Source organism: Phyllobates terribilis, unplaced genomic scaffold (assembly GCF_046119375.1).
Source record: "Phyllobates terribilis strain yellow unplaced genomic scaffold, ASM4611937v1 Scaffold_11__3_contigs__length_659146591, whole genome shotgun sequence".
NCBI lineage: Eukaryota > Metazoa > Chordata > Amphibia > Anura > Dendrobatidae > Phyllobates > Phyllobates terribilis.
In genome coordinates, this window is record NW_027362771.1 from 593,838,837 (window position 1) to 594,127,194 (window position 288,358).

At 45.5% G+C, this 288,358-nt stretch overlaps 2 protein-coding genes across 2 annotated transcripts; both read left to right on the forward strand.

The window, feature by feature from the left end:
* The first annotated feature begins 2,074 nt into the window (after positions 1-2,074).
* Positions 2,075-134,427, forward strand: LOC141167069 (uncharacterized). The gene is made up of 12 exons (XM_073654410.1): positions 2,075-2,235; positions 47,829-55,223; positions 113,262-113,363; positions 116,289-116,407; positions 116,498-116,556; positions 121,753-121,889; positions 123,399-123,455; positions 123,712-123,877; positions 125,447-125,617; positions 130,695-130,786; positions 132,949-133,022; positions 133,768-134,427. The coding sequence occupies exons 1-12, from the start codon at positions 2,184-2,186 to the stop codon at positions 133,831-133,833; spliced, it is 8,490 nt and encodes a 2,829-aa protein (XP_073510511.1). The 5' UTR covers positions 2,075-2,183; the 3' UTR covers positions 133,834-134,427.
* A 90,240-nt stretch (positions 134,428-224,667) lies between these two features.
* LOC141165383 (mucin-17-like) lies at positions 224,668-274,258 on the forward strand. Its single transcript, XM_073650976.1, has 12 exons — positions 224,668-224,763; positions 236,491-236,853; positions 237,909-238,010; positions 242,345-242,466; positions 242,550-242,608; positions 245,636-245,781; positions 246,598-246,657; positions 248,830-248,989; positions 251,083-251,244; positions 265,730-265,824; positions 266,352-266,422; positions 273,688-274,258. Exons 1-12 carry the CDS (start codon positions 224,712-224,714, stop codon positions 273,721-273,723), a joined length of 1,428 nt encoding a protein of 475 aa, XP_073507077.1. The 5' UTR covers positions 224,668-224,711; the 3' UTR covers positions 273,724-274,258.
* Positions 274,259-288,358: the final 14,100 nt, after the last annotated feature.

Below are 288,358 nucleotides of genomic sequence, written 5' to 3' on the forward strand. Positions count from 1 at the left end.
TTTTGGAGCGGAAGAAAAGGCTTGTTCCAGGGAGAGATAATCATTCTCAGCCTCTGGAGTCCATACCTTTAGATCAGCACCCTTCTGGATCATAGTGGAGATGAGAGTGGTCCGAGATGAAAAATGTGGAATGAATTTTTGGTAGTAATTGGTGAATCCTAGGAATAACAGGATAGCTTTAACATGGGCAGGGCGCGGTAACTTGAGGATAGAAGACATTTTTTCTGGATCCATTTTCAGGCCTGTGTTCCAGATGATATAACCTAGGAAAAGCAGAGGAGATTTTTCAAACACACATTTTTCAAATTTAGCATACAGTCGCTGCAGGACTTGGCGAACGTTCCACCTATGAGAGGGCAGATCTGGAGAGAAGATCAAGATATCATGCAGGTAAACCATGAAACAAGTATAGGTGAGGTCTTGAAAGATGTTGTTCACAAATTTAGCTGGGGCATTGCTCAGCCCAAGCGAAATAACTCAAAACTGGCCCAGATGATGGGAGCAAAGGAACTGTCAGAAGATGCAGGAGCAAAAGAGCCTCAGGAGAAGATGTGAGAGTGGAGGAACTGTGGAAAAAAGCTCTGGAGAGAATGAGCTATGGGAGATGTGGGAGCGAAGGAGCTGAGAAAGAAGATGTGGGAGCAAAGAAGATATGGGAGAAGATGTGGGAGTGAAAGAGCTGTGAGACAAAATATGGGAGCAAAATAGCTGTGGGAGAAGATGTGGGAGTGGAGGTGCTGTGATAGAAGTTAGGGGGAGCAGACATGATGTAGTAGGATATTTGGGGAATAAAAGTGTTGTGGGAGGAGATGCAGGGAGCAGAGGAACCGTTGAAGAAGATGCAGGAGCGGAGGAGCTGTGGGTGAAGATGCTGGAAGCAGAGGAGCTGTGGGGAAGGTACAGGAGCAGAGGAGCCTTGGGAAAAGATGTGGAAGTGGGAGAGGAAGCAGAAGCGGATGAGCTGTGGGAAAAATGTGGGAGTGGAGGAGCTGTGGGAAAATATATGGGAGCAGACAAGTTATGGGAGAGGATATGGGAACAGAGGTACTATGGGATGAGACGCAGGAGTGTAAGAGCTGCAGGAAGTGATGCTGCTAAAGTAGGTACTATGAAAGGAGATGTGGGGATCAATGCAGGTATTGGAGGAGATGAGGGTGCTGAATAAGTAAAACAGTCAATGACTGCTTGGTCAACTCCATTGCTGTTACTAAGCCTACATAGAGTCCAGCAGTGAAGATACGCTTGTTTGACTGCAGCACTCTGCTTAAGCAGCGACCCAGATAAATAAGCTCACTTCATTATTCTGAGAGCTGAAACTCATCTTCACTGTTGCGCTCTACATAGGCATTGGTAACAGCTATGGAGAAGACACATCAGCCGTTGGCTGCTTTACTGACCCAGTTTGCTGCTTCAAGAAGGAGATGAGGAAAAATCAATAGTACTAAAATGTCGACAAACACAAATGTATTCATTTTTATTAAATTTTAATTACAATAAACACTGGGTTGGGTGGAAGATCAGAAACTCGTGCCCTTGTGGTCTGCTGGGAGCGTCTGTTTGCAGTCACTTCAGATGCTCCCAGTGCACACCTGTTTCAGTCATCAAGTAGAGATCAGTCTCAGGCGGCTGGATCTTGCTGCTGCTGGCGAAAGAGGAAGATTAATGGAAAAGTGAACCGCGTATGTTTGGCCACTAGAAGTGCCTTTTACATGGATGGAAAAAGAGTCTGAAAGTACTAACACCAGGGGGCACCATAGAAAACATCAAAGGCTATTATTTTTTGAACGAAGGATAATATTTAATACATATAAATTTCACAATAATTAATCCTCAAGACTTTTGTAGAATAAACAGGATGCTATATGGTGGCATGACCCTTTTAATGGAAAATCTCCAGGCTAGTCTTTCTTAACAAATCCAAGAGCGTCCCATTGAGTCAACCTCTTCTTTCAGTTGTTTGTTTGTAGTCTTTACTGCACAGAAATAAGTTTTGCCATGTCCTGATATAGCACTTCCCTGAGATATCAAATTATATTACCTTTGAAATTATAAATTATATTATCAAGCAAGTGCTAAAGGTCACTGAAATATAAAGCCACATCCTAGCAAAACCCCAGATTTCTAATTCTACACCTTCTGGATTACTCAAACTTAATGTTGGTGGTAAAGAAAGATCTGAAGACATGGAGAGAGCATTGTTGTTCCTACTGGTAATTGTGCCTATTCTAAGGACAGGTAAAATCTGATGGCATCTGCCAACCTAATCTTCTATAAAAGTTACTGGTATTTACCATATTTGAGATTTGCACAGTTTTGATTGAGTCTGGGATCTCTGAGACCACTCTAGTGTCGCCGTCATCATAATCATTAGGAATGAGATTCCATATTCAGGTTTGCCCTGGTTCAACCTGCATCTAAATAGTTTTGAACTTATGGAAGTATAAATCAGTTATGTCAGAACATGATTTTGCATAGGACACATTGACCATTAGGCTAGACTTAAGGATTGCCCTAAGGGTGGTGGTACTTTTTGTAATGGTCACCCCTAAGGCTAGGGTCAGACCAGCGTATATTCGGGCCGACTGGGTCCAAGGAAAAAATTTGACATGTGCACAGCCCCATAGACTAACATTGGTCGGAGTGCGATCCGTTGTTTTTTCCGATGGCACTCGGACCGAAAGGATGGCCATGTGCACGAGTCCTAAGGTTACATTGTGGTCATGTAGGGATTTGTAGTAAATGTTATGGTTTAGCTGCAGCCAAAGAGCTTTGCACATATTAATTTTCTATGTTTTCGTATACATACAAAGTATATAAAGTTTTCCGGTATATATATATATATATATATATATATATATATATATATATATATATATACACTGTATATATATAATTTTTAATAATAATAATAAGGGATAAAAGACACAGAACTCTGCAAAGTACTGTGCAATATGAGCATGAAGAACAGCCTGGGATATAAGTGGATTTCAAAATTGTCTTTACCAGCCAATGTCAGGTAGCTGCTGCCAAGGCAGATATAATTATAGGATGTATTAAAGAAGGTAAAGATGTTCATACCAAAACATTTTTACCAATATTAGCTTTATGAAAATCACCAGAGACCTGATTCTACAATTGTGCAAAGTCTTTGAATTAGAAAGACAAGTTTACAGCAATGTACTGTAATTACTGGAATGTTAAATCTCAACTTCTTAAAGTTAAAGTCTCATTTACAATACTTGATTATCGTGAAGAAGCGTTCCTGTGAACTCTGATCTCCTGATTATTGGCCTGTCTAAATATGCTGCCAATCAACTTAGTTTGCCATCTGCGGTGATTTTCAAGCTTTCTTACAAATCGTAGCTCTCTGTAGCACGTGCTGCCGAGAACAATTACATCCTATGTGTATAGATCGCTCTATTAAAGGACTTTTATGGCTGAAGGTACTGCTGAATACGGTGTGCACTGTTGCGCTTTCTGCCCCTACACTGTTTCCACCATCGGAGCTGGTAACAACTGATCAGTGAGGGTTGCAGGTATCGGGTTCCCACCAATCTGATATTGATGAGTAATCCCAGGGATTTCTTTGTACTATCTAAGGGATAGGTCATCAATATTAGAGTGGATGGTAATCCTTTTAATGTCATACTCCTAAAGCCATGTAAATGTGTACTTTTTTGAGGAGGGTATTTTAGCAGATCTGCTAAAAAACACCACAAAAATCTCTTAAAAAACGCTTAAAAGATTCTTCCTATCCATTTTAATGTAAATCATCTTTGCTGTTGATATGTTCCATTTTTTGAGAGTATCTTTCCACTCCAGGTTTTACAAAACATCTGGTGAAAGAAAAAAATGAATCGGGGATGTAAAATACTAGTCCTAAAACACATTAAAAAAAATTCAAAACTGCTTCAGAATAAAATAAAAACTTCCCACAAAATAAACATTCCCAGAAGCAGGTTCTACTTGAAAAACTCATAAATGCCTCTCAAACCTCCATGTACACACAGCCTAACACCTTCTGAAGATCTTGAACCAGACAAGTTAAAGGCCCTTGGAACTGTTCAAAGGAATGGTCTTAACCAACTCTTGATACCAGAGAATGATGTGGACCGTCATTCGCATAAATAATCATCCATGTCATACATTTCGCAAGAGCTCAGAGAAAAGGGCTCCTGAGTTGGGAAACCCCCTTCAATGGCATTGGAATCCTCATATTGATTCACCCTTTTCATGTCATCAAGTAATCGGTTGTTCTCCTGAAAAGGACAAACTCTTTTCATTGTCCTCGATTTTGTAAAACTATTCGATTTCTCAATAACTCCTTGTGCTGCAGCCAGAACAAAGGTTACTGTAGAGTCACCCTTGTGAATTGTGCAATAAGATTTCCATTGTGGTAATAATTGTTTTATTAGGATCCATAAAAGGGTCAGAAACCAAGGAACCTTTGGAAAAATACACATTTTATACTGAATTGGAATATGCTAACATACTAAGGCCCGGGCTATCAAGGGCTTTCTGGACGTGGTGCAATTTTTTTTTCTGTTTTTCTTCAATGACTTACTTTAAGAGCAAACTTTTTTTCACAGAGTATTCAACACTGGCATAAATTTTCCACTTGTAAGTTGTATTTTTCAGTGCCACCATTTTAGGACATATATCAATTGCTGATCATTTGAGGTGAGCAAAAAAATAAATTCACACTGCCCTGCTTTGCCTCCAGTCAATCTCGTCCTTCGTCTCAGTTGGACCAGGGTAGTCTTCACTCCTGTGGTTGGTATCTTCAACCCGGCATCCTTTGACCTCTAGGGCTTAGTGAACACCAGAGCCTGCTATTGTAAGGCTGGCCATACTGTACACATTAGAGAGCTTTCATATGACAGCTATTCCTCCCAATTCCTCATATAATTGCAGACCTCTCTGGCAGTGACTATCTCTTTTGAGATAAAAAACTATTGGGCAAGTTGAAATCTTTGCGCCCAGTGTTCCCTGATTCTGAGAGACATAAACGTAAGACATTTGTCAAGTCCCGTTGTAATCATCAAATCTGTATGGTCATCTTAACATTTTAGCAACCTGCAATCATTTGGGGGGGGGGGGGAATACTGATGGAGTGACCATGACACCTAAGGAGCTTGACGGGTGAAAGGAGCTTCCATCAAACTCCTTTCTATCATATCTGCATTGATATCGATCCTGAAGATCTTTGATCTTCGATGCTAAAGCGAGAACATAGCTCCCCGGGCCAATTATGGTATGCCTTGTCCAACTATAGACAATGATTGGGATTATGGAGGTTGGCTTGTGGTTATGAAACCATGAAAATCACAATCAACTAAAGAAATACAGAAGAAACCTAAGAAATTCTGTTTAAGAAATTCCTCTAAATATACTTTTCTGTTCTTGGTATTCACTTGAACAGGATGGAGCCATCATATCAGCATTTTGATCTCCAAATATAATCGATTATTATTATTGTACCTTCAAAGTTGTTTCCATTGTAGTTTCCAGTCATTCAACTCACTAATTGAAGCCACATTTCCACTGCATGTTTTATTAAATTTACTCTACAATAATAGTGCCTGTTGGCTGTGGCTTCCCCCAACAACATCATTTGTGTGTTTGGGGCAGTAGAAGTATGGACCACATTGAAGAGCTGTCTTTGTTTTATGGTTTTAAAGTAGCTCAAAAGGCTATCTTGGACACACTTGACACAAGCCACTCCATCTGGAAGAACTCCAGATAAAAATCACAATACCCTCTAACCCCTGTACAGGGATCTGGTTTTACAACGGGACCCAGTGGAATGCTAGCATGGAAGGGCTGCCGTCCAGAGGCAGGAATGGTCACCAAGCAGGGTCAGAGTTGAAAGGTGACATCAAGGGCAAAATCAGGATCTGTAAGAATAGTCAGAAACATTAGCCGGGGTCAAAACGGGAATATACTAAAACCAAACAGGAACAGAAGACTAACACCTAGCCAGGGAAACACTAAGCTATATCTAGCAGCTTTTAGCAGCAAGCTGGAAGTCTCAGTAGGGTGTGGTGCTTTCCAATTGGGAGAAGCAGGGAGTTGATAACTTCAGCTGGGCAGCACACACTCCCACACTGTCAGACTGGATAGCACTAAAGTTCCCAGCCACTCTAGCATTATTGGCCATCTTCTCTCTCACCTACGCCATCCGCAGAGTGAATCGGGCGGCGCCTGGCGACAAAAGCAGAAGAGGCAGGAGCAGGTTCTGGTGGAGATTAGAGATGAGCAAATGTCAATATTCGGTTCGGATTACGGATCGTCAAATTCGCAATATACTCCATTGGATTCAACGGGGGGCAAAAACAAACGCATTCACAGCACCTTCAAATGGGCCAAAAAGCTGCCAAAACACATCAAATTAGGGGCAGACACCAGGAAAGTGCCATCAATTGACCCAGGGTACAAGTACTATAATTATTATTATTATTATTATAGCGACATTTATCACGTGGCACTTTACATGTGAATAAGGGTCAGCGACTGGTACAAGAGAATGATCTGGATAAGATGATTGAATGGGCAAACACGGTGATGAAGATGAGGTTTAATGTACTGTAGATAAATGCAGAGTAATCCTGCACCAGTTCTCTGGAATGCTCTACCCCAGACGATCCGTCTGACGCCTAGCCACCACGTCTTCAAGCACGCTTTAAAAACCCATCTCTTTAAACAAGCCTACCACCTCAACTACTCAGTAAACTAACTTTCCCCTGTTCCCTCCTTCTAAATATTATTCAGAATCTGCTCCCTGCTATTCATCTGTCTCCACACCCTCCATGCACACGATAACTGCACTCGATACTTGAGTATTGCACTGAAACATAGGGGCTGATGACCGGATCGTGCAACTTTATATGAAAATCCCTACTTATTATAATTGTAGACCTGAAATAACAGGCACTTCTTACCTATTGTGTCCCCCCATTTCCTTGTAGAATAAAAGCTTGCGAGCAGGACCTCACTCCTAATGTAACTGTTTAAACTGTCTGTCTTACCTTATATTGAATTTATTGTCTGTACATGTCCTCGTTTAATTGTAAAGTGCTGCGGAAAATGTTGGCGCTATATAAATAAAAATTATTATTATTATTATTATTATTAATGCACCTAAGACAGAGTAATCTTATTGCTACATATTCATTAAATGGGAGTATACTCAGGACTACAGAACAGGAGAAGGACTACTTGGGTATTCTGGTTACAAGTAAGCTGAGCAGCAGTACTCAATGTCAGGCAGCAGCAGCAAAAGCAAACAAGATTTTAGGATGTATAAAAATAGAAATAAAATCCTGTGATCCCAGCATATTGTTACCCATTTATAAATCACTGGTGAGGCCACGTCTGGAATATGGGATCCAGTTTTGGGCTCCACATTTTAAAAACGATATTCAGAAGTTAGAGTCAGTTCAAAGGCGGAAACTAGATTATTACAAGGGATGGAAGGCCTCTCATATGATCAGAGGTTGGAAAAGTTGAGCTTGTTTAGCTTAGAAAAACGACGCCTCAGAGGGGATCTCATTTACATGTATAAATATATGTGTGGTCAGTACAAAGGACCGCACATGACTTATTCCTTCCAAAGACCATACTAAGGACCAGGGAATGGAAGAAAGGCGATTCCGGCACCTAAACAGGAAAGGGTTCTTTACAGTCAGAGCAGTCGGACTATGGAATTCCCTACCACAAGAGGTAGTAATGGCTGACAATATAACAGTTTTCAAAAAAGGGCTGAATGATTTTGTCGATACACATAACATTGTGGGTTACAGTTAAATTACAAAAATGTTACACCTATAGCAGTATATTTAATACAATAATAGTAATTACATAATTAGTATCATAATTAGGTTTGATCCAGGGTTTTTGTACTGATCGCTTTTTCTCGGGGTCAAGAAGGAAATTTTCCCATAATGCAAATTGGCTGAATGTGTCCTGGGGTTTTCGCCTTCTTCAGGATCAACAGATTTAGGTATAGGGATTTTAGTAATATCATTATTAGAATCATAAGAGTAATACAAAAAAAACTAATTAAAAAAATTATAAACTGGATCATTTGTAGTTGTAATAGTGCAGAAATAATAAAAATGGTAATAATACATTTGTGAGGCCTAGTCTTAGTAAGTTAGTGTAGTGTTAGTGTAGGGAGTACAATTGGGGGAGAAGGGTTGAACTTGATGAAGCTAGGTCTTTATTCAACCTATGTTACTTAGAGGAGAGAGGACCCTGCCCCTGAGGGCGCACAAACAATCTACAAGGGATGGGTGAGGATACAGTAGGGTAGGGTACAGGTGGCCGTGCAGCGATAATGTGGAGCGAGGGTTACTGCAGATTGTCTTTTTGTCAGAAGTAGTGGGTCTTCTTCAGCTTCCTTTTCAAGGTTTCCATGGTAGGCGACAGTCTGATGTGTTGGGGTACAGAATTCCACAGTAGGGGAGAGGCATGGGACAAAACTTGTATGCGATTGTGGCAAGAAGGGATAAGAAGGAAGTAGAGAAGGAGATCTTGGAAGGATCAGAGGCTGCGTGCAGGTAAGTACTGGAAGACTAGGTCACAAATGTATGGAGGATACAGGTTTTGGATGGCTTGGTATGCCAAAGTTAGGCTTTTCAACTGGAAGCTCTGGCCAAAGGGGAGCCAGCGCAGGGATTGACAGAGGGGAGAAGCTGGGGAATAGCGGGGTGACAGGTGGATTAGTCGGCCAGCAGAGTTTAGGATAGATTGGAGAGGTGTGAGAGTGTTAGAAGGGAGGCCACAGAGCAGGAGGTTGCCGTAGTCAAGTTGGGAGATGATTGATGAGGGCTTGTACTGGTGTTTTGGTAGATTCATGGTTGAGGAATATGCGGATACCGGAGACACTGTAGATGACAAGCACTGCATCAAATGGGGTCTGCTCCTCTTCCTCCACCTTAGCATCACGCACAGTACAGTCCTTAGAGGTGGCACCCCAATTACCCTTGCTTTTCCCCACGTCACAACTCTCCAACTGCCCAACTGACTGTGGGTAACCACAGATGGGCTAGCCTAAAGCTGTTCACACATTCTATTCGGGGGCATCAGAGGTCTGATCCAAAGCTTCATAGACTCAAGAGGGAGAAAGCATGTGTAACGATGCATAAAAAAATTTTCAGTTGATCTGGGGCCGGACGAAGTAGGTTCCTAGCAGAATCCAAATCCTCATCACCAAACGTTAACCCCTGGGGGTGGGCATGGATGAGTTGGAGAATGAAACAAATACACACCAGAACATGGATGTAGTGCCGGCGTCCCTGCCCTCTGCTAGGCAGGGACGCTGCTCCCCTCACCGCTCTGCTCCGTGCCCGGCATCCTCCCCCCGCTCTGCTGTCAGCGCGCGCTCCGTCCCGGCGTCCTCCTCCTGCTCTGCTCTCAGCGCGCGCTCCTTCCCGGCCCCTGTGCTTAGGGCGCGCGCGCGCGCGCTCTCCTCCTCTTAAAGGGGCCGCGCGCGCCGCCCTAAAGAGTCCCCGGCCAATGGCCGGAGGACTTCATCATATATAAGGCACCTCCTCCAAAATGGAGGTGCCCGAGCAATGTTGTTTGCACCTGTGTCTCACCTGTGCTTCAGCCCTCAGGTCCCGTTGCCAGTTTCCTGCCAGTTTCCTGCCAGTTACCTGCCAGTTACCTGCCTGATTCCTGCCTGAATACTTGTTACCTGTCTGCCAGTCTGAGGTCCGACGGTCTGCCTTACTACTCCTGTCAGTCTGTCTAAAGGACCAGCCTGCCCGCTCACCTGGGAGCGCATATCAGCTACCTGCCTGCTTGCCTGAGGTCCGACGGTCTGCCTTACTACTCCGGTCAGTCTGTCTATGGACCAGCTTGCCCGCTCACCTGGGAGCGCTTCTCCGTTATCTGCCTGCTTGCCAGCCCGGAGGCTCCGTTGTCACGTGCTGTGACCACCAGCTATCTCAGAGACTCTTGCCCGCTCACCTGGGAGCGCATCTCCGTTACCTGCCTGCTTGCCAGCCCGGAGGTCCCGTTGTCACGTGCGGTGACCACCAGCTATTCCAGAGACTCTTGCCCGCTCACCTGGGAGCGCTTCTCCGTTACCTACCTGCCTGCCAGCCCGGAGGTTCCGCCGTCACGTGCCGTGACCACCTGCTATTCCAGAGACTCTCGCTTGCTCACCTGGGAGCACACATCTACCATCTGCCTGCTAGCCTACCCGGAGGCTCTGCCATCACAGGTCGTACCTACCCCTTACCCAGAGACTGCCCTGTTCACTTGCCGTAACTCCCTGTCCGTTCACCCAGAGACTGCCACCCTCTCCCTTACAAGGGCCGCCCCCTTGTATAGTAGCTCAGAGGTTCCGCCTCCCGGACCCGTTACAATGGAGAACTAAATTAATAGACAACAGGGGTTGGAAAACTAAACTACTAAACAGGTAGGGTTGGAGAATTAATCTACTACACACAGGGGATGGAGAACTAAACCACTAGATACCAAGATGTCACTAGACAGCAAGTGTTGGAATCTTCAAGGCTTGTGGGACAAACCTCTGTATTAGTGATAAGCGAGCGTGTTCTGTTAACCTGTGTGGCGAGCATGCTCGGGTGCTCGGGTGCTCACCGAGTATCTTTGGCCTGCTCGAATGTTATGTTTGAGTTACTGAGTGTGCATGATTTGCAACTGTTTCACAGCTTTAATACATGTGAGGAATGTCTGTTTGTTAGGCATTCCTCACATGTATTAAAGCTGTCAAACAGTCGCAAATCATGCACACGGAGTGACTCAAACATAACATTTGAGCAAGCCAAAGATACTCAGGAACCATCCGAGCATGCTTATAAATCTCGAGTAACAAGCATGCTCGCTCATCACTACTCTGTATCTAACACTTCCTCCAGTGCTTCTGCCTCCTCCACTTCCTCTAGGGCCTCCACCTGCACCCTCAACCTCTTCCTTAATGAGACACACATTCCAACAGTGCAGTTAGAATCCCCTCCACCTCTGTACTGCGCAGCCCGGGCTCACCACAATCAGGCACTGTTAAAATTAATATGTCTTTGAGTTCGCAGTCATACAGCTGAAGAGTTGTGGACAGCTCTCCAGGCCGAGTTTGAGCAATGGCTGTCTCCACTGAACCTGGAGAAAGGGAAGGCCATGTGCGATAACGGTGCAAACCTTGTGCCGCCCATATGCCAGGACAACCTCGCACACGTGTCTTGCATGGCTCGCATCCTCAACGTGATGGTACAGCAATTTCTCCGCAACTATCCTGGCCTGGATGCACTGCTGAAGAAACCACGGTCTCTCTGTGCTCACTTAAAACTATAAAAATGAGCAGGATCTTTAGTATAAAAACCAGACTACTAGACAATGAGCTAACTCGTTCATGATGATAGAGGCCACCATCTCCATAGCTTGCTGCTGGTACTTTTCTGTGGAAATGAGCTTGGCTCCAATCAGCCTGGAATATTTCCAGTGAATTATGGCACGCCATGGTATTAGCAGTGCACCCAGAAGCGAAGCCACAATTTCCTTCTCAGGAATTTTATTTGGTAGAATGAATTGCTGCCTAAACATTAGATTCTCAGAGAGGGCAGCACGGTGGCTCAGTGGTTAGCACTGCAGCCTTACAGTGCTGGGGTCCTGGGTTCAAATCCCACCAAGGACAACATCTGCAAGGAGTTTGTATGTTCTCCCCTTTTTTTCGGGGGGATTCTCCGGTTTCCTCCTCAGTAATAAAGCAGCCATAGAGTGTCCAGAAACATTCACACAGACTTTTCTTAGCCAGGGCTATATCTCAGCAGGGTTGGATGGGCCCACCAGAGAACTGTAGACTATTCCGGTGGGCCCTGGCTTCTCGTTCAGGAGAGTTCATAATGCAAGCCTTTCAGGTCGTGATGATGATAGAGGCCACCATCCTTTTAGCTTGCTGCTGGTACTTTTCTGTGGAATTGAGCTTAGCTCCAATCAGCCTGGAATATTTCAAGTGAAATATGGCACGCCATGGTATAAGCAGTGCACCCAATACCAGAAGTGAAGCCTTTAACAATTTCCTTCTCAGGAATTTTATTTGGTAGACTGAGTGGCTGCCCAAAAATTAGTTTCTCACAAAGGAGCTGAAGACACTGAGTGGCAGTAGGTGTAAGTTTCTCAGCATGACCTGTTTGTTATTGTTAGATATCAGAAGGACATCAGAATTGGGTTTTGCCAAGGTGCCAGATTGCATCTTAAGTCTTATAGACCCTGCCCTTGCAGGCTTACATTCTACAGGATGGTGGGGAAGGAGACAGTGGGTTGGGAGGTTGTAGTAGCTCCGGTGGTGTTAAGGTGGCAGCGAGGTAATGGCAGGCTGTAGGCTGTAGTCTTGAAGAGATGGGTTTTCAGGTTCCATCTGAAGGATTTGAATGTGGTGGCTAATCAGACGTGTTGAGAATTCCAGAAGATGGAGGATATTCGGGAGCAAGGTCAGACTGGCCTGGCAGGGTATCAGAGAAATCCCTGGCGGGCCTTTGCTGAAGAGAGAGGGAATAAACATAGATATACTGTATATTTGCGACCGCGGGCCCTTTAAAAGTACAGGGGCGGGTGCGACGCTCAGGACAGTAGCGGCCTGGCCAGGGAGCAGGGGTCACTTGCACGGCTGCGGGCCCTTTTGCTGCGCCTTGGAGCACGCACAGAGCTCAACAACCAAGGGGGAGAGCCGGGCCAGCGCGCAAGGTCACGGACCATTTTGAAGCGCCTTGGCGCACGCGCAGCGCTCTGCAGCCGGGAACAGATAACGGAGAGAGCGTGCATGGCCACGAGCCCTTATGAAGTGCCTGGATGCGCGCACAGACCTAAACAGCCGGAGGGGGTGGGGGTTGCACGAACGCCCGCATCACTTTTAAAGGTGATGTCACACCGTGTGCCCTGCACTGCCTCCAATCGTAGAAGAAACAAGCCAAGGTATAGAAATAATATTAACACCCCTAATATTTGTATATGTTTATATGAATATGTGTATATAATATGTTTGCGCATATGTGTGTGTACATGTGCGCATCTGCTTCGGTGTGCATGCCTAAGTCTACATGCATGTTTGCGTTTGCATTTCTGTATATGTGTGTGTAGTGTGCACATGCATTTACGTGTGCATTTCAGTGTGTGTGCGTGCGTCTTTGTGTGTCTGTGATGAGTGCATGTGTGCGTGTCTGCCTAGGTGTGCGTATACATTTCTGTGTATGTGCGTCTGCGTGCATGTGTCAGCGCCTGCACACATGTGTCTGCGTGTGTGCATGTTTGTACGTGTCTGCATACCTGTGCTTGTCTGAGAGTGCATTTCTGTGTGCATATCTGTGTGTGCATGCGTGCATGCGTGCATGTCAGTGTGTGTGTGAAGAAACCATACAGTGGGAACAGAAAGTATTCAGACCCCTTTACATTTTTCACTCTTTGTTTCATTGCAGCCATTTGGCATATTCTAAAAGGTTCATTTTTTATCTCATTAAAGTACACTCTGCACCCCATCTTGACTGAAAAAAAAACAGAAATGTAGAAATTTTTGCAAATTTATTAAAAAAGAAAAACTGAAATATCACATGGTCATAAGTATTCAGACCCTTTGCTCAGTATTGAGTAGAAGCACACTTTTGAGCTAGTAAAGCCATGAGTCTTCTTGGGAATGATGCAACAAGTTTTTCACACCTGGATGTGGGGATCCTCTGCCATTCTTCCTTGCAGATCCTCTCCAGTTCCGTCAGGTTGGATGGTGAACATTGGTGGACAGCCATTTTCAGGTCTGTCCAGAGATGCTCAATTGGGTTTAGGTCAGGACTCTGGCTGGGCCAGTCAAGAATGGTCACAGAGTTGTTCTGAAGCCACTCCTTTGTTATTTTAGCTGTGTGCTTAGGGTCATTGTCTTGTTGGAAGGTGAACCTTCGGCCAAGTCTGAGGTCCAGAGCACTCTGGAAGAGGTTTTCATCCAGGATATCTCTGTATTTGGCCGCATTCATGTTTCCTTCAATTGCATCCAGTCGTCCTGTCCCTGCAGCTGAAAAACATCCCCATAGCATGATGCTGCCACCACCATGTTTCACTGTTGGGATTGTATTGGGCAGGTAATGAGCAGTGCCTGGTTTTCTCCACACATACCGCTTAGAATTATCACCAAAAAGTTCTATCTTCGTCTCATCAGACCAAAGAATCTTCTTTCTCACAGTCTGGGAGTCCTTCATGTGTTTTTATGCAAACTCTATGCGGGCTTTCACTGAGGAGAGGCTTCCGTTGGGTCACTCTGCTATAAAGGCCCGACTGGTGGAGGGCTGCAGTGATAGTTGACTTTGTTGAACTTTCTCCATTCTCCCTACTGCATCTCTGGAGCTCAGCCAGTGATCTTGGGGTTCTTATTTACCTCTCTCACCAAGGCTCTTCTCCCACGATTGCTTAGTTTGGCTGGACGGCCAGGTCTAGAAAGACTTCTGGTGGTCCCAAACGTCTTCCATTTAAGGATTATGGAGGCCACTGTGCTCTTAAGAACCTTGAGTAATGCAGAAATTATTTTGTAACCTTGGCCAGATCTGTGCCGTGCCACAATTCTGTGTGTGCCTTTCCAAATAAAGTCCTATCAGTTTAATTAAACACATCTGGACTACAATGAAGGAGTAGAACCATCTCAAGGAGGATCACAAGGAAATGGACAGCATGTGACTTAAATATGAGTGTCTGAGCAAAGGGTCTGAATACTTATGACCATGTGATATTTCAGTTTTTCTTTTTTAATAAATTTGCAAAAATTTCTACATTTCTGTTTTTTTTCAGTCAAGATGGGGTGCAGAGTGGACTTTAATGAGAAAAAAAATGAACTTTTTAGAATTTACCAAATGGCTGCAATGAAACAAAGAGTTAAAAATTTAAAGGGGTCTGAATACTTTCCGTACCCACTGTATAGTGAATGGGTGCCGGAACAGAATGGGGAAGGAGGATATATGAGGAGACAGTATGGATAGCGGGGGGGATGTGTAAGGAGACTATTGAGGGGAATGATTTGAGGAGACATGTGGGGAAAAAGTGTGAGGGGACACAGAACAGAGAATAGGTAGTGTGGGGGGAGATATAGACGTATGGCAGTATGGGGGGGGGGCAGTGTGAGTTTACAGCAAGGAGGGAACAGTATGCTGAGGAGGGGTAGTATGATGAAGGGGGCCAGTATAGAGACTGGGCAGTATAAGGGGGACACTGAGAGGACAGTCTGAAGAGGAGCCCCAATATAGAAAAGAGAGGACAGTGTGGAGGACATGTACCCTAAGAGTGGTAGAGTGTGAGGGTTGTATTTTTGTGCAGGGAGCACTGTGAGGGTTAATAGTCTATACAGGGGCTCAGTGTAGGGCGGATATTTTTTATATCCGGGCTCATTATAATGACTATGCTGTTTTTAAGGGCATCGTGTGGAGATGTGCTGCAGAAGACCGGAGAAGATGGAAGTCTGCAGAGATGACTGTGGATGTGAGAAGGCATCTGGACAAGATGGAGACAAGAAAGAGAACAACTCGAATCAGAGAAGACATCTTATATTAGATACCTGGATGTAAACGTTTATTTGTGATACTGCCTGCGTCTCATCAGTACTGTGCTTCCTGTACGGTCCACAGTCTGATGATGACTGGTAACAACAACTCCCAGTATCTCCATTTTTAAGGACATTCTGGCAGTTGTAGGTTCATGCTATACAAAGGTATATGGGGTTGAGTTGACATTACAATTGATGTACCATGTATTGATGGTGGTTCAGGTGATGTACTCATGTATTGATGTGGGTGTGCGCATGTCTGCGCATGTGTGTGTGCCTGTCTGCGTATATGTCTGTGTATCTGGAATTATGTATTTTTGTAAGATGCATGTATGTAACAGTGCATCATGGTGTGTAAACATATTCATATGCTGGGGGCCTGTTTACTAAATCTATAAGGGCTCTTTCACATGTGTTACAGTTTTCCCTTTGTCTTTCCACGTTTAGGAACAGACAAGTGAAATTTTCTAACCTTGTCATAACTATCACCTAAGGGATGTGTTTTCATGGAGCGGGTTCAGGAGCTGTGCCTGCTCCATACCAGGCAGATGTCGGCTGTGATACATAGCTGTAACAGCAGTCATCAGAGCTCGCCTTGATTGTTGCTGTTTTAAGTATTTAAATGCCCTGTCAATCACTGACAACGGCATTTAGATAGCAAGATAGCCAGCGCATGCACTCACCTGCTCCCATCAAACCCCAATCAAGATGCCGGGACGTTACTACAGCACGCTCACTTTGTAGTGACTGTAATGTCTCCCTCCTTGCAACGACCTTGTGATAGGAGGAGATTAAAACATAATTTTCTCCCTGTAGCAAATGCTTTTCCATTAGGCCGACTAGCCAGGCTTTAAACATTATTTACCTGAAGCTTAGCCTTTTATCTGCAGATAAATATTGTTTCTAAAGGTGACAAGTTATCCTTAAAGGGACTCTGTTAGCACAGAATGACTGTTCAAACAAGGTCCCGCCGCTCGGTGCGTCACGGCGAGGCCAATCATTTATTTACACCTTCCCAAGTGCTTGCATTTCCTTTATCTCCACCCCCTCCAATTTGATTGACAGCTCTGACTTCAGAGAGCCAGAGAAGGATGGAGATAGATGGAAAGATGTATATAAATGATTGGCCCCTCCATGATGCACCGTGCGCCTATGCTTCGTTTGAACAGTCATTCTGTGCTGACAGAATCCCTATAAAGAGAAGTCCAGTACAATGGAAGGATTTTACTCTGACTCATAACATTGTATATAGTGCACCCGGTGTTATACAGTGGGAAAAATAAATTTTTGATACACTGCCAATTTTGCAAGTTTGCCACCTACAAAGAATGAAGAGGTCTGTAATATTTATTGTAGGTGCACTTGACCTGTGAGAGACAGAATACTAAAAAAAATCCAGAAAATAACATTGTATGATTTTTACATAATTAATTTGCATTTTATTGCATGAAATAAGTATTTGATACAATAGAAAAACAGAACCTAATATTTGGTACAGAAACCATTGTTTGCAATTACAGATTTCAGACGTTTCCTGTAGTTCTTGACCAGGTTTGCACACACTGCAGCAGGGATTTTGGCCCACTCCTCCATACAGATCTTCTCCAGATCTTTCAGGTATTGGGGTTGTTGCTGGTCAACATTGAATTTCAGCTCCCTTCAAAGATTTTCTGTTGGGTTCAGGTCTGGAGACTAGCTAGGCCACTCCAGGACCTTGAAATGCTTCTTACGGAGGCTCTCCTTAGTTCCCTTGGCTGTGTGTTTCTGGTCATTGTCATGCTAAAAGAACCAGCCATGACCCATCTTCAATGCTCTTACTGAGGGAAGGATGCTGTTGGCCAAAATCTTGCAATACATGACCCCATCCATCCTCCCTTCAATACGGTGCAGTCATCCTGTCCTATTTGCAGAAAAGCACTCCCAAAGTATGAGGTTTCCTCTACCATGCATCATAGTTGGGACGGTGTTCTTTGGGTTCTACTCATTCGTCTTCTTCCTCCAAACATGGCGAGTGGAGTTGATGCCAAAAAGTTATATTTTGGTCTTATCTTACCAGATGACCTTCTCCCATGGCTCCTCTGGATCACCAAGATGGTCATTGGCAAACTCCAAAGGGGTCTGGACACATGCTGGTGTGAGCAGGGGACTTGCGTGCCCTGGATAATTTTAATCCATGACGACGTAGTGTGTTACTAATGGTAATATTTGAGACTGCGGTGCCAGCTGTCTTCAAGTCATTAACCAGGTCCTCTCATGTAGTTTTGGGCTGATTCCTGACCATTCTCAGAATCATCCTTATCCCACGAGGCAAGATCTTGCATGGAGCCCCAGACCGAGGAAAGCTGACAGTCATCTTGTGTTTCATCCATTTTAACAAAAAACACTTTGATATAGTTGATATAGTGCATTGCACATTACAGTTCTTTTGCACACTGTATAAATTGCTAAAAGGCAAATTTTTTAGTGAGAGAAGGAAAAAAATGAACAAGTAATAAAACCATTTATGGTAGTTGTCGTGTGGATCCCTGGAGTCAATTTCCCTGGTGGGCCCTAGGCACCCCAATCCGACCCAGTTCAGGAGAAGTCTTGGAGGTGATTGGGTGAAGAACAAATAAGTGTGAAGGAGAGAAGGAGGTCTTGGGAGGACCGTAGATTACGTAAGGGAATATATCGGGATATTAGTTCAAAGGTGTATGGACGAAAAAGGTTATGAATGACTTTGTAGGTCAGTGTTAGTAGGTTGAACTGGATACGCTGGGCAATTAGCCAGGGCTGCTTCTCGGTAGGGTTGGACAGGCCCACCAGAGGACCGTACAATCCTCTGCTGGGCCCTGGCTTCTCCTTCAGGAGAGTTCATAGCGCAAACCTTGCAGCTGCTATGGGGGAGAAAGGTGAGCTTTCAGAATCGAATCCTCTGGTGGGCCTAATGTTCTTCAGTCTGACACTGCTTCTCAGTGAGAGTTGTATTTCACCACAGCCATATTTATTAGCTCTGTGAAAGGACTGGCATAGAGGGAAACCATATCTACTTTGGCTGTCATTTCTCCCAGGAAGTCCTCTAATGCAGCTTGTTCCATAAGCAACAGCAGCCCGTCCAACATCAGTACACACTTCTCAGTGGTGCTTAGTCACACACAAAGATCTTTGCCTTGAATTTAATCACTACAGAGTTGGGCAATTGCCTGATCTGCGATGCGTTTTGAGAAATAACATGCATAAGCAAAGCCACGGTTTAGGCCACTGAAGGTCATTAAGTGAAACTCATACAGCTTTCCCACAGACTGAAAGAGGGGTATCAAGACTTACAAGACAGCCAAGACTTCCCTGTCCTCACCAAGAGGATGACTGTCCATGTTCTCCTCCTCATCCTCCTCCTCATTAACACCCAATCAACATTGAGATGGGATGAGGCTGGGCTGTGTAGCATCACCCTGTATAGTTCCTTCCTCCGCCTGCAATGCCTCCTCTTTAATTAAGAGCAGCAAGCGTTTCAGTAGACAGAAAAGCGGGATGGTGATGCTAATTATGACATCATCGCAGCTAACCATCTGGTTAAAGTACTCAAAGTTTTGGAGGACGGCACAGATGTCAGACATCCATGCCCACTTGTCAGCTCTTATGTGCGGAGGCTGACCTGAATTCCAACAGGCATGTTGAAGCTGGTTCTCAACAACTGCCGTCTGCTGCTCACAAATCCTTCCCAACATCTGCAATGTTGATTTCCAACGTGTGGTGACATCATGAACCAGTAGGTGAGCTGGAAGCTGCAAACACTGCTAAAGCACTGCCAGCGTGGTGGAAGCTGTAGCTGACTTTCTGAAATGGGCATACACACGGCATACTATCACAAGCAGCTCTGGCAGATCTGGGTAGGTTTTGAGAAACCACCGAACCACTAAATTGAGCACATTTAGTGCTTGCTCATCAATGTGTACCGCAATGTAGTAAGAAAACCAACTTCTATTTTATCATGTTAATATGTAGCCTGCATTATATCGTACAGTAGTAAGAAAACCAATTTCAATTTAATCATATGTACCCCTGTGTGGAGAACAATATCAGCACTCAAAAATTTGAAACTGACATCTGGACTGTTGTATGACATTAGTTACAGAAGAAATAATTTTTTTACTGTGCATGAGGCCTGTATAGCATAGGAGATATGCTCCAAGCAATTTCAAACTGAGATGTCCCCTACAAAATCACGTTAGTAACAGAAGAAAGAATTTTTTTACTGTGCATGAGGCCTGTATAACATAGGAGATATTCTCCAAACTATTTCAAACTGAGATATCCTGTACAGTATCACGTTAGTAACAGAAGATTTTTTTTTTTCACCTGTATGGAAAACAATATTTGCACCAAAGAATTAAAAAACTAAATATAGCCTACTTTACATACCACGGTAGTAAGAAAATCAATTTTTATTATATCATGTGTACCCTGTGACAACAATATCTGCACCAAAGAATTCATTTCACTACAGTAGAGCTAGTATGATGGGGACCGACAACTCTTCCACTACAGCCAACCCAGCAGATGGAAACCCATTTAGAAGTGTTCACATTTAAAAAAATTAGAACTTAACACCAGCAAAGTGGCATCAATTTCACTAGAGTAGAAGTAGTATAATGGGGACCGACACTTCTTCCACTTCTTCCACTACAGCCAACCCAGTAGATAGAGACCCAATCAGGAGTGTTCACATTTAAAAAATTAGGGCCTAACACCAACAAAGTAGCATCAATTTCACTAGAGTAGAAATAGTATAATGAGGACCGACAACTCTCTCACTACAGCCAACCCAGCAGACGGAGACCCAATCATTAGTGTTCACATTTAACCCCTTTACAGCCTGTGACGTATTAGTACGCACAGGCTGCAATCCCCCTGTTCAGTGAGGGCTCCGGCGGTGAGCCCGCACTGAACCGAGCACATGTCAGCTGATTATTACATCCACCCGCGGCTGTTAACATGTTAAATGCCGCTGTCAATCTCCGACAGCGGCATTTAACGCGCGCTTCCGGGATGCTCGTCCTAAGCCCCGCTCATCTGCGACCCCCGTCACGTGATCGTGGGTCACCGATGGGCGGGCATGACAACCCAGGGTCTGCAGCAGACGCCTGCGGTTGTCATGATCTGGTCGCTATGAGCGCCACCTAGTGGTCGGCGCTCATAGCACAGGACCATTTCTGCTGCATACCGGGGATCTGCTGGTCCCCTGTATGTAGCAGAGGCGATCGGACAGTTGCTGCTTCTAGTCTCCTATGGAGACTATTGAAGCATGCAAAAAGTGAAAAAAAAAGTTTTTAAAAATATAAAAAAATTAAAAAAATATAAAAGTTTAAATCACCCCCCTTTCGCCCCATTCAAAATAAAATAATAAAAAAAAAAGCTACATAGACATATTTGATATCGCCGCATTCATAATCGCCCAATCTATCAATATAAAACCATAATTAATCTGATCGGTAAACGGCGTAACGATAAAAAAATTCTAAACGCCAGAATTACATAAAATGCAATAACGGGCAATCAAAACATCTGATCTACCCCAAAATGTAATCAATAAAGACATCAGCCCAGCGCACAAAAAATAAGCCCTCACCCAGCCCCAGATCCCAAAAAATAGAGACGCTACGGGTCTCGGAAAATGGCGCTATTTTTTTTTTTTTTTTTTACCAAATTTTGGATTTTTTTTCACCACTTAGATAAAAAAGAACCTATACATGTTTGGTATTTACGAACTCGTAATGACCTGGAGAATAAGAATGGCAGGTCAGTTTTAGCATTCAGTGAACGTGGTAAAAAAAATAAATAAAAAACAAGTGTGGTATTGCACTTTTTTTGCAATTTCACCGCACTTGGAATTTTTTTCCTGCTTTCCAGTACAGGATATGGTAAAACTAGTAATGGCGTTGAAAAATACAACTCGTCCCGCAAAAAATAAGCCCTCATATGGCCATATTGACCAAAAAATAAAAACGCTATGGCTCTGGGAACAAGGGGAGCAAAAAACAAAAATGCAAAAACGACAAAACCCAAGGTTACGAAAGGGTTTTAAAAAAAATAGGGCCTAACACCAATAAAGTGGCATCAATTTCACTAGAGTAGAAGTAGCATAATAGAGACCAAAACCTCTTCCACTACAGCCAACCCATCATATGGAGACCCAATCAGGAGTGTTCACATTTAAAAAAAATAGTGTTAACACCTGCAGCAGCAGCAAGAGCAGGCACAGAGGCCACACTAAAGATATCACAGACTGCGATTACGCGAGATCAATGCAGCACATTAAAAACTACAACATCACCTAGTCTGTACAGTCTGCGATTGGGGTGAAAAAGTCCTTGGAGATCCATGACTTGTTCATCTTGATGAAAGTTAGGCAGCCTACACTTTCAGGGGACAGCTTGCTTCGCTTATCCATCAGGACTCAGAACACCACCAGCAGGGCTGCAGACACGTTCTGAGAGAACGCTGGCAGCCGGGCATGACAAAACTTCCAAGGAGTGACAGGCAAGCTCAGGCCACTCTTCCATTTTTGAAGACCAAAATGTAAAAGGGTCCAAACCCACCCTGATGGTATTGATATTGAGTTCTAGATACTCCTACACTATCCTCTCTGGTGCATGAGCTGGTCTAAAAAATGTGTGAAAGGCGTGTTTTGGTACTCCAGCATTTGCGGGTCCCTTTCAAAGGCAGGAAGCATCTGGCAAAATTTACTCTTATGACGTGTATCTAACAGAGTGGAAACCCAGTAGTCAGCACTATTTCGAATCATAACTATATGGGGATCATGTTGCAGATAGTGCAGCAAGAAGGCACTCATGTTGGGCTCTTCCATTAAGGCTATGTGCCCACGATGCAGAAATGAAGCAGAAAATTTCTGCAGCATTTCTGCATCTCCCTGGCAGAAACAAACGCATGCAGATTGTGCATGCGTTTTTCCTGCAGAATACATGCGGATCCACATGCGGATTCACATGCGTTTCCGCATGCAGATTGACAAGCGCTTTCCAGGCAATAGCATCACTTGGAAAGTGCTTGACAACTAGGTCACACTATATAAATCCATGCAAACGGCAAACAGCATGGATTTATACAGTGTGAACCGTAAAAATGAAAACAAATAAAGCTATACTCACCCCCGAGGCCCCGGCGTGGCTGCAGCGCTCGTTCCTGTCTGGTTCCCGGCTGCCTGCATATCGCGAGACAGAGCGGTGAAGGGCCTGCGGTCACATGACTGTGACGTCACCGCAGGTCCTCAAGCGATGCCGGCATTCAGATAGAAGCCGCCGGACAGGTGAATATAAACGTTATTTGTTATTTTATTCTTTTTTTTACAGGTACAATGGTACCCAGGTCTGGATGAGAGTCTCCTCTCCTCCACACCCGGGTACCATCCGCACATGGAGACGCATAGAAGCCGCTTGTAGAAATGTACAGTCGCGGTTTCTATGCGTCTCAATGCAAGTCAATGGCGGGAGTTCCGCTGCGTTTCCGCAAAATTAAATGACATGCTGCGGATTTTTGTACGCAGCATAAACGCTGCGGAAAAATCCGCAGCATGTGCATAGAACATGCGGAATCCCCTTGGGGACCATGGGGTGCGGATTACCTAGCGTTTCACAAGCGTTTCCGCTGCGGAAATTCCGCAGCATAAACGCTTGAAAAACGCTACGTGGGCACCCAGCCTAAATCCAAGCCCATGCTGTGTTGGTGGCTGGGTAACTCTGATGCTTGCTTCCTCCATCTCCTCCCATGAAACACGAACAACAGAGAGGGGATGATTATCCTCTTCATCTTCTGACTGTTGCTCGCCCATCACCTCTTCCTCCTCCATTTGTTCATCGCCTTTTGCACCTTCAAGCTATGTGCCCACGATGGATGCAGAAATGAAGCAGAAAATTTCTGCAGCATTTCAGCATCTCCCTGGCAGAAAAAACACATGCAGTTTGTGCATGCGTTTTTCCTGCCAAATACATGCGGATTTGAAGCGTTATTCACATGCGGATTGACAAGCGCTTTCCAGGCGATTTTAGCAGCACTTGGAAAGTGCTTGACAACTAGGTCACACTATATAAATCCATGCAAACAGCATGGATTTATATACTGTGATGAAAAGAATGTTTAAAAATAAAAAAAGAAACCTATACTTACCTTCCGATGGCCCGGCGTGTGTTGCTGCGCTCCTTCCTGGCTGCCAGCTGATCGCGGGACACTGCACTGAAGGGCCTGCGGTCACATGACTGTGACGTCACCGCAGGTCTTTCAGTCCTGCCCGCAAGCACAGGGAAGGAGACCGGGGGCCGTCGGAAGGTGAATATTATCTTTATTTTTTATTTTATTCTTTTTTTTACAGGTACAGTGGTACCCAGGTCTGGATGAGAGTCTCCTCTCCTCCAGACTTGGGTATCATCCGCACAATGAAACGCATATAATCCGTGAGTACAAATGTACTGACACGGATTATGTGCGTCTCAATGCAAGTCAATGGCGGCGATTACGCCGTGATTCTGCAAAATTAATGGACATGCTGCGGATTTTTGAGTGCAGCATAAACGCTGCGGAAAAAGCCGCAGCATGGGCATAGAACTTGCGGAATCCCCTTGGGGACCATGGGGGGCGGATTACCTAGCATTTAACAAGCGTTTATGCTGTGGAAATTCCGCATCATATACGCTTGAAAAACGCTACGTGGGCACTTAGCCTCACTAACAATTTGTCTGGTATCACCAACCCCCCTTGATCGCAGTAATCCACCCTCCCTTGGCACCCTGAGATGTCCCCTGCTGTATAACGTTAGTAACAAAAGAAAGTATTTTTTAGTGTGGATGAGGCCTGTATAACATAGAATATATGATCCAAGATATTTCAAATTCAGATCTAGCCTGCTATATCACGTTAGTCACAGAAAAAATATTTTTTACATCTGCATACAGCTTAATTTCACCGCCACAAAGGACTAGGTGGCTTATGGCAGACTGTATCATGTTTGTGACAGAAAACAAATATTTTTTTTACTCTGGTTAGCAACAGTAAAAATTGATTTTTTTTAATGTGCATATAGCTGAATTTCAACCCCCAAAAATGACAAGGTGGGCTACTATAGCTTACAGTATCAAATTAGTAAATGAAAAAAAATAAATGTTTTACTCTGCACTCAGGAGTAGAGATGAGCGTTGTTCTACTCGAACTGTTCGCCAATCTCAAATTCGAGCTGTTTTGGGCGGTGTTCGAGCCGTTCGGCGAACACGAACAATTTGAGAAAAATTCGGCTGTTCGAGGTTATGTTCGATAACTGTTCGTGCACCAAAATCATAACTGGATTTTTTCTCAGTAATGATGAAAATTAATGTTAATACGCAGTTTGACTGTACAGCGGGGCGGGGGGAGGGGCAGGGGATGGATCTCTGCAGGAACAATGAAGATCTCCATTTTTTTTTCTCTTTCCCGCATTTGCAGTGGGGAGGTGCAATCTGTCAGCCTATCAGCAGCGCACACACGGAGCGAAGTGCTTTTTTTCACACAAGCAAGGGCATGTGTGATTGGCAGTGTATGTCACATGTCCTTGCCCTATAAGACCAAGCCATTTTCCCCGTCGCCACCATTTTCTCACTGCTGCAGCTGCGTGTTAGACGGCACCGCTGTTGCTGTGTGCGCTATACCTTGTTAATTTCAAGCTAATTTTCGCACAAATATGCAGATAGCTTGGGAGTAGGGAATAGTTGTGATTGCAGTCCTTTTAAGGACTAGGTTACAGCATTTCCTACGACTTTTATCAAGTAGGTCTGTGCTCTTAAATAGATAGATTGTGGGAGTAAAGACTAATTGTAATTGGAGTCCTTTTCAGGACTAGGTTACATCAGTTCCTATCAGTTTTTGCCAGGCAGGTCTGTGCCAGTGCTGTGCAAGTTTTTTTCACAGCATTTGGCTGAATCTAGCAAAGCTAATCCTTTTTGGCCTATTGCAGAGTGTGTTAGTCAGTGGAGTAGCCTATCTGTGTTGCAAGATATACCACCTGTGTATAGAATACCAATTTTTTTACTGCACCTAGTGAAGTAAAATCTTTTGGGCATAGCATCATTCTATTAGTCCATCTATACTGACCTCCATCAGGTTGCAAATTAAAAATAATTTTTTTCTGCATCTACAGTACCTCTGAAAAAATATTTGGGCTTCTAGCGGTGTGTGGGACTTGGTCTATTAGTCCATCTATACTGACCTCCATCAGGTTGCAAATTAAAAATAATTTTTTTCTGCATCTAGCTCTGAAAAAATATTTGGGCTTCTAGCAGTGTGTGGGACTTGGTCTATTAGTCCATCTATACTGACCTCCATCAGGTTGCAAATTAAAAATAATTTTTTTCTTCATTTAGCTCTGAAAAAATATTTGGGCTTCTAGCAGTGTGTGGGACTTGTTCTATTAGTCCTTCTATACTGACCTCCAGCAGGTTGCAAATTGAATATAATTTTTTTCTGCATCTAGCTCTGAAAAAATATTTGGGCTTCTAGCGGTGTGTGGGACTTGGTCTATTAGTCCATCTATACTGACCTCCATCAGGTTGCAAATTAAAAATAATTTTTTTCTGCATCTAGCTCTGAAAAAATATTTGGGCTTCTAGCAGTGTGTGGGACTTGGTCTATTAGTCCATCTATACTGACCTCCATCAGGTTGCAAATTAAAAATAATTTTTTTCTTCATTTATCTCTGAAAAAATATTTGGGCTTCTAGCAGCGTGTGGGACTTGTTCTATTAGTCCATCTATACTGACCTCCATCAGGTTGCAAATTAAAAATAATTTTTTTCTGCATCTAGCTCTGAAAAAAAATTTGGGCTTCTAGCAGTGTGTGGGACTTGGTCTATTAGTCCATCTATACTGACCTCCATCAGGTTGCAAATTAAAAATAATTTTTTTCTTCATTTATCTCTGAAAAAATATTTGGGCTTCTAGCAGCGTGTGGGACTTGTTCTATTAGTCCATCTATACTGACCTCCATCAGGTTGCAAATCAAAAATAATTTTTTTCTGCATCTAGCTCTGAAAAAATATTTGGGCTTCTAGCAGTGTGTGGGACTTGGTCTATTAGTCCATCTATACTGACCTCCATCAGGTTGCAAATTAAAAATAATTTTTTTCTTCGTTTAGCTCTGAAAAAATATTTGGGCTTCTAGCAGTGTGTGGGACTTGTTCTATTAGTCCTTCTATACTGACCTCCAGCAGTTTGCAAATTGAATATAATTTTTTTCTGCATCTAGCTCTGAAAAAATATTTGGGCTTCTAGCGGTGTGTGGGACTTGGTCTATTAATCCATCTATACTGACCTCCATCAGGTTGCAAATTAAAAATAATTTTTTTCTGCATCTAGCTCTGAAAAAATATTTGGGCTTCTAGCAGTGTGTGGGACTTGGTCTATTAGTCCATCTATACTGACCTCCATCAGGTTGCAAATTGAATAAAAAAATTTTCTGCATCTAGCTCTGAAAAAATATTTGGGCTTCTAGCGGTGTGTGGGACTTGGTCTATTAGTCCATCTATACTGACCTCCATCAGGTTGCAAATTAAAAATAATTTTTTTCTGCATCTAACCCAGCCAATAGTTTTGGCCTAATACCACAGTTTGGCCACTCAGCTCTGCTCGGTTACCATCCATTGTTTTTTTGTGCAAACAACTCCAGAGTTGTGAATTAGTTAACCACCAAAATGAGTGGAAAAAGGCCTGCTGCTGGTGGAAAGGGGAATAGGCGTGTTGGGAAGGGGAAAAAAGGTTGTGTCCGTGGGGTAGGTGCAGAAGAAAGACCATCTTCCAGCCAAACTAAAATGTCTACTTCTTTTAGCGGACAATGTGATAAGATCCCTTTCTTACGGCCACGCCAATCGCTACAAATTCCAGATGAGGCACAAAAACAGCAGGTGCTTCAACGGATATCAAGTGCTCCTTTAAGTGGGCTCTCCTCCACATCAACTTCAACATCACAAATACTCCAGTCCTCAAAGTTGTCACCCAAATCGCACTTGCTTCCTCACAGCTCCCAAATCTCCAGCTGCCCGTCTGAGTATGAGGTAGAACAGATGGTTGAGTCTGCAGAGCTGTTTACTCATACTATAGCCTGGGAATCAGAGGTCGACTCCAGCGCTTCTGTGAATCCAGACGAGGAAATGATCTGCACTGATGCCCAGAATCTTTATGAGTCGGATCCAGGACCAGACGCAGAAGGTTCTGACCATAATGTAGACCCTCATTCCCAAACTGTAACTCCTGTTGGTGGAGACAATGAGGAAGACGATGATAAGACTCAAATACCTGATTGGAGCGACAACTTTAGTTTTTTGTCAGGGCAGGAACAGGTTGGCTCTGAGGACGACGGGTGTGATAACGCACAGGGTGATGATGATGAGGTCGGAGATCCCACTTACTGTCAACCCACAGTCAGCCAAGAGATGAGGTCAGCAGAGGAGGTGGAGGAAGATGCTAGTGACGACGAGGTCAGGTTGCGCCTTCCTGGACAGAGACGTAGTACTGGAAGCACGTCAACAACTGCATCCTCAAACACAACTCTGCCTCTCACCACAAGTCGTGGTGGCTCTTCAGGTCGCATGGGTGCTAAGCCTTGCATAGCCTGGGCATTTTTTCAGATCGATAAAGATGACCCAACTCGTGTTATCTGTAACATTTGTCAGCAAAATCTAAGTAGAGGCCAAAAAATACATAGTTTGAGTACTTCATGCATGAACCGGCACATGGACATGAAGCATAAGTTGCAGTGGGAAGCTCAGTGTGCTACAATGCGGCCTAGCCGGCCGGGCCAATCACCGTCTGCCATATCTTGTGCATCCGCGGCCTCTTCATCCTCTGTGACTGGGGGGACAGCAGTCACACCTGTTTTGGGGCGCAGACCTGCCACCTCTTTACCCGCAACAGCCAGCGTGATTGGCAGGTCATCATTTTCTTTGGAGGTGGTAACACCAGCTGGTCTTGAGCGCTGTCCGACATCGATAGCACCACCTTTGGATCAAGGCAACCTAACATGTCCGCCTGCATCTTCCTCACAGACCGGCAGTTTGCCGGGGACACCCTTATCAACCCCGTCTAAGCACAATAGCCAGCCCTCGGTCCCTCAGATGTGGACAAGTAAAAGACCATTTCCTCCTAGCCATGAGAAAGCTAAGAGGTTGAATTTCACCATCTGCAAGCTCTTGGCTACAGAAATGCTGCCTTTCCGCCTGGTGGACACAGAGGATTTTCGAGACCTTATGTCCGTCGCAGTGCCCCAGTACCAGATGCCCAGTCGGCACTACTTCTCAAAGAAAGGTGTGCCTGCGCTCCACCAGCATGTCGCACACAACATCACCGCTTCTTTGAGAAACTCTGTGTGTGACAGGGTGCATTTCACCACAGACACTTGGACGAGTAGGCATGGACAGGGGCGTTACATGTCGCTGACTGGGCACTGGGTAACTATGGTGACAGCAGGACAAGGGGCTGCTGTCCAAGTCTTGCCGTCCCCACGAGTTGTGCGTCAATCCTCTTTATGTCAAAGTTCCTCCACTGCTTCTGCCTCCTCAACCTCCTCTCGGTCTTCCACCTGCACCCAAAGCCTGTCTGGTCATGCCACAAGCTTTCTAACTGCGCAGAAGGGATCCTGCACACCTCCTTACTATGCTGGCAGTAGGGCTCAACGTCATCAGGCGGTTTTTACATTGAAATGTCTGGGAAATGTGAGTCACACAGCTGAGGAGTTGTGGTCAGCTCTGGAGAACCAATTTCATGAATGGTTGTCTCCACTGGACCTGAAACCAGGGAAGGCCGTGTGCGACAATGCTGCAAACCTGGGTGCGGCCCTTCGCCGGGGCAATGTCACACACGTGCCTTGTATGGCTCACGTGTTGAACCTGGTTGTCCAGCAATTTTTAGCCCACTATCCCAGACTAGATGGCCTTCTGCAGAGGGCACGGTCGCTGTGTGCTCACTTCCGCCGTTCGCATCCTGCAGCTCAGCGACTTACATCTCTACAGAAGTCGTTGGGCCTGCCACTTCACCGGCTAAAATGCGATGTGCCTACCCGGTGGAATTCAACTCTGCACATGTTGCAGCGACTGTGGCAGCACCGACAAGCCCTGGTGCAATACGTTCTGACGTATAGCCTGGGCCAACGAGATTCAGAGGTGGGGCAAATCACGCTGGAGGAATGGTCTCAGATCAGGGACCTATGCACCCTTCTGCACAGTTTTGAAATGGCGACGAAGATGTTTAGTGCTGACGATGCCATTATCAGCATGACTATTCCGGTGATTTACATGCTGGAGCACATGTTAAACAGAATTCGGAGTCAGGTGGTGGCACAAGAGGAGGTGGAGGAAGTAGAGGAGGAGGAGTTGTATGCGGAAGGGCTAACATCTGCAAGGTCCAGACGGTCGGCAGCACCAAGGCAGCAGGCATGTGAGGGTGGGGGAGATGATTTTACCAGGGCGCATGGTAGCAGCCAAACTAGTGAGGAAGGTGCAGGAGCCCAGGAAGAAGTGGAGGACGAACTGATGGAAGACTCATCAGATGAGGGAGACCTTGATCACATTTCTGTTGTGCGAGGTTGGGGGGAGAGGACAGAGGAAGGAAGCATGATTGTTACCTCGCCACCAACACAACAGGGACTTGGTGCTCCTGGATGCGCAACACACATGAGTGCCTTCTTGCTGCACTACCTGCAACATGACCCTCGAATTGTGAGAATTAGAAATAATCCTGACTACTGGGTTGCCACACTGTTAGATCCCCGGTACAAAAGTAAATTTGCAGAAATTATTCCTGCCATAGAAAGGGATGCACGCATGCAGGAGTATCAGCAGAGACTGTTGCAGAATCTTACATGTGCTTTTCCACAAAATACCAGTGGTGCACGTAGTGAATCTCACAGTTCCAACTTGCCAACCGTGGGACCGTCAAGTGTTCAGCACTCAAACCGTAACAGAACCACAGTATCTGCTGGTAACATCAATTTTGCGGAATCATTTCACCACTTTTTTAGCCCATCCTTTGCAAGGCCACAGGAGACAAGAAGTCTGACACATAGTCAACGCCTAGAGACGATGGTACAGGAGTATCTCCAAGTAAACATTGAAGCCACGACTGTGTCACTGGACCCTTGCTCTTTTTGGGCTTCCAATCTGGATAAATGGCCGGAGCTAGCCACTTACGCCTTGGAGATCTTGTCATGCCCCGCAGCCAGCGTTCTGTCTGAACGTGTGTTCAGCGCTGCTGGTGGTGTGCTGACAGATAAGCGCACGCGGCTCTCCACTGATAATGTAGACAGACTCACGTTCATAAAGATGAACAAATCATGGATCCGAAACGACTTTTCTACCCCTGTGTCATCCTGGGGAGAGTAAAAGCTTGATGATTGGTTAAAATCACCCTACCAACCGTTTTAAGCTTTCAAATTACTAATCATGTTTATCTGTATCTTGACTGGAAAATAATTTGGGCTTTGTAGCAGTGTGCAGCACTGATCCTATTAGGCCATCTATAATAAGCTTCACCAGATTTAAAATTAAAAATAATTTTTAGCTGCATCTAGCCCGGAAAATAATTTTGGGGCTCCGAGATGCGCAAGACACATAAGTGCCTTCTTGCTGCACTACCTGCAGCATGACCCTCATATTGTCCGAATTCGAAGTAATCATGACTACTGGGTTGCCACACTCTTAGATCCCCCAAACTTTTCGATCAACCTTTTCATTTTAATAAAGACCAAAAAAATGGACATTTTTGAAATTATAAGCATTAGCAGGTTGTTAGAAACTGAAATCAAACAGTTTTCAACTCAAAACTTTATTCTAGGTGATGTTACATTTTCACATAGGACCCCTTGTTCGAAAGGAGCTTCTGAACTCTCTCGTCCATTGAATTTGTCAGGTTTTGGATGGTTTCTGCTTCAATTGTTTTGCATGAGGACAGAATACCCTCCCAGAGCTGTTGCTTAGATGTGAACTGCCTCCCGCCATCATAGACACTCCTTTTAATGATGCTCCAAAGGTTCTGAATGGGGTAGAGGTCAGGGGAGCATGGGGGTCACACCATAAGTTTGTCCCCTTTTATGCCCATATCAGCCAGAGATGCAGATGTTTTATGTGCAGCATGAGATGGTGCATTATCATGCAGAAAAATGATCTTGCTGTGAAATACACGGTTCTTCTTCTTGAACCATGGCAGGAAGTGCTGTTTGAGAAAATGTACATACATTATGGAGTTCATCTTTAGCGCCTTCAGGGATCCTAAAGGGGCCGACAATCTCTCTCCCCATGATTCCAGCCCAAAACATTACTCCACCTCCTCCTTGTTGGCGCTGTAGCCTTGTTTGCGTGGGGTGTCCATCAACCAGCCATCCTCCACTCAATTCATCTGGACCATCGAGTGCTGCACGGCACTCATCCGAGAACAAAACAGTTTTGAAATCAGTCTTCATGTAATGTTTGGCCCACTGGAGCCGTTTCTGCTTGTGTGAAGTGGATAGAGGAGGTCGACAGGATGGCGTATGCACAGCTGCAAACCTCTGAAGGACCCTGCATCTTGTTGTTCGGGGGACGTTGGAGGCACAAGCAGCTTCAAAAACTTGTCTGCTGCTATGACAAGGCTTTTTTGCCGCTGCTCTTTCAACCTGACGTAATTGCCTGTAGGAAAGAGTCCTCAATTTGCCCTTATCAGTAGTGTTGAGCCACCCCCGTAGTGTTCGAGTTCGGTTCGGTTTGTCGAACACCCGTGTGTTCGCCGAACTGTTCGTCGAACTGTTCGTCGAACACCTTCGAACACCGTTAAAACCAATGGCAGGCAAACAAAAACACATAGAAACACATAGAAAACACCTTCAAAGGTGTCCAAAAGCTGACAAACTGCTCAGAAGACACAACTAACACATGGAAAAGTGACAAGTACATATAGTCATGCGAAAAGAAAAGAGGTGGAGGAGTAAAAGGAGGGGGAGACACAGATATAGGCATGTCATGCCCTTCTAAAATCCAAAAAGTGAGAAGCCGAGACGGCCAGTCCGCTCCTGCCCGTGCCACCTCCGTGTCGCCGGGTTTGTGCCAGAGCCGCGGTGAACCCTGACGGCCAGCCCCCCTCTCCCAATACTGGTGCCTGTCCGCTGGTGGGTCGAGAGAGCCCCCCTGTGGTGGAGGCAGCTCTAAGCTTTTTAATTTAAATTGTCCCTCTAATTTGAATGAATACACTTTAAATCCATTTACAAGGATCTATTGGAGGGCAAGTCTCATGCCAGCAGCCGCGTAATTCCAGCTCCAGTAGCGTCCACCAAAGCTGCTGCAGTTAAAAAGCTTTTATAAGGATCGAGCTCGGCTGTCCACCGCAAGGCATCCTAGTGCCAGTCCCAGCCCCTATGCCTTGGGGTGCCTCCTGATGCTCTTCACTAAGTATCCCGTGGTCCCGAAGCATTTCCTTTGAAAAAATTAAGTGTCCAAACTACAGGTGGTGTAGCTTGCTTAACAGCCGGGATAATCCGCTGACTAGCAGACACTGCTACTAGGCACAAAGTATTTCCTGGGCTAGATGCAGTTAAAAATTTGTAAGTAGATACTCTCGTTGGATGCTGAGAAAGCATTCCATAGAGTCTCCTGGCACGCCATATATGATTCTCTTAAAAAGCTTGGGGTAGGGGTCTAGGGGACCCTTTTATAGCCAAAATCACGGCCCTGTATCACAATACGTCACCTAGGCTGAAGATAAATGGAACTGTAGCACCGAGGGCTCGGTTGCTACAGACGTATTGCACCTCACCCAGAGGTGTGATATCTCACTCTCAGATAAGGATGGAGTGTGGATCAGGACCCGACACCTGCATGCATTACACCACATTGCCGTGGGGCAGGGCGACCAATATGCCCCTGAGATGGGCACGACAGTCCCTGTCCCTGGCTGGAGTGGGGGGAGGGAACACTGAGGAAGGGGAACCCTGCAGTGCAGGAGCAGGGAGGAAGCAGTTCCTGGGTGCATTGAGAAGGGAGTATAAAAGGTGGGCACCATCTTAGTTCAGTGCAGAGAAGTCTGAGCAGAAGTGGCAGGGAGCAGGGGCTCTGCATGAGCTCTGCTCCGGAGGCGGGCCTAGTAACAGAGGCCCAGGCCTGCAAGAGGGAGAAGGAAGGAAGAGGAGCGGAGAAGGCTCCAGGAACGAGGAATGAAGGGATCCCAGGGGTGCGGACGGGCGAGTCGCCACCGCATGCCCGAATCCACCTGCGTGGAGGGGTCAGGCCAAAGGGGGAGACCGGTCCCCGAACTAGTGGAGGCAGGAAACAACCCTCAGCTAGAAACCGGAGGCTCTGACATTTTATGTGGCGCAGCCCCTTGCTCCACCCGCTAGGAAGGCACCACATAGGGTCAGGGAAACTGGCGCCAAGTTTACCAAGAGGAGGCCCGAGGCAGCCGGACAGAAGTGTTGGTAAGAAAGGCCAGACAAAGGACACACAAAGGGGGTCCTGTGAAGCGCTCCAAAGTTATCTGGGAGTTGTCTGAGCCCCTCACCTGGTGAGCACAGTACGACGTGGGCAGCCGTTACCTGCAGACGTGGTCTGGATAATAAGAACTGTGAGTAAAGGCCCTGAACTGCATCACTGACTCCGTGTCGTTACTGCTGCTGCCCTGCACCATCACCCCCATCCTCCGCATACACTGCCCTGAGGCTATACTCCTCCCGTGGGGAGTTATGCTACGCTCTGCTGCACCCACAACACCAGCCTTAGCGGTCTGCCCTGTAGCGGCGGTTCACTCTGACCGCAATCCACGGGTGGCGTAGTCGGACATTTAAACATCAAAACCACATAAATAGTTCCGCCACTGGTTTGACCGCCCTGAGCCACGGAACCGGATCGCCGCCACGAAGACTACAACCACCAGCATCCACCAAAAAGGGTCCGGCTCCGGGTGTCCCAAGGCCCAGGGGGTGCGTCAGAACATTTTCATCACCTTTCACAATCACCAATGGGACAAGGCAGGGATGTCCTCTGTCCCCTCTCTTATACATCCTAGTGACGGAGCACCTGCTCTCATCAATTCGCCATAACCCCAATATTAGGTGGATTGAGGTGGGAGGCACCGAGTACAAGTGCTCTCTATTTGCTGATGATGTCCTAGTATATATCACTCAATCACATATATCCATCCCTGCTGTTATGGCTGAAATAGATCACTTTGTTACATGGTAAAATTTTAAAATCAATGCAGCGAAGTCTGAGGCCCTCGATGTCTCCCTCCGTAAATCCATATAGGATTCCATCCAGTCCAACTTTTCCTTTGCCTGGCCCTCACAGGGTATCAAATACTTAGGAATTCCTATTCATAGAGACCTCTCCCATCTATGTTATCTTAATTTTGGGCCCTTTATTGAACAATTCCATACAGACCACGGTTGGCAAGTTGGAACTGTGAGATTCACTACGTGCACCACTGGTATTTTGTGGAAAAGCACATGTAAGATTCTGCAACAGTCTCTGCTGATACTCCTGCATGCGTGCATCCCTTTCTATGGCAGGAATAATTTCTGCAAATTTACTTTTGTACCGGGGATCTAACAATGTGGCAACCCAGTAGTCAGGATTATTTCTAATTCTCACAATTCGAGGGTCATGTTGCAGGTAGTGCAGCAAGAAGGCACTCATGTGTGTTGCGCATCCAGGAGCACCAAGTCCCTGTTGTGTTGGTGGCGAGGTAACAATCATGCTTCCTTCCTCTGTCCTCTCCCCCCAACCTCGCACAACAGAAATGTGATCAAGGTCTCCCTCATCTGATGAGTCTTCCATCAGTTCGTCCTCCACTTCTTCCTGGGCTCCTGCACCTTCCTCACTAGTTTGGCTGCTACCATGCGCCCTGGTAAAATCATCTCCCCCACCCTCACATGCCTGCCGCCCTGGTGCTGCCGACCATCTGGACCTTGCAGATGTTAGCCCTTCCGCATACAACTCCTCCTCCTCTACTTCCTCCACCTCCTCTTGTGCCACCTCCTGACTCCGAATTCTGTTTAACATGTGCTCCAGCATGTAAATCACCGGAATAGTCATGCTGATAATGGCATCGTCAGCACTAAACATCTTCGTCGCCATTTCAAAACTGTGCAGAAGGGTGCATAGGTCCCTGATCTGAGACCACTCCTCCAGCGTGATTTGCCCCACCTCTGAATCTCGTTGGCCCAGGCTATACGTCAGAACGTATTGCACCAGGGCTTGTCGGTGCTGCCACAGTCGCTGCAACATGTGCAGAGTTGAATTCCACCGGGTAGGCACATCGCATTTTAGCCGGTGAAGTGGCAGGCCCAACGACTTCTGTAGAGATGTAAGTCGCTGAGCTGCGGGATGCGAACGGCGGAAGTGAGCACACAGCGACCGTGCCCTCTGCAGAAGGCCATCTAGTCTGGGATAGTGGGCTAAAAATTGCTGGACAACCAGGTTCAACACGTGAGCCATACAAGGCACGTGTGTGACATTGCCCCGGCGAAGGGCCGCACCCAGGTTTGCAGCATTGTCGCACACGGCCTTCCCTGGTTTCAGGTCCAGTGGAGACAACCATTCATGAAATTGGTTCTCCAGAGCTGACCACAACTCCTCAGCTGTGTGACTCACATTTCCCAGACATTTCAATGTAAAAACCGCCTGATGACGTTGAGCCCTACTGCCAGCATAGTAAGGAGGTGTGCAGGATCCCTTCTGCGCAGTTAGAAAGCTTGTGGCATGACCAGACAGGCTTTGGGTGCAGGTGGAAGACCGAGAGGAGGTTGAGGAGGCAGAAGCAGTGGAGGAAAAATGACATAAAGAGGATTGACGCACAACTCGTGGGGACGGCAAGACTTGGACAGCAGCCCCTTGTCCTGCTGTCACCATAGTTACCCAGTGCCCAGTCAGCGACATGTAACGCCCCTGTCCATGCCTACTCGTCCAAGTGTCTGTGGTGAAATGCACCCTGTCACACACAGAGTTTCTCAAAGAAGCGGTGATGTTGTGTGCGACATGCTGGTGGAGCGCAGGCACACCTTTCTTTGAGAAGTAGTGCTGACTGGGCATCTGGTACTGGGGCACTGCGACGACATAAGGTCTCGAAAATCCTCTGTGTCCACCAGGCGGAAAGGCAGCATTTCTGTAGCCAAGAGCTTGCAGATGGTGAAATTCAACCTCTTAGCTTTCTCATGGCTAGGAGGAAATGGTCTTTTACTTGTCCACATCTGAGGGACCGAGGGCTGGCTATTGTGCTTAGACGGGGTTGATAAGGGTGTCCCCGGCAAACTGCCGGTCTGTGAGGAAGATGCAGGCGGACATGTTAGGTTGCCTTGATCCAAAGGTGGTGCTATCGATGTCGGACAGCGCTCAAGACCAGCTGGTGTTACCACCTCCAAAGAAAATGATGACCTGCCAATCACGCTGGCTGTTGCGGGTAAAGAGGTGGCAGGTCTGCGCCCCAAAACAGGTGTGACTGCTGTCCCCCCAGTCACAGAGGATGAAGAGGCCGCGGATGCACAAGATATGGCAGACGGTGGTTGGCCCGGCCGGCTAGACCGCATTGTAGCACACTGAGCTTCCCACTGCAACTTATGCTTCATGTCCATGTGCCGGTTCATGCATGAAGTACTCAAACTATGTATTTTTTGGCCTCTGCTTAGCTTTTGCTGACAAATGTTACAGATAACACGAGTTGGGTCATCTTTATCGATCTGAAAAAATGCCCAGGCTATGCAAGGCTTAGCACCCATGCGACCTGAAGAGCCACCACGACTTGTGGTGAGAGGCAGAGTTGTGTTTAAGGATGCAGTTGTTGACGTGCTTCCAGTACTACGTCTCTGTCCAGGAAGGCGCAACCTGACCTCGTCGTCACTAGCATCTTCCTCCACCTCCTCTGCTGACCTCATCTCTTGGCTGACTGTGGGTTGACAGTAAGTGGAATCTCCGACCTCATCATCATCACCCTGTGCGTTATCACACCCGTCGTCCTCAGAGCCAACCTGTTCCTGCCCTGACAAAAAACTAAAGTTGTCGCTCCAATCAGGTATTTGAGTCTTATCATCGTCTTCCTCATTGTCTCCACCAACAGGAGTTACAGTTTGGGAATGAGGGTCTACATTATGGTCAGAACCTTCTGCGTCTGGTCCTGGATCCGACTCATAAAGATTCTGGGCATCAGTGCAGATCATTTCCTCGTCTGGATTCACAGAAGCGCTGGAGTCGACCTCTGATTCCCAGGCTATAGTATGAGTAAACAGCTCTGCAGACTCAACCATCTGTTCTACCTCATACTCAGACGGGCAGCTGGAGATTTGGGAGCTGTGAGGAAGCAAGTGCGATTTGGGTGACACCTTTGAGGACTGGAGTATTTGTGATGTTGAAGTTGATGTGTAGGAGAGCCCACTTAAAGGAGCACTTGATATCCGTTGAAGCACCTGCTGTTTTTGTGCCTCATCTGGAATTTGTAGCGATTGGCGTGGCCGTAAGAAAGGGATCTTATCACATTGTCCGCTAAAAGAAGTAGACATTTTAGTTTGGCTGGAAGATGGTCTTTCTTCTGCACCTACCCCACGGACACAACCTTTTTTCCCCTTCCCAACACGCCTATTCCCCTTTCCACCAGCAGCAGGCCTTTTTCCACTCATTTTGGTGGTTAACTAATTCACAACTCTGGAGTTGTTTGCACAAAAAAACAATGGATGGTAACCGAGCAGAGCTGAGTGGCCAAACTGTGGTATTAGGCCAAAACTATTGGCTGGGTTAGATGCAGAAAAAAATTATTTTTAATTTGCAACCTGATGGAGGTCAGTATAGATGGACTAATAGACCAAGTCCCACACACCGCTAGAAGCCCAAATATTTTTTCAGAGCTAGATGCAGAAAATTTTTTTATTCAATTTGCAACCTGATGGAGGTCAGTATAGATGGACTAATAGACCAAGTCCCACACACTGCTAGAAACCCAAATATTTTTTCAGAGCTAGATGCAGAAAAAAATTATTTTTAATTTGCAACCTGATGGAGGTCAGTATAGATGGACTAATAGACCAAGTCCCACACACCGCTAGAAGCCCAAATATTTTTTCAGAGCTAGATGCAGAAAAAAATTATTTTTAATTTGCAACCTGATGGAGGTCAGTATAGATGGACTAATAGACCAAGTCCCACACACCGCTAGAAGCCCAAATATTTTTTCAGAGCTAGATGCAGAAAAAAATTATATTCAATTTGCAACCTGCTGGAGGTCAGTATAGAAGGACTAATAGAACAAGTCCCACACACTGCTAGAAGCCCAAATATTTTTTCAGAGCTAAATGAAGAAAAAAATTATTTTTAATTTGCAACCTGATGGAGGTCAGTATAGATGGACTAATAGACCAAGTCCCACACACTGCTAGAAGCCCAAATATTTTTTCAGAGCTAGATGCAGAAAAAAATTATTTTTAATTTGCAACCTGATGGAGGTCAGTATAGATGGACTAATAGACCAAGTCCCACACACTGCTAGAAGCCCAAATATTTTTTCAGAGCTAGATGCAGAAAAAAATTATTTTTAATTTGCAACCTGATGGAGGTCAGTATAGATGGACTAATAGACCAAGTCCCACACACCGCTAGAAGCCCAAATATTTTTTCAGAGCTAGATGCAGAAAAAAATTATATTCAATTTGCAACCTGCTGGACGTCAGTATAGAAGGACTAATAGAACAAGTCCCACACACTGCTAGAAGCCCAAATATTTTTTCAGAGCTAAATGAAGAAAAAAATTATTTTTAATTTGCAACCTGATGGAGGTCAGTATAGATGGACTAATAGACCAAGTCCCACACACTGCTAGAAGCCCAAATATTTTTTCAGAGCTAGATGCAGAAAAAAATTATTTTTAATTTGCAACCTGATGGAGGTCAGTATAGATGGACTAATAGACCAAGTCCCACACACCGCTAGAAGCCCAAATATTTTTTCAGAGCTAGATGCAGAAAAAAATTATATTCAATTTGCAACCTGCTGGACGTCAGTATAGAAGGACTAATAGAACAAGTCCCACACACTGCTAGAAGCCCAAATATTTTTTCAGAGCTAAATGAAGAAAAAAATTATTTTTAATTTGCAACCTGATGGAGGTCAGTATAGATGGACTAATAGACCAAGTCCCACACACTGCTAGAAGCCAAAATATTTTTTCAGAGCTAGATGCAGAAAAAAATTATTTTTAATTTGCAACCTGATGGAGGTCAGTATAGATGCACTAATAGACCAAGTCCCACACACCGCTAGAAGCCCAAATATTTTTTCAGAGCTAGATGCAGAAATTTTTTTTATTCAATTTGCAACCTGATGGAGGTCAGTATAGATGGACTAATAGACCAAGTCCCACACACTGCTAGAAGCCCAAATATTTTTTCAGAGCTAGATGCAGAAAAAAATTATTTTTAATTTGCAACCTGATGGAGGTCAGTATAGATGGACTAATAGACCAAGTCCCACACACTGCTAGAAGCCCAAATATTTTTTCAGAGCTAGATGCAGAAAAAAATTATTTTTAATTTGCAACCTGATGGAGGTCAGTATAGATGGACTAATAGAACAAGTCCCACACGCTGCTAGAAGCCCAAATATTTTTTCAGAGATAAATGAAGAAAAAAATTATTTTTAATTTGCAACCTGATGGAGGTCAGTATAGATGGACTAATAGACCAAGTCCCACACACTGCTAGAAGCCCAAATATTTTTTCAGAGCTAGATGCAGAAAAAAAATATTTTTAATTTGCAACCTGATGGAGGTCAGTATAGATGGACTAATAGACCAAGTCCCACACACCGCTAGAAGCCCAAAAATTTTTTCAGAGCTAGATGCAGAAAAAAATTATATTCAATTTGCAACCTGCTGGAGGTCAGTATAGAAGGACTAATAGAACAAGTCCCAAACACTGCTAGAAGCCCAAATATTTTTTCAGAGCTAAATGAAGAAAAAAATTATTTTTAATTTGCAACCTGATGGAGGTCAGTATAGATGGACTAATAGACCAAGTCCCACACACTGCTAGAAGCCCAAATATTTTTTCAGAGCTAGATGCAGAAAAAAATTATATTCAGTTTGCAACCTGATGGAGGTCAGTATAGATGGACTAATAGAATGATGCTATGCCCAAAAGATTTTACTTCACTAGGTGCAGTAAAAAAATTGGTATTCTATACACAGGTGGTATATCTTGCAACACAGATAGGCTACTCCACTGACTAACACACTCTGCAATAGGCCAAAAAGGATTAGCTTTGCTAGATTCAGCCAAATGCTGTGAAAAAAACTTGCACAGCACTGGCACAGACCTGCCTGGCAAAAACTGATAGGAACTGATGTAACCTAGTCCTGAAAAGGACTCCAATTACAATTAGTCTTTACTCCCACAATCTATCTATTTAAGAGCACAGACCTGCCTGATAAAAGTCGTAGGAAATGCTGTAACCTAGTCCTTAAAAGGACTGCAATCACAACTATTCCCTACTCCCAAGCTATCTGTATATTTGTGCGAAAATTGGCTTGAAATTAACAAGGTATAGCGCACACAGCAACAGCGGTGCCGTCTAACACGCAGCTGCAGCAGTGAGAAAATGGTGGCGACGGGGAAAATGGCTTGGTCTTATAGGGCAAGGACATGTGACATACACTGCCAATCACACATGCCCTTGCTTGTGTGAAAAAAAGCACTTCGCTCCGTGTGTGCGCTGCTGATAGGCTGACAGATTGCACCTCCCCACTGCAAATGCGGGAAAGAGAAAAAAAATGGAGATCTTCATTGTTCCTGCAGAGATCCATCCCCTGCCCCTCCCCCCGCCCCGCTGTACACTCAAACTGCGTATTAACATTAATTTTCATCATTACTGAGAAAAAATCCAGTTATGATTTTGGTGCACGAACAGTTATCGAACATAACCTCGAACAGCCGAATTTTTCTCAAATTGTTCGTGTTCGCCGACCGGCTCGAACACCGCCCAAAACAGCTCGAATTTGAGATTGGCGAACAGTTCGAGTAGAACAACGCTCATCTCTACTTATCAGCACGCACACGTGTGTACTGTGAATCAGCTACATACTTCTTGATTGCCAAGACACTTCATCCTGATCATCGCACAATGTTGATTGTAGTCATGCCTTGACCTAAACACTCCACAATTTGTTGCTTCTCAGCAGCCGACACATCCTTTTTCTTTCCCATTTTGGCAGAAAATGTAGGCTGCTTAATAATGTGAGACAGCCTTCTTAAGTAGTCTTGCCTTTCATTGGACACACCTGCCAAACTAATTAGCACAGGTGTCTGCAATTGCTTACAGTGATATAAAGAGCCCTGACACACATCACCATCAATGAGTTTAACTGACAAACAAACAAATTCTTCCCTTATCACTCCTAAACACTTTTTGCATAATAATTTGGAACGCGGTGTACATGTGCTTTTCCACAAAACACCAGTGGTTCACGTAGTGAATCTTACAGTTCTAACTTGCCAACCGTGGTCTGTATGGAATTGTTCAATAAAGGGCCCAAAATTAAGATAACATAGATGGGAGAGGTCTCTATGAATAGGAATTCCTAAGTATTTGATACCCTGTGAGGGCCAGGCAAAGGGAAAGTTGGACTGGATGGAATCCTATATGGATTTAGGGAGGGAGACATCGAGGGCCTCAGACTTCGCTGCATTGATTTTAAAATTTTACCATGTAACAAAGTGATCTATTTCAGCCATAACAGCAAGGATGGGTATATGTGATTGAGTGATATATACTAGGACATCATCAGCAAATAGAGAGCACTTGTACTCGGTGCCTCCCACCTCAATCCACCTAATATTGGGGTTATGGCGAATTGATGAGAGCAGGTGCTCCGTCACTAGGATGTATAAGAGAGGGGACAGAGGACATCCCTGCCTTGTCCCATTGGTGATTGTGAAAGGTGATGAAAATGTTCTGACGCACCCCCTGGGCCTTGGGACACCCGGAGCCGGACCCTTTTTGGTGGATGCTGGTGGTTGTAGTCTTCGTGGCGGCGATCCGGTTCCGTGGCTCAGGGCGGTCAAACCAGTGGCGGAACTATTTATGTGGTTTTGATGTTTAAATGTCCGACTACGCCACCCGTGGATTGCGGTCAGAGTGAACCGCCGCTACAGGGCAGACCGCTAAGGCTGGTGTTGTGGGTGCAGCAGAGCGTAGCATAACTCCCCACGGGAGGAGTATAGCCTCAGGGCAGTGTATGCGGAGGATGGGGGTGATGGTGCAGGGCAGCAGCAGTAACGACACGGAGTCAGTGATGCAGTTCAGGGCCTTTACTCACAGTTCTTATTATCCAGACCACGTCTGCAGGTAACGGCTGCCCACGTCGTACTGTGCTCACCAGGTGAGGGGCTCAGACAACTCCCAGATAACTTTGGAGCGCTTCACAGGACCCCCTTTGTGTGTCCTTTGTCTGGCCTTTCTTACCAACACTTCTGTCCGGCTGCCTCGGGCCTCCTCTTGGTAAACTTGGCGCCAGTTTCCCTGACCCTATGTGGTGCCTTCCTAGCGGGTGGAGCAAGGGGCTGCGCCACATAAAATGTCAGAGCCTCCGGTTTCTAGCTGAGGGTCGTTTCCTGCCTCCACTAGTTCGGGGACCGGTCTCCCCCTTTGGCCTGACCCCTCCACGCAGGTGGATTCGGGCGTGCGGTGGCGACTCGCCCGTCCGCACCCCTGGGATCCCTTCATTCCTCGTTCCTGGAGCCTTCTCCGCTCCTCTTCCTTCCTTCTCCCTCTTGCAATCCTGGGCCTCTGTTACTAGGCCCGCCTCCGGAGCAGAGCTCATGCAGAGCCCCTGCTCCCTGCCACTTCTGCTCAGACTTCTCTGCACTGAACTAAGATGGTGCCCACCTTTTATACTCCCTTCTCAATGCACCCAGGAACTGCTTCCTCCCTGCTCCTGCACTGCAGGGTTCCCCTTCCTCAGTGTTCCCTCCCCCCACTCCAGCCAGGGACAAGGACTGTCGTGCCCATCTCAGGGGCATATTGGTCGCCCTGCCCCACGGCAATGTGGTGTAATGCATGCAGGTGTCGGGTCCTGATCCACACTCCATCCTTATCTGAGAGTGAGATATCACACCTCTGGGTGAGGTGCAATACGTCTGTAGCAACCGAGCCCTCGGTGCTACAGTTCCATTTATCTTCAGCCTAGGTTACGTATTGTGATACAGGGCCGTGATTTTGGCTATAAAAGGGTCCCCTAGACCCCTACCCCAAGCTTTTTAAGAGAATCATATATGGCGTGCCAGGAGACTCTATGGAATGCTTTCTCAGCATCCAACGAGAGTATCTACTTACAAATTTTTAACTGCATCTAGCCCAGGAAATACTTTGTGCCTAGTAGTAGTGTCTGCTAGTCAGCGGATTATCCCGGCTGTTAAGCAAGCTACACCACCTGTAGTTTGGACACTTCATTTTTTCAAAGGAAATGCTTCGGGACCACGGGATACTCAGTGAAGAGCATCAGGAGGCACCCCAAGGCATAGGGGCTGGGACTGGCACTAGGATGCCTTGCGGTGGACAGCCGAGCTCGATCCTTATAAAAGCTTTTTAACTGCAGCAGCTTTAGTGGACGCTACTGGAGCTGGAATTACGCGGCTGCTGGCATGAGACTTGCCCTCCAATAGATCCTTGTAAATGGATTTAAAGTGTATTCATTCAAATTAGAGGGACAATTTAAATTAAAAAGCTTAGAGCTGCCTCCACCACAGGGGGGCTCTCTCGACCCACCAGCGGACAGGCACCAGTATTGGGAGAGGGGGGCTGGCCGTCAGGGTTCACCGCGGCTCTGGCACAAACCCGGCGACACGGAGGTGGCACGGGCAGGAGCGGACTGGCCGTCTCGGCTTCTCACTTTTTGGATTTTAGAAGGGCATGACATGCCTATATCTGTGTCTCCCCCTCCTTTTACTCCTCCACCTCTTTTCTTTTCGCATGACTATATGTACTTGTCACTTTTCCATGTGTTAGTTGTGTCTTCTGAGCAGTTTGTCAGCTTTTGGACACCTTTGAAGGTGTTTTCTATGTGTTTCTATGTGTTTTTGTTTGCCTGCCATTGGTTTTAACGGTGTTCGAAGGTGTTCGACGAACAGTTCGACGAACAGTTCGGCGAACACACGGGTGTTCGACGAACCGAACCGAACTCGAACACTACGGGGGTGGCTCAACACTACTCAGGAGCTCTATATACAACTGAATTTCAACCCCACAAAATGAAAAGGTGGGCTAGAAGGGCTTCTTTGCTGTATCTATAATATAACCGGGGATGCGGGTCTCTGTCCGAAGCCTCAATAGACTGCGCATGCGTGACGCGCAGTCTGGCTCCAGACAGAAGACCGCATCCAGCCGTTACAGGTAAGAGGAGGTGTATGGCGTCGGAGATCGCGGTATGCGTAGGCACTGAAAGCACACTGCGATCTCCGGCGCCATACTTACATACTTACCTGACTGGGAAGAGCGTTGCCACGGCGTCTCTCTTCAGCGGAGACCGGGGGCGGAGTGAGACGTTGGATCGGTGCGTGCGCATAGCGCTATTCGGCGCCATTTTACTGAAGACACATTTACAGTGTGTCTTCAGCAAAATGGCGCGGGACAGCGCGGTGCTCTGGCGCCTGACAGCGCGGTGCTCTGGCGCCGGACTCCTCCCCCGGCCTCCGGCAGAACAGGACGCTGCAGCGCTGGAGTACAGAGAAGAAAGGTGTTTATTTTTTTGGGGATGTGTGTATAGTGGGGGGGTGAGGGGTGCCATGCATACCGGGATTATGGGAGCCATGCATACCAGAATAGGGATGAGGGGAGCCATGCATACCAGGATTGGGGATGAGGGGTGCGATGCATACCAGAATAGGGATGAGGGGTGACACGCATACCAGGATTGGGGATGAGGGGTGCCACGCATACCAGGATTGGGGATGAGGGGTGCCACGCATACCAGGATTGGGGATGAGGGGTGCCACGCATACCAGGATTGGGGATGATAGGTGCCACGCATACCAAAATAGGGATGAGGGGTGACACGCATACTGGGATTGGGGATGAGGGGTGACACGCATACTGGGATTGGGGATGAGGGGTGACACGCATACCGGGATTGGGGATGAGGGGTGACACACATACCAGGATTGAGGATGAGGGGTGCCACGCATACCAGGATTGGGGATGAGGGGTGCCACGCATACCGGGGTTGGGGATGAGGGGAGCCACGCATACCAGGATTTGAGATGAGGGGTGCCACACATAGCAGAATAGGGATGAGGGGTTCCATGTATACCAGAATAGGGATGAGGGATGACACGCATACCAGGATTGGGGATGACGGGTGCCACGCATACCAGGATTGGGGATGAGGGGTGACACGCATACCAGGATTGAGGATGAGGGGTGACATGCATACCAGGATTGGGGATGAGGGGTTCCACGCATAATGGCATTGGGGATGAGGGGAGCCACGCATACCGGGATTGGGGATGAGGGGTACCACGCATACCAGGATTGGGGATGAAAGGTGCCACGCATACCAGAATAGGGATGAGGGGTGCCACGCATACCAGAATAGGGATGAGGGGTGACACGCATACCAGGATTGGGGATGAGGGGTGCCACAAATACCAGGATTGGGGATGAGGAGTGCCACGCATACCAGGATTGGGGATGAAAGGTGCCACGCATACCAGAATAGGGATGAGGGCTACCACGCATACCGGGATTGGGGATGAGGGGTGCCATGCATACCAGGATTGGGGATGAGGGGTGCCACGCATACCGGGATTGGGGATGAGGGGTGACACGCATACCGGGATTGGGGATGAGGGGTGCCACGCATACTGGGATTGGGGATGAGGGATGCCACGCATATCGGGATTGGGGATGAGGGGTGCCACGCATACCAGAATAGGGATGAGGGGTGCCACGCATACCAGAATAGGGATGAGGGGTGCCACACATACCGAGATTGGGGATGAGAGGTGCCACGCATACTGGGATTGGGGATGAGGAGTGCCACGCATACCGGGATTGGGGAAGAGGGGTGCCACGCATACCGGGATAGGATGGTGGGGGCAGCACAAATACCAGGAGGGGGGCAGCACATACCAACATGGGAGACCATATACCAATAAAAATGCTCGCCACTCGGGCATAGAACGGATTCAAAAGCTTGTCAGTTTTATACGAGCATAAAGCACAATAGAAGCAGTGCACAACAGAGTTCTATGACATGGGCCCTGCTGTCTTTGTGTGGAACTCAGTAATGGCACAAGAAAAAAAATCTTCTGGAAGGTCAATTTCACAGAACAGAGACACAGGACACTAGTTATCTAAACTATCTGACTTAGAAGCAACCGCCTATCTATCTAGCTAAAATCTCTCAGTACACAGGAGCGGGGCCCCTCAACAACATCTGTGACCAATTACAAGAACAAAATGGCCCTCACATAAGCCCTTGTGTCTGGACAGTGTGCATGCTTCCTGTGCCCTGATTGGCTAGCCACGATTTGCACACATAAAGTTAGGGGGGGGGGGAATTACAAGCACGTTAGCATGGCGCTGTTCTCAGCTCCTGTCAGCTCTCCCCAGGGCCTCCCCTCATCAAACACGTCGCCCCGCTCATCATACACAAGCAATATGCTAGCCAAACTGTTAAAAACACTTTAGTTGCACCGCAATAATTTTCTCGCACCTTTTCGCCAAATGTTACCGACTTTTGCTGATTGTAAGAAAAAATGCTTGTGTTTCCGATCACAAATCCGAATGTGCCATGTTCGTGTCGAATTTAACATTTGCGATCAGATTTCGAACATATTCGCTCATCACTGGTGGAGATGTGACCTTCATGATTGTAACAAGGCACAAGAACAGAAAAAGGCACTAGAAATTTATGAGGGGTGCTTGAACAAAGAGACAGAAGTTCTGGAATGTAGTCTGGCAGACTAGTGGTTGGACACCAAGAGAAGGTAGATGTAAGTCAAGGGCAGAAAAGTTGAGCATAGTCCAAGAATCCAATGGTCATTTAACAGAAACCATTGACTTTAATAATCCTCTGTATTACACATGTGATGTCCATAAATCATCAACCACCAAACAGTACATAGCACTTTCTAAAAAGCAAAGAAGGAAATAGACTTTTCTGCTTTCTGAAAATCTCCACATTTTGCTGATAGTCTCATGAGTGAAAAATTGCTAACAACTAATAAATGCCATGAGCGTTATTGGAAATATATCTAAAGTTACAACACTGTTTCTTTCTATTTCCAGGGTCTTTACAGATGGTAATATCTCCGGTACCTGAGTCATCACAGATGGTAACATCTCCGGTATCTGATACATCACAGATAAAAGCATCTCCGGTATCTGATACATCACACACGGTAACATCTACAGTATCTGATACATCACAGACGATAATATCTCTGGTATCTGATACATCACAGACGATAACATCTCCAGTATCTGATACATCACAGACGATAATATCTCCGGTATCTGATACATCACAGACGATAACATCTCCAGTATCTGATACATCACAGACGATAATATCTCCAGTATCTGATACATCACACACGATAACATCTCCAGTATCTGATACATCACAGACGATAATATCTCCGGTATCTGATACATCACAGACGATAAAATCTCCGGTATCTGATACATCACAGACGGTAACATCTCCAGTATCTGATACATCACAGACGATAACATCTCCAGTATCTGATACATCACAGACGATAATATCTCCAGTATCTGATACATCACAGACAGTAACATCTCCAGTATCTGATACATCACAGACGATAATATCTCCGGTATCTGATACATCACAGACGATAATATCTCCAGTATCTGATATATCACAGACGATAATATCTCCAGTATCTGATACATCACAGACGATAAAATCTCCGGTATCTGATACATCACAGACGGTAACATCTCCAGTATCTGATACATCACAGACGATAACATCTCCAGTATCTGATACATCACAGACGATAATATCTCCAGTATCTGATACATCACAGACGATAATATCTCCAGTATCTGATACATCACAGACGATAATATCTCCAGTATCTGATACATCACAGACAGTAACATCTCCAGTATCTGATACATCACAGACGATAAAATCTCCGGTATCTGATACATCACAGACGGTAACATCTCCCGTATCTGATACATCACAGACGATAACATCTCCAGTATCTGATACATCACAGACGGTAACATCTCCAGTATCTGATACATCACAGACGATAATATCTCCAGTATCTGATACATCACAGACGATAATATCTCCAGTATCTGATACATCACAGACGATAAAATCTACGGTATCTGATACATCACAGACAGTAACATCTCCGGTGTCTGATACATCACAGACGGTAACATCTCCAGTATCTGATACATCACAGACAGTAACATCTCCGGTGTCTGATACATCACAGATGGTAACATCTCCGGTATCTGATACATCACAGACAGTAACATCTCTGATATCTGATACATCACAGATGGTAACATCTCCGGTATCTGATACATCACAGACGGTAAAATCTCCGGTATCTGATACATCACAGACGGCAACATCTCCAGTATCTGATACATCACAAGCGGTAACATCTCCAGTATCTGATACATCACAAGCGGTAACATCTCCAGTATCTGATACATCACAGACGGTAACATCTCCATTATCTGATACATCACAGGCGGTAACATCTCCGGTATCTGATACATCACAGACAGTAACATCTCCGGTGTCTGATACATCACAGACAGTAACATCTCCAGTATCTGATACATCACAGACGGTAACATCTCCGGCATCTGTAACATCACAGACTGTAACATCTCCGGTATCTGATACATCAAAGACAGTAACATCTCCGGCATCTGTAACATCACAGACAGTAGCATCTCCAGTATCTGATACATCACAGACAGTATCATCTCCAGTATCTGATACATCACAGACGGTAACATCTCCGGTATCTGATACATCACAGACGGTAACATCTCCAGTATCTGATACATCACAGACGGTAACATCTCCGGTGTCTGATACATCACAGACGGTAACATCTCCAGTATCTGATACATCACAGACGGTCACATCTCCAGTATCTGATACATCACAGACGGTAACATCTCCGGTGTCTGATACATCACAGACGGTAACATCTCCAGTATCTGATACATCACAGACGGTAACATCTCCGGTATCTGATACATCACAGACGGTAACATCTCCGGTGTCTGATACATCACAGACAGTAACATCTCCAGTATCTGATACATCACAGACGGTAACATCTTCAGTATCTGATACATCACAGACGGTAACATCTCCAGTATCTGATACATCACAGACGGTAGCATCTCCAGCATCTGATACATCACCGACAGTAACATCTCCAGTATCTGATACATCACAGACGGTAACATCTCCGGTATCTGACACATCACAGACAGTAACATCTCCAGTATCTGATACATCACAGACGGTAGCATCTCCAGCATCTGATACATCACCGACAGTAACATCTCCAGTATCTGATACATCACAGACGGTAACATCTCCGGTATCTGATACATCACAGACAATAACATCTCCGGCATCTGTAACATCACAGATGGTAACATCTTCGGTATCTGATACATCACAGACGGTAGCATCTCCAGTATCTGATACATCACAGACGGTAGCATCTCCAGTATCTGATACATCACAGACAGTAACATCTCCAGTATCTGATACATCACAGACGGTAGCATCTCCAGTTTCTGATACATCACAGACTGTAACATCTCCAGTATCTGATACATCACAGACGATAACATCTCCAGTATCTGATACATCACAGACGGTAGCATCTCCAGTATCTAATACATCACAGACAGTAACATCTCCAGTATCTGATACATCACAGACGGTAGCATCTCCAGTATCTGATACATCACAGACGGTAGCATCTCCAGTATCTGATACATCACAGACTGTAACATCTCTGGTATCTGATACATCACAGACGGTAACATCTCCGGTATCTGACACATCACAGACAGTAACATCTCCAGTATCTGATACATCACAGACAGTAACATCTCCGGCATCTGATACATCACAGATGGTAACATCTCCGGCATCTGATACATCACAGATGGTAACATCTCCAGTATCTGATACATCACAGACGGTAGCATCTCCAGTATCTGATACATCACAGACTGTAACATCTCTGGTATCTGATACATCACAGACGGTAACATCTCCGGTATCTGACACATCACAGACAGTAACATCTCCCGTATCTGATACATCACAGACGGTAACATCTCCGGCATCTGATACATCACAGACAGTAACATCTCCGGTGTCTGATACATCACAGATGGTAACATCTCCGGTATCTGATACATCACAGACAGTAACGTCTCCAGTATCTGATACATCACAGACGGTAACATCTCCGGCATCTGACACATCACATACGGTAACATCTCCGGCATCGGATACATCACAGATGGTAACATCTCCGGCATCTGATACATCACAGATGGCAACATCTCCCGTATCTGATACATCACAGATGGTAACATCTCCGGCATCTGATACATCAAAGACGGTAACATCTCCAGTATCTGATACATCACAGACGATAACATCTCCGGTTTCTGATACATCACAGACGATAACATCTCCGGTTTCTGATACATCACAGACGGTAACATCTCCGTTATCTGTAACATCACAGATGGTAACATCTCCGGTGTCTGATACGTCACAGACGGCAACATCTCCGGTATCTAATACATCACAGACAGTAGCATCTCCAGTATCTGATACATCACAGACGGTAACATCTCCGTTATCTGTAACATCACAGATGGTAACATCTCCGGTGTCTGATACATCACAGACGGCAACATCTCCGGTGTCTGATACATCACAGACTGTAGCATCTCCAGTATCTGATACATCACAGATGGTAGCATCTCCAGTATCTGATACATCACAGACGGTAACATTTCCGGTATCTGATACATCACAGACAGTAGCATCTCCAGTATCTGATACATCTCAGACGATAACATCTCCGGTATCTGATACATCACAGACAGTAACATCTCCCGTATCTGATACATCACAGACAGTAACATCTCCGGTATCTGATACATCTCAGACGATAACATTTCCAGTATCTGATACTTCACAGACGGTAACATCTCCCGTATCTGATTCATCACAGATGGTAACATCTCGAATATCTGATACATCACAGACGATAACATTTCCAGTATCTGATTCATCTCAGACAGTAACATCTCCCGTATCTGATACATCACAGATGGTAACATCTCCGGTATCTGATACATCACAGACGGTAACATCTTTAGTATCTGATACATCACAGATGGTAACATCTCCCCTATCTGATGCATCACAGACGGTAGCATCTCCAGTATCTGATACATTACAGACGGTAACATCTCCGGTATCTGATACATCACAGACGATAACATCTCCCGTATCTGATACATCACAGATGGAAACATCTCCGGTATCTGATACATCACAGATGGTAACATCTCCGGCATCTGTAACATCACAGACGGTAACATCTCCGGCATCTGATACATCACAGACGGCAACATCTCCCGTATCTGATACATCACAGACAGTAGCATCTCCAGTATCTGATACATCACAGACGGTAACATCTCTAGTATCTGATACATCACAGACGATAACATCTCCGGTATCTGATGCATCACAGACGGTAACATCTCCAGTATCTGATACATCACAGACGATAATATCTCCAGTATCTGATACATCACAGACGATAACATCTCCAGTATCTGATACATCACAGATGATAACATCACCGGTATCTGATACATCACAGACGATAACATCTCCGGTATCTGATACATCACAGACGATAACATCTCCGGTTTCTGATACATCACAGACGATAACATCTCCCGTATCTGATACATCACAGACGATAACATCTCCCGTATCTGATACATCACAGATGGTAACATCCCCCATATCTGATTCATCACAGACAGCAACATCTCCGGTATCTGATACATCACAGACGATAACATCTCCGGTATCTGATTCATCACAGATGGAAACATCTCCGGTGTCTGATACATCACAGACGATAACATCTCCGATATCTGATACATCACAGACAGTAACATTTCCAGTATCTGATACATCACAGATGGAAACATCTCCGGTATCTGATACATCACAGATGGTAACATCTCCAATATCTGATACATCTCAGACGATAACATCCCCCATATCTGATTCATCACAGACAGTAACATCTCCGGTATCTAATACATCACAGATGGAAACATCTCCGGTATCTGATACATCACAGACGATAACATCTCCCATATCTGATGCATCACAGACAGTAAGATCTCCGGTATCTGATACATCACAGATGGAAACATCTCCGCTATCTGATACATCACAGACAGTAACATCTCCGGTGTCTGATACATCACAGACAGTAACATCTCCGGTGTCTGATACATCACAGACAGTAACTTCTCCAGTATCTGATACATCACAGACAGTAACATCTCCGGTGTCTGATACATCACAGACGATAACATCTCCGGTATCTGATACATCACAGACGGTAACATCTCCGGTGTCTGATACATCACAGACAGTAACTTCTCCAGTATCTGATACATCACAGACAGTAACGTCTCCGGTGTCTGATACATCACAGACGATAACATCTCCGGTATCTGATACATCACAGACGGTAACATCTCTGGTATCTGATACATCACAGACGGTAACATCTCCAGTATCTGATACATCACAGACAGTAACATCTCCGGTGTCTGATACATCACAGACAGTAACTTCTCCAGTATCTGATACATCACAGACGATAACATCTCCGATATCTGATACATCACAGACAGTAACATTTCCAGTATCTGATACATCACAGATGGAAACATCTCCGGTATCTGATACATCACAGATGGTAACATCTCCAATATCTGATACATCTCAGATGATAACATCCCCCATATCTGATTCATCACAGACAGTAACATCTCCGGTATCTAATACATCACAGATGGAAACATCTCCGGTATCTGATACATCACAGACGATAACATCTCCCATATCTGATGCATCACAGACAGTAAGATCTCCGGTATCTGATACATCACAGATGGAAACATCTCCAATATCTGATACATCACAGACAGTAACATCTCCGGTGTCTGATACATCACAGACAGTAACATCTCCGGTGTCTGATACATCACAGACAGTAACTTCTCCAGTATCTGATACATCACAGACAGTAACATCTCCGGTGTCTGATACATCACAGACGATAACATCTCCGGTATCTGATACATCACAGACGGTAACATCTCCGGTGTCTGATACATCACAGACAGTAACTTCTCCAGTATCTGATACATCACAGACAGTAACATCTCCGGTGTCTGATACATCACAGACGATAACATCTCCGGTATCTGATACATCACAGACGGTAACATCTCTGGTATCTGATACATCACAGATGGTAACATCTCCAGTATCTGATACATCACAGACAGTAACATCTCCGGTGTCTGATACATCACAGACAGTAACTTCTCCAGTATCTGATACATCACAGACAGTAACATCTCCGGTGTCTGATACATCACAGACGATAACATCTCCGCTATCTGATACATTACAGACGGTAACATCTCCAGTATCTGATACATCACAGTCAGTAACATCTCCGGTGTCTGATACATCACAGATGGTAACATCTCCGGTATCTGATACATCACAGACGGTAACATCTCCAGTATCTGATACATCACAGACAGTAACTTCTCCAGTATCTGATACATCACAGACAGTAACATCTCCGGTGTCTGATACATCACAGACGATAACATCTCCGGTGTCTGATACATCACAGACGCTAACATCTCCAGTATCTGATACATCACAGACGGTAACATCTCCAGTATCTGATACATCACGGACTTTAACATTTCCGGTATCTGATACATCACAGACAACATGTCCGGTACTTGATTCATCACAGACGGTAACATCTCCAGTGTCTGATTCATCACAAATGGTAACATCTCCAGTATCTGATACATCACAGATGGAAACATCTCCGTTACCTGATGCATCACAGACGGTAACATCTCCTGTATCTAATCCATCCCAGACGGTAACATTTTCAGTGTCTGATACATCACAGATGGTAACATCTCCAGTACCTGATTCATCACAGATGGCAACATCTCCAGAATCTGATACATCACAGGTGGTAACATCTCCACAATCTGACACATCACAGATGGTAACATTTCCTGAATCTGACACATCACATACGGTAACATCTCTGGTACCTGAGTCATCACAGATGATAACATCTCCAGAAATTACTACATCTCAGATGGTAACATCTCCGGTAGCTGAGACATCGCAAAAGATAACTGTTATTACAACTTATAGAACATCTCAAAAATCAACATCAACTACATCTGTGATTACAACTTCTTCAACCACTACCACCACAACAACTACAACAACCATTGTCCCAACCAAGGAGATAAGTAAGTGGTAACAGAAATATTTTGAACATTTAAAGCTGATATAAATAACAAGTTTCTGCATTCAAAAATAGCAATATAGCAATGATTAATCAGTATATATAGAAATATAAATACCAGAAAATTCCCAGGTTACTACAGCGTGCAACATATCATTATATGCATAAAGATGTATACAGTAAATTATACCAGCTGTAGATATATAATTATATAAAGAATATAACCAGGTTATACCAGCTGTAGATATACAATTATACACAAAATATACCCAGGTTATACCAGCTGTAAATATACTGTAATTATACAAAAGATAACCAGGCTATATGTAACATACCTGGCGGTGTGTTTGCATAGTGCACCACCTCCCACTATGCACGACCGCAATCTTACCTGTCAGTCCAGCCTGCAAATCTTGCTCCAGTTAATGCTGTGTGCATGTCTCTTGACTGACTACTTAGGGCGGCGGCCCGGTTACTTCCTGATTCTTATAGCTGCTGTGGGCACACCGCTAATGCGTCTCCAGCCTATTGCTGTGAGTCACTGGATATTTAAACCCCCTCCACCCAGAAGGAGGTACCTGAGCAACACCTTCACTCAGTTTGTCTTTGCAACTGAATTGCCATGTCCTGTCCTTTATCTTGTCTGTTTCCGCCACTCTGGGGGCTGCATACCCAGACCTGTTATCTCTGACTTCTAGTCTGTTTCCGCCATTCTGGGGGCTGTATACCCAGGCCTGTTACCTGTGACTTCTAGTCTGTTTCCGCCACTCTGGGGGCTGTATACCCAAGCTCGTTCTTGTATCTCATTGCAGTAGCAGTTCCTGTCTGAACTGTATCCTAGCCTGTCACCTGTTTGTCTCTATGTCCGAACCTTCCCTTTTCCTGCAGTATCTGAACCTGCACCTAACTCCAACTCGTTGTCTCGGTATTTCTGTTTGTGAGTTTTGTGTCCACTCGCTACTTCATAGTAAGTACCTTGTGTGTATCTGGTTCTGCTTGTCCCTTTTCCCTTCCTACGGATCTTCCTCCTGTGTTCTAGCCATCTTCCTGTATTTTCCAGTCTGTTCCAAGTGAACAGAGCCCTGTCCTCTCTGCCTGCACCTTCAGCCCTGTTTGGCTCTGCTTGCTCACCGCGCCAGCGGTTTCTCTCTGCTCTGACTTGCCCACCGCTCCGGTGGCTTCCCTCTGCTCTGCCTTACCCACCGCTCCGGCGGCTTTTCTCTGCTCTGACTTGCCCACCGCTCCGGCGGCTTCCCTCTGCTCTGCCTTACCCACCACTCTGGCGGCTTCTCTCTGCTCTGCCTTTCCCACCGCTCCAGCGGTTCCGCTCTGCTCTGCCTTGTCCACCACACCTGCGATTTCACTCCGCTCTGCCTTGTCCACCGCACCCGCGGTTTCGCTCTGCTCTGCCTCGTCCACCGCACCTGCGGTTCCTTTCTGCTCTGCCTTGTCCACCGCTCCGGCGGTTCCTCTCTGCTCTGCCTTGTGCACCGCTCCGGTGGTTCCGCTCTGCTCTGCCTTTCCCACCGCACCTGCGGTTTTCGCTCCGCTCTGCTTGCTCACTGCACCAGCAGTTCCTCTATGCTCTGCCTTGCCCTCCGCTCTGGCGGTTTCGCTTTACTCTGCTTGACTACCGCATCTGTGGCTCTGTACCTGTCTCCCAGTCTGTACTGGACCCTATCCAGCCTGCGCTCCAACCTGCTAGTACCTCCCTGTCTGCATACCAGCCGTGCTTGCCAGTGCCCACCTGTCTGCATACCAGCCGTACTTGCCAGTACCCACCTGTCTGCATACCAGCCGTGCCTGCCAATACCCACCTGCCTGTATGCCAGTCTAACCTGCCTGTTCCTGCATTCCCCAGTGTGGGTCAACAACTGTGACCGGGGTCTGACCTGGAGTAGCACTTGGTCCCTCTGCTCGGATCCTCCTTGGTTCACGGTGTCGACTAAGCCGCTGTGCGACCTTGGTCGGATCGGGTTGATACTTAGTTACGCCCCTCCAGGCACTCCTCGGTTCATGGTACAGTGGGATCAGTCAGTCCGGGCGTGAGCGTAACACTATACCAGCTGTACATATATTATTATATACAGAAGATGCCCAGTTTATACCAGCTGTACCTATATAATTATATAGAAAATATACCCTGGTTATACCATCTGTACATATATAATTGTATACAAGAGAAGTCAAGGTTATACCAGCTGTACGTATATAATTATATAAAAGAGATGCCCAGGTAATACCAGCTGTGCATATATAATTACCATATTTTTCGGACTATAAGATGCACCAGACCATAAGACGCACCTAGGTTTTAGAGGAGGAAAATTCGGAAAAAAAAAATTAAGCAAAAAATTTGGTCATTATGCCCTGTTATGGGGGAGGGGGTCTGCTGCTGACACTGGTATTGGGGTAATGTCCCCCAATTCTGTTAATATCCCTCATCCTGGTATGTATGGCCCCACCTTCATAGTATATGTGGCCCCCATCCCATCCTGGTATGCATGGAACCCCTTGATCCCCCTTCCTTGTAAGCATAGCACCCCCTCATCCCCATTCTAGTATTAATGGCACCCCTTGATCCCCCATCCTGGTATACATGGCACCCCCTAATCCCCATCTTAGTATTCATGGCACCCCTTGATCCCCCATCCTGGTATTCATGGCACTCCCTGATCTCCATCTTAGTCTTCATGGCACACCTTGATCCCCCCATCTTGGTATGCATGGCACCCCTTGATCCCCCATCCTGGTATTCATGACACCCTCTGAGCCCCCATCCTGGTTTTCATAGCACCCCTTGGTCCCCCATCCTGGTATACGTGGCCCTCATCCCCATCCTGGTATGCATGGCACCCCTTATCCATCATCCTGGTATTCATGGCACACCTTGATCCCCATCCTGGTATTCATGGCACCCATTGATCCCCCATCCTGGTATGCATGGCACCCCTTTATCCCCCTTACTGGTATGCATGGCACCCCTTTATCACCGATACTGGTATGCATGGCACCCCTTTATACCCCATCTTGGTATCATGACACCCCTTGATTCCACATCCTGGTATGCATGGCACCCCTTTATCCCCCACCCTGGTATGCATGGCACCTTTTGATACCCCATCATGGTATGCATGGCACCCCTTGATACCCCATCTTGTTATGCATGGCACCCTCTGAGCCCCCTTGCTGGTAAGTATAGCACCCCTTGATCTCCCATCCTGGCATGCATGGCACCCCTTGATACCCCATCATGGTATGCATGGCACCCTCTGAGCCCCCATCCTGGTATGCATGGCACCCCTTGAGCCCCCATCCTGGTATGCATGGCACCCCTTGATACCCCATGATGGTATGCATGGCACCCCTTGATACCCCATCATGGTATGCATGGCACCCTCTGAGTTCCCATCCTGGTATGCATGGCACCCCTTGAGCCCCCATCCTGGTATGCATGGCACCCTCTGAGTCCCCATCCTGGTAAGCATGGCACTCTTTGAACCCCCATCCTGGTATGCATGGCACCCCTTGAGCCCCCATCCTGGTATGCATGGCACCCTCTGAGCCCCCATCACGTTTCCCACAAAAAAAAATAAACAATCATACTCACCTCATCTCTCCTCCAGCGCTGTCCCGGTCTGCTGCTTACAGTCTCACTGTGTGAGCCGCGCACAGCAGGGCGCGCATGGCGCCCCTGCCATGCACCCTCACACAGTGTGAGACGCTGTGCTGGAATAGTCACTGCTCCCCACGCCGGGACTCTGTGAGTGGGGAGCAGTGATCATTCAGTCTGTTCAATAGCCAGCGCACTGTACCGCAGCGTGGCTCCTGCTACCGCTCTGTGGTCAGTGTGTTTGCTATTAAAGACCATGGATATTCACTACAACCCATGGGAGTGGGTTGAAGGAAATATTCATGAGCTTTAACAGCGGGCACACAGACCGCAAAGCAGCAGCAGGAGCCACGCTGCGGTACAGTGTGAGCACTGTTAAGAAAAATGAATATTCCCTGCTCTCCACGCCCATGGGCGTGGAGAGCAGGGAATACTCATTTTCTTTAGTAGCGGGCACAGTGTAGGCTGCAGCAGGCAGCTGCTGCCTCCTGTGCCATGCTGACCCCCCGCTGCCACTCCCCCACACCCACCACCACGCACAGCCATGTATATAGTATTCGGACTATAAGAGTCACCCCCCCCTTTCCTCCAAAAGTTTGGAGGAAAAAATTGCGTCTTATACGGTATATACAGGAGATTCCTAGGTTACACGAGCTGTACATATATAATTATATACAGAAAATGCCCAGGTTATACCAGCTGTACATATAGTGGTGAAAAAAAGTATTTAGTCAGCCACCAATTGTGCAAGTTCTCCCACTTAAAAAGATGAGAGAGGCCTGTAATTGACATCATAGGTCGACCTCAACTATGAGAGACAAAATGAGAAAACAAATCCTGAAAATCACATTGTCTGATTTGGAAAGAATTTTTCACATTTTGGTGGAAAATATGTATTTGGTCAATTACAAAAGTTCTGTCCAATACTTTCTTATATATCCTTTGTCTGCAATGACAGAGGTGAAATGTTTTCTGTAAGTCTTCACAAGGTTGGCACACACTGTTGCTGGTATGTTGGCCGATTCCTCCATGCAGATCTCCTCTAGAGCAGTGATGTTTTGGGGCTGTCGCTGGGCAACATGGGCTTTCAACTCCCTCCCAATACTCTTCTGGATCATCCAAATGCTTTCTAGCAAACTTCAGACGGGCCCGGACATGTAATGGCTTAAGCAGGGGGACACGTTTGGCACTGCAGGATCTGAGTCCCTGGCGGCATAGTGTGTTACTGATGGTAGCCTGTGTATCGTTGGTCCCAGCTCTCTGCAGGTCATTCACTAGGTCCCCCCATGTGGTTCTGGGATTTTTTCTCACCGTTCTTGAGATCATTTTGACCCCACGCAGTGAGATCATGTGTGGAGCCCCAGATCGAGGGAGATTATCAGTGATCTTGTATGTCTTACATTTTCTAATTATTGATCCCACAGTTAATTTCTTCACACCAAGCTGCTTGCCTATTGCAGATTCAGTCTTTCCAGCCTGGTGCAGGGCTACAATTTTGTTTCTGGTGTCCTTCAACAGCTCTTTGGTCTCAACCATAGTGGAGTTTGGAGTGTGACTGTTTGAGGTTGCGGACAGGTGTCTTTTAGGCTGTGTGCCCACGATGCGTTTTTTAAGCCCTTACGCAGTGGCAAAAATGCTGCAGAAACGCTTAAAAAATGCATGGTAGAAGGCCTGCCATGTTCCCCAATGATAATCCGCATGTGCTGTGCACATGCTGCGGAAATTTCCGCTGCGGAATATCATTGCGGAAAAAAACGCAGCACTACCAATTATTTTGCGGAAGTGCTGCGTTTTCGCCGCCATTGACTTGCATTAGAATGCGCCAATTCCGCAAGACTGCATCTGTACTTGCGTAATTGGCGCGTTCTAATGTGCGGATGGTACCCGGGTGTGGAGGACAGGAGACTCTCCTCCGGACCCAGGTACCATTAAAAGCTGTAAAAAAAGAATAAAATAAAAATAATGATTATATTCACCTTCCAACGGCCCCTGGACTCCTTCCCTGTGCTTGCCTACAGATCGCGCAGAACTGAAGGACCTGCGGTGACGTCACAGTCATGTGACGGCAGGTCCTTCAGTACAGCGCACCGCGATCTGCCTGCAGCCAGCACTGGAGCCCAACAAGACTGCAGGGGCCATCGGAAGGTAAGTATAGATTTATTTTTTATTTTTTTACATTCTCTCGAGTCACACTATATAAATCCAAGCTGTTTGCATGGATTTACACTGCGTTCCAAACTATTATGCAAATAATATTTTCTCAGATTTTCCCAAATTACCTATATGAATTGCAGTCATTGTAATTTTCCAGTCAAATAACTATTAGAGTACAATTGAAAGGTTTTTGTACAAACTGCCTATGATAACAGTATATTTTTTAAAAAATAAAAAACTCAAACTGCACTCAAAATGCATGTTCCAAATTATTATGCACAGCAGAGTTTTCAACATTTTCATTTTAATAAAGAACAAAAAATTGTCATTTTTGAAAATATAAGCATTAGCAGGTTATTACAAACTGAAATCAAACAGTTTTCAACTCAAAACTTTATTCTAGGTGATGTTACATTTGCACATAGGACCGCTTGTTCGAAAGGAGCTTCTGAACTCTCTCGTCCATTGAATTTGTCAGGTTTTGGATGGTTTCTCTTTCAATTGTTTTGCATGAGGACAGAATACCCTCCCAGAGCTGTTGCTTAAATGTGAACTGCCTCCCGCCATCATAGACACTCCTTTTGATGATGCTCCAGAGTCTCTCAATGGGGTTGAGGTCAGGAGAGCATGGGGGCCACACCATAAGTTTGTCCCCTTTTATGCCCATAGCAGCCAGAGATGCAGATGTGCTATGTGCAGCATGAGACGGGGCATTATCATGCATGAAATGATCTCGATGGTCCAGATGGATGGATTGGAGGATGGCTGGTTGATGGACACCCCATGTAAACACGGCTACGGCGCTAACAAGGGGGAGGTGGAGTAATGTTTTGGGCTGGAATCATAGGGAGAGAGATTGTCGGCCCTTTTAGGATCCCTGAAGGGGTAAAGATGAACCCCATAATGTATGTTGAGTTTCTCAAACAGCACTTCCTTCCATGGTTCAAGAAGAAGAACCGTGCATTCCGCAGCAAGATCATTTTCATGCATGATAATACCCCGTCTCATGCTGCACATAACACATCTGCATCTCTGGCTGCTATGGGCATAAAAGGGGACAAACTTATGCTGTGGCACCCATGCTCCCCTGACCTCAACCCCATTGAGAACCTCTGGAGCATCATCAAAAGGAGTGTCTATGATGGCGGGAGGCAGTTCACATCTAAGCAACAGCTCTGGGAGGGTATTCTGTCCTCATGCAAAACAATTGAAGCAGAAACCATCCAAAACCTGACAAATTTAATGGACCAGAGAGTTCAGAAGCTCCTTTCGAACAAGCGGTCCTATGTGCAAATGTAACATCACCTAGAATAAAGTTTTGAGTTGAAAACTGTTTGATTTCAGTTTGTAATAACCTGCTAATGCTTATAATTTCAAAAATGACAATTTTTTTGTTCTTTATTAAAATGAAAAGGTTGAAAACTCTGCTGTGCATAATAATTTGGAACATGCATTTTGAGTGCAGTTTGAGTTTTTTATTTTTTAAAAATATACTGTTATCATAGGCAGTTTGTACAAAAACCTTTCAATTGTACTCTAATAGTTATTTGACTGGAAAATTACAATGACTGCAATTCATATAGGTAATTTGGGAAAATCTGAGAAAATATTATTTGCATAATAATTTGGAACACAGTGTATATAGTGTGACCGAGTTGTCAAGCATTTTCCAAGTGATGCTAAAATCGCTTGGAAAGCGCTTGTCAACCCGCATGCGGAAATGCAAGTGAAGAACGCTTCACATCCGCATGTCCCTGGCAGGAAAACGCATGTACAATCCGCATGTACAACCCGCATGTGTGTTTTCTGCCAGGGAGATGCAGAAACACTCAGGGAAAATCCTGAGCATTTCTGCATCGTGGGCACATAGCCTTATACTGATAACAAGTTCAAACAGGTGCCAGTACTACAGGTAATGGGTGTAGGACAGAGGAGCCTCTTAAAGAAGAAGTTACAGGTCTGTGAGAGCCAGGAATCTTGTTTGTAATTGACCAAATACTTATTTTCCATCAAAATTTGAAAAAAAATTCTTTCCAAATCAGACAATGTGATTTTCAAGATTTTTTTTCTCATTTTGTCTCTCATAGTTGAGGTCTACCTATTATATCAATTACAGGCCTCTCTCATCTTTTTAAGTGGGAGAACTTGCACAATTACAGTGGTGGCCAAAAGTATTGGCACCCCTGCAATTCTGTCAGATAATATTCAGTTTCTTCCTGAAAATGATTGCAATCACAAATTCTTTGGTATTATTATCTTCATTTAATTTGTCTTCAATGAAAAAACACAAAAAGAATTGTCCTAAAGCCAAATTGGATACAATTCCACACCAAACCTCAAAAAGGGGGTGGACAAAAGTATTGGCACTGTTTGAAAAATCATGTGTTGCTTATCTAATTCGGGTAATTAACAGCACTGTAACTTACCTGTGGCACCTAACAGGTGTTGGCAATAACTAAATCACACTTGCAGCCAGTTAACATGGATTAAAGTTGACTCAACCTCTGTCTTGTGTCCTTGTGTGTACCACATTGTGCATGGAGAAAAGAAAGAAGACGAAAGAACTGTCTGAGGACTTGAGAAACCAAATTGTGAGGAAGCATGAGCAATCTCAAGGCTACAAGTCCATCTCCAAAGACCTGAATGTTCCCGTGTCTTCCGTGCACAGTGTCATCAAGAAGTTTAAAGCCCATGGCACTGTGGCTAACCTCCCTAGATGTGGACGGAAAAGAAAAATTGACGAGAGATTTCTACGCAAGATTGTGCGGATGGTGGATAAAGAACCTCGACTAACATCCAAACAAGTTCAAGCTGCCCTGCAGTCCGAGGGTACAACAGTGTCAACCCGTACTATCCGTCGGCGTCTGAATGAAAAGGGACTGTATGGTAGGATACCCAGGAAGACCCCACTTCTTACACCGAGACAGAAAAAAGCCAGGCTGGAGTTTGCCAAAACTTATCTGAGAAAGCCTAAAACGTTTTGGAAGAATGTTCTCTGGTCAGATGAGACAAAAGTAGAGCTTTTTGGGAAAAAGCATCAACATAGAGTGTACAGGAAAAAAAAAAGAGGCATTCAAAGAAAAGAACACGGTCCCTACAGTCAAACATGGCGGAGGTTCCCTGATGTTTTGGGGTTGCTTTGCTGCCTCTGGCACTGGACTACTTGACCGTGTGCATGGCATTATAAAGTCTGAAGACTACCAACAAATTTTGCAGCATAATGTAGGGCCCAGTGGGAGAAAGCTGGGTCTCCCTCAGAGGTCATGGGTCTTCCAGCAGGACAATGACCCAAAACACACTTCCAAAAGCACTATAAAATGGTTTGAGAGAAAGCACTGGAGACTTCTAAGGTGGCCAGATCCCAAAATGGCAGTTTGGAGAAGGCACCCTTCAAATATCAGGGACCTGGAGCAGTTTGCCAAAGAAGAATGGTCTACAATTCCAGCAGAGCATTGTAAGAAACTCATTGATGGTTAACGGAAGCATGTGTTCGCAGTTATTTTGGCTAAAGGTTGTGCAACCAAGTATTAGGCTGAGGGTGCCAATACTTTTGTCTGGCCCATTTTTGGAGTTTTGTGTGAAATGGTCCATGATTTTATTTCTGTTCATTCTCTTTTGTGTTTTTTCCTTGCAAGCAAATTAAATGAAGAGAATAATACCAAAGAATTTGTGATTGCAATCATTTTCAGGAAGAAACTGAGTATTATCTGACAGAATTGCAGGGGTGCCAATACTTTTGGCCACCACTGTAGTGTCTGACTAAATACTTTTTTTCCCCTCTGTATATAATTATTATACCCAGGTTAAACAAGCTGTACGTATATAATTATATACAGAAGATGCCCAGGTTATACTATCTGTACATACACAATGTATACAGAAGATATCAAGGTTATACCAGCTGTACATATATAATTATATACAGGAGATGCCCAGGTTATACCAGCTGTACATATATAATTATATACAGGAGTTGCCCAGGTTATACCAGCTGTACATATATAATTATATACAGGAGATACCCAGGTTATACCAGCTGTACATATATAATTATTAGTGTTGAGCGAATATGCTCGACACTGCTCGGTACTCGCCCGAGCATCACGCTACTCGGGATGTTCGGCGAGCACCGAGCATTTCCGGGTTACTCGGGCGGGATCTCGGATCTCCACCCTGCAAGTTTGGCGCTTTTTACATAGCCAATGAACATGCAGGGATTGCCAGCCAGTCACTGTAATGCCGCAGCCATGTTGTTTGTGGGCATTACAGTGATTGGCTGGCCGCACAGCGTCACCTCGAGTATTTAAAACCGGGCGGCGCCATCTTGGACACAGTCGCTCCGAATCAGACAGGGTAGGGACAGCGCTGCTGATTTAGGGAGAGATATATCCTGCGAAATAGTTAGTGTAGGGTCTGTAAAGGCTGCCAGATCAAACAAACAGTCCTTCTCAGGACTAATATCCATCCCAGATACTAGGCAGGCAGGCTGTGTAGGAGACGCAGCGGTTATACCAGCAAACGCTGCATTACAGTCCTGTGTGCTCCTTTTGCTGAAATTGCTGGACTTAGCTCCAGGTCTCGGGGGCGAGGAAAAATCCTTTTTTTTCATCTAAATCCTTTTTTTTTTTCCTCCTTCACACTGTACAAATTCCCATCTTATTAAACTTTTGGTGTCCCCCCCCCCAAAAAAAAAAAAAAAGTGTGTCTCTGATTTTTCAGACACAAATATATCTGCTGAAAATAGTCTGGTGTAGGCTAGAGAAACAGAAGTGTGGTATTGCAGTTCCATGGTTCAAACCTCTGTATTATCCACTTTTGGGCCATTTGTATCTAAAAAAAAAACAGTTTGAGTGTGTCGCTCACTGTTCAGCCGCAAATATATATTTAAAAAAGTCTGGTATACACCAGTAAATTATAACTGTGGTTTTGCTGTTCCACGGTAAAAAATCTCTATTATCCTGCTTTTGGCATTTTTTGCCGTAAAAAAAAAACTAATAGTGTCTCCCTGATTTTTCAGACACAAATATATCTGTTGAATATAGTCTGGTGTAGGCCAGATTACTAGAACTGTGGTTTTGCAGTTCCACGGGTCAAATCTCTGTATTATCCTTCTTTTGGCATTTTTTGCCGTAAAGAAAAACAGTAGTGTCTCCTGATTGTTCAGACACAAATATATCTGTTGAAAATAGTCTGGTGTAGGCCAGATTACTAGAACTGTGGTTTTGCAGTTCCACTGGTCAAATCTCTGTATTATCCTTCTTTTGGCATTTTTTGCCGTAAAGAAAAACAGTAGTGTCTCCTGATTGTTCAGACACAAATATATCTGTTGAAAATAGTCTGATGTAGGCCCGAGAAATAGAAGTGTGGTTTTGCAGTTCCACGTGTCAAATCTCTGTATTATCCTGCTTTTTTGCATTTTTTGCTGTAAAGAAAAACAGTAGTGTCTCCTGATTGTTCAGACACAAATATATCTGTTGAAAATAGTCTCGTGTAGGCCTGAGAAATACACGTGTGGTTTTGCAATTCATCGGGTCAAATCTCTGTATTATCCTGCTTTTTTGCCGTAAAGAAAAGCAGTAGTGTCTCCTGATTGTTCAGACACAAATATATCTGTTGAAAATAGTCTGGTGTAGGCCAGATTACTAGAACTGTGGTTTTGCAGTTCCACGCATCAAATCTCTGTATTATCCTTCTTTTGGCATTTTTTGCCATAAAGAAAAACAGTAGTGTCTCCTGATTGTTCAGACACAAATATATCTTTTGAAAATAGTCTGGTGTAGGCCCAAGAAATAGAAGAGTGGTTTTGCAGTTCCACGGGTCAAATCTCTGTATTATCCTGCTTTTTTGCATTTTTTGCTGTAAAGAAAAACAGTAGTGTCTCCTGATTGTTCAGACACAAATATATCTGTTGAAAATAGTCTGGTGTAGGCCAGATTACTAGAACTGTGGTTTTGCAGTTCCACGGGTCAAATCTCTGTATTATCCTTCTTTTGGCATTTTTTGCCGTAAAAAAAAATAGTAGTGTCTCCTGATTGTTCAGACACAAATATATCTGTTGAAAATAGTCTGGTGTAGGCCAGATTACTAGAACTGTGGTTTTGCAGTTCCACTGGTCAAATCTCTGTATTATCCTTCTTTTGGCATTTTTTGCCATAAAGAAAAACAGTAGTGTCTCCTGATTGTTCAGACACAAATATATCTGTTGAAAATAGTCTGATGTAGGCCCGAGAAATAGAAGTGTGGTTTTGCAGTTCCACGTGTCAAATCTCTGTATTATCCTGCTTTTTGCATTTTTTGCTGTAAAGAAAAACAGTAGTGTCTCCTGATTGTTCAGACACAAATATATCTGTTGAAAATAGTCTCGTGTAGGCCCGAGAAATACAAGTGTGGTTTTGCAATTCATCGGGTCAAATCTCTGTATTATCCTCCTTTTTTGCCGTAAAGAAAAGCAGTAGTGTCTCCTGATTGTTCAGACACAAATATATCTGTTGAAAATATTCTGGTGTAGGCCAGATTACTAGAACTGTGGTTTTGCAGTTCCACGCATCAAATCTCTGTATTATCCTTCTTTTGGCATTTTTTGCCATAAAGAAAAACAGTAGTGTCTCCTGATTGTTCAGACACAAATATATCTTTTGAAAATAGTCTGGTGTAGGCCCAAGAAATAGAAGAGTGGTTTTGCAGTTCCACGGGTCAAATCTCTGTATTATCCTGCTTTTTTGCATTTTTTGCTGTAAAGAAAAACAGTAGTGTCTCCTGATTGTTCAGACACAAATATATCTGTTGAAAATAGTCTGGTGTAGGCCAGATTACTAGAACTGTGGTTTTGCAGTTCCACGGGTCAAATCTCTGTATTATCCTTCTTTTGGCATTTTTTGCCGTAAAAAAAAATAGTAGTGTCTCCTGATTGTTCAGACACAAATATATCTGTTGAAAATAGTCTGGTGTAGGCCAGATTACTAGAACTGTGGTTTTGCAGTTCCACTGGTCAAATCTCTGTATTATCCTTCTTTTGGCATTTTTTGCCATAAAGAAAAACAGTAGTGTCTCCTGATTGTTCAGACACAAATATATCTGTTGAAAATAGTCTGATGTAGGCCCGAGAAATAGAAGTGTGGTTTTGCAGTTCCACGTGTCAAATCTCTGTATTATCCTGCTTTTTTGCATTTTTTGCTGTAAAGAAAAACAGTAGTGTCTCCTGATTGTTCAGACACAAATATATCTGTTGAAAATAGTCTCGTGTAGGCCCGAGAAATACAAGTGTGGTTTTGCAATTCATCGGGTCAAATCTCTGTATTATCCTCCTTTTTTGCCGTAAAGAAAAGCAGTAGTGTCTCCTGATTGTTCAGACACAAATATATCTGTTGAAAATATTCTGGTGTAGGCCAGATTACTAGAACTGTGGTTTTGCAGTTCCACGCATCAAATCTCTGTATTATCCTTCTTTTGGCATTTTTTGCCATAAAGAAAAACAGTAGTGTCTCCTGATTGTTCAGACACAAATATATCTTTTGAAAATAGTCTGGTGTAGGCCCAAGAAATAGAAGAGTGGTTTTGCAGTTCCACGGGTCAAATCTCTGTATTATCCTGCTTTTTTCCATTTTTTGCTGTAAAGAAAAACAGTAGTGTCTCCTGATTGTACAGACACAAATATATATGTTGATAATAGTCTCGTGTATGCCCGAGAAATACAAGTGTGCTTTTGCAGTTCCTCGGGTCAAATCTCTGCATTTTCCTGCTTTTTTGCCGTAAAGAAAAACAGTAGTGTCTCCTGATTGTTCAGACACAAATATATCTGTTGAAAATAGTCTGGTGTAGGCCTGAGAAATACAAGTGTGATTTTGCAGTTCCACGTGTCAAATCTCTGTATTATCCTGCTATTTTGCATTTTTTGCTGTATCGATAAACAGCAGTGTTTCCTGATTGTTCAGACACAAATATATCTGTTGAAAATAGTCTGGTGTAGGCCCGAGAAATAGAAGTGTGGTTTTGCAGTTCCACGGGTCAAATCTCTGTATTATCCTGCTTTTTTGCATTTTTTGTTGTAAAGAAAAACAGTAGTGTCTCCTGAATTTTCAGACACAAATATATCTGTTGAAAATAGTCTGGTGTAGGCCCGAGATATGCAAGTGTGGTTTTGCAGTTCCACGAGTCAAATATCTGTATTATCCTGCTTGTTTGCATTTTTTGCCGTAAAGAAAAACAGAGTGTCTCCTTATTGTTCAGACACAAATATATCTGTTGAAAATAGTCTGGTGTAGGCCCGAGAAATAAAAGTGTAGTTTTGCTGTTCCATGGGTCAAATCTATGTATTATCCTGCTTTTTTGCATTTTTTGTTGTAAAGGAAAACAGTAGTGTCTCCTGATTGTTCAGACACAAATATATCTGTTGAAAATAGTCTGGTGTAGGCCCGAGAAATAGAAGTGTGGTTTTGCAGTTCCATGGGTCAAATCTCTGTATTATCCACTTTTGGGCAGTTTGCATCTTAAAAAAAAATAGTTTGAGTGTGTCGCTCACTGTTCAGCCGCAAATATATATATTTAAAAAAGTCTGGTATACACACCAGTAAATTATAACTGGTGTAGGCCCGAGATATGCAAGTGTGGTTTTGCAGTTCCACGAGTCAAATATCTGTATTATCCTGCTTGTTTGCATTTTTTGCCGTAAAGAAAAACAGAGTGTCTCCTTATTGTTCAGACACAAATATATCTGTTGAAAATAGTCTGGTGTAGGCCCGAGAAATAAAAGTGTAGTTTTGCTGTTCCATGGGTCAAATCTATGTATTATCCTGCTTTTTTGCATTTTTTGTTGTAAAGGAAAACAGTAGTGTCTCCTGATTGTTCAGACACAAATATATCTATTGAAAATAGTCTGGTGTAGGCCCGAGAAATAGAAGTGTGGTTTTGCAGTTCCACGGGTCAAATCTCTGTATTATCCTGCTTTTTTGCATTTTTTGTTGTAAAGAAAAACAGTAGTGTCTCCTGAATTTTCAGACACAAATATATCTGTTGAAAATAGTCTGGTGTAGGCCCGAGATATGCAAGTGTGGTTTTGCAGTTCCACGAGTCAAATATCTGTATTATCCTGCTTGTTTGCATTTTTTGCCGTAAAGAAAAACAGAGTGTCTCCTTATTGTTCAGACACAAATATATCTGTTGAAAATAGTCTGGTGTAGGCCCGAGAAATAAAAGTGTAGTTTTGCTGTTCCATGGGTCAAATCTATGTATTATCCTGCTTTTTTGCATTTTTTGTTGTAAAGGAAAACAGTAGTGTCTCCTGATTGTTCAGACACAAATATATCTGTTGAAAATAGTCTGGTATAGGCCCGAGAAATAGAAGTGTGGTTTTGCAGTTCCATGGGTCAAATCTCTGTATTATCCACTTTTGGGCAGTTTGCATCTTAAAAAAAAATAGTTTGAGTGTGTCGCTCACTGTTCAGCCGCAAATATATATATTTAAAAAAGTCTGGTATACACACCAGTAAATTATAACTGTGGTTTTGCCGTTCCACGGTAAAAAATCTCTATTATCCAGCTTTTGTTATTTTTTCCGTAAAGAAAAACAGTAACAGTTTCTCCCTGATTGTTCAGATTGTTTAAAAGAGTCGGGTGTAGGCCAGAGAAATTTGAACTATGGTTTTCCTCTTCCACGGTTCTAATCTACTTTTTATTACCCTTTTTCCATTGATAGTGCGAGTGTAAGCTATTTTACTTTTTTTACAATGGGCAAGGTGCGTGGCAAGGGACGTGGAACTGGACGTTCTGGTGATGGTGCGTGCAGAGGACGGGGCCGTGGCCAAGGTGAAAATGTGCCACAGCCAACAGCCACATCTTCTCGCTCCCACTTCTTGACCGAATTACTTGGGAAGCACAGAACAACACCAGTATTGCGAACTGATCAGTGTGAACAGGTTATTAATTGGATAGCAAATAATACTTCCAGTTTCCTGGGCACCACCACCTCCGGTCTGTCTTCCACATGGTCAACTCTTAGTAGCCGTGAGTCTCGACCGCATACTCCTCCTCACCCTGATGCTCCTTCCTCCCACCATGCCGAGTGTTGTCAGACAGCAACTGATCCCACAATTGGGCAATCTGAAGAGATGTTCACTGTTCCAATTCCAGATTTGTGCCCCTCGCCTGCTCCGCTTGAAGTGGTGGAAGAGGAGATCCCATGTAGCGATGCCCAAATATTTGAACAGCCACAGCCACAGGAAGTCGATGCTGGCAATTTGTCACAAGAAGTGGACGATGACGAGACACAATTACCTGGAAGTGAGGAGGAGGATCGTGGTGCGCGAGTGGAAGAGGAGGAGGTGGTGGATGATTTAGTAACTGACCCAACTTGGCAGGAGGACATGCAGAGCGAGGCCAGCAGCACACAGGGTGAGGGAGTCAGAGTACCCCAACAGGCAGGAAGAAGCAGTGTGGTGGCCGCACATAGAAGGTGGGTAACAGTTCCCCGTAACACCAACACGAGGGACGTTGCCAGTACAACCTGTAGGTCTTCCAGAGTCTGGAATTTTTTTAAAGACTCTGCTGATAACCCTAAAAAGGCCATTTGTACCACCTGCCAGGCCAGCATCAGCAGGGGTGACAAAACTACCAGCTTGACCACCACCAGCATGATCATGCACATGGCAGCAAAGCACCCGACTTTGTGGGGCGAACCCCAGGGTCCACGACCAGTGTCAGCGGGTGCCACCACTGCTTCTTCCGCTGTTGTGCATGCAATAGAACGCCCTGTTGTGTGTGCAAGGCAATCCCCTGTCCATACTGCATGCAAAGAGGCCCCCTCTTCTCAGTCTTCACTTGTTCTGGCAGTTTCTCAAGACACAGCATCAATCTCCACGTCCACGTCCCACCGCAGCGTTCAATTGTCCATATCCCAGACCTTTGAATGAAAGCGGAAATTCACAGCTAACGCCCCACAGGCCACAGTCCTAAATTCGCACATTTCACGACTGCTTGTGTTGGAAATGCTGCCTTTTAGGCTGGTGGAGACGGAATCCTTCCGCAACCTTATGGCGGTGGCCGTCCCTCGGTACTCGGTCCCCAGCCGACACTATTTTGCCCGGTGTGCCATCTCCGCACTACACAAGCACGTGTCCCAAAACATCTGCTGTGTCCTCAACAATGCAGTTACTGGGAGAGTCCACTTGACAACGGACACGTGGACAAATGCTTGTGGCCATGGACGGTACATCTCCCTGACGGCACACTGGTTAAACATAGTGGAAGCCGGGACCCAGTCGGACCTTGGGACGGAACACATCCTCCCCATAACGAGATTGTGGGCCCTATGTCAGCCAGAGTTGCCCCCACAGTGTATAGCTCCTGCGCATCATCCTCCTCCTCATGTTCAGCCTCCATCTCAGATATCACCACATCAGTTACAAGCTGGAAGCACTGCAGTACTGCCTCAGCCAAGTGGCAACAGGCTGTGCTGAAACTCATAAGCTTGGTGAGAAACCTCACACTGCTTGTGAGTTGTGGACAGCTGTGATAGAGCAGGCAGATCTGTGGCTGAGACCGCTGAACCTACATCCAGGCATGGACATGTGTGACAATGGCCATAATCTGGTGGCGGCTCTGAGGCGAGGCGAGATCACACAAGTACCATGCCTGGCTCATGTGCTTAACCTCGTGGTTCAGCGGTTTCTTAAATCGTACCCCGAGTTGCCAGATCTGCTCGTCAAAGTACGCTGCCTGTCAGTTCATTTTCGCAAGTCGGCTACAGCTTCCGCCGCCCTTGCTATGTTGCAGCAGCGTTTGCAGCATCCGTCACACCGACTGGTGTGTGATGTCCCCACACGGTGGAACCCTACCCTCCACATGTTGCAAAGGATTTGTGAGCAGAAGAGAGCATTTGTGGAGTACCAGCTGCAACAAGGCCGTCGATATTCAGGTCAGACTCCACAGAAAAGACCTCAGGAGTGAACCTGGATGTCTGACATATGTACCATCTTGACAAACTTTGAGGAGTCCACCAAGATGGTGAGTGGCGATGACGCCATCATCAGCGTCAGCATTTCACTTTTGCAACGCTCTCTGCAGAGAATTAAAGAGGAAGCATTGCAGCCAGAGTATGATCAGAGGTATATGACCCCAAGGCTATAGGGTCTAGGAGAGGGGAAAAGACAGAAAACACAGGCGCAGATATAAGTGCAGATTATTAGGTTCAGCTATTTTTCAGAAGCTAATTTGCTCACCTTTGATGTAGCTTGTGGCATAGCGTACCGACTAGAGATGAGCGTTGCTCTACTCGAACTGTTCGCCAATCTCAAATTCGAGCTGTTTTGGGCGGTGTTCGAGCCGTTCGGCGAACACGAACAATTTGAGAAAAATTCGGCTGTTCGAGGTTATGTTCGATAACTGTTCGTGCACCAAAATCATAACTGGATTTTTTCTCAGTAATGATGAAAATTAATGTTAATACGCAGTTTGAGTGTACAGCGGGGTGGGGGGAGGGGCAGGGGATGGATCTCTGCAGGAACAATGAAGATCTCCAATTTTTTTTCTCTTTCCCGCATTTACAGTGGGGAGGTGCAATCTGTCAGCCTATCAGCAGCGCACACACGGAGCGAAGTGCTTTTTTTCACACAAGCAAGGGCATGTGTCATTGGCAGTGTATGTCACATGTCCTTGCCCTATAAGACCAAGCCATTTTCCCCGTCGCCACCATTTTCTCACTGCTGCAGCTGCATGTTAGACGGCACCGCTGTTGCTGTGTGCGCTATACCTTGTTAATTTCAAGCCAATTTTCGCACAAATCTACAGATAGCTTGGGAGTAGGGAATAGTTGTGATTGCAGTCCTTTTAAGGACTAGGTTACAGCATTTCCTACGACTTTTATCAGGCAGGTCTGTGCTCTTAAATAGATAGATTGTGGGAGTAAAGACTAATTGTAATTGGAGTCCTTTTCAGGACTAGGTTACATCAGTTCCTATCAGTTTTTGCGAGGCAGGTCTGTGCCAGTGCTGTGCAAGTTTTTTTCACAGCATTTGGCTGAATCTAGCAAAGCTAATCCTTTTTGGCCTATTGCAGAGTGTGTTAGTCAGTGGAGTAGCCTATCTGTGTTGCAAGATATACCACCTGTGTATAGAATACCAATTTTTTTACTGCACCTAGTGAAGTAAAATCTTTTGGGCATAGCATCATTCTATTAGTCCATCTATACTGACCTCCATCAGGTTGCAAATTAAAAATAATTTTTTTCTGCATCTACAGTACCTCTGAAAAAATATTGGGCTTCTAGCTGTGTGTGGGACTTGTTGTATTAGTCCATCTATACTGACCTCCATCAGGTTGCAAACTGAATATATTTTTTTCTGCATCTACCTCTGAAAAAATATTGGGCTTCTAGCTGTGTGTGGGACTTGTTCTATTAATCCATCTATACAGACCTCCATCAGGTTGCAAACTGAATATATTTTTTTCTGCATCTACCTCTGAAAAAATATTGGGCTTCTAGCTGTGTGTGGGTCTTGTTGTATTAGTCCATCTATACTGACCTCCATCAGGTTGCAAACTGAATATATTTTTTTCTGCATCTACCTCTGAAAAAATATTGGGCTTCTAGTTGTGTGTGGGACTTGTTCTATTAATCCATCTATACAGACCTCCATCAGGTTGCAAACTGAATATATTTTTTTCTGCATCTACCTCTGAAAAAATATGTGGCCTTCTAGCAGTGTGTGGGACTTTCTCTATTAGTCCATCTATACTGACCTCCATCAGGTTGAAAACTGAATATAATTTTTTTCTGCATCTAGCTCTGAAAAAATATTTGGCCTTCTAGCAGTGTGTGGGACTTTCTCTATTAGTCCATCTATACTGACCTCCATCAGGTTGCAAATTAAAAATAATTTTTATCTGCATCTACAGTACCTCTGAAAAATTTTTTGGGCTTCTAGCTGTGTGTGGGACTTGTTCTATTAGTCCATCTATACTGACCTCCATCAGGTTGCAAACTGAATATATTTTTTTCTGCATCTACCTCTGAAAAAATATTGGCCTTCTAGCTGTGTGTGGGACTTGTTGTATTAGTCCATCTATACTGACCTCCATCAGGATGCAAATTAAAAATAATTTTTATCTGCATCTACAGTACCTCTGAAAAAATATTTGGGCTTCTAGCTGTGTGTGGGACTTGTTCTATTAGTCCATCTATACTGACCTCCATCAGGTTGCAAATTGAATATAATTTTTATCTGCATCTAGCTCTGAAAAAATATTTGGCCTTCTAGCAGTGTGTGGGACTTTCTCTATTAGTCCATCTATACTGACCTCCATCAGGATGCAAATTCAAAATAATTTTTTGTCTGCATCTAGCTCTGAAAAAATATTTGGCCTTCTAGCAGTGTGTGGGACTTTCTCTATTAGTCCATCTATACTGACCTCCATCAGGTTGCAAACTGAATATATTTTTTTTCTGCATCTACCTCTGAAAAAATATTGGGCTTGTAGCTGTGTGTGGGACTTGTTCTATTAATCCATCTATACAGACCTCCATCAGGTTGCAAACTGAATAAAAAAATTTTATGCATCTACCTCTGAAAAAATATTTGGGCTTCTAGCTGTGTGTGGGACTTGTTCTATTAGTCCATCTATACTGACCTCCATCAGGTTGCAAATTGAATATAATTTTTTTCTGCATCTAACCCAGCCAATAGTTTTGGCCTAATACCACAGTTTGGCCACTCAGCTCTGCTCAGTTCCCATCCATTTTTTTTTTCTGCAAACAACTCCAGAGTTGTGAATTAGTTAACCACCAAAATGAGTGGAAAAAGGCCTGCTGCTGGTGGAAAGGGGAATAGGCGTGTTGGGAAGGGGAAAAAAGTTTGTGTCCGTGGGGTAGGTGTTAAAGCAACAGTAACATCTGCAGAAGAAAGACCATCTTCCAGCCAAACTAAAATGTCTACTTCTTTTAGCGGACAATGTGATAAGATCCCTTTCTTACGGCCACGCCAATCGCTACAAATTCCAGATGAGGCACAAAAACAGCAGGTGCTTCAACGGATATCAAGTGCTCCTTTAAGTGGGCTCTCCTCCACATCAACTTCAACATCACAAATACTCCAGTCCTCAAAGGTGTCACCCCAATCGCACTTGCTTCCTCACAGCTCCCAAATCTCCAGCTGCCTGTCTGAGTATGAGGTAGAACAGATGGTTGAGTCTGCAGAGCTGTTTACTCATACTATAGCCTGGGAATCAGAGGTCGACTCCAGCGCTTCTGTGAATCCAGACGAGGAAATGATCTGCACTGATGCCCAGAATCTTTATGAGTCGGATCCAGGACCAGACGCAGAAGGTTCTGACCATAATGTAGACCCTCATTCCCAAACTGTAACTCCTGTTGGTGGAGACAATGAGGAAGACAATGATAAGACTCAAATACCTGATTGGAGCGACAACTTTAGTTTTTTGTCAGGGCAGGAACAGGTTGGCTCTGAGGACGACGGGTGTGATAACGCACAGGGTGATGATGATGAGGTTGGAGATCCCACTTACTGTCAACCCACAGTCAGCCAAGAGATGAGGTCAGCAGAGGAGGTGGAGGAAGATGCTAGTGACGACGAGGTCAGGTTGCGCCTTCCTGGACAGAGACGTAGTACTGGAAGCACGTCAACAACTGCATCCTCAAACACAACTCTGCCTCTCACCACAAGTCGTGGTGGCTCTTCAGGTCGCATGGGTGCTAAGCCTTGCATAGCCTGGGCATTTTTTCAGATCGATAAAGATGACCCAACTCGTGTTATCTGTAACATTTGTCAGCAAAAGCTAAGTAGAGGCCAAAAAATACATAGTTTGAGTACTTCATGCATGAACCGGCACATGGACATGAAGCATAAATTGCAGTGGGAAGCTCAGTGTGCTACAATGTGGCCTAGCCGGCCGGGCCAACCACCGTCTGCCATATCTTGTGCATCCGCGGCCTCTTCATCCTCTGTGACTGGGGGGACAGCAGTCACACCTGTTTTGGGGCGCAGACCTGCCACCTCTTTACCCGCAACAGCCAGCGTGATTGGCAGGTCATCATTTTCTTTGGAGGTGGTAACACCAGCTGGTGTTGAGCGCTGTCCGACATCGATAGCACCACCTTTGGATCAAGGCAACCTAACATGTCCGCCTGCATCTTCCTCACAGACCGGCAGTTTGCCGGGGACACCCTTATCAACCCCGTCTAAGCACAATAGCCAGCCCTCGGTCCCTCAGATGTGGACAAGTAAAAGACCATTTCCTCCTAGCCATGAGAAAGCTAAGAGGTTGAATTTCACTATCTGCAAGCTCTTTGCTACAGAAATGCTGCCTTTCCGCCTGGTGGACACAGAGGATTTTCGAGACCTTATGTCCGTCGCAGTGCCCCAGTACCAGATGCCCAGTCGGCACTACTTCTCAAAGAAAGGTGTGCCTGCGCTCCACCAGCATGTCGCACACAACATCACCGCTTCTTTGAGAAACTCTGTGTGTGACAGGGTGCATTTCACCACAGACACTTGGACGAGTAGGCATGGACAGGGGCGTTACATGTCGCTGACTGGGCACTGGGTAACTATGGTGACAGCAGGACAAGGGGCTGCTGTCCAAGTCTTGCCGTCCCCATGAGTTGTGCGTCAATCCTCTTTATGTCAAAGTTCCTCCACTGCTTCTGCCTCCTCAACCTCCTCTCGGTCTTCCACCTGCACCCAAAGCCTGTCTGGTCATGCCACAAGCTTTCTAACTGCGCAGAAGGGATCAGGCACACCTCCTTACTATGATGGCAGTAGGGCTCAACGTCATCAGGCGGTTTTTACATTGAAATGTCTGGGAAATGTGAGTCACACAGCTGAGGAGTTGTGGTCAGCTCTGGAGAACCAATTTCATGAATGGTTGTCTCCACTGGACCTGAGACCAGGGAAGGCCGTGTGCGACAATGTTGCAAACCTGGGTGCGGCCCTTCGCCGTGGCAATGTCACAAACGTGCCTTGTATGGCTCACGTGTTGAACCTGGTTGTCCAGCAATTTTTAGCCCACTATCCCAGACTAGATGGCCTTCTGCAGAGGGCACGGTCGCTGTGTGCTCACTTCCGCCATTCGCATCCCGCAGCTCAGTGACTTACATCTCTACAGAAGTCGTTGGGCCTGCCACTTCACCGGCTAAAATGCGATGTGCCTACCCGGTGGAATTCAACTCTGCACATGTTGCAGCGACTGTGGCAGCACCGACAAGCCCTGGTGCAATACGTTCTGACGTATAGCCTGGGCCAACGAGATCCAGAGGTGGGGCAAATCACGCTGGAGGAGTGGTCTCAGATTAGGGACCTATGCACCCTTCTGCACAGTTTTGAAATGGCGACGAAGATGTTTAGTGCTGACGATGCCATTATCAGCATGACTATTCCGATGATTTACATGCTGGAGCACATGTTAAACAGAATTCGGAGTCAGGTGGTGGCACAAGAGGAGGTGGAGGAAGTAGAGGAGGAGGAGTTGTATGCGGAAGGGCTAACATCTGCAAGGTCCAGACGGTCGGCAGCACCAAGGCGGCAGGCATGTGAGGGTGGGGGAGATGGTTTTACCAGGGCGCATGGTAGCAGCCAAACTAGTGAGGAAGGTGCAGGAGCCCAGGAAGAAGTGGAGGACGAACTGATGGAAGACTCATCAGATGAGGGAGACCTTGATCACATTTCTGTTGTGCGAGGTTGGGGGGAGAGGACAGAGGAAGGAAGCATGATTGTTACCTCGCCACCAACACAACAGGGACTTGGTGCTCCTGGATGCGCAACACACATGAGTGCCTTCTTGCTGCACTACCTGCAACATGACCCTCGAATTGTGAGAATTAGAAATAATCCTGACTACTGGGTTGCCACACTGTTAGATCCCCGGTACAAAAGTAAATTTGCAGAAATTATTCCTGCCATAGAAAGGGATGCACGCATGCAGGAGTATCAGCAGAGACTGTTGCAGAATCTTACATGTGCTTTTCCACAAAATACCAGTGGTGCACGTAGTGAATCTCACAGTTCCAACTTGCCAACCATGGGACCGTCAAGTGTTCAGCACTCAAACCGTAACAGAACCACAGTATCTGCTGGTAACATCAATTTTACGGAATCATTTCACCACTTTTTTAGCCCATCCTTTGCAAGGCCACAGGAGACAAGAAGTCTGACACATAGTCAACGCCTAGAGACGATGGTACAGGAGTATCTCCAAGTAAACATTGAAGCTATGACTGTGTCACTGGACCCTTGCTCTTTTTGGGCTTCCAATCTGGATAAATGGCCGGAGCTAGCCACTTACGCCTTGGAGATCTTGTCATGCCCCGCAGCCAGCGTTCTGTCTGAACGTGTGTTCAGCGCTGCTGGTGGTGTGCTGACAGATAAGCGCACGCGGCTATCCACTGATAATGTAGACAGACTCACGTTCATAAAGATGAACAAATCATGGATCCGAAACGACTTTTCTACCCCTGTGTCATCCTGGGGAGAGTAAAAGCTTGATGATTGGTTAAAATCACCCTACCAACCGTTTTAAGCTTTCAAATTACTAATCATGTTTATCTGTATCTTGGCTGGAAAATAATTTGGGCTTTGTAGCAGTGTGCAGCACTGATTCTATTAGGCCATCTATAATAAGCTCCACCAGATTTAAAATTACTAATCATGTTTATCTGTATCTTGACTGGAAAATAATTTGGGCTTTGTAGCAGTGTGCAGCACTGATCCTATTAGGCCATCTATACTAAAGCTTCACCAGATTTAAAATTAATAATAATTTTTAGCTGCATCTAGCCCGGAAAATAATTTTGGGGCTCCGAGATGCGCAAGACACATAAGTGCCTTCTTGCTGCACTACCTGCAGCATGACCCTCATATTGTCAGAATTCGAAGTAATCATGACTACTGGGTTGCCACACTCTTAGATCCCCCAAACTTTTCGATCAACCTTTTCATTTTAATAAAGACGAAAAAAATGGTCATTTTTGAAATGATAAGCATTAGCAGGTTGTTAGAAACTGAAATCAAACAGTTTTCAACTCAAAACATTATTCTAGGTGATGTTACATTTTCACATAGGACCCCTTGTTCGAAAGGAGCTTCTGAACTCTCTCGTCCATTGAATTTGTCAGGTTTTGGATGGTTTCTGCTTCAATTGTTTTGCATGAGGACAGAATACCCTCCCAGAGCTGTTGCTTAGATGTGAACTGCCTCCTGCCATCATAGACACTCCTTTTAATGATGCTCCAAAGGTTCTGAATGGGGTAGAGGTCAGGGGAGCATGGGGGTCACACCATAAGTTTGTCCCCTTTTATGCCCATATCAGCCAGAGATGCAGATGTTTTATGTGCAGCATGAGATGGTGCATTATCATGCAAAAAAATGATCTTGCTGTGAAATACACGGTTCTTCTTCTTGAACCATGGCAGGAAGTGCTGTTTGAGAAAATCCACATACATTATGGAGTTCATCTTTAGCGCCTTCAGGGATCCTAAAGGGGCCGACAATCTCTCTCCCCATGATTCCAGCCCAAAACATTACTCCACCTCCTCCTTGTTGGCGCTGTAGCCGTGTTTGCGTGGGGTGTCCATCAACCAGCCATCCTCCACTCCATCCATCTGGACCATTGAGCGCTGCACGGCACTCATCCGTGAACAAAACAGTTTTGAAATCAGTCTTCATGTAATGTTTGGCCCACTGGAGCCATTTCTGCTTGTGTGAAGTGGATAGAGGAGGTCGACAGGATGGCGTATGCACAGCTGCAAACCTCTGAAGGACCCTGCATCTTGTTGTTCGGAGGAAGTTGGAGGCACCAGCAGCTTCAAAAACTTGTCTGCTGCTATAACAAGGCTTTTTTGCCGCTGCTCTTTCATCCTGACGTAATTGCCTGTAGGAAAGAGTCCTCAATTTGCCCTTATCAGCACGCACACGTGTGTACTGTGAATCAGCTACATACTTCTTGATTGCCAAGACACTTCATCCTGATCATCGCACAATGTTGATTGTAGTCATGCCTTGACCTAAACACTCCACAATTTGTTGCTTCTCAGCAGCCGACACATCCTTTTTCTTTCCCATTTTGGCAGAAAATGTAGGCTGCTTAATAATGTGAGACAGCCTTCTTAAGTAGTCTTGCCTTTCATTGGACACACCTGCCAAACTAATTAGCACAGGTGTCTGCAATTGCTTACAGTGATATAAAGAGCCCTGACACACATCACCATCAATGAGTTTAAATGACAAACAAATAAATTCTTCCCTTATCACTCCTAAACACTTTTTGCATAATAATTTGGAACACAGTGTACATGTGCTTTTCCACAAAACACCAGTGGTTCACGTAGTGAATCTTACAGTTCTAACTTGCCAACCGTGGTCTGTATGGAGTTGTTCAATAAAGGGCCCAAAATTAAGATAACATAGATGGGAGAGGTCTCTATGAATAGGAATTCCTAAGTATTTGATACCCTGTGAGGGCCAGGCAAAGGGAAAGTTGGACTGGATGGAATCCTATATGGATTTGGGGAGGGAGACATCGAGGGCCTCAGACTTCGCTGCATTGATTTTAAAATTTGACCATGTAACAAAGTGATCTATTTCAGCCATAACAGCATGGATGGATATATGTGATTGAGTGATATATACTAGGACATCATCAGCAAATAGAGAGCACTTGTACTCGGTGCCTCCCACCTCAATCCACCTAATATTGGGGATATGGCGAATTGATGAGAGCAGGTGCTCCGTCACTAGGATGTATAAGAGAGGGGACAGAGAACATCCCTGCCTTGTCCCATTGGTGATTGTGAAAGGTGATGAAAATGTTCTGACGCGCCCCCTGGGCCTTGGGACACCCGGAGCCGGACCCTTTTTGGTGGATGCTGGTGGTTGTAGTCTCCGTGGTGGCGACCCGGTTCCGTGGCTCAGGGCGGTCAAACCAGTGGCGGAACTATTTATGTGGTTTTGATGTTTAAATGTCCGACTACGCCACCCGTGGATTGCGGTCAGAGTGAACCGCCGCTACAGGGCAGACCGCTGAGGCTGGTGTTGTGGGTGCAGCAGAGCGTAGCATAACTCCCCAGGGGAGGAGTATAGCCTCAGGGCAGTGTATGCGGAGGATGGGGGTGATGGTGCAGGGCAGCAGCAGTAACGACACTGAGTCAGTGATGCAGTCCAGGGCCTTTACTCACAGTTCTTATTATCCAGACCACGTCTGCGGGTAACGGCTGCCCACGTCGTACTGTGCTCACCAGGTGAGGGGCTCAGACAACTCCCAGATAACTTTGGAGCGCTTCACAGGACCCCCTTTGTGTGTCCTTTGTCTGGCCTTTCTTACCAACCCTTCTGTCCGGCTGCCTCGGGCCTCCTCTTGGTAAACTTGGCGCCAGTTTCCCTGACCCTATGTGGTGCCTTCCTAGCGGGTGTAGCGAGGGGCTGCACCACATAAAATGTCACAGCCTCCTGTTTCTAGCTGAGGGTCGTTTCCTGCCTCCACTAGTTTCGGGGACCGGTCTCCCCCTTTGGCCTGACCCCTCCACGCAGGTGGATTCGGGCGTGCGGTGGCGACTCGCCCGTCCGCACCCCTGGGATCCCTTCATTCCTCGTTCCTGGAGCCTTCTCCGCTCCTCTTCCTTCCTTCTCCCTCTTCCAGGCCTGGGCCTCTGTTACTAGGCCCGCCTCCGGAGCAGAGCTCATGCAGAGCCCCTGCTCCCTGCCACTTCTGCTCAGACTTCTCTGCACTGAACTAAGATGGTGCCCACCTTTTATACTCCCTTCTCAATGCACCCAGGAACTGCTTCCTCCCTGCTCCTGCACTACAGGGTTCCCCTTCCTCAGTGTTCCCTCCCCCCAATCCAGCCAGGGACAGGGACTGTCGTGCCCATCTCAGGGGCATATTGGTCGCCCTGCCCCACGGCAATGTGGTGTAATGCATGCAGGTGTCAGGTCCTGATCCACACTACATCCTTACCTGAGAGTGAGATATCACACCTCTGGGTGAGGTGCAATACCTCTGTAGCAACCGAGCCCTCAGGGTGCTACAGTTCCATTTATCTTCAGCCTAGGTGACGTATTGCGATACAGGGCCGTGATTTTGGCTATAAAAGGGTCCCCTAGACTCCTACCCCAAGATTTTTAAGAGAATCATATATGGCGTGCCAGGAGACTCTATGGAATGCTTTCTCAGCATCCAACAAGAGTATCTAATTACAAATTTTTAACTGCATGTAGCCCAGGAAATACTTTGTGCCTAGTAGCAGTGTCTGCTAGTCAGCGGATTATCCCGGTTGTTAAGCAAGCTACACCACCTGTAGTTTGGACACTTCATTTTTTCAAAGGAAATGCTTCGGGACCACGGGATACTCAGTGAAGAGCATCAGGAGGCACCCCAAGGCATAGGGGCTGGGACTGGCAGTAGGATGCCTTGCGGTGGACAGCCGAGATCGATCCTTATAAAAGCTTTTTAACAGCAGCAGCTTTAGTGGACGCTACTGGAGCTGGAATTACGCGGCTGCTGGCATGAGACTTGCCCTCCAATAGATCCTTGTATATGGATTTAAAGTGTTTTCATTCAAATTAGAGAGACAATTTAAATTAAAAAGCTTAGAGCTGCCTCCACCACAGGGGGGCTCGCTCGACCCACCAGCGGACAGGCACCAGTATTGGGAGAGGGGGGCTGGCCGTCAGGGTTCACCGTGGCTCTGGCACAAACCCGGCGACACGGAGGTGGCACGGGCAGGAGCGGACTGGCCGTCTCGGCTTCTCACTTTTTGGATTTTAGAAGGGCATGACATGCCTATATCTGTGTCTCCCCCTCCTTTTACTCCTCCACCTCTTTTCTTTTCGCATGACTATATGTACTTGTCACTTTTCCATGTGTTAGTTGTGTCTTCTGAGCAGTTTGTCAGCTTTTGGACACCTTTGAAGGTGTTTTCTATGTGTTTCTATGTGTTTTTGTTTGCCTGCCATTGGTTTTAACGGTGTTCGAAGGTGTTCGACGAACAGTTCGACGAACAGTTCGGCGAACACACGGGTGTTCGACGAACCGAACCGAACTCAAACACTACGGGGGTGGCTCAACACTAGTATGGACCTCTTAGGTCTGACTGAGATGCCTTGACTCCTTGGTGTGCAGCTATAGTCTGGATCCAACGGATCTCTCAGCCAGGAGACCGTGGAATGAAGGTCAGGAGAAAATGAAAGGATTCATCCAGTCAGTTCAGCGCTCCCAGGAGACAGGCACCAGGCAGAGGTATTAAAAGTCTTCAGAAATTTACTTAGATAAAAATCATCAAAAAAAAAGATACATAGAACAACGTGTTTCGGCTATATATTGGTACAGAATAGCCTTCCTCAGGTAAGATATTGCTTTACAGTCTGTTAGAGTTATATAGTCTATATAGGTTCACTTGAATAAATTAATTATGTTAAATGGTCAAAACCTGGTGGTTCTTCATTAGCTTAATTGCTGCTTGGTGGTTTTCAGTATGCAGCTTTAGCTTATCCTTGTTTCAAGTATATTTGCAGTACATGATAAAATACATGGTGAAAAACACACACACATAAAAAACATTACAAACATTGATTTGCGTGTATACAGCATGAGCGGGTGTATAAAAAAATGTAAATCTATAGCATTATCCACACATACAACATATATTCAATGATCATATTAGGACTATTATATTATGCTTCTTTTACTAGAAAAACTTTGCTTATGAGAGAAAACGCAACACAAAAGAAAAAAATAAATAAATAAATAAATAAATAAATAAAAAATAAAAAAATAAAGAAAAAATTTAAAAAAATTTAAAAAAGTATGATGAGATGGATCAAGAAGCCGTAGCGGTCGATTACACACAGCCCAGCCTCATCTCATCCCAACGTGCATTGGGTCACAATGAGGGAGAGGAGGAGGAGGAGGAGGAAGAACAGGAGCTTGTATCATGCGCTGTAGACGGTAGTACCTGTACAACTGTCATACCCTTGGTTCAGCGTGGGTGGCCTGAGGACAGGGGGGGGGGGAGGAGGAGAGCATGGTCAGTCGTCATCTTGGTGAGGACACGGAAGTCTTGCCCATTATCAGTCTGGCACGCATGGCTGACTTTATGTTACGCTGCCTTAACCGTGACCCTCACGTTGTCAAAATGTTGGGTGACAGTCATTACTGGTTGGTGACACTTTTAGACCCCCGCTACAAGGAGAACTTTCACTCTCTTATTCATGAGGTGGAGAGGTCTACAAAAATGGGGCAGTACCAGAAGGCCCTTGCTGCAGAACTTTTAAAAAAATTCCCATCTGAACACGCTAGCCGCAGAGGTCACAGTTCAATGCCCAACCTAGGCGTACATGCGAGAAAGACGCAACTCCAATCCAGCAGAGGCAGGGGAACACTGTCAACGTTCTGGGACAGTTTTCTCAGACCCTCCCTTCGGACAGACCCTAAGGTGTGGGGTGCTCTCACAAGGAGTGGAAAGTTTCAAAAGATGGTGAGGGAGTACCTTGCCGACCATACCAGCGTCCTCCATGATTCCTCTGTGCCTTTTAATTATTGGGTATCCAAGCTGGACACTTGGAATGAACTCACTCTGTACGCCTTGGAGGTCCTGGCCTGCCCTGCCGCTAGCGTGTTATCGAAGCGTGTTTTTAGTGCCGCTTGGGGAATTATAACTGATAAGCGCACTCGCCTGTCAACTGACAATGCTGACAAGCTGACCCTTATCAAAATGAACAAGGGCTGTATTGGGCCAGACTTCTCATCACCACCAAATGACAGCAGAGTAACATAAATTCAAATCCACTGTGTTATTTCGGGAGGTGTATTCACATGCACCGCTTCACACCCACACATGGGTATACGCTTCCTCATTTCGGCTGTTTTATGTTCTTCTCCTTATCCTCAGCTTCCACGACCACTATACCACCAGGGTGACTGTGGTCCGTGTTGCCATTATTGAAAGTTCCTCCGTCCTTATTTTTGTGGGCTTTTGCTTGGAAGGCATTAGCAAAGAATGTGGGAGACCCACTCCCCAATAATGGGAATAATATTTTTAAGATGCTGTACTGTATGGCTCTTGTAAGGGGCATTAAAACTGTCTTGTTAAGCTACTGGGACCTCCATGTCTCTTTCAAGGGGCATTAAAACCATCTTGTTTAGCTACTGGGACCTCCACGTCTCTTCCAAGGGGCATTCAAACTGTCTTGTTAAGCTACTGCGACCTCCACCACTTTTCCAAGGGGCATTAAAACTGTCTTGTTAAGCTACTGGAACCTCCACGTCCCTTCTGAGGGGCATTAAAAGTGTCTTGTTAAACCACTCTGAACTCCACAGCTCTTCCAAGTGGTATTGAAATGTTGTTTTTAATTAACTCTAACCTCCACGACTCTTCGAATGGGCATTGCATTTTTCCTAATTTTTGGCAGCTTTTGCTTGGAAGGCATAAGCAAATACTATGAGAGACCCACTCCCCAATAATGGGAATAATGTTTGTAATATGCTGTACTGCATGGCTCTTGTAAGGGGCATTGCAAGTTCCTCCGTCCTAATTTTTGGCATCTTTTGCTTGGAAGGCATAAGCAAATACTATGGGAGACGCACTCCCCAATAATGGGAATAATGTTTGTAATATGCTGTACTGCATGGCTCTTGTAAGGGGCATTGCAAGTTCCTCCGTCCTAATTTTTGGCAGCTTTTGCTTGGAAGGCATAAGCAAAGACTATGGGAGACACACTCCCCAATAATGGGAATAATGTTTTTAAGATGCTGTACTGTATGGCTCTTGTAAGGGGCATTAAAACCATCTTGTTAAGCTACTGGGACCTCCACGTCTCTTCTGAGGGGCATTAAAACCGTCTTGTTAAGCTACTGAGACCTCCACCACTTCTCCGAGGGGCATTAAAACCGTCTTGTTAAGCTACTGTGACTTCCACGACTCTTCCAAGGGGCATTCAAACCGTCTTGTTAAGCTACTGGGCGCTCCACCACTTTTCCAAGTGGCATTAAAACCATCTTGTTAAGCTAATGGTACCTCCACGTCTCTTCTGAGGGGCATTAAAAGCGTCTTGATAAGCTACTGTGACCTCCACCACTTTTTCAAGGGGCATTAAAACCGTCTTGTTAACCTATTGGGACCTCCACGTCTCTTCTGAGGGGCATTAAAAGCATCTTGTTAAGCTACTGTGACCTCCACCACGTTTCCGAGGGGCGTTAAAACCATCTTGTTAAGCTACTGGGACCTCCATGTCTCTTCTGAGGGGCATTAAAAGAGTCTTGTTAAACCTCTCTGAACTCCACAGCACTTCCAAGGGGCATTGAAATGTTGTTTTTAATTACCTCTAAACTCCACGACTCTTCCAACGGGCATTGCATTTCCTCCTAATTTTAGTCAGCATTTGCTTTTCAATGCAAAGGCGAAAACTAAGGGAAACCCACTCCCCAATAATGGGTAGAAGGTTTTTAATACGCTGTAATCCACGTCTGTTTCAAGGGGCATTGCAGTTCCTCATAATTTTTGGAAAGCCTTCCATTCACTGCTTAGGCCAACAGTGTACAGGAGTCGCAGTTGCTATAAATGGAAAGAACGGTTTAGTTAAGGCCCTCTGACCTCCATGTCATTTCCAAGGGGCATTGGAGTGCCTCAAAATTTTTGGTAGGCATTGCACTCACTGTATGCCCTATAATTGTGTAGCCGAACCACTCCTTTTGTTACAGAAGCATATCCTACAAGACATATGTGGTTGACTGGCCTGATATTGATGTGAATGGTCCCTGTTCCTCCTGCTCTTTCTCCTTTGCAACTACCTCATCCATCATTTATCACCTGAATCTTTGTTTTAACAGGAGTCATAGAACTGGGATAGTAGCAGGAAAACATCCAGCAATCCTCGGAGGAGGTAGGATATGCGCCAAAAAGCTGACCACCTCAGGCCTAGCCACTACTACGTACATGCGCTTGCATTAAAAGAAAACAAAGCAGATGCTAACTTCTATCATCATCATCATGCTCCTCACCTTGGCACTCTCAACTCCCCTGATGGAGAAGCCAGGGCCCACCGGAGGAGTCTGGTTCTCTGGTTGGCTCGTCCAATGCTGCCCTAAAGCAGGCCCGGCTAAGAAATGTGTATGGGGGGAAGTTGACAGGAGAAATAGGGGCAGCTGGGGACCATTTATGGACACTTGGCTGTCCCCAGGCGGCTAGGGACCGTGTGTGGACACCCGGTGGCGGGGCGGTTGGAGACCGAGTATGGACACCCGGCCACCCCCAGACGGCTGGGGACAGAGTGTGGACACCTGGCAGCCGGGCGGCTGGGGACTGAGTATGGATGCCAGGCTGCCAGCACAGCCATGATGTGGTGGCCAGATTCTGCCTCCATCTGCCTAAAAGGCCCAATTTCAAGTGCAATCAATCAGTATGGTATTGCAGCCTGGGGGTGGGTGGGTAGCAGGCTACATACTTGCGCTTGCATTGCAAGGAATGGAAGAGGTACAATAGAACACTGCCCTGGGACAAGGACTTGAACGGGGATAGTTGTAAGTCTGCTACGACAGGTGCAGAGTGGGAGGCATCTTCGCATGTACCATGAACAGGGGTTTGGCATGCACACACTGCAGCGGAATAAATACACTGGGGAGGGCACAGGTAATGTTTTGGTATGCGCGCTTGATCTTATGTATAAGGCACACCGGGATAAATAGGGGTGGCTGGGGACTGAGTATGGATACCTTGCTGCCGAAGCAGCCATGAGGTTGTGGCCAGCTTTGTCCTCCTCCAAACTAAAAGGCCCATTTCAAGTGGAAGCTAGCAGTATGGCATTGCAGCCTGGGAGTGGGTGGGTGGCAGGCTGCACACTTACGCTTGCATTAAAAGAAGACAAAGCAGATGCTAACTTCTATCATCATCATCATGCTCCTCACCTTGGCACTCTCAACTCCCCTGATGGAGAAGCCAGGGACCACCAGAGGAGTCTCGTTCTCTGGTGGGCTCGTCCAATGCTGTCCTAAAGCAGGCCGGGCTTAGAAAAGTGTGTGGGGGGAAGTTGACAGGAGAAATAGGGGCGGCTGGGGACAATTATGGACACTCAGCTGCCCCCACGCGGCTAGGGACTGTGTGTGGACACCCGGCCGTGGGGCGGCTGGGGACCGTGTGTGGACACCCGGCCGAGGGGCATCTGGGACCGAGTATGGATACCCGGCTGCCCCCTGGCGGCTGGGGACCGAGTGTGGACACCCGGCTGCCGGGCGGCTGGGGACTGCGTATGGATACCAGGCCACCAACGCAGCCATAATGTGGTGGCCAGATTCCGCCTCCACATGAATAAAAGGCCCAGTTTCAAGTGCAAGCAAGCAGTATGGTATTGCAGCCTGGGGGTGGGTGGGTGGCAGGCTGCATACTTGCGCTTGCGTTTCAAGGAATGGGAGAGGTACAATTGATCACTGCTCTGGGACAAGGACTTGAACCGGGATAGTTGCAAGTCTGCAATGACAGGTGCAGGGTGGGAGGCATATTCGCATGTACCATGAACAGGGGTTTGGCATGCACACACTACAGCAGAATAGGCTGCCCTTCCTACTAAATTCACTGAGGATGGCACAGGTAATGTTTTGGTATGCGCGCTTAATCTTATGTATAAGGCACACCAGGACAAATAGGGGTGGCTGGGGACTAAGTATGGATACCTCGCTGCCAAAGCAGCCATGAGGTAGTGGCCAGCTTCGGCCTCCTCAAAACTAAAAGGCCCCATTTCAAGTGTAAGCTAGCAGTATGGCATTGCAGCCTGGGGGTGGGTGGGTGGCAGGCTGCACACTTACGCTTGCATTAAAAGAAAACAAAGCAGATGCTAACTTCTATCATCATCATCATGCTCCTCACTTTGGCACTCTCAACTCCCCTGATGGAGAAGCCAAGGCCCACCGGAGGAGTCTGGTTCTCTGGTGGGCTCGTCCAATGCTGCCCTAAACGCAGGCCGGGCTAAGAAAAGTGTGGGGGGGGAGTTGACAGTAAAAATAGGGGCGGCTGGGGACCGTTTATGGACACCTGGCTGCCCCCCAGGGGGCTGGGGACCATTTATGGACACATGGACACCTGGCCGCCCCCTGGAGGCTGGAGACCGAGTATGGACACCCGGCCGCGGGGCGTCTGGGGACCGAGTATGGATACCCGGTCGCCCCCTGGCGGCTGGTGACCGAGTGTGGACACCCGGCCGTGGGGTGGCTGCGGACCGAGTATGGACACCCGGCCAGCCCCTGGCGGCTGGGGACCGAGTGTGCACACCCGGCCGCCGGACGGCTGGGGACTGAGTATGGATACCAGGCCGCCAACGCAGCCATGACATGGTGGCCAGATTCCTCCTCCACATGCCTAAAAGGCCGAATTTAAAGTGCAAGCAAGCAGTATGGTATTGCAGCCTGGGGGTGGGTGGGTGGGTGGCAGGCTGCACACTTACGCTTGCATTCCAAGAAAACAAAGCAGATGCTAACTTCTATCATCATAATCATGCTCCTCACCTTGGCACTCTCAACTCCCCTGATGGAGAAGCCAGGGCCCACCGGAGGAGTCTGGTTCTCTGGTGGGCTCGTCCAATGCTGCCCTAAAGCAGGCTGGGCTAAGAAAAGTGTGTGGGGGGAAGTTGACAGGAGAAATAGGGGCGACTGGGGACCGTTTATGGACACCCAGCCGCCCCCAGACACTCGGCCGCGGGGCGGCTGGGGACCGAGTAGGGTACCAGGCCGCCAACGCAGCCATGATGTGGTGGCCAGATTCCGCCTCCACATGCCTAAAAGGCCCAATTTCAAGTGCAAGCAGTATGGTATTGCAGCCTGGGGGTGGGTGGGTGGTTGGCTGCATATTTGCGCTTTCATTGCAAGTAATGGGGAGGTACAATTGAACACTGCCCTGGGACAAGAACTTGCACAGGGATAGTTGCAAGTCTGCATCTTCTAATGCGGCAAGGATCACTTCTGATGCGCACACTTTTAGGCAGTGACCTGGGTGTCAGAGATGCTTCCAGGGGTCTTCCCCATGCTGTTCCCATGTCTTTTCAGCACTGTATACATGTGTCACACAGCACATGGCCAGATAAGGTTGTAAAATGTTAAAATGACATTTCCCGGTGTATGCAGGATTTGTCGGGTTTATGAAAAATAAAAAAATACACTTTGTAGTGCCATAGCCAAAATGACTTTGAACCAGTGATGCAACTTGAAGTTTGTGGACCCCAATACAAAATCTACAATGGGGCCCTCACCTAACACAGGTCTTTAACCCCTTAACCGCATCCGCCGTGTATGTATGTAAGTGGGTGTATGGAGTGGGCAGCGAGCCCGCCCCATACCTGACAGGTGATGGCTGTGTTGTACAGCCAGGTCCTGCCGCTAACAATCACGATTGCAAAAATTGGAAGCTGGCACGTTTAGGCTGGCTGCGCTGTGGGAATGAAGAGGCTTGGGATTCCAAGACGGTTTTTATTTATCTTGAAATCCCAAGCCTCTTTATTCCCGCAGCGCATCCCGCCTAAACATGCCAGCTTCCAATTTTTGCCATTACCTCTGGAAGAACCATTTCCTCCAGCCACGGGGCAGCCGCAGCGGCTTTTGATGCATTTATAGATCTTGTGCCTGCACACAACACCTTTAGGTGAGTGCTACCATTGATTATACCTACCCCTTGCCAGACAGTATTGCCCTATTTTGTGTGCGCTTTTGTCCCTCTCCAAAGCATTTTAACAATCACGATTGGAGCAGTGCTCTGCCCGCGATTGTTAACTTGTTAAATGCCGCTGTCAAGCTCTCACAGTGGCATTTAACTCACGCCAACACGTGTGCTTATCATTAGCTCCCGTGACGTGATCGCGAGTCACCGATGGGTTGGTGTGACAGTCCGGGATCCGCTGATGAACCGTGTGCTTGTGTCATTACGTAGCTCCTTTGAAACCTTACCTGTGGCCGGGTTCAACCATTGACAATAAAGATATAAAAAAATACACATGTGGTATCGTCGCATTCAGAAATGTCCAATATATCAAAATATAAAAATAACCCAATCTGTAAACACCGTAAATGGAAAAAAATTAAGAACGGCAAAAAATTGTGTTTTTTGATTGCTTCAATTCCACAAAAAAATGCTGTAACAAGCGATCAAAAATCCACATCTATCATAAAATGGTACTTAAAAAATTGTGGTCTCGTCCCGCAAGATTTACGAGTCTCGGAAAATGGCGACACAACCTCCCAAATGAATTTTTTTTGCGAACTTCTGATTTTTTTTTCTGCCCCTAAAATAATAAAAAAAATGACATGTTGGGTATCACTGTAATCATACTGATGAGGAGAACCATACTGCAAGGTAACTTTTACCACAAAATGTACACCATGTAAATAGTGATGAGCGAACGTCCTCGACACTGCCCGGTACTCGCCCGGGCATCATGGTGCTCGACAAGTTCGGCGCTCGGCGACTATTTCCTGGCTGCTCAGGCGGGAACTCGGGTCCCCTCCATGCATGTTTGGCACTCTTTAGAGAGCCAATGAACATACAGGGATTGCCTGACACACACTGTAATGCCGTAGCCATTATGGTTGTGGCATTACAGTGATTGGCTGGCCACACAGCATCATCGGGTCTATATAAGACCTGGCACCGCCATGCTTGTCACAGTCACTCCGGAATCAGACAGTGTAGGGAGAGATGCTGCTGCGTCAGTCAGGGAGAGATTTGATTGTTTGTAGTTAGTATAGGAATTCCACAGCATACCTATATATCCATCTGAACTATTAGTCCTTCTGAGGACTAATCCAGCTGCATATATTCAGTGTTGATAGCAGTAGTTAGGCAGGCAGTCAGTGTATGTGGCAGACTGCAGTGCATATAGCACAAGAGGGTCCATTGCACGTTCTGTCTGATCCTCCAATTACAGATATTTTTAGACATAGCCCCAGGTATCAGGGGCCAGGGATAATTTTGTTTTAGCTTAATCCTGATTATTTGCTTAAAACGCAATACAGAGTACACCATTTTTTTGCTCCATTTGCTTGTTAGCACTGCAGAATACAGCCAAATCTTTTCCACATTACTAGTGTTGAGCCACCCCCGTAGTGTTCGAGTTCGGTTCGGTTCGTCAAACACCCGTGTGTTCGCCGAACTGTTCGTCGAACACCTTCGAACACCGTTAAAACCAATGGCAGGCAAACAAAAACACATAGAAACACATAGAAAACACCTTCAAAGGTGTCCAAAAGCTGACAAACTGCTCAGAAGACACAACTAACACATGGAAAAGTGACAAGTACATATAGTCATGCGAAAAGAAAAGAGGTGGAGGAGTAAAAGGAGGGGGAGACACAGATATAGGCATGTCATGCCCTTCTAAAATCCAAAAAGTGAGAAGCCGACACGTTCAGTCCGCTCCTGCCCGTGCCACCTCCGTGTCGCCGGGTTTGTGCCAGAGCCGCGGTGAACCCTGACGGCCAGCCCCCCTCTCCCAATACTGGTGCCTGTCCGCTGGTGGGTCGAACGAGCCCCCCTGTGGTGGAGGCAGCTCTAAGCTTTTTAATTTAAATTGTCTCTCTAATTTGAATAAATACACTTTAAATCCATTTACAAGGATCTATTGGAGGGCAAGTCTCATGCCAGCAGCAGCGTAATTCCAGCTCCAGTAGCGTCCACTAAAGCTGCTGCAGTTAAAAAGCTTTTATAAGGATCGAGCTCGGCTGTCCACCGCAAGGCATCCTACTGCCAGTCCCAGCCCCTATGCCTTGGGGTGCCTCCTGATGCTCTTCACTGAGTATCCCGTGGTCCCGAAGCATTTCCTTTGAAAAAATGAAGTGTCCAAACTACAGGTGGTGTAGCTTGCTTAACAGCCGGGATAATCCGCTGACTAGCAGACCCTGCTACTAGGCACAAAGTATTTCCTGGGCTAGATGCAGTTAAAAATTTGTAATTAGATACTCTCGTTGGATGCTGAGAAAGCATTCCATAGAGTCTCCTGGCACGCCATATATGATTCTCTTAAAAAGCTTGGGGTAGGGGTCTAGGGGACCCTTTTATAGCCAAAATCACGGCCCTGTATCGCAATACGTCACCTAGGCTGAAGATAAATGGAACTGTAGCACCCTGAGGGCTCGGTTGCTACAGAGGTATTGCACCTCACCCAGAGGTGTGATATCTCACTCTCAGGTAAGGATGTAGTGTGGATCAGGACCCAACACCTGCATGCATTACACCACATTGCCGTGGGGCAGGGCGACCAATATGCCCCTGAGATGGGCACGACATTCCCTGTCCCTGGCTGGAGTGGGGGGAGGGAACACTGAGGAAGGGGAACCCTGTAGTGCAGGAGCAGGGAGGAAGCAGTTCCTGGGTGCATTGAGAGGGGAGTATAAAAGGTGGGCACCATCTTAGTTCAGTGCAGAGAAGTCTGAGCAGAAGTGGCAGGGAGCAGGGGCTCTGCATGAGCTCTGCTCCGGAGGCGGGCCTAGTAACAGAGGCCCAGGCCTGGAAGAGGGAGAAGGAACGAAGAGGAGCGGAGAAGGCTCCAGGAACGAGGAACGAAGGGATCTCAGGGGTGCGGATGGGCGAGTCGCCACCGCACGCCCGAATCCACCTGCGTGGAGGGGTCAGGCCAAAGGGGGAGACCGGTCCCCGAAACTAGTGGAGGCAGGAAACGACCCTCAGCTAGAAACAGGAGGCTGTGACATTTTATGTGGCGCAGCCCCTCGCTATACCCGCTAGGAAGGCACCACATAGGGTCAGGGAAACTGGCGCCAAGTTTACCAAGAGGAGGCCCGAGGCAGCCGGACAGAAGGGTTGGTAAGAAAGGCCAGACAAAGGACACACAAAGGGGGTCCTGTGAAGCACTCCAAAGTTATATGGGAGTTGTCTGAGCCCCTCACCTGGTGAGCACATTACGACGTGGGCAGCCGTTACCTGCAGACGTGGTCTGGATAATAAGAACTGTGAGTAAAGGCCCTGGACTGCATCACTGACTCCGCGTCATTACTGCTGCTGCCCTGCACCATCACCCCCATCCTCCGCATACACTGCCCTGAGGCTATACTCCACCCGTGGGGAGTTATGCTACACTCTGCTGCACCCACAACACCAGCCTCAGCGGTCTGCCCTGGAGCGGCGGTTCACTCTGACCGCAATCCACGGGTGGCGTAGTCGGACATTTAAACATCAAAACCACATAAATAGTTCCGCCACTGGTTTGACCGCCCTGAGCCACGGAAACGGGTTGCCGCCACAGAGACTACAACCACCAGCATCCACCAAAAAGGGTCCGGCTCCGGGTGTCCCAAGGCCCAGGGGGCGCGTCAGAACATTTTCATCACCTTTCACAATCACCAATGGGACAAGGCAGGGATGTTCTCTGTCCCCTCTCTTATACATCCTAGTGACGGAGGACCTGCTCTCATCAATTCGCCATAACCCCAATATTAGGTGGATTGAGGTGGGAGGCACCGAGTACAAGTGCTCTCTATTTGCTGATGATGTCCTAGTATATATCACTCAATCACATATATCCATCCATGCTGTTATGGCTGAAATAGATCACTTTGTTACATGGTCAAATTTTAAAATCAATGCAGCGAAGTCTGAGGCCCTCGATGTCTCCCTCCCCAAATCCATATAGGATTCCATCCAGTCCAACTTTCCCTTTGCCTGGCCCTCACAGGGTATCAAATACTTAGGAATTCCTATTCATAGAGACCTCTCCCATCTATGTTATCTTAATTTTGGGCCCTTTATTGAACAACTCCATACAGACCACGGTTGGCAAGTTAGAACTGTAAGATTAACTACGTGAACCACTGGTGTTTTGTGGAAAAGCACATATACACTGTGTTCCAAATTATTATGCAAAAAGTGTTTAGGAGTGATAAGGGAAGAATTTGTTTGTTTGTCAGTTAAACTCATTGATGGTGATGTGTGTCAGGGCTCTTTATATCACTGTAAGCAATTGCAGACACCTGTGCTAATTAGTTTGGCAGGTGTGTCCAATGAAAGGCAAGACTACTTAAGAAGGCTGTCTCACATTATTGAGCAGCCTACATTTTCTGCCAAAATGGGAAAGAAAAAGGATGTGTCGGCTGCTGAGAAGCAGCAAATTGTGGAGTGTTTAGGTCAAGGCATGACTACAATCAACATTGTGCGATGATCAGGATGAAGTGTCTTGGCAATCAAGAAGTATGTAGCTGATTCACAGTACACACGTGTGCGTGCTGATAAGGGCAAATTGAGGACTCTTTCCTACAGGCAATTACGTCAGGTTGAAAGAGCAGCGGCAAAAAAGCCTTGTCATAGCAGCAGACAAGTTTTTGAAGCTGCTTGTGCCTCCAACGTCCCCCGAACAACAAGATCCAGGGTCCTTCAGAGGTTTGCAGCTGTGCATACGCCATCCTGTCGACCTCCTCTATCCACTTCACACAAGCAGAAATGGCTCCAGTGGGCCAAACATTACATGAAGGCTGATTTCAAAACTGTTTTGTTCATGGATGAGTGCCGTGCAGCGCTCGATGGTCCAGATGGATGGAGTGGAGGATGGCTGGTTGATGGACACCCCACGCAAACACGGCTACAGCACCAACAAGGAGGAGGTGGAGTAATGTTTTGGGCTGGAATCATGGGGAGAGAGATTGTCGGCCCCTTTAGGATCCCTGAAGGCGCTAAAGATGAACTCCATAATGTATGTGGATTTTCTCAAACATCACTTCCTGCCATGGTTCAAGAAGAAGAACCGTGTATTTCACAGCAAGATCATTTTTCTGCATGATAATGCACCATCTCATGCTGCACATAAAACATCTGCATCTTTGGCTGATATGGGCAGAAAAGGGGACAAACTTATGGTGTGACCCCCATGCTCCCCTGACCTCTACCCCATTCAGAACCTTTGGAGCATCATTAAAAGGAGTGTCTATGATGGCGGGAGGCAGTTCACATCTAAGCAACAGTGGGAGGGTATTCTGTCCTCATGCAAAACAATTGAAGCAGAAACCATCCAAAACCTGACAAATTCAATGGACGAGAGAGTTCAGAAGCTCCTTTCGAACAAGGGGTCCTATGTGAAAATGTAACATCACCTAGAATAAAGTTTTGAGTTGAAAACTGTTTGATTTCAGTTACTAACAACCTGCTAATGCTTATAATTTCAAAAATGACCATTTTTTTGGTCTTTATTAAAATGAAAAGGTTGATCGAAAAGTTTGGGGGATCTAAGAGTGTGGCAACCCAGTAGTCATGATTACTTCGAATTCTGACAATATGAGGGTCATGCTGCAGGTAGTGCAGCAAGAAGGCACTTATGTGTCTTGCGCATCTCGGAGCCCCAAAATTATTTTCCGGGCTAGATGCAGCTAAAAATTATTATTAATTTTAAATCTGGTGAAGCTTTAGTATAGATGGCCTAATAGGATCAGTGCTGCACACTGCTACAAAGCCCAAATTATTTTCCAGTCAAGATACAGATAAACATGATTAGTAATTTTAAATCTGGTGGAGCTTATTATAGATGGCCTAATAGAATCAGTGCTGCACACTGCTACAAAGCCCAAATTATTTTCCAGCCAAGATACAGATAAACATGATTAGTAATTTGAAAGCTTAAAACGGTTGGTAGGGTGATTTTAACCAATCATCAAGCTTTTACTCTCCCCAGGATGACACAGGGGTAGAAAAGTCGTTTCGGATCCATGATTTGTTCATCTTTATGAACGTGAGTCTGTCTACATTATCAGTGGAGAGCCGCGTGTGCTTATCTGTCAGCACACCATCAGCAGCGCTGAACACACGTTCAGACAGAACGCTGGCTGCGGGGCATGACAAGATCTCCAAGGCGTAAGTGGCTAGCTCCGGCCATTTATCCAGATTGGAAGCCCAAAAAGAGCAAGGGTCCAGTGACACAGTCGTGGCTTCAATGTTTACTTGGAGATACTCCTGTACCATCGTCTCTAGGCGTTGACTATGTGTCAGACTTCTTGTCTCCTGTGGCCTTGCAAAGGATGGGCTAAAAAAGTGGTGAAATGATTCCGCAAAATTGATGTTACCAGCAGATACTGTGGTTCTGTTACGGCTTGAGTGCTGAACACTTGACGGTCCCACGGTTGGCAAGTTGGAACTGTGAGATTCACTACGTGCACCACTGGTATTTTGTGGAAAAGCACATGTAAGATTCTGCAACAGTCTCTGCTGATACTCCTGCATGCGTGCATCCCTTTCTATGGCAGGAATAATTTCTGCAAAGTTACTTTTGTACCGGGGATCTAACAGTATGGCAACCCAGTAGTCAGGATTATTTCTAATTCTCACAATTCGAGGGTCATGTTGCAGGTAGTGCAGCAAGAAGGCACTCATGTGTGTTGCGCATCCAGGAGCACCAAGTCCCTGTTGTGTTGGTGGCGAGGTAACAATCATGCATCCTTCCTCTGTCCTCTCCCCCCAACCTCGCACAACAGAAATGTGATCAAGGTCTCCCTCATCTGATGAGTCTTCCATCAGTTCGTCCTCCACTTCTTCCTGGGCTCCTGCACCTTCCTCACTAGTTTGGCTGCTACCATGCGCCCTGGTAAAACCATCTCCCCCACCCTCACATGCCTGCCGCCTTGGTGCTGCCGACCGTCTGGACCTTGCAGATGTTAGCCCTTCCGCATACAACTCCTCCTCCTCTACTTCCTCCACCTCCTCTTGTGCCACCACCTGACTCCGAATTCTGTTTAACATGTGCTCCAGCATGTAAATCACCGGAATAGTCATGCTGATAATGGCATCGTCAGCACTAAACATCTTCGTCGCCATTTCAGAACTGTGCAGAAGGGTGCATAGGTCCCTGATCTGAGACCACTCCTCCAGCGTGATTTGCCCCACCTCTGGATCTCGTTGGCCCAGGCTATACGTCAGAACGTATTGCACCAGGGCTTGTCGGTGCTGCCACAGTCGCTGCAACATGTGCAGAGTTGAATTCCACCGGGTAGGCACATCGCATTTTAGCCGGTGAAGTGGCAGGCCCAACGACTTCTGTAGAGATGTAAGTCGCTGAGCTGCGGGATGCGAACGGCGAAAGTGAGCACAAAGCGACCGTGCCCTCTGCAGAAGGCCATCTAGTCTGGGATAGTGGGCTAAAAATTGCTGGACAACCAGGTTCAACACGTGAGCCATACAAGGCACGTGTGTGACATTGCCCCGGCGAAGGGCCGCACCCAGGTTTGCAGCATTGTCGCACACGGCCTTCCCTGGTTTCAGGTCCAGTGGAGACAACCATTCATGAAATTGGTTCTCCAGAGCTGACCACAACTCCTCAGCTGTGTGACTCACATTTCCCAGACATTTCAATGTAAAAACCGCCTGATGACGTTGAGCCCTACTGCCAGCATAGTAAGGAGGTGTGCAGGATCCCTTCTGCGCAGTTAGAAAGCTTGTGGCATGACCAGACAGGCTTTGGGTGCAGGTGGAAGACCGAGAGGAGGTTGAGGAGGCAGAAGCAGTGGAGGAACTTTGACATAAAGAGGATTGACGCACAACTCGTGGGGACGGCAAGACTTGGACAGCAGCCCCTTGTCCTGCTGTCACCATAGTTACCCAGTGCCCAGTCAGCGACATGTAACGCCCCTGTCCATGCCTACTCGTCCAAGTGTCTGTGGTGAAATGCACCCTGTCACACACAGAGTTTCTCAAAGAAGCGGTGATGTTGTGTGCGACATGCTGGTGGAGCGCAGGCACACCTTTCTTTGAGAAGTAGTGCCGACTGGGCATCTGGTACTGGGGCACTGCGACGGACATAAGGTCTCGAAAATCCTCTGTGTCCACCAGGCGGAAAGGCAGCATTTCTGTAGCCAAGAACTTGCAGATGGTGAAATTCAACCTCTTAGCTTTCTCATGGCTAGGAGGAAATGGTCTTTTACTTGTCCACATGTGAGGGACCGAGGGCTGGCTATTGTGCTTAGATGGGGTTGATAAGGGTGTCCCCGGCAAACTGCCGGTCTGTGAGGAAGATGCAGGCGGACATGTTAGGTTGCCTTGATCCAAAGGTGGTGCTATCGATGTCGGACAGCGCTCAACACCAGCTGGTGTTACCACCTCCAAAGAAAATGATGACCTGCCAATCACGCTGGCTGTTGCGGGTAAAGAGGTGGCAGGTCTGCGCCCCAAAACAGGTGTGACTGCTGTCCCCCCCAGTCACAGAGGATGAAGAGGCCGCGGATGCACAAGATATGGCAGACGGTGGTTGGCCCGGCCGGCTAGGCCGCATTGTAGCACACTGAGCTACCCACTGCAACTTATGCTTCATGTCCATGTGCCGGTTCATGCATGAAGTTCTCAAACTATGTATTTTTTGGCCTCTACTTAGCTTTTGATGACAAATGTTACAGATAACACGAGTTGGCTCATCTTTATCGATCTGAAAAAATGCCCAGGCTATGCAAGGCTTAGCACCCATGCGACCTGAAGAGCCACCACGACTTGTGGTGAGAGGCAGAGTTGTGTTTGAGGATGCAGTTGTTGACGTGCTTCCAGTACTACGTCTCTGTCCAGGAAGGCGCAACCTGACCTCGTCGTCACTAGCATCTTCCTCCACCTCCTCTGCTGACCTCATCTCTTGGCTGACTGTGGGTTGACAGTAAGTGGGATCTCCAACCTCATCATCATCACCCTGTGCGTTATCACACCCGTCGTCCTCAGAGCCAACCTGTTCCTGCCCTGACAAAAAACTAAAGTTGTCGCTCCAATCAGGTATTTGAGTCTTATCATCGTCTTCCTCATTGTCTCCACCAACAGGAGTTACAGTTTGGGAATGAGGGTCTACATTATGGTCAGAACCTTCTGCGTCTGGTCCTGGATCCGACTCATAAAGATTCTGGGCATCAGTGCAGATCATTTCCTCATCTGGATTCACAGAAGCGCTGGAGTCGACCTCTGATTCCCAGGCTATAGTATGAGTAAACAGCTCTGCAGACTCAACCATCTGTTCCACCTCATACTCAGACGGGCAGCTGGAGATTTGGGAGCTGTGAGGAAGCAAGTGCGATTGGGGTGACACCTTTGAGGACTGGAGTATTTGTGATGTTGAAGTTGATGTGGAGGAGAGCCCACTTAAAGGAGCACTTGATATCCGTTGAAGCACCTGCTGTTTTTGTGCCTCATCTGGAATTTGTAGCGATTGGCGTGGCCGTAAGAAAGGGATCTTATCACATTGTCCGCTAAAAGAAGTAGACATTTTAGTTTGGCTGGAAGATGGTCTTTCTTCTGCAGATGTTACTGTTGCTTTAACACCTACCCCACGGACACAACCTTTTTTCCCCTTCCCAACACTCCTATTCCCCTTTCCACCAGCAGCAGGCCTTTTTCCACTCATTTTGGTGGTTAACTAATTAACAACTCTGGAGTTGTTTGCACAAAAAAACAATGGATGGGAACTGAGCAGAGCTGAGTGGCCAAACTGTGGTATTAGGCCAAAACTATTGGCTGGGTTAGATGCAGAAAAAAATTATATTCAATTTGCAACCTGATGGAGGTCAGTATAGATGGACTAATAGAGAAAGTCCCACACACTGCTAGAAGGCCAAATATTTTTTCAGAGCTAGATGCAGATAAAAATTATTTTTAATTTGCAACCTGATGGAGGTCAGTATAGATGGACTAATAGAGAAAGTCCCACACACTGCTAGAAGGCCAAATATTTTTTCAGAGCTAGATGCAGATAAAAATTATTTTTAATTTGCAACCTGATGGAGGTCAGTATAGATGGACTAATAGAGAAAGTCCCACACACTGCTAGAAGGCCAAATATTTTTTCAGAGGTAGATGCAGAAAAAAATATATTCAGTTTGCAACCTGATGGAGGTCTGTATAGATGGACTAATACAACAAGTCCCACACACAGCTAGAAGCCCAATATTTTTTCAGAGGTAGATGCAGAAAAAAATATATTCAGTTTGCAACCTGATGGAGGTCAGTATAGATGGACTAATACAACAAGTCCCACACACAGCTAGAAGCCCAATATTTTTTCAGAGGTAGATGCAGAAAAAAATATATTCAGTTTGCAACCTGATGGAGGTCTGTATAGATGGATTAATAGAACAAGTTCCACACACAGCTAGAAGCCCAATATTTTTTCAGAGGTAGATGCAGAAAAAAATATATTCAGTTTGCAACCTGATGGAGGTCAGTATAGATGGACTAATACAACAAGTCCCACACACAGCTAGAAGCCCAATATTTTTTCAGAGGTAGATGCAGAAAAAAATATATTCAGTTTGCAACCTGATGGAGGTCTGTATAGATGGATTAATAGAACAAGTCCCACACACAGCTAGATGCCCAATATTTTTTCAGAGGTAGATGCAGAAAAAAATATATTCAGTTTGCAACCTGATGGAGGTCAGTATAGATGGACTAATACAACAAGTCCCACACACAGCTAGAAGCCCAATATTTTTCAGAGGTAGATGCAGAAAAAAATATATTCAGTTTGCAACCTGATGGAGGTCTGTATAGATGGATTAATAGAACAAGTCCCACACACAGCTAGAAGCCCAATATTTTTTCAGAGGTAGATGCAGAAAAAAATATATTCAGTTTGCAACCTGATGGAGGTCTGTATAGATGGATTAATAGAACAAGTCCCACACACAGCTAGAAGCCCAATATTTTTTCAGAGGTAGATGAAGAAAAAAATATATGCAGTTTGCAACCTGATGGAGGTCAGTATACATGGACTAATACAACAAGTCCCACACACAGCTAGAAGCCCAATATTTTTTCAGAGCTAGATGCAGAAAAAAATTATATTCAATTTGCAACCTGATGGAGGTCAGTATAGATGGACTAATAGAATGATGCTATGCCCAAAAGATTTTACTTCACTAGGTGCAGTAAAAAAATTGGTATTCTATACACAGGTGGTATATCTTGCAACACAGAATGGCTACTCCACTGACTAACACACTCTGCAATAGGCCAAAAAGGATTAGCTTTGCTAGATTCAGCCAAATGCTGTGAAAAAAACTTGCACAGCACTGGCACAGACCTGCCTGGCAAAAACTGATAGGAACTGATGTAACCTAGTCCTGAAAAGGACTCCAATTACAATTAGTCTTTACTCCCACAATCTATCTATTTAAGAGCACAGACCTGCCTGATAAAAGTCGTAGGAAATGCTGTAACCTAGTCCTTAAAAGGACTGCAATCACAACTATTCCCTACTCCCAAGCTATCTGTAGATTTGTGCGAAAATTGGCTTGAAATTAACAAGGTATAGCGCACACAGCAACAGCGGTGCCGTCTAACACGCAGCTGCAGCAGTGAGAAAATGGTGGCGACGGGGAAAATGGCTTGGTCTTATAGGGCAAGGACATGTGACATACACTGCCAATGACACATGCCCTTGCTTGTGTGAAAAAAAGCACTTCGCTCCGTGTGTGCGCTGCTGATAGGCTGACAGATTGCACCTCCCCACTGTAAATGCGGGAAAGAGAAAAAAAATTGGAGATCTTCATTGTTCCTGCAGAGATCCATCCCCTGCCCCTCCCCCCACCCCGCTGTACACTCAAACTGCGTATTAACATTAATTTTCATCATTACTGAGAAAAAATCCAGTTATGATTTTGGTGCACGAACAGTTATCGAACATAACCTCGAACAGCCGAATTTTTCTCAAATTGTTCGTGTTCGCCGAACGGCTCGAACACCGCCCAAAACAGCTCGAATTTGAGATTGGCGAACAGTTCGAGTAGAACAACGCTCATCTCTACACATTACAGCGATGAAAATCCAGAAATTTGAACTGAACGTTGAAAATATTGGCCTCCTTTTCCATTCTATTGCAGTGTGTGGGTGAAGCTATTCACATGAGGTTGCTGTGAACAATAATATTAGTAAACTACAGGCCCGCTTTTTAAAACCGTGGTTCTCCGTCAGACGTATCACATATAACTGCGTTCCAAAATCAGCCATTTTTGGCCTCCATTTCTATTTTGTTGCAGTGTGTCGGTGAAGCTATTCACATGAGGTTGCTGTGAACAATAGTATTAGTAAACTACAGGCCCACTTTTTAAAACTGTGGTTCTCCGTCAGACGTATCACATATAATTGTGGCTCAATTCCAGCCGTTTGTAGTGAACATGGAAAATATTGTCCTCCATTTAAAATGGGAAAGGTGTGTGGAAAGGGACGGGGAAGTGGACGTGATGGTGATGGTGCATGTAGAGGCCGAGGGCAAGCTGAAATTGTGCCACAACAAACAGCCACATCTTGTCGCTCAACCTTCCTGTCCCAATTACTAGGGTACCGCAGAACACCACTATTGAACACAGAGCAGGGTCAAAAGGTTGTTGGTTGGATAGCAGATAATGCTTCCAGTCACTTTGCCACCATCACCAGCACCCTGTCTTCCACACGGTGAAGTCTCAGTAGACGTGAGTCTGGACCGCTTATTCCTCACCCTGATCACCCTTCCTCCCACCATGCTGAGTGCCCGGAGACAAATGATCCAACACTTGGACACTCAAAAGAGCTATTCACTTTTCCATTTATAGATTCGGGCCTCACGCCCAGCCAGCTTCAAGCGCGGGTGAAGAGGAGAACGCCTGCAGCAATGCCCAAATATTTGAGCAGCCACGGTCACACAAAGGCAACAGTGGGAAAGTGCAATTACTGTCGCAAGAGGTGGATGATGATGAGACACAATTGTCAGAAAGTCAGGAGGAGGATCAGGGTGCGGAAGTGGACGATGAGGTGGTGGATGATATAGTAAATGACCCTACCAGGTAACGGGAAATGCAGAGCGAGGATAGCAGCACACAGGGGGAGGGAGGCATAGCACCACAACAGGCAGGAAGAAGCAGTGTGATGGCCGCAGACACAAGGCGGGAAAGCGTAACGCCAGCACGACGGAAGTTGCCAGTACAACTGTTAGGTCTTCCCGAGTCTGGTTGTTTTTTAAAGACTCTGCAGATAACGCGAAAAAGGCCATTTGCACCACCTGCCAGGCTAGCATCAGCAGGGGTAGCAAAACTAGAAGCCTGACCACCACCAGCATGATCAGGCACATGGCAGCAAAGCACCCGACTAAGTGGGACGAACCCCAGGGTCCAGAAACAGTGTCTGCGGGTGACACCACTGCTTGTTCCGCTGTTGTGCATGCATGCCAATCCCCTGTTCATGGCACATGCGAAGATGTCTCCCGCCCTGCACTTGTCATTGCACACTCTCAACTAGAACCATCAGCAAGCATGACCACAACCTTGCCTAAGCGCAGTGTTCAGTTGTCCCTGCCCCACTCCTTGTAATGCAAGAGCAAATACGCAGCCCATGCCCCACAGGCCACACTACTAAATTCACACATTTTGCGAATGCTTGCGCTCAAAATGTTGCCTTTTAGGCTCATGGAGATGGAAGCTTTCTGCAACCTGCCGTCCCTCGGTACTCGGTCCCCAGCCGCCACTATTTCTCCCGGTGTGCCGTCCCCGCATTACACTTACACATGTCCCACAACATTAGCCGTGCCCTCAAAAACGCAGTTACTGGGAGAGTCCACCTAACCTCGGACACGTGGACAAGTGCTTGTGGGCAGGGACGGTACATCTTGCTGATGGCACACTGGGTTAAAGTAGTGGAAATCGGGATCCAGTCAGACCTTGGGACGGAACACTTCCTCCCGACACCGAGGATTGTGGAGCCCTGGGTCAAACAGGATTGCGCCCACATTCTACAGCTCCTGCACCTCCTCCTCCTCCTCTTCAGCCTTCATCTCCGAAATGACCACATCAGTTACAAATTGGAAGCACTGTATCACTGCCTCGGCCAAGCGGCAACAGTCTGTGCTGAAGCTAATATGCTTAGGTGACAAACTGCACAATGCTGAAGAGTTGAGGACAGCTCTGAAAGACCAGGCAGATCTGTGGCTGACACCTCTGACCCTAAAGACAGGCATGGACGAGTGTGACAATGGCCGGAACCTGGTGGCGGCTCTGAAGAGAGGCGAGCTTACACACGTACCATGCCTGGTCCATGTGCTTAACCTCGTGGTTTCTCAAAACGTACCCAGGTCTGCTGGATCTGCTTGTCAAAGTACGCCGCGTGTGTGCCCATTTTAGAAAGTCAGGTACAGCTTTCGCCGCTCTTGCTGTACTTCAGCAGCATTTTCAGTTTCCAGCTCATCGACTGGTGTGCGATGTCCCCACAAGTTGGAACTATACATTGTAGAGGTTGGGAACGATTTGTGAGCAAAAGAGGGCAGTTGTTGACTATCAGCATCAACACGGCCATCAGTATGCAGGTCAGACTCCACACATAAGACCTTAGAAGTGGACATAGATGTCAGACATCTGTACCATCCTCCAAAACTTTGAAGACTCCACCAAGTTTGTGAGCGACGATGACGCCATAATTAGTATCACCATCCTGCTTCTCTGTCTTCTGAAATGCTCTCTGCTCACAATTAAATAGAATGCATTGCAGGCGGAGCACAATGAGATGAAGCAAGGAACCATGCAGGGTGATTCCACACAGCCCAGCCTCATCTCTTCCCAACGTGGATTGGGTGACAATGAGGAAGAGGAGGAGGAACAGGAGCTAGCTTCTTGCGCTATAGACGGTACTACCTGCACAACTGTCATACCGTTTGTTTCGCATGGATGTCCTGAGGACAGGTAGGAGGAGGAGGATGAGGAGGAGAGCATGGTCAGCTGTCCTCTTGGTGAGGACACGGAAGTCTTGCCTGTTAGCAGTCTGGCACACATGGCTGAGTTTATGTTACGCTGCCTTTCCCGTGACCCTCGCGTTGTCCAATTACTTGTTGGTGACACTTCTAGACCCACGCTACAAGGAGAACTTTCTGTCTCTTATTCCCGCGCCGGACTGGCTTAATAAGATGGGGCTGTACCAGAAAGCCCTTGTTGCGGAATTCTTAAAAAAATTCCCATCTGAAAACGCTGGCAGCAGTACAGGTCACAGTACAGGCGAGAGAGACACAAATGCAATCCAGCAGAGGCAGGGGAGCACTGTCAAAGTTCTGGGACAGTTTTCTCAGACCCTCGTATCGCACAGGGTACTCTCACAAGGAGGGAAAAGTTTGGGAAGATACTGAAGGAGTACCTTGCTGACCGTACCAACGTCCTCCATGATTCCTCTGTGGCTTTTAATTATTGGGTATCCAAGCTGGATACGTGGAATGAACTGGCTCTCTATGCCTTGGAGGTCCTGGCCTGCCCTGCCGCCAGCGTTTTATCAGAGCTGGTTTTTAGTGCCGCTGGTGGAATTATAACCGATAGGCGCATCTGCCTGTCAACTGAAAATGCTGACGGGCTGACTCTTATAAAAATGAACAAGGGCTGGATTGGACCAAACTTCTCAACACCACCGAATGATAGCAGCGTAACATAAACTCAAATACAGTGTCTTTTTTTTGGGAGGTCTAACTCTATTCCCATGCACCTCTGTCTTCACACCCAGACATGGGTATATGCTTCCTGATTTTGTCTATTTGCTCTTATCCTCCTCCTTCTCCTCATCCTCATCCTCCACCACCATATCACCACCATATCTACCATATGAACATATCTACGTCTCTTGCAAGGGACATTGGAGAGCCTCCACATTTTTGGCAGCTTTTGCATTCACTGCATAGGCAAACAGTATGGGAGACCCACTTCCTAATAATGGGAACATTTTTTTTCAGGAGGGCCTCCTCTGCATCTCTTGCAAGGGGCATTGGGGGTGCCTCCAAATTTTTGGCAGCCATTGTTTTCTCTGCATAGGCAAACAGTATGGGAAACCCACTTACTAATAATGGGAACATTTTTTTCAAGAGGCCCTCCTCTACATCTCTTGCAAGGGGCATTGGCGTGCCTCCAAATTTTTAGCAGCCATTGCAGTCACTGTATACGCACGAACAGTATGGGAGATCCACTCCTTTCTAATGGGAACATTGTGTTACTGTGGCCCATCTCTATGTGTCTTTAAATTGTTATTGGGGTTTTTCCCAAATTTTGGCAGCTCTTGCAGTCACTGCATGGGTATTACCACTATAGGAAACCCACTCCTTTATAATGGGAACATTTTTTTTCCTGAGGCCCTACTCTATGTCTCTTCAAAGGGGTATTGGCGTGCGTCCAAATTTTGGCAGCCCTTGCAGTCACTGCATATGCAATAACAGTAAAGGAGACCCACTCGTTAATAATGGGAACAACAAAGCATAGCCGGCTGAATTGCTCTCTAGCAACAGCAAGGGCTGACTGCTGGCCCTTTATGAATAGTAAGGGCTGTCTGATGGGCCTATAAAAATAGGTTTTGTTACTTTCAGAGTCCCTCCTTCATAAATGAAACAGGATGTGTCTGATCATGTCTCTCAAACCACATGGCCAGATAAGGTAGTAAAATGTTAAAATGACATTTACCGGTGAATGTATTTTTCACCGTTGAAAGCAATGCAAAAATGCATCAAAAACGCTACGGGTGAATATAGCCCAAGTTGTGGAGAAGCATTTTTGTTTTTGGTTATTTATTTTGCCTTATGTACAAGTAATTACCCTGGAAAGGATGTTCCTTAACATATTTTCCAGGAAAATCCATTTTGGTTTTGTTTTTGTGGGTTTTATTGTGTGTCCGTAAAAGTGGCGTAATTCCTCTGATAACATTGTTGACAGCAGTGACCTGGGAGTCAGAAATGTTTCCAGGGGTCTTCCCCATGCTGTTCACATGCCATTTAAGCACTGTTCCCATCGATTTGGGCAATTTTTATGCCCTCTGCAGATCGACGAGGGGAGCCCCCAGAAGATTGCTCGAGTTTCCCATAGACTTACATTGGTCTCGTTGCTCGGGTCGAGCACTCAATCATTCCAAGCATCGAGTACCTGAGCATTTTAGTGCTCGCTCATCACTAATCTTCATTTTTCCTATTTTCTAGAGCAGTATTGCAATTACATTTTCATATATTTCAAGTTTGCATGTTATATTGTTACAGAGGGCAGCTTTCTTTGTTAGTTATAACAGTATATAATTACATACAGGAGCTGTACATATATATAGTGGTGGCCAAAAGTATTGGCACCCCTGCAATTCTGTCAGATAATACTCAGTTTCTTCCTGAAAATGATTGCAATCACAAATTCTTTGGTATTATTATCTTCATTTAATTTGCTTGCAAGGAAAAAACACAAAAGAGAATGAAGCAAAAATAAAATCATTGATCATTTCACACAAAACTCCAAAAATGGGCCAGACAAAAGTATTGGCACCCTCAGCCTAATACTTGGTTGCACAACCTTTAGCCAAAATATCTGCGAACAACCGCTTCCGGTAACCATCAATGAGTTTCTTACAATGCTCTGCTGGAATTGTAGACCATTCTTCTTTGGTAAACTGCTCCAGGTCCCTGATATTAAAGGGTGCCTTCTCCAAACTGCCATTTCGAGATCTCTCCACAGGTGTTCTATGGGATTCAGGTCTGGACTCATTGCTGGCCACCTTAGAAGTCTCCAGTGCTTTCTCTAAAACCATTTTATAGTGCTTTTGGAAGTGTGTTTTGGGTCATTGTCCTGCTGGAAAACCCATGACCTCTGAGGGAGACCCAGCTTTCTCACACTGGGCCCTACATTATGCTGCAAAATTTGTTGGTAGTCTTCAGACTTCATAATGCCATACACAGGGTTAGCAGTCCAGTGCCAGAGGCAGCAAAGCAACCCCAAAACATCAGGGAACCTCCGCCATGTTTGACTGTAGGGACCATGTTCTTTTCTTTGAATGCCTCTTTTTTTTTCCTGTACACTCTATGTTGATGCTTTTTCCCAAAAAGCTCTACTTTTGTCTCATCTGACCAGAGAACATTCTTCCAAAACGTTTTAGGCTTTCTCAGGTAAGTTTTGGCAAACTCCAGCCTGGCTCTTTTATGTCTCGGGGTAAGAAGTGGGGTCTTCCTGGGTATCCTACCATACAGTCCCTTTTCATTCAGACGCCGACGGATAGTACAGGTTGACACTGTTGTACCCTCGGACTGCAGGGCAGCTTGAACTTGTTTGGATGTTAGTCGAGGTTCTTTATCCGCCATCCGCACAATCTTGCGTTGAAATCTCTCGTCAATTTTTCTTTTCCGTCCACATCTAGGGAGGTTAGCCACAGTGCCATGGGCTTTAAACTTCTTAATGTCACTGCGCACGGAAGACACAGGAACATTCAGGTCTTTGGAGATGGACTTGTAGCCTTGAGATTGCTCATGCTTCCTCACAATTTGGTTTCTCAAGTCCTCAGACAGTTCTTTGGTCTTCTTTCTTTTCTCCATGCTCAATGTGGTACACACAAGGACACAGGACAGAGGTTGAGTCAACTTTAATCCATGTTAACTGGCTGCAAGTGTGATTTAGTTATTGCCAACACCTGTTAGGTGCCACAGGTAAGTTACAGGTGCTGTTAATTACACGAATTAGAGAAGCAACACATGATTTTTCAAACAGCGCCAATACTTTTGTCCACCCCCTTTTTTAGGTTTGGTGTGGAATTGTATCCAATTTGGCTTTAGGACAATTCTTTTTGTGCTTTTTCATTGAAGACAAATTAAATGAAGATAATAATACCAAAGAATTTGTGATTGCAATCATTTTCAGAGTATTATCTGACAGAATAGCCGGGGTGCCAATACTTTTGGCCACCACTGTAATTTTTTACAGAAGATACCCAGGTTATACCTTCTGTATATACAATGCCTTGAAAAAGTATTCATACCCCATGAACTTTTCCACATTACATCCACAAAGTTAAATGTATTTCATTGGGATTTTATGTGGTACCAACACAAAGTAGCAAGTATTTGTGACATATAAAGGAAATGATACATGGTTTTCTAAATATCTAAAAATACAAATCTGAAAATTGTGATGTGCCTTTGTATTCAGCCCCCCTGAGTCAATATTTTGTGTGACTATCTTTCACTGCATTTATTGCTGCTAATTTTTGGAGTTGGTCTCTACCAGCTTTGCACATCTGGAAGTGACATTGTTGTCCCTTCTTCTTTGCACACTTGCTCTCTCTCAGTGAGATTCGATGGAGGCATCTGAATAGCAATTTACAAGTCTTGTCACAGAGTCTCATTGGGATTTTGATCTGGACTGGACTGCGCCATTCAGACACAGGAATATGTTGGGATGTAAGCCATCCATTGTAGGTATAGCAGTAAGTTTAGGGTCATTGTCCTGCTGGAAGGTGAACCTATGCTCCGGTCACAAGTCTTTGCAGAGTCTACCAGGATTTCCTTCAGGATTGTTCTGTATTTATCTCCATCATCTTCCCATCACCTCTGACAAGCTTTCTGGTCCCTACTAAGGAAAAGCCTTCCCAGAGCATGATGCTGCCAGCACAATGTGTGACGGCGGGGATGGTGTTTTCAAGGTGAGGTACAGTGTTAGTTTTGCACCACACACAGCGTTTTGTATTTTTTTCCAAAAAAGTTCTCCTTCGGTCTCATCTGACCAGAGCACTTTCTATCACATCCTCACTCTGCCCCCAACATGGCTTTTTGAAAACTGAAAACAGGGTTTCCTATGGCTTTCAAAAATGTTTTTCTTATTGCCACTCTTCCTTAAAGGACAGATTTGTGGAGTATGCGACTACGAACTGTCCTGTGGATAGATACTCCCACCTGAGCTGTGGAGATCTGCAGCTCCTCCAGAGTGACCGTGGGCATTTTGGCTGCTTCTCTAATTAGTGACCTTCTTGCTTGGGATATCAGTTTAGGTGGACGGCCATGTCTTGGTTGGTTTGCGGTTGTGCCATACTCCTTCTATTTTTGGATGATGGATTCCACAGTGCTCCGTGAGATGTTCAGAGCTTGGGCTATTTTTTCTAACCTAACTGTGCTTTACTCTCCTCACAACTTTATCCTTGACCTGTCTGGTGGGCTCTTTGGTTTTCATCATGCTGTTTGATCCTTAATGTTCCCACACAAACCTCTGAGGCCTTCACAGAACAGCTGTAGTTATACTGAGAAGAAATTACACACTCAATGTACTAATCATGTGACTTCTGGAGACGATTGGTCACTGAGGATTTTATTTAGGGGGATCAGACTACAAGAGGCTGGATACAAATGCACCTCACAATTTTCAGATTTATATTTTTAAAATAATTAGAAAACCATGTATCATTTCCTCTACAGGTCACAAATTCTTGCTAATTTGTGTTGGTATCACATATAATCCCAATAAAATACATGTAAGTTTGTGGGTGTAAACTTAAAAAATGTGGAAAATGTGGAGCATGAATACTTTCTCAAGGCACTGTTCAAGAAAAAAAAATACAGGGTTCCCCTTATGAGTCTTGCAGAAGATAATGGAGGTACAACATACTTATCCATTACATAGATGCTGGAAGCGCTAATGGCCGTGTACAATCACATCCAGTAACTTCAGTACATAATGACATGTTTCTTACACTGCTGTGGTAAAATGAAAGCTGAGCTCTGATTGCTTCCTCTGCTAAAATGAAAGCTGAGCTATGGTTCCTCTGGTAAAATGAAAGCTGATTCGTTGATCTGGTAAAATGAAAGCTGAGCTCCGATTGGTTCCTCTGCTAAAATGAAAGCTGAGCTCTGGTTCCTCTGGTAAAATGAAAGCTGATTGGCTGATCTGGTAAAATGAAAGCTGAGCTCCGATAGGTTCCTCTGCTAAAATGAAAGCTGAGCTCTGATTGGTTTCGCTGCTAAAATGAAAGCTGAGCTCTGGTTACTCTGGTAAAATGAAAGCTGATTGGCTGATCTGTTAAAATGAAAGCTGAGCTCCGATAGGTTCCTCTGCTAAAATGAAAGCAGAGCTCTGATTGGTTCCTCTGCTAAAATGAAAGCTGAGCTCTGGTTCCTCTGGTAAAATGAAAGCTGATTGGTTGATCTGGTAAAATGAAAGCTGAGCTCCGATAGGTTCCTCTGCTAAAATGAAAGCTGAGCTCTGATTGGTTCCTCTACTAAAATGAAAGCTGAGCTCTGATTGGTTCCTCTAGTAAAAAGAAAGCTGAGCTCTGAGTGGTTCCTTGGGTAAAATGAAAGCTCAGCTCTCATTGGTTCCTCGGGTAAAATGAAAGCTCAGCTCTGATAGGTTGCTATGGGCAACACCGTTTTTATGAATGGTGTCATCCTGTGCAAAGCAGACAAGGGCCACAGGGGTCTGGTTTCCTTGGCTCCCCATGTATTCCTTATACTCGTTATATTATTGATGATTATATAGGAGAAGATGAGCTTGTTATTACAGTGTCGAACATGTTATTTACAGTAATATGTAAAAATGGATCTAAATTCTGTTCTCTGCTTCTGCTTCCAGTACAATGTCAAAATGGAGGAACTTTTGATGGGAATAAATGTGTTTGCACTGATTTTTTCTACGGTCCTTTGTGTGAACTGATCATTGAGCGCAGTCCTCCAGGTAAGTCTGTTCTGTGCGCTCCTGAGATTAAATACTGTGTAATAAAAGCACTATACAGGGTGCAAAGGACGACATACTGTTTGCATCTACTGTATGTACCCGACACATACGTGAGTCCCCTTGCTGCAATGGACTTCCAAAGTGACATAGATAGGAGGATACAAAATTGTCTAATGTGAACGAAAAAAAAAACAAATAAAAGATAAACTTTATTAACTGTATTAAAAGTACAAACATATCCCAAGCAAAAAGTAGTAAGTGACCTTGTGGGTCACAATCACAATCCATTACTTTGCATTGGGCAGAAGATAGGAGGGATAAGGTAAAAGCGGAGTACTCTCCCTCAACAATCTACCCTATCTCAAGAATATCGCAGCCTGGAAGGGTCACACAGAACCACCCATTGTGATCCTTGTGTCGAACCACTCTCTGCTGATCCCTATCATCCGGACAATTACACGATTAGCCAACGATTAACAGAGGAGGGCGCAGGCTGCTTCCACTAATAGGCCAGTTATCGGGAAACTAGCAGTGAGCGCATAGTATATACACCTCCGATTCCAACACATGGAATATGTATATACCTCCATACGGTCACAGCTAGCTCCATGATAACCCCAGAGACATTATTAGCTGCTACCACCAGTCATTTTTTATATACAGGCTGACTGGAGGCCTTGGTTCTGGTTCTGGTATGGCTTCGGGGAGCAGTTTACAGAACAAAAGAAACAGAACTATTACATTTTATATTTAATCAAGAATGAGGCAGTGTTTATATAAACTATACAAAATATTTTACACATGGAGCAACACAATACAGCATATACTTTTATATAAAATAAAAGGAATTACCAAAAGAACTTACTACGCCGCTCGCACAGACATGTCAACTTAGCTGAAGGACAGTACTTCATGTGGGGCCGTTCAGTGAATGGGATTCTTGCATACAGGATGTGTATCTCTTTACACTGAACAAGGATCATAATTCGGCTTGATCTTTTATGAGCTACACCCACACACTCCCAGTGATGACCTCAAGTGGGCCGGGTTTTGGGCTGACCTCTGCCCTTAAGGATATTATGAAATCCCCAACTTATGCGATAACTTCACTCCTGATGATGGCAGAAGTTCGAGATCACCACCATATTATTTATCAGCATTTTACCTTTCCCCAGAGATCAAACATGACGTGGCTGTTGTCAGTTATCTGTCCGCTATGGATTTGGGGCTCATAGGCAGGGGCTACAAAATAACATGCATATTAGCCCTGAGGCTGAAAATGTATGTCCCATTACTATCAGATCCATACAAACTTCGATATTGCATATTTTCTTTCAGAGACATACAGTATGTCTGCCAAAGATGCAATATTTCCCTTACAGGGACAAAAAGCATCTAGTGTAAATGCAAAACATTTCCTTTGAAGTAACAATGTATTGTTAGGGACAAAAGGGAGAGGTTAATATTTTCTATAAGACATATTTTATATGACACCCTACCCTGCCTGGCCACGGAGTTTGGCACCCTACACAAATGCACATTAATGGTGCCCTGCCATTTTTTCCTGTTACCCTTGTGAAAATGAAAATTTGGGGGCTAAAGTAACATTTTTGTGGGAAAAATGTTAATTTTAGTTTTTTCCTTCCACATTGCTTTAAATACTGAAGCACGTGAAGGGTTAATAAACTTTTTGAATGTGGTTTTGAGCACCTTGAGGGGTGCAGTTTTTAGAATGTTGTCTTTTTTGGATATTTTCTGTTACATACACCCCTCAAAGTCACTTCAAATGTAATGTGGTCCCTAAAAAAAACGGTTTTGTAAATTTTGTTGGAAAAATGAGAAATTTCTGATCAACTTTTAACCCTTCCACATTCCTAACTAAAAAGAAATATGTTTCAAAAATGTTGCAGATATAAGGTAGACATGTGGGAAATGTTATTTATTAACTATTTTGCGTGGCATAGCTCTCTGATTTAAGGGCATAAAAATTAAAAGTTTGAAAATTATGATATTTTCACAAACGAATGCAAAAAATATGGATCTAAAATTACTAATAACATAAAGTACAACACGTCACGAAAAAACTGTCTGAGAATCATTAAGTTCTGTTGAAGCATTCCAGAGGTATTACCTCATAAAGTGACACTGGCCAGAATGGTAAAGTTTGGCCTGGTCAGGAAGTTTAAAACAGGCTTGAGGTGGATGGGGGGGGACTAATCAACCTCCTAATGGCAGAACATAATAAGTCCATCACTTCTTGAAGATATAAACCCCTTCTATGTACAGAATTCTTATGTACATTATCTGCAAAGGGAAATATTAACATAATTAATAAATAAAATAATGAGGTAGCTGTGAGCATTGCTACATCTTAATGGTGCATACGCCTTGGGGCATTTATTACCTTTGGAGCATCAATTTGGGGCATCTTAAAAGTACATACAACTTTGGGGCATCACACATCACACATGGAAACTGTACCAATACCATACAGTGGCATACATAGGTTTTTCCTATTTTCATACCATGCTCCATTGGACTCTGTATGCATGTGTATAAGAAAACATGGATTCTCAAGAAGAACATCTCCTTACATATGATGGGGTGCGTCTGGCAGCCCATGAGGGTCATATGTTTCTGTGCTTGTGTGCATGAATGGCCAGTCTGTACTGCACTGTACAAGAGACTTGTGCTACCCTCTGCTCAGAGTAAATCAAGTGACGTCCAGTTGCACATTATTTCCGAGGCCTCCAATGGACGATACCAACACACACACAACAAGTCAGTAAATATTCCCTCCCGTACAACTATGGTGCTCTGCATCCAGTCAGCTAACTACTCTCAATTTTTTTCTCCGAGCCTCGGAGCCCACATTTTCATGCCGTTCGTGGTAACCTTCCTGTATGTGTCTTTTTCTTTTCACAGTCGAAAAGGTTGACACATCTTTAGATGTTACAGTGAAATTTAATCAACCGTTTACCGAAGATCTAAAAGACAATAGCTCCGCAGAATACAAGAAATTCGAAACTGAGTTTAAAGATAAGGTGAGATCTAAACTTATTCCTGAACCAAACATTTATAGGTGATGACTGATCAGGTAAAACATATATTCACCGTCTACCTCCTCCGTACAGATGACCTCTGTCTATCAAAATATCTCCGGATACAAGGAGGTTCAGATAGAGTCAATTCGGTAAGTGGCCCCGAAGGAGCTGTAAGCTTTGTTACACATCCCAAGTATACAGGGTCGCCCTATGTAGTGTCTACTAGTGACGCCCCGTGCCTTATGTCGGGGACCGTGAGAGCGTCCTACAAGTCCATCACAGCCTGGTCATTCCAAAATTGGCTGTCAGCCTTTGCCCATCCACTGTGGGTCTCTACAAAGCTACTTCCTGCCAGTGCCTGACCGATCTAGGTGTTTCACTTGGGGCTGCACCAGTAAAGATGATGCTCTCTGCTTACCTGGGTCCTAATGGCTGCTACACAACTATATTTGAAAGATTGTCTGACTACTCACAGCAACGATCGTGCACCATGAGGCTCACACGATATTTGGCGCAACAGGAGTACAGACCCAGACCGGAGAATTGTCTCTTTCTACAGACCGATTTTCACTAACAATTTTTTCAGGCTTATCACTCTTGCATCGTATCCTTACTGTGTCCTCTTGATGAATTAAATTAGATGTACTGTGCCACCATATGTGCCTTTCAATATAATTAGCCACAATACATAGGAAACAAAAGTTTTCCTTTACTATATAATTAGTCACTCCGTGCCCCTTCAGAACGTGAGAAGCCACTATGTGTTCTCTTAGTATATAATTAGCCACTGCACCCCTAAAAAGCTAAAACAATGTGCCCCTTTAGTAAATAATTAGCCAAACTGTGCCCTATGAATGCATATTAAGCCAGTATGTTTTCCTTTAGTATTAGTCATTCTGTGCCCCTTCAATACATAATTAGCCACTGTGTCCCCTTAGTATATACACTGTGTGCAGAATTATTAGGCAAGTTGTATTTTAGAGGATTATTTTTATTATTGATCAACAACTATGTTCTCAATCAACCCAAAAGACTCATAAATATCCAAGCTTAATATTTTTGGAAGTTGGAGTGGGTTTTTTTTAGATTTGGCTATCTTAGGAGGATATCTGTTTGTGCAGGTAACTATTACTGTGCAGAATTATTAGGCAACTTAATAAAAACAAAATATAATCCCATGTCACTTGTTTATTTTCACCAGGTAAACCAATATCAGTGCACAAAATATAGAAATAAACATTTCTGACATGCAAAAACAAAAACCAAAAATATTAGTGATCAATATAGCCACCTTTTTTTATGATGACACTCAACAGCCTTCCATCCATAGATTCTGTCATTTGCTTGATCTGTTTTCGATCAACATTGTGTGCAGCAGCCTCCAAAGCCTCCCAAACACTGTTCCGAGAGCTGTACTGTTTTTCCTCCCTGTAGATCTCACATTTTATGATGGACCACAGGTTCTCTATGGGGTTCAGTTCAGGTGAACAAGGGGGCCATGTCATTATTTTTTCTTCTTTTAGACCTTTACTTGCCAGCCACGCTGTGGAGTAGTTGGATGCATGTGATGGAGCATTGTCCTGCATGAAAATCATGTTTTTCTTGAACGATACCGACTTCTTCCAGTACCACTGCTTGAAGAAGTTGTCTTCCAGAAACTGGCAGTAGGTCTGAGAGTTGAGCTTCACTCCATCCTCAACCCGAAAAGGTCCCACAAGTTTATCTTTGATGATACCAGCCCATACCAGTACCCTACCTCCACCTTGCTGGCTTCTGAGTCGGAGTGGAGCTCTCTGCCCTTTACTAATCCAGCCTCTGGCCCATCCATCTGGCCCATCAAGAGTCACTCTCATTTCATCAGTCCATAAAACCTTTGAAAAATCAGTCTTAAGCTACTTCTTGGCCCATTCTTGACGTTTTATGTTATGTTTCTTGTTCAAAGGTGGTCGTTTTTCAGCCTTCCTTACCTTGGCCATGTCCCTGAGTAGCGCACACCTTGTGCTTTTTGATACTCCAGTAACGTTGCAGCTCTGAAATATGGCAAAACTGGTGGTGAATGGCATCTTGGCAGCTTCACACTTGATTTTCCTCAATTCATGGGCAGTTATTTTGCGCCTTTTTTGGCCAACACACTTCTTACGACCCTGTTGGCTCATTGCCATGAAATGCTTGATTGTTCGAGGATCACGCGTCAAAAGTTTGGAAATTTCAAGACTGCTGCATCCCTCTGCAAGACATCTCACAATTTTGGACTTTTCAGAGCCCGTCAAATCTCTCTTCTGACCCATTTTGAAAAAGGAAAGGAAGTTGCCTAATAATTAAGCACACCTTATATAGGGTGTTGATGTCATTAGTCAACACCCCTTCTCATTACAGAGATGCACATCACCAGATTTACTTAATTGGTAGTTGGCTCTCAAGTCTATGCAGTTTGGAGTAGGACAACATGTATAAAAGTATCATGTGATCAAAATACTCATTTGCCTAATAATTCTGCACACAGTGTAGTTAGCCACACTGTTCCCTATAAATACATAATTAGCCACTATGTTACCCTTTAGTATATAATTAGTCACTCTGTGACCATTCCATACATATTTCACCACTATGTGTCCCCTTAGTATATTATTAGCCACACTGTGCCCTAGGAATACTTAATTGGCCAATATGTGTCCCCTAAGTATATATGTGCCCCTTCAATACATAATTATAAACTTTGTGCCCCTTTTGTATATAACTAGCCCAACTGTGCTCTTTCAGTTCAAAATAAGCCAATATGTGTCCGTTAGTGTATAATCATGTGCCCCTTTGATATATAATTAGCCACTATGTGCCCCTTTAGTGTATATATTTCTCTTAATAATAAAAACCTTCATTTAAAAACTGCATTTTATGGTTACTTGTGTTATCTTTGTCTAATATTTAAATTTGTTTTGTCATTTGAAACATTTACGTGTGACAAACATGCAAAAGAATAAGAAATCAGGAAGGGGTCAAACACTTTTTCACACCACTGTAATTAGCAACTATGTGCCTCTTTAGTATATAATTATCAACTATGTGCCCCTTTGGTATATAATTAGACACTATGTGTCCCTTTAGTATATAATTATCAACTATGTGCCCCTTTACTATATAATTAGCTACTATGTGCCTCTTTGGTATATGATTCTCCACTATGTATCACTTTAGTATATAATTAGCCATTCTGTGCCCCTTTAGTATATAATTAGCCACTATGTGCTCCTTTGGTATATAATTATGCACTATGTATCACTTTAGTATATAATTAGCCACTATGTGCCCCTTTGGTATATGATTATCCACTATGTATCACTTTAGTATATAATTAGCCATTCTGTGCCCCTTTAGTATACAATTAGCCACTATGTGCTCATTTGGTATATAATTATCCACTATGTATCGCTTTAGTATATAATCAGCCACTATGTGCCCCTTTGGTATATGATTATCCGCTATGTATCACTTTAGTATATAATTAGCCATTCTGTGCCCCTTTAGTATATAATTAGCCACTATGTGCCCCTTTGGTATCTAATTATCAACTATGTGCTCCTTTAGTATATAATTATCCACTATGTATCACTTTAGTATATAATCAGCCACTATGTGCTCCTTTAGTATATAATTATCCACTATGTGTCACTTTAGTATATAAGCCATTCTGTGCCCCTTTAGTATATAGTTAGCCACTATGTGCCCTTTTGGTATATAATTATCAACTATGTGCTCCTTTAGTATATAATTATCCACTATGTGTCACTTTAGTATATAAGCCATTCTGTGCCCCTTTAGTATATAATTAGCCATTCTGTGCCCTTTTAGTATACAATTAGCCACTATGTGCCTCCTGACTATATATGAAGCCATAATGTCTCTCAGCAAAAAAGAAAAGAAGCGCCCTCACCTCCTTATCATGATAATAGCTTATGTGCAGGGCGCTCCTTTCACCTCAAGGACACTGATATCAATTTCAGTGTCCCAGGTCATCTTCTAGCTGCTAATTTAGCCTCTAAGGGTATGTTCACACAGTCCTTTTTGGAAGCATTTTTTTTCTGCACAAATCTTTTTAATTTTTTTTTTAATGTATTTTCAATTTCTTTTTTTACTTTTTTTAACTTTTTTTTAGGGACTTGAACCTGTAATTGTAAAGTGTGTACAGCTTACTGTATAATTACCGGTCTTCTATGAGATTCAGTTACAGGCTGGGCTTCATACATGTAAGGACTTGGGTGACATGGGGGTCTTCAGGCGGCCTATGGCAACCCATCGGCACCTTACGATTGTGTCACGTGAAGAACATCCTAAGCGACCAATAAACCCTCTAAGTTCCCAATTTATTAAATGCCAAAATCACAAGTGATAGCAGCATCTAAGAAGTTAAACTGTAAAGTGTTGGAGTTACTCTCGAGTGTGGCTGTATGACACAGCTGCCACCTGCATTTTATAGAGCGGGCTCACCTCATGGGCCCGCTCAATATAGTAAGTGTACACATATGATGTAAATATATGACGGGTATTAATGGGGTATGAAGGGGTTAAACTTCACTATACACAGGGATAATTCTCTAATACTTGGGTTTCCTTCCAAGAACCCACTGGACATGATACTGTCCTCATTGACCACATGAACCCTCTCATGCTGCTCGAATTGTATCAATAGGACTCCCACTTGGTCTCTTGGTTTAGAGTAAACATAGAACACATGGGGACAGCAGATACATTTTATATAGAGGAGGAAAAATTACAGTTAACCCAATTTATGTAACCATTGTTCTACTTTGTTTGAAGAAGTCTGCCCAGATTTTATGGGTTTGTACAAGACTGGGATTGAGAGCACAAGTGCCATCAGGGCAGTTTGTTCCCTCTTCAATAGTGATAGGTAATCGAGATGAACGGGCCCGAACTTTAAGGTTTCAGTGTTCGGAGTCCCGGGATATGAGAGAGAGAACTGATGTTTGGTTCAGGTTCCAGAACCCGAACTTCCATGGGTCTGCTCATCTCCAATAGGTAACATTATCCAGGAAATGCTTAGCAAAGTCATGTTGATCTGCAGATTCTGGGATGCCAATGAGACTGTGGAAGGGGGTCCCAAGGTACTCATTTCTCTTCTGACCAAGGTGAGAAGAAGAGCCCTTTTTTGACCCTTTCATCATACTATAACCACATATAGACTCTAGCACCCATGGCGAAATTACAGAAATAGCATCACTAACCCCTAAAACATCCACATGTAAATCCCTACCATCTCTGTTTTTGGCACCGCACCCTCGGAGCCCTTCTACCGTTTTCGGAGTTCCTGACTGTCCATGTATCTGTTTTAGAAGCGGCAGCATCGTCGTGGACCATAAAGTGATTGTAGAAGTGACATTTAAGGAAGGTGTAAACGTGACGGCAGAGTGCGAGGAGATCTTCAAAGAAGTGGAGACGAAGTTAAACGAGGACACAAACAAGTGCACCGGTAAGAAGGAAGGAACACGACCCCTAAGAAGGGTGAAAGTAGCTTTACAGAAGAGCTTGTACCAATGTCAGCCAGAATATTGGACTTTTATGGATGAGGCAATTCTAAATATGTATATTTTTTTATTATGTAACCCCTTTTTGCGGGACGAGTTGTACTTTTGAATGACCTCATTCATTTTATCATGTGATGTATGGGAAAGCAGGAAAAAAAATTCCAAGTGTGTTGAAATTGCAAAAACAAACTGCAATTCCAAAATTGTTTTTTGGCGTTTTTTTATTTACCATGTTCACTACATGGTAAAACTGACTGGGCAATATGATTCTCCATGTCAGTACGAATATGCAGATACCAAACTTACATAGTTTTTGTTTTTTTATTTAAGTGGTAAAAAAAATATTTGGAAATTGCTAAAAAAAAAGTTTCACTGTTGTCGCCATTTGGCAAGATCCGTAATGTTTCATTCTTCGGGATTCGGGGCTGTGTCAGGCCTTATTTTTTGCACCCTGAGCTGACGTTTTTTATTGATACCATTTTGTGGGAAATACGATGTGTTGATCGCCTCTTATTGCATTTCATTACAGTGTTGCGGAGGCCAAAAAAAACTAATTTTGACTTTTTGATTTCTTTTCTCATTACACCGTTTACTTTTCAGATTATTTTATTTCATATTTTGATAAATCTGACTTTTACGAACTCAGCGACACCAAATAAGTGTGTTTTTTTTATTTTTTTTACTTCTTTATTATTTATGGGGGAAAAGGGCAATGATTTGAACTTTGATATATATATTTTTCTCATGTTTTTTTTTTTTTTTACTTTTCACTGTATTTCTTAGTCTTCTTAGGGAATTTGAAGCTGTGATCATCTGATCGCTTGTACTGTACACACCAATACCACAGTATTGCTGTATATAGCAAAAATTACAGTCTCCTATGAATGTGAGCTACAGGATGGCTTTCACAGGTGTAGCGTCAATCCTTTTTTTTAAAAAAATATTACATTTAGGGTTCATTTTACATGTCATTATAGCTATGAAGATATCATTTTTACTCCTTTTTTTACTGTGATTTCTTTTTTAACCTAAATGTAATTCCATTTAGCCTATATTTAATTATTCTCTTAATCTGCTGATATAAAGCCTTGCTAATGCGTTTTCTTTTAGCGGCATCAGATGGCGTTTGAGAACGCCCCTTTAATTGGCTATTTCCAACAGCCCCATAGACAATGAATAGAGAGGAGGAGCGCATGGAGCGGCCTTCACTTCATGTGAATGGTTAACTTCACAGATCCATTCTTGTGATTGATGGGACCCTAAAGATCAGCAAGTTATCCACCCATCATGTACATTGGTGATATAACATGATAATTTCGAAAAATTTTGTTGAATTGAAGCTCTTGGCGGAAACTGTAACTATGAATTTTTCTAGAATTGGTTGAGGGTTACACATCGGTCCTCCAAGTAATTCACAAACCTTTAACATCACCAAGTAATCTCTTCTTTTACAGGTGACCTGTGCTTTACTGAAGTAAAGGTCACGCCTGGACCACTGGTGACCACAGAAGGTGAGTGGACACAAACGATCTGATGTTCTTCACCGCTGTTTTTATGGTTTATATCTCATGAAATCCATTGGCGTTACCAAGCCTAGATTTGTCAATGGGGGTAAGATATAGATAATACAGAACGTACAACATGAAATGTGGTCCTACAATACCAGCAGCCACATTGGCTTTTTCCATTGTCTTTCACTCCACCCACCTTTCTAATCCCAACAGGAAAGTATTAAACAAATGTAATGTTCTTTTTTTGCCTTCACAGGCATCTGCAGGGAGAAAATACCAGAAGGGTTCAGGGATTTCTACACTCCTCTGGTGACCGTAGACGGCCTGACCTGTGTGTCCTACTGCGAACGAACATCTCCAAAATACTTGAACTGCAACAGTGGGAGCTGTAACATAAAGAAAGATCAGGGACCGCACTGCTTGTAAGTCGTGTGTAGTGCGGCCATCTTGGTCTCATAGTCTCCTCTTCAGATTATAAACAATCATCTGCCTCTGTTAACCTGATAAATGCCGCTGTTAATCTCTGAAAGATGCATTAACAGCACGCCGGCAGGGGAGCCCGTAATTCTATGTGCCCATCGGCACGATCATGACGTGATAACGGGGCCCCGATGGGTTGTCATGACGGCCAGGGATCTGCTGAAGACCCCCGTTCTAGGGTTCATAGGGGACAGTGATTTTGTTATGTACTGTATAGTACAGCAACACTGTGGCATTGTATTATATAGCAAAAGCGATCAGACAATCGCGGGTTCAAGCCCCATAAGGGAACTAACAAATGCAGTGAAAAAGTGAAAAAAATGTTTTAAAATAATAAAATTATAAAAGTTCAAATCATCACCTCTCTTTTCCCCCATTGAAATTAAGAAATAAAGAAAATTAAAAACATACACATATTTGGTATTGCTGCTTTCTTAAGTGAGATCTATCAAAATATCAAATTAATGTGATCATTAAACAGTGCAATGAAAAAAAACAAAATGCCACAATTTAGTTTTTTTTTTCGGCTGTCACAACAACAAAAGAAACTGTAATAAGAGGCGATGAAAACATCATATCTACCCCAAAGGGATATCAAGAAAAACATTAGCTCAAGGTGCAAAATACGAGCCCTTACCCGACCCCAGATCCCAAAATATGAAAATCTTGGAAAGTGATGATACAAGCATTTTTTTTTGGAATCTTTTTTCACCTCTTAAATAAAACAAAAAGTACACATGTTTGGTATTTCCATAATCATATAGACCTGGAAAATCATATTTCCAAGTCATTTTTACCATAAAATCAATTCTGTAAATAAAAAAATCAAAAACACAATTGCTAATTGCATTTTTTTGTTTTTTTTTTCACTATTTCACCGCACTTGGAAATTTTTCCTGCTTTTCTGTACATCATATGAGAAAACGGATGGTGTCATTTAAAAAGTACAACTTGACCCACAAAAAACTAGCCCTGATGCGCCTACATCAACAACAAAAGTAAAAAAGGGAGAAAAAAAACAAAAAAGGAGGGCAAAAATGTAAAATGCTCAGTCAGGAAAAGGTTAAAGAGTAACCATCATTTTAATTTTTATTCCATAAATCAATTGTACATGTGAAATTAAGAAACTGTGTCATATATCTGATCAGAGAAATCTGCTTCTTTCTCCTTCTGGATTGATTAGTCATTCTCAAAATTCTCAATTAATGGTAAAAACCTGTATTTAGTGAAGACAGAAAGTTACGTTACTGAGAAAGGAGATGACAGTTGGTGCTAAAAAGATTCTATGGAGTAGGGAGGAGCTATGAATTTAGCTCCTCCCTCTTCTACATAGAATCTTATGAGCACCAACTGTCATCTCTTTTCCCAGTAACGTAACTTTCTGTCTTCACTTAATACAGATTTTACCCATCATATAAGAATTTTTGATAGTGACTGATCAGTCCTTCGGGCAGAAGGAAGCATATTTCTCTGATCAGAGTCTCGGACTGAACTTTTCTTCGTCTACACAGATGCCCAGACACCGATCGCTACATCTATACATCTTCAGATTGCACAGGAAAACTTTCTAAGTCAGGTGTTTACGGAGGGATCGGCACGGCCATCGCAGTTCTGGCCATCATTATTATCACTGTGATTGTTTTCATGGTCAGAGAACACAAGAAGAAGAAAATAATGACCAGGTGAGAGGATTTTTCGAGTTTCTTTCTGATATTCAGAATGAAGTATAGAGAACAGATGGTGCCCCATAGTGAAGGTGAAAATGGACTCCCTATTTCGGTGCCAGGTCTTTCCATCCAAGATCTAGTGTTTGTTTATCCCTGTATGGCCTCCTCAAGACTGAAGCTCCATGTGTTTGATGATAATGCAGTTCCTCTAGGGAGGGACTTCTACATTACCTTCTTCACTACCGAGTGGCAAAGGGGCTGTGCCACATCTATCTTGGCATTTTAGGGACATTTAAGTCCCGCTTTTGTTCCCACCTAACAATGTCCCCAATCCCACCCATCCCAAAGAAGTAGGCGGTAGTTATGTAAAACCCAACCAAAATTTTGCAAAATGGGGACTGATGGCAACAATATGCGCTTCCCAAAAGTTGCACTGTGTATATGCTCTTGTGGTTTATGGGGTCTGATTACATCAGGTTCATGTCTTTTTTTTTTCTTTTTAGGCATATAAAATACAGTGGGGAAAATAAGTATTTGATACTCTGCCGATTTTGCAAGTTTTCCCACCTACAAAGAACGGAGGGGTCTGTAATTCTTATCGTAGGTCACTTCACCTGTGAGAGACAGATTCTAAAAAGAAAAAAAACTGAAAATCGCATTGTATGGTTTTTACATAATTAATTTGCATTTTATTGCATGAAATAAATATTTGATACAATAGAAAACAGAACTTAATATTTGGTCCAGAAACCATTGCTTGTCATTACAGAGGTCAGAAGTTTCCTGTAATTCTTGACCAGGTTTGCACACACTGCAGCAGGGATTTTGGCCCACTCCTCCATACAGATCTTCTCCAGATCTTTCAGGTTTCTGGGCTGTCACTGGGCAACATTGAGTTTTTATTGGGTTCAGGTCTGGAGACTGGCTAGGCCACTCCAGGACCTTGAAATGCTTTTTACGGAGCCACTCCTTAGTTGCCCTGGCTGCGTGTTTTGGGTCATTGTCCTGCTGGAAGAACCAGCCACCACCCATCTTCAATGCTCTTACTGTGGGAAAAAGGTTGTTGGCCAAAATCTCACGATACATGACCCTATCCCTCCTCCCTTCACTACAGTGCAGTCATCCTTTCCCTTTTGCAGAAAAACAACCCCAAAGTATGATGTTTCCCCCACCATGATTCACGGTTGGGATGGTGTTCTTGGGGTTGTACTCATCGTTCTTCTTCCTCCAAACACGGAGAGTGGAGTTGATACCAAAAAGTTCTAATTTTGACCACATGACCTTCTCCCATTCTGCCTCTGTATCATCCAGATGGTCATTGACGAACTTCAAACGGGCCTGGACATGTGCTGGCGTGAGCAGGGGGACCTTGCATGCCCTGCAGAATTTTAATCCATGACGACGTAGTATGTTACTAACGGTAATGTTTGAGACTGTGGTCCCAGCTCTCTTCAGGCTGTTGACCAGGTCCTCCAGTGTACTTCTGGGCTGATTCCTTACTTTTCTCATAATCATCTTTACCCCACAAGGTGAGATCTTGCATGGAGCCCCAGATTGAGGAAGATTGACAGTCATCTTGTGTTTCTTCTATTTTCTAATAATTGTGCCAACAGTTGTTGCCTTCTCTCCAAGCTGCTGCCTATTGTCCTGTTGCCCACCCAGCCTTGTGCAGGTCTACAATTTTGTCCCTGGTGTCCATAGAGAGCTCTTTGGTCTTGGCCATGGTGGAGAGGTTAGAGTGTAATTGATTTGGTGTGGACAGGTGTCTTTTATACAGGTAATAAGTTCAATAAGGTGCAATTAATACAGGTAATGAGCGCAGGGTAGGAGGCTTCTTAAAGAAAAACTAAGAGGTCTGTGAGAGCCAGAGTTCTTGCTCGTTGTAGGTGATCAAATACTTATTTCATGCAATTTAATTATGTAAAAATCCTTATATTCTTGTACCGTGTTAGCCAGTAGATAGAAAAATATTTAGATTTGAGAGTCCTCAGTGGTTGATACCTTTTAATGGCTAACTGAAAAGATGGTAACAAATTGCAAGCTTTCGAGACGACCTTGGTCTCTCCATCAGGCATAGTATACCACAAAATCTGAAGAGTCACATATTTATACACAATAATAATGCAATAGATAAGACAGGTGATGGAAAGCAGAGTTATTATGGAAGAGATAAACAGTTCTGGCTATAAATATTTTAGCAGTTAATAGATAAGGAGTGTGAAGGTTTTATTGTCCTGTGACTAGCTATAAGATCCCAGGTACTTTCAGCTGTATTACATCTAATGTAGTGTACTTAATTATATGTACCAAATGTCCATCTGGGGGTCTGTATGTAGGGGAGACAGGGCAAAAACTTAGGACAAGGATGAATCATCATCGCCACACAATAAAAGAAAAAAGAATAGATCTGCCTGTAGCCAAGCATTTTTGTTCCCCTGATCACAGCATAAAAGATATGAAATTACTGGTATTAAAAGGTAACTTCAAATCTCAGAGAGAAAGAAGAATCTCAGAATATAAACTGATGATGACCTTTGACACTTTCAGAGCAGGAATGAATGTATCGCATGGATTTATGTCATTCTACTTCAACTAAGGAATGTGCCCCCCAGACTTGTGAGGCAATCATAACACTGGACCTAGTCACAGGACAATAAAACCTTCACACTCCTTATCTATTAACTTCAAAAATATTTATAGCCAGAAGTGTTTATCTCTTCCATAATAACTCTGCTTTCCATCACCTGTCTCATCTATTGCATTATTTTTGTGTCTTATTGTGTATAAATATGTGACTCTTCAGATTTTGTGTTATATTATGCCTGATGAAGAGACCTGCGTAGTGTTGAAAGCTTGCAATTTGTTACCATCTTTTCAGTTAGCCATTAAAAGGTATCAACCACTGAGGACTCTCAAATCTAAATATTTTTGTAAAAATCATACAATGTAATTTCCTCTTTCCTATTTTTAGATTCTGTCTCTCACAGGTGAAGTGACCTATGATAAGAATTACAGATCTCTCCATTCTTTGTAGGTGGGAAAACTTGCAAAATCAGCAGTGTATCAAATACTTATTGTCCCCATATATATACAGTATATATATACATATATATATATAAATATACATATATATATTATATATACACACACACACTATGTGCACACATTACTCAGTCTTTTGAGGAGAGGTTATTAATGGATAGGATGTGATACCCAAGACAGAAACCCATAGATCACTTAGAAATGGCTGAACCGCAATACTAGACAAAGCCGCATGTATGGCCTAATACAGTCTCGCGCTTGCTAGCCCATCCAATTGATTGTGTAGTTTAAAGAGGTTCTCAATTATTAAGAATCCCTTTAAGATAAGTATGTTGTGAGGAAACCAAAATCCATATACTCACTACTACTTCGTCACATTCCATCCGAAAAATCTGGCAGTAGATCTATGTCCAGCCCATAGCTCTGAACATATACATATAAGACAAATGTGTATCTCTTTGGAATAAGACATTGGATATTAAAAATCAAGGTATCATGTTATTCAGCTTCCTATGACCTACATTCCCATATAGAGAGAGACGGTTGATCCTACTGACAGATTCCTTTTAAACAATTACTGCATTAAAGGTTTTCTGCCACTAGATGGTGCTGCAGAGGATTTTAAACAGTTACCGCAGTAAAGGTTTTCTGCCACTAGACGGTGCTGGAAAGATTTTTAAAGGCTTATGGCAGTAATGCATTTTGACACTAAATGGAGCTGCAGATTTTTTTAAAGGCTTAGGCTGTGTGCCCACGTAGCATTTTTCAAGCGTATATGCTGCGGAATTTCCGCAGCGTAAACGCTTGAAAAACGCATGTATATCCGCACCCCATGGTCCCCAATGGGATTCCGCAAGTTCTATGCACATGCTGCGGATTTTTCCGCAGCGTTTATGCCGCGTTCAAAAATCCGCAGCATGTCATTTAATTTTGCGTTTCCGCAAGCGGAATTGCCTTTGTCCAATGCATAAAAAACGCAAGGCAATTCCGCATGTGGAAAACGCGTGATAAACGCGTGAAAAATGCGCGATAAACGCGTGCGGAATTCCGCATGCGTTTTTCCGGGAGAGGACTTGCATTTATGCAGCAGAAATTTTCTGCTTCATAAATGCAACGTGGGCACATAGCCATACTGCAGTAAAGGTTTTTTTTACCACTAGATGGGGTTCAGAGCTTTTAAACAGTTACTGCAGTAAATGTTTTCTGCCACTAGATGGTGTTGGAAAGATTTTTAAAGGCATAATGCAGTAATGCGCTTTTTTTACACTACATGGTGCTGCAGAGTTTTTAAAGCTTTACTGCAGTAAAACTTTTTGACCACTAGGTGGTGCTGCATAAGTTCTTAAACAATTACTGCAATGAAAGGTTTTCTGCCACTAGATGATGCAGCAGAGGTTTTTCTTTTTAACTGTTACTGCAGTAAATGTTTTCTGTCACTAGATGGTGCTGCAGTTTTTTTTTTAAAGCTTACTGAAATAAATGATTTTAGCCACTAGATGGTGCTGCAGAGATTTTTAAACAGTTTCTGCATTTACTGTCTTTAGCCATTAGCTTGTGCAGCAGAGGTTCCTAAATAATTAATGCAGTTAAGGTTTTTTTGCCACTACATAGTGGTGCAGAGTTTTTTTTAAAAGCTTAATGAAAAAAAGTCTTTAGCCACTAGATGGTGCTGCAGGTTTTTTTTTTAAATGTTAATGCAGTAAAGGTTTTCTGCCACTAGATGGTGCTGCAGGTTTTTTTTTAACTGTTAATGCAGTAAAGGTTTTCTGCCACTAGATGGTGTTGCAGAGATTTTTAAAGTCTTTCTGAAAAAAAAGTCTTTAGCCACTAAATTGTCCTGCAATAACTTTAAACAATTACGGTTAAAAGTTTTCAGCCATTAGCTGGTGCTACTGAGGTTTTATACAGATACTACAGTTAAAGTGTTTGGTCACTAGATGGTGCTACCGTTTTACAGTCCAAGCCTGAATGTAACAGTTGTAGTTTTTTCGGCAGTTGAGAACCACAATGTATGGATATGACATACCTTGTGTCTGTTTTACAACCTTAGGGATGATTATTATGGAAGGATGATGGATAACGAATATTACCACGAAAACCAATGTGGCCAATCAAAACTCTCAGTATATTCAGATGAGGAAGGTAAGTCCAAGCATAAGAATTGCATGAAGAATCATACAAGAAGGATTTTATTACAGCAAACTGATTTACAAGGAATCTAATGCAAATTTCATAAAAAATTCAAATTTCATGAAAAAAAAGAATGTGGAAAAAATCACCAGAATTTTTTATTTTCATGGATCCAGCTAAATGGAAGCCTATTGGCTACCATTTTTCTAAGGATGGGAAAGGGTTAAAAATAATAAAATATTGTACTCAGCAGTCCTGGCCGCTCCCCTCAGCTGCCTTATCTCTGCAACTAACGGGCTGATCATTCACCTGTCCTACAACTGTACCTCCCCTCCTGGTCCTTCACCTGTCACGCCATCGCAACTCCCTGCCTGTTCATTCACTTGTCCTACAGCTGCAACTCCCCGCCCAGTTCTTCACCTGTCCTACAGCTGCAGTTTCCCATCTGGTCCTTCATCTGTCCTACGGCTGCAACTAACTGGCCGGTCCATCACCTGTCCCACCGCTGCAACTCCCCACCTGGTCTTTCACCTGTCTCACTGCTGCAACTCCCCACCCGCTCATTCACCTGTCTGACCACTGCAAGTCTCCGTCTGCTCTTTCACCTGTCCCACCATTGCAACTCCCTGCCCATTTATTCACCTGTCACATCACTGCAACTCCCGCCTGTTCCTTCACCTGTCCCACACTGCAACTCGCCGCCCACTCCTTCACGTGTCCTACACCACTACAACTCCCCACCCAGTCCTTCACCTGTCCTACAGCTGCAACTTCCTGCCGGTTCCTTCACCTGTCCTACAGCTGCAACTTCCTGCCGGTTCCTTCACCTGTCCTACACCACTGCAACTCTCCACCCAGTCCTTCACCTGTCCCACTCCTGCAACTCCCTGCCCACTCCTTCCCCTGTCCCACTGCAGCAACTCCCCGCCCACTCCTTCACGTTTCCTACACCACTGCAACTCCCCACCCGGTCCTTCATCTGTCCTACAGCTGCAACTCCTGCCCGCTTCTTCACCTGTCCCACCGTTACAACTCCCCACAAGCTCCTTCACGATTCCTACAGCAGCAACTCCCCACCTGGTCCTTCACCTGCCCTACAGCTGTAACTCCCTACCCGGTCTTTCAATAGTCTCACCACTGCAACTCCCCACCCGATCTTTCACCTTTCCTACCATTGCAACTCCCCACCTGGTCCTTCACCTGTCCTACAGCTTCACCTGCCAATTTGCTCCTTCACCTGTCCCACCACTGCAACTCCCCGCCCAGTCCTTCACCTGTCCCGTAGCTGCAACTCCTTAACTGGGCCTTCACCTGTCCCACCATTGCAACTACCCACCCGGTCCGTCACCTGTCCCATCTCAGCAAATACCCACCTGGTCCTTCACCTGTCCTACAGCTGAAACTCCAAACCCAATCCTTCACCTGTACCACCACAGCAAATCCCCAATCCTTCACCTGACCTACAGCTTCAACTCTATACCCGGTCCTTCACCTATCCCACCATTGCAACTCCCTGCCCATTCCTTTGCCTGTCCCACTGCTGCAAATGCCCACCCGGTTCTTCGCTTGCTTCTAAATAGTCTTCACTCTTTGATCCTGATCTTCCGGGAATGTGCGAGGTATAGTCAGAGCTGGATGACCTGCATCAAAGAGCAAAGACCAATCAGACCAATCTAGGGCAAGAGAGTTGGTGTTTTTTTAACTATATTTTTTAACCTCTGCTCTATTGCCCGATTATTAACCTTTGGGCTGTGTAGAGACCTCAAAACATAATCAACATATTTTCGAGGCAAATTCGATTTGGACTGAATCTTACTCGTATCTACTGAAATTTGTCAGAATTTTTTGATTTTGTGATATTCGCTCATCTCTGGTTGATGCCTTTGCCGATATATGGGGGAGGGTGGACCTCTAACTCCCTTTGTCCTCCCTGTTCGGAAGGTAGAAGTGGTCTTATCGCTTCCTCCTATCTATGACATGGCGTCAACCCCTGGAGGGTGTCACCCTGTGGAAGAAGGGTAGATTCATATTTCTTTTTAATCATGGGTGTCACCCTGCCCGGGAAGGAGGGAATGGACATTTTATTTTGTCATTCTTTTCATGTTACGTTATCAGTCTGAAGGGAAATATTGCTGAAATGTAATATCTTACTCTTTTGCCATTTTCTGTGACAGAATGTTATGGCAACACTATTTCCAGAAACAAAACTTTCAGGCCGTCTCTGGACAAAGTAGATCCAACAATGAAGGTAAGATAATATTTATTGAGTCTTGTCTCCCCCTAAAACATATCATATTTGGGATTAAATGTAGTGCTGCTCATACTCACCGTATATCCGGAACGTCCACTCCTGGGCTATCGATTAGCATGAATGGCGCTACAAATTAACCCACAGGCTACATGCATTGGTGATTGCATGGTGCTGTCGACAACACAGAGTCCAGCCAGAGGAAGGACAGATCTGCCATGTTGGGTCACCCTTTACGAGGCAGCAACTAGACCTCCCATTAGGACAGGAGTACTAGGACAAGTGACATAGGATAAAGCCAAGTCACACCTGCCTACCAGACTGTACCTTTTTATCTTTTATCTCTCTGGTCTATATACTGTATACATTTTAATCTGCACATCAGTAAAGCTTAAAGTATTAATTTTTACTTTACACCCATATGTACGGTGTCCACTATTTTTCACCATGTTTAGGGAATCTTGCATTATATGTTTCAACCACTAGGTGTCGCTTTAGCCTATTGTACTGATAATGTAGACAGTGACCTGTGATCACTGCAGCTCAGGGACATCGCCTCCTGTCACAGCGCACCATGTGGTCAGGAAAAGTATTGCATGCAATGCGTGAAGAACTGCAAAAATGAAAAAAGATCCAATATGCCAAACTGCAAATTCTATCGCCACTAAATCTACGTGTATATCTAGACCTTGGATCATATATATCTTCTAAGCAATCATTAAACCATTTGTCTTCTCTCATGCAGGTGAATATTAAGAGGCCAGAGATCCTTTATATGACAAACGAGGCATATAGCACCTATGATCTGTAACTTTACTGCATGGATTTGATGGGGCACTCCAAGGACTGCGATTAGAAGCACAGCAACCTCGTCAATGGAGAGGTCTTTTTTTTTATATCAGGGGAGAAGTGGTCATTTGTGGTCACGCTCTATGGAAATGTGTGGGATTACTAAAACCTATAAATTATAGTGTGCTGCTTTTTATACAGCTCAGATGGGCTTCAAAGTAAACCTCACAGGTTCCAGCTTTCTTTCTTCAGGGACCAAGGAGTTTAGTAAATATGGTCTGATGTAGCACAATGTGCACCACAGTTCTTCAGGTATTGCTTAGGGTCCAAAACCAGTAGAAAAAGCAACCAGTAGAAGTCAACCTCATCTAATTCCGATTGCTACAAAATGGGTTTATGAAAGTAAAATTGAAATACAATTATTCTGTGTAACTGGGAGGTAGGAATACAAAATCTATTTCCTTCTCGTGGATCCATGATCCATGATCACCTGGTCCAGCATTGTCCACTTCTGCCATTCTGGACGCCAAGCTGTGTCAATAATTTTCATAGCACAGCATTGTATTGTTATTTTCTGTATATAATTACCATTGCAAATAAATTCTTGTTTTCTTCATTTTGTTTTTATATTTTCTTCCTAAATGTGTAACTTTTTTTTTTATAGTACTTCTCTGCTTCACTTCCCATGGTCATACTGTGACAAGTTAAATTTCTGTTTGTCAGCAGCCATCACTAGGGGGAGCTGAAGAGCTTCCCGCATACAGACTTTGTTACTCACCTCCAGTGCTCGGGCTGTCCATATTGCTCCTATCATGGCTGACTCCCTCTGTTCTTATTAATGATAACCTAGCGCACCCAAGTTACGTCTCACTCATTGAACTTTGAATGAATACTCAGGCAGCTAGAAGTCTCCTGATTATTCATATAGTGGGCACGCCCGTCACTGCATCAAGATTTAGCATCTCCTGGACTCCACTACATGCTAATCATGAGTCTCCCAGCCAATTTGATTTAGCTATTCTCGGAATTCTTCTTAACTGCTGATCTTCCCCTACTGGGTCTCCTTTTCTACTCTGTTGTACTTGTATCTTTACCCTTTCTCATCAGTCTTTCTTCATTGAGTCTCCCGCTTCCTAGTGGACTAATGGTCAACTCCTCCAGTTGCTGTCCAGTCTCTTTGGCCTCTGTTGTTCCAACTGGACACCCATGCTGCAGCAATGTCCTGTGTCCGAGCTGGACATCGCTCCATGCGATGACTTTTGTCCTTATCCAGGTGCAGGCCAATATGGTGAGCTGACTCTCCCTCCCTTCCCTCGTCCTCGTAATGCAGAAATATTTTAAAGGATCCTACCTCTCCTAATGGTCAGGTGAGAGGAGGATGACTAATTATATGGAAGTAAAGACAGTTTCAGGATAAAATTCTAATTTCTATTATATTTTCCCATAGGAACCTCCTAGTGGAATAATATGACCGCCAAATTTCCGAGCATATTTTTACCAATCTAGACACAATAAAGATGACTTAGATATATCCACAATATGGATTCTTCATTGGTTTCTCAAGGCCAAAAATCCTGACAGTTAAAACCATCACAAGAAAATATGTCTCCCGATCACAGATAGATCTCTGAATAAATTTTGAACCGAATGATTATAAAGATGGCAGTAAAATATTGCATTCACATTATGCACTATGCTGTCCCTGGTTTGGGTAGGAGACGTCAAGTCTGCATCAGAGGCAATTATTGTCATTTACGTATTAGCATCTCTTTAATAATGAGGGTGCGAACCGAGAAGACATTTAGTCAATCCAAGATCGTAGGGTCCTAGCTAATCTAATTATCTTGATGAGATTCACAGTGATGTCGTGATTCTTTATTCACCTAATCCATAACAATACTTATGATCTATCGCAATATCAGAACTTCAGGGGTCCAACATGCCACACTCCCACTGATTAGTGAGTTTCTAGATCTTCACTCCCAGGATCTATAGGTCAGATAGTACATAAAATTTAAGGCAAAAACTGATAGAAAGAGCCTCTAAGGAGAAGGTGGGGAAGGAGAGCAGAGGTCATGCATCCCTATGAAGCCAGGGTGACCCTGAGACTAAACCTGTAACTACACACGTGGTCAAAATTGTTGGTCCCCCTCGTTTAATGAAAGAAAAACCCACAATGGTCGCAGAAATAATTTGGATCTGACAAAAGTAATAATAAATTAAAAATCTATGAAAATGAACAAATGACAGTCAGACATTGCTTTTCTGCTTCCACAGAATTTAAAAAAAAAATTAACCTCATGAAATAGGTCTGGACAGAAATGATGGTTCTTCTTAACTTAATATTTTGTTGAACAACCTTTTGAGGCAATCACTGCAATCAAAAGAAACCTATAACTGTCAATGAGACTTCTGCACCTCTCGACAGGTATTTTGGCCGACTCCTCATGAGCAAACTGCTCCAGTTGTCTCGTGTTTGAAGGTCGCCTTCTCCAGACGGCATGTTTCAGCTCTTTCCAAAGATGCTCAATAGGATTTAGGTCAGGGCTCATAGAAGGCCACTTCAGAATCGTCCAATGTTTTCCCCTTAGCCATTCTTGGGTGTTTTTAGCTGTGTGTTTTGGTCATTATCCTGTTGCAAGACCCATGACCTGCGACTGAGAACAAGCTTTCTGACACTGGGCAGCACATTTCTCTCTAGAATCCCTTGATAGTCTTGAGATTTCATTGTACCTTGCACAGATTCAAGACACCCTGTGCCAGATGCAGCAAAGCAGCCCCAGAACATAACAGAACCTCCACCATGTTTCACAGTAGGGACAGTGTTCTTTTCTTGATAGGCTTCATTTTTCTGTCTGTGAACATAGAACTGATGTGCCTCGCCAAAAACTTGTGGCACTTTGGTGTCATCATTTTTCTCCCTTTGATTTTTTATTCCTTTGAATATTGTTTGTTTTTATACAAATATTTTGTAGTAAAATTCTAACTTTTATTTGATATGCTGCTGATTCCTATTTTCCTTTTGAGTTAAACTTTATTGACTGTAAGTAATGCTGTACACCCTCTGTGCACTTCATAATGGGGCTGTAGAAGCAGGGTGGCACCAATTGGGGGTGGGGGCACTAGGTATTTGCCTTGTTTGCCTGCCCCCAACAGCGGCCCTGTGAGGGGCAGCCATAATGGGCCTCCTTTAATGCGCATCTGTGGCTGTAGATTTCTGGGTGGCACCTGTTGCGGGACTCTTGTTGGGATAATTCGTAAATCAATCCTTGTGGGGTCATCTATGGTGGGACTATTTTCACGGCATTTGTAAATAGACTCAGGTGGGGGCATCTGCAGCAGGAATATTTTAAGGGGCACATTAACTGGGACTGTGGTAGGGTTTTATGGGCATCTGTAAATATATTATTGTGGGGGCATCTGAGGTGAGACTAAATTGAGGGGTCATCTATGATGAGGCACTTTTGGGGAGTCCTCTGAAGTGAGACTCTTTTGGGAGGGTCATTTGTAGTGGGATTCTTTTGAGGGGGTCATCAGTGGTGGGACTCTTTTGGGGGGTGGGTCATCTGTGATGGGACTCTCTTGGGGAATCTTCTATGGTGAAAGTTTTTTAGGGGCATCTGTGGCTAGAGAGCTGTGGGGGTGCACCTGTAGGAAATCTCTTTTCCAGATGATCTGTAAGTAGAGTCTTGTTGGGGGCATCTCTGGTGGGACTCCTTTTAGGTGTCATCTGCAATGGGACTCTTTTGGGGAGTCATCTGTGGGGAAACTCTTTTAATGATGTCATCTGTGGTGGGACTCTTTTGGGGGGTCATCTGCGGGGGGTCATCTGCGGGGTCATCTGCGGGGATAATCTTTTGGGGTGTCATCTGTGGTGGAACTCTTGACATCTGTCAAGAAACTCTTGTAGGGACATCTGTGGCTGGATTTTTTTATCTAGGGACAGCGTTAGTGGTAATCTTAAAAAACATCTGTAATAAGACTCTCTTGGGGGGGGCATTTGTGGCTAGAGATTTGTGGGGGGCACCTGTAGCAGGTTTCTTTTCTGGATGATCTGCAAGTAGACTCTTGTGTGGGCATCTATGGTGGTGGAGTTATAAGCATGTGTAAATTGATTCTTGTGGTGACATCTGTGGTGAAACTCCTTTGGATGGGCATCTGTGGCGAAAATCTTGGGGGGATATCTTTGGCTTTAGATTTGAGGGGAGGCAAATGAAGTAGGACACTTTTGAGGATCATATGTAAACAGACCCCTTTTTGGAGCATCTATGGCTGGAATTTTGTTAGGGGCACCTGTAACGGAGCTGTTGAAGAAGACATCTGTGGTGGGACGCTTGTAAGGAGGAAAGGAGTCTGTACATGGATTCTTGTGGAGTCATTTGTCGAGGTTCTTTGGTGTGCATTTATGTAAACAGATTTTTGGGGGGGAATCTGTGGCTGAGGGCACCTGTAATGGGTCTATTACAGAGAGGGATCATCTGTAAATAGATTCTTGAGGAAGCATCTTTTATAGGGGAACCTATGAAGAAACTAGTTTGCGGGGCCATCTGTAAATTGACTTTTTGGAGGAGGCATCTGTGTCTACAGTTTTGTGGGAGGCCGCAGAGGAAGGACTCTTGGGACACTTGAGTGCACATCTGTAAATAGACACTTGTGAGGGCATCTTTGGCTGGACTTTTGTAAGGACCATCTGTAGTGGAACTTTTGTGGAGGACAACTATGGTTGGATTCTTGTAGGTTGATAGGCATCTGTAAATGGACTCTTAAAGAGTAACTGTCATTTTAATTTTTATTTCATAAATCAATAGTACATATGAAAATAAGAAAATTATAGATTAGATCCTATGTTATGATATATCTTATCTGAGAAATTCTCCAACGAGACTGATCATTCATTCTTAATATTCTGAATTCATGGGAAAAATCTGTCTTCATTTAATATAGATTTTCCCATTAGTGAGAAAGGAGATGGCAGTTGGTGCTCATAAAGCTCTATGGAGAACTGCAACTGTTGCTTCAGTAGAACTTGCAGCAGAATGTCTGCTTGCCTCTAGCTCCTCCCTAGAGGAGCAGCACCTTCTGCGATGTCCTATCTCAGGAATGGGAAACATCTGTCTTCATTGAATACAAATTTTACCCATGAAGTGAGAATGAATGATCAGTCCTCGCGGACAAAGAAGCAGATTTTTCTGATAAGACATATTACAAAGTTTCTTATTTTCATGTGTACTATTGATTTCTGAAGTACAAATCTTGAAATTTTGCTCTTTAAAGGGGCATCTGTGGTGGGACTTTTGTGTTTCACATCTGCATAAGGACTTTCAAATAGGTTTCTACATGTTACCAGCAGTCCTATGTAACATCACAAATAACACAGTGATAAATCTCTGAGTATAGATAATGTAGTAGATATCACCTGCAGTCCTATGTAACACCACAAATAACACAGTGATAAATCTCTGAGTACAGATAATGTAGTAGATGTCACCTGCAGTCCTATGTAACACCACAAACAACACAGTGATAAATCTCTGAGTACAGATAATGTAGTAGATGTCACCTGCAGTCCTATGTAACACCACAAATAACACAGTGATAAATCTCTGAGTACAGATAATGTGGAAGATGTCACCTGCAGTCCTATGTAACACCACAAATAACACAGTGATAAATCTCTGAGTACAGATAATGTAGTAGATGTCACCTGCAGTCCTATGTAACACCACAAAAAACACAGTAATAGCTCTCTGAGTACAGATAATGTAGTAGATGTAACCTGCAGTCCTATGTAACACCACAGATGACACAGTGATAACTCTCTGAGTACAGATAATGTAGTAGATGTCACCTGCAGTCCCATGTAACACCACAGATAGCACAGTGATAACTCTCTGAGTACAGATAATGTAGTAGATGTCACCTGCAGTCCCATGTAACACCACAGATAGCACAGTGATAACTCTCTGAGTACAGATAATATAGTGAAAACTCTCCGAGTACAGATAATGTTGTAGATGTCACCTGCAGTCCTATGTAACACCACAAATAACACAGGGATTTTAGGTATAGCATTAGATTGAACAGTGCACCCTCAGACGGATCAGTGTAACCCTCTGCTCAGCTTTTTGCAGATATTACTTTATAATTGTGATGTTTCTCTGCAGAATCCGATCGTCCAGAACTGCAGGATTACAGATCAAAAGTAAATTAAAAATGTAGATAATATTGTGACCTGTATAAATGATTTATATTACCTGTGATCCTCTGCTCATCCCTTTCTGTCTGTACAGTCTTGATGTATGGAGTCTGCAGGAGGACGCAGAATAGTGAGGATATGGGGAAATGTACAGAAGGGAGGGCGGAGGTTGTCACACTGATAAGATAAAGATGTTGTCAAGGTTTATAAACAGCAGGATAAAGTCAGCTGTACCTTACTTGTACCGTTCAAAGATCAATTGCACCCATTGTTTCCCATTTATGACCCCCAATGAGTGCAAAAACGAAGGGGCAGAGGCACTCAGCTAATCTGTGGGCGCCTTCGATTGTGCTCAGGGATGAGCGAATGTGCTTGGGGATATTTGGTGCACCATTGTTTCCCATTTATGACCCCCAATGAGCGCAAAAATGAAGGGGCAGAAGCACTCAGCTAATCTGTGGGCAGCTTTGGTTGTGCTCAGTAGGGATGAGCGAATGTGCTCGGGGATATTTGCTAAGGAACAATATGCACATTTTTCCGTATCTGTGTGCCCTTCCAGGGATCTGTAACGCAAGAAAACAAAAATAACGAACAGCAGTCAGGTCATGTGTGGTCTCTAAGTTAAATCGCAATAAAAAATATGGAATCCCTTGCTAACAACTGCGATCAACCAGCGAGGAGTTATTGTGGAAATTAGAGATTTAATGAAGACCATGAAGGAGGAGACCAGCCCACGTGAGGTCATCACAGAGGAGTGTGTGGGCAGGGCTCCCCTTCAGCATAAAAGATCAAGCTGAATATTGATACTCATGCCAGAGGATACATATTTGTGTAAGCAGGGGTAAGTTCGGTCATAACGGTCCATTGGAGCGCCTCCCTCCAGCTAAACTGAATCGTCTTTTCGATTGGTCTAGTAAGTTCTTCTATTAATCCCTTTTTATTTTGCGTAACTTTATATGCTGCATTGTTTTGTCCCCCTTTGTAAAATCTTTTGCATATTTTTTTCATAAACACTGCCTCCCTTTGGATTAAATATAAAATTTAATAGTTTGGTTTCTTCTGTTCTGTAATCGTTCCTCCCCCAAAGCCATAAACGCTACTAGAAAGCAGGCGTCCAATCAGGCCTGTATTGGATTTTATATCTTTTAAAAAAAAAGGTGGTGGTGGTAGCGAATAATCTTAATGGGTTATCGTGAAGCTGGCAGTGATCGTACGGGGGCACATACACATATTCCATGAGCTGGAATTCAGAAGTGTGTATGCCATACGCTTACTGCTCGCTTGCCGATATCTACGTAGTGAGTAATTGGGATTGTGCGTGAGCCGAATCCCTGACAAATTTATGGCAGAAGTGGAATATTACAGAACATCAGTGGCTGGATTGAGCAATCATTTCTGTCACTGAAAACTTGCACAGTTCTTGCGAGAACAAAGTTTTAAAGAATCAGACTGAGTGTTTTAATATTTTTTATCTGGGCCTTTACTGTACATGTAGCAGTTGCATCCCCCACCTTCTTTTGTTTTTCTGTCCTATCTTTTGTTTGGCAATGATGGCTACGCATGGAGAGCCCTGGTATCACCGGCAGTCAAAGGACACTATCACTGCCCTCTGTGAGCAGGGACAGATTGACACCACAGGCAAAACCAAGGCCCAAATAATTCCAGAACTGCTGCAAGGGGCCGCAGAGCCAGTTCGACAGCAGAGCCCTGATGATGGGGCGGCCAGCCAAGGCCTGTATGGCACTGCTGCAGGGGTCCCATTTGTGATTGCCAGCCATACCCGCAGCCAGGGTAGTGTGGACCGCCACCTGCAGATCGCTCTGGAGCAGCTCGCCTCAGACGATCGTGAAGGGCGACTGCAGCTGATTATGAAATTACGAGAGGTTGAGAGAGCTGAGGGACAGGCCCAAGCTGACCGAGTGGCTGCTGAGCGACAGGCCCAAGCTGACCGAGAAGCTGCTGAGCGACAGGCCCACGACGAGCGTCTGTACAAGCTTGAGCTAGCCTGGATTCAGAAGGAGCCATCCCCCACACAGACCCGTGAGTCCAACAGTGTCAACAGCTTTAAACCCAGTCCTGAGCATTTTGCTGTAATGGAAAAGGACGGGGACTTGTACATATTTCTACGAGGATTTGAAAAAGCCTTCAGACAGTACCAGCTGCCTGAGGACCAGTGGGCCAGATATTTAACTCCAGGGCTCTGAGGAAAAGCTCTGCAAGTGTTTGCTTCTCTCCCTCGAGCCCAGGATGGAGACTACGAGGCCATCAAGCAGGTCCTGATATAAAAATGCTAGCAGACACCGGAGATTTACCAGAAAAAGTTCAGAGCCCTCTAGCGTGGACCACATGACAGCTACAGTGATGTTGTGAATGGGCTCAAGACCAACTTTGAACAGTGGGTCCAAGGACTATCAGTCACCACTTTCGAGGACCTGAAGGATCTGATGGTGAAGGACCAGTTTCTTCATCTTTGCCCTGTGGAAGTGCTACAGATTGTACTGGACCAGGAGCCAAAGAAAGCCACCAAAGCAGCACAGATCGCAGATGTCTATGAAGCCAACCACACACCGGAGGTGCGAAAGTCAGCCGTCGCCAGCTGGAAAGGGGGAAAGCCGACAACCACCCCCAGTGTTCCAACCAGCCGGCCCTCAGTGGGTCGTGCCCACTCTTCCAGCACCTGGCCTGCATATAACTTCTGAAGGTGTTATATTTGTGATCAAATGGGTTACATCAGCCTTGTCTGCCCGGAGAGCCAGAAGATGAAGCCCACACCTGAGGCCCCAGGGCCTACTGCAGCCATTCTTTTTGTGGGTGAGGCAGTTGCAGGACCCATGAGAACTTACAGCCGGTTACGGTAGGCAACACCATTACTGTGGGGCTTAAGTACACTGGAACAGAATGTACCCTCATCCACCCTGAGTTCGTGTTACCGGAAGAACTCATTTCTGGGAAGACCCTGACTGTCACTGATGGCCAAAGTTTTCCTGGACTGGGGTGCGGGGAGGGGGTTATAGGAACTGGGGGTGTCTGAGAATCTCCCCACTAATGTGCTATTGGGGACTGATCTTGGATGGTTGGTTGCCCGGTACATTCCTGACAACCCTCCCAGATCTGATATGTCATGTGATACAACTGTTAATGATGTCAATGTGATGCATAATAAAATGTGTATTGTGGTAGGGGGAACTCAGCCACCTCACACCGCGAGGTGATGCTGCCGAGGATCCCCTAAAATTAGCCAGTATAAGTGCTAGGGGCAATGGCAGCAGGCATGGACACCAGGAAGCAGGTCGTCCCATGCAGCTGACCAGTGTCATGACGGACGGTGACATGGTCGGTGATAGCTGCCCCATGACAAGCACGGCTCCAGAGGTAACGAGAAATGATGAGGAGTAAGAATACGAGTGGATCCGCATACCATTTGGGCTCAGTTCAGTTCCAGTAGAATTCCAGAGGAGCATGGAGACATGTTTAGAAGGATTGCGGGATGATATCTGCCAGCCGTACTTGGATGACAATTTGGTACACAGAAAAACCTTCTGGGAGCAAGTTGAACACGTGAGGACAGTATTACAGCGGTATTAACTACATGGAGTTAAGTTGACCCCAAAGAAGTGTGAACTGTTCAAAAGGCAAGTCCGATTTCTAGGGAAAATTGTGTCCGGAGAAGGATTTACCATGGACCCAGCAGAAATCTCTCCGGTACTGGCCTTAAAAGACAAGTGGCCCTCTACTGTCGGGGAGTTGAGGCAGATATTAGGATTCCTCTCCTACTATCGTACTTACGTTCGGAACTTCTCCAAGATCCCACTATACCTCCTCTTGGGGGGGGCGACAGAGTCAACAACACCCACGGAGAAAGAGAAGAATGCAGGTAGGACCGGGCTTAAAAGAAATAATGCCGTTTCATCCCAACAGCCCATTCTCTGGACAACAGACCACCAGGGGGTATTGGAAGAACTAGTAGACTACCTGGTAAAACCACCCATCTTGGGATATCCTGATTTCTACTTACCATTTGTTCTTCATTGTGATGCTTCTCAAGTTGGACTGGGAGCTGCCCTGTATCGGCATCAAGATGGAAAATTGAGAGTCATCGGTTACGATTCTAGAACATTGACAGATGCTGAGAAGAATTACCATCTACATTCCGGAAAATTGGAGTTCCTGGCGTTGAAATGGGCTATCTGTGAACAATTTACAGATTATCTCTACTACAGCAAAGAGTTTTAGGTATACACTGACAACAACCCTTTGACCAATGTCCTCACGACAGCCAAACTGAATGCAACGGGTCAGAGATGGGACGCTGAACTAGCTGACTTCAATTTCAGCATCAAGTACAGGCCAGGAAAATGCAACGCAGATGCTGACGGATTGTCGAGAATGCCACTAGAGCCTCAGGAGTTCATGCAAGAATGCTCGGAGGAAGTCAGTCTAGAAGCTATTGAGAGCACTACCCAAGCAGTACAAGCTTATCAAGTGGAAGATAAACCATTGTGGTGTCCGTTGACGCTGGAAACCACCATAAAAGAGAGAGAACAAGATCACCTCATGTCTATTCAACAACTACCAAAAGGAAAAATCCGTAGAGCACAACGGGAAGATCAGATAATTGGTAGAATACTATTTTATGTGGACCAAAATAGGTTTCCAAGTAAACAGAAGAGAGATAATGAGTCACCAGCAGTATCTGTTTTAGTTAAAGAATGAACGAAGCTCTACCTCAGTGAAGACAATATCTTGTATTGTAAAGGAGGTAAAAATCCAGCGTATTCAATAGGTTGGTCTTCAAAAACTCCATGAAAACATGGGAGTGGAAAGGACAATAAACTTGATCCGTGAACATTTATTCTGGCTGTACATGCAGAGAGATATTGAAAGGTACGTGACCAGGGAGTGTGGGTGTCTGAAAGATAAATGTTCCAACACATCAACCCGGGCAGCTATGGGCAACATCCAAACTACGTACCAGTTTGAGATGGTCTCAATAGACTTTCTACATCTCGAGACGTGCAAGGGTGGTTACGAATACATCTTGGTGGTGATGGACCATTTTACTCGATTTGCTCAAGCATATGCCACCACCAATAAAGCGGATTGAACAGCGGCAGAGAAGATCTTCAATGATTTTGCTTTGAGGTTTGGGTTCCCTACGAGGTTACACCATGACCAAGAAAGAGAATTTGAAAAACAGCTCTTTGCCAAGCTAGGAAAGTACTGTAGAATTCAGAGATCCCACACAATGCCCTATCACCCAGAGGGTAATGGACAAGTGGAACGTTTTAACCGGACATTATTGTCGATGTTGTGTACTTTAACAGCTGACGAGAAGAAAGACTGGAAGAGTTCTCTGTCAAAAGTTGTACATGCATCTAACTGTACAAAGAGCAATGCAACGGGTTACTCACCCTTCTTTCTATTGCATGGATGATCGCCAAGACTGCCAATCGACATCATGTTCAATACTCTGGTGTCAGAGACTTACAAAACGTATCCGGAGTACGTTCGTAAATGGAACGAACGGATGGCAGAGGCATACAACATAGCATCCAAAGTGGTTACGCAAGGACAGAGCAAGAGCAAGGAGTATTATGATTGAAAATGTTATGGAGCAGAATTGGCACCGGGAAGCCGGGTGCTAGTCAAGAACGTACGTGAGAAAGGCAGGCCAGGAAAACTTAGTTCGTACTGGGAAGACAAGGTGTATGTGGTCATAAGGAGAACAGCCCAGTGTATGAAATCCAATTGGAAACGGGAGACAAAAAAAACAGAATAGTCCATCGGAATTTACTATTACCCTGTGATTATCTCCCATCACAACAAGACTTCCCAGAAGTAGACCGACATCGACCGAGATCGACTAAGGGACCACCACAGACTGAAGCTCCAAAGGAGAATAGTGACTTTGAAAGTTCCGATGAAGAAGAGCACACCGTTGTATTTCTCGAAGCAGCAAGGAGAGGGATGTACCATCCTTAGGAGAGTGAACTAAGTCCTGAGGCTCCAGAGTTTGTACCAAGGGGTACAGATGAAGTCCAATTCAGATCTGATGATCGAACACTGGTCACTGAAGAGTAGAGATGAGCGTTGTTCTAATCGAACTGTTTGCCAATCTCAAATTCTAGCTGTTTTGGGCGGTGTTCGAGCCGTTCGGCGAACACGAACAATTTGAGAAAAATTCGGCTGTTCGAGGTTATGTTCGATAACTGTTCGTGCACCAAAATCATAACTGGATTTTTTCTCAGTAATGATGAAAATTAATGTTAATACGCAGTTTGAGTGTACAGCGGGGTGGGGGGAGGGGCAGGGGATGGATCTCTGCAGGAACAATGAAGATCTCCATTTTTTTTTTCTCTTTCCCGCATTTACAGTGGGGAGGTGCAATCTGTCAGCCTATCAGCAGCGCACACACGGAGCGAAGTGCTTTTTTTCACACAAGCAAGGGCATGTGTCATTGGCAGTGTATGTCACATGTCCTTGCCCTATAAGACCAAGCCATTTTCCCCGTCGCCACCATTTTCTCACTGCTGCAGCTGCGTGTTAGACGGCACCGCTGTTGCTGTGTGCGCTATACCTTGTTAATTTCAAGCCAATTTTCGCACAAATCTACAGATAGCTTGGGAGTAGGGAATAGTTGTGATTGCAGTCCTTTTAAGGACTAGGTTACAGCATTTCCTACGACTTTTATCAGGCAGGTCTGTGCTCTTAAATAGATAGATTGTGGGAGTAAAGACTAATTGTAATTGGAGTCCTTTTCAGGACTAGGTTACATCAGTTCCTATCAGTTTTTGCCAGGCAAGTCTGTGCCAGTGCTGTGCAAGTTTTTTTCACAGCATTTGGCTGAATCTAGCAAAGCTAATCCTTTTTGGCCTATTGCAGAGTGTGTTAGTCAGTGGAGTAGCCTATCTGTGTTGCAAGATATACCACCTGTGTATAGAATACCAATTTTTTTACTGCACCTAGTGAAGTAAAATCTTTTGGGCATAGCATCATTCTATTAGTCCATCTTTACTGACCTCCATCAGGTTGCAAATTGAATATAATTTTTTTCTGCATCTAGCTCTGAAAAAATATTGGGCTTCTAGCTGTGTGTGGGACTTGTTGTATTAGTCCATCTATACTGACCTCCATCAGGTTGCAAACTGCATATATTTTTTTCTTCATCTACATCTGAAAAAATATTGGGCTTCTAGCTGTGTGTGGGACTTGTTCTATTAATCCATCTATACAGACCTCCATCAGGTTGCAAACTGAATATATTTTTTTCTGCATCTACCTCTGAAAAAATATTGGGCTTCTAGCTGTGTGTGGGACTTGTTGTATTAGTCCATCTATATTGACCTCCATCAGGTTGCAAACTGAATATATTTTTTTCTGCATCTACCTCTGAAAAAATATTGGGCTTCTAGCTGTGTGTGGGACTTGTTCTATTAATCCATCTATACAGACCTCCATCAGGTTGCAAACTGAATATATTTTTTTCTGCATCTACCTCTGAAAAAATATTGGGCTTCTAGCTGTGTGTGGGACTTGTTGTATTAGTCCATCTATACTGACCTCCATCAGGTTGCAAACTGAATATATTTTTTTCTGCATCTACCTCTGAAAAAATGTTGGGCTTCTAGCTGTGTGTGGGACTTGTTCTATTAATCCATCTATACAGACCTCCATCAGGTTGCAAACTGAATATTTTTTTTTCTGCATCTACCTCTGAAAAAATATTGGGCTTCTAGCTGTGTGTGGGTCTTGTTCTATTAATCCATCTATACAGACCTCCATCAGGTTGCAAACTGAATATATTTTTTTCTGCATCTACCTCTGAAAAAATATTGGGCTTCTAGCTGTGTGTGGGACTTGTTGTATTAGTCCATCTATACTGTCCTCCATCAGGTTGTAAACTGAATATATTTTTTTCTGCATCTACCTCTGAAAAAATATTGGGCTTCTAGCTGTGTGTGGGACTTGTTGTATTAGTCCATCTATACTGACCTCCATCAGGTTGCAAAATGAATATATTTTTTTCTGCATCTACCTCTGAAAAAATATTGGGCTTCTAGCTGTGTGTGGGACTTGTTGTATTAGTCCATCTATACTGACCTCCATCAGGTTGCAAACTGAATATATTTTTTTCTGCATCTACCTCTGAAAAAATATTGGGCTTCTAGCTGTGTGTGGGACTTGTTCTATTAATCCATCTATACAGACCTCCATCAGGTTGCAAACTGAATATATTTTTTTCTGCATCTACCTCTGAAAAAATATTTGGCCTTCTAGCAGTGTGTGGGACTTTCTCTATTAGTCCATCTATACTGACCTCCATCAGGTTGCAAATTAAAAATAATTTTTATCTGCATCTAGCTCTGAAAAAATATTTGGCCTTCTAGCAGTGTGTGGGACTTTCTCTATTAGTCCATCTATACTGACCTCCATCAGGTTGCAAATTAAAAATAATTTTTATCTGCATCTAGCTCTGAAAAAATATTTGGCCTTCTAGCAGTGTGTGGGACTTTCTCTATTAGTCCATCTATACTGACCTCCATCAGGTTGCAAATTGAATATAATTTTTTTCTGCATCTAACCCAGCCAATAGTTTTGGCCTAATACTACAGTTTGGCCACTCAGCTCTGCTCGGTTCCCATCCATTGTTTTTTTGTGCAAACAACTCCAGAGTTGTTAATTAGTTAACCACCAAAATGAGTGGAAAAAGGCCTGCTGCTGGTGGAAAGGGGAATAGGCGTGTTGGGAAGGGGAAAAAAGTATGTGTCCGTGGAGTAGGTGTTAAAACAACAGTAACATCTGCAGAAGAAAGACCATCTTCCAGCCAAACTAAAATGTCTACTTCTTTTAGCGGACAATGTGATAAGATCCCTTTCTTACGGCCACGCCAATCGCTACAAATTCCAGATGAGGCACAAAAACAGCAGGTGCTTCAACGGATATCAAGTGCTCCTTTAAGTGGGCTCTCCTCCACATCAACTTCAACATCACAAATACTCCAGTCCTCAAAGGTGTCACCCCAATCGCACTTGCTTCCTCACAGCTCCCAAATCTCCAGCTGCCCGTCTGAGTATGAGGTAGAACAGATGGTTGAGTCTGCAGAGCTGTTTACTCATACTATAGCCTGGGAATCAGAGGTCAACTCCAGCGCTTCTGTGAATCAAGACGAGGAAATGATCTGCACTGATGCCCAGAATCTTTATGAGTCGGATCCAGGACCAGACGCAGAAGGTTCTGACCATAATGTAGACCCTCATTCCCAAACTGTAACTCCTGTTGGTGGAGACAATGAGGAAGACGATGATAAGACTCAAATACCTGATTGAAGCGACAACTTTAGTTTTTTGTCAGGGCAGGAACAGGTTGGCTCTGAGGACGACGGGTGTGATAACGCACAGGGTGATGATGATGAGGTTGGAGATCCCACTTACTGTCAACCCACAGTCAGCCAAGAGATGAGGTCAGCAGAGGAGGTGGAGGAAGATGCTAGTGACGACGAGGTCAGGTTGCGCCTTCCTGGACAGAGACGTAGTACTGGAAGCACGTCAACAACTGCATCCTCAAACACAACTCTGCCTCTCACCACAAGTCGTGGTGGCTCTTCAGGTCGCATGGGTGCTAAGCCTTGCATAGCCTGGGCATTTTTTCAGATCGATAAATATGAACCAACTCGTGTTATCTGTAACATTTGTCAGCAAAAGCTAAGTAGAGGCCAAAAAATACATAGTTTGAGTACTTCATGCATGAACCGGCACATGGACAAGAAGCATAAGTTGCAGTGGGAAGCTCAGTGTGCTACAATGCGGCCTAGCCGGCCGGGCCAACCACCATCTGCCATATCTTGTGCATCCGCGGCCTCTTCATCCTCTGTGACTGGGGGGACAGCAGTCACACCTGTTTTGGGGCGCAGACCTGCCACCTCTTTACCCGCAACAGCCAGCGTGATTGGCAGGTCATCATTTTCTTTGGAGGTGGTAACACCAGCTGGTGTTGAGCGCTGTCCGACATCGATAGCACCACCTTTGGATCAAGGCAACCTAACATGTCCGCCTGCATCTTCCTCACAGACCGGCAGTTTGCCGGGGACACCCTTATCAACCCCGTCTAAGCACAATAGCCAGCCCTGGGTCCCTCAGATGTGGACAAGTAAAAGACCATTTCCTCCTAGCCATGAGAAAGCTAAGAGGTTGAATTTCACCATCTGCAAGCTCTTGGCTACAGAAATGCTGCCTTTCCGCCTGGTGGACACAGAGGATTTTCGAGACCTTATGTCCGTCGCAGTGCCCCAGTACCAGATGCCCAGTCGGCACTACTTCTCAAAGAAAAGTGTGCCTGCGCTCCACCAGCATGTCGCACACAACATCACAGCTTCTTTGAGAAACTCTGTGTGTGACAGGGTGCATTTCACCACAGACACTTGGACGAGTAGGCATGGACAGGGGCGTTACATGTCGCTGACTGGGCACTGGGTAACTATGGTGACAGCAGGACAAGGGGCTGCTGTCCAAGTCTTGTTGCCCCCACGAGTTGTGCGTCAATCATCTTTATCTCAAAGTTCCACCACCGCTTCTGCCTCCTCAACCTCCTCTCGGTCTTCCACCTGCACCCAAAGCCTGTCTGGTCATGCCACAAGCTTTCTAACTGCGCAGAAGGGATCCTGCACACCTCCTTACTATGCTGGCAGTAGGGCTCAACGTCATCAGGTGGTTTTTACATTGAAATGTCTGGGAAATGTGAGTCACACAGCTGAGGAGTTGTGGTCAGCTCTGGAGAACCAATTTCATGAATGGTTGTCTCCACTGGACCTGAAACCAGGGAAGGCCGTATGCGACAATGCTGCAAACCTGGGTGCGGCCCTTCGCCGGGGCAATGTCACACACGTGCCTTGTATGGCTCACGTGTTGAACCTGGTTGTCCAGCAATTTTTAGCCCACTATCCCAGACTAGATGGCCTTCTGCAGAGGGCACGGTCGCTCTGTGCTCACTTCCGCCGTTCGCATCCCGCAGCTCAGCGACTTACATCTCTACAGAAGTCGTTGGGCCTGCCACTTCACCGGCTAAAATGCGATGTGCCTACCCGGTGGAATTCAACTCTGCACATGTTGCAGTGACTGTGGCAGCACCGACAAGCCCTAGTGCAATACGTTCTGACGTATAGCCTGGGCCAACGAGATCCAGAGGTGGGGCAAATCACGCTGGAGGAGTGGTCTCAGATCAGGGACCTATGCACCCTTCTGCACAGTTTTGAAATGGCGACGAAGATGTTTAGTGCTGACGATGCCATTATCAGCATGACTATTCCGGTGATTTACATGCTGGAGCACATGTTAAACAGAATTCGGAGTCAGGTGTTGGCACAAGAGGAGGTGGAGGAAGTAGAGGAGGAGGAGTTGTATGCGGAAGGGCCAACATCTGCAAGGTCCAGACGGTCGGCAGCACCAAGGCGGCAGGCATGTGAGGGTGGGGGAGATGGTTTTACCAGGGTGCATGGTAGCAGCCAAACTAGTGAGGAAGGTGCAGGAGCCCAGGAAGAAGTGGAGGACGAACTGATGGAAGACTAATCAGATGAGGGAGACCTTGATCACATTTCTGTTGTGCGAGGTTGAGGGGAGAGGACAGAGGAAGGAAGCATGATTGTTACCTCGCCACCAACACAACAGGGACTTGGTGCTCCTGGATGCGCAACACACATGAGTGCCTTCTTGCTGCACTACCTGCAACATGACCCTCGAATTGTGAGAATTAGAAATAATCCTGACTACTGGGTTGCCACAGTTAGATCCCCGGTACAAAAGTAAATTTGCAGAAATTATTCCTGCCATAGAAAGGGATGCACGCATGCAGGAGTTTCAGCAGAGACTGTTGCAGAATCTTACATGTGCTTTTCCACAAAATACCAGTGGTGCACGTAGTGAATCTCACAGTTCCAACTTGCAAACCGTGGGACCGTCAAGTGTTCAGCACTCAAACCGTAACAGAACCACAGTATCTGCTGGTAACATCAATTTTGCGGAATCATTTCACCACTTTTTTAGCCCGTCCTTTGCAAGGCCACAGGAGACAAGAAGTCTGACACATAGTCAACGCCTAGAGACGATGGTACAGGAGTATCTCCAAGTAAACATTGAAGCCATGACTGTGTCACTGGACCCTTGCTCTTTTTGGGCTTCCAATCTGGATAAATGGCCGGAGCTAGCCACTTACGCCTTGGAGATCTTGTCATGCCCCGCAGCCAGCGTTCTGTCTGAACGTGTGTTCAGCGCTGCTGGTGGTGTGCTGACAGATAAGCGCACGCGGCTCTCCACTGATAATGTAGACAGACTCACGTTCATAAAGATGAACAAATCATGGATCCGAAACGACTTTTCTACCCCTGTGTCATCCTGGGGAGAGTAAAAGCTTGATGATTGGTTAAAATCACCCTACCAACCGTTTTAAGCTTTCAAATTACTAATCATGTTTATCTGTATCTTGGCTGGAAAATAATTTGGGCTTTGTAGCAGTGTGCAGCACTGATCCTATTAGGCCATCTATACTAAAGCTTCACCAGATTTAAAATTAATAATAATTTTTAGCTGCATCTAGCCCGGAAAATAATTTTGGGGCTCCGAGATGCGCAAGACACATAAGTGCCTTCTTGCTGCACTACCTGCAGCATGACCCTCATATTGTCAGAATTCGAAGTAATCATGACTACTGGGTTGCCACACTCTTAGATCCCCCAAACTTTTCAATCAACCTTTTCATTATAATAAAGACCAAAAAAATGGTCATTTTTGAAATTATAAGCATTAGCAGGTTGTTAGAAACTGAAATCAAACAGTTTTCAACTCAAAACTTTATTCTAGGTGATGTTACATTTTCACATAGGACCCCTTGTTCGAAAGGAGCTTCTGAACTCTCTCGTCCATTGAATTTGTCAGGTTTTGGATGGTTTCTGCTTCAATTGTTTTGCATGAGGACAGAATACCCTCCCAGAGCTGTTGCTTAGATGTGAACTGCCTCCCGCCATCATAGACACTCCTTTTAATGATGCTCCAAAGGTTCTGAATGGGGTAGAGGTCAGGGGAGCATGGGGGTCACACCATAAGTTTGTCCCCTTTTATGCCCATATCAGCCAGAGATGCAGATGTTTTATGTGCAGCATGAGATGGTGCATTATCATGCAGAAAAATGATCTTGCTATGAAATACACGGTTCTTCTTCTTGAACCATGGCAGGAAGTGCTGTTTGAGAAAATCCACATACATTATGGAGCTCATCTTTAGCGCCTTCAGGGATCCTAAAGGGGCCGACAATCTCTCTCCCCATGATTCCAGCCCAAAACATTAATCCACCTCCTCCTTGTTGGCGCTGTAGCCGTGTTTGCGTGGGGTGTCCATCAACCAGCCATCCTCCACTCCATCCATCTGGACCATCGAGCGCTGCACGGCACTCATCCGTGAACAAAACAGTTTCGAAATCAGTCTTCATGTAATGTTTGGCCCACTGGAGCCGTTTCTGCTTGTGTGAAGTGGATAGAGGAGGTCGACAGGATGGCGTATGCACAGCTGCAAACCTCTGAAGGACCCTGCATCTTGTTGTTCGGGGGACGTTGGAGGCACAAGCAGCTTCAAAAACTTGTCTGCTGCTATGACAAGGCTTTTTTGCCACTGCTCTTTCAACCTGACGTAATTGCCTGTAGGAAAGAGTCCTCAATTTGCCCTTATCAGCACGCACACGTGTGTACTGTGAATCAGCTACATACTTCTTGATTGCCAAGACACTTCATCCTGATCATCGCACAATGTTGATTGTAGTCATGCCTTGACCTAAACACTCCACAATTTGTTGCTTCTCAGCAGCCGACACATCCTTTTTCTTTCCCATTTTGGCAGAAAATGTAGGCTGCTTAATAATGTGAGACAGCCTTCTTAAGTAGTCTTGCCTTTCATTGGACACACCTGCCAAACTAATTAGCACAGGTGTCTGCAATTGCTTACAGTGATATAAAGAGCCCTGACACACATCACCATCAATGAGTTTAACTGACAAACAAACAAATTCTTCCCTTATCACTCCTAAACACTTTTTGCATAATAATTTGGAACACAGTGTACATGTGCTTTTCCACAAAACACCAGTGGTTCACGTAGTGAATCTTACAGTTCTAACTTGCCAACCGTGGTCTGTATGGAGTTGTTCAATAAAGGGCCCAAAATTAAGATAACATAGATGGGAGAGGTCTCTATGAATAGGAATTCCTAAGTATTTGATACCCTGTGAGGGCCAGGCAAAGGGAAAGTTGGACTGGATGGAATCCTATATGGATTTGGGGAGGGAGACATCGAGGGCCTCAGACTTCGCTGCATTGATTTTAAAATTTGACCATGTAACAAAGTGATCTATTTCAGCCATAACAGCATGGATGGATATATGTGATTGAGTGATATATACTAGGACATCATCAGCAAATAGAGAGCACTTGTACTCGGTGCCTCCCACCTCAATCCACCTAATATTGGGGTTATGGCGAATTGATGAGAGCAGGTGCTCCGTCACTAGGATGTATAAGAGAGGGGACAGAGAACATCCCTGCCTTGTCCCATTGGTGATTGTGAAAGGTGATGAAAATGTTCTGACGCGCCCCCTGGGCCTTGGGACACCCGGAGCCGGACCCTTTTTGGTGGATGCTGGTGGTTGTAGTCTCCGTGGCGGCAACCCGGTTCCGTGGCTCAGGGCGGTCAAACCAGTGGCGGTACTATTTATGTGGTTTTGATGTTTAAATGTCCGACTACGCCACCCGTGGATTGCGGTCAGAGTGAACCGCCGCTCCAGGGCAGACCGCTGAGGCTGGTGTTGTGGGTGCAGCAGAGCGTAGCATAACTCCCCACGGGAGGAGTATAGCCTCAGGGCAGTGTATGCGGAGGATGGGGGTAATGGTGCAGGGCAGCAGCAGTAATGACACGGAGTCAGTGATGCAGTCCAGGGCCTTTACTCACAGTTCTTATTATCCAGACCACGTCTGCAGGTAACGGCTGCCCACGTCGTACTGTGCTCACCAGGTGAGGGGCTCAGACAACTCCCAGATAACTTTGGAGTGCTTCACAGGACCCCCTTTGTGTGTCCTTTGTCTGGCCTTTCTTACCAACCCTTCTGTCCGGCTGCCTCGGGCCTCCTCTTGGTAAACTTGGCGCCAGTTTCCCTGACCCTATGTGGTGCCTTCCTAGCGGGTGTAGCGAGGGGCTGCGCCACATAAAATGTCACAGCCTCCTGTTTCTAGCTGAGGGTCGTTTCCTGCCTCCACTAGTTTCGGGGACCGGTCTCCCCATTTGGCCTGACCCCTCCACGCAGGTGGATTCGGGCGTGCGGTGGCGACTCGCCCGTCCGCACCCCTGAGATCCCTTCGTTCCTCGTTCCTGGAGCCTTCTCCGCTCCTCTTCCTTCCTTCTCCTTCTTCCAGGCCTGGGCCTCTGTTACTAGGCCCGCCTCCGGAGCAGAGCTCATGCAGAGCCCCTGCTCCCTGCCACTTCTGCTCAGACTTCTCTGCACTGAACTAAGATGGTGCCCACCTTTTATACTCCCTTCTCAATGCACCCAGGAACTGCTTCCTCCCTGCTCCTGCACTACAGGGTTCCCCTTCCTCAGTGTTCCCTCCCCCCACTCCAGCCAGGGACTGTCGTGCCCATCTCAGGGGCATATTGGTCGCCCTGCCCCACGGCAATGTGGTGTAATGCATGCAGGTGTCGGGTCCTGATCCACACTACATCCTTACCTGAGAGTGAGATATCACACCTCTGGGTGAGGTGCAATACCTCTGTAGCAACCGAGCCCTCAGGGTGCTACAGTTCCATTTATCTTCAGCCTAGGTGACGTATTGCGATACAGGGCCGTGATTTTGGCTATAAAAGGGTCCCCTAGACCCCTACCCCAAGCTTTTTAAGAGAATCATATATGGCGTGCCAGGAGACTCTATGGAATGCTTTCTCAGCATCCAACGAGAGTATCTAATTACAAATTTTTAACTGCATCTAGCCCAGGAAATACTTTGTGCCTAGTAGCAGGGTCTGCTAGTCAGCGGATTATCCCGGCTGTTAAGCAAGCTACACCACCTGTAGTTTGGACACTTCATTTTTTCAAAGGAAATGCTTCGGGACCACGGGATACTCAGTGAAGAGCATCAGGAGGCACCCCAAGGCATAGGGGCTGGGACTGGCAGTAGGATGCCTTGCGGTGGACAGCCGAGCTCGATCCTTATAAAAGCTTTTTAACTGCAGCAGCTTTAGTGGACGCTACTGGAGCTGGAATTACGCGGCTGCTGGCATGAGACTTGCCCTCCAATAGATCCTTGTAAATGGATTTAAAGTGTATTTATTCAAATTAGAGAGACAATTTAAATTAAAAAGCTTAGAGCTGCCTCCACCACAGGGGGGCTCGCTCGACCCACCAGCGGACAGGCACCAGTATTGGGAGAGGGGGGCTGGCCGTCAAGGTTCACCGCGGCTCTGGCACAAACCCGGCGACACGGAGGTGGCACGGGCAGGAGCGGACTGAACGTGTCGGCTTCTCACTTTTTGGATTTTAGAAGGGCATGACATGCCTATATCTGTGTCTCCCCCTCCTTTTACTCCTCCACCTCTTTTCTTTTCGCATGACTATATGTACTTGTCACTTTTCCATGTGTTAGTTGTGTCTTCTGAGCAGTTTGTCAGCTTTTGGACACCTTTGAAGGTGTTTTCTATGTGTTTCTATGTGTTTTTGTTTGCCTGCCATTGGTTTTAACGGTGTTCGAAGGTGTTCGACGAACAGTTCGACGAACAGTTCGGCGAACACAAGGGTGTTCGACGAACCGAACCGAACTCGAACACAAACGGGGGTGGCTCAACACTACTGAAGAGACCGATCGACATTTAGGATTAGCAGATTTACCAGACCAGGTGGAAATGGACAATTCAAGAGAAGTACAGGTGTGGCACCCCTGAGGGTTCAGTCGCCACAGAGGTACTGCACCTCAACCAGAGGTGTGGTGTCTCCCTTCTCTCAGGTAAGGAGGGAGTGCTGCCCGGAACCCCAACACCTGCATCCAACACTACACTGCTCCAGGCCAGCTGGAAGGGCAAGATGCAATGTGTTTTCCTGCTGAGCCCTGTCCCTAGCTGGAGTGGGGGGAACCCAAAGGTAGGGGGAACCAGTAGTGGGTGTGGGTGGAGGAAGTAGTTTAGGGGAGCACTTTGAAAGGAGGTATATAAAGGGAAGCCATCTTAGGGTGGTAAGGGAGTTGAGAAGGACAGTTCAGAAGAACAGTCAGGGAGCAGAGTCTCAATCGGAGCTCTGCTCCACAAGCAGGGCCTAGTCCTAGAGGCCCAAGAGGGGAGCAGGGAGTAGGCTCCGTTCTGTTGCAGGGATCCTAGGGGGTACGACGAGTGTGAGACGGCACCTGTATGCCCTGAATCTTTCAGAAGACAGAGGGATCGTAGGCCGCAAGAAGGGGACCGGCCCCTGGTCCAGCCGTGTTACTCTAAGTCTCGGCTGGGAAAGCCGGAGGCTTCTCGCCTATATAGTCGGTTGCCGAAGCCTCGTTCTTATCACCGTGAGGGTCAAGCAGGTTCGGGAACTCCGACGAGACAGGAGGGACTTCAGAGCACCCGAGCAGGATTGAGAGTGGGGAAGCACAGGGCAGGAGGGAGAAAGACCCAGCGTGAAGACGGTCTAGCTAGGAACACAAAAAAGTGGGGTTCCGGCAGGTGCTCCTAATCTGCCTGAAGAAGAACTGATCCCCTGCCTGGTGAACGCAGCGCGACGAGGGAGGCTAGCACCCTTAAAGTGTGTTAGGCATCGGTCTGGTGCTGGATTCAAAATGGGTCCAGGACGTTCTGTTGTCTCCCATTTTGGTCCAGCCAGGGCTGATGCTGCTCAGCATCGCCATCAGCCTCAACACCTAGCTGGTCCACGAGCTGTACTGATTGTCTGCCAGGTAGTTGTGCCTAGCAATGTTAAGCCTGGTTTGCAGAGGGAGACAGGGCTTGTGGAGTCTAAGTCCAGGATTCGCCGCACTGAGCATGTCCGTGACCTGGCAGATCATGATTGGTGGTTTGGCAACCGCCTGATCCGGTGACCTGGCACCGCCTGATTGGTCCACGGGTAACGTCAACAATGGCGCGTCGGTGGGCAGGGCTTAGTCTTTAAAAGGCCCCCCCACAAACATGGCGGCGCGCTCAGATCTTTGAGCATGATGCTGTTGTGTGGACGACTGTGCTCCACGTGTAGTTTCCTCAGGCAGGTCTAGTGAAAGTAGGCAGGCTAGTGAAAGTAGGCAGGTAGCTTCGCCTAGCAGTCTGGCTCTGTCAGTGGGGGTCGCCTTACACCCCGAGCAGCCTGCTGACGTCCTACTCCCTGTAGACACCTGTGGACCATGTGGAGAAATACTCCTCTGTCTGGTAGCACGCCGGCAGAGGGCACATACTCGTCGGCGTCAGTCACACACGCATTTTAGCGCCAACTCCTACTGCGTAGCACCTGTATCGAAGACTGGGCTACTGTTTTTCCCCCGGTCGCACGTCTCCCTGCGGTTCTTGGAGATTGTGTGAACCGCTGAAACCTGCTCCGTGTGCTTTAACACGGAGTGGTTTATCAGTTAAGTAGGTGCTTTCCTGGACGCTCTTCTCCTGTGCAGTTAACGGAGATAGTGCGTACCGCTATACCCGTTCCTGTGTGCAGAAACACGGAAGGGTTTAATATTTAAGTTTGTCGCTTTCCTTTCCACCCGAAAAGTGTTCGGCAGCAGTCTACAAGGCTGCATTGCGGACCCCGGGGTCGGTTGCGTTCCATTAAATTAAAGTTGTTTGCAACCGCCCTCCTAACACAGTGCACCAGTGGAACTGTCATAAGAACTGTGAGTAAAGACTCGGATGACTGCACCGTGCTGCCTCTGTCCATACTTTCATCGGCGCCATCTTTCCCCCTGCAGTACAACGCCAAGCGCAACTTACACTTCCTACACTGCCCTGGAGCTAGCTCTTCCTGTGGAGAGCCACTCCATCCCTGCTGCCGTAACACCAGCTCCAGAGAACTGCTCCGCAGCGGTGGCTCCCTTTAGTCGCAATCCACAGGTGGTGTCACAAATTCATAATCCCCTATAAATAAATCCCCCTTTTCACTGACCCCCCTGGGCCACGGACCGGGCTAGCCACCGTGATATCCCCCACCAGCGCCTATAGGCCCGGCTGCCGAGTGCCCCACGGCCCTGGGGGCGCGTCACAGGAACTTACAGAGGCTGCTCCAAGATCATCTGAGGAAGTATGAGAAATGAGTGTGGCAGAAGAAACCCGTGGTATCTGAGGAACAACCTACCAAGAGGATGTCGACTCGAGAAGTGAGGAGGCCTGTGATGCTGATGTATGAGACACTTGGTGAACCGAGCCAAGTGCCAAGGACTGTCGATTGGGAACAGGTATCTCTGCCATATGGACCAGGTAAGCTCATTTGAGTGATATTCACCACTGAGAGACAGTATGGACAATGTTACCTGGTGGAAAGACTTGTTTTGGCCTAGTGAGAGAGAGAGCTGGTTGAAGACGTACGAAAAGCTCCAGCGGAAGAGATACTGATTGTTTTAATTGTGTATTTCTTACAGGAGTTCTACAAGCAAAACGTTGCAAGAAAAGGTTATTATTGATGTTTGTAAATGTTATGCCAATTTGACAATGCCAATTTGTATATAAAGTTATTCAACTGTTACCACTGTCTCAGAATTGGCCAGATTGACCAATTAAGACGAATGTCGAGGACGACATTCAAAAAGGAGGGAAGAATGTGACATGCAGAAGTAGTGCTGTGTTTCAGAAGCATCCAGCAATTATAGAGGTTAACCCAGTCACAGGAGACAGGGAGTGGTTAGCAGATCCCCAGGGGGATTTTGGGGGAGTTGTTTATTGTAGTCTAGCTGAAGCCAAAGAGAAAGGTGGTGTGTTATCTGGATCTGACAGAAGGCAACTGAACAGGATTCAGATCAGGAGAAAAACTAAACACAGGTAAGATAAACTCCCTGAACTAACAGTGCAGAGTATTATTGGGCAGGAAAATAAGGACTGAAAGGAATTGTGTCACAGGGATCATCTCCTTCATCAAACCCTCCCCCCCATCCATCTCCATCCAGGATAAAGAATGCTGTGTACTAGTGAGTCCTTGTGAAGGAAAAGCCTGCTCTTTATGTATAAAAGTGTGCTGCCAAGAGATCTAATCTGTGCTGAATTATGCTACTGAAGAGACTGACATTACTGTGCCTGCTTTATGAGACTGTACTGTAATGAAGATTGTTGCTGTAATATCCCTGAATTGCACTGGCCATACTTCTGATTAAATTCCATGATTAAACTGTTGAAAAAGACTCTTGTCAGATGTGTCTGGTCAGCAACTGAATCTATTGTGTGCCTGAGAGAAGCTGCAGCCTATGGTCGCCCTGAGTAACGGTTCCCCCAGGATTCCAACGAATTCATGAAACCCGTCTCGCCCAATCTGAATCTAGCGGCGTGTGTGTAACACCACCCCACTGCTTGTTCCTGCCTGTTGTGGTGCTACAATTCCCTCCCCCTCTGCGCTGTTGTCATCGCTGTGCATGTCACCTTGCCAGGTTGGGTCAGTGACTTCATGGTCCATCATCTCATTTTCAATGTACGCACCCTGGTCCTCCTCCTGACTTACTGGCAATCTCAGCATCATTGTCCATCTCTTGTGACAGTAATTTCACTTTCGCACCATCACCTGTGACTGTGGCTGCACAAATATTTGGATATCACTACATGAGATCTTCTCTTGCCCCGCTTGAAGCGGACCGAGCAAGAGGCCGGAATCTATAAATGGAAATGTGAACAGCTCTTCAGAGTGTCAAAATGTGGGTTCACTTGTCTTGGGCACTCGTCATGGTGGGAGGAAGGAGGATCAGGGTGATGAATATATGGTCCAGACTAATGGCTACTGAGACCGGACCATGTGGAAGACAGGGATGTGGTGATGGCAAACTGACTGGAAGAATTATCTGCTATCCAACCAACAGCTTTTTCACACTGCTCTGTCTTCTGTCTAGAAAGAGGGACAGGAAGGTAGGGCGACATGATGTGGGTGTGACACGCCCTCTGGGCTGTGGGGTACTCGGCAGCCGGGCCTTATGGATGCTGGTGGGGGATATCACGGTGGCTGGCCCGGTCCATGACCCAGGGCGGTCAATAAAAAGGGAATATTTACAGGGGATTATAAGAGTTCGTGACGCCACCTGTGGATTGCGGCTAGAGGGAGCCGCTGCTGCGGAGCAGTCCTCTGGAGCTGGTGTTACGGCAGCAGGGATGATGTAGCTCTCCACAGGTAGAGCTAGCTCCAGGGCAGTATAGGGGTATGTGGTGGATGCTGGTGAGAGACGACAGGACGGTCCCGGAGAAAAGACGGACACTCACACGGGGGTAAGCTTCAGTACCTTTACTGGTGATGGTGCAGGCACGGTCCAGGGTACTCCTGGCGAAGGGTGCACTTTTGGATTCTCCCCAGTGAGTGGGTATAGGGCCTCCTGATCGTCTGCTTCCACTTGCTAAGCCTCAGGCCTGCCTGGAGCTAGGCCTGGCTTGGTTACTGTCTCTTTCTCTTGCACCTGCTGACCTGGTGGTAGATCACTCTCCCTGGATGCTGGGGCCTCCGTGACTCCTAGCCTTGGTACTGTAGTCAGAGTTTGGTAAACCAGGGACCTGTAGTGTTCCAGGGATTCCGGTGGTCCCTACTGGGTATAAAGGGACCCTGTAGGCACGGACCCGGTGTCCGGTGTATTTTCCGGGTGAGCCTGGTACGCTCCTCTGCCCCCTCTGCTACTCCTTCCTTCTCCTCTCGCCTTCGGCCACACTCGGGGCCCTCACTAGGCTTCAGGGCTTGCTGGAGGCCTAGCTTGCCTCACACAGCAGCCTGCGTGCTGCTCTCTCACTGAGCACACTACAACATTAAACTGAACTGCCTGGCTCCACCTTCCCTATATATATTCCTATCCGGGCTCCCTCTGCTGGTATGAGGTGGAAGGGTGGAGATGTATGAATGTAGTGAGGGCCTCTTGTGGAGAAGTCCATCCATACACCCTTCTGGGCTCTGTGGTACCTGTTGTAGCAGGGCGCCACATTCCCCCCTAGTACAATTCAGTACTCCTGGACTGAAGCATTTTTTTGTAAAACAGATTAACAAACACAATGACAAATATAATAATAACATTAATATAGTTACAGTTAGTCCCGTAGCCTGGTGTCCATTTCACCGATGAAAGAACATGAGGGACCCGCCTGAAAACCCTCAACGTAGGCCCTGGGCGTGGCTACAGGGCATAGGTGATCCAGGTGCTGGACCACGTCTTTCGCCACGCCAAACGGGTTTTTGCTCTGTGGTCACTTAAGGGGCACTCCAGGGAGTGCAACTATGTACATAACAGTTTTTGGGCTGCTCACAGTCCTCAGCCTACAAGTCTTTATACCCTTACGGGTAACTAAATGCACATATATTTTCAGTTTATACAATAAACAATAACAGTATGCAATACCCAACTGGGTAACTATTTACACTGCAGGTATTTCTCTATTCACTCGCGATACCTAACATGGGCCTGGCCTTTTGTGCTACGCGATGACCTACGTAGTACTGGGATGCGCGTAGTGTGGATGCTTGTGCTATTTTCCGTTCTATGTGTTGGTGGACTGCAAGACTGCCTTAACCTCTCTACGGGACTGGCAAGTACACTGGTTACTGGGCCTACTGGCTCTGCCTCTACCGATGATCCTTCTTCCGGGGATTCTTCCTGAGCAGGCTCTTCCAGGACGCTTACAGGTCTTACTTACAGTGGAGAGTCTTCTGGCTGTTGGTAGAATTGTAGCACAGGTATTATTACCGCTCCATCCAGTTGAGGCCAATCTGCCGGGAAATCTCCTAAGATAGTATGGAGTAGTTCTTCTTTAGGCTCCTCCGGTACGGGGAGAGGCACTTCCTCCTGGGGCTTCAGCGGACCTGGGCACAACTTCAGATGGTCTCTTGATACCGTTGCAGTTGTTCTTCCTCCATCTTTGCTAATTAGACAGGTTTTCCTATTGTCGAATCTAGAGTTCAACACAATGTTTGGTCCCCTTTCCCACTGGTCATCAAGCTTGTGGCTTCTTCTCTTTCATTTCAGCACAACTTCTCCAGCTGTCAAGGGTTCGGCTGGTGCACTCTTGTTGTACTGCGCTTCCTGCTTTTCTCTCACCCTATTTAGACTGTCTTCGACACAGGCTTATACTCTCTTGTACTGCTCCTCTCAGGTCGTATCCCAGTCTTCAGTGGACATATCTGCTTCTGGCTCTACCACTCCAAGCTCCGGGTCCATGGGCAACTTTCCGGGTCTTGCTCTCATGAGGTACGCTGGAGTACAATTGGTGGAACTCACAGGTATGTGATTGTACAGATCTACCAGGTCAGGTAGTCTGTCTGGCCACTGGTTTCTTTCTTCTAGAGGTAAGGTCTTCAACAGGTCGATGACTATGTTATTCATCTTTTCACATAACCCATTGGTTTGGGGGTGGTACAGTGTAGTCTGAATCTTCTTACACCCGTACAGATGGCAAAACTCTCTGAACAGCTCGGCTTCGAAGGCAGGGCCTTGATCCATCAGCACCTTTTCTGGGTATCCATGGGGCCTGCAGACGTATGCTTGAAACGTTCTTGCTGCAGTTTCTGCCATCAGATCCTTGACAGGGGCTACCACCAGGAACCGGGAGTAGTGATCCACCATGGTCAGGGCATACGAGTAGCCTGACGTGCTCCAGAGAGATGATCTACAGGGGCTGGGTTGTCTTGATGGACTGCAAGCATGCTTTCTGGCTGCTGTAGTCTTTTCTTCTGAGGCTACAGGGCCCACAATCCCCGCACCACCTCTCTATGGAGCTCCGCATTCCAACCTAGTAAAAGCGACTCTTCAGGAGGGTTTTCAGTTTCTTCCAGCCAAAGTGCCCTGCTTGATCATGGTAGGCCTCCAACACCATCTGGATGTCTGTCCTGGGCACTACGATCTGCCATACCATCTCATGGGTCCTAGGGTTGACATACCTCCGGCACAGCTTCAGTCTATAGATGAACAGCTGGCTTCTTTCATTCCACAGTTGCTTGGCTTGTGGAGAAGCGTCCTTCTCCAGGGAGGAACCTTCCTGGGTTATCAGTTCTTTGATATGGCTGACAACTGGGTCGCTGTCCTGGGTCTCCTTCCAACTGTGATGAGGTAACGGGTTTAGTGTCTTACCACGATACCTCTTGGAGGTGCGCTGCTCGTGGACCATCCCATTTCTGTGGAAGGCAGGTAGCTCAATCTCCTCCAGGTCATCCACTTCTTCTTCCGTGTCTGACTGGTGAGGTATCCTGGATAGGGCATCGGCGTTGGTGTTCTTGTGGCCTGCCCGGTACTTGATGGTGAACTGATAGTTTGACAGCCGGGCCATCCAACGCTGCTCCATGGCTCCCAACTTGGCTGTCTCTAGATGTGTCAAGGGGTTGTTGTCAGTATAGGCCATGAACTTAGTGGAGGCCAGGTAGTGCTTGAATCGTTCAGTGATGGCCCAGACCAAGGCCAGGAACTCCAACTTGAAGGAGCTATAGTTTTCTGGATTCCTCTCGGTAGGACGAAGCTTCCTGCTGGCATAGGCGATCACCTTCTCTTTGCCATACTGCTTCTGGCTTAACACAGCTCCTAGTCCCTCGTTGCTGGCATCAGTGTACAGCAGGAAAGGTTGGCTGTAGTCAGGGTAGGCCAGGATCTCTTCGCCAGTCAGGATCTCTTTCATCATTGCAAAGGACTCAGCCTGTTCTTTACCCCACTGGAAGGGGGGGGGTTGCCTGTGTTGGACTGTCCTATCAAGAGATCTTGCAAAGGCGCTGCCTTCTTGGTGTAGTCCTTTACAAACCTCCGGTAGTACCCGACCAGTCCCAGGAACTGACGTACCTCCTTGAGATTCTTTGGTTCCGGACATTTCTGGATGGCAGTGACCTTCTCTGGGTCTGGTGCTACTCCTTCTGGACTGACGATGTGCCCCAGGTACTGAACCTTCTGTTTGAGCAGGCGGCACTTGGAAGGTTTCAATTTCATCCCATACCGGGACAACGACTCAAATACCTCCGCCATGTGCTTCAAATAGTCCTCATACGTCTTGGAGTTCACTATCACGTCATCCAGTTATAGCAGCACAGTCTCAAAGTTACGGTGTCCCCAACAGCACTCCATAAATCTCTGGAACGTTCCAGGGGCGTTGCAGAGTACGAACGGCATACTGTTGAACTCGCAGAGTCCCATCGGGGTAGTGAAGGCTGTTTTCTCCCGGTCCTCTTCAGCAACTGCTACTTGCCAGTACCCACTAGTGAGATCAAGGGTAGAGAAGTAATTTGCAGACTTTTGTGCAGCCAGGGATTCCTCTATACGGGGCAAAGGGTGTGCATCTTTGTGTGTTATGCGATTTACCTGTCTGTAATCTACACACATCCTCATGCTTCCATCTTTTTTCCTGACCAGGACCAGGGGAGCTGCCCAGGGGCCACAGCTATCTCTTATTACCCATGCTCTCTTCATATCATGCAACATTTCCTTCGCTTTCTGGTAGTGTGCTGGTGGTATGGGCCTGTAACGTTCTTTGATGGGTGGATGGTCACCTGTGGGTATATGGTGTTGTGCCCCTTTAATCTTCCCAAAATCAAGTGGGTGTTTGCTGAATACCTGTTCCTTTTCCTGGACTACCCTATGTACACCTTGTTTTTGATGGACAGGAGTGAGGTCAGTCCCAATATGGAGCTGTTGACACCAATCCTCCACCTGGGTTTCGGAGTCATTGTCCTCCACTGTATCTGGTGGGGTCAAGGATTCCACTGTGTGTATGGCATCATCATTCACAGTATACAACCTGGCCACAGTGGCGTATCTTGGTAGCTTAACTTGATCCTCCCCACAATTTAGGAGACGTACGGGTACCCTCCCATTGCGTACATCTACCACCCCCCTGGCAGTTAAGAGTGTAGGTCTGTGCTCTAAGCTAATGGGCTCCACTACTGCCTGGTGGTTCTGTCCTTTGAGACCTATTGCTGCCCTACACCAAATCAGCATTTCACTCATCGGGGGAATCACAATGGGTATCGTGTCTGTCACCCGTACATTACCAATTTCACCACCGGTTAGCTTTACCCATTGCTGGTACAGGAGGGCTCGTATCTCTCTCTGGAGCACCTTCCTCTGCCCTGGTTTGGAGGTGTCAGCAATCTGTTGGAGAAAAAACAACACTTCTCCCAAACAGTTACCGACAATATTTGTACCTAGTATAATATACAAGTCTGTATCACCAGGGTTAGACTCCACTACAATCAGTCCTTGGTCCTTTAGTTCCGCTCTCCCCACCTTCACTGTCACGTCCTTAACCGCAGGCTGTTCAGCTCACTAGGGGGCACTGTTTGCATTTTTGTTTCAGCCGTTAATGAAGGAGCAGTGGGTGCTGCGGGCACTGGGGTGGCCCCACCCTGGTGACGTTGGATACCAGTATCTGTTGTTTCCAGGGGCTGCAGACCCTTTATAGCCATGTCCTTAAGGGTGTCAAAGGTGGCATCTGGATGATCTAAGTTCTGCTCTCCTCCTGGGACTTCAACCCCCGGATGAACTGTTCCGTCAGCATTTTATTTTCATCTTGTATGCTGGCTGGACTAACCTGTTTCAGGGCGTGCAGGGCCTCCTGTAAGCGCCAGGAGTAGTCCCGGATACTGTCCTCAGGTTTCTGGACACAGTGGTAGAACCTCATCCGGAGATCTGTCTCAGTGCGGATTTCAAACACAGCTTGCAGTTTCTTAAAGATGATGGACACTGATTCCTGGTCTGCGACTGCCCAGGTTTCAACTTCCCGCTCTGCAGCACCAGTCAATTGCTTTAACACAACAGCGGCTCTCTGCTTGCCAGTCATAGAATACATGTCCAGTATACCGCATATTTTTCTCTTGAATCCAGACAGGGTGTCTGGTTTGCCATTATAGTGGGGAAGCCATTCCGCTCCAGGGATATACGGCATGGCCATGGGTATCAACGTGGTCACGACCTCTGCTGGTGGTGCGGCTGCCTCGGACTGTGCAGCGCAGGGCGCAGGTCGGGCATCATGAGCGTTAACCGGTGCCCCAGTGGCTTGCTGGTCGTCGGCCATTGTTGCGCCCCCCTAGTAAACCGCATCCTACCTTCTTCACTTCTTATCAGGTAGGCCGCAGCTCCACGGGCGACGGTCTTCTTCCAGGACCTTGCGTCGCTCGCGTCTGACGTCAGAGTGTCCTCTGGACTCCTTCCAGGAACTGACGCTTCCTGGTTCAACGTCAGGAGCGGGGCGTGTCCTAGGCTTCGCGCGCTTCCAGCGGTTATGCCTCTCGAGTTCACGTGGTGACGCCCCTCTTCTTCCCGTGCAGCGACAGGAAGATGGCGGACAATGGCCGGAAATCTTGGGAATGGCGGGAAACTTTCACCACAGTGAGTACTACAGTCTTTTAAGGCGCACAGTACCCGATGGCAACGGGCACGGAATCCTGTTCGTGAGTTTAACTCGCCCCCTGGGCCGTGGGGTACTCGGCAGCCGGGCCTTATGGATGCTGGTGGGGGATATCACGGTGGCTGGCCCGGTCCGTGACCCAGGGCGGTCAATAAAAAGGGGGGAATATTTACAGGGGATTATAAGAGTTCGCGACGCCACCTGTGGATTGCAGCTAGAGGGAGCCGCCGCTGCGGAGCAGTCCTCTGGAGCTGGTGTTACGTCAGCAGGGATGGTGTGGCTCTCCACAGGTAGAGCTAGCTCCAGGGCAGTGTAGGGGTATGTGGTAGATGCTGGTGAGAGACGACAGGATGGTCCTGGAGGAAAGACGGACACTCACACGGGGGTAAGCTTCAGTACCTTTACTGGTGATGGTGCAGGCACGGTCCAGGGTACTCCAAGCGAAGGGTGCACTTTTGGACTCTCCCCAGTGAGCGGGTATAGGGCCTCCTAATCATCTGCTTCCACTTGCTAAGCCTCAGGCCTGCCTGGAGCTAGGCCTGGCTTGGTTACTGTCTCTTTCTCTTGCACCTGCTGACCTGGTGGTAGGGCTTTCCCTTGGAGATCACTCTCCCTGGATGCTGGGGCCTCCGTGACTCCTAGCCCTGGTACTGTAGTCAGTGTTTGGTAAACCTGGGACCTGTAGTCCTCCAGGGATTCCGGTGGTCCCTACTGGGTATAAAGGGACCCCGTAGGCGCGGACCCGTGTTCGGTGTATTTTCAGGGTGAGCCTGGTATGCTCCTCTGCCCCCTCTTCTACTCCTTCCTTCTCCTCTCACCTTTGGCCACACTCGGGGCCCTCACTAGGCTTCAAGGCTTGCTGGAGGCCTAGCCTGCCTCCCACAGCAGCCTGCATGCTGCTCTCTCACTGAGCACACTACAACACTAAATTGAACTGCCTGGCTCCACCTTCCCTATATATATTCCTATCCGGGCTCCCTCTGCTGGTATGAGGTGGAAGGGTGGAGGTGTATGAATGTAGTGAGGGCCTCTTGTGGAGAAGTCCATCCATGCACCCTTCTGGGCTCTGTGGTACCTGTTGTAGCAGGGCACCACAGGTGCTTGTTGTGCTCCCTGAGCAGGCACAATTTCAGCTTGCCCACAGCCTTGGCCTCTGCGTGCACCGTCACCATAATGTGCACTTCCCTGTCCCTTGCCACGCGCCTTGCCCATTTTAAATGGAGTAGAGTATTTGTCACGTTCCCAAAAATGTCAGGATTATTACCGCAGTAATATAGTATCGCATCTGATGACCACGGTTTTAGGCAGTGGCCTAATAGATATGGTATTGGTCAGTGACCGAGTGTGAATAAGTTTAAACACACAACTGGCAGACTTTTAATGAAGTAGAATATTTGTCACGTTCCCAAAAATGTCGGGATTATTACCGCAGTAATATAGGATCATGTCTGATGATGGACAAGTTTATTTGCTTCCACAATACAGCAATGATATTAAAATCAACCAAATCTGGCTGTATGCTGCTAACAAGCAAATGGAGCAGTAAAAATGGTATATTATATTGCTTTTCACCAAAATAATCAGGATTAAGAGCAAAACAATTATTATTAGCTCTGATATCTAGGGCTATGGATATGTGTAACAGCAGCAGAAAGAACATGCAATGGACCCTATTCTGTTGTATACGCTCTCCCCAAACTTTGCCTGCCTAACTCTTGCTATCACCAGGATGGATATGCATCTGGATTAGTCCTTAGAAGGACTGTTAGTGTAGATTTGAAATGCTGTGGAATACGTCACTAGAATAAACGCCAATTCTCTCCCTAGCCCTGTTTCTAGGGTAGACTGTGACGAGCATAGGGTCACCAGGTCTTATATAGACACGATGAAGTTATGCGGCCAGATAATCAATGAATCAATGTAATACATAGTAACATCGTTTTTAAGGTTGAAGGAAGACTAAGTCCATTTAGTTCAACCCATAGCCTAACATTTTGATCCAGTGGAAGGCAAAAAAAACCCATGTGGCAAACACTAAGCTCCACATTGGGGAAAAAAATTCCTTCCTGACTCCATACGACAATCGGACTAGTTCCCTGGATCAATGCCCTATCAAGGAATCTAGTATTTATAACCTGTAATATTATACTTTTCAAGAAAGGCATCCATGCCCTTCTTAAATTTTATTAGTGAATCACTCATTACAACATCATGCGGCAGAGAGTTCCATAGTCTCACTGCTCTTACAGTAAAGAATCCCCGTCTGTGATTATGATTAAACCTTCTTTCCTCCAGACGTAGAAGATGCCCCCTTGTCCCCGTCTCTGGCCTGAGAGTAAAAGGATCAGTAGAAAGGTCTTTGTACTGTCCCCTCATATACTTGTACATAGTAATAAGATCACCCCTAAGCCTTCTTTTTTCCACAGTGAATAACCCCAAGTGTAATAACCTGTCTTGGTAGTGCAGACCCCCCAGTCCTCTAATAACCTTGGTCGCTCTTCTCTGCACCCGCTCTAGTTCAGCTATGTCTTTCTTATACACCGGAGACCAGAACTGTACACAGTATTCTAAGTGTGGTCGCACTAATGACTTGTATAGAGGTAAAATGATCTCCTCATGAGCATCTATGCCTCTTTTAATGCATCCCATTATTTTATTTGCCTTTGTAGCAGCTGCCTGACACTGTCCACCGAACGTGAGCTTGTCGTCCACCAATACACCCAGGTCTTTTTCAGTTACAGTTTTCCCAGTGTTTTACAATTAAGCATATAATTATACATTTTATTTCCTCTGCCCAAGTGCATTACCTTGCATTTATCCCCATTAAAGCTCATTTGCCATTTATCAGCCCAAGCTTCTAGTTTACATAGATCCTCCTGTAATATAAAATTTTCCTCCTCTGTATTGATTACCCTGCAGAGTTTAGTGTCATCTGCAAATATTGAAATACTACTCTGTATGACCCCTACAAGGTCATTAATAAATATGTTAAAAAGAAGGGGGCCCAATACTGACCCCTGTGGTACCCCACTGTTAACTGTGACCCAGTCTGAGTGCGTTAAATTAATAACCACCCTTTGTTTCCTATCACTGAGCCAGTTCTTAACCCACTTACATATATTTTCCCCTATCCCCATTGTTCTCATTTTATGTATCAACCTTTTGTGTGGAACCGTATCAAAAGCTTTTGAAAAGTCCATATACACAACATCCACCGCATTTCCTTGGTCCAGTCGGGAACTTACCTCTTCATTAAAGCTGATCAGATTAGTCTGACAGAAACGGTCCCTCGTAAACCCATGTTGACATTGGGTCATGAGGTTATTCTTCTTCAGATACTCTAGTATAGCTTCTCTTAGGAAACCCTCCAGGATTTTACCCACAGTAGAGGTTAAGCTTACTGGCCAATAATTTCCAAGTTCGGTTTTTGTCCCCTTTTTGAATATTGGCACCACATTTGCTATACGCCAGTCCTGTGGTACAGACCCTGTTATTATGGAATCTTTAAAGATTAAAAACAATGGTCTATCTATGACGTTACTTAATTCCAGCAGTACTCGCGGGTGTATCCCATCCGGGCCCGGGAATTTGTCAACTTTAGTAACTTTTAGACACCGCCATACTTCCTGACTGTTGCATTACAGTGACTGGCATGCAACCCCCACATGTTAATTCTCTGTCTAAACAGTGCCAAACATGTAGGGCGAGAACTCGAGCTCCCGCACGAACATTCAAAAAATACTCACCAAGCACCGAGCATCTTGAGCACTGTGATGCTCGGGCGAGTATCGAATTGTGGCGAGCAGACTTGATCACCACTAGTTAAGATCCAACATGTCTTATACTTTGTTTTCTGCGGTCTGTCTATAAAGTCTGAACACTCCTCATTCTTTAGATAGGTGGCTGTAGATATGTATATTGGCACTTTAAAACCATCTGGATATTTTCTTCAGAAATAAAATGAATTGATTCATGTGTGAATGTGTATTCCGTGCATTGTACTTTTATTTTCTTCTTTCCTTGTTCCTTAGCTCCTTGAGAAATTTTCTAGATGCGAAGCCTTCACACGTCATCTTCAGTGTTATGTTATAGTCAAACAGATGAAACCTTGATATTGGCAGTAAGATATCAATATTACAGCAGTTAAAGCGATCGACGAGAGATAATATAATATTAAACCAGTTCATTCGTTTATTGGTGGCTATCGGCTTTTTGTGCTTAACATGGGAAAAGACAATCAGATAATCTTCTCCTGTACTCAAAGAGGTTGTCCATTGTGTATGGGGCTTCTTACTTTTCAGCCCTCTGAAAAGGTGGCTCTGTTCACACGACCCTATAGTCACCTGTACATGATAACTGAAGTCGGCTGATATTGGTGGGATTATGTGTATGGGAGCTTTCTGACTCTCCCCTGATATGTAGATCATGTGTTCGTAAGGTGCCCCAGCGAGGTAGTCGTGGGCGAGCTGTAGCCCCCTCTCGCTCTGGCACCCTACAGACAATACGTGTCCTCCCTCTGATGTGTGGCTGTGTATGTGGGGCTCTCCACTTACTTCCAAACATCTGATCGCGGCTGTCTCCAGGCATTTCTCTTCTGGGACCAGGGCAGCAATAAATTCAGAGGACACGAGGTTCTTAACCAGAACTTGAACTTTACTTGGGGAAGAGGAATATGTACAATATTTACAGGCAGATATAATGGATAAGGCCCGACAGGTTATCATCTCTCTCACAGGCGCTGGTAACTCCTTCAGCCCTGGTTCCCTCTTTAAGTGAAGCATCTCTGTGACTCTAATCTCTGGCCCAAGAGACTCTTCTGAAATACCAACAGTGATCTGGATCCGATATCTCTCCCCCACGTCTTAGCCTGGAGTCCTATTTATCTTCCTCTGCTTCCTGCAGACTAGAAGTGCCCCGGGTCCTCACTACCTTTGATGAGTTTCTCCGGCCGGCTAACAGGACTCTTGCTCTTGCGTAGGGAGACTTTCACACTGGTGATCCCACTGTCTGAGGGTATGGAGCTCCCGTCTACCCTAGAAGCCAATATATATTCAGGCTGCCTGTATGGTTCTCTGTCTTATCTCTTACTGAAGAATCACTTCCTGATTCGGGAAACTAAACAGAGATTTTCCTAATGTGCCCACCCTCGGTGATCTGTCATCACACAGCATTAACTCATCACTGTCTGTAACACTGCTAGCAGACTCAACCTGACATCTGCACCCAGGACAGTGGCATCTTGTGGCTGTTTACAGGTACTGCAGCCCACAAGGAATTATGCCAGGAACAAGCTCTATATCACTCAAGGCTTGATCAGGGCACTAAATTCCCCCTCTACTCTACTGACTGGACCACTAAAGATAACCCCTTAGCTTGGTCTACCAACAGTTCAGAGAGGTCTGACTTCAGGAACACTTCCTTTAACTATGTCAGTGGCAAGGGAAGACTACGCCCTTCCCCACTATTACATAGAGGAAGATAAGTTTTGGGCAGGTTGAACTTTAATATGGTAGATAAGCTGCTGCCAGTGTTCCTTCACGCTCCCCTTTGAAAACACATGAAATTTTAGCCAAGCCGAAGGTTCATCTATGCAGGAAAGTAAGGAGAGATAGCGGTCAGCTGAATGATGGCCGACAGCTATCAAATTTGTTTGGGTATTTTTAAGCTGGCCATATACATGTGATGGCGGTTGGCTTTGCTCAGATGACAGCTATCTTCCACGATTTCCCCATACACGTGAACATTTGGTATGGCCAAGTGTTTGCGTGTTTTGGGGTTAGAAATCGAACATAATTGTTCACGTTGGTTGGTTTAGACGCCTTAGGACATGAGTCTCCAACCTGCGGCTTGGAAGCCACATGTGGCTCATGGGACCATGATGTGTGGCTCCTGGTAGTCTGCCAGCTTAGTGCCTTAGCACTGGGTTAACCAAGCCACTATGAAAACACAAGCTACAAAAGGTGACTTTTCTGAGTAACCCTGCACAGAAAAGCAGATCTGGATGTGCATGAACTTGTAGGGGGAGGAATGGTGGGGAGATAAATAGGGTAAGCTGGAGATAGGATGATACTGCCATTTAGAAGGCTGCTTGAAGCTGTTAGCCATTTCATGTCTTGAGAGCCCCTGGATGTAACTATGTTGCCTATCAGAGACGGAGGTACAAGATCTCAGAAGCTTTGGATGTCATTGTGTCAGTAATGGGAGGATCTGGATGGCATTACAGTGGGAAGAAAACTGGATCTCGCAACTGGATGTTACTCTCGAAGACCTCTGAGAGATATACAGTACAGACCAAAAGTTTGGACACACCTTCTCATTTAAAGATTTTTCTGTATTTTCATGACTATGAAAATTGTACATTCACACTGAAGGTATCAAAACTATGAATTAACACATGTGGAATCATATACTTAACAAAATAGTGTGAAACAACTGAAAATATGTCTTATATTCTAGGTTCTTCAAAGTAGCCACCTTTTGCTTTGATGATTGCTTTGCACACTCTTAGCATTCTCTTGATGAGCTTCAAGAGTTAGTCACCGGAAATGGTCTTCCAACAATCTTGAAGGAGTTCCCAGAGATGCTTAGCACTTGTTGGCCCTTTTGCCTTCACTCTGCGGTCCAGCTCACCCCAACCATCTCGATTGGGATCAGGCCTGGTGACTGTGAAGGCCAGGTCATCTGGCGTAGCACCCCATCACTCTCCCTCTTGGTCAAATAGCCCTTACACAGCCTGGAGGTGTGTTTGGGGTCATTGTCCTGTTGAAAAATAAATGATGGTCCAACTAAACGCAAACCGGATGGAATAGCATGCCACTGCAAGATGCTGTGGTAGCCATGCTGGTTCAGTATGCCTTCAATTTTAAATAAATCCCCAACAGTGTCACCAGCAAAGCACCCCCACACCATCACACCTCCTCCTCCATGCTTCACGGTGGGAACCAGGCAGGTAGGAGTCCATCCGTTCACTTTTTCTGCGTCGCGCAAAGACACAGTGATTGGAACAAAAGATCTCAAATTTGGACTCATCAGACCAAAGTACAGATTTCCACTGGTCTAATGTCCATTCCTTGTGTTCTTTAGCCCAAACAAGTCTCTTCTGCTTGTTGCCTGTCCTTAGCAGTGGTTTCCTAGCAGCTGTTTTACCATGAAGGCCTGCTGCACAAAGTCTCCTCTTAACAGTTGTTGTAGAGATGTGTCTGCTGCTAGAACTCTGTGTGGCATTGACCTGGCCTCTAATCTGAGTTGCTGTTAACCTGCGATTTCTGAGACTGGTGACTCGGATAAACTTATCCTCAGAAGCAGAGGTGACTCTTGGTCTTCCTTTCCTGGGGCGGTCCTCATGTTAGCCAGTTTCTTTGTAGCGCTTGATGGTTTTTGCAACTGCACTTGGGGACACTTTCAAAGTTTGCCCAGTTTTTCAGACTGACTGACCTTCATTTCTTAATGATGGCCACTCGTTTTTCTTTACTTAGCTGCTTTTTTCTTGCCATAATACAAATTCTAACAGTCTATTCAGTAGGACTATCAGCTGTGTATCCACCAGACTTCTGCACAACACAACTGATGGTCCCAACCCCATTTATAAGGCAAGAAATCCCACTTATTAAACCTGACAGGGCACACCTGTGAAGTGAAAACCACTTCGGGTGACTACCTCTTGAAGCTCATCAAGAGAATGCCAAGAGTGTGCAAAGCAGTCATCAAAGCAAAAGGTGGCTACTTTGAAGAACCTAGAATATCAGAAATATTTTCAGTTGTTTCACACTTTTTTGTTAAGTATATAATTCCACATGTGTTAATTCATAGTTTTGATGCCTTCAGTGTGAATGTACAATTTTCATAGTCATGAAAATACAGAAAAATCTTTAAATGAGAAGGTGTGTCCAAACTTTTGGTCTGTACTGTATGTGGATCTTAATATAGGAAAGGATGGGGACTACTGCCCTAATAAAAAAATTGGATGCATAGTAAACATACCCGTTAACCCCTTAATACAAAATCTCACACATGTACACGATTGCGGGGGTCACTTGGTGTGGAGAGGGCTGAGGATCTCTCTCTATCCAGTACATCTGATCAAGGTGCTAAAGCATTTAAACTTTGCTGTCAATCTATGACAGAAGAGTTTAAGTGGAATGTGCACCAATTCCAAGAGCAGGGCACTGATTGTGGTTACTATGGCATTTAAGGGTCTGCCGATCACAGGATCAAGTTCCCTAAAAACATTAAATATAAAGTACAATAAAAAATATTTAAAAAATGGAAAAAAAATGAATCACTCCTCTCCTCCCCTATTAAAAATAAAAAAATAAAAAAAACATATGTGTCATCGCAGAGTCTATGAAAGTTCAATCTATCAATATATAAAATTCATTTGAGAACAAAAATCAAATTGGCAAAATTGCATTTTTTGTTCACCACCCCTCCCTAAAAAAATGCAAAAAAACGATCTAAATGTATATAACCCAAATTGCTGTCAATAAAATCGTCAGCTCACCTTTTCCTCTTTTTAAGTACAATAATCGTTAAAACGAAGATTTCATTCAAAACTTCAACTCATCCTGAGAAAAATAACAAAAATAACAAAAACAAGTCCTATTATGATTATGTTGATGGAAAGATTAGAAAAAGTCAAAGCTTTTGGATGAAGAGGAGGAAAAAAACAAATGTGCAACAATGAAAAATCACCTGAAACTGAAAGAGGTTAACTGACTCTCATCATCCTATGTGGTTATGTAGATCCCAATCTATGTGTAATTATCACTTGTAGCTTCCTTGTATGTTGATCACGTCTCAAACTGGTTTATTTTCCAGAATGACTCTTTATCGCAAGAAACGTTTCATAGGTGATGATAAACTGTAATAAACCAGGGCTATAATCTCCAAGTTATAAATGTATATGAATAGAGGAATGTGTGGTGATGTTAGATTTCCCACATTATTTTCTTTGCTTACTTCCTTTTTCCCAAACATTGAGCAATGTTCAGACTAGATCTAATCTATATCAAAAGGTCAGACTTCATAAATGGGTCTTACGATATACACCAATTAGCTCTAACCTTATACCCACCTGCCTAATATTGTGTAGGTCCCCCTTGTGCACCCAAATCACGCAAACCATCAAGCTATGAACTCCACAAGACCTCTGAAAGTGTCCTGTGGTATCTGACAGGAAGACATCAGAAGCACAACTGGTAATGTTGTTCACTGCAGGCGGCCTCCATGGATCTGACTTGTTTCTCTGCTGCATCCCACAGTTGATCGATTGGATGGAGATTTGTAGAATTTGGAGACAAGTTTTTTCCTTGAATCCTTTGTCATGTTCCTCAAACCTTTCCTGGCTAACCATTATCCTTCCAAAGGAGGTCAATGTACATGAAGGAGGATAGTTGCTCTGTACAATGTTAGGTAGTTGGTACATGGCTCATTCTGATGGTGCCCACAGCCAAGGTTTCCAGCTCAACATTGCCCCATCACTCTAGCTCCCCCGGCTTGTCTTCTTCTCATAATGCCATCTCTTCCCTAGCTAAGTGATGAACACAGACTCAGCTGTCCACATGTTGGAAAATGTGATTCATCAGAGCTGGATGCCTTCTTCCATTTTCTGGATGGTCCAGTTTTGATGCTTCTGTGCCCATGGGGCTATTAGCAGTGAACTGGGGTCAGCATGGCCACTCTGGATGTTCTGCAGCTACAAAGCAACATAAACATCAAGCTTTTGTTTCTTACTAAGTACTGAACACTTGTAATGATCGAGCACTAAAATGCTCGGGTGCTCGACTCAAATAACGAGCATAATGGAAGTGAATGGGAAACTAGAGCATTTTTCCGGCAGACCCTCTCACAAGGGCTAAGGGGTCAGGAAAATCGCTGAAATGGATAGAAAAAGTGCTCAAATGAAATGGGAACAAGATGGGGAAGATGCCTGGACACATCGCTGCTGGCGACAATGTTGTCAGAGCATTATTCCACGTTTACCGATTGACAATAAAACATACAAAACTAAAGATAAAATGAATTTTATAGGAAAAAAAGGTAAGGTAATCTTTAGTGTTGATCGAGCACTAAAATGCTCGGGTGCTCGAAGCTCGGGCCGAGCTCACCGTGATACTCGGGTGCTTGAGCCGAGCAACGAGCCCAATGTTAGTCTATGGGAGACCCAAGCATTTTTGGGGCGGCACCCCCAGCAGTCTGTAGAAAGCCTAAAAAGTGCCCAAAACGATAGTGACAGTGCTCAAATGACATGGGGACAGCATGGGGATCGCCCCAGGAAGCATTTCTGACCCCCAGGTCACTGCTGTCAACAACGTGGTCAGAGGTATTAAGCTACTTTTACGGGCTCACAATAAAATGTTCAAAAACGAAACTGAAACTGTTTTCCTGTGAAATATGTTAAGGAACTTCCTTTCCAGGGTAAAGACTTGTGTATAAAGTAAAATAAATAACCAAAAACAAAAATACTCCTCCACACCTTGGGCTATGTTCACAAGTAGCATTTTTTATGCGTTTTTGCACTTTTGTATTGCTTTCAACAGTGACAAATGCATTCACCGGGAAATGTAATTGTAACATTTTACAACCTTATCTGGCCATGTCCTGTGTGACACATGCATACAGTGCTGAAAATACATGGGAAGAGCATAGGGAAGACCCCTGGAAGCATCTCTGACACCCAGGTCACTGCCTAAAAGTGTGCCCATCAAAAGTGATCCTTGCCACATCAGAAGATGCAGACTTGCAACTATCCCCATGCAAGTCATTGTCCCAGGGCAGTATTCAATTGTACCTCCCCCATTCCTTGCACAATGCAAGCGCAAATATGTTCCTGCCACCCACCCACACCCAGGCTGCAATACCATACTGCTTGCTTGCTTGTACTTGAAATTGGGCCTTTTAGGCATGTGGAGGCGGAATCTGGCCACCACGTCATGGCTGCGTCGGTGGCCTGGTGTCCATACTTGGTCCCCAGCTGCCCCGTAGCTGGGTGCCCACACACGGTCCCCAGCCACCTGGGGGAGGCCGGGTGTCCATAAACGGTCCCCAGCCACCCCTATTTGTCCCGGTGCGCCTTATACACAAGCACGCATACCAAAACATTACCTGTGCCCTCCCCAGTGCATTTAGTGGGAAGGACAGCCTAACCACAAACACGTGGACAAGTGAATGTGGCCAGGGATGGTCCATCTCACTGACGCCTTCACACAGGGTTAATATTGTGGAAGCCGGGACACAGTTGGACACTGGGATGCAACACGTCCTCCAGACATAGAGGATTGCGGGTCCTGGGTCAATCAGGCTTCAACACAAAGTTCAGAAGGTAGACAGCAGCAGTGGTCGGCCTCTTACACAACGAGTACATTTTTCATGATCATGAGGCCATCCAGCTCCTTAGCTTTCTGTTCCTTGGAATGCAAGTGCATGTATGTAGTAGTCGCTAGGCCTGAGGTGGTCAGCGTTTTGGCGCATATCCTACCTCCTCCGAGGGTTGCTGGATGTTTTCCTGCTACTATCCCAGTTCTATGACTCCCGTTAAAACAAAGCTTCAGGTGATGAATGATGGATGAGGTGGTGGCAAAGGAGAAAAAGCAGGAGGAACAGGGACCATTCACATCAATATCAGGCCAGTCAACCACACATGTCTTGTAGGATATGTTTCTGTACCAAAAGGAGCGGTTCGGCTACACAGTTATAGGGCATACAGTGAGTGCAATGCATACCAAAAATTTTGAGGCACTCCAATGCCCCTTGGAAGTCACATGGAGGTCAGAGGGCCTTAACTAAACCGTTTTTTCCATTTATAGCAACTGGGTCTCCTGTACACTGTTAGCCTAAGCAGTGAATGGAAGACTTTCCAAAAATTATGAGGAACTGCAATGCCCCTTGAAACAGACGTGGATTACACCGTACTAAAAATCTTCTACCCATTATTGGGGAGTGGGTCTCCCTTAGTGTTCGCATAGGCATTGAAAAGCAAAAGCTGACTAAAATTAGGAGGAAATGCAATGCCCGTTGGAAAAGTTGTGGAGGTTAGAGGTAATTAAAAACAATATTTCAATGCCCCTTGGAAGAGCTGTGGAGTTCAGAGTGGTTTAAAAAGACGGTTTTAATGCCCCTTGGAAGAGACGTGGAGGTCACAGTAGCTTAACAAGACAGTTTTAATGCACCTTGCAAGAGCTGTGGAGTTCAGAGTGGTTTAACAAGATGGTTTTAATGCCCCTTGTAAGAGACGTGGAGGTCACAGTAGCTTAACAAGATAGTTTTAATGCCCCTTGGAAGAGACGTGGAGTTCAGAGTGGTTTAACAAGACGGTTTAAATGCCTGTTGGAAGAGACGTGGAGGTCACAGTAGCTTAACAAGACGGTTTTAATGCCCCTTGGTAGAGACGTGGAGTTCAGAGTGGTTTAACAAGACGGTTTTATTTCCCCTTGGAAGAAATGTGGAGGTCACAGTAGTTTAACAAGACGGTTTTAATGCCCCTTGGAAGATATGTGGAGGTCACAGTAGCTTAACAAGACGGTTTTAATGCCCCTTGGAAGACGTGGAGTTCAGAGTGGTTTAAAAAGACGGTTTTAATGCCCCTTGGAAGAGACGTGGAGGTCACAGTACCTTAACAAGACGGTTTTAATGCCCCTTGAAAGAGACGTGGAGTTCAGAGTGTTATGCACACACCCGAACTGACTTGCGTGAGCGTGTTTAGTGATCCCACTGGACCATGAACCGGAGAGTGCCTGGAGGGGCGTAATTAAGTATCTACCCGATCCGACCAAGGTCGCACGATGGCTAACGACGCCAGTGCACCAGGGACGAACCGAGCAGAGGGACCAGGTGCGACTCCAGGTCAGACCCCGGACACGGTTGTTGAACCACACCGGGAAATACAGGAACAGGCAGGTTAGAGCACAGGCTGGGTAGGGTCCAGTACAGACCAGGAGATAGGTTTAGAGCCGCAGATGCGGTAATCAAGCAGAGTAAAGCGAAACAGCAGGTGCGGTGGACAGGGCTGAGCAGAGCGAAACCGCAGGTGCGGTGGGCAAGGCTGAGAAGAGCGAAACCGCAAGTGTGGTGGACAAGGCTGAGCAGAGCGGGCAGAAACCGCCAGAGCGGTAAGTAAGGCAGAGCAGAGATAAACCGCCAAAGCGGTGAGCAAAGACAGAGCAGAGGGGACAGGGCTCTGTTCACACGGAACAGACTTGAAGGGAAAGGCAGAAACAGATACACACAAGGTACTTGTAAAGAAGTAGCGAGTGGACTCCAAACTCACAAATAGAAGTACGACAACGAGTAGGAGTTAGGTGCAGGTACAGACTCTGTAGAAAAAGAGAGGAAACGGACAAAGAGACAAAACAGGTAACAGGTTAGGAGACAGTTCAGACAGGAACTGTACTGCAACGAAATACAGGAACGAGCCTAGGTATAGCCAAGTGCTGGTTCAGACACTGCAGCAAAAGGGAGGAAAAGGACATAGGGATAAAACAGGTAACAGGTTAGGAGACAGTTCAGACAGGAACTGTACTGCAACTAAATACAGGAACGAGCCTAGGTATAGCCAAGTGCTGGTTCAGACACTGCAGCAAAAGGGAGGAAACGGACATAGGGACAAAACAGGTAACAGGTTAGGAGACAGTTCAGACAGGAACTGTACTGCAACGAAATACAGGAACGAGCCTAGGTATAGCCAAGTGCTGGTTCAGACACTGCAGCAAAAGGGAGGAAACGGACATAGGGACAAAACAGGTAACAGGTTAGGAGACAGTTCAGACAGGAACTGTACTGCAACGAAATACAGGAACGAGCCTAGATGTAGCCAATTGCTGGTTCAGACACTGCAGCAAAAGGGAGGAAATGGACATAGGGACAAAAAAGGTAACAGGTTAGGAGACAGTTCAGACAGAAACTGTACTGCAACGAAATACAGGAACGAGCCTAGGTATAGCCAACAGTTGGTTCACACACTACAGTAAAAGGGAGGAAACGGACATAGAGACAAAACAAGTAACAGGTTAGGAGACAGTTCAGACAGGAACTGTTACTGCAGCGAAATACAGGAACGAGCCTGGGTATACGGCCCCCAGAGGCAGAAACGAACAGGCTAGGAGCGTGTTCAGACAGGCCTGGAAATACAGCCTCCAGGAAGGCGGACAGGCTGGCAAGAAAAACAGAACAGGACCTGGCACATTCAGAGTCAAGGAGCACACTGAATGAAAGCGTTGCTCAGGCATCAGCTTCCAGGTGAAGCTGGTTCAAATATCCAGTGAGTGACAGCAATAGGCTGAGGACGCATTAGGGGTGTGCCCGGAGCAGCTACAAGAAACAGGAAGTGACCGGGCCGCCGCCCTAAACAGCCAGAACAGAGGCAAGCAGACAGCATGGAAAGAAGCCTGGCTAGCAGACTGGACTGATGATCAAGTTTGCGATCTTGTATAGTGGGAGAAAGTGCCCTATGCAAGAACACCGACAGGTATGTTACAGTACCCCCCCCTTTACGCCCCCTCTTCTTCAAGCCTGCAAGAGTGTTCCGCAGAGAATTGGGAGGCCAATCCTTCTCTTCAAGAGGATTACCTCTTCTGTCCACTAGAGGAAACAAAACTGGTCTCATCATCTTGGTAACTAGGATGCTTCCTCCCATCAAGCCATCCTCAGCAACGGATGAAGTAGGTGAAGTACCAGGTACAGGGTGTAAGAAAGTCTCTGTCCATTTGTTATCAGATAACACCCAGGTGGATTCTAGAGACAACTGGAGGTCCTCCGCCTGGTTGGAGAGGTGCGGAGACTCGGGGGTCATTAGTGCTTCGAAGTACATTTTGCCCAACTTACTAGATGAAGTAGGCGCAGTACCAGGTACAGGGTGTAAGAAAGTCTCACTACAATTGTTACCAGGTAGCACCGCGGGGAATAGAGGAAACAACTGGAGGTCCTCCGCCTGGCCGGAGGGGTGCAGGGACTCGGGGGTAACCACTGCTTCGGAGTACACTTGGTCAAACGCACTGGAAGAAGTGGGCGAGGTATCCGATACAGGGTGCAGGAAAATCTCTCTCCGTTTGTTAACAGGCAGCACCCCGGAGGATTCAGGAGGCAACTGGAGGTACTCCGCCAGGTTAGAGGGGTGCAGAGACTTGGGAGTATCCTCCGCCTCGATGGACGTATCGCCAGATTCATTAAAGATGGAGAGTCCCCGCTTAGGGACCATCTTCAGTCTGGTTTCTGGGTGGGCAGTAGTCTCTTCGGACAGGAGAACTGGTGCGCTACCCACACACATCACCCATCGGGGCTTCTCCGGGACACTGGGAAGGGCAGCTTCAGCAGAGTCCCCAGGATTAGGATCGTAGAAGACCATTAGAATGGCCACCAGGAAGGCCTGCAGGTCAAGGACGATAGGATCCCATGCTTCCCATAGGGGGGTTACCCATTTCAAGGCATCACCCGCCAGGTAGGATAACATAAATGCCACTTTAGAACAATCAGGAAAATAGAGAGGGTAGAACTTGAAATGCAGGATGCATTGCTCCACAAACGCATGGCTTTGTTTAGGATCCCCATAGTACCGTGGTGGATCCGCAGGAACGAGTGCAGAAAGTTCCATTTGAACTGATGCGTACATCGCCTGGGCCACAGGTAGAGAAAAAAAAAATTATAATTTTTTATTCATTTATTTTTAATGCACGTATTAGCTGGAAACGGATTCAAAATGTCTCTGAGAGCGAAGGGCCGTGGGGCTCCAAGGGAACCATGGCCTGAGCAAACTGTTATGCACACGCCCGGACTGACTGGCGTGAGCATGTTTAGTGATCCCACTGGACCATGAACCGGAGAGTACCTGGAGGGGCGTAACTAAGTATCTTCCCGATCCGACCAAGGTCGCACAACGGCTAACGACGCCAGTGCACCAGGGAGGAACCGAGCAGAGGGACCAGGTGCGACTCCAGGTCAGACCCCGGACACGGTTGTTGACCAACACCGGGGAATACAGGAACAGGCAGGTTAGAGCACAGGCTGGGTAGGGTCCAGTACTGACTAGGAGACGGGTTCAGAGCCGCAGATGCGGTAATCAAGCAGAGTAAAGCGAAACCGCAGGTGCGGTGGACAAGGCTGAGCAGAGCGAAACCACAAGTGCGGTGGACAAGGCTGAGCAGAGCGAAACCGCAAGTGCATTGGACAGGGCTGAGCAGAGCGAAATCGCAAGTGCGGTGGACAGGGCTGAGCAGAGCGAAACCGCAGGTGCGGTGGACAGGGCTGAGCAGAGCGAAACCGCAAGTGCGGTGGACAAAGCAGAGCAGAGCGGGCAGAAACCGCCAGAGCGGTAAGTAAGGCAGAGCAGAGATAAACCGCCAAATCGGTGAGCAAAGACAGAGCAGAGGGGACAGGGCTCTGTTCACACGGAACAGACTGGAAGGGAAAGGCAGAACCAGATACACACAAGGTACTTGTAAAGAAGTAGCGAGTGGACTCCAAACTCACAAACAGAAGTACAACGACAACGAGTAGGAGTTAGGTGCAGGTACAGACTCTGCAGAAAAAGAGAGGAAACGGACAAAGAGACAAAACAGGTAACAGGTTAGGAGACAGTTCAGACAGGAACTGTACTGCAACGAAATATAGGAACGAGCCTAGGTATAGCCTAGTGCTGTTTCAGACACTGCAGCAAAAGGGAGGAAACGGACATAGGGACAAAACAGGCAACAGGTTAGGACTTAGGAGACAGTTCAGACAGGAACTGTACTGCAACGAAATACAGGAACGAGCCTAGGTATAGCCAAGTGCTGGTTCAGACACTGCAGCAAAAGGGAGGAAACGGACATAGGGACAAAACAGGTAACAGGTTAGGAGACAGTTCAGACAGGAACTGTACTGCAACGAAATACAGGAACGAGCCTAGGTATAGCCAAGTGCTGGTTCAGACACTGCAGCAAAAGGGAGGAAACGGACATAGGGACAAAACAGGTAACAGGTTAGGAGACAGTTCAGACAGGAACTGTACTGCAACGAAATACAGGAATGAGCCTAGGTATAGCCAAGTGCTGGTTCAGACACTGCAGCAAAAGGGAGGAAACGGACATAGGGACAAAACAGGTAACAGGTTAGGAGACAGTTCAGACAGAAACTGTACTGCAACGAAATACAGGAACGAGCCTAGGTATAGCCAAGTGCTGGTTCAGACACTTCAGCAAAAGGGAGGAAACGGACATTGGGACAAAACAGGTAACAGGTTAGGAGACAGTTCAGACAGGAACTGTACTGCAACAAAATACAGGAACGAGCCTAGGTATAGCCAAGTGCAGGTTCAGACACTTCAGCAAAAGGGAGGAAACGGACATAGGGACAAAACAGGTAACAGGTTAGGAGACAGTTCAGACAGGAACTGTTACTACAGCGAAATGCAGGAACGAGCCTGGGTATACGGTCCCCAGAGGCAGAAACGAACAGGCTAGGAGCGTGTTCAGACAGGCCTGGAAATACAGCCTCCAGGAAGGCGGACAGGCAGGCAAGAAAAGCACTAAAGCATACTAACTGCAAAGAAAAAACCTGAAGGTGTGAACTGGAACATAAATTGATGTGCATGCAAAATGTAAATGCATGTTCACACAAGGCCATTAAACAGAGAGAAACCAAAGACAAGAAAAATACCCAAATAATTAAAAGTAAATATATAAATCGCACAGTGCAAAAATAATAATAAATAATAAAGGGTATTTAGTTAACATAATTTTGATCAAAATAATGTAAAAGCTGTCCCGCCACTTCACGGCATCCCGAGGGATCGGTTTTATGCTTGCACCAGGGATCCAGTCTCTCTGCCCTTGTCCACATGTATGTCACTTGACAAATGGTAAGGTTTTTAATATTAGAGTTAGGACTGTCCCACAAGGGATGCCGTGAAGTGGCGGGACAGCTTTTACATTATTTTGATCAAAATTATGTTAACTAAATACCCTTTATTATTTATTATTATTTTTGCACTGTGCGATTTATATATTTACTTTTAATTATTTGGGTATTTTTCTTGTCTTTGGTTTCTCTCTGTTTAATGGCCTTGTGTGAACATGCATTTACATTTTGCATGCACATCAATTTATGTTCCAGTTCACACCTTCAGGTTTTTCCCTTGGAAGAGATGTGGAGTTCAGAGTAGTGTTGAGCCACCCCCGTAGTGTTCGAGTTCGGTTCGGTTCGTCGAACACCCGTGTGTTCGCCGAACTGTTCGTCGAACTGTTCGTCGAACACCTTCGAACACCGTTAAAACCAATGGCAGGCAAACAAAAACACATAGAAACACATAGAAAACACCTTCAAAGGTGTCCAAAAGCTGACAAACTGCTCAGAAGACATAACTAACACATGGAAAAGTGACAAGTACATATAGTCATGCGAAAATAAAAGAGGTGGAGGAGTAAAAGGAGGGGGAGACACAGATATAGGCATGTCATGCCCTTCTAAAATCCAAAAAGTGAGAAGCCGACACGGCCAGTCCGCTCCTGCCCGTGCCACCTCCGTGTCGCCGGGTTTGTGCCAGAGCCGCGGTGAACCCTGACGGCCAGCCCCCCTCTCCCAATACTGGTGTCTGTCCGCTGGTGGGTCGAGCGAGCCCCCCTGTGGTGGAGGCAGCTCTAAGCTTTTTAATTTAAATTGTCTCTCTAATTTGAATGAATACACTTTAAATCCATTTACAAGGATCTATTGGAGGGCAAGTCTCATGCCAGCAGCCGCGGTAATTCCAGCTCCAGTAGCGTCCACTAAAGCTGCTGCAGTTAAAAAGATTTTATAAGGATCGAGCTCGGCTGTCCACCGCAAGGCATCCTACTGCCAGTCCCAGCCCCTATGCCTTGGGGTGCCTCCTGATGCTCTTCACTAAGTATCCCATGGTCCCGAAGCATTTCCTTTGAAAAAATTAAGTGTCTAAACTACAGGTGGTGTAGCTTGCTTAACAGCCGGGATAATCCGCTGACTAGCAGACACTGCTACTAGGCACAAAGTATTTCCTGGGCTAGATGCAGTTAAAAATTTGTAATTAGATACTCTCGTTGGATGCTGAGAAAGCATTCCATAGAGTCTCCTGGCACGCCATATATGATTCTCTTAAAAAGCTTGGGGTAGGGGTCTAGGGGACCCTTTTATAGCCAAAATCACGGCCCTGTATCGCAATACGTCACCTAGGCTGAAGATAAATGGAACTGTAGCACCCTGAGGGCTCGGTTGCTACAGACGTATTGCACCTCTCCCAGAGGTGTGATATCTCACTCTCAGGTAAGGATGGAGTGTGGATCAGGACCCGACACCTGCATGCATTACACCACATTGCCGTGGGGCAGGGCGACCAATATGCCCCTGAGATGGGCACGACAGTCCCTGTCCCTGGCTGGAGTGGGGGGAGGGAACACTGAGGAAGTTGAACCCTGTAGTGCAGGAGCAGGGAGGAAGCAGTTCCTGGGTGCATTGAGAAGGGAGTATAAAAGGTGGGCACCATCTTAGTTCAGTGCAGAGAAGTCTGAGCAGAAGTGGCAGGGAGCAGGGGCTCTGCATGAGCTCTGCTCCGGAGGCGGGCCTAGTAACAGAGGCCCAGGCCTGGAAGAGGGAGAAGGAAGGAAGAGGAGTGGAGAAGGCTCCAGGAACGAGGAATGAAGGGATCCCAGGGGTGCGGACGGGAGAGTCGCCACCGCACGCCCGAATCCACCTGCGTGGAGGGGTCAGACCAAAGGGGGAGACCGGTCCCCGAACTAGTGGAGGCAGGAAACGACCCTCAGCTAGAAACCGGAGGCTCTGACATTTTATGTGGCGCAGCCCCTCGCTACACCCGCTAGGAAGGCACCACATAGGGTCAGGGAAACTGGCGCCAAGTTTACCAAGAGGAGGCCCGAGGCAGCCGGACAGAAGTGTTGGTAAGAAAGGCCAGACAAAGGACACACAAAGGGGGTCCTGTGAAGTGCTCCAAAGTTATCTGGGAGTTGTCTGAGCCCCTCACCTGGTGAGCACAGTACGACATGGGCAGCCGTTACCTGCAGACGTGGTCTGGATAATAAGAACTGTGAGTAAAGGCCCTGGACTGCATCACTGACTCCGTGTCGTTACTGCTGCTGCCCTGCACCATCACCCCCATCCTCCGCATACACTGCCCTGAGGCTATACTCCTCCCGTGGGGAGTTATGCTACGCTCTGCTGCACCCACAACACCAGCCTCAGCGGTCTGCCCTGTAGCGGCGGTTCACTCTGACCGCAATCCACGGGTGGCGTAGTCGGACATTTAAACATCAAAACCACATAAATAGTTCCGCCACTGGTTTGACCGCCCTGAGCCACGGAACCGGGTCGCCGCCACGAAGACTACAACCACCAGCATCCACCAAAAAGGGTCCGGCTCCGGGTGTCCCAAGGCCCAGGGGGTGCGTCAGAACATTTTCATCACCTTTCACAATCACCAATGGGACAAGGCAGTGATGTCCTCTGTCCCCTCTCTTATACATCCTAGTGACGGAGCACCTGCTCTCATCAATTCGCCATAACCCCAATATTAGGTGGATTGAGGTGGGAGGCACCGAGTACAAGTGCTCTCTATTTGCTGATGATGTCCTAGTATATATCACTCAATCACATATATCCATCCCTGCTGTTATGGCTGAAATAGATCACTTTGTTACATGGTAAAATTTTAAAATCAATGCAGCGAAGTCTGAGGCCCTCGATGTCTCCCTCCCCAAATCCATATAGGATTCCATCCAGTCCAACTTTCCCTTTGCCTGGCCCTCACAGGGTATCAAATACTTAGGAATTCCTATTCATAGAGACCTCTACCATCTATGTTATCTTAATTTTGGGCCCTTTATTGAACAATTCCATACAGACCACGGTTGGCAAGTTAGAACTGTAAGATTCACTACGTGAACCACTGGTGTTTTGTGGAAAAGCACATGTACACTGCGTTCCAAATTATTATGCAAAAAGTGTTTAGGAGTGATAAGGGAAGAATTTGTTTGTTTGTCAGTTAAACTCATTGATGGTGATGTGTGTCAGGGCTCTTTATATCACTGTAAGCAATTGCAGACACCTGTGCTAATTAGTTTGGCAGGTGTGTCCAATGAAAGGCAAGACTACTTAGGAAGGCTCTCTCACATTATTAAGCAGCCTACATTTTCTGCCAAAATGGGAAAGAAAAAGGATGTGTCGGCTGCTGAGAAGCAACAAATTGTGAAGTGTTTAGGTCAAGGCATGACTACAATCAACATTGTGCGATGATCAGGATGAAGTGTCTTGGCAATCAAGAAGTATGTAGCTGATTCACAGTACACACGTGTGCGTGCTGATAAGGGCAAATTGAGGACTCTTTCCTACAGGCAATTACGTCAGGTTAAAAGAGCAGCGGCAAGAAAGCCTTGTCATAGCAGCAGACAAGTTTTTGAAGCTGCTGGTGCCTCCAACGTCCCCCAAAGAACAAGATGCAGGGTCCTTCAGAGGTTTGCAGCTGTGCATACGCCATCCTGTCGACCTCCTCTATCCACTTCACACAAGCAGAAACGGCTCCAGTGGGCCAAACATTACATGAAGACTGATTTCAAAACTGTTTTGTTCACGGATGAGTGCCGTGCAGCGCTCGATGGTCCAGATGGATGGAGTGGAGGATGGCTGGTTGATGGACACCCCACGCAAACACGGCTACAGCGCCAACAAGGAGGAGGTGGAGTAATGTTTTGGGCTGGAATCATGGGGAGAGAGATTGTCGGCCCCTTTAGGATCCCTGAAGGCGCTAAAGATGAACTCCATAATGTATGTGGATTTTCTCAAACAGCACTTCCTGCCATGGTTCAAGAAGAAGAACCGTGTATTTCACAGCAAGATCATTTTTCTGCATGATAATGCACCATCTCATGCTGCACATAAAACATCTGCATCTCTGGCTGATATGGGCATAAAAGGGGACAAACTTATGGTGTGACCCCCATGCTCCCCTGACCTCTACCCCATTCAGAACCTTTGGAGCATCATTAAAAGGAGTGTCTATGATGGCGGGAGGCAGTTCACATCTAAGCAACAGCTCTGGGAGGGTATTCTGTCCTCATGCAAAACAATTGAAGCAGAAACCATCCAAAACCTGACAAATTCAATGGACGAGAGAGTTCAGAAGCTCCTTTCGAACAAGGGGTCCTATGTGAAAATGTAACATCACCTAGAATAAAGTATTGAGTTGAAAACTGTTTGATTTCAGTTTCTAACAACCTGCTAATGCTTATAATTTCAAAAATGACCATTTTTTTGGTCTTTATTAAAATGAAAAGGTTGATCGAAAAGTTTGGGGGATCTAAGAGTGTGGCAACCCAGTAGTCATGATTAGAGATGAGCGTTGTTCTACTCGAACTGTTCGCCAATCTCAAATTCGAGCTGTTTTGGGCGGTGTTCGAGCCGGTCGGCGAACACGAACAATTTGAGAAAAATTCGGCTGTTCGAGGTTATGTTCGATAACTGTTCGTGCACCAAAATCATAACTGGATTTTTTCTCAGTAATGATGAAAATTAATGTTAATACGCAGTTTGAGTGTACAGCGGGGCGGGGGGAGGGGCAGGGGATGGATCTCTGCAGGAACAATGAAGATCTCCATTTTTTTTTCTCTTTTCCGCATTTGCAGTGGGGAGGTGCAATCTGTCAGCCTATCAGCAGCGCACACACGGAGCGAAGTGCTTTTTTTCACACAAGCAAGGGCATGTGTGATTGGCAGTGTATGTCACATGTCCTTGCCCTATAAGACCAAGCCATTTTCCCCGTCGCCACCATTTTCTCACTGCTGCAGCTGCGTGTTAGACGGCACCGCTGTTGCTGTGTGCGCTATACCTTGTTAATTTCAAGCCAATTTTCGCACAAATATACAGATAGCTTGGGAGTAGGGAATAGTTGTGATTGCAGTCCTTTTAAGGACTAGGTTACAGCATTTCCTACGACTTTTATCAAGCAGGTCTGTGCTCTTAAATAGATAGATTGTGAGAGTAAAGACTAATTGTAATTGGAGTCCTTTTCAGGACTAGGTTACATCAGTTCCTATCAGTTTTTGCCAGGCAGGTCTGTGCCAGTGCTGTGCAAGTTTTTTTCACAGCATTTGGCTGAATCTAGCAAAGTTAATCCTTTTTGGCCTATTGCAGAGTGTGTTAGTCAGTGGAGTAGCCTATCTGTTTTGCAAGATATACCACCTGTGTATAGAATACCAATTTTTTTACTGCACCTAGTGAAGTAAAATCTTTTGGGCATAGCATCATTCTATTAGTCCATCTATACTGACCTCCATCAGGTTGCAAACTGAATATAATTTTTTTCTGCATCTAGCTCTGAAAAAATATTTGGGCTTCTAGCAGTGTGTGGGACTTGGTCTATTAGTCCATCTATACTGACCTCCATCAGGTTGCAAATTAAAAATAATTTTTTTCTGCATCTAGCTCTGAAAAAATATTTGGGCTTCTAGCAGTGTGTGGGACTTGGTCTATTAGTCCATCTATACTGACCTCCATCAGGTTGCAAATTAAAAATAATTTTTTTCTTCATTTATCTCTGAAAAAATATTTGGGCTTCTAGCAGCGTGTGGGACTTGTTCTATTAGTCCATCTATACTGACCTCCATCAGGTTGCAAATTAAAAATAATTTTTTTCTGCATCTAGCTCTGAAAAAATATTTGGGCTTCTAGCAGTGTGTGGGACTTGGTCTATTAGTCCATCTATACTGACCTCCATCAGGTTGCAAATTAAAAATAATTTTTTTCTGCATCTAGCTCTGAAAAAATATTTGGGCTTCTAGCAGTGTGTGGGACTTGGTCTATTAGTCCATCTATACTGACCTCCATCAGGTTGCAAATTAAAAATAATTTTTTTCTTCATTTAGCTCTGAAAAAATATTTGGGCTTCTAGCAGTGTGTGGGACTTGTTCTATTAGTCCTTCTATACTGACCTCCAGCAGGTTGCAAATTGAATATAATTTTTTTCTGCATCTAGCTCTGAAAAAATATTTGGGCTTCTAGCGGTGTGTGGGACTTGGTCTATTAGTCCATCTATACTGACCTCCATCAGGTTGCAAATTAAAAATAATTTTTTTCTGCATCTAGCTCTGAAAAAATATTTGGGCTTCTAGCAGTGTGTGGGACTTGGTCTATTAGTCCATCTATACTGACCTCCATCAGGTTGCAAATTAAAAATAATTTTTTTCTGCATCTAGCTCTGAAAAAATATTTGGGCTTCTAGCGGTGTGTGGGACTTGGTCTATTAGTCCATCTATACTGACCTCCATCAGGTTGCAAATTAAAAATAATTTTTTTCTGCATCTAGCTCTGAAAAAATATTTGGGCTTCTAGCAGTGTGTGGGACTTGGTCTATTAGTCCATCTTTACTGACCTCCATCAGGTTGCAAATTAAAAATAATTTTTTTCTTCATTTAGCTCTGAAAAAATATTTGGGCTTCTAGCAGTGTGTGGGACTTGTTCTATTAGTCCTTCTATACTGACCTCCAGCAGGTTGCAAATTGAATATAATTTTTTTCTGCATCTAGCTCTGAAAAAATATTTGGGCTTCTAGCGGTGTGTGGGACTTGGTCTATTAGTCCATCTATACTGACCTCCATCAGGTTGCAAATTAAAAATAATTTTTTTCTGCATCTAGCTCTGAAAAAATATTTGGGCTTCTAGCAGTGTGTGGGACTTGGTCTATTAGTCCATCTATACTGACCTCCATCAGGTTGCAAATTAAAAATAATTTTTTTCTTCATTTAGCTCTGAATAATATTTGCGCTTCTAGCAGTGTGTGGGACTTTTTCTATTAGTCCTTCTATACTGACCTCCAGCAGGTTGCAAATTGAATATAATTTTTTTCTGCATCTAGCTCTGAAAAAATATTTGGGCTTCTAGTGGTGTGTGGGACTTGGTTTATTAGTCCATCTATACTGACCTCCATCAGGTTGCAAATTAAAAATAATTTTTTTCTGCATCTAGCTCTGAAAAAATATTTGGGCTTCTAGCAGTGTGTGAGACTTGGTCTATTAGTCCATCTATACTGACCTCCATCAGGTTGCAAATTAAAAATAATTTTTTTCTGCATCTAGCTCTGAAAAAATATTTGGGCTTCTAGCAGTGTGTGGGACTTGGTCTATTAGTCCTTCTATACTGACCTCCAGCAGGTTGCAAATTGAATAAAAAAATTTTCTGCATCTAGCTCTGAAAAAATATTTGGGCTTCTAGCGGTGTGTGGGACTTGGTCTATTAGTCCATCTATACTGACCTCCATCAGGTTGCAAATTAAAAATAATTTTTTTCTGCATCTAGCTCTGAAAAAATATTTGGGCTTCTAGCAGTGTGTGGGACTTGGTCTATTAGTCCATCTATACTGACCTCCATCAGGTTGCAAATTAAAAATAATTTTTTTCTTCATTTAGCTCTGAAAAAATATTTGGGCTTCTAGCAGTGTGTGGGACTTGTTCTATTAGTCCTTCTATACTGACCTCCAGCAGGTTGCAAATTGAATATAATTTTTTTCTGCATCTAGCTCTGAAAAAATATTTGGGCTTCTAGCGGTGTGTGGGACTTGGTCTATTAGTCCATCTATACTGACCTCCATCAGGTTGCAAATTAAAAATAATTTTTTTCTGCATCTAGCTCTGAAAAAATATTTGGGCTTCTAGCAGTGTGTGGGACTTGGTCTATTAGTCCATCTATACTGACCTCCATCAGGTTGCAAATTGAATAAAAAAATTTTCTGCATCTAGCTCTGAAAAAATATTTGGGCTTCTAGCGGTGTGTGGGACTTGGTCTATTAGTCCATCTATACTGACCTCCATCAGGTTGCAAATTAAAAATATTTTTTTTCTGCATCTAACCCAGCCAATAGTTTTGGCCTAATACCACAGTTTGGCCACTCAGCTCTGCTCGGTTACCATCCATTGTTTTTTTGTGCAAACAACTCCAGAGTTGTGAATTAGTTAACCACCAAAATGAGTGGAAAAAGGCCTGCTGCTGGTGGAAAGGGGAATAGGCGTGTTGGGAAGGGGAAAAAAGGTTGTGTCCGTGGGGTAGGTGCAGAAGAAAGACCATCTTCCAGCCAAACTAAAATGTCTACTTCTTTTAGCGGACAATGTGATAAGATCCCTTTCTTACGGCCACGCCAATCGCTACAAATTCCAGATGAGGCACAAAAACAGCAGGTGCTTCAACGGATATCAAGTGCTCCTTTAAGTGGGCTCTCCTCCACATCAACTTCAACATCACAAATACTCCAGTCCTCAAAGGTGTCACCCAAATCGCACTTGCTTCCTCACAGCTCCCAAATCTCCAGCTGCCCGTCTGAGTATGAGGTAGAACAGATGGTTGAGTCTGCAGAGCTGTTTACTCATAATATAGCCTGGGAATCAGAGGTCGACTCCAGCGCTTCTGTGAATCCAGACGAGGAAATGATCTGCACTGATGCCCAGAATCTTTATGAGTCGGATCCAGGACCAGACGCAGAAGGTTCTGACCATAATGTAGACCCTCATTCCCAAACTGTAACTCCTGTTGGTGGAGACAATGAGGAAGACGATGATAAGACTCAAATACCTGATTGGAGCGACAACTTTAGTTTTTTGTCAGGGCAGGAACAGGTTGGCTCTGAGGACGACGGGTGTGATAACGCACAGGGTGATGATGATGAGGTCGGAGATCCCACTTACTGTCAACCCACAGTCAGCCAAGAGATGAGGTCAGCAGAGGAGGTGGAGGAAGATGCTAGTGACGACGAGGTCAGGTTGCGCCTTCCTGGACAGAGACGTAGTACTGGAAGCACGTCAACAACTGCATCCTCAAACACAACTCTGCCTCTCACCACAAGTCGTGGTGGCTCTTCAGGTCGCATGGGTGCTAAGCCTTGCATAGCCTGGGCATTTTTTCAGATCGATAAAGATGACCCAACTCGTGTTATCTGTAACATTTGTCAGCAAAAGCTAAGTAGAGGCCAAAAAATACATAGTTTGAGTACTTCATGCATGAACCGGCACATGGACATGAAGCATAAGTTGCAGTGGGAAGCTCAGTGTGCTACAATGCGGCCTAGCCGGCCGGGCCAACCACCGTCTGCCATATCTTGTGCATCCGCGGCCTCTTCATCCTCTGTGACTGGGGGGACAGCAGTCACACCTGTTTTGGGGCGCAGACCTGCCACCTCTTTACCCGCAACAGCCAGCGTGATTGGCAGGTCATCATTTTCTTTGGAGGTGGTAACACCAGCTGGTCTTGAGCGCTGTCCGACATCGATAGCACCACCTTTGGATCAAGGCAACCTAACATGTCCGCCTGCATCTTCCTCACAGACCGGCAGTTTGCCGGGGACACCCTTATCAACCCCGTCTAAGCACAATAGCCAGCCCTCGGTCCCTCAGATGTGGACAAGTAAAAGACCATTTCCTCCTAGCCATGAGAAAGCTAAGAGGTTGAATTTCACCATCTGCAAGCTCTTGGCTACAGAAATGCTGCCTTTCCGCCTGGTGGACACAGAGGATTTTCGAGACCTTATGTCCGTCGCAGTGCCCCAGTACCAGATGCCCAGTCGGCACTACTTCTCAAAGAAAGGTGTGCCTGCGCTCCACCAGCATGCCGCACACAACATCACCACTTCTTTGAGAAACTCTGTGTGTGACAGGGTGCATTTCACCACAGACACTTGGACGAGTAGGCATGGACAGGGGCGTTACATGTCGCTGACTGGGCACTGGGTAACTATGGTGACAGCAGGACAAGGGGCTGCTGTCCAAGTCTTGCCGTCCCCACGAGTTGTGCGTCAATCCTCTTTATGTCAAAGTTCCTCCACTGCTTCTGCCTCCTCAACCTCCTCTCGGTCTTCCACCTGCACCCAAAGCCTGTCTGGTCATGCCACAAGCTTTCTAACTGCGCAGAAGGGATCCTGCACACCTCCTTACTATGCTGGCAGTAGGGCTCAACGTCATCAGGCAGTTTTTACATTGAAATGTCTGGGAAATGTGAGTCACACAGCTGAGGAGTTGTGGTCAGCTCTGGAGAACCAATTTCATGAATGGTTGTCTCCACTGGACCTGAAACCAGGGAAGGCCGTGTGCGACAATGCTGCAAACCTGGGTGCGGCCCTTCGCCGGGGCAATGTCACACACGTGCCTTGTATGGCTCACGTGTTGAACCTGGTTGTCCAGCAATTTTTAGCCCACTATCCCAGACTAGATGGCCTTCTGCAGAGGGCACGGTCGCTGTGTGCTCACTTCCGCCGTTCGCATCCCGCAGCTCAGCGACTTACATCTCTACAGAAGTCGTTGGGCCTGCCACTTCACCGGCTAAAATGCGATGTGCCTACCCGGTGGAATTCAACTCTGCACATGTTGCAGCGACTGTGGCAGCACCGACAAGCCCTGGTGCAATACGTTCTGACGTATAGCCTGGGCCAACGAGATTCAGAGGTGGGGCAAATCACGCTGGAGGAGTGGTCTCAGATCAGGGACCTATGCACCCTTCTGCACAGTTTTGAAATGGCGACGAAGATGTTTAGTGCTGACGATGCCATTATCAGCATGACTATTCCGGTGATTTACATGCTGGAGCACATGTTAAACAGAATTCGGAGTCAGGTGGTGGCACAAGAGGAGGTGGAGGAAGTAGAGGAGGAGGAGTTGTATGCGGAAGGGCTAACATCTGCAAGGTCCAGACGGTCGGCAGCACCAAGGCGGCAGGCATGTGAGGGTGGGGGAGATGATTTTACCAGGGCGCATGGTAGCAGCCAAACTAGTGAGGAAGGTGCAGGAGCCCAGGAAGAAGTGGAGGACGAACTGATGGAAGACTCATCAGATGAGGGAGACCTTGATCACATTTCTGTTGTGCGAGGTTGGGGGGAGAGGACAGAGGAAGGAAGCATGATTGTTACCTCGCCACCAACACAACAGGGACTTGGTGCTCCTGGATGCGCAACACACATGAGTGCCTTCTTGCTGCACTACCTGCAACATGACCCTCGAATTGTGAGAATTAGAAATAATCCTGACTACTGGGTTGCCACACTGTTAGATCCCCGGTACAAAAGTAAATTTGCAGAAATTATTCCTGCCATAGAAAGGGATGCACGCATGCAGGAGTATCAGCAGAGACTGTTGCAGAATCTTACATGTGCTTTTCCACAAAATACCAGTGGTGCACGTAGTGAATCTCACAGTTCCAACTTGCCAACCGTGGGACCGTCAAGTGTTCAGCACTCAAACCGTAACAGAACCACAGTATCTGCTGGTAACATCAATTTTGCGGAATCATTTCACCACTTTTTTAGCCCATCCTTTGCAAGGCCACAGGAGACAAGAAGTCTGACACATAGTCAACGCCTAGAGACGATGGTACAGGAGTATCTCCAAGTAAACATTGAAGCCACGACTGTGTCACTGGACCCTTGCTCTTTTTGGGCTTCCAATCTGGATAAATGGCCGGAGCTAGCCACTTACGCCTTGGAGATCTTGTCATGCCCCGCAGCCAGCGTTCTGTCTGAACGTGTGTTCAGCGCTGCTGGTGGTGTGCTGACAGATAAGCGCACGCGGCTCTCCACTGATAATGTAGACAGACTCACGTTCATAAAGATGAACAAATCATGGATCCGAAACGACTTTTCTACCCCTGTGTCATCCTGGGGAGAGTAAAAGCTTGATGATTGGTTAAAATCACCCTACCAACCGTTTTAAGCTTTCAAATTACTAATCATGTTTATCTGTATCTTGACTGGAAAATAATTTGGGCTTTGTAGCAGTGTGCAGCACTGATCCTATTAGGCCATCTATAATAAGCTTCACCAGATTTAAAATTAAAAATAATTTTTAGCTGCATCTAGCCCGGAAAATAATTTTGGGGCTCCGATATGCGCAAGACACATAAGTGCCTTCTTGCTGCACTACCTGCAGCATGACCCTCATATTGTCAGAATTCGAAGTAATCATGACTACTGGGTTGCCACACTCTTAGATCCCCCAAACTTTTCGATCAACCTTTTCATTTTAATAAAGACCAAAAAAATGGTCATTTTTGAAATTATAAGCATTAGCAGGTTGTTAGAAACTGAAATCAAACAGTTTTCAACTCAAAACTTTATTCTAGGTGATGTTTCATTTTCACATAGGACCCCTTGTTCGAAAGGAGCTTCTGAACTCTCTCGTCCATTGAATTTGTCAGGTTTTGGATGGTTTCTGCTTCAATTGTTTTGCATGAGGACAGAATACCCTCCCAGAGCTGTTGCTTAGATGTGAACTGCCTCCCGCCATCATAGACACTCCTTTTAATGATGCTCCAAAGGTTCTGAATGGGGTAGAGGTCAGGGGAGCATGGGGGTCACACCATAAGTTTGTCCCCTTTTATGCCCATATCAGCCAGAGATGCAGATGTTTTATGTGCAGCATGAGATGGTGCATTATCATGCAGAAAAATGATCTTGCTGTGAAATACACGGTTCTTCTTCTTGAACCATGGCAGGAAGTGCTGTTTGAGAAAATCCACATACATTATGGAGTTCATCTTTAGCGCCTTCAGGGATCCTAAAGGGGCCGACAATCTCTCTCCCCATGATTCCAGCCCAAAACATTACTCCACCTCCTCCTTGTTGGCGCTGTAGCCGTGTTTGCGTGGGGTGTCCATCAACCAGCCATCCTCCACTCCATTCATCTGGACCATCGAGCGCTGCACGGCACTCATCCGTGAACAAAACAGTTTTGAAATCAGTCTTCATGTAATGTTTGGCCCACTGGAGCCGTTTCTGCTTGTGTGAAGTGGATAGAGGAGGTCGACAGGATGGCGTATGCACAGCTGCAAACCTCTGAAGGACCCTGCATCTTGTTGTTCGGGGGACGTTGGAGGCACAAGCAGCTTCAAAAACTTGTCTGCTGCTATGACAAGGCTTTTTTGCCGCTGCTCTTTCAACCTGACGTAATTGCCTGTAGGAAAGAGTCCTCAATTTGCCCTTATCAGCACGCACACGTGTGTACTGTGAATCAGCTACATACTTCTTGATTGCCAAGACACTTCATCCTGATCATCGCACAATGTTGATTGTAGTCATGCCTTGACCTAAACACTCCACAATTTGTTGCTTCTCAGCAGCCGACACATCCTTTTTCTTTCCCATTTTGGCAGAAAATGTAGGCTGCTTAATAATGTGAGAGAGCCTTCTTAAGTAGTCTTGCCTTTCATTGGACACACCTGCCAAACTAATTAGCACAGGTGTCTGCAATTGCTTACAGTGATATAAAGAGCGCTGACACACATCACCATCAATGAGTTTAACTGACAAACAAACAAATTCTTCCCTTATCACTCCTAAACACTTTTTGCATAATAATTTGGAATGCGGTGTACATGTGCTTTTCCACAAAACACCAGTGGTTCACGTAGTGAATCTTACAGTTCTAACTTGCCAACCGTGGTCTGTATGGAATTGTTCAATAAAGGGCCCAAAATTAAGATAACATAGATGGGAGAGGTCTCTATGAATAGGAATTCCTAAGTATTTGATACCCTGTGAGGGCCAGGCAAAGGGAAAGTTGGACTGGATGGAATCCTATATGGATTTAGGGAGGGAGACATCGAGGGCCTCAGACTTCGCTGCATTGATTTTAAAATTTTACCATGTAACAAAGTGATCTATTTCAGCCATAACAGCAGGGATGGATATATGTGATTGAGTGATATATACTAGGACATCAATAGCAAATAGAGAGCACTTGTACTCGGTGCCTCCCACCTCAATCCACCTAATATTGGGGTTATGGCGAATTGATGAGAGCAGGTGCTCCGTCACTAGGATGTATAAGAGAGGGGACAGAGGACATCCCTGCCTTGTCCCATTGGTGATTGTGAAAGGTGATGAAAATGTTCTGACGCACCCCCTGGGCCTTGGGACACCCGGAGCCGGACCCTTTTTGGTGGATGCTCGTGGTTGTAGTCTTCGTGGCGGCGATCCGGTTCCGTGGCTCAGGGCGGTCAAACCAGTGGCGGAACTATTTATGTGGTTTTGATGTTTAAATGTCCGACTACGCCACCCGTGGATTGCGGTCAGAGTGAACCGCCGCTACAGGGCAGACCGCTAAGGCTGGTGTTGTGGGTGCAGCAGAGCGTAGCATAACTCCCCACGGGAGGAGTATAGCCTCAGGGCAGTGTATGCGGAGGATGGGGGTGATGGTGCAGGGCAGCAGCAGTAACGACACGGAGTCAGTGATGCAGTTCAGGGCCTTTACTCACAGTTCTTATTATCCAGACCACGTCTGCAGGTAACGGCTGCCCACGTCGTACTGTGCTCACCAGGTGAGGGGCTCAGACAACTCCCAGATAACTTTGGAGCGCTTCACAGGACCCCCTTTGTGTGTCCTTTGTCTGGCCTTTCTTACCAACACTTCTGTCCGGCTGCCTCGGGCCTCCTCTTGGTAAACTTGGCGCCAGTTTCCCTGACCCTATGTGGTGCCTTCCTAGCGGGTGGAGCAAGGGGCTGCGCCACATAAAATGTCAGAGCCTCCGGTTTCTAGCTGAGGGTCGTTTCCTGCCTCCACTAGTTCGGGGACCGGTCTCCCCCTTTGGCCTGACCCCTCCACGCAGGTGGATTCGGGCGTGCGGTGGCGACTCGCCCGTCCGCACCCCTGGGATCCCTTCATTCCTCGTTCCTGGAGCCTTCTCCGCTCCTCTTCCTTCCTTCTCCCTCTTGCAGGCCTGGGCCTCTGTTACTAGGCCCGCCTCCGGAGCAGAGCTCATGCAGAGCCCCTGCTCCCTGCCACTTCTGCTCAGACTTCTCTGCACTGAACTAAGATGGTGCCCACCTTTTATACTCCCTTCTCAATGCACCCAGGAACTGCTTCCTCCCTGCTCCTGCACTGCAGGGTTCCCCTTCCTCAGTGTTCCCTCCCCCCACTCCAGCCAGGGACAGGGACTGTCGTGCCCATCTCAGGGGCATATTGGTCGCCCTGCCCCACGGCAATGTGGTGTAATGCATGCAGGAGTCGGGTCCTGATCCACACTCCATCCTTATCTGAGAGTGAGATATCACACCTCTGGGTGAGGTGCAATATGTCTGTAGCAACCGAGCCCTCGGTGCTACAGTTCCATTTATCTTCAGCCTAGGTGACGTATTGTGATACAGGGCCGTGATTTTGGCTATAAAAGGGTCCCCTAGACCCCTACCCCAAGCTTTTTAAGAGAATCATATATGGCGTGCCAGGAGACTCTATGGAATGCTTTCTCAGCATCCAACGAGAGTATCTACTTACAAATTTTTAACTGCATCTAGCCCAGGAAATACTTTGTGCCTAGTAGCAGTGTCTGCTAGTCAGCGGATTATCCCGGCTGTTAAGCAAGCTACACCACCTGTAGTTTGGACACTTAATTTTTTCAAAGGAAATGCTTCGGGACCACGGGATACTCAGTGAAGAGCATCAGGAGGCACCCCAAGGCATAGGGGCTGGGACTGGCACTAGAATGCCTTGCGGTGGACAGCCGAGATCGATCCTTATAAAAGCTTTTTAACTGCAGCAGCTTTAGTGGACGCTACTGGAGCTGGAATTACGCGGCTGCTGGCATGAGACTTGCCCTCCAATAGATCCTTGTAAATGGATTTAAAGTGTATTCATTCAAATTAGAGGGACAATTTAAATTAAAAAGCTTAGAGCTGCCTCCACCACAGGGGGGGCTCTCTCGACCCACCAGCGGACAGGCACCAGTATTGGGAGAGGGGGGCTGGCCGTCAGGGTTCACCGCGGCTCTGGCACAAACCCGGCGACACGGAGGTGGCACGGGCAGGAGCGGACTGGCCGTCTCGGCTTCTCACTTTTTGGATTTTAGAAGGGCATGACATGCCTATATCTGTGTCTCCCCCTCCTTTTACTCCTCCACCTCTTTTCTTTTCGCATGACTATATGTACTTGTCACTTTTCCATGTGTTAGTTGTGTCTTCTGAGCAGTTTGTCAGCTTTTGGACACCTTTGAAGGTGTTTTCTATGTGTTTCTATGTGTTTTTGTTTGCCTGCCATTGGTTTTAACGGTGTTCGAAGGTGTTCGACGAACAGTTCGACGAACAGTTCGGCGAACACACGGGTGTTCGACGAACCGAACCGAACTCGAACACTACGGGGGTGGCTCAACACTAGTCATGATTACTTCGAATTCTGACAATATGAGGGTCATGCTGCAGGTAGTGCAGCAAGAAGGCACTTATGTGTCTTGCGCATCTCGGAGCCCCAAAATTATTTTCCGGGCTAGATGCAGCTAAAAATTATTTTTAATTTTAAATCTGGTGGAGCTTATTATAGATGGCCTAATAGGATCAGTGCTGCACACTGCTACAAAGCCCAAATTATTTTCCAGTCAAGATACAGATAAACATGATTAGTAATTTGAAAGCTTAAAACGGTTGGTAGGGTGATTTTAACCAATCATCAAGCTTTTACTCTCCCCAGGATGACACAGGGGTAGAAAAGTCGTTTCGGATCCATGATTTGTTCATCTTTATGAACGTGAGTCTGTCTACATTATCAGTGGAGAGCCGCGTGCGCTTATCTGTCAGCACACCACCAGCAGCGCTGAACACACGTTCAGACAGAACGCTGGCTGCGGGGCATGAAAAGATCTCCAAGGCGTAAGTGGCTAGCTCCGGCCATTTATCCAGATTGGAAGCCCAAAAAGAGCAAGGGTCCAGTGACACAGTCGTGGCTTCAATGTTTACTTGGAGATACTCCTGTACCATCGTCTCTAGGCGTTGACTATGTGTCAGACTTCTTGTCTCTTGTGGCCTTGCAAAGGATGGGCTAAAAAAGTGGTGAAATGATTCCGCAAAATTGATGTTACCAGCAGATACTGTGGTTCTGTTACGGTTTGAGTGCTGAACACTTGACGGTCCCACGGTTGGCAAGTTGGAACTGTGAGATTCACTACGTGCACCACTGGTATTTTGTGGAAAAGCACATGTAAGATACTGCAACAGTCTCTGCTGATACTCCTGAATGCGTGCATCCCTTTCTATGGCAGGAATAATTTCTGCAAATTTACTTTTGTACCGGGGATCTAACAGTGTGGCAACCCAGTAGTCAGGATTATTTCTAATTCACACAATTCGAGGGTCATGTTGCAGGTAGTGCAGCAAGAAGGCACTCATGTGTGTTGCACATCCAGGAGCACCAAGTCCCTGTTGTGTTGGTGGCGAGGTAACAATCATGCTTCCTTCCTCTGTCCTCTCCCCCCAACCTCGCACAACAGAAATGTGATCAAGGTCTCCCTCATCTGATGAGTCTTCCATCAGTTCGTCCTCCACTTCTTCCTGGGCTCCTGCACCTTCCTCACTAGTTTGGCTGCTACCATGCACCCTAGTAAAACCATCTCCCCCACCCTCACATGCCTGCCGCCTTGGTGCTGCCGACCGTCTGGACCTTGCAGATGTTAGCCCTTCCGCATACAACTCCTCCTCCTCTACTTCCTCCACCTCCTCTTGTGCCACCACCTGACTCCGAATTCTGTTTAACATGTGCTCCAGCATGTAAATCACCGGAATAGTCATGCTGATAATGGCATCGTCAGCACTAAACATCTTCGTCGCCATTTCAAAACTGTGCAGAAGGGTGCATAGGTCCCTGATCTGAGACCACTCCTCCAGCGTGATTTGCCCCACCTCTCAATCTCGTTGGCCCAGGCTATACGTCAGAACGTATTGCACCAGGGCTTGTCGGTGCTGCCACAGTCGCTGCAACATGTGCAGAGTTGAATTCCACCGGGTAGGCACATCGCATTTTAGCCGGTGAAGTGGCAGGCCCAACGACTTCTGTAGAGATGTAAGTCGCTGAGCTGCGGGATGCGAACGGCGGAAGTGAGCACACAGCGACTGTGCCCTCTGCAGAAGGCCATCTAGTCTGGGATAGTGGGCTAAAAATTGCTGGACAACCAGGTTCAACACGTGAGCCATACAAGGCACGTGTGTGACATTGCCCCGGCGAAGGGCCGCACCCAGGTTTGCAGCATTGTCGCACACGGCCTTCCCTGGTTTCAGGTCCAGTGGAGACAACCATTCATGAAATTGGTTCTCCAGAGCTGACCACAACTCCTCAGCTGTGTGACTCACATTTCCCAGACATTTCAAAGTAAAAACCGCCTGATGACGTTGAGCCCTACTGCCAGCATAGTAAGGAGGTGTGCAGGATCCCTTCTGCGCAGTTAGAAAGCTTGTGGCATGACCAGACAGGCTTTGGGTGCAGGTGGAAGACCGAGAGGAGGTTGAGGAGGCAGAAGCAGTGGAGGAACTTTGACATAAAGAGGATTGACGCACAACTCGTGGGGATGGCAAGACTTGGACAGCAGCCCCTTGTCCTGCTGTCACCATAGTTACCCAGTGCCCAGTCAGCGACATGTAACGCCCCTGTCCATGCCTACTCGTCCAAGTGTCTGTGGTGAAATGCACCCTGTCACACACAGAGTTTCTCAAAGAAGCGGTGATGTTGTGTGCGACATGCTGGTGGAGCGCAGGCACACCTTTCTTTGAGAAGTAGTGCCGACTGGGCATCTGGTACTGGGGCACTGCGACGGACATAAGGTCTCGAAAATCCTCTGTGTCCACCAGGCGGAAAGGCAGCATTTCTGTAGCCAAGAGCTTGCAGATGGTGAAATTCAACCTCTTAGCTTTCTCATGGCTAGGAGGAAATGGTCTTTTACTTGTCCACATCTGAGGGACCGAGGGCTGGCTATTGTGCTTAGACGGGGTTGATAAGGGTGTCCCCGGCAAACTGCCGGTCTGTGAGGAAGATGCAGGCGGACATGTTAGGTTGCCTTGATCCAAAGGTGGTGCTATCGATGTCGGACAGCGCTCAAGACCAGCTGGTGTTACCACCTCCAAAGAAAATGATGACCTGCCAATCACGCTGGCTGTTGCGGGTAAAGAGGTGGCAGGTCTGCGCCCCAAAACAGGTGTGACTGCTGTCCCCCCAGTCACAGAGGATGAAGAGGCCGCGGATGCACAAGATATGGCAGGCGGTGGTTGGTCCGGCCGGCTAGGCCGCATTGTAGCACACTGAGCTTCCCACTGCAACTTATGCTTCATGTCCATGTGCCGGTTCATGCATGAAGTACTCAAACTATGTATTTTTTGGCCTCTACTTAGCTTTTGCTGACAAATGTTACAGATAACACGAGTTGGGTCATCTTTATCGATCTGAAAAAATGCCCAGGCTATGCAAGGCTTAGCACCCATGCGACCTGAAGAGCCACCACGACTTGTGGTGAGAGGCAGAGTTGTGTTTGAGGATGCAGTTGTTGACGTGCTTCCAGTACTACGTCTCTGTCCAGGAAGGCGCAACCTGACCTCGTCGTCACTAGCATCTTCCTCCACCTCCTCTGCTGACCTCATCTCTTGGCTGACTGTGGGTTGACAGTAAGTGGGATCTCCAACCTCATCATCATCACCCTGTGTGTTATCACACCCGTCGTCCTCAGAGCCAACCTGTTCCTGCCCTGACAAAAAACTAAAGTTGTCGCTCCAATCAGGTATTTGAGTCTTATCATCGTCTTCCTCATTGTCTCCACTAGTGTTGAGCCACCCCCGTAGTGTTCGAGTTCGGTTCGGTTCGTCGAACACCCGTGTGTTCGCCGAACTGTTCGTCGAACTGTTCGTCGAACACCTTCGAACACCGTTAAAACCAATGGCAGGCAAACAAAAACACATAGAAACACATAGAAAACACCTTCAAAGGTGTCCAAAAGCTGACAAACTGCTCAGAAGACACAACTAACACATGGAAAAGTGACAAGTACATATAGTCATGCGAAAAGAAAAGAGGTGGAGGAGTAAAAGGAGGGGGAGACACAGATATAGGCATGTCATGCCCTTCTAAAATCCAAAAAGTGAGAAGCCGAGACGGCCAGTCCGCTCCTGCCCGTGCCACCTCCGTGTCGCCGGGTTTGTGCCAGAGCCGCGGTGAACCCTGACGGCCAGCCCCCCTCTCCCAATACTGGTGCCTGTCCGCTGGTGGGTCGAGAGAGCCCCCCTGTGGTGGAGGCAACTCTAAGCTTTTTAATTTAAATTGTCCCTCTAATTTGAATGAATACACTTTAAATCCATTTACAAGGATCTATTGGAGGGCAAGTCTCATGCCAGCAGCCGCGTAATTCCAGCTCCAGTAGCGTCCACTAAAGCTGCTGCAGTTAAAAAGCTTTTATAAGGATCGAGCTCGGCTGTCCACCGCAAGGCATCCTAGTGCCAGTCCCAGCCCCTATGCCTTGGGGTGCCTCCTGATGCTCTTCACTAAGTATCCCGTGGTCCCGAAGCATTTCCTTTGAAAAAATTAAGTGTCCAAACTACAGGTGGTGTAGCTTGCTTAACAGCCGGGATAATCCGCTGACTAGCAGACACTGCTACTAGGCACAAAGTATTTCCTGGGCTAGATGCAGTTAAAAATTTGTAAGTAGATACTCTCGTTGGATGCTGAGAAAGCATTCCATAGAGTCTCCTGGCACGCCATATATGATTCTCTTAAAAAGCTTGGGGTAGGGGTCTAGGGGACCCTTTTATAGCCAAAATCACGGCCCTGTATCACAATACGTCACCTAGGCTGAAGATAAATGGAACTGTAGCACCGAGGGCTCGGTTGCTACAGACGTATTGCACCTCACCCAGAGGTGTGATATCTCACTCTCAGATAAGGATGGAGTGTGGATCAGGACCCGACACCCGCATGCATTACACCACATTGCCGTGGGGCAGGGCGACCAATATGCCCCTGAGATGGGCACGACAGTCCCTGTCCCTGGCTGGAGTGGGGGAAGGGAACACTGAGGAAGGGGAGCCCTGCAGTGCAGGAGCAGGGAGGAAGCAGTTCCTGGGTGCATTGAGAAGGGAGTATAAAAGGTGGGCACCATCTTAGTTCAGTGCAGAGAAGTCTGAGCAGAAGTGGCAGGGAGCAGGGGCTCTGCATGAGCTCTGCTCCGGAGGCGGGCCTAGTAACAGAGGCCCAGGCCTGCAAGAGGGAGAAGGAAGGAAGAGGAGCGGAGAAGGCTCCAGGAACGAGGAATGAAGGGATCCCAGGGGTGCGGACGGGCGAGTCGCCACCGCACGCCCGAATCCACCTGCGTGGAGGGGTCAGGCCAAAGGGGGAGACCGGTCCCCGAACTAGTGGAGGCAGGAAACGACCCTCAGCTAGAAACCGGAGGCTCTGACATTTTATGTGGCGCAGCCCCTTGCTCCACCCGCTAGGAAGGCACCACATAGGGTCAGGGAAACTGGCGCCAAGTTTACCAAGAGGAGGCCCGAGGCAGCCGGACAGAAGTGTTGGTAAGAAAGGCCAGACAAAGGACACACAAAGGGGGTCCTGTGAAGCGCTCCAAAGTTATCTGGGAGTTGTCTGAGCCCCTCACCTGGTGAGCACAGTACGACGTGGGCAGCCGTTACCTGCAGACGTGGTCTGGATAATAAGAACTGTGAGTAAAGGCCCTGAACTGCATCACTGACTCCGTGTCGTTACTGCTGCTGCCCTGCACCATCACCCCCATCCTCCGCATACACTGCCCTGAGGCTATACTCCTCCCGTGGGGAGTTATGCTACGCTCTGCTGCACCCACAACACCAGCCTTAGCGGTCTGCCCTGTAGCGGCGGTTCACTCTGACCGCAATCCACGGGTGGCGTAGTCGGACATTTAAACATCAAAACCACATAAATAGTTCCGCCACTGGTTTGACCGCCCTGAGCCACGGAACCGGATCGCCGCCACGAAGACTACAACCACCAGCATCCACCAAAAAGGGTCCGGCTCCGGGTGTCCCAAGGCCCAGGGGGTGCGTCAGAACATTTTCATCACCTTTCACAATCACCAATGGGACAAGGCAGGGATGTCCTCTGTCCCCTCTCTTATACATCCTAGTGACGGAGCACCTGCTCTCATCAATTCGCCATAACCCCAATATTAGGTGGATTGAGGTGGGAAGCACCGAGTACAAGTGCTCTCTATTTGCTGATGATGTCCTAGTATATATCACTCAATCACATATATCCATCCCTGCTGTTATGGCTGAAATAGATCACTTTGTTACATGGTAAAATTTTAAAATCAATGCAGCGAAGTCTGAGGCCCTCGATGTCTCCCTCCCTAAATCCATATAGGATTCCATCCAGTCCAACTTTCCCTTTGCCTGGCCCTCACAGGGTATCAAATACTTAGGAATTCCTATTCATAGAGACCTCTCCCATCTATGTTATCTTAATTTTGGGCCCTTTATTGAACAATTCCATACAGACCACGGTTGGCAAGTTGGAACTGTGAGATTCACTACGTGCACCACTGGTATTTTGTGGAAAAGCACATGTAAGATTCTGCAACAGTCTCTCCTGATACTCCTGCATGCGTGCATCCCTTTCTATGGCAGGAATAATTTCTGCAAATTTACTTTTGTACCGGGGATCTAACAGTGTGGCAACCCAGTAGTCAGGATTATTTCTAATTCTCACAATTCGAGGGTCATGTTGCAGGTAGTGCAGCAAGAAGGCACTCATGTGTGTTGCGCATCCAGGAGCACCAAGTCCCTGTTGTGTTGGTGGCGAGGTAACAATCATGCTTCCTTCCTCTGTCCTCTCCCCCCAACCTCGCACAACAGAAATGTGATCAAGGTCTCTCTCATCTGATGCTTCCATCAGTTCGTCCTCCACTTCTTCCTGGGCTCCTGCACCTTCCTCACTAGTTTGGCTGCTACCATGCGCCCTGGTAAAACCATCTCCCCCACCCTCACATGCCTGCCGCCCTGGTGCTGCCGACCGTCTGGACCTGGCAGATGTTAGCCCTTCCGCATACAACTCCTCCTCCTCTACTTCCTCCACCTCCTCTTGTGCCACCACCTGACTCCGAATTCTGTTTAACATGTGCTCCAGCATGTAAATCACCGGAATAGTCATGCTGATAATGGCATCGTCAGCACTAAACATCTTCGTCGCCATTTCAAAACTGTGCAGAAGGGTGCATAGGTCCCTGATCTGAGACCACTCCTCCAGCGTGATTTGCCCCACCTCTGAATCTCGTTGGCCCAGGCTATACGTCAGAACGTATTGCACCAGGGCTTGTCGGTGCTGCCACAGTCGCTGCAACATGTGCAGAGTTGAATTCCACCGGGTAGGCACATCGCATTTTAGCCGGTGAAGTGGCAGGCCCAACGACTTCTGTAGAGATGTAAGTCGCTGAGCTGCGGGATGCGAACGGCGGAAGTGAGCACACAGCGACCGTGCCCTCTGCAGAAGGCCATCTAGTCTGGGATAGTGGGCTAAAAATTGCTGGACAACCAGGTTCAACACGTGAGCCATACAAGGCACGTGTGTGACATTGCCCCGGCGAAGGGCCGCACCCAGGTTTGCATCATTGTCGCACACGGCCTTCCCTGGTTTCAGGTCCAGTGGAGACAACCATTCATGAAATTGGTTCTCCAGAGCTGACCACAACTCCTCAGCTGTGTGACTCACATTTCCCAGACATTTCAATGTAAAAACCGCCTGATGACGTTGAGCCCTACTGCCAGCATAGTAAGGAGGTGTGCAGGATCCCTTCTGCGCAGTTAGAAAGCTTGTGGCATGACCAGACAGGATTTGGGTGCAGGTGGAAGACCGAGAGGAGGTTGAGGAGGCAGAAGCAGTGGAGGAACTTTGACATAAAGAGGATTGACGCACAACTCGTGGGGACGGCAAGACTTGGACAGCAGCCCCTTGTCCTGCTGTCACCATAGTTACCCAGTGCCCAGTCAGCGACATGTAACGCCCCTGTCCATGCCTACTCGTCCAAGTGTCTGTGGTGAAATGCACCCTGTCACACACAGAGTTTCTCAAAGAAGCGGTGATGTTGTGTGCGACATGCTGGTGGAGCGCAGGCACACCTTTCTTTGAGAAGTAGTGCCGACTGGGCATCTGGTACTGGGGCACTGCGACGGACATAAGGTCTCGAAAATCCTCTGTGTCCACCAGGCGGAAAGGCAGCATTTCTGTAGCCAAGAGCTTGCAGATGGTGAAATTCAACCTCTTAGCTTTCTCATGGCTAGGAGGAAATGGTCTTTTACTTGTCCACATCTGAGGGACCGAGGGCTGGCTATTGTGCTTAGACGGGGTTGATAAGGGTGTCCCCGGCAAACTGCCGGTCTGTGAGGAAGATGCAGGCGGACATGTTAGGTTGCCTTGATCCAAAGGTGGTGCTATCGATGTCGGACAGCGCTCAAGACCAGCTGGTGTTACCACCTCCAAAGAAAATGATGACCTGCCAATCACGCTGGCTGTTGCGGGTAAAGAGGTGGCAGGTCTGCGCCCCAAAACAGGTGTGACTGCTGTCCCCCCAGTCACAGAGGATGAAGAGGCCGCGGATGCACAAGATATGGCAGACGGTGGTTGGCCCCGCCGGCTAGACCGCATTGTAGCACACTGAGCTTCCCACTGCAACTTATGCTTCATGTCCATGTGCCGGTTCATGCATGAAGTACTCAAACTATGTATTTTTTGGCCTCTACTTAGCTTTTGCTGACAAATGTTACAGATAACATGAGTTGGGTCATCTTTATCGATCTGAAAAAATTCCCAGGCTATGCAAGGCTTAGCACCCATGCGACCTGAAGAGCCACCACGACTTGTGGTGAGAGGCAGAGTTGTGTTTGAGGATGCAGTTGTTGACGTGCTTCCAGTACTACGTCTCTGTCCAGGAAGGCGCAACCTGACCTCGTCGTCACTAGCATCTTCCTCCACCTCCTCTGCTGACCTCATCTCTTGGCTGACTGTGGGTTGACAGTAAGTGGGATCTCCGACCTCATCATCATCACCCTGTGCGTTATCACACCCGTCGTCCTCAGAGCCAACCTGTTCCTGCCCTGACAAAAAACTAAAGTTGTCGCTCCAATCAGGTATTTGAGTCTTATCATCGTCTTCCTCATTGTCTCCACCAACAGGAGTTACAGTTTGGGAATGAGGGTCTACATTATGGTCAGAACCTTCTGCGTCTGGTCCTGGATCCAACTCATAAAGATTCTGGGCATCAGTGCAGATCATTTCCTCGTCTGGATTCACAGAAGCGCTGGAGTCGACCTCTGATTCCCAGGCTATAGTATGAGTAAACAGCTCTGCAGACTAAACCATCTGTTCTACCTCATACTCAGACGGGCAGCTGGAGATTTGGGAGCTGTGAGGAAGCAAGTGCGATTTGGGTGACACCTTTGAGGACTGGAGTATTTGTGATGTTGAAGTTGATGTGGAGGAGAGCCCACTTAAAGGAGCACTTGATATCCGTTGAAGCACCTGCTGTTTTTGTGCCTCATCTGGAATTTGTAGCGATTGGCGTGGCCGTAAGAAAGGGATCTTATCACATTGTCCGCTAAAAGAAGTAGACATTTTAGTTTGGCTGGAAGATGGTCTTTCTTCTGCACCTACCCCACGGACACAACCTTTTTTCCCCTTCCCAACACGCCTATTCCCCTTTCCACCAGCAGCAGGCCTTTTTCCACTCATTTTGGTGGTTAACTAATTCACAACTCTGGAGTTGTTTGCACAAAAAAACAATGGATGGTAACCGAGCAGAGCTGAGTGGCCAAACTGTGGTATTAGGCCAAAACTATTGGCTGGGTTAGATGCAGAAAAAAATTATTTTTAATTTGCAACCTGATGGAGGTCAGTATAGATGGACTAATAGACCAAGTCCCACACACCGCTAGAAGCCCAAATATTTTTTCAGAGCTAGATGCAGAAATTTTTTTTATTCAATTTGCAACCTGATGGAGGTCAGTATAGATGGACTAATAGACCAAGTCCCACACACTGCTAGAAGCCCAAATATTTTTTCAGAGCTAGATGCAGAAAAAAATTATTTTTAATTTGCAACCTGATGGAGGTCAGTATAGATGGACTAATAGACCAAGTCCCACACACCGCTAGAAGCCCAAATATTTTTTCAGAGCTAGATGCAGAAAAAAATTATTTTTAATTTGCAACCTGATGGAGGTCAGTATAGATGGACTAATAGACCAAGTCCCACACACCGCTAGAAGCCCAAATATTTTTTCAGAGCTAGATGCAGAAAAAATTATATTCAATTTGCAACCTGCTGGAGGTCAGTATAGAAGGACTAATAGAACAAGTCCCACACACTGCTAGAAGCCCAAATATTTTTTCAGAGCTAAATGAAGAAAAAAATTATTTTTAATTTGCAACCTGATGGAGGTCAGTATAGATGGACTAATAGACCAAGTCCCACACACTGCTAGAAGCCCAAATATTTTTTCAGAGCTAGATGCAGAAAAAAATTATTTTTAATTTGCAACCTGATGGAGGTCAGTATAGATGGACTAATAGACCAAGTCCCACACACCGCTAGAAGCCCAAATATTTTTTCAGAGCTAGATGCAGAAAAAAATTATTTTTAATTTGCAACCTGATGGAGGTCAGTATAGATGGACTAATAGACCAAGTCCCACACACCGCTAGAAGCCCAAATATTTTTTCAGAGCTAGATGCAGAAAAAAATTATATTCAATTTGCAACCTGCTGGAGGTCAGTATAGAAGGACTAATAGAACAAGTCCCACACACTGCTAGAAGCCCAAATATTTTTTCAGAGCTAAATGAAGAAAAAAATTATTTTTAATTTGCAACCTGATGGAGGTCAGTATAGATGGACTAATAGACCAAGTCCCACACACTGCTAGAAGCCCAAATATTTTTTCAGAGCTAGATGCAGAAAAACATTATTTTTAATTTGCAACCTGATGGAGGTCAGTATAGATGGACTAATAGACCAAGTCCCACACACCGCTAGAAGCCCAAATATTTTTTCAGAGCTAGATGCAGAAAATTTTTTTATTCAATTTGCAACCTGATGGAGGTCAGTATAGATGGACTAATAGACCAAGTCCCACACACTGCTAGAAGCCCAAATATTTTTTCAGAGCTAGATGCAGAAAAAAATTATTTTTAATTTGCAACCTGATGGAGGTCAGTATAGATGGACTAATAGACCAAGTCCCACACACTGCTAGAAGCCCAAATATTTTTTCAGAGCTAGATGCAGAAAAAAATTATTTTTAATTTGCAACCTGATGGAGGTCAGTATGGATGGACTAATAGACCAAGTCCCACACACTGCTAGAAGCCCAAATATTTTTTCAGAGCTAGATGCAGAAAAAAATTATTTTTAATTTGCAACCTGATGGAGGTCAGTATAGATGGACTAATAGAACAAGTCCCACACGCTGCTAGAAGCCCAAATATTTTTTCAGAGATAAATGAAGAAAAAAATTATTTTTAATTTGCAACCTGATGGAGGTCAGTATAGATGGACTAATAGACCAAGTCCCACACACTGCTAGAAGCCCAAATATTTTTTCAGAGCTAGATGCAGAAAAAAATTATATTCAGTTTGCAACCTGATGGAGGTCAGTATAGATGGACTAATAGAATGATGCTATGCCCAAAAGATTTTACTTCACTAGGTGCAGTAAAAAAATTGGTATTCTATACACAGGTGGTATATCTTGCAACACAGATAGGCTACTCCACTGACTAACACACTCTGCAATAGGCCAAAAAGGATTAGCTTTGCTAGATTCAGCCAAATGCTGTGAAAAAAACTTGCACAGCACTGGCACAGACCTGCCTGGCAAAAACTGATAGGAACTGATGTAACCTAGTCCTGAAAAGGACTCCAATTACAATTAGTCTTTACTCCCACAATCTATCTATTTAAGAGCACAGACCTGCCTGATAAAAGTCGTAGGAAATGCTGTAACCTAGTCCTTAAAAGGACTGCAATCACAACTATTCCCTACTCCCAAGCTATCTGTATATTTGTGCGAAAATTGGCTTGAAATTAACAAGGTATAGCGCACACAGCAACAGCGGTGCCGTCTAACACGCAGCTGCAGCAGTGAGAAAATGGTGGCGACGGGGAAAATGGCTTGGTCTTATAGGGCAAGGACATGTGACATACACTGCCAATCACACATGCCCTTGCTTGTGTGAAAAAAAGCACTTTGCTCCGTGTGTGCGCTGCTGATAGGCTGACAGATTGCACCTCCCCACTGCAAATGCGGGAAAGAGAAAAAAAAATGGAGATCTTCATTGTTCCTGCAGAGATCCATCCCCTGCCCCTCCCCCCGCCCCGCTGTACACTCAAACTGCGTATTAACATTAATTTTCATCATTACTGAGAAAAAATCCAGTTATGATTTTGGTGCACGAACAGTTATCGAACATAACCTCGAACAGCCGAATTTTTCTCAAATTGTTCGTGTTCGCCGACCGGCTCGAACACCGCCCAAAACAGCTCGAATTTGAGATTGGCGAACAGTTCGAGTAGAACAACGCTCATCTCTAGTCTCCACCAACAGGAGTTACAGTTTGGGAATGAGGGTCTACATTATGGTCAGAACCTTCTGCGTCTGGTCCTGGATCCGACTCATAAAGATTCTGGGCATCAGTGCAGATCATTTCCTCGTCTGGATTCACAGAAGCGCTGGAGTCGACCTCTGATTCCCAGGCTATAGTATGAGTAAACAGCTCTGCAGACTCAACCATCTGTTCTACCTCATACTCAGACGGGCAGCTGGAGATTTGGGAGCTGTGAGGAAGCAAGTGCGATTTGGGTGACACCTTTGAGGACTGGAGTATTTGTGATGTTGAAGTTGATGTGGAGGAGAGCCCACTTAAAGGAGCACTTGATATCCATTGAAGCACCTGCTGTTTTTGTGCCTCATCTGGAATTTGTAGCGATTGGCGTGGCCGTAAGAAAGGGATCTTATCACATTGTCCGCTAAAAGAAGTAGACATTTTAGTTTGGCTGGAAGATGGTCTTTCTTCTGCAGATGTTACTGTTGCTTTAACACCTACCCCACGGACACAATCTTTTTTCCCCTTCCCAACACGCCTATTCCCCTTTCCACCAGCAGCAGGCCTTTTTCCACTCATTTTGGTGGTTAACTAATTCACAACTCTGGAGTTGTTTGCACAAAAAAACAATGGATGGTAACCGAGCAGAGCTGAGTGGCCAAACTGTGGTATTAGGCCAAAACTATTGGCTGGGTTAGATGCAGAAAAAAATTATATTCAATTTGCAACCTGATGGAGGTCAGTATAGATGGACTAATACAACAAGTCCCACACACAGCTAGAAGCCCAATATTTTTTCAGAGGTAGATGCAGAAAAAAATATATTCAGTTTGCAACCTGATGGAGGTCAGTATAGATGGACTAATACAACAAGTCCCACACACAGCTAGAAGCCCAATATTTTTTCAGAGTTAGATGCAGAAAAAAATATATTCAGTGTGCAACCTGATGGAGGTCAGTATAGATGGACTAATAGAGAAAGTCCGACACACTGCTAGAAGGCCAAATATTTTTTCAGAGCTAGATGCAGAAAAAAATTATATTCAGTTTGCAACCTGATGGAGGTCAGTATAGATGGACTAATACAACAAGTCCCACACACAGCTAGAAGCCCAATATTTTTTCAGAGGTAGATGCAGAAAAAAATATATTCAGTTTGCAACCTGATGGAGGTCAGTATAGATGAACTAATAGAGAAAGTCCGACACACTGCTAGAAGGCCAAATATTTTTTCAGAGTTAGATGCAGAAAAAAATTATATTCAGTTTGCAACCTGATGGAGGTCTGTATAGATGGATTAATAGAACAAGACCCACACACAGCTAGAAGCCCAATATTTTTTCAGAGGTAGATGCAGAAAAAAATATATTCAGTTTGCAACCTGATGGAGGTCAGTATAGATGGACTAATACAACAAGTCCCACACACAGCTAGAAGCCCAAATATTTTTTCAGAGGTATTGTAGATGCAGATAAAAATTATTTTGAATTTGCAACCTGATGGAGGTCAGTATAGATGGACTAATAGAGAAAGTCCGACACACTGCTAGAAGGCCAAATATTTTTTCAGAGGTACTGTAGATGCAGATAAAAATTATTTTTAATTTGCAACCTGATGGAGGTCAGTATAGATGGACTAATAGAGAAAGTCCGACACACTACTAGAAGGCCAAATATTTTTTCAGAGCTAGATGCAGAAAAAAATTATATTCAGTTTGCAACCTGATGGAGGTCAGTATAGATGGACTAATACAACAAGTCCCACACACAGCTAGAAGCCCAATATTTTTTCAGAGGTAGATGCAGAAAAAAATATATTCAGTTTGCAACCTGATGGAGGTCAGTATAGATGGACTAATACAACAAGTCCCACACACAGCTAGAAGCCCAATATTTTTTCAGAGGTAGATGCAGAAAAAAATATATTCAGTTTGCAACCTGATGGAGGTCAGTATAGATGGACTAATACAACAAGTCCCACACACAGCTAGAAGCCCAAATATTTTTTCAGAGGTACTGTAGATGCAGATAAAAATTATTTTGAATTTGCAACCTGATGGAGGTCAGTATAGATGGACTAATAGAGAAAGTCCGACACACTGCTAGAAGGCCAAATATTTTTTCAGAGCTAGATGCAGAAAAAAATTATATTCAGTTTGCAACCTGATGGAGGTCTGTATAGATGGATTAATAGAACAAGACCCACACACAGCTAGAAGCCCAATATTTTTTCAGAGGTAGATGCAGAAAAAAATATATTCAGTTTGCAACCTGATGGAGGTCAGTATAGATGGACTAATAGAGAAAGTCCGACACACTGCTAGAAGGCCAAATATTTTTTCAGAGCTAGATGCAGAAAAAAATTAGATTCAGTTTGCAACCTGATGGAGGTCAGTATAGATGGACTAATAGAATGATGCTATGCCCAAAAGATTTTACTTCACTAGGTGCAGTAAAAAAATTGGTATTCTATACACAGGTGGTATATCTTGCAACACAGATAGGCTACTCCACTGACTAACACACTCTGCAATAGGCCAAAAAGGATTAGCTTTGCTAGATTCAGCCAAATGCTGTGAAAAAAACTTGCACAGCACTGGCACAGACCTGCCTGGCAAAAACTGATAGGAACTGATGTAACCTAGTCCTGAAAAGGACTCCAATTACAATTAGTCTTTACTCCCACAACCTATCTATTTAAGAGCACAGACCTGCCTGATAAAAGTCGTAGGAAATGCTGTAACCTAGTCCTTAAAAGGACTGCAATCACAACTATTCCCTACTCCCAAGCTATCTGTATATTTGTGCGAAAATTGGCTTGAAATTAACAAGGTATAGCGCACACAGCAACAGCGGTGCCGTCTAACACGCAGCTGCAGCAGTGAGAAAATGGTGGCGACGGGGAAAATGGCTTGGTCTTATAGGGCAAGGACATGTGACATACACTGCCAATGACAAATGCCCTTGCTTGTGTGAAAAAAAGCACTTCGCTCCGTGTGTGCGCTGCTGATAGGCTGACAGATTGCACCTCCCCACTGTAAATGCGGGAAAGAGAAAAAAAAATGGAGATCTTCATTGTTCCTGCAGAGATCCATCCCCTGCCCCTCCCCCCACCCCGCTGTACACTCAAACTGCGTATTAACATTAATTTTCATCATTACTGAGAAAAAATCCAGTTATGATTTTGGTGCACGAACAGTTATCGAACATAACCTCGAACAGCCGAATTTTTCTCAAATTGTTCGTGTTCGCCGAACGGCTCGAACACCGCCCAAAACAGCTCGAATTTGAGATTGGCGAACAGTTCGAGTAGAACAACGCTCATCTCTAGTTCAGAGTGGTTTAACAAGATGGTTTTAATGCCCCTTGGAAGAGACGTGGAGGTCACAGTAGCTTAACAAGATGGTTTTAATGCCCCTTGAAAGAGACGTGGAGTTCAGAGTGGTTTAACAAGACGGTTTTAATGCCCCTTGGAAGAGACGTGGAGGTCACAGTAGCTTAACAAGATGGTATTAATGCCCCTTGGAAGAGACGAGAAGTTCAGAGTGGTTTAACAAGACAATTTTAATGCCCCTTGGAAGAGACATGAAGGTCACAATAGCTTTACAAGACGGATTTAATGCTCCTTATAAGAGACATGGAGTTCAGAGTGGTTTAACAAGATGGTTTTAATGCCCCTTGGAAAAGACGTGGAGGTCACAGTAGCTTAACAAGACAGTTTTAATGCCCCTTGGAAGAGATGTGGAGTTCAGAGTGGTTTAACAAGATCGTTTTAATGCCCCTTGGAAGAGACGTGGAGTTCAGAGTGGTTTAACAAGATGGTATTATTGCCCCTTGCAAGAGACGTGGAGTTCAGAGTGGTTTAACAAGATGGTTTTAATGCTCCTTGGAAGAGACATGAAGGTCACAGTAGCTTAACAAGACGGTTTTAATGCCCCTTGGAAGAGACGTGGATTTCAGAGTGGTTTAACAAGACAGTTTTAATGCCCCTTGGAAGAGACGTGGAGGTCACAGTAGCTTAAAAAGACGATTTTAATGCCCCTTACAAGAGCCATACAGTACAGCATATTAAAAACATAATTCCCATTATTGGAGAGTGGGTCTCCCATAGTCTTTTTCTATGCCTTCCAAGCAAAAGCTGACAAAAATTAGGACGGAGGAACTTGCAATGCCCCTTACAATAGCCATGCAGTACAGCATATTAAAAACATTATTCCCATTATTGGGGAGTGGGTCTCCCATAGTCTTTGCCTATGCCTTCCAAGCAAAAGCTGCCAAAAATTAGGACTGAGGAACTTGCAATTCTGGCAACACAGACCACGGTCACCCTGGTGGTATAGTGGTGGTGGAGGCTGAGGAAAAGGAGAAGAGAAAAAAACAGCCAAAATGAGGAAGCGTATACCCATGTCTGGGTGTGAAGCTGTGCGTGGGAATACACATCCAGAAATAACACAGTGGATTTGACTTTATTTTACTCTGCTGACATTTGGTGGTGATGAGAAGTCTGGCCCAATCCAGCCCTTGTTCATTTTGATAAGGGTCAGCTTGTCAGCATTGTCAGTTGACAGGTGAGTGTGCTTATCAGTTATAATTCCCCCAGCGGCACTAAAAACACGCTCCGATAACACGCTAGCGGCAGGGCAGGCCAGGACCTCCAAGGTGTACAGAGCGAGTTCATTCCAAGTGTCCAGCTTGGATACCCAATAATTAAAAGGCACAGAGGAATCACGGAGCATGCTGGTACGGTCGGCAAGGTACTCCCTCACCATCTTTTGAAACTTTCCACTCCTTGAGAGAGTACCCCACGCCTCAGGGACTGTAAGCTGGGCGGGTTTCAGAAAACTGTCCCAGAACGTTGACAGTGATCCCCTGCCTCTGCTGGATTGGAGTTGTGTCTCTCTTGCCTGTACGCCTTGGTTGTGCAACGATCTGTGACCTCTGCCGCTAGCATGTTCAGATGGGAATTTTTTTAACAGTTATACAGCAAGAACCTTCTGGTACTGCCCCATTTTTGTAGACCTCTCCACCTCAGGAATAAGAGAGTGAAAGTTCTCCTTGTAGCGGGGGTCTAAAAGTGTCACCAATCAGTAATGACTGTCACCCAACATTTTGACAACGCGAGGGTCGCGGTTAAGGCAGCGTAACATAAAGTCAGCCATGCGTGCCAGACTGGTTATGGGCAAGACTTCAGTGTCCTCACCAAGATGACGACTGATCATTCTCTCCTCCTCCTCCTCCCCCCTGTCCTCAGGCCACCCACGCTGAACCGACGGTATGACAGTTGTACAGGTACTATCCGTCTACAGTGCATGATACCAGCTCCTGCTCTTCCTCCTCCTCCTCCTCTCCCTCATTGTCCCCCAATGCACATTGGGATGAGATGAGGTTGGTCTGTGTGTAATCGCCCGCTATGGCTTTTTGATCCACCTCATCATACTCTGGCTGCAATGCCTCCTCTTTATTTCTCCGCAGAGAGCGTTGCAAAAGACAGACAAGTGGGATGCTGACGCTAATGATGGCTTCATCGCCACTCACCATCGTGGTGGACTCCTCAAAGATTGTCAAGATGGTACATATGTCAGACATCCAGGTCCACTCCTGAGGTCTTATGTGTGGAGTCTGACCTGAATGTCAACAGCCTTGTTGCAGCTTGTACTCCACAACTGCTCTCTTCTGCTCACAAATCCTTTGCAACATGTGGAGGGTAGAGTTCCAACGTGTGGGGACATCACACACCAGTCGGTGTGCCGGAAGCTGCAAACGCTGCTGCAACACAGCAAGGGTGGCGGAAGCTGTAGCCGACTTGCGAAAATGAGCTGACAGGCGGTGTACTTTGACGAGCAGATCTGGCTACTCTAGGTATGATTTAAGAAACCGCTGAAACACGTGGTAAAGCACATGAGCCAGGCATGGAACGTGTGTGATCTCGCCTAGCCTCAGAACCGCCACCAGGTTACGGCTATTGTCACACACAACCATGCCTGGATGTAGGTTCAGCGGTCTCAGCCACAGATCTGCCTGCTCTTTCACAGCTGTCCACAACTCACAAGCAGTGTGAGGTTTATCACCTAAGCTTATGAGCTTCAGCACAGTCTGTTGCCGCTTGGCTGAGGCAGTACTGCAGTGCTTCCAGCTTGTAACTGATGTGGTGATATCTGAGATGGAGGCTAGACATGAGGAGGAGGAGGAGGATGATGCGCAGGAGCTGTACACTGTGGGGGCAACTCTGACTGACATAGGGCTCGCAATCCTCAGTGTGGGCAGGATGTGTCCGTCCCAAGGTCCGACTGGGTCCCGGCTTCCAGTGTGTTTACCCAGTGTGCCATCAGGGAGATGTACCGTCCCTGGCCACAAGCACTTGTCCACTTGTCCATTGTCAGGTGGACTTTCCCAGTAAATGTGTTGTTGAGGGCACGGCAGATGTTTTGGGACACATGCTTGTGTAGTGCGGGGATGGCACACCGTGCAAAATAGTGTCAGCTGAAGACCGAGTACCAAGGGACGGCCACCGCCATATGGTTGTGGAAGGATTCTGTCTTCACCAGCCTAAAAGGCAGCATTTCCAATGCAAGCAGTCGTGAAATGTGTGAATTTAGGACTGTGGCCTGTGGGGCGTTGGCTGCGAATTTGCGCTTTCGTTCAAAGGTCTGGGATAGGGACAATTGAACGCTGCAGTGGGACATGGACGTGGACGTTGATGCTGTTTCTTGAGAAACTGCCATAACAAGTGAAGACTGAGAGGAGGGGGCATCTTTGCATACAGTATGGACAGGGGATTGCCTTGCATGCACAACAGGGGGGTCTCTTACATGCACAACAGCGGAAGAAGCAGTGGAGACACCCGCTGACACTGGTCATGGACCCTGGGGTTCGCCCCACAAAGTCGGGTGCTTTGCTGACATGTGCCTGATCATGCTGGTGGTGGTCAGGCTGGTAGTTTTTTCACCCCTGCTGATGCTGGTCTTGCAGGTGGTACAAATGGCCTTTTTGAGGTTATCAGCAGAGACTTTAAAAAAATTCCAGACTCTGGAAGACCTACCAGTTGTACTGGCAACGTCCCTCATGTTGGTGTTACGGGGAACGGTTGACCGCCTTCTGTGTGCGGCCACCACACTGCTTCTTCCTGCCTGTTGGGGTACTCTGCCTCCCTCACCCTGTGTGCTGCTGGCCTCGCTCTGCGTGTCCTCCTGCAACGTTGGGTCAGTTACTAGATCATCCACCACCTCCTCCTCTTCCACTTCCGCACCACGGTTCTACTGCTCACTTCGTGGCAATTGTGTCTCGTCATCGTCCACCTCTTGTGACAAATTGCCAGCGTCGCCTTCCTGTGGCCGTGGCTGCTCAAATATTTGGCCATCGCTACATGGGATCTCCTCTTCCACCACTTCAAGCAAAGCAGGTGAGGGGCCCAAATATGGAAATGGACCAGTGAACAGCTCTTCAGAGTGTCCAACTGTGGGATCAGTTGCTGTCTGACGACACTCGGCATGGTGGGAGGAAGGAGCATCAGGGTGAGGAGGAGTATGCGGTCGAGACTCACGGCTACTAAGACTTGACCATGTGGAAGACAGACCGGAGGTGGTGGTGCCCAGGTGAGTGGAAGTATTATCTGCTATCCAATTAATAACCTGTTCACAATGATCAGTTCGCAATAGTGGTGCTATTGTGTGCTTCCATAGTAATTCGGTCAAGAACTGGGAGCGAGAAGATGTGGCTGTTGGTTGTGGCACATTTTCACCTTGGCCACGGCCCAGTCCTCTAAACGCACCATCACCAGAACGTCCAGTTCCACGAACCTTGCCACGCGCCTTGCCCTTTGTAAATTAAGTAAAATAGCTTACACTCGCACTATCAATGGCAAAAGGGTAATAAAAAGGAGAATTGAACCGTGGAAGAGGAAAACCACAGTTCTAGTTCTCTGTCCTACACCAGAATCTTTTAAACAGATATATTTGTGTCTGAACAGTCAGCGAGACACTCAAACTGTTTTTTTTTTGCAAAAAGGTGGATTACACCCAGATTTGAACCGTGGAAGAGGAAAATAACAGTTCTAGTTCTCTGGCCTACACCAGAATCTTTTAAACAGATATATTTGCGTCAGAACAGTCAGCGAGACACTCAAACTGTTTTTTTTATGGAAAAAAGGCAAAAAAGTGGATAATACAGAGATTTGAACCGTGGAACTACAAAACCACAGTTCTAGTTATCTGGCCTACACCAGACTCTTTTAAACAGATATATTTGTGTCTGAACACTCACAGACACACTCAATTTTTTTTTTTTGGGGGGGGGAATACCAAAAGGTTAATAAGACGGGTATTTGTACTGTCTGACTGAGGAAAAAAAAAAAAGAGCATTTAGATGAAAAAAAAAGGATTTTTCCTGGCCCCTGAGACCTGGGGCTAAGTCTAGCAATTTAGGAAGCAGCACACAGGACAGTAATGCAGCGTTTGCTGGTATAACCACTGCGTCTCCTATACAGCCTGCCTGCCTGATATTTGGGATGGATATTAGTCCTGAGAAGGACTGTTTGTTTTATTTGGCAGGCTTTAGAGACCCTACACTACCTATTTCGCAGTATAAATCTCTCCCTAGCTCAGCAGCACTCTCCCTACACCGTCTGATCCAGAGCGACTGTGTCCAAGATGGCGGCGCCCGGTTTTAAATACTCGAGGTGACGCTGTGCGGCCAGCCAATCACTGTAATGCCCACAAACAACATGGCTGCGGCATTACAGTGACTGGCTGGCAATCCCTGCATGTTCATTGGCTCTGTAAAGAGCGTCAAACGTGCAGGGTGAAGACCCGAGCTCCCGCCCGAGTAACCCGAAAATTCTCGGTACTCGCCGAACATCCCGAGTAGTGAGATGCTCGGGCGAGTACCGAGCAATGTCGAGTATGATCGCTCATCACTACTAATCTTCTTTCCAGTATACTGACTTGTATATAAGGCAAATAAAAAAAAGAGAGAAAAAAACACCTCCTCCACTCCTTAGGCTAGGTTCATACATAGCGTTTTAGCACTCTCTCATTGCTTTCAATGGTGAAAAACGTTGCAAAAGTGATGAAAAAATTGACATACTACTTCTTTAAAACATACAGCAGTTTTCCATTTCAGTAATGAGAAAAGGAATAAGGAGTTGTGTGCATGAGATTTCTGAAATTTTTTCCCATTTGCAAGGAGTGGGACTCCTAGACTGGTGAAGTTTGTACACTAAGTGCAAGGCCTATCAAAAATTGAATGGAGGAATTGCAATACACTCTGGAATACACGTAGAGCAGGGCCTCAGAAATTTTTTTTGTCCCCATTTGGAAGTAGTGGGACTCCTAGACTGGTGAAGCGTATGCAAATTAGAGGCACTCCAATACACCCTGGAACACACGTAGAGTAGGGCCTCATAAAACATTTACATTTAGAAGGAGTCGGACTTCTGTAGCCAACAACAAGGAGTTTCGGATTCGAGGCCAGTACTCAGGGTACAACTGACACAACAAGGACCTTCAGGCATCTGACTTTTATTTTTCTCCAGCTAAGGTGGGCAGCAGTTCCTCCTGTGCCGGTTCGGGGCATCAGGCAGCTAGGAGGCTTCAAACAGATGAAAGCATTTTTTTATTTCCTTGGAGACCTTTGCCCAAAAAAATTCATGAACCATGTGGGGAAAACTTCTCCAACCCATCCTGGGGAAAGAACACCACAAGTCCTTTGTCCATTTATTCGCACAAGAGGTGCATTTGGGCCTTTCTCCCATTGTAAGAATGCATCTTTATTCCTATTTTACACGGAGTTGAGGCAAATCTGAGGCTCATAGGCTGCAGTCACTGCCCCCTCAGTGCTTAAGTTGATTCCGTGGGTCTTTAGTGCCTCCGGGGGCATAATAACTAATAGGCGCATCCGCCTGTCAATTGAAAATGCTGACAGGATGACTGTTGTCAAAATGAACAAGGCCAGGATTGGCTAAGACTTTTCAATCACACCGGATGACAGCAGCAGAACATAAAGCCAATTGAAATGTTCCTTTTTTTTCTGGTGTATTCCCATGGACCCCTTCCCACCCAAAAAGGGTGTATGGTTCATGTTGTATTATTTTTCTTGTCCTCTTCCTCCTCCTATTACACCATATCAACAGGGTTGTCATGCGGCCCTTGCTCCAAATTTTTTGAGGACCATCAGGTGACCCTTGGTCATTCATTTTGCAGGGCCCTCAGTCATAAATTTTGGACGGCTAGAAGGCGGCTTTCACTCGTTAATTTTTGAGGGCCATTATAAAAATAAAAGTTTGGAGTCACAATAATTGTACTGACCTCTACAAATGTAAAAAGAAAAAAGTTAATGGAAAAAGAGACGGGAAAGACAAAAGAACAGAAAAAAATTTTTTCACTGAAACGCTTTAGGCAACATCGAAATGCCTTGGGAAAAATATGGAAATATAGTCTGCGTCCTTGAAGCCCAACTGAACTATATCAAAGAAGGGTAATCAAGAATTCAAAAAAATAAAACTCTATGATGTAAGATATGATAAGGAAGAAAATCAGGTGAGTCTTATGTAAATTATTAAAGAAGAATCATGCACAGACTAGAAAAAAAAATCATCAATAAACAACATAACCTAAGGAAATGGCTAGAGGTAAACTTCTCGGGGTGCATTGACGAAGTGATTGAGGAACTGCCAAATGTCACAGACCTTGAAGTCTTGGCGTACCATGACATAGTACTGACGTGTGCTATAAATAGCAGTATGTAATAAACCATTAGTGTATAAAGTATATGATTGTATGTAAATTATGTCTCCTGGATGACCTATAAAATAAGTTAATTTATCATGTTCTCTTCTCATATGGTTTATTTATCCTGTTGGGAAAGGACGATTTAGAAATGAAAGCCGTGGTCTTCACAGTCGCGGTTGGGTTTGCCTTGCAGGTTGCAGGTAATTCTCTTTTTATTACATTGTAATGTTATAGGAGCTGTCTTTTTTTTATATATATATTTTTTATACATTTTTAGAAATTTTACTTTGGGTATTGTCAGTTGGAAATCATAGGCAGGCAATACAACAGCATCATAAAGCTCATTTATGCTCTCTGTGCCCATGAATTTGCCATGAGTAGGAGCCTCTAAAGAAAACCTAATTTTCTATACCCTAATAGGAAAATTTAAGTTAGTAGTGAGGGGTCCTCTGCTAAGGATTCCCATCTCTTAGGGCTCATGTAGACGAGCGTATAAATCTGACATGTGCTGTCCGATTTTGGATCGGATAGTACACGGACAGCACACCGACCCAAGTTATTCAATAGGGTTTGTGATAAAAAAAAAAAAAATAACAGCATGCATTACTTTTCTGTGAATATTGGATGAGATTCACCCATTCAAATCTATGGGCGCATTATAAAATAAAATCAGATGTCACATGGACGTAAAAAAAAGACACACGGATGAAATTAGGATGGAAATCGTCCAAGTTTTCTGCATGAATCTCGGACAATTTTTCATACGCTCGTCTGCACTTGACTTAGGGAAGGTTCACACAAGCATATAAGAAATCATTTAATGTTTCATCCAGAAAAATCAGCTTACTTTTTTTTTCACTTTTCATACCGTATGCAACCGTTTTTTACAGCAGAAGCTATTAATCATTTACAAGACCATCTACATTTTCCCATCTTACAGAATTGCAATGTATCCGTAAAAAATGGATGATATCCTGTGGCTCCATACGTCATCTGACTTTTTTTGTGCATCCATAGACTTGAAAGGGCAAGTCTCGTCTGATTTTTTTTCACACACACATCTGATCAATAAAAAAAAAAAATCGCTCAGCTGCACTGCCCCACTGAATAACATAGGTCCAAGTGCTGTCCGTTTTTTTCACGGAAATGCGATCATTTCAACGAGCCTTTAGTGAGAGTGGAAAGCGGATACAGTTTAGTGGGCACTATGTAATTCTTAATTTGGCCTGCGGGGGTGCTGCAGATAAAATGAACACTTTTGGTGAATCTAGAAATGAAAAAATAATCAGTTAATGAGCATGGTCCTGTAAACATGCCAGTGTTGACCCCATGAACTAGCAAAACGCTCGTTCTTATTGTAATTTTTTTAATATTCTGGTACCAAAATTTTTATCGGCTGTACATCGTCCAGTGAAAGCAGTCTCCTGTTTTCACTGGACGATGTACTGCCAATGATATGATGCTGTATGGAGAGTGAGCACTCCAGCTAATGATCTTTCTGTTCCCATGAGAATAGGTCGGTCTGGGGAAACAGACCAGTCCAGTAAATGAGAGCCGATGGACTTGAATATCAGCACTCATTATGGTGCGTTGACAAGCCAAAATTGGTACGCCTAAATGCACCATAACTGTTAGGTTTCTTCATAAATCATAACTGAATACTGAAGACTTTTGATCATCTTAATGCCAAAGACTCTTCTAAGAAGTCGGTATTAGTGTTGAGACACCCCCGTAGTGTTCGAGTTCGGTTCGGTTCGTCGAACACCCGTGTGTTCGCCGAACTGTTCGTCGAACTGTTCGTCGAACACCTTCGAACACCGTTAAAACCAATGGCAGGCATACAAAAACACATAGAAACACATAGAAAACACCTTCAAAGGTGTCCAAAAGCTGACAAACTGCTCAGAAGACATAACTAACACATGGAAAAGTGACAAGTACATATAGTCATGCGAAAAGAAAAGAGGTGGAGGAGTAAAAGGAGGGGGAGACACAGATATAGGCATGTCATGCCCTTCTAAAATCCAAAAAGTGAGAAGACGACACGGCCAGTCCGTTCCTGCCCGTGCCACCTCCGTGTCGCCGGGTTTGTGCCAGAGCCGCGGTGGACCCTGACGGCCAGCCCCCCTCTCCCAATACTGGTGCCTGTCTGCTGGTGGGTCGAGCGAGCCCCCCTGTGGTGGAGGCAGCTCTAAGCTTTTTAATTTAAATTGTCTCTCTAATTTGAATGAATATACTTTAAATCCTTTTACAAGTATCTATTGGAGGGCAAGTCTCATGCTAGCAGCCGCGTAATTCCAGCTCCAGTAGCATCCACTAAAGCTGCTGCAGTTAAAAAGCTTTTATAAGGATTGAGCTCGGCTGTCCACCACAAGGCATCCTACCGCCAGTCCCAGCCCCTATGCCTTGGGGTGCCTCCTGATGCTCTTCACTGAGTATCCCGTGGTCCCGAAGCATTTCCTTTGAAAAAACTAAGTGTCCAAACTACAGGTGGTGTAGCTTGCTTAACAGCCGGGATAATCCGCTGACTAGCAGACACTGCTACTAGGCACAAAGTATTTCCTGGGCTAGATGCAGTTAAAAATTTGTAATTAGATACTCTCGCTGGATGCTGGGAAAGCATTCCATAGAGTCTCCTGGCACGCCATATATTATTCTCTTAAAAAGCTTGGGGTAGGGGTCTAGGGGACCCTTTTATAGCCAAAATCACGGCCCTGTATCGCAATACGTCACCTAGGCTGAAGATAATTGGAACTGTAGCAGCCTGAGGGCTCAGTTGCTACAGAGGTATTGCACCTCACCCAGAGGTGTGATATCTCACTCTCAGGTAAGGATGGAATGTGGATCAGGACCCGACACCTGCATGCATTACACCACATTGCCATGGGGCAGGGTGACCAATATGCCCCTGAGATGGGCACGACAGTCCCTGTCCCTGGCTGGAGTGGGGGGAGGGAACACTGAGGAAGGGGAACCCTGTAGTGCAGGAGCAGGGAGGAAGCAGTTCCTGGGTGCATTGAGAAGGGAGTATAAAAGGTGGGCACCATCTTAGTTCAGTGCAGAGAAGTCTGAGCAGAAGTGACAGGGAGCAGGGGCTCTGCATGAGCTCTGCTCCGGAGGCGGGCCTAGTAACAGAGGCCCAGGCCTGGAAGAGGGAGAAGGAAGGAAGAGGAGCGGAGAAGGCTCCAGGAACGAGGAAAAAAGGGATCCCAGGGGTGTGGACGAGCGAGTCGCCACCGCACGCCCGAATCCACCTGCGTGGAGGGGTCAAGCCCAAGGGGGAGACCGGTCCCCGAAACTAGTGGAGGCGGGAAACGACCCTCAGCTAGAAATCGGAGGCTGTGACATTTTATGTGGTGCAGCCCCTCGCTACACCCGCTAGGAAGGCACCACATAAAGTCAGGGAAACTGGTGCCAAGTTTACCAAGAGGAGGCCCGAGGCAGCCGGACAGAAGGGTTGGTAAGAAAGGCCAGACAAAGGACACACAAAGGGGGTCCTGTGAAGCGCTCCAAAGTTATCTGGGAGTTGTCTGAGCCCCTCACCTAGTGAGCACAGTACGACGTGGGCAGCTGTTACCTGCAGAAGTGGTCTGGATAATAAGAACTGTGAGTAAAGGCCCTGGACTGCATCACTGACTCCGTGTCATTACTGCTGCTGCCCTGCACCATCACCCCCATCCTCCGCATACACTGCCCTGAGGCTATACTCCTCCCGTGGGGAGATATGCTACGCTCTGCTGCACCCACAACACCAGCCTCAGCGGTCTGCCCTGCAGCGGCGGTTCACTCTGATCGCAATCCACGGGTGGCGTAGTCGGACATTTAAACATCAAAACCACATAAATTGTTCCGCCACTGGTTTGACCGCCCTGAGCCATGGAACCGGGTCGCCGCCATGGAGACTACAACCACCAGCATCCACCAAAAAGGGTCCGGCTCCGGGTGTCCCAAGGCCCAGGGGGCGCGTCAGAACATTTTCATCACCTTTCATAATCACCAATGGGACAAGGCAGGGATGTCCTCTGTCCCCTCTCTTATACATCCTAGTGACGGAGCACCTGCTCACATCAATTCGCCATAACCCCAATATTAGGTGGATTGAGGTGGGAGGCACCGAGTACAAGTGCTCTCTATTTGCTGATGATGTCCTAGTATATATCACTCAATCACATATATCCATCCCTGCTGTTATGGCTGAAATAGATCACTTTGTTACATGGTCAAATTTTAAAATCAATGCAGCGAAGTCTGAGGCCCTCGATGTCTCCCTCCCCAAATCCATACAGGATTCCATCCAGTCCAACTTTCCCTTTGCCTGGCCCTCACAGGGTATCAAATACTTAGGAATTCCTATTCATAGAGACATCTCCCGTATATGTTATCTCAATTTTGGGCCCTTTATTGAAGAACTCCATACAGACCACAGTTGGCAAGTTAGAACTGAAAGATTCACTACATGAACCACTGGTGTTTTGTGGAAAAGCACATGTACACTGTGTTCCAAATTATTATGCAAAAAGTGTTTAGGAGTGATAAGGGAAGAATTTGTTTGCTTGTCAGTTAAACTCATTGATGGTGATGTGTGTCAGGGCTCTTTATATCACTGTAAGCAATTGCAGACACTTGTGCTAATTAGTTTGGCAGGTGTGTCCAATGAAAGGCAAGACTACTTAAGAAGGCTGTCCCACATTATTAAGCAGCCTACATTTTCTGCCAAAATGGGAAAGAAAAAGGATGTGTCGGCTGCTGAGAAGCAACAAATTGTGGAGTGTTTAGGTCAAGGCATGACTACAATCAACATTGTGCGATGATGAGGATCAAGTGTCTTGGCAATCAAGAAGTATGTAGCTGATTCACAGTACACACGTGTGCGTGCTGATAAGGGAAAATTGAGGACTCTTTCCTACAGGCAATTACGTCAGGTTAAAAGAGCAGCGGCAAAAAAGCCTTGTCATAGCAGCAGACAAGTTTTTGAAGCTGCTGGTGCCTCCAACGTCCCCCGAACAACAAGATGCAGGGTCCTTCAGAGGTTTGCAGCTGTGCGTACGCCATCCTGTCGACCTCCTCTATCTACTGCACACAAGCAGAAACGGCTCCAGTGGGCCAAACATTACATGAAGACTTATTTCAAAACTGTTTTGTTCACGGATGAGTGCCATGCAACGCTCGATGGTCCAGATGGATGGAGTGGAGGGTGGCTGGTTGATGGACACCCCACGCAAACACGGCTACAGCGCCAACAAGCAGGAGGTGGAGTAATGTTTTGGGCTGGAATCATGGGGAAAGAGATTGTCGGCCCCTTTAGGATCCCTGAAGGGGTAAAGATGAACTCCATAATGTATGTGGAGGTTCTCAAACAGCACTTCCAACCATTGTTCAAGTAGAAGAACCGTGTAGTCCACAGCAAGATCATTTTCATGCATGATAATGCACCGTCTCATGCTGCACATAACACATCTGCATCTCTGCCTGATATGGGCATAAAAGGGGACAAACTTATGGTGTGACCCCCATGCTCCCCTGACCTCTACCCCACTCAGAACCTCTGGAGCATCATCAAAAGGAGTGTCTATGATGGCGGGAGGCAGTTCACATCTAAGCAACAGCTCTGGGAGTGTATTCTGTCCTCATGCAAAACAATTGAAGCAGAAACCATCCAAAACCTGACAAATTCAATGGACGAGAGAGTTCAGAAGCTCCTTTCGAACAAGGGGTCCTATGTGCAAATGTATCATCACCTAGAATAAATTTTTGAGTTGAAAACTGTTTGATTTCAGTTTCTAATAACCTGCTAATGCTTATAATTTCAAAAATGACCATTTTTTTGGTCTTTATTAAGATGAAAAGGATGATCGAAGAATGTGGGGGATCTAAGAGTGTGGCAACCCAGTAGTCAGGATTACTTCGAATTCTGACAATCTGAGGGTCATGTTGCAGGTAGTGCAGCAAGAAGGCACTTATGTGTCTTGCGCATCTCAGAGCCCCAAAATTTTTTTTCCGGGCTAGATGCAGCTAAAAATTATTATTAATTTTAAATCTGGTGGAGCTTAGTATAGATGGCCTAATAGAATCAGTACTGCACACTGCTACAAAGCCCAAATTATTTTCCAGCCAAGATACAGATAAACATGATTAGTAATTTTAAATCTGGTGGAGCTTAGTATAGATGGCCTAATAGAATCAGTACTGCACACTGCTACAAAGCCCAAATTATTTTCCAGCCAAGATGCAGATAAACATGATTAGTAATTTGAAAGCTTAAAACGGTTGGTGAGGTGATTTTAACCAATCATCAAGCTTTTACTCTCCCCAGGATGACACAGGGGTAGAAAAGTCGTTTCGGATCCATGATTTGTTCATCTTTATGAACGTGAGTCTGTCTACATTATCAGTGGAGAGCCACTTGCGCTTATCTGTCAGCACACCACCAGCACACCACCAGCAGCGCTGAACACACGTTCAGACAGAACGCTGGCTGCGGGGCATGACAAGATCTCCAAGGCGTAAGTGGCGAGCTCCAGCCATTTATCCAGATTGGAAGCCCAAAAAGAGCAAGGGTCCAGTGACACAGTCATGGCTTCAATGTTTACTTGGAGATACTCCTGTACCATCGTCTCTAGGCGTTGACTATGTGTCAGACTTCTTGTCTCCTGTGGCCTTGCAAAGGATGGGCTAAAAAAGTGGTGAAATGATTCCGCAAACTTGATGTTACCAGCAGATACAGTATTTCTGTTACGGTTTGAGTGCTGAACACTCGACGGTCCCATGGTTGGCAAGTTGGAAATGTGAGATTCACTACGTGCACCACTGGTGTTTTGTGGAAAAGCGCATGTAAGATTCTGCAACAGTCTCTGCTGATACTCCTGCATGCGTGCATTCCTTTCTATGGCAGGAATAATTTCTGCAAATTTACTTTTGTACCGGGGATCAAACAGTGTGGCCACCCAGCTGTCAGGATTATTTCTAATTCTCACAATTCGAGGGTCATGTTGTAGTGCAGCAAGAAGGCACTCATGTGTCTTTCGCATCCAGGAGCACCAAGTCCCTGTTGTGTTGGTGGCGAGGTAACAATCATGCTTCCTTCCTCTGTCCTCTCCCCCCAACCTCGCACAACAGAAATGTGATCAAGGTCTCTCTCATCTGATGCTTCCATCAGTTCGTCCTCCACTTCTTCCTGGGCTCCTGCACCTTCCTCACTAGTTTGGCTGCTACCATGCGCCCTGGTAAAACCATCTCCCCCACCCTCACATGCCTGCCACCTTGGTGCTGCCGACCGTCTGGACCTTGCAGATGTTAGCCCTTCCGCATACAACTCCTCCTCTTCTTCCTCCACCTCTTCTTGTGCCACCACCTGACTCCAAATTCTGTTTAACATGTGCTCCAGCATGTAAATCACCGAAATAGTCATGCTGATAATGGCATCGTCAGCACTAAACATCTTCTTCGCCATTTCAAAACTGTGCAGAAGGGTGCATAGGTCCCTGATCTGAGACCACTCCTCCAGCGTGATTTGCCCCACCTCTGGATCTCGTTGGCCCAGGCTATACGTCAGAATGTATTGCACCAGGGCTTGTCGGTGCTGCCACAGTCGCTGCAACATGTGCAGAGTTGAATTCCACCGGGTAGGCACATGGCATTTTAGCCGGTGAAGTGGCAGGCCCAACGACTTCTGTAGAGATGTAAGTCGCTTAGCTGCGGGATGCGAACGGCGGAAGTGAGCACACAGCAACCATGCCCTCTGCAGAAGGCCATCTAGTCCGGGATAGTGTGCTAAAAATTGCTGGACAACCAGGTTCAACATGTGAGCCATACAAGGCACGTGTGTGACATTGCCCCAGCGAAGGGCCGCACCCAGGTTTGCAGCATTGTCACACACAGCCTTCCCTGGTTTCAGGTCCAGTGGAGACAACCATTCATGAAATTGGTTCTCCAGAGCTGACCACAACTCCTCAGCTGTGTGACTCACATTTTCCAGACATTTAAAAGTAAAAACCGCCTGATGACGTTGAGCCCTACTGCCAGCATAGTAAGGAGGTGTGCAGGATCCCTTCTGCGCAGTTAGAAAGCTTGTGGCATGACCAGACAGGCTTTGGGTGCAGGTGGAGGACCGAGAGGAGGTTGAGGAGGCAGAAGCAGTGGAGGAACTTTGAGATAAAGAGGATTGACGCACAACTCGTGGGGACGGCAAGACTTGGACAGCAGCCCCTTGTCCTGCTGTCACCATAGTTACCCAGTGCCCAGTCAGCGACATGTAACGCCCCTGTCCATGCCTACTCGTCCAAGTGTCTGTGGTGAAATGCACCCTGTCACACACAGAGTTTCTCAAAGAAGCGGTGATGTTATGTGCGACATGCTGGTGGAGCGCAGGCACACCATTCTTTGAGAAGTATTGCCGACTGGGCATCTGGTACTGGGTCACTGCGATGGACATAAGGTCTCGAAAATCCTCTGTGTCCACCAGGTGGAAATGCAGCATTTCTGTAGCCAACAGCTTGCAGATGGTGAAATTCAACCTCTTAGCTTTCTCATGGCTAGGAGGAAATGGTCTTTTACTTGTCCACATCTGAGGGACCGAGGGCTGGCTGTTGTGCTTAGACGGGGTTGATAAGGGTGTCCCCGGCAAACTGCCGGTCTGTGAGGAAGATACAGGCGGACATGTTAGGTTGCCTTGATCCAAAGGTGGTGCTATCGATGTCGGACAGCGCTCAACACCACCTCCAAAGAAAATGATGACCTGCCAATCACGCTGGCTGTTGCGGGTAAAGAGGTGGCAGGTCTGCGTCCCAAAACAGGTGTGACTGCTGTCCCCCCAGTCACAAAGGATGAAGAGGCCGCGGATGCACAAGATGTGGCAGATGGCGGTTGGCCCGGCCGGCTAGGCCGCATTGTAGCACAGTGAGCTTCCCACTGCAACTTATGCTTCATGTCCATGTGCCGGTTCATGCATGAAGTACTCAAACTATGTATTTTTTGGCCTCTACTTAGCATTTGCTGACAAATGTTACAGATAACATGAGTTGGGTCATCTTTATCGATCTGAAAAAATGCCCAGGCTATGCAAGGCTTAGCACCCATGCGACCTGAAGAGCCACCACGACTTGTGGTGAGAGGCAGAGTTGTGTTTTGAGGATGCAGTTGTTGACATGCTTCCAGTACTACGTCTCTGTCCAGGAAGGCGCAACCTGACCTCGTCGTCACTAGCATTCTTCTCCACCTCCTCTGCTGACCTCATCTCTTGGCTGACTGTGGGTTGACAGTAAGTGGGATCTCCAACTCATCATCATCACCCTGTGTGTTATCACACCTGTCGTCCTCAGAGCCAACCTGTTCCTGCCCTGACAAAAAACTAAAGTTCTCGCTCCAATCATGTATTTGAGTCTCATCATCGTCTTCCTCATTGTCTCCACCAACAGGAGTTACAGTTTGGGAATGAGGGTCTACCTTATGGTCAGAACCTTCTGCGTATGGTCCTGGATCCGACTCATAAAAATTCTGGGCATCAGTGCAGATCATTTCCTCGTCTGGATTCACAGAAGCGCTGGAGCCGACCTCTGATTCCCAGGCTATAGTATGAGTAAACAGCTCTGCAGACTCAACCATCTGTTCTACCTCATACTCAGACGGGCAGCTGGAGATTTGGGAGGTGTGAGGAAGCAAGTGCGATTGGGGTGACACCTCTGAGGACTGGAGTATTTGTGATGTTGAAGTTGATGTTGAGGAGAGCCCACTTAAAGGAGCACTTGATATCCGTTGAAGCACCTGCTGTTTTTGTGCCTCATCTGGAATTTGTAGCGATTGGCGTGGCCGTAAGAAAGGGATCTTATCACATTGTCCGCTAAAAGAAGTAGACATTTTAGTTTGGCTGGAAGATGGTCTTTCTTCTGCAGATGTACTGTTGCTTTAACACCTACCCCACGGACACAACCTTTTTTCCCCTTCCCAACACGCCTATTCCCCTTTCCACCAGCAGCAGGCCTTTTTCCACTCATTTTGGTGGTTAACTAATTCACAACTCTGGAGTTGTTTGCACAAAAAAACAATGGATGGGAACCGAGCAGAGCTGAGTGGCCAAACTGTGGTATTAGGCCAAAACTATTGGCTGGGATAGATGCAGAAAAAAATTATATTCAATTTGCAACCTGATGGAGGTCAGTATAGATGGACTAATAGACCAAGTCCCACGCACTGCTAGAAGCCCAAATATTTTTTCAGAGCTAGATGCAGAAAAAAATTATATTCAATTTGCAACCTGATGGAGGTCAGTATAGATGGACTAAAAGAACAAGTCCCACACACTGCTAGAAGCCCAAATATTTTTTCAGAGCTAGATGCAGAAAAAAAATATTTTTAATTTGCAACCTGATGGAGGTCAGTATAGATGGACTATTAGACCAAGTCCCACACACTGCTAGAAGCCCAAATATTTTTTCAGAGCTAGATGCAGAAAAAAAATATATTCAATTTGCAACCTGATGGAGGTCAGTATAGATGGACTAATAAACCAAGTCCCACATACTGCTAGAAGCCCAAATATTATTTCAGAGCTAGATGCAGAAAAAAATTATATTGAATTTGCAAACTGATGGAGGTTAGTATAGATGGACTAATAGAGAAAGTCCCACACACTGCTAGAAGCCCAAATATTTTTTCAGAGCTAGATGCAGAAAAAATTATATTCAGTTTGCAACCTGGTGGAGGTCAGTATAGATTGACTAATAGAGCAAGTCCCACACACTGCTAGAAGCCCAAATATTTTTTCAGAGCTAGATGCAGAAAAAAATTATATTCAATTTGCAACCTGATGGAGGTCAGTATAGATGGACTAATAGAATGATGCTATGCCCAAAAGATTTTACTTCACTAGGTGCAGTAAAACAATTGGTATTCTATACACAGGTGGTGTAGCTTGCAACACAGATAGGCTACTCCACTGACTAACACACTCTGCAATAGGCCAAAAAGGATTAGCTTTGCTAGATTTAGCCAAATGCTGTGAAAAAAACTTACACAGGACTGGCACAGACCTGCCTGGCAAAAACTGATAGGAACTGATGTAACTTAGTCCTGAAAAGGACTGCAATTACAATTAGTCTTTACTCCCAACCTATCTATTTAAGAGCACAGACCTGCCTGATAAAAGTCTAAGGAAATGCTGTAACCTAGTCCTTAAAAGGACTGCAATCACAACTATTCCCTACTCCCAAGCTATCTGTAGATTTGTGCGAAAATTGGCTTGAAATTAACAAGGTATAGCGCACACAGCAACAGCGGTGCCGTCTAACACGCAGCTGCAGCAGTGAGAAAATGGTGGCGACGGGGAAAATGGCTGGGTCTTATAGGGCAAGGACATGTGACATACACTGCCAATGACACATGCCCTTGCTTGTGTGAAAAAAAGCACTTCGCTCCGTGTGTGCGCTGCTGATAGGCTGACAGATTGCACCTCCCCACTGTAAATGCGGGAAAGAGAAAAAAAAATGGAGATCTTCATTATTCCTAAAGAGATCCATCCACTGCCCCTCCCCATTCCCCGCTGTACACTCAAACTGCGTATTAACATTAATTTTCATCATTACTGAGAAAAAATCCAGTTATGATTTTGGTGCACGAACAGTTATCGAACATAACCTCGAACAGCCGAATTTTTTTCAAATCGTTCGTGTTCGCCGAACGGCTCGAACACCGCCCAAAACAGCTCGAATTTGAGATTGGCGAACAGTTTGAGTCGAACAACGCTCATCTCTAGTCGGTATACTCATGTTGAGACATTGCCAGTAAAGAGTGCATGGATAATTCTTCTCTCTAAATTTGCCAAATTGATTGTACGGACCATTTTCCAATCGGCACATTCAGCCAGCAAAAAAATAAAATATTGCAAAGATACTACAAAATCTCTTTAATCCTTTAATTGCCTAATTTCTCCACAGTTCTAGGAAGATTAAAAAACAACCGACAATTTAGAGAGCTGTCCACACAAAGAACCAATGCTGGAAATTTCACGTTCTCGCAAGAGGACTTAATACAGAAACACAAACATCATGAAAGGCCGGTGATTATATTTATGAATGAGAGAAAAGTTACCTACAATGATCAGACAAAATCTAGAATGAAGAAGAACATAGAAATATATTCAGAAGAAGGATCTGGGGACATATCTACATTACCGCCTCAGCCTACAGAAACCATCGGAACTCCAGAAGGATCAGGTGATGGGTTTACAACACCCGAAGAATCTGGAGACAAAACGTTGTCTACCACTAAAACAAGTCCGACCGGAACCAAACCAACTTGTAAGTGTCTTCTTACTTTTCAGATGTTCTTAAACGGTGATCATTTTACAAGTACAAGGTACAAGCTTCCTGTCAAATTATGACCCCACCATCTTAATGGTTAGTTGCTTAGTTGAAGGAGACTCACAGATAAATACCCCATGTGTTGGGTCTCAGAAGGGGATTTCAATTAGCCACCTGCAGGTCTGTTTTCACTGCAAGATAATTGTGCACAAGCCTTGTTAAAAATGCTCATTTAATGATAATCTTGCCTTGTATATAGGCTGCCATTGCCAATCACCCAATGAACGAGCAAAACGCTAATTCATTGGGTGAGAAACGGGTCTCATGTTGTCGATAACTATGGCAGCCTGTATGCACTGAACAATTGAAAAATCGAACATAGCAGATCAGTTTTTTGAGAAATATTCACGATTGGTTACATCTATCAATCAAGTTCAAGTCCAAAAAAGATATTGACGGATGGAAAAAAAAATAGTCTAAAATATCCCAATGGAAGACCAAAATCTATATTGCCAGCTATAGGTATGGGAAAAAAAACCCAGTCCTGTCCTTTCAAATAGTAAAATCTTCACCGTAATTATTGGATAGTCTAGAAAACCTTCCACCTAGGTCACGTTATTTGGAGATTTTAGAGGTCCAAAAACCATTATCAGCACCTCTTTCTGACTGTCAAAAAGTTGATCTGCCATATTGTATTTTCATTGTTGAAAAATCATTCATGTCCTCAACATCTCATCAATAAAAAACCCATATCAGGTCAAAGATCTTGGAGGAATCCAATCAATGATTTGACATTTTAACTTATGGCATTGTTATCCAAGAAGATAACTTTTACAAACCTACCAGTGTCTGTCGAAAATCCTTGATGTATGGCCACCTTACAACTACTTGTAGTTCTGGTTGTCCTCCCTGCATTGGCCCATAGTCTAGATGCTCAACATGCCCTCTTTGCACTTAATTATTAATCGTATAAGGACCCATTCTTCAAGCAAACGGTAGTTTTGTGTTCCTATACATTGTACTGAGCCCATGCAATATTATCTCTTCTACAGTAGATTGTAAGAACGGGGGCATCTTCAATAATAAAATATGTATCTGCTCCTCAAATTTTTATGGTGACCGCTGCGAGTTTGTCTCAGGAAGAATAGAAATTGGTAAGTATTTTTCAATCTTTCCAAATTACATCTACGTTCCCAGTCTTTGTCGCTTATTAACTCTCGTCTGTTAGAACATTTCTCTTATTAGTTACTCAAACTAAACTGCACTGCATGTTAGAGTCTAAGATAGTCCAAAAAACTATTTCTAAACCCATATTAACTATTTTCTGATTAGGACATCCGATATTTTTCATGTTGCAAACATTGCATTGAATTCGGTATATTGCATGACAAGTGTGCTTTTCATCATGACGTGTGTTCCACATGATTGGTGGATCTTTCTTTAACATTTGGTCTCCCATGGGTCTTCATTGACTAAGGGCGTTATGAGTTACAGAAACAAGTCAGGATGTCTTTTGATCATCAGCATGTGGACATTTTAATTCTTATAGAATAAACTTTTGAAGGTTAATTTCCACCTTTTCGATGAGCCGATTAATTTTTCTTTGCACACGATTCTCAGAGAGGATCAACAATTTTTGGAATGTCACCTGCAACAATATGAACAGGATTCATTCCTAATGCATGGTGATCATTGATCTTGTTTTTCTTCAGCCTTGCATAGAGCATCTTAAGTCATGAAGAGGTTAATGGACATGGCCAATTGTATTATTATTTATTATTTTGTAGGACTGGTGATCAGTTGTCACTGACTTCTGTCGTTATAGTGGACTTCTTTACATATTAGCCTATTATACACATATAAATACATACATACATACATACACAGTCATGGCCAAAAGTGTTGGCACCCTTGAAATTGTTCCAGAAAATGATTTCAATTACACACGTTTTGTTATACAAATGTTTATTTCCTGTGTGTGTATTGGAACAACACAAAAAAAACAGAGAAAAAAAGCCAAATTGGACATAATTTCACGCAAATCCCCAAAAATTAGCTGGTCAACTTAATATTTGGTTGCACACTCTTTTAATAGATAACTGCAATCAATCACTTCCTATAACCATCTGAAAGCTTCTTCCACGTTTCAACTACAATTTTGGACCACTCTTCTTCTGCAAACTGCTCCAGGTCTCTCATATTTGAAGTCTGTCCCAACAGCAATTTTAAGATCTCTCCACAGGGGTTCAATGGGTTTTAGATCCAGACTCATTGCTGGCCAGAAAACTCCAATGCTTTGTTTCCAACCATTTCTTGGTGCTAATTGAAGTTTGTTTGGGGTCATAGTCCTGTTGGAAGACCCAAGATGGAAACCCAGCTTTCTCACACTGGGCACTACATTGCAACCCAAAATCCTTTGGTAATCTTCAGATTTCATGATGCCTTGTACACAGTCAAGGACTCAGGGCACCCAGTGCCAGAAGCAGCAAGAAACCGCAAAATATCTTTGACCCTCCACCATATTTGACTGTAGGTACTGTGTTTTCTTTGTAGGCCTCATTCCATTTTCAGGAAACAGTAGAATAATGTGCTTTACCAAAAAGTTCTATCTTGATCTCAAGTGTCCATAAGAAGGTTTTCCAGAAGGACTTTGGCTTACTTCCTTACATGTGGGCAAATTGCAGTCAAGCTTTTTTATGTCTCTGTGTCAAAAGCCATAGATGCCATAGCATTTCATATCATTCAAATGTCAAAAGATAGTCTGCGCTTACACTGATGCACCATGAGCCTGCAAGACAGCTTGAATTTCTTTGGAACTTGATTGGGGTTGCTTACCCACCATCTGAACTATCCTGCGTTGCAACCTTTCAACAATATTTCTCTGCCGGACAGTGAGCTTTGCTACAGCACCATGGGTTGTAAACTTCTTGATTATGTTTCGCACCATGGACAAATGAACATCAAGATCTCTGGAGATGAACTTGTAGCCTTGAGATTGTTGATATTGTTCAATAATTTGGGTTCTTAAGTCCTCAGACAGTTCTCTTCTTCTCTTTCTGTTCTCCATGCTTAGTGTGGCACACACAGACACACAATGCAAAGATTTTTCAATGTCTCCCCTTTTTATCTGGTTTGAGGAGTGATTTTCATATTGTCCACACCTGTTACTTGCCACGGGTGATTTTGAACGAGCATCACATGCTTGAAACAAAGTTGTTTATCCACAATTATGGAAAGGTGCCAACAATTTTGTCCAGTACATTTTTGGGTTTTTGTGTGGAATTATGTCCAATTTGCCTTTTTTTTCTCAGCTTTTTTTTTGTGTTGCTCCAATAAATACAAATGAAATAAACGTGTGTATAACAAAACATGGGCAATTGCAATAATGTTCTGGGAGAAATATTTCATTTTCAAAAGGTGTCAACACTTTCGGCCATGACTGTATATATTCCTTAGAGATCTTTTATTATCATGTGGGGGACAAATTATTAAAAAAATATATAGATTGTAAGGATTTAAGCTGTCTGGCAGCCGTTAGGGTACACACATAAATTTCCACAGCATTCAAATGCAAAGAAACAGCAGCCTTTTTCTGGCACAAGAAAATAACAAATCAATCCTTTTACTGGGTAGGCAAAATAGTTCAAAATGGGTTCACCCATGGAAACTTTCCACCATTAATGGATTTTTCCCTCTCCAAACACCATAGACAGCGCAACAGGCATATGGGAGTGACATTTCCCACCCAGTCTCTTTTGGTCACTCCTAAATCTCAGACCCAAAATCCGGTGAATTAAAAATCCTCTCAGTAACCTGTTGTTACTAGCGGATTTTTTTCCGGGGCTTACATCACCGAGGCCAGCCACATATTTGCCATCCAGGACATTACCTCCTGATTCTCTACATAATGTATGTGACGCGCCCCCTGGGCCGTGTGTGTGTGTGGATACCTGGAACCGGACCTTTTGTGGATGCTGGGGGTTGTAGTCCTTGCGTGGCGGGAACCCCTCCCATGGCTCAGGGTGGTCAACCCAAATGGCGGTCTATTTATAGGGTTTTGTGATTAAATGTCCAACTATGCCACCCTTGGATTGCGGTCAGAGTGAACCACCACTGCAGGGCAGACCGCTGAGGCTGGTGTTGTGGGTGCAGCAGTGGGTAGTATAACTCCCCAAGGGAGGAGTATAGCCTCAGGGCAGTAAATAGGGATGTTGGTGGTGATGGTGCGTGGGAGCAGCAGTAAACACACGGAGTCTGTCATGCAATTCAGGGTCTTTTCTGTTGGTGGTATTAAGGGACCCGTCCGGAATACAGGTTAACAATGGAGGCCTGGTCAGTCTGAGAGCAACTGGGAAATCCCGCTGGTCAGGGGGAGTTTGTAGGCCTACCGTGCTGACTTCACTCTTTCTTGGCTATACCGCTGTAGTGTAGTGGTAGCCCACGTCTCTGAGTGTACCGTGTTGTTCTCACCTGTATGACTGGCGACTCAGGCCTTCCGTGCTTCTCACCCCTCCAGGGCAGTAGTGGTCCCTCTCGTGTGGCTGAGCCTCCGGGCTTCCTTGGGCCAGAGGACTTGAAGTCCCCTGCGTGGTGGTTTTCTGCTTCTGGGCTTATAACCCTCACAGCCTCGGACTCCAGTGTCCGGCTTTGTAAGTCTCTAGCCAGGATGAGCTCTGCTAGCTCCCCTCTTGGCCTCGTGTTCCTCCTCTGCCTACAGGGACTCCTCAGGCAGCTGCTGACCTGTCCCTATCTGCAACTTCACTGGAACTTTGTCTGGCACTTCTCTCTAACCCCGCCCCAGATCCAGTTTATAAAGGGCAGGTTTCTCCCCTCCCTGGACTGAGGCAGGAGGTGCTGCATGCTAATTGTCCCCAACCAGGGAACCTCCCATCTGCTCTCAGACATGACATTGCTGCCACTGTGGCGACCAGACCTGGGGTGCCACATATGTATAAAATATCTGCAAAAAAAAGTAAAGAAAATAATAAAAAATAAAAAGCCCCCACTACAAAAATATGAAAATATATGATTTAATAACTACATATAACAAAAAAGAAAATAAAAAAAATGTACATATTAGGCAGCCACATGACAGTAATAACTTGGAAAATTCTTTCAACAGGTTATTTGTTGTGAAATGGGAACAGTAAAAATGATGTACAAAGAAAAAACTAAACCAAAAATTGTTTTTTTCTATGTTAGGGTTTCAAAAAAATATATATAAATTGTTTAGTAATTTACATAAATTCCAAAATTCCAAAATGTCACTAAAAAATAATAACATTTTTAAAACAAAACCACAAACAGCCACGTTAATGAAAAAAAAAATATGGCTTGCTGAAAAGATGAAAAACAAATTGGACGGTTGTAAAGGTCCATTCAGTTCTGATCACTAAGAGGTTAAGTTCCATGGTCTGTCAATGTCTTTGCCTGTAAACTTTTACAAAAATTGCTTAATTCATTTTTTTTTTTCAATGCATTTATTCAGGACCAAATGTTAATGTCACAGTGGACGTGGAGATTAAAATTGTGGACAGAAACTTTACTGTAAATTTGACAAATAAATTAAGTGAGGAATACAAAGAGCTTGAAAGAATGTTGAAAAATGCTGTAAGTTCCATTTTTTTCTCTTTTTTACCAAAGAAGTAAATTATAGTGGTTGATGTTATTAATATTTTTTTCCATTATTGTAGATGATTTCAGTATACAGTGAAGTCCCAGGATACAAAGATATGAAGATATTGGCTTTTAGGTAATTGTTTCTGTACAAGACTATGCAATAAGTGGCCACTAATTCTCTTGGTGAGGAAGGATGTACGGTACTGTAGAAAAGTTTTAGGCAGGTGTGGAAAAAAGACTGCGAAGTAAGGATTTTTTCAGAAATAAAAATGATAATAAAAAATAAACTATCAATTAACAAAATGCAAAGTGAATGACAAAAAGAGAAATCTAATACCCACCAGTTATCTGGTGACCGCCTTTCGCCTTCATCCTTTTTTCTATGTACATTTGCACTCAGTTTTTGAAGGCAGGAAGGTTGTTCCAAACATCTTGAAGGACTGACCCCAGATCTTCTGTGCAGATCCTTCTGGCTCTTCACATGATCCCAGACAGATTGGATGATGTGAGATCAGGGCTTTGTGGGATAATTTTTGAGATGAGAAAGGAGTCATGGAAGAGATGATCCAGCCCCACAGAGCTATGATCTCACATCACCCAATCTGTCTGGGATCACATGAAGAGACAGAAGGATCTGCAAAAGCTAAAATCCACAGATCTGTGATTAGTTTTCAAAGATTTTTGGAAGAACCTCCTGCCGAGTTCCTTCAAAAACTGTGTGCAAGTGTTGAAGGTGACAGATGGTCACCAGATACTGATGATGGAGGAGATGGTGTCACGCTGTCTCTGTGTACTGGAGGTAGGGGGCCTAAGCTGACCCTAAGCTGGGGCCCTGACTAATCCCTCTACCTGGAGGTACTGTTAAAGGTACAGAGGTCCAGGCCGCCAGCGTAACCCCTACCTCCTGAGGATCCCTGCACCTAAGTAATCTAGTCCTGAGAAGGACCCCTGATCACAACAAAAGGGGACAGGTAATAATATGCCAACACTCAGTACTTAGACGAACGAGACAGTACAAGGGTAAAACCAAAACCACCTTGCATACAAAAACTACACAACTACAACAGAGGGAACACCAACGGGAAAGGAGATAAATGATAAAGCGAGGAAGGGAAAAAACGCTCCAAATACACTTAGCTCTTAAACTCCAAATACCACGATCCGCTCTGTTAGTCTGCATGAAATGCTTTCACCGACACTTCCCCAACAGACCGGCAGGCATTTGAAGGAGTCCCACTACAGCAGCATTGATTGCAGCTGGGCGAGGCTGGACCTAGTCTAGCACAGAGAGAGAGAGAGTTAACTCCCTCACTGCCGAAAAACACAAAGCACCAAAAACTCAGCTGCGAAAAGTCAGGCTGTGTAATCGTGACGATCTTCGCGGCGACACACCCGTGACAGTACCCCCCCTTCTACGAGGGGCCTCCGGACCCTCAGGTCCAGGTTTATCCGGGTGAGTCGTGTGGAAGGCCCGAGCTAATCGGTCTGCGTTAATATCCGACGCAGGAACCCACATCCTCTCCTCAGGACCATACCCCTTCCAATGAACCAGGTACTGAAGGGACCGGCGATTAAAGCGTGAATCGATGACCCTCGATACCTGGAACTCCAAGTTACCATTGACCACCACTGGAGGGGGAGGTAAAGGTGACGGTACCACCGGCGCCACATACCTCTTAAGCAATGATCTGTGGAACACGTTGTGAATTTTAAACGTAGGGGGGAGGTCAAGACGGAATGCCACCGGATTAATTATAGAACTGATCCTGTACGGCCCGATGAACCTGGGACCCAGTTTCCAGGAGGGAACCTTAAGTTTTATATTCCTGGTAGACAACCATACCCGATCGTTCACACTTAGGTCCGGACCAGACACTCTCCTCCTATCAGCCATACGTTTGTATCGGTTCCCCATAGTATTCAGATTCTTCAGCACCCCTCTCCATACTGAAGCGAGTGATGAGGAAAATCGTTCCTCCTCAGGAACCCCCGAAGAGCCCCCCCTACTGAAAGTACAAAACTGGGGGTGAAAACCATAACCACCTTGCATACAAAAACTATACAACTACAACAGAGGGAACACCAACGGGAAAGGAGATAAATGATAAAGCGAGGAAGGGAAAAAACGCTCCAAATACACTGAGCTCTTAAACTCCAAATAGCACGATCCGCTCTGTTAGTCTGCATGAAATGCTTTCACCGACACTTCCCCAACAGACCGACAGGAATTTGAAGGAGTCCCACTACAGCAGCATTGATTGCAGCTGGCGAGGCTGGACCTCGTCTAGCACAGAGAGAGAGAGAGTTAACTCCCTCAGTGCCGAAAAACACAAAGCACCAAAAACTCAGCTGCGAGAAGTCAGGCTGTGCAATCGTGACGATCTTCATGGCGACACACCCGTGACAGATGGGCCTCCAGAAACTGAAGTGATTTTCATTTCTATTTTATTCATTCACTTTGCATTTTGTTAATTGAAAATAACAAACTATTAACACTTCTATTTTTTTCAGCTTCCTTACTTTGCAACACTTTTTCCACACATGCCTAATTTTTTTGCACACTGTATACACTGAATATCCATTGCCGTCCGCTTCTTCTTCCACCCTTTATAATTAGAACAGGTCTCATGACCACGACAACCAGCCATGGCATAGCCGTGTGATACGCAACGTCACATTGCCATTCACAAAATGGCTGCATGTTAATATGAGTGAAATGGAGTTAAACAGGGCGTAGCTATGATAGGTGCCGGGGATTATGATCAGTTGAAGACTGGCGCTGACTATATTACACAGGGAGCTCACGCCTGTATGGAACAGGCTCAGATCTTGAGCCTTCTCCATACATCCACACCCGACATAGTGGTACATTCTATGTCCTGTCAAGGAAGGTTTAAAGGGGCTAAGACTACATTGGGATCACAGGTATTTTTTTTATTACTCTAAAATCTTGTTTGCTTGGGCGGCTGCCGCCTGACATTAAGCAGTGCTGCTTAGCATACTTGTAACCAGAATGCCAAGCCCTTAAAGGAAATGTCTGGTTTAGAAAACCTTATTCAAACATACTATTATGGCAGTGTTGAGTTACTAGATGGGGTTCTTCATGAGTTAGTTAGATCAGTGGATCTAAAGTTAAAAACTGTTGTTGTGTTTCAAACAGGAATGGTAGCGTCATTGTGAATCATAGCATTATTCTAGAGGTGGAATATAAGTCTCATGATGACCTCATTGACAATTATACACAACTATTAAACAATGTGAAGGCTCAATTGGAAAAACTGACAAACAACAACTGCTCTGGAATGCGTAAGTATCTACAAAGCAAGGTTAGAGTGACTACTGGAGTCCCAAAGTTTCTTCTTGGGTCAGTAGGGAAATATTCATTATATCTTATATTTCATTGATCTATAGTACATCCTCTCATTGTGGGCTCAGGTGACCAGTGCGCGGTCCTAGTCAGTTATTGTCAGATTTTCCTATATGGGTATATAAAAAAATATCAATATATTTTATTAAAGAGAAATATCATAAAATAATGCACTAATAACAAAACAAAGGTCAGGATGACAAAACACCATGAACCCTATGGACACATGATCAAGTCACTAGCAATAGTGCAAGTATGGAATATATGTCCTACCCTACACGAACAGGGATGATAGGTTAGGGTATAAAGATAGCACAAGTCTAAGGTATCTAGAAAGCTATCCAAAAGGTAATTGCCATAATAGATCAATTTGTTAAACAGTTGTAACCAAAGTGATTGTGCATTGCTACATAATTAATTTAAATATTGCACCCTTACATATAGTAGTAGGAAGAGCGTCACCAAGGGATAGGAAAAACCCCAACGCGCGTTTCGCATACACTATTTTGTTCCTTCCTCGGGGTGGGGGGGATCATAATATGACCATATACATGTTAGATGTTCTCTCAAGATCACTTAGACAGGAGTTAGACCAAAAATGATCTTGCACTTCAGACAGATGTAGATTTGAACAAATGTTGTAAGATCTTGCAACCCATCCATAGACAAAAATGGAACAATGCAATTAGACGAGAGCAGCATTGGATCCTCACTTTCTCATGTGTTACTTATTTTGCAACTTATTTTCTTTCCAGCTCCCCTGTGTGTTAATGGAACTTCTTCAAAAGTAACAAGTCGAGAGCCAAGCAGGGAGGGTCAGTGACAACCATTCACGTGATGATGATGGTGATGGTGGTGGTGGTGGTGTTAGTGGTGAAGACTGTAGTGCAAATGATGATGCTGATATTTAAGATTCTGATGTTGACTTTGATGGTAACGATGGTGATGATGGTTTTATTAGACGATTTTTCCACTACTGAATGAGACCTTCCTAGATACTAAATACCCTCAAATAATGTTAAAATCACAACACATATTCACCTCCAAGACCATGGCCGATCCAGCGACATCAGTGATGTTTCTCATGGCGGTCTTGTGACTTTATATAACACGACCATTGCAGCCAATCAGAGGCTGCACAGTTCTGAAGTGTTAAAGCTGCAGCCGATCTGTGGATGACTATTGCCTGCAACAGGTGCCTGGCATAATAATGTCACACGACTGCTGGGAGGCACAGCGCCAAAATTGCTGGAACGGCAGCGGTCTGAGAGGTTATTGTGTTATTTTATCTGGAGCACTTTAGCAAGTAAGAAGGAGTTTCTCAGAAAGCGGACTAATGCATGGCCGCTCAGACTTTTCCATAATGTCCTGCAACTATCACCTGGTGAAGTACAGCCAATCTAGGGGTCTATCACAGGTAGCATAAATGATGGATTCTTTCCAAGGAACGCCATATTATGCTTGTACTGTTTAGGGATAGGAGCTACGGAGGCGCTGGGTCTGTACAATCAGTGTGACTGTGAATTTATTGATATCAGATATACTGCAGAAATAGCACATTAATAACATTTTTTATTATTCTTCACATAGTGCAAACAAGGGGAGAGCATTTTATTACTCCTCAGCCCTAATTTTGCTACCACACCAAAATCCTGAAACCAAGGCTTGTGTGTCACTGAAAGTGTGCTTCCTGGCTTGTGAGACAGGCAAGATGTACTGTACATGTATTTGTATAAATAAATAATATATATTAAAAAAAAAAACAATGAAAAATTTCCACATTCCAGGAATATAAACACAACTGTCCACCTTAAAAAATATATATGTGCTGTATTTTTTTTTAATGCATAGTTACCTTTTTAAAAGCTACCCAAATACAACTGATGGTTACCATCAGTTACCATCCAATTTTCCCTAGCCAGACAGGTTGAGGTCACTTGGACATTAATTAAGAGCTCAAAAAGGTTCAATACCGTCTTGGGAGACCTCAGATTGTTATACACATATTTTCCGGGCAGCTAGAGAATTTCCAGTGTTTAAATTCTCTGTGTATTTATCTGCCGCAAATCAAACATTTGGGGAAAATTTTAGCAAAGCTGGCAAACCCAAATTACAAACAATCCCCCAAATTAAACTATAGACCCTACTTTCTTCCTCTTTAAAGAGGCTGTTTGCATGGGTGGTGATGAGAGCAGTGATGATGGTGATGGCAGCAGTGATGATGGTGATGGCAGTAGTGATGATAGGGATGGCAGCAGTGATGATAGGGATGGCAGCAGTGAGGATGGTGATGAGAGCAGTGATGATGGTGATGAGAGCAGTGATGATGGTGATGGGAGCAGTGATGATGGTGATGAGAGCAGTGATGATGGTGATGAGAGCAATGATGATGGTGATGGGAGCAGTGATGATGGTGATGGCAACAGTGATGATGGTGATGAGAGCAGTGATGATGGTTATGGGGGCAGTGATGATGGTGATGGGAACAATGATGATGGTGATGGGAACAGTGATGATGATGATGATGCGTATAATAATTAACATGTTGTGATGATGATAGTGATGTTGATGTTTATGATGGTGATGACTGAAGATAGTTATGATGATGATGGTGATTTTTATGAAAATGATGGAGTAGGTGAAGATGATTGTCATTGTAATAGTGATGATGATACTGATGTTCTTATGTTAACGATAATGATGAAGATAGAGACGCTGATGGGTATAATGATGATAAAAGTTATGATGGTGATGCTTTTGATGATATTGAAGGCAATAATGATGTTGATGATGGTTAAAAAGTCTGATAATAGTGCTGGTGATGATGATAGTGATGCTTATATAGATGGTTATGATAATTATGGTATTGACGATAGTAGATAATCATGATGATGGTAATGAAGATGATGACGACATTGATGGTGATGGTGATAATGAGGATATTGATAATGATGATGATACCACTGTTCTTCTCCTTTATTTGGCAGAGATCTGTAGAAGCATAGCTCCTGAAAACTTTAAAGATTATTTTAGTCCACACAAGTCAGAGGAAATCTGTTTATCCATCTGTGAGAAGGAGTCCTCAAATCATCATGACTGTAACGATGGCATCTGCACAATCTCCCCAAACACTGGGGCAAGCTGCAGGTGGGTTTATGTTGTTGTATAAAAAAAAAATATATTTTTTCTTCATCCTTAAACAGCCCCACACTTATCAATGGGTTGTGTATGGTACTGCATCACAGCCCTGCTGAAGTAAATGGAGCTGAGCATCAGCACTGGACACAACCTCTGGTCAGGTGTGGCTGTGTTTTTGGAAGAAATTAGCCATGTTTTTTTGTAATTGTACATATTGTTATAATAAAGAACACATGAATTAGTACATTAGGTGATTGTATAAGACGCGACGTGGACAGGTTGTGCATGCTGGACTCTAGTGGTGAGATTATGCTCCTTGGTTGTTTTTGATACATTGGTATGTGGAGCCAGATAATTTTATATACTGGTATTTTAGCATCTGCTTCATGGATGGTTAGTGGTATATTTGGCATACAGTCCCTGGTTGGCAGGACCATATTTTAGCATATGGTCCATAATCAGTGCAGCACATCAAGTTTAGGTTACTTTTAACATGTTTGGTACAAATCAGGATGTAAAAAGTTGCATCGTCCTCAGTGTCCACCAGCCTGAAGTTCCTCTTTCTATGTATAAGTCTTCTGAAACCTCCTCAGTTACTAAAAAAACCTTCATAGTGTAAAACAGTAAATAGTAAACAAGAAGGAAGGGAGAGGAGGGAGATGCAGCTGCAGTTTTCTTACCTGCTATCTCTTTGGTTTACCTTAAAGCTAGGTTCACAGGTTGCTTTTTTTGCTGTTTTTTTCTGCAGCAAAAACGCAGGTTTTGCTGCCTCATTTTCGGCTTTTCTTGATGCATTTTTGCTGCATTTCGTTGCTGCGTTTTTCAGGATCCCAAAGATCAGCTTTACTTCCACCTTGCAAGCATGAATAATACAAGGTGTTAGGCCACCAATGCAAGATGTATGTGAAACCATGAAACATTTTTTAGAAAAGGGGGCAATTTGATCAAATTATTTAGGAGAAAAAGTTTTTTTATGGGTGAAAAAATAGTTTATTCTGAACAAAAAAAAGCTGGATTCGTGCACGAAGTGCAGCCATGAATTAAGGTTACATGAGTTCATGAAAAAAATACACAATTGCAAATTTAAAAACAACAGGGGAAGTTGATCTGGTCAGGCATTGTTTACTTTGACACATTGGCAGGACATTGAACTGGTAAGCCATTGTTTACTTTCACACAATGGTAGGGCATTGTTTATTTTTACACAATGGTAGGGCATCGAGTTCTTCAGGCATTATTTATTTTAGCACATATCACTAATTTAATTAAACTGTACTAATACTAACATCCATGCTCATGTGAGGACACCAAGACATTATGGTTTAAACTTGGGAAAATCACAAAAATAAATGAGTTTCACATTTTGCTGTACCTGCATTGTTTTAACCAAAAATGCTGCAAAAACTGATACCAGCGTTTGTTGCTGCTATTTTTGTACTTACTCATTGCTTTTTATGAGTGAAAAATGAGGAAAAACACTGAAAGAATTGACATGCTGCAGTTTTTAAAAATGCAGCAGTTATCCAATTCAGTCAGGAAAAAAAAGTCTGCAGGAGATTATTGAAATCTCATAGTTTTTGCAGGTACTGCGAAAAGCAGCATTTAGTTGGCATAAAAAAACACAGCAAAAAACACCACACGTGCACATAGTCTTAGAAAGTGTAATTTACATACTTGTTGTGGCGCTTACTACTGTTCGTTTGATTCCCTTTTAGGAAGATCTCCTAATAAATCCTTTACAGAGGAGAAGAAGTATCTGCATCTAGTATTAGTTGACTTCTATAAAGAAATAAATACAACACATCCCCCAGAAGATACCCGTCCGTTCAAAAAAAATAATAAAAAATAAATTAACGCCGTCCTCAAGGAGAGGAAAGCTAAGATCAAATAATCTAGAAACTCAGATTTATTGGACACTGATAATATTGTTTTTTATACAGTAGGTGGCAGAAGACCATTTGGGCTTCCAATAGATACCAAGATCTGGATGATCAACTAATAAAAAGTCCCTAGCTCTTACCTAGAGACATTTTTAATGAATCTTGTGGCTGCCATGATTTTATTTTTACCCCTCACATAATGTCGTTCCCTTTTTATTTCAGTTGTGTGGACACGAATCATTACATCTACACATTTGCGAACTGCGGAGGCAAGATGTCTAAGTCCGCTCTCTATGGGGGAATTGGAGCAGCAATTGGCATCTTGATTATAGGTCTTCTCATTTTGGGATTCTTCCAGCTCAAACAAATGAGAAACAAGAAAAGGTGAGGGCTTTACAGTTCTTACTATGGAAGGTATATGTGGGCTTATGACGCGCCCCCTGGGCCGTGTGGTACTCAGTAGCCGGGCCGGTCGGGGCTGGGGGATGTCACAGTGGCAGTGACCCGGTCCGTGACCCAGGGCGGTCAATAAAAAGGGAATTATAGAAAAGGGGAATAAAGTTTTTATAGCTAATGTTCATGACGCCACCTGTGGTATGCGGCTATATGGGGCCGCCGCTGCAGTACAGATCCTCTGGAGCTGAGGGTGATGCAGCAGAGTTGGTTCAGCTCTCCATGGGCAGAGCTTAGCTCCAGGGCAGTTTAGATGGTGACTAATGAGGTAGATGTTGCTGTGCAGTGTAATGCAGGAGATGGCGCAGATAATAATTCCAGGACACAGTTGGGTGCAGTCTTCAAGGTTTACCCACAGTTGTTGAACTCCATGTTGCCAGTACCAGAGTAACCTCCCACGTCGTCATGCGTTCACCAAGGAAGGGGTTCAGCAATCTCTCAAGTAACTCAGGAGTACTTAAACGGGAACCCATTCTGTGTGCCTTCCTCGGTCATCTTCCTGCGCTGGCTCTCACCCTTCTGCCCTGCGCCTCACAATCAGTGTCCCCACAATCAGGGTCCCAAGCCGGTATCCTCGGATCTTGACGTGCGACCTGCAGTCCCCTGGACCCTCTGTGGCCACCTTTTCGGCGATGTAATTGTGGTGGTTGGCAGCTGCACCTTGCAAGTACAGCAGCCTCCGGTTTCCAGCTGAGCTAGTTGTAGTTCTCCACTAGTTTAGGGGCCGGTCCCCTCTGCGGCCTGATCCCGCCACGTTCCTGCAGATTCGGGCGCACGGGTGGCATCCACACTTCCCGTACCTCTAGGATCCCTTCTGTTCTTCTTGGAGTCTTCCCTGCTCCCTTCCTCTCTCAATCTTTCTCCTGGGCCTCTCAGACTAGGCCCCTCTCCTCTCTCTCGCTCCTCTCAACTCCTGCTCCAAGCACTGGGTTTATAAGGGGCAGCTGGTTGGGCATCCAGTCCTTTGGAAGTGCATTGAGCTGAAGGGTGCATTGCTGGAAAAGGGAAAAAAAAAAAAAACTCTTTAAATCTCTTAGTTTGCGAGTGTGAACGAGCTGCGTGTGTCCGGAGTGTAAGTGCGAACGAAAGTAAGTGTGTGACTTGTTTTTCAGTGACTTTGGATTCAGGGAGTTTGGAAGGGAGGAATTTGGACTGAATTGCTGATTGTATTTTATTAATTCTTTACAATTCTTTTTACCTAACATTTCTGTCTAGTGGAATCCCCGTTAGGAAATGAGCTCCATTATTGACAATGCTATCCAGTGTACATCTTGCCACATGTATGTATTCCTTGAACAGTCGGTCGGGGTTGCTTACTGCTGCGCGAGATGTGTGCACATTGTGCGTTTGGAAGCCCAGATACTGGATCTAAATGAGCAGCTGGCAACACTGAGATCCATTGACAACATGGAAAGGAGTCTGCTGCTCACCTAGCAGCAGCTCACTGGGGTAGATGTGGGGGAGGGTGGTAGTCGGGAGCTGCAGGACAGTGAAGTCGCTAGTTGGGTGACAGTTAGAAGGGGTGGTAGAGGGAAGAGTGCCAGGGAGGCTAGTCCTGATCTGGCACACCCCAATAAGTTTGCAAAGTTGGCAGATGAGGGGAGTGATGGTACAGGGGTAGCACTACTGCAGCAAGGCATGTCCCCTGAAAGCCGGAGGAGTGTCAGCTCCAGTAAAGAGGGAAATAGGAGAGTAGGGCAGGCCAGGCAGGTGCTGGTAGTGGGGGACTCAATTATTAGGGGAACAGATAGGGCAATCTGTCACAAAGACAGGGATCGTCGAACAGTGTGCTGCCTACCTGGCGCTCGAGTCCGGCACATCGCTGATGGGGTTGACAGATTACTGGGAGGGGCTGGTGAGGACCCAGCGGTCATGGTGCACATTGGCACAAATGACAAAGTTAGAGGTAGGTGGAAGGTCCTTAAAGATGATTTCAGGGAATTAGGCTGCAAGCTGAAAGCAAGGACCTCCAAGGTGGTATTCTCTGAAATACTACCGGTACTACGTGCCACGCCAGAGAGGCAACGGGAGATTAGGGAGATAAATAAGTGGCTCAAGAACTGGTGTAGGAAGGAGGGATTTGGGTTCCTGGAGAACTGGGCCAACTTCTCAGTTGGCTACAGACTCTATGCTAGGGACTGGCTGCACCTTAATAGGGAGGGTGCAGCTGTGCTGGGGGAGAAAATGGCTAGAAGGTTGGAGGAGTGTTTAAACTAGGGATTGGGGGGGAGGGTATTCATTTTATATTTGGGGAAGATAATGCAGATAGTGACCTGGGCACAAATAATGAAATTGGGGGTGGGGTTAGAACAGTCAATAAAGTAAGAAGGAATAGAGGTACAGAGAGATACATAAAATGCATGTACACTAATGCCAGAAGCCTCACCAACAAAATGGAGGAATTAGAATTAATTTTGTTGGAAAATAATTATGACATGGTAGGGATATCTGAGACGTGGCTGGACGAGAGCCATGACTGGGCAGTTAATTTACAGGGCTATAGTCTGTTCAGAAATGACCGTACAAACAAGCGAGGGGGGGTGTTTAAATGTAAAATCATCCTTAAAACCTGTCTTGCGGGAGGATATATGTGAATCTAATGAAAATGTAGAGTCCCTGTAGTTGGAGATAAGGGGAGGGGGAAAAAATAATAAATTACTGATAGGGGTTTGTTATAAGTCTCCAAAAATAATGGAAGTAGCGGAGAATATCCTCGTAAAGCAAATAGATGAAGCAGCGACTCAAGGAGAAGTCATTATTATGGGAGACTTCAACTACCCTGAAATACATTGGGGGACAGAAACATGTAGTTCAAGCAAAGGTAATAGGTTTTTGACAACTATGAGAGACAATTACCTTTCACAACTGGTTCAGGACCCAACAAGAAGGGGGGCACTGCTACACCTAATATTAACCAATAGGCCAGACCGCATATCAAATATACGAGTTGGGGGTCACTTGGGTAATAGTGATCACAAAATAATATGTTTTCATGTAACCTTTAATAAGATGTGTAGTAAAGGGGTTACAAGGACACTCAACTTCAGGAAGGCAAATTTCCAACGGTTAAGAGATGATCTTAGTGCAATAAACTGGGACGATATCATGAAACATAAAGCTACACAAAGCAAATGGGAGACATTTATTAACATCCTGAATAGGACCTGTGCACAATATATACCCTTTGGGAATAAACATGCTAGACATAGGAGGAAACACTATGGCTAAATAGAGCTGTAAGGGGCGCAATAAGTGACAAAAAGAAAGCATTTACAGAACTAAAGCAAGTAGGTAGCGATGAGGCATTAAATAAATATAGAAAATTAAATAAATTATGTAAAAAACAAATTAAGGCAGCAAAGATTGAGACAGAGAGACACATTGCCAGAGAAAGTAAAAATAACTCCAAAATATTCTTTAACTACATAAATAGTAAAAAACTAAAAAATGATAGTGTTGGCCCCCTTAAAAATAGTCTGGGTGAAATGGTGGATGAGGATGAGGAAAAAGCCAATATGCTAAATGATTTTTTTTCAACCGTATTTACACAAGAAAATCGCATGACAGAAAACATGATTAGTGATAACAAAAATTCTCCATTAAATGTCACTTGCTTAACCCAGCAGGAAGTACGGTGGCGTCTAAAAATCACTAAAGTTGACAAATCCCCGGGCCCGGATGGGATACACCCGCGAGTACTGCAGGAATTAAGTAACGTCATAGATAGACCATTATTTTTAATCTTTAAAGATTCCATAATAACAGGGTCGGTACCACAGGACTGGCGTATAGCAAATGTGGTGCCCATATTCAAAAAGGGGACAAAAACTGAACTTGGAAATTATAGGCCGGTAAGCTTAACCTCTACTGTGGGTAAAATCCTGGAGGGTTTCCTAAGAGAAGCTATAATAGAGTATCTGAAGAAGAATAACCTCATGACCCAATATCAACATGGGTTTACGAGGGACCGTTCCTGTCAAACTAATCTGATCAGCTTTTATGAGGAGGCAAGTTCTGGACTGGACCAAGGAAATGCAGTGGATGTTGTGTATATGGACTTTTCAAAAGCTTTTGATACGGTTCCACACAAAAGGTTGATACATAAAATGACAACAATGGGGATAGGGGAAAATATATGTATGTGGGTTAAGAATTGGCTCAGTGATAGGAAACAAAGGGTGGTTATTAATGGAAAACACTCAGACTGGTCTCAGTTAACAGTGGGGTACCACAGGGGTCAGTATTAGGCCCCCTTCTTTTTAACATATTTATTAATGACCTTGTAGGGGGCATACAGAGTATTATTTCAATATTTGCAGATGACACTAAACTCTGCAGGGTAATCAATACAGAGGAGGACAATTTTATATTACAGGAGGATCTATGTAAACTAGAAGCTTGGGCTGATAAATGGCAAATGAGCTTTAATGGGGATAAATGTAAGGTAATGCACTTGGGCAGAGGAAATACAATGTATAATTATATGCTTAATTGTAAAACACTGGGCAAAACTGTAACTGAAAAAGACCTGGGTGTATTGGTGGACGACAAGCTCACGTTTAGTGGCCAGTGTCAGGCTGCTGCTACAAAGGCAAATAAAATAATGGGATGCATTAAAAGAGGCATAGATACTCATGAGGAGAACGTAATTTTACCTCTATACAAGTCACTAGTGCGACCACTTAGAATACTGTGTACCGTTCTGGTCTCCGGTGTATAAGAAAGACATAGCTGAACTAGAGCGGGTGCAGAGAAGAGGGACCAAGGTTATTAGAGGACTGGGGGGTCTGCAATACCAAGACAGGTTATTACACTTGGGGTTATTTACTGTGGAAAAACGAAGGCTTAGGGGTGATCTTATTACTATGAACAAGTATATGAGGGGACAGTACAAAGACCTTTCTACTGATCTTTTTACTCTGAGGCCTGAGACGGGGACAAGGGGGCATCTTCCACGTCTGGAGGAAAGAAGGTTTAATCATAATCACAGACGGGGATTCTTTACTGTAAGAGCAGTGAGACTATGGAACTCTCTGCCGCATGATGTTGTAATGAGTGATTCACTGTTAAAATTTAAGAAGGGCATGGATGCCTTTCTTGAAAAGTATAATATTACAGGTTATAAATACTAGATTCCTTGATAGGGCGTTGATCCAGGGAACTAGTTTGATTGTCGTATGGAGTCGAGAAGGAATTTTTTTCCCCAATGTGGAGCTTAGTGTTTGCCACATGTTTTTTTTTTGCCTTCCTCTGGATCAACATGTTAGGCTATGGGTTGAACTAGATGGACTTAGTATTCCTTCAACCTTAAAAACTATGTTACTATGTTACATAGAAGATTAATACACAACTTTTCTTTCCTTTACGGGAGGCACATTTTCTTGAATGTTACATGTTACTTTATCAGCTTACAAACATTATAAAACTTTCTTCCAATAAAATTCTCTTCACATCAATAAAACATTTTTCCATAACAAATATTTTTCAGTAAACTACAGTGAGATCTCTAACCGGGTGTCCATCTCACTGTTGAAGGTGCAATTTGAGCAACATGAGGGACCCGTCCCAAAACCGTCAACATAGGCCCTGGGCGTGGCTGCAGGGCATAGGTGTTCCAGTTGTTGGACCACGTCTTCGGCCACGCCAAACGGGTTTTTATTCTGTGATCTATATAAAACCAATAACAAGCACTTTAAGAAGTGCTAACGATATATAGTTTAAAAGTTTTTGGCTGCTCACAGTCCTCCGCCTGATAGTTCTTATACCATTACCGGGTAACTAGGTAAACACACAATACGTACACATAAATTCTTCAAACACACTAACTGGTTCAATACCTTTCCAGGTAACTTATTTACAGTTCAGCTTTCAACCAGGGAGTTCAATAGTGGTGCTCCCTCCTGGGAAACACCTGTCCTGCATAGGCTGGCCCAGCCAGGTCGTCAGCCTCGGACTGCAGGGGCATGTCCTCTTCCTCCTCCACTACCCTGTGCACATGGAGGGCATACCACCCGCGCTCTCCCTTATGCCGGGTATAGGTGACACGGTCACCAGGGTACAGATCTCTGTCGGGTTGTCCTTGCTGGAGGTGGGACTCCACGTCCCTCCTATTGACAATGAGATCCTTTGCGGCCTGTGGTTCTCTGATGAAGCCCCTCCCGGCTTCCAGGTCGAACTTCACGACAGTCCCTTCTGCACGGGGACTGGGTGTGGCCGTCTTGGTCTTGCAGGCCCAGGTTTTGGCTTCCATGTTGCGGGTCTCTATCCTCTCCCACCTTTCTTGCCACTCCCGCCACTCTGCTGTTAGCTTCTGTAGCTCCCGCTCACATTGTTCCTCCCTCCTGAGGGCCTCGGTCTCCGTCTCCCTTGGGAACCCCATGAGGTTACCTTCTGGGTTGTCACACCGGTATGCTTCTCCTCCCTGGCGGGCAATTGGGTGCGCGGGCATGGGTACTAGAGGGGCTCTCTGCTGGTCCTCGTACTTGGCTGACCAGTCCCACGTTGAGTGCCCGTACAGCTATGAGGGTGCAGGGAAAGGAGATTCCTTCAGGGGGCCCAGGAGCAGGTTGTCACTGCAGGCACCCGGGGCAGGGGGTTCTTGTGCAGAGAACAGGAGCAAGTTGGCGTGGTAGGCACCCGGGGAAGGAGGTTCCAGAAAAGGGCCCAGGAGCCAGTTGGCGTGGTAAGCGCCCGGGGGAAGGGGCTCCATTAACGGGCCAAAGAACAGGTCAGCGCTGCCAGCGCCCAGGGCAGGGGCACAGTAATTACTTTCTGCTGCCGCTACTCCAGCTCCGCTTGGTACCTCCTGGTCCAGGAGAGGCTCTGCCGGGGCTGGGGTGCTGCTGGTGGCATACAGCGCTGACTTCTGCCGGATCAGCAACTTCTCCAAGAGTACTGCTCTCCAGATGGTAACGGCAGCCTGCTGGGCCTCCTCCATTCGCCGGCCCAGCTCCTGTACCTCATCGCAGAGGAAACTCGTATCCTCCAGGGGCAATTGAGATAATACCCCTTCCAAGTTGAGGGGTGCAGCTGCAGGCCATGAGCCGGAGTCACGGGTTGGTCTCCCTCCATCGTGCCTGCCTGGTGCAGTCTGTCTGCTCTGCTGGAGACTCCACCCTGTCTCCAAGGTCTCTCTTCTCCTCTCCCCTTTCTGGGGCGATTCCATGGCTGCTTTCTGTCGGACACACCTGGGGTGGTTTCCTCAGACTGATGGACACGTCTAGGTATATGGCCACAGGTGCATGGGGTGACCCGCTTTTGGTGTCATTCTGGAACCCGTCCCATGATGGGAGGTTTCTTGTCATCCTTGATAACGCACATAATGGCACCCGTTCTTCTGGGGCGGGCGCCACATTCAGTATACAACACAGTCTCTAGGAGCACAGTACCCGGTTACAACGGGTCGGTTCATATCCTGTTCGTGACGCCAAGTATGACGTGCCCCCTGGGCCGTGGGGTACTCGGTAGCCGGGCCGGTCGGGGCTGGGGGATCTCACAGTGGCAGCGACCCAGTCTGTGACCCAGGGCGGTCAATAAAAAGGGAATTATAGAAAAGGGGAATAAAGTTTTTATAGTTAATGTTCGTGACGCCACCTGTGGTATGTGGCTATATGGGGCCACCACTGTGGTACAGATCCTCTGGAGCTGATGGTGACGCAGCAGAGTTGGTTCAGCTCTCCACAGGCAGAGCTTAGCTCTAGGGCAGTGTAGATGGTGACTAATGAGGTAGATGTTGTTGTGCAGTGTAGTCCAGGAGATGGCGCAGATAATAATTCCAGGACACAGTAGGGTGTAGTCTTCAAGGTTTACCCACAGTTGTTGAACTCCATGTTACCAGTACCAGAGTAACCTCCCACGTCATCATGCGTTCACCAAGGAAGGGGTTCAGCAATCTCTCAAGTAACTCAGGAGTACTTAAACGGGAACCCATTCTGTGTGCCTTCCTCGGTCATCTTCCTGCGCTGGCTCTCACCCTTCTGCCCTGTGCCTCACAATCTGTCTCTCAAGCCAGTAGCCTCGGATCTTGACGGGCGACCTGCAGTCCCCTGGACCCTCTGTGGCCACCTTTTCGGCGATGTAATTGTGGTGGTTGGCAGCTGCACCTTGCAAGTACAGCAGCCTCCGGTTTCTAGCTGAGCTAGTTGTAGTTCTCCACTAGTTTAGGGGCCGGTCCCCTCTGCAGCCTGATCCCTCCACGTTCCTGCAGATTTGGGCGCACGGTTGGCATGCGCACCTCCCGAACCCCTAGGATCCCTTCTGTTCCTCTTGGAGCCTTCCCTGCTCCCTTCCTCTCTCACTCTCTCTCCTGGGCCTCTCAGACTAGGCCCCACTCCTCTCTCTCTCCTCTCAACACCTGCTCCATGCACTGGAGCCAGGAGCCTGGACCTCCTTCACTGCTCTCCTGAGCAGGACTGGCTCTGACAGAACTCCTTCTAGATGGTTCCCTGCTTTCTTATACTCCTACTGAAGTGCTCCCCTAAACTTCTTCCTCCACCCACACCCACTACATGGTTCCACCCTCCAGCTAGGGACCAGGGACTGTGCTCTCCCTTAGGAGCAATCTCACTCTTCCCTCTGAAGTGGAGTGTAATGGATGCAAATGTGTGGGTCCCGGGCAGTACTCCATCCTTATCTGAGAATGGGATACCACACCTCTGGGTGAGATGCAGTACCTCTGTGGCGACTGAACCCATAGCGGCGCCACACTTACCCTTGTGGTGCCTATCGGTATGACGTGCCTATGTGAACTCTATGTCTACAATTTATGAACTAGAGCCTTTATCCAATAAACTATGTGGTCTGTGTAGGAAGATTAGGACCAGAGTTGGATTTTTGTTATACTGGCTGTAGGATATGGTTCATCGATTCCTCTTGGTGTTTTCATGTCTCATAATTCTCAATTATTTGACTATGATCCCAGGTCATGGCTTCTGTGATAAGGGTTTGTGACGCTCGCAAGCCCTGCCCTGGGAAGATGGGGTACTCGGAGCCGGGTCCGACGTTGAGAACGGGGATGCAGTCGTGGCCTGGACCCGTTCCGTGCCCAGGGCCGTCACATTAAAAATGATGTTAGGGCTTTCCGGGTTGAGTGGTAATTGTCGACTACGCCACCTGTGGTGTCTGGTGATGTGCCACCAGCGCCGCTACAGTCCGCTGAGGCCCGATGTCATGGCGGCTAAAGTTCTTGCTGCTCCCCACAGGCGGAGAGCGGCCTCAGGGCAGGCAAGGCAGGATGAAGTGGGTAGTAGTAGTGGCGCGGGGAGTGTGGGCACCGCGTCGCGTGGTATGGCGCGTAATGAACAGTCCGGAGGCCTTAGGGATGAATTTCCAAGGCTTTACTCACAGTTCTCATAAGCAGCGCAAGGCTTCTCCCTGCTCCTCGCGGAGTCCTGCGGCCACAAGGGACGGGGGTCCGACTACCTCCGAGGAAGTCCAGTGTGAGGTAGCATCCCTACACCAGAGTGTTCCTACACTACAGACTTTACCCTTTCCAGTCTGTGCGTGTGTAGATAGGCCGGGTCTCCCTCTGCGCTCCTCTCAGGTGTAGGGCTCGGGTGGCAATTCCTCTCCATCCGAAGCCCGGCGGAATCCTCAGGGCCTAACCGGGCTTTCCCGGCTTTCTGCGCTCCCGGAGGGAAGTCACTTTACACACAGTAGTTTAGACCGCTTGACAGCCCAAGAACAACAACCAAGATCAAAGATGGCATACTATTAAATATGAAATTAGAAGTGTAACAAACTAACTGTTCCTCCACCCACACCCACTAACTGGTTCCTACCACTTTGTGTTCCCCAGTCTCCCTGTAACCAGGGGAGCCGCACCTAGTGCATACTAGCTCCCTCTGGTGTAAATGTGGTGTTGGATGCAAAAGGCTGGAACACTACCATCACACCAGGCTTACCTCAGAGGAGGAACACCACACTCCATTAAAGAAGTGCAGCATTCCTGTGGCGGCCGAACCCTCAGGGGCACCACATTCCCCCCTGGTAAAACACAGCACGTACGCGGGCTGCAAAGGAATAGCTCCCAGGAAAATTTCTTTCCATATAACAAGTAAAACTATCATCCCTTTATGGGAGGCACATCTCTTGTAACGTTGCATAACAGTTATAAAAGTACAAAAGTGCAAAGTATAAAATTATAAAAGTACAAAGGTATAAAAGTGCAAAATTATAAATTAAGACAAGAGACTTTTTGATCAAGACAGTGGACTGCTTAAAAGTGACGACGGTCAGTTCAGTAGCAAGAGGGACCTGCCCTAAACCCTCTACGTGGGCCCTGGGGTGGCTGCAGGGCATGAAGATCTGGAGCTGGACCCCCACACAAGCCACTCCAGACAGGTTTTGCTTCTGAGGTCTGAGGTAGAAAGAAGACACGGTTTTGTATAAAACCAAAAGGGAGCACCTAAATAGATGCATAACTATTTACAATGCAGTCCGCCGCCTGCCATAGTCCGCAGGTGCCAAAGTCTCTATAAATGAAGGAACACAGAAAATAGCAGCAAATGTTCAAACATAAAACAACAGCAACAGCAGCCGGGGGGCTGCTTTAGACTTGGGGCTCACGTGGAGGGAAGGGCTCATTCCTCCCGACAGAGGCTAGCCAGTCACCTGAGGTTGAGGGCGTGGTGGCGTCACTCCCAGACACTTTGCGGACGTCCAGGGCGTACCACCCATGCTCCCCCTGGTGGCGAGTGAAAGTCACAGTATCGCCCGGGAAGAGGTTCCGGCCGGGGTTTCCCTTCTTAAGGCGCGGCTCGACGTCCCGCCGGCTGACGAACACATCGTCCTGAACATGGGACACCGGATAAACCCCCACCCTGCCTCATGGTGAAAACGCACAACCTGGCCTTTATACCGGGGACTAGGACGGGTGGCCTCCTCCAGTCGCGCCCGAGTCTTTGTAGCCTTGGTCCTCACCTCGAGGTGCTCGCAGCGTTGCTCCCGCTGACGTTGCTCCCATGCCAGTTGGAAGATCTGGTCGCTGCACCATTGGCTCCTTTTGCGAGCTTCAGATCTGGTCTCCCGCGGGAAGCCCATAAGGTCGCCCCCCTGGTTTTCCCAGGCCCACTCCTCGGCCTCGGGCCAGGTTACCGCCGGTGCAGGTAGCGGGGTTAGGATGGGTTGCTGCAAGTCCTCTACCGATGCGGACCAGTCCAGGTTGGAGCCGGTAGCCTCCTCCGCAGCTCCAGGCACCTCCGTTACTGAGTTCTCGTGACAGCGTAAGTCCCCACCAACAGCTGCCGGTTGCAGTTCAGGAGCTAGTGCTTGCTCCCAGGTGACTGCGTAGGTGACTATATACTCCTCCATGAGGTCCAGGATCGTCTCTGATGGCTCCGCAGCCGGGGCAGGGGTTGCACTTTCACCTGCCGCTAGGTCACCCTCGACTTCGACCTCCGGGCCAACTGCTTCTGGAACCTCCTCTCCTCAACGGCGGTCTCGGATCCGCTGCAGCATCTCCGCTTTCCACGCAGCTGTCGCCGCCTCCTGGGCCTCCTTCTGCCTCCTTGCAAGTCCCGGAGCTTCCGAGTGGAGAAACTCAATATCTCCCGGTGTTAATACGCCGCCACTTCACTCTCTGCCGGGTGAAGGGCCTGGACCGGGTTCAGTGGTCACGTGGTCTCGCTCCCCAGAGGCATCCATGACTGCCTCCGTTGACTGCCAAGCTCCGACTGACATTGCCGCACCTTGTTGCTTTCCTTCTTCTTCCTCCTCTTTCGGGGCGGTTCCTGGGCGGCATGTTGACAGGCCCGCTTACGTTCAGCCCATCCTGTTTGATGGGCATTACCCCGCGGACAGTCTCTGATGGAAGGGGCAGTCCACATATTTGGCGCCAAGCGGGAGCCCAGCCCACGATGGGAGGTGTACAAAGACAGTCTTTTCACAGCATTATGGCGCCTGTTCTGCTTGGGCGGGCGCCATTTTAAGTGCAAAACAACAGTCCAAGGTGTAAGGCGCACAGTACCCGATAGCAATGGGCACTTTTCTCCGTTGCTGCGGGCACGCAATCCTGCCGACTACGCCAGTGATGTGACGCTCGCAAGCCCTGCCCTGGGAAGATGGGGTACTCGGAGCCGGGTCCGACGTTGAGAACGGGGATGCAGTCGTGGCCTGAACCCGCTCCGTGCTCAGGGCCATCACATTAAAAATGATGTTAGGGCTTTCCAGGTTGAGGCAAGGCAGGATGAAGGGGGTAGTAGTAGTAGCGCGGGGAGTGCGGGCACCGCGTCGCGTGGTATGGCGCGTAATGAACAGTCCGGAGGCCTTAGGGATGAATTTCCAAGGCTTTACTCACAGTTCTCATAAGCAGCGCAAGGCTTCTCCCTGCTCCTCGCGGAGTCCTGCGGCCACCAGGGACGGGGGTCCGACTACCTCCGAGGAAGTCCAGTGTGAGGTAGCATCCCTACACCAGAGAGTTCCTGCACTACAGACTTTACCCTTTCCAGTCTGTGCGTGTGTGGATAGGCCGGGTCTCCCTCTGAGCTCCTCTCAGGTGTAGGGCTCGGGTGGCAATTTCTCTCCATCCGAGGCCCGGCGGGATCCTCAGGGCCTAACCAGGCTTTCCCGTCCTGGACATAGAGTGCGAGGTCGGGTGTCGGGGGCCGGTACCCTCTTGCAGCCGGAATCCCTCTGAATAGATCAGGTAGGCGAGGACAGGTGGCATACTCCGCTCCGTCTGCATCCTCCCCGGGACCCATTTGCTAGGGAGCCACACTCTAAAGCTCCCGGGCCTTCTTGATCCTGGTCCTTGGCCGGGTTGAGACATTCCTTGTCTGCAACCTACCTTTCGTCCATAGATCGGGGTACGAGGGCTGTGTCCCATACCGGTGCAGGCCCACACAGGATGTGCGCTCCCGGAGGGAAGTCACTTTACACACAGTAGTTTAGACCGCTTGACAGCCCAAGAACAACAACCAAGATCAAAGATGGCATACTATTAAATATGAAATTAGAAGTGTAACAAACTAACTGCTCCTCCACCCACACCCACTAACTGGTTCCTACCACTTTGTGTTCCCCAGTCTCCCTGTAACCAGGGGAGCCGCACCTAGTGCATACTAGCTCCCTCTGGTGGAAATGTGGTGTTGGATGCAAAAGGCTGGAACACTACCATCACACCATGCTTACCTCAGAGGAGGAACACCACACTCCATTAAAGAAGTGCAGCATTCCTGTGGCGAATGAACCCTCAGGGGCACCACAGGATCATTGAACGATAGAAGGAACATCAAATACCACAAAGGGAGCATATTTTTATCTTTGCTTTGGACACCCTTACTTCTATGTACAACCCTGGCTGATCCTTTTGAAAATAGAGAATGAACAGCTGTCACCTGACTGCTGCTTTCTTCATTGATATCTGTAGGATTAATATTTTTTTCTCGGAAGCATAGACAACTGACCCTCGGCAGCTGCTTTTCCTGTCATCCATATTGTCTGGTTGGGGGATACTATGGTGTTTCATGCACACAGGCTGAAGGCAATGTTGGTGGGAAATACCAAATGTCCCATTTATACAAATATCCACCTAAATGCATAATGCCAGATCTATTTAATGGTTCCAACACGTCTTGCCTTAATGATAGACTGTGCTATTTCTATGAAAATTTGGGAACCTCAATTTAATTGATGAAGTCAATGTTATTAAAGTATCTCTTACTAAATTGGACAAATTGGGTCCCGAAATATCTTCAGTAAATATAAAACCATGAAGATCTCCTTAGCGCCCAAAAGATACATTGACTCTTTGGCTGATAAGGAGCTCTTCATGGCTTCATATTTACTGGAGATATTTCAGGACCAAATTGGTCAAATTTGGTAAGAGTTACGTCAAAAACATTGAATTCATCAATTAAATCTTTTGACTTACTTAGCAATTATATAAATTACTTACTAATGTAGGCTGCGAGCCGAACAATGGGTATTAGGAAGTGAAATGATGAAGTCTGAATCCTCGGTAAACTGACTTTGAAAGGTTTTTAATCACAGTCACAGACAAAAGAGTCTGGCTAATAAATTTAAGACCACGGAGGTCTTAACTCAATCAAATAAAGGAATAGATGAAGTTTTCAAACTAAAAAAAAATTCCAAGCCGATGGGATGGTTTTAAAATAGGACCTCATCCAAGACACAGCCGATGAGACCCCATTCTGATTACCTAAAAATAAGATGTAATAATTTCTTGTCCTCATAGAGATCACCAAAGATCCTAATGTTGGATTCATGGGGGCATTAGAGCCTGTAAAAATGCCTCATCACTTTGGAATTTTTCACTGGTACTTTCTGAGCATTTCCCATGAGCTCAAATATGCTCTCTATTAACCCACATGACGCCCCATAGGAAGACCTTGTAAGTTCAGATAAATATTAGTAGAGTTGACTTCACATCTCTGCTCAATGTTTTCTTCTCCTGTAGAAATGCAACCAAAGACAACTGGTCCATTGACTCTAATGATTTATGGCAGAACGAGAGTGCCACCATGAACTTCTGTGGTGACCAACAAGATGGAGGTATGTGTTTTATTCACCGGTGTCTCTAAAGAAGAGACTGAATCCAATAAATAAAATATGTATTTGCTACCTAGTTGTCAGTGAATATTTCCAATGTTTAAAGGGGGTCTATGCATTGATATTGTCCCTACTTAAAGGTCCCTAATACGCTTGGACTGAGATTTACGGGTAGACCGCTCTGAGTGCAGGCTGTTTCCTATAAGTTGAGTAAAAAATGTCTTTCTTTCACCTAAACCACCAGCTGGAGATTGTTTGGTTAGGAAAATCTTTTATAACCAAATAATGACCCTGAGTTGAAGATTTAAAAAACGTATCGAACCAGAACGTGGACTTAGGAGACCTTTAGTTTTATGATTCTTTGGTCAAGTAAAGTGTCAATGTCTCACTAATTCCATTAGACACATCTCAGATTTTACAGTATCTGAAGAAGGAAATAGCTCTACCTAATATTGATGATAAGATAATGATGGCAGCAATATGAGATAGGACAGTTATAAAACTCATGTTTTATTACTCTTCTGGTACAGATTCACAGAACATCAAATCTGCCGCTGAGACTTTCAAACCTGCATTGGACAAAGTAGATTCAACGATTGAGGTATAGTAATGGGAGAGAATAATATTCTAGATTAATTAATACTTCCCTGGTGGTCTAAAGTTGTAGAGGGCTAACGTAAACTCACACAAACACTTCTTCATGTTGAAATTAAGGGCAAATCCAACCGCAATCCACATGCTATACTTGTGAACAGGGCTTCCACTGGGCAGATTTTTGGCACCAACAAGGAAAACATCTTAAGAGAAACATTCAAATCCAGCACTTGTGAACGTGACCTTTGTGTTACTAGGGGTGGTGGATTAGGGTAGTGAAAGAGATAAGGTCACCAGTGATGGCGCCCTAAGTTAGTGGGATGGGTATAACTGAATCCCTGGTGGTCTAGAATAATGTCTTCTTTATTGTTAATCCAGGGGGATAATATTTTATTTTCTGATAATTGAGGATAAAATAGGAGGGTTTTATTATATTCCCTTGTGGTTTAAGATAATGTAACCATACTTTGTGGTTTTATAGGAGGGATATATTCCCTGGAAGTTTAGGGAAATGTAGACTTACTGTTATGTTCTGCAACTTAGAACTAAGGAATAGGAGGGAAAAGCTGTCCCTGCACTGAGACTCAGCTTAACCCTACACTGGGGTGGGTGCCCTATTCCTTATGAATAGTCCCACCGAAACTCCTGCACTGAACTCAAACGAAGACCTGTAGAACTGGGAAAGGGGTCCCTAAAAGATCTAAGGACTGGGAGCAAAAGCAGGAGACCTCCTAACAGAAAAGTTAGTTGCAGAAAGGAAAATTAAAGGAAACAAAACTGATGGAACAAGAAGTCCCAGGATAACAATAGTCCAAAGCAAGAAGAACTAAACAAGGCTACTTAGCCAGAGCACGAGCGTTACAACACTGATGTCCAGCGGGGAATGAGAGCCAGGTGCTGAGCAATGAAGAGTGCAGAGATCACGTGACCAAGAAACCCAGCACCAGAGGAAAAGACTAGAAGCCAGCAAACCACAAAAAGATGGCCGATAGTAAAACAAAATAGATTCTAACACTTACATTGTTGTCTAGTTGTGTAATTTCCTCTTATTTGGTAGTCTAGTGCAATATCCCTTATAGGAGAAAATGGGTTATATTTTACTCCCTGGTGGGCTAAGATAATGTCCCTTTACCTAGTAGTCTTAAATTAGGAAATCTTACAATTTATTCCCCATTAGTCTAGGGCAGGGGTCCTCAAACTTTTTAAACAGGGGGCCAGTTCACTGTCCCTCAGACCATTGGAGGGCCGGAATATAGTTTTAAAAAAAAACTATGAACAAATTCCTATGCACACTGCACATATCTTATTTTGAAGTAAAAAAAACAATACAGGAACAAATACAATATTTAAAATGAAGAACAAGTAAAGTTAAATCAACCGGTATTTCAATAGGCAGCTAAATGTCCCCAATAGGCAGCATAGGTCCCCAATAGGCAGGTAAATGTACCCAATAGGCAGGTAAATGTCCCCAATAGGCAGCTAAATGTCCCCAATAGGCAGCATAGGTCCCCAATAGGCATGTAAATATCCCCAATAGGCAGCATAGGTCCCTAATAGGCAGGTAAATGTCTCCAATAGGCAGGTAAATGTCCCCAATAGGCAGCATAGGTCCTCAATAGGCAGGTAAATGTCCCCAATAGGCAAGTAAATGTCCCCAATAGGAAGCATAGGTCCTCAATAGGCAGCAAAGGTCCCCAATAGGCAGGTAAATGTCCCCAATAGGCAGCATAGGCCCTCAATAGGCAGCATAGGTCCCCAATAGGCAGGTAAATGTCCCCAATAGGCAGCATAGGTCCTCAATAGGCAGGCAAATGTCCCCAATAGGTAGCATAGGTCCCCAATAGGCAGGTAAATGTCCCCAATAGGCAGCATAGGTCCTTAATGGGCAAGTAAATGTCCCCAATAGGCAGAATAGGTCCCCAATAGGCAGGTAAATGTCCCCAATAGGCAGGTAAATGTCCCCAATAGGCAGCATAGGTCCTCAATGGGCAGGTAAATGTCCCCAATAGGCAGCATAGGTCCTCAATAGGCAGGCTGTTTCCCCCTTATAATGCCCCATGCAGGCTGTCCCCCCCTTATAATGCCCCATGCAGGCTGTTCCCCCCTTATAATGCCCCATGCAGGATGTCACCCCCCCATATAATGCCCCATGCAGGATGTCCCTTTCTCCCACCATATAATGCCCCATGCAAGATATCACTCCCCTGTCTTTATAATGCCCCATTCAGGATGTCACCCCCCCATATAATGCCCCATGCTGGATGTCACCCCCCATATAATGCCCCATGCAGGATATCACTCCCCTGTTGTTATAATGCACCATTCAGGATGTCACCCCCCCATATAATGCCCCATGCAGGATATCACTCCCCTGTCGTTATAATGCCCCATTCAGGATGTCACCCCCCCATATAATTCCCCATGTAGGATATCACTCCCCTGTCGTTATAATGCCCCATTCAGGATGTCTCCCCCCCATATAATGCCCCATGCAACATGTCACCCCCCCATATAATGCCCCATGCAGGATATCACTCCCCTATTGTTATAATGCCCCATTCAGGATGTCACCCCCCTCCCCCATATAATGCCCCATGCAGGATATCTCTCCCCTATTGTTATAATGCCCCATTCAGGATGTCACCCCCCCATATAATGCCCCGTGCAGGATATCACTCCCCTGTCATTATAATGCCCCATTCAGGATGTCACCCCCCCATATAATGCCCAATGCAGCATGTCACCCCCCATATAATGCCCCATGCAGGATATCACCCCTAATATTATGTCCCATGCCTCCATACATTAAAAAAAAAAATCCAATACTCACCTCACTCCTCACTCCTCCTCACCTGCTGCCGCTGCTCAATTCCGGACTCCAGCGTCGCCGGCCTCATCCCGCTCTGCGCTGCCTGTAACAGGGAGCGCACAGCAGGAAGACAGCGGATCTGCAGAGGCACGGGGAGAGGTAAGTATCCGGCTGCCGGGGCCCTGAGCTAGTGGGGGGGAGTGGGCACTGGCACCACACTCCTCCGCCCACAGCCCGGCGGGCCGGAAAAAAAATCCTCCGCGGGCCGTAGTTTGAGGACCCCTGGTCTAGGGTAATGTCCCCTTATGTGATAGTATTGGCTAAAATAGGGAGGTTTATCTTTTATTCCCTGGTAGTCTAGAATAATATCCATTTACCTGGCAGGTAAAATTGGAGAGAGCAGGTTATATTTTATTCCCCGGTGTGCTAGTGTAATGTCCCCTTACTTGGTAGTTCAGGATAAATAGGAGACAGGTGGTTATATTTTATTTCCTCAAGTTATAGAATTTTTTTCTCATTACTTTATATTTAGAATAAAATAGGAGGGTTTTATTGCTTTCCCTGGGGGTCTAAGATAGTGTGACCATACTTGGTGGCTTTATAGTGGGGTATATTATATTCCCTGGTGGTTTAGGGTAACATAGCCTTACATTGTTATCTTGGGTAAAATAGGGAGTTTATATTTTATTCCCTGTAGTCTAGGGTAATGTCCTCATATGTGGTGGTCTAGCGTATTATCCCTTTACTTGGTTTTCTAGGGTAAAATAGGAGAGACTGTGCTATCCTTTATTTATTGGTAGTCTAGGATAATGTCCCCTTACGTGGTAGTCTTGGGACATAGGCTCCCCATGTCCTGCAACTGACCCCCATAGGCTCCCCATGTCCAGCAACTGAACTCCATAGGCTCCCCATGTCCAGTAACAGACCCCCATAGGCTCCCCATGTCCAACAACAGACCCCCATAGGCTCCCCATGTCCTGCAACTGACCCTCATAGGCTTCCCATGTCCAGCAACAGACCCCCATGTCCAGCAACAGACCCCCCAAGTCCAGCAACAGACCCTCCCATGTTCAGCAACATATCCCCATAGGCTCCCCATTTCCAGCAACTGACCCCCATAGGCTCCCCATGTCCAGCAACAGACCCCCATGTCCAGCAACAGACCCCTATGTCCAGCAACAGAACCCCCTATGTCCAGCAACAGACCCCCCCATGTCCAGCAACAGTCCCCCCATGTCCAGAAGCAGACCCCCATGTCCAGCAAAATATCCCCATAGGCTCCCCATGTCCAGCAACAGACCCCCATAGGCTCCCCGTGTCCAGCAACTGACCCCCATAGGCTCCCCATGTCCAGCAACTGACCCCCATAGGCTCTCCACGTCCAGCAACAGACCCATGTCCAGCAACAGACCCCCCATGTCCAGAAACAGACCCCCATAGGCTCCCCATGTCCAGCAACAAACCCCCATGTCCAGCAACAGACCCATGTCCAGCAACAGACCCCCATAGGCTCCCCATATCCAGCCACAGACCCCCATGTCCAGCCACAGACCCCCTATGTCCAGCCACAGACCCCCCATGTCCAGCCACAGACCCCCAAGGTCCAGCAACAGACCCCCCATGTCCAGCAACAGACCCCCCCATGTCCAGCAACAGACCCCCCATGTCCAGCAACAGACCCCCCCCATGTCCAGCAACAGACCCCCCATGTCCAGCAACAGACCCCCCCATGTCCAGCCACACAACCCCATAGCCATTAAAAAAAAACACATACTCACCTCGCTCCTGCTCCCATTCCCATTGTCCCGGCGCTGCCTCTGCTCCCATCTCTGGTCCGTAGTGCACCGCTCAGCTGAGCTGACGCAATGACGTCATCGCGTTAGCTGTCTCACTCGCTGATTGGTGGAAGAAGGGGCCGGCGGCGCCATCTTCCACCAATGCAGTCACCTGAATCCTGAGGCTGCAAATAGCGCTGACAGAGGCGGCGGCGACGGACAGGCGGGGGAGGGCGGGGTGTGCACTTTGCCAAGGCCTGGTCCAGGGTAATGTCCCTTTACTTGGTTAGTATGGTAAAATAAGTGGGGGTTGTATTTTATTCGCTGGTGGCAAATGGCAGAATTGGTAGATTATATTTTCTTTCCCTGGTGATCTAGAGTGATCTAGAGTAATGTCCCTTTACCTGGTGGTCAAGGCTCAAATTTGTGAATTTTAATTTATTCTTTTATTCCATGGTGGTTGAGTAATGTCCGCTTACTTGGTAGTGTAGGATAAAATATAAAGGAAGGAGTGTATGTTTTACTTCCTAGTGGTTGAGAGTAATGTTCCCCTATTCGGTGGTATGGAATAAAAAAGACAGTTTATATTTTATTCTTATGTCCTGGTGGTCTAGGGCAATGTCCCAACAATTGGTAGTCTAGGGTAAAACAGGTGAATGATATTGTATTTCCTGGTGGTCTAGGGTAATGTTTTCTCTCTTGGTAGTCTAAGGTAAAATTGTAGTGTTACATTTTATTCCCTGGTGGTCATGATGTAATGTATCCCTAATCTGTAGTCTAGGATACAATAGGGGGGTATCAATTGTATCCCCTCATGGTTTAGGCTAGAAGAGGGGATAATACCTTGTGGTCTGGTGGTTTACTCACCTCCTCTTATGATGGGTTGCATTATACATTCAATTTTCCTTAATGTCAAAGGGGCCTTATATGGACAGAGAAATACTGTAATGTAAGGCAGAATTTGGTGCTCCAGAGCTGCTCTTCCTACTGTATCTTCGAAAAGTAACTACAACAACAATTTTAAGATCTGCGAAGAATTAATTTTAGTCACCCGTTCACCCACCCATATATAACTCTATACCCTCCTCTGTTCCTCACTCCTTGCACTCACTTGATCCAACTGTACCATCTTGTCCCTACTTTATAATTGTGGTGCCCTGAGGGTTCAGTCGCCACAGAGGTACTGCACCTCACCCAGAGGTGTGGTGTCTCCTTCTCTCAGGTAAGGAGGGAGTGCTGCCAGGAACCCCAACACCCACATTCAACACAACACTGCTCCAGGCCGGCTGGAAGGGCAAGATGCATGTGCACAGCTGCTGAGCCCTGTCCCTGGCTGGGGTGGGGGGAACTCAAAGGTAGGGGGAACCAGTAGTGGGTGTGGGTGGAGGAAGAAGTTTAGGGGAGCACCATAGTAGTAGGTATAAAAAGGGAAGCCATCTTAGGGTGGCAGTTGAGATGAGTGAGAGGAGTTAGTGAGGACAGACAGTCTGGGAGCAGAGTCTCTTAGGAGCTCTGCTCCACAAGTAGGGCCCAGTCTTAGAGGCCCAGGAGGAGAGCAGAGGAGAAGGCTCCGTTTTAGTAAAAGGGATCCCAGGGGGTACGGCGAGTGCAGGACGGCACCCGTATGTCCCAAATCTGTCAGAAGACAGAGGGATCGTAGGCCGCAAGAAGGGGACCGGCCCCTGGACCAGCCGTGTTACTTCAAGTCTCGGCTGGAAAAACCGGAGACTTCTGGCTTATATAGTCAGTTGCCAAGAGCCTCGTTCTAAGCTCCATGAGGGTCAAGCAGGTTCGGGAACTCCAGCAAGGCAGGAGGGACTTCAGAGCACCCGAGCGGGACTGAGAGTGGGGAAGAGCAGGGCAGGAGGGAGAAGACCCAGCGTGAAGACGGTCTAGTGAGGAACACAAGAAAGCGGGGTTCCATCAGGTATTCCTAAATACACCTGAGGAAGGGATGAACCCTTGTGCTGGTGAACGCAGCGCGACATGGGAGGCTGTGAGCTGGACAGTGCAACCTGTGGAACCTAACAACTGTGAGTAAAGACTCGGATGACTGCACCGCACTGCCTCCGTCCATTATTTCGGCTACGCCGTCTCCCCCCCCCCCCCGCACTACAATGCCCAGCGCACCAACAACCCCTACACTGCCCTGAGGCCCGATCCACCTGTGGGGAGCCGTTCCATCATAAGCTGCCCTAACATCCGCCTCAGAGGACTGTCGCAGCGCTGGTAATCCTTACCAGGCACCACAGGTGGCGTCACAAACACTTTACAAATCCCCTATAAATAATATCCCCTTTTTTGGTTGACCGCCCTGGGCCACGGACCGGGCCAGCCACCGTGATATCCCCCACCGGCATCCATAGGCCCAGCTGCCGAGTGCCCCACAGCCCTGGGGGCGCGTCATAATCATGGGGATGACACGCTTACGTTGTGGTGGTAGGATGTCCACATGGCAACCCATATGTCACTTGAATACTGGAAATAAGAATGGAATGTAATACAGATTTGATTCATTTATTTGGTGGGCACAGGACTGGGGGAAGAATACCAAGTACTGCCAATACCATTTAATGGCTGTACCAGTTTTTGGAGTAATGTTCAATATGGTGGGCAGCTCAGGGGTTTTTATCCAACTTTCCTTGTTTTCTCACTGTAACTTCTTGTTTTCTTTGTATCATCCACCAGGTTAAGATGAAAAGACCCACAATCGCTATCGCATGATTGGTGCAAAAGACGTGTTGCCCAGTGCCCTACTCTTACTAAGATGTCATAACATCTCAGAAGGCTTCTATGAAACGTCACCGCTTTAAGCACCAGACCTCAAAAAATGGAAGACGAGACGAGCCAAAGGACAAATCTTTTCTGATGATTACCTCATCAATTATTTATTACCATATTGTATATAATTATTTAATTATTGTGAAGTGTAGCTGTCCCTTTTCATCTTCCCTCAAAATAGCCTGACCTGATCAATAACACTCTGCCTGATTGCAGCCACCACTAGAGGGAGCCCTTGTAATCAGTGAGCTCCCCCTAGTGGTGGCTGTAGGCAGTGAGGATTTATTCACTTATAATATTGGTCATGTAAAGAAAAGGAGGAATGTGAAACTGAAATGTTATAGCAGTTACATCTCTACCACAAATCTGGTCTATTCTATTTTCACCGTAACCTGTTAATTTACCGTATATTTTTTTTCCAAGTCTATTTCTTGTGAAGTATGAACATATTTCAATAAAAATTAGAATAAAAAAAAAATTATGCATTTGCTCTTACTCTTCTATATGCTTATCTGATATATAAATATATGTAATACTGTATTTTTCGGACTATAAGGCGCACTTTTTTCCTCCAAAATTTTGGTGAAAATGGGTGCGTCTTATAGTCCGAATGTTGCAGAGGGATATATCTATGCATATATATATATATATATATATATATATATATATATATATATATACTGTGTGGGGGAGTGGTTGCGGCGGAGGAGCGGGGGACAGGAAGCAGTAGCCGCCTGCTGCAGCCTACACTGTCCCCACTGCTAAAGAAAATGAATATGGGCGAGGGGAGCACTGAATATTCATGCTCCTTAATAGCGGCACACAGAGAATCCGCAGCGCGGCTCCTGCTGCTGCCGGGAGATCGCGTGTGCCCGATATTAAAGGGCATGAATATTCACCCCCTCTCCACGCCCATGGCTGAGGGGGCCATACATACCAGGGTAAGGATGAGGGGGCAATATACTGTATACCATGCTAAGGATGAAGGGCCATACATACAAGGATAAGGATGAGAGGGATCAAACATACCAGTATAAGGATGAGGGGTGCCATGCATACCAGGATAAGGATGAGGGGTGCCATGCATACCAGGATAAGGATGAGGGGGCCATGCATGCCAGGATAAGGATGATGGGTGCCCAGCATACCAGGATAGGGATGAGGGGTGCCAAGCATACCAGAATAGGGATGAGGGGTACCATGCATACCAGGATAGGGATGAGGGGTGCCATGCATACCAGGATAGGGATTAGGGGTGCCATGCATACCAGGATAGGGATGAGGGATGCCATGCATACTAGGATAAGGAGCATACCAGGATAAGGATGAGGGGTGCCATGCATATCAGGATGGAGGGGTGGCATGCATATCAGGATGAGGATGGGGGCCGCATATAAAAGGATATTATCAAAATTGGGGGACATTACCTCTATACCAGTGTCAGCAGCAGACCTGCTCCCCTTTAACAGTGCATCGTGACCACATTTTTTGCTGACATTTCTTTTTCTATTTTCCTTCTCTAAAATCTAGGTGCGTCTTATGGTCCGGTGCGTCTTATAGTCCGAAAAATACGGTATCTAAAATATATGTATAAAAATATACAGCCACTGACTATGTGGAGTAGAAACTGACAGGAAACTGTTTAAATCCTCCTCCAAATCAAAACTCCTCAAAAACTTTGAGTTATCTGCTCCACAAACTCAGAAAAAAAAACTCTGCCAGCGTATTTCGAGGAAGTTTTGGAGTGAAAACCCTTGAAATCCTCAAAAATGAAAAATGCCTCAAACACATGATGGTTATATTCAGTTTACTCTATAGAAAAAGTCACCAAAAAGACTCCATGTGAATGCAAAGTCTATTTGCTGAGGTTTTTTTTTAAGAAACTGAGCAGAACCTCCAAGTTTTTAGAGAAGTTCTGGATTTTTAGGAGAATTTGGAAAGTTTCCACTTAGTCTCTGCTCCAAAAACTCCTCGAAAACTCAGTGAGCACATAACCACTGAGTGGAAACTGAGCGGAGACCGCAAATCCTCTTCAAGGATGCAAAGCTCCAAAAACACACCCCAACAATTCAATCAAAACTTGTGGTTTTTGGAGAGTTTCTTTGCCAAATGCTCTTAACAAAATACACTATTTGGGTCCAATTCATGAAAGAGTTTTCCCCAGAATTCTGGCAAAAAAATCCTCCTAGAAATGTCTCAAAATTTTTGCACAATTTATAGCTGAGCACAAATTTCATAAAAGCCGTTTTTATATACAAAAGAAAATATTGTCAGTCTATCTTTTGGAATTTATCCTCCAGCAAGCCAACTGTGGCTTAGAAGATATGCGATAGACATCAGATCTGCTAGACATCTGAACAGGGGAGCCGGCAACTTTATGGACACTCTTAAGTTGTGTTCACATTGCTTCTTTTTCCGACGTTTAAAAAATTATTTTTTTTTTCAAGCAGAAAACGCTATGGGAAACTTATCTTTTTTTCTGGAGATTTCTACACTTGAAGTTTTCTATACTTTAGACATTTCCACAGGTTTCTTTTTTGACCTGTCTTTTGTACGTGGATAATTTTTGAGTGCTTTTTTTCAAGCTTTTTTAAATGTCTTCTTTCCTCTCCATAAAGATATTAAGGAAACACTAGCATATTTTTGCAGGGGAAATGCTGAAAAAATTAGCAAAAAAATCCAGTTATCTTTTTATCCATCACATTAAGGCATATTTCAGATGTCAGTGTTTCGAGTAAGCGTGGTGCATGTTTCCACATGTACTGGATACACTGACACATGTAGACCCATTCAAATGAATCGGTCTGTGCACATGGCAGTGTGTTTCCACCTCCTTCTCTGTCTCTCAGATCTCGCTCCTGAGGACTGCAGTGAAGCAACGCAGGTGCGCATGTGCGAGATCTGAGAGGCAGAGAGGGAGGTAATACAAGGGCGGGCCAGACGAGTGAAAGAGGCATGTTTTTCTGGGCACAGCACCGCTCTTTCTCTTTTTTCCATACCCCGGGGGTCCCGGATGCCTGCAGCTTTCTTCACTTACACCTTCCCGGTGAGGCGCCCCCTCACCTCATCACTACAGTCCTCAGGAGCGAGATCAGAGAGGCAGAGAAGGAGGTACCGGTAATAGGATACAAGGGCGGGCCAGAGGGACGTGCTACGGCTCTGATAGTCTTGGAGGCAGGGAGAGCTGGGCAGGCAGGGAGAGCTGACCAATCCAAGCAGGATTTGTATACAACAACCAGCCAATCGCCGGTAAGGTTCATCACTTTAAAATTACCATATTGAAATTAAATCTGATTTTTTAAAAATTTTTACCGTACGTGCGTTAGAAGAGGGGTAGTCTTATTGTGCGAGTGTATCCCAAACTCTATATTTTAACTGGAAAAGTTGAGGGTCGCCTTATACACCCAGTCGTCTTATACTCCGGAAAATACGGTACTCTAGTTGCGTTTATGTATATTTGCTATTACAACATGTGTTTGATTTTGTACACATACTGTGCCAATTGAGTTAAGATGGATGGGTTTCTTTTCATTTTCTTCATTTTTGTAACCTTCTTTAGTTCTTTTCTTTTCGATTTATGTACTAATATCTGACAATTTGTTATATGCAGATAACCTTGATAAAGGCCTAGATAGCCGAAACGTTGGTTTGAAATCTGTCTCATACTTGGCATAAAAATTGGAAATTTAATAATCAATTGACTACGAATTCTATTTGTGCCTTAGGTGCTATACTTATCTTGTAATTATCAATTTGCACCTAGCTGGACCATTCAGGAGTAGCGTATATCCCTTTCCGTTTATTATATGGTTAAAAGAAGTGACATGCTCATTCTTTGGGAAGCTGCCCGTTCTCTATACTTAACACTAATAGAGTGAAAGCTGCCGGGGAACTGATTTAAGAAAAAAACGGCCAGCGTCTTCTTGACGCAGCTTTACCTGGGAAAACTTGGTGGTTGTGAAGGAGCCTAAATGACTCCATGTGCCCATATCCTCAGGGTAAGTTCATAGACTTTTATTTTATGTTTAAGGACGTTTAGAAGTAGAAAACAAGAGTAAACTCTTCAAATCTTCTTTAAAAATGAAAAACTCATTAAAAACTTGAAGATTCTGTTCAGATTCCTCTGAAAAAAAAAATCATCAAAGACTCCAAGTGCACATAACCACTCCGAGATATCTTTTTAAGGACTTCTAAAGTGTTTTCAAGCAGAAAACTCAGTAAACTTTCCTTTTAAGGGGAAGGTTTGAACATCTGTCTCTAGGCATTACTGGGGGGAAACTGCCAGGTCATACTAGGATGACTGACAGGGTGAGGGTCTGCTACAAAGGGGCCCACCACGCTTGGTGCATTAAACATTGAAGTGGGAAAATCACAGACATCATTGTGCTTATTATCAGACAGAGCAATATCGACCATAGACTGCTTGCTCTCTCCAGCCCCCGATCCCTCAGGGACATGACATTGATTATTCCCAGACTTTTCCCTATGTTTAGCTCTCTACTGGGCACCATCAGTTCAAAGATATGTCTTTTGTTCTGATCTTGTGGTGGGCATCCTTGAAGCAGTGGTCCGAGCTCCAGACTCCTGCTTGGGATCTGCTGCAGATTGTTCCGGTTGCTGGTACAGTGTTTGACCATCTTTGAAACAGAAACTGGCAACCTCTAGTACCGGTCTTTTGTGCTTCTTTGGTTCATTTGGAGCAATGTCTTACCCTGAATCAACATCAGAGGATCTTGACTCAAAGTCAAGGTCCTACCTGTAAGATATAAACTGTTCCCAATGCCTATCGGTCTCTGCCAGTGCACAGTGTATGTCCCTCACCACATTTGCCAGCTGTACACCAAATAAGTATAATCTACTCTTACTTACAGGATTTGCAGTCTATCTCCACCTGCAGCATTTGCTTTTTCTGCTGTAACCCACCCATGTTTTGACTTGTCCTGGGATCTCCTCTGCGAACTGCAGCTCAGGTCCACCCACTGTCTGTGATCATGTTTTGGCCAGTGGCTCAGGCTGCTTGAATATAGATGAATCCTTAGTTGTTACCATGTCTGGTTTCATGACCCTTGAAGTGTTTGGTTCTCCAGAGATGTCCATCTCTGCCTGTGTAGAGGCAAGAACACCTGAGGACTGTAATCTGCCTCACTTCCTGTGCACCATGCTGGTTTCCTGGTTTTACTTACTTCCATTAATTAAACTTTCTTCTTGGATCTAATTCCAATCTGAGATTTATTTTGCTCAGAAGCCACTATGGGATTTGCAACCACAGCAGATAAAGAGTGGAAGTTTCCTCCATGTGTAGGCCTGGAAGTCTGGGCTTTGCTTGGGGAGCTTCCCAGAGTGGCCCCTTCCTGGGTTGTTGCAGACATAAGGCGAGACATTAAAACACAGCCTCAGAGCTAAGATCAGTTTTAGGCCACTGCCCCACTATCAGTATTTTTTCTCAGGAGTGGGAGACAAAACCAGGAGTGCCCACCCCCTGTACTGACACTGTGAGTGAGACCCCGCTCAGCTCTGTGAGTGAGACCCCGCTCAGCTCTGTGAGTGAGACCCCGCTCACTGGTACGAGTGAATGTCTGTCTGCAACAGAAAGTACAAATGTTATAATGGACTCTGAACCTTCCATGTCAGTGAATGGAGACAATACTGTGCAACAATCAGTGGTGATGGACTCTATGTCATGTATATCAGTGGATGGAGACCACACTGCAGTGGTAATGGTCTCTGAACCCTCCATCTCAATGAATGGAGACAATACTTTGCAACAAACAGTATTGGATCTGGGCGTTGTTGCAGCACAGTCAGGTGTCAGTAATCATGGAGCTAGGGAGATTACCAGCCGTGATCCTGCTGCAGCGGTGGAGATTTCCAGCACTGATCCACCTGCAACAGGGGAAAGCTCCAGCACTGATCCACCTGCAACAGGGGAAAGCTCCAGCACTGATACACCTGCGGCTGGGGAAAGCTCCAGCACTGATCCACCTGCTGACCATCAGTTCAGGAGACTGTTCTCTAAAGTCACCAGACCAGTGAACTCCCCATCTCAGAGGAGGAACGCAGTCAGGATAAAATATAAAGGACCAGAGGAGAACATCCCATCCAGAATTTACATTGGGAAAGTTTTCCTGAAAGAGTTTATGAAGTTCAATGCGTCTGAAGTCTACGCTCTGATCCATATCCCATCCAGCAGGATCTATGACATCAGCTTTAAGCTCCAGTGCGATTTGGATTTGTTCTGGAACATCTATAATAACACCAGAGAAGATGAGATCTGGCATCACCTGCATAGTATCCAGCTGTCTAAGCCGCAGGAGATAACGGCCACTGTCCTGTTCCAGTCTGAGGTGGTGGCGCTGGCGGATCTGCAGCACTGGCTGAACGGGTAGTGCATAGGGAGAAGTCACCCCGACAAGATCTATGATGAGGATCAGATAGGAATGGAGGATATACATTGAAAATCCAGTTTATACAAGAGAGGGGTTTGACCAGACACCTGCCGCACTCCTTCTACCTGGGTTCAGAGAGGGCGTATGCTACTACCCTGGTCAGCCACATCTGTGCCATAGATATGGGGGCTGGCACCTCGCCATAAACTGCTCTTGTATCACGTGCTCATTATGTGGACAGTTTGGTCATACAAAGGACAAATGCATAGGACCCATCATCTGTAATCTGTGCTCACAACCAGGGCATACGTTCCGAGATTGCCGGCATGCAGAACATAATAAATATAATGGCCAAATCTCCTCAGAAGTTATACAGGAAGATGTCACCAGAGGTTCTGATGTTGTCCCAAAAGCCGGTATGGATGAGGATAGAAGTCACAATATCAGTGAACCTGCTCCAGAGTCTGATGTACTAAAAAATGCTGCACTACTAGGACCACCAGCCACTGAAGAACCACCTAAAGGCCCACGAGCCACCAAAGAAAGACCTAAACCGCCATCAGCCACTAAAATAAGAACTAAGCTTCGATCAGCCACTAAAGTAGGGGCTAAAATGCCAGTTGTTAAAGAGAGGCCTAAGGTGTCCAGAAAGCCTGTCACCAAACCAACTAAGCATCAGCCCAGTACATCTGTGGAAGCAGTTAATCTGCCTTCACTGTCCAGTGTGGATGAGGAAGGCTTTGGGACAGTAAAAAGAAAAAATGCATCTGTGGATTCCACCAGAAAAGTCACAACAGTACAGAAAACTTCTGAGCCTCCAGTGATGGCGATAAGTTCTGGACGTTACAGTGTACTGGAAGAAGACAACAAAGAAGAAGAGGCACAAATGGAGCAAAGTCCTTCATGCGTCCTAGAAAATGTCTCTGATGAGGGGGATCCTTACCCTCCCGTGTCCATGAAGAGATGGGGCATTACAGGTGACAGCAGTGGAAGGAGGAAGAAGAACAGAAAGTCTAAGTGATCAGGATGCGGCTGAGAATAAGCTCCATTAATGTGAATAGTGTGAGGACTGTGAGCCGGCGGCAGGTGATTTACCAGCGTTTGTCTGATGAGAGATCTGACGTCTTCTTCTTGCAGGAGATGTATCTGAAGTGTAATGCTCATGTGTATGCAGCCAAGAGAGACTGGAGACTTGGGCCGTCATACTGGTCCTTCGGTCTGGAGAGAAATGACGGTGTGGGGGTCCTCTTTAATACCATGAATGTTCAAGTGGACAGAGTCATGGAGAACTGTCCAGGCTGCTGTCTGATGCTGGACTTTACATTGGACTCCATCCATTATAGAGCGATAAACATTTATGCTCCGCAGACCAGGAAAGAGCGGAGGAAACTATTTGATCACATGAAACCATATTGCTTTACATCTAAAGTATTTATATTGTGTGGGAACTTTAATAATGTGTCCTGTAATGTGGACAGATCCAGCAGTCATAAGAAACTAAGATATAATGAGATGTTCCTTAATAATATAGTCCAGCAGGCCCACCTAGTAGACCCCTATGGGTCTCATCATACCAGACGTACACTTACCATAAGGGTGGTAATGTCAGCAGGATAGACCGGGTGTATATAAAGAGAGAGGTGAGATGCTCTCAGTACAGGATCAGCCCCCTGGAGTATTCGGACCATTGTATGGTGAGTGTGACGCTGGATCTGGCCCAAGCTGTGGTCTGTGGAAAGGGGTACTGGAAGGTGAACAGTTCCGTAGTCCAAGATCTATGGTTCAGAGAGGCTTTCACCACATTCTATAATGAACGTAGGACCACCCAATGTATGTGTGATGACACAGCTGAGTGGTGGGAGATCATGAAGAGTGACATCAAGCAGTTTATTATATGAGCAGCCAGGAAACGTAGTATTATGGAGTATATGAGATACTCTGACCTGAGACTGCACCTGAGCCAGCTATACAGCAGGATGAATGGTGGTGAGGAGGTGGACGGACAGAGAGTCAGCCATATAAAGCAGCGGATGAGGGAGCTACAGTACGATCGTCTCAAGTCTCTCAAGGTGGAGGGACAGTTTGATAGTTGGGGCGTCCATAATCCAGATCCCCTTATTGCCTGTAAGAACAGGGTCAGTAAGAAGCTGATCACTGGATTGTTAGATGAGAATGAGGTGGAGCAGTCGGAGCAGGAGAAAGTCCACAGGATAGTATGGCCAATCCCATAACTGAGGATGAGGTGAAGAGGAGCATTGACTCATTAAAAACAAGAGTCCAGGGCTGGACGGCCTGACCAGCGAGTTCTATAGAGAGTTCAGGGAATTATTGGCCTGGTGCAGGTCTATGATGATTGCCTCTCTGCAAGGAAGCTCCTACAGTCCCAGTATAGATCTGTTCTGGTTCTCCTGGCAAGGTAGGGAAATCTAAAAGATATAAAGAACTGGCGTCCACTGTCTTTGCTAAACACTGATTATAAAATTCTGCCCAAGATTTTGTATTATCGGCTAAGCGAGGTGGCGGGTGAGCTGATCATCGCCAACCAGACATGTGGTGTGAAGGGTCGGACGATAGAGGACTCATTGCTGTTGGTGAGAGAAGCTGTGAAGTACATTAAGCAGCACAATGTGGGGGCTTATATTGTAGTCTCAGACCAGTGTAAAGTCTTTGATAGGGTCCATCATGACTACCTGTAACAGGTGTTGTTACACTATGGCCTCCCGGTGCGGTTTGTGCAGTGGCTGCAGTTTCTGTACATGGAGGCTATAAGCCTGCCGCTAATTAATAGTCACTTGGTCGAGCCCTTCAGGATCGTGTCAGGGGTGAGGCAGGGCTGTCCTCTCAGCCCATTTTTGTATGTCTTTAGTCTGGATCAGTGTTTCCCAAACCCTGTCCTCACGGACCCCAACGCATCTTGTTTTCAGGATCTCCTTAGTATTGCACAGGTGAGAGAACCTGTGGCAGTTTCTGATGCCTTAATAATAATCCTATCACCTGGGAAATACTAAGGAAATCCTGAAAACATGACGTTTGGGGGGCCTTGAGGACTGGAGTTTGGGAAACACTGGTCTGGATCCTTTCCTCAGAAAAGCGCAGGATCATAGAGATTTTACACGGCTGAGGTGTCACCTGCAGAGTACAGTAGTGGAGGACGTAAAGTTCTGCGCCTGTGATGCTCTACAGAAGGAGATCACAGCCTTATCCAATGTGTCTAACTCCTCTGTGAACATGGAGAAGAGCGAAGTGTTGTGGTTGGGGGGTGACAGTGATGTCTTCTCTGTGCCCTTCAGAACAGTTCAGGGTCAGATAAAGATTTTGGGAGTAGTGTTTGGTGCTGTAGATGATGGGAAGATGAACTGGGAGGAGAGGCTGGTGGTGTATGAGCAGAAGGTGCAGAGTTGGAGACACCGGAAGCTGACGTATCTGGAGAAGGTCCGCCTGCTGAAGACCTCCCTGCTCCCGCTCTTCCTCTATATCAGTGTGGTGTTCCCAGTGCCCGATGCGTTACTCCCCAGACTTACTAATGTCTTCTTTCACTTCGCGTGGGGTAACAGAGTTAATGTGGTCAGGAGAAACATTGTCTATCTCCCCCATAAGGAGGGTGGTGTCTCCATGCCCTGTCCTGAGCTCTTCTTTAATCTCATGTTTCTTATGAAGAATTTTTCATTTTGTAAGAATTCAGAGAAGACGCCAAGGTCTTGTTTGTTTAAGGGCCAAATCCAGCAGTTTGTGTCTGTGCGGTCGGTAGTGGACCCCATCACAAGAATCTCAGGACGACTAAAGAATATTGTTTCTTGGTATGGTGTCCATATAATAAGTAAGGTCTTTAGATGGAGGATCATGTATGAGGATGTCAAGCAGCTGTGCAAGAACGCTTTGTCATCTCACTTTAGTGTCCATGTACAACTAAGTCTAGATGTAAAACAGGCTGCAAAAAACGTGCTAGATCCCAGAGTTCCACCTCATATGAGAGACGTGGTGTGGCTGGGGCTCCATGGTAAGATGTACGTTAGAGATAACCTAAAGTGCAGGAATGTATCAGACAGATCATGTCCTAGAGAAGAGTGTCCCCATATACAGGAGACGATGGAACATCTGCTACTAGAGTGTCCTTTTAGTATCCAGGTATGGGAGTCATAGAATCATAGAATCATAGAATGGTAGAGTTGGAAGAGACCTCCTAGGTCATCTGGTCCAACCCCCTGCTCAAAGCAGGAGTCTGTGTCCTTGTCCCTAAAGTTACCGCACCTGGTGGCACAGTCGTATGGTCAGCTGCTGTATGGAGACTTCCCACCTGAGCTCAGGGCGTATAACCGAAGCTCACTATATGTAATAAATGTGGTGACCATCTATCATCTGTGGTGTGCACGGTGCTGACTGCTCATCAATAAGGAGGTCCTGTCCTGTGATACTATCAAGTATAAGATCCTAGAAGTCAGTGTATAAGAAGGATATAAAGATTAACTCAAGTAACATGTACTGGAGGAACATTCATGTAGCGAGATTTATCAATGTTATCTAATGAGATTGTGCAAGTGATGTAACAACACAGCATTTATTTCCTTTAATATTTATTATTTAGTGATTTTAATGGAATTATTCTGTAATATTTGGTTGTCAGTTTTTAAGTGAAAAGATCATTATAGTAGTTATATTCTTGTACATAGGAGCAGTATTATAGCAGTTATATTCTTGTACATAGGAGCAGTATTATAGTAGTTATATTCTTGTACAAAGGGGCAGTATTATAGTAGTTATATTCTTGTACATAGGGGGCAGTATTATAGTAGTTATACTCTTATATATAGGGGCAGTATTATAGTAGTTATATTCTTGTACATAGGGGCAGTATTATTGTAGTTATATTCTTGTATATAGGGGCAGTATTATATTAGTTATATTCTTGTACACGGGCAGTATTATATTAATTATATTCTTGTGCATAGGGGGCAGTATTATAGTAGTTATATTCTTGTACATAGGGGCAGTATTATAGTAGTTATATTCTTGTACATAGGGGACAGTATTATAGTAGTTATATTCTTCTACGTAGGATCAATATTATAGTAGTTATATTCTTGTACATAGGAGCAGTATTATAGTGGTTATATTCTTGTACATAGGGGGCAGTATTATAGTAGTTATATTCTTGTACATAGGGGGCAGTATTATAGTAGTTATATTCTTTTACATAGGGGCAGTATTATAGTAGTTATATTCTTGTACATAGGGGCAGTATTATAGTAGTTATATTCTTGTACATAGGGGCAGTATTATAGTAGTTATATTCTTGTACATAGAGGGCAGTATTATAGTAGTTATATTCTTGTACATAGGGGCAGTATTACTGTAGTTATATTCTTGTATATAGGGAGCAGTATTATAGTAGTTATATTATTGTACATAAGGGCAGTATTATAATAGATATATTCTTGTACATTAGGGGCAGTATTATATTAGTTATATTCTTGAACATAGGAGCAGTATTATAGTAGTTATATTCTTGTACATGGAGGCAGTACTATAGCAGTTATATTCTTGTACATAGGGGGCCATATTATAGTAGTTATATTCTTGTACATAGGGGCAGTATTATAGTAGTTATATTCTTGTACATGGGGCAGTATTATATTAGTTATATTCTTGAACATAGGAGCAGTATTATAGTAGTTATATACTTGTACATAGGGAGCAGTATTATAGTAGTTATATTCTTGTACACAGGGGCAGTATTATAGTAGTTATATTCTTGTACATAGGAGCAGTATTATAGTAGTTATAGACTTGTACATAGGGGCAGTATTATAGTAGTTATATTCTTGTACATAGGAGCAGTATTATAGTAGTTATATTCTTGTACATAGGGGGCAGTATTATAGTAGTTATATTCTTGTACATAAGGGCAATATTATTGTAGTTATATTCTTGTACATAGGGGCAGTATTATTGTAGTTATATTCTTGTATATAGGGGCAGTATTATAGTAGTTATATTCTTGTACACTGGCAGTATTATATTAATTATATTCTTGTGCATAGGGGGCAGTATTATAGTAGTTATATTCTTGTACATAGGGGCAGTATTATAGTAGTTATATTCTTGACAATAGGGGGCAGTATTATAGTAGTTATATTCTTCTACATAGGATCAATATTATAGTAGTTATATTCCTGTACATAGGAGCAGTATTATAGTGGTTATATTCTTGTACATAGGGGGCAGTATTATAGTAGTTATATTCTTGTACATAGGGGGCAGTATTATAGTAGTTATATTCTTTTACATAGGGGCAGTATTATAGTAGTTATATTCTTGTACATAGGGGCAGTATTATAGTAGTTATATTCTTGTACATAGGGGGCACTATTATAGTAGTTATATTCTTGCACATAGAGGGCAGTATTATAGTAGTTATATTCTTGTACATAGGCGCAGTATTACTGTAGTTATATTCTTGTACATAGGGGGCACTATTATAGTAGTTATATTCTTGCACATAGAGGGCAGTATTATAGTAGTTATATTCTTGTACATAGGCGTAGTATTACTGTAGTTATATTCTTGTATATAGGGAGCAGTATTATAGTAGTTATATTATTGTACATAAGGGCAGTATTATAATAGATATATTCTTGTACATTAGGGGCAGTATTATATTAGTTATATTCTTGAACATAGGAGCAGTATTATAGTAGTTATATTCTTGTACATGGAGGCAGTACTATAGCAGTTATATTCTTGTACATAGGGGGCCATATTATAGTAGTTATATTCTTGAACATAGGGGCAGTATTATAGTAGTTATATTCTTGTACATGGGGCAGTATTATATTAGTTATATTCTTGAACATAGGAGCAGTATTATAGTAGTTATATACTTTTACATAGGGAGCAGTATTTTAGTAGTTATATTCTTGTACACAGGGGCAATATTATAGTTGTTATATTCTTGTACATAGGAGCAGTATTATAGTAGTTATAGTCTTGTACATAGGGGGCAGTATTATAGTAGTTATATTCTTGTACATAGGAGCAGTATTATAGTAGTTATATTCTTGTACATAGGAGGCAGTATTATAGTAGTTATATTCTTGTACATAAGGGCAATATTATTGTAGTTATATTCTTGTACATAGGGGCAGTATTATTGTAGTTATATTCTTGTATATAGGGGCAGTATTATATTAGTTATATTCTTGTACACGGGCAGTATTATATTAATTATATTCTTGTGCATAGGGGGCAGTATTATAGTAGTTATATTCTTGTACATAGGGGCAGTATTATAGTAGTTATATTCTTGTACATAGGGGACAGTATTATAGTAGTTATATTCTTCTACATAGGATCAATATTACAGTAGTTATATTCTTGTACATAGGAGCAGTATTATAGTGGTTATATTCTTGTACATAGGGGGCAGTATTATAGTAGTTATATTCTTGTACATAGGGGGCAGTATTATAGTAGTTATATTCTTTTACATAGGGGCAGTATTATAGTAGTTATATTCTTGTACATAGGGGCAGTATTATAGTAGTTATATTCTTGTACATAGGGGCAGTATTATAGTAGTTATATTCTTGTACATAGAGGGCAGTATTATAATAGTTATATTCTTGTACATAGGGGCAGTATTACTGTAGTTATATTCTTGTATATAGGGAGCAGTATTATAGTAGTTATATTATTGTACATAAGGGCAGTATTATAATAGATATATTCTTGTACATTAGGGGCAGTATTATATTACTTATATTCTTGTACATAGGAGCAGTATTATAGTAGTTATATTCTTGTACATGGAGGCAGTACAATAACAGTTATATTCTTGTACATAGGGGGCCATATTATAGTAGTTATATTCTTGTACATAGGGGCAGTATTATAGTAGTTATATTCTTGTACGTGGGGCAGTATTATATTAGTTATATTCTTGTACATAGGAGCAGTATTATACTAGTTATATACATGTACATAGGGAGCAGCATTATAGTAGTTATATTCTTGTACATAGGAGCAGCATTATAGTAGCTATAGTCTTGTACATAGGGGGCAGTATTATAGTAGTTATATTCTTGTACATAGGAGCAGTATTATAGTAGTTATATTCTTGTACATAGGGGGCAGTATTATAGTAGTTATATTCTTGTACATAAGGGCAATATTATTGTAGTTATATTCTTGTATAT

What these genes read in the sequence shown, in the direction of transcription:
- LOC141167069 (XM_073654410.1), top strand. Translation starts at nt 2,184, where the DNA reads ATGGAGAGAGCATTGTTGTTCCTACTGGTAATTGTGCCTATTCTAAGG. An exon ending in CATTGAGCGCAGTCCTCCAG is followed by an intron (nt 113,364 to 116,288) that starts GTAAGTCTGTTC and finishes TTCTTTTCACAG; the next exon opens with TCGAAAAGGTTGACACATCT. An exon ending in GTTCAGATAGAGTCAATTCG is followed by an intron (nt 116,557 to 121,752) that starts GTAAGTGGCCCC and finishes TATCTGTTTTAG; the next exon opens with AAGCGGCAGCATCGTCGTGG.
- LOC141165383 (XM_073650976.1), top strand. Translation starts at nt 224,712, where the DNA reads ATGAAAGCCGTGGTCTTCACAGTCGCGGTTGGGTTTGCCTTGCAGGTT. An exon ending in AAAGAATGTTGAAAAATGCT is followed by an intron (nt 242,467 to 242,549) that starts GTAAGTTCCATT and finishes CCATTATTGTAG; the next exon opens with ATGATTTCAGTATACAGTGA. An exon ending in TCGAGAGCCAAGCAGGGAGG is followed by an intron (nt 246,658 to 248,829) that starts GTCAGTGACAAC and finishes TTTATTTGGCAG; the next exon opens with AGATCTGTAGAAGCATAGCT.